General features: G+C 38.7%; 20 protein-coding genes, 4 long non-coding RNA genes and 1 pseudogene across 33 annotated transcripts; 10 read left to right on the top strand and 15 right to left on the bottom strand.

Annotated features, from left to right (window-relative positions):
- Positions 1–12,059: 12,059 nt before the first annotated feature.
- On the top strand, positions 12,060–15,023 carry LOC143890775 (F-box protein FBW2-like). The gene is made up of 2 exons (XM_077395456.1): positions 12,060–12,382; positions 14,259–15,023. Exons 1-2 carry the CDS (start codon positions 12,060–12,062, stop codon positions 14,785–14,787), a joined length of 852 nt encoding a protein of 283 aa, XP_077251571.1. The 3' UTR covers positions 14,788–15,023.
- A 6,112-nt stretch (positions 15,024–21,135) lies between these two features.
- On the bottom strand, positions 21,136–29,425 carry LOC143890779 (alpha carbonic anhydrase 7-like). Its single transcript, XM_077395462.1, has 7 exons — positions 29,341–29,425; positions 28,842–29,059; positions 23,699–23,805; positions 22,557–22,659; positions 22,296–22,466; positions 21,742–21,795; positions 21,136–21,372 (listed from the first exon to the last, which is right to left on the bottom strand). Exons 1-7 carry the CDS (start codon positions 29,423–29,425, stop codon positions 21,295–21,297), a joined length of 816 nt encoding a protein of 271 aa, XP_077251577.1. The 3' UTR covers positions 21,136–21,294.
- A 21,101-nt stretch (positions 29,426–50,526) lies between these two features.
- On the bottom strand, positions 50,527–54,113 carry LOC143890774 (alpha carbonic anhydrase 7-like). Its single transcript, XM_077395455.1, has 7 exons — positions 53,947–54,113; positions 53,441–53,658; positions 52,873–52,979; positions 52,147–52,249; positions 51,889–52,056; positions 51,205–51,258; positions 50,527–50,726 (listed from the first exon to the last, which is right to left on the bottom strand). The coding sequence occupies exons 1-7, from the start codon at positions 54,026–54,028 to the stop codon at positions 50,649–50,651; spliced, it is 810 nt and encodes a 269-aa protein (XP_077251570.1). The 5' UTR covers positions 54,029–54,113; the 3' UTR covers positions 50,527–50,648.
- A 7,716-nt stretch (positions 54,114–61,829) lies between these two features.
- On the top strand, positions 61,830–73,863 carry LOC143889678 (uncharacterized). Of its 3 annotated transcripts, XR_013254903.1 has the most exons (7): positions 61,832–62,561; positions 64,745–64,870; positions 67,486–67,637; positions 67,847–68,003; positions 72,236–72,484; positions 72,576–72,768; positions 72,896–73,863. XR_013254903.1 is itself a non-coding variant. In XM_077393973.1 (5 exons), exons 1-5 carry the CDS (start codon positions 62,088–62,090, stop codon positions 72,624–72,626), a joined length of 960 nt encoding a protein of 319 aa, XP_077250088.1. In that variant the 5' UTR covers positions 61,830–62,087; the 3' UTR covers positions 72,627–73,863. The 3 variants fall into 3 exon arrangements, 1 of the variants encoding a protein (XP_077250088.1); XR_013254902.1 differs by having other exon boundaries at positions 72,576–73,863; XM_077393973.1 differs by lacking the exon at positions 72,236–72,484 and having other exon boundaries at positions 61,830–62,561; positions 72,576–73,863.
- Positions 73,218–78,680, bottom strand: LOC143889677 (flavonol synthase/flavanone 3-hydroxylase-like). Its single transcript, XM_077393972.1, has 3 exons — positions 78,084–78,680; positions 74,479–74,806; positions 73,218–73,602 (listed from the first exon to the last, which is right to left on the bottom strand). Exons 1-3 carry the CDS (start codon positions 78,575–78,577, stop codon positions 73,390–73,392), a joined length of 1,035 nt encoding a protein of 344 aa, XP_077250087.1. The 5' UTR covers positions 78,578–78,680; the 3' UTR covers positions 73,218–73,389.
- A 616-nt stretch (positions 78,681–79,296) lies between these two features.
- LOC143890773 (uncharacterized) lies at positions 79,297–81,629 on the top strand. The gene is made up of 2 exons (XR_013255245.1): positions 79,297–80,144; positions 81,238–81,629. It is a non-coding gene; the product is annotated as an uncharacterized LOC143890773 (long non-coding RNA).
- Positions 81,630–86,428: 4,799 nt separating this feature from the next.
- On the top strand, positions 86,429–93,406 carry LOC143890924 (LYR family of Fe/S cluster biogenesis protein). The gene is made up of 3 exons (XM_077395597.1): positions 86,429–86,615; positions 88,161–88,165; positions 93,323–93,406. The coding sequence occupies exons 1-3, from the start codon at positions 86,429–86,431 to the stop codon at positions 93,404–93,406; spliced, it is 276 nt and encodes a 91-aa protein (XP_077251712.1).
- A 4,281-nt stretch (positions 93,407–97,687) lies between these two features.
- LOC143889676 (ARF guanine-nucleotide exchange factor GNOM-like) lies at positions 97,688–114,649 on the top strand. 4 transcript variants are annotated; one of them, XM_077393971.1, is made up of 4 exons: positions 97,764–97,819; positions 101,843–101,922; positions 109,263–110,732; positions 110,809–114,649. In XM_077393971.1, exons 3-4 carry the CDS (start codon positions 109,998–110,000, stop codon positions 114,481–114,483), a joined length of 4,410 nt encoding a protein of 1,469 aa, XP_077250086.1. In that variant the 5' UTR covers positions 97,764–97,819; positions 101,843–101,922; positions 109,263–109,997; the 3' UTR covers positions 114,484–114,649. The 4 variants fall into 4 exon arrangements, with proteins under 4 accessions (XP_077250084.1, XP_077250083.1, XP_077250086.1 ...); XM_077393970.1 differs by having other exon boundaries at positions 97,788–97,819; positions 109,164–110,732; XM_077393969.1 differs by lacking the exon at positions 101,843–101,922 and having other exon boundaries at positions 97,688–97,819.
- A 1,638-nt stretch (positions 114,650–116,287) lies between these two features.
- LOC143890772 (uncharacterized) lies at positions 116,288–120,694 on the top strand (annotated as a pseudogene). The gene is made up of 2 exons (XR_013255244.1): positions 116,288–116,515; positions 119,707–120,694. The product of XR_013255244.1 is annotated as an uncharacterized LOC143890772 (transcript).
- A 4,269-nt stretch (positions 120,695–124,963) lies between these two features.
- LOC143889675 (glutathione S-transferase 2-like) lies at positions 124,964–141,001 on the top strand. Of its 2 annotated transcripts, XM_077393966.1 has the most exons (9): positions 124,965–125,123; positions 125,504–125,560; positions 125,972–126,057; positions 126,178–126,249; positions 129,985–130,038; positions 130,143–130,218; positions 134,284–134,345; positions 139,759–139,818; positions 140,653–141,001. In XM_077393966.1, the coding sequence occupies exons 1-9, from the start codon at positions 125,009–125,011 to the stop codon at positions 140,752–140,754; spliced, it is 684 nt and encodes a 227-aa protein (XP_077250081.1). In that variant the 5' UTR covers positions 124,965–125,008; the 3' UTR covers positions 140,755–141,001. The 2 variants fall into 2 exon arrangements, with proteins under 2 accessions (XP_077250082.1, XP_077250081.1); XM_077393967.1 differs by lacking the exon at positions 140,653–141,001 and having other exon boundaries at positions 124,964–125,123; positions 139,759–139,836.
- A 4,077-nt stretch (positions 141,002–145,078) lies between these two features.
- LOC143890771 (E3 ubiquitin-protein ligase CHIP-like) lies at positions 145,079–152,561 on the top strand. 2 transcript variants are annotated; one of them, XM_077395453.1, is made up of 8 exons: positions 145,079–145,276; positions 145,369–145,436; positions 145,512–145,575; positions 147,949–148,020; positions 151,063–151,196; positions 151,693–151,837; positions 151,915–152,025; positions 152,118–152,561. In XM_077395453.1, the coding sequence occupies exons 1-8, from the start codon at positions 145,178–145,180 to the stop codon at positions 152,328–152,330; spliced, it is 906 nt and encodes a 301-aa protein (XP_077251568.1). In that variant the 5' UTR covers positions 145,079–145,177; the 3' UTR covers positions 152,331–152,561. The 2 variants fall into 2 exon arrangements, with proteins under 2 accessions (XP_077251568.1, XP_077251569.1); XM_077395454.1 differs by lacking the exon at positions 145,369–145,436 and having other exon boundaries at positions 145,102–145,276.
- A 10,979-nt stretch (positions 152,562–163,540) lies between these two features.
- On the bottom strand, positions 163,541–174,626 carry LOC143890923 (putative jasmonic acid carboxyl methyltransferase 1). The gene is made up of 4 exons (XM_077395596.1): positions 166,834–174,626; positions 166,339–166,746; positions 164,204–164,437; positions 163,541–164,098 (listed from the first exon to the last, which is right to left on the bottom strand). Exons 1-4 carry the CDS (start codon positions 166,906–166,908, stop codon positions 163,904–163,906), a joined length of 912 nt encoding a protein of 303 aa, XP_077251711.1. The 5' UTR covers positions 166,909–174,626; the 3' UTR covers positions 163,541–163,903.
- Positions 174,627–174,813: 187 nt separating this feature from the next.
- LOC143889674 (17.1 kDa class II heat shock protein-like) lies at positions 174,814–175,540 on the bottom strand. Its single transcript, XM_077393965.1, has one exon. It carries the CDS (start codon positions 175,411–175,413, stop codon positions 174,967–174,969), a length of 447 nt encoding a protein of 148 aa, XP_077250080.1. The 5' UTR covers positions 175,414–175,540; the 3' UTR covers positions 174,814–174,966.
- A 5,672-nt stretch (positions 175,541–181,212) lies between these two features.
- LOC143890770 (17.3 kDa class II heat shock protein-like) lies at positions 181,213–181,982 on the bottom strand. The gene has a single exon (XM_077395452.1). The coding sequence runs from the start codon at positions 181,868–181,870 to the stop codon at positions 181,421–181,423; it is 450 nt and encodes a 149-aa protein (XP_077251567.1). The 5' UTR covers positions 181,871–181,982; the 3' UTR covers positions 181,213–181,420.
- A 5,728-nt stretch (positions 181,983–187,710) lies between these two features.
- LOC143889673 (17.3 kDa class II heat shock protein-like) lies at positions 187,711–188,520 on the bottom strand. The gene has a single exon (XM_077393964.1). It carries the CDS (start codon positions 188,370–188,372, stop codon positions 187,926–187,928), a length of 447 nt encoding a protein of 148 aa, XP_077250079.1. The 5' UTR covers positions 188,373–188,520; the 3' UTR covers positions 187,711–187,925.
- Positions 188,521–195,042: 6,522 nt separating this feature from the next.
- Positions 195,043–195,612, top strand: LOC143890922 (uncharacterized). Its single transcript, XM_077395595.1, has one exon. It carries the CDS (start codon positions 195,043–195,045, stop codon positions 195,610–195,612), a length of 570 nt encoding a protein of 189 aa, XP_077251710.1.
- A 3,250-nt stretch (positions 195,613–198,862) lies between these two features.
- Positions 198,863–199,675, bottom strand: LOC143889672 (17.3 kDa class II heat shock protein-like). The gene has a single exon (XM_077393963.1). It carries the CDS (start codon positions 199,488–199,490, stop codon positions 199,044–199,046), a length of 447 nt encoding a protein of 148 aa, XP_077250078.1. The 5' UTR covers positions 199,491–199,675; the 3' UTR covers positions 198,863–199,043.
- Positions 199,676–203,947: 4,272 nt separating this feature from the next.
- LOC143889671 (17.3 kDa class II heat shock protein-like) lies at positions 203,948–204,751 on the bottom strand. Its single transcript, XM_077393962.1, has one exon. It carries the CDS (start codon positions 204,600–204,602, stop codon positions 204,129–204,131), a length of 474 nt encoding a protein of 157 aa, XP_077250077.1. The 5' UTR covers positions 204,603–204,751; the 3' UTR covers positions 203,948–204,128.
- A 1,473-nt stretch (positions 204,752–206,224) lies between these two features.
- On the top strand, positions 206,225–209,596 carry LOC143890769 (uncharacterized). 2 transcript variants are annotated; one of them, XR_013255242.1, is made up of 6 exons: positions 206,228–206,561; positions 206,688–206,758; positions 206,872–206,961; positions 208,773–208,896; positions 209,011–209,169; positions 209,354–209,590. It is a non-coding gene; the product is annotated as an uncharacterized LOC143890769 (long non-coding RNA). The 2 variants fall into 2 exon arrangements; XR_013255243.1 differs by lacking the exon at positions 208,773–208,896 and having other exon boundaries at positions 206,225–206,561; positions 208,961–209,169; positions 209,354–209,596.
- Positions 209,597–216,152: 6,556 nt separating this feature from the next.
- Positions 216,153–218,167, bottom strand: LOC143890768 (heat stress transcription factor B-4-like). Its single transcript, XM_077395451.1, has 2 exons — positions 217,695–218,167; positions 216,153–217,210 (listed from the first exon to the last, which is right to left on the bottom strand). The coding sequence occupies exons 1-2, from the start codon at positions 217,941–217,943 to the stop codon at positions 216,458–216,460; spliced, it is 1,002 nt and encodes a 333-aa protein (XP_077251566.1). The 5' UTR covers positions 217,944–218,167; the 3' UTR covers positions 216,153–216,457.
- Positions 218,168–226,556: 8,389 nt separating this feature from the next.
- LOC143890767 (alpha-terpineol synthase, chloroplastic-like) lies at positions 226,557–232,421 on the bottom strand. Its single transcript, XM_077395450.1, has 7 exons — positions 232,194–232,421; positions 231,410–231,671; positions 230,951–231,332; positions 228,108–228,326; positions 227,852–227,990; positions 227,069–227,317; positions 226,557–226,986 (listed from the first exon to the last, which is right to left on the bottom strand). The coding sequence occupies exons 1-7, from the start codon at positions 232,416–232,418 to the stop codon at positions 226,690–226,692; spliced, it is 1,773 nt and encodes a 590-aa protein (XP_077251565.1). The 5' UTR covers positions 232,419–232,421; the 3' UTR covers positions 226,557–226,689.
- Positions 232,422–232,738: 317 nt separating this feature from the next.
- On the bottom strand, positions 232,739–234,148 carry LOC143889346 (uncharacterized). Its single transcript, XR_013254807.1, has 3 exons — positions 233,868–234,148; positions 233,686–233,762; positions 232,739–233,095 (listed from the first exon to the last, which is right to left on the bottom strand). It is a non-coding gene; the product is annotated as an uncharacterized LOC143889346 (long non-coding RNA).
- Positions 234,149–262,523: 28,375 nt separating this feature from the next.
- Positions 262,524–269,249, bottom strand: LOC143890766 (alpha-terpineol synthase, chloroplastic-like). The gene is made up of 7 exons (XM_077395449.1): positions 269,113–269,249; positions 268,331–268,592; positions 267,879–268,254; positions 264,075–264,293; positions 263,819–263,957; positions 263,036–263,284; positions 262,524–262,953 (listed from the first exon to the last, which is right to left on the bottom strand). Exons 1-7 carry the CDS (start codon positions 269,239–269,241, stop codon positions 262,657–262,659), a joined length of 1,671 nt encoding a protein of 556 aa, XP_077251564.1. The 5' UTR covers positions 269,242–269,249; the 3' UTR covers positions 262,524–262,656.
- A 1,555-nt stretch (positions 269,250–270,804) lies between these two features.
- Positions 270,805–276,663, bottom strand: LOC143890765 (alpha-terpineol synthase, chloroplastic-like). Its single transcript, XM_077395448.1, has 7 exons — positions 276,436–276,663; positions 275,652–275,913; positions 275,193–275,574; positions 272,356–272,574; positions 272,100–272,238; positions 271,317–271,565; positions 270,805–271,234 (listed from the first exon to the last, which is right to left on the bottom strand). Exons 1-7 carry the CDS (start codon positions 276,658–276,660, stop codon positions 270,938–270,940), a joined length of 1,773 nt encoding a protein of 590 aa, XP_077251563.1. The 5' UTR covers positions 276,661–276,663; the 3' UTR covers positions 270,805–270,937.
- A 187-nt stretch (positions 276,664–276,850) lies between these two features.
- LOC143891433 (uncharacterized) lies at positions 276,851–278,282 on the bottom strand. Its single transcript, XR_013255332.1, has 3 exons — positions 278,088–278,282; positions 277,906–277,982; positions 276,851–277,338 (listed from the first exon to the last, which is right to left on the bottom strand). It is a non-coding gene; the product is annotated as an uncharacterized LOC143891433 (long non-coding RNA).
- Between the last annotated feature and the right edge of the window lie 9,247 nt (positions 278,283–287,529).

The following is a 287,529-nucleotide window of genomic DNA, read 5'->3' as shown; positions in this document are numbered from 1 at the left end:
TTTTAAGCACAATTTTTGAGACTCGGCAACAAGCTGCAAGTGAGTGCGAAAAGCAAGCAATGCTGGCTAAATTTTCTAAAAAACACGGTGCTATATTTTGTACTAGTTCAAAAAATCTCAGAAAGTTCTGAACTTGCTTGGATTCAGGGGCAGCGACACTTATTCTACTTGTTGTAATGACTTGAAGTTACAGGTTTAAGGACTTGTTGCTGAAATAGGGTGGAGCAGTATTGATCATTTATTCTTAATCTCAATTGGTGAGACACACTGCATTACCCAGAAACAGTCCTTTTATGATAAAAGCTCAACCTGTCCCTGTTTGGGGACTGGTTTTTTTTTTTTTTTTTTTCTTTTTCACTAACTTTTTCGGGAAAAAATGAATATTTTTCATGATAATTTTAGTTTCTCAAGTGGTGAGAGAGGGGTATGCTGGCTGGGTGAAGGAGAGATTTGAGAGGTACCGTATGAGTAGAGGGTGAGGAGTGGCTAAAAAACAAAGAAAAATCAATCATATTTTGAGTGGGGTTTTTTGTTTCCTTATTTTTCAGGCTTTTGATACCCTTTACTCTTCCGTGCCCTCTCAAATCTCTCCTGCTCCTGCCCGTTCCTTTCTCACCACGTCGAGAAGGGTGTATTTGGCTGCACAAAAGCCTGGATAGTTTAGGGGTTTTGCTTTGCATTTGGGTGCCACGTCAGGAAAATCTCCTGTTGATTGTCAAATTAGCATCAAAATCCTTCGAGACTACCAAAAACGTTTTATAGGTAATTATTGTATGTCTGGTGATAAGGCATCCACATCTCCTCCTTATGCCTTCCGGGCCAAATATCTCCAAAAAGGTGGAATTTGGTTTGGAGAATGATGCTCTCTCTCTCTCTCTCTCTCCCTCTCTCTCTCTCTCTCTCTCTCCTCTCTCTCTCTCTCTCTCTCTCTCTCCTCTTTCTATATTTGAAATGACACCCCCTCCCACTTCTTTATTAGGTTGGCAATCTAATGTAGGGGCGGATAAGGGGTGAGGAAGCTAAAAGGGAATTAGAAAGAAAAGAAAAGAAAAAACTAAAGAAAATGGAAGGAAAAGTTGAAAGGCACTTTTTGAAATAATATTGAAAAGGTCAAGGGAAACCCTTCTTTTTTTCATTTTTCTTTTTTGATGACATAGGGTATCCCCACCCCAATTTTTAGGGTGGGACTATTCCCCATGGATGTGCGCAGTCACCCGTAAACCATGCGCATGCAGGTAGGCCTGGAGAATTCGGATTCGCATCACTGGGGAGCATACCCATGACTTTAAGCCAAAGAGCCACACCCATACGGGTTAGGGAAACCCTTCTTGAAGTTAAGGTAGTTGGGTAGTAGAAGAATCAAGAATTGGTTAACGAGTGGTCGTTTAAACGAAGTGGGGAAGGAAGTTCTTTTGGGTTTCAAAGCTCAAGAAAGGATAGTCGATTGGGCAAGACTAATCAAGCAATGATAATTTCAGTAGGGTCTCAACATGGGCTATTAAAAGATGGGCTACTAAAAGATGGTGGGTTTTCAAGAAATCCAGAAGGGTTGATCGATTACAAGGGGTGTATGGGAGACGGATGGTTTTATTGGTTGCAATAAGAAGGTCGATTGTGTCAGGAACAGGGGCTGTTAATAGGTGAGTTAAAATCGGGTGAAGGAAGATGAGGTTCTGCAAGACTGGCTGAAGCTTTAAGGCTTTGGGTTGTGGCCAGAACAAAAGATATTTTAGGTAGGGGTGTCAACGGATCCACTTCGGGTTGGATCCACCTATGTCACGGTCACGATCCATTCAAATTCTTTATCGGTCGGGTCGGAGTCAGATTGTTCTCCGAATCCTACTTTCCACGTCGTGATTACGATCTATTTTAATTCGGACCGTCCATCGGAGTGTCCTATTATGTCCCAAAGCTAAGTAAACAATTAAATTTTTTTTTTAAAAGAGTTAGAATGGCAGTCCAGTATTAGTGCGTCTCTATGCATTTTCTTCAACTAAATTAAAAATTTATCTATGTTTAATCTATGTGTAAAATAATGCTTGTAAACAATAAAACTAATCAAAATTACATATACAGATATAATGTATAACTATTATCAAAGAATATGATGCATAACAATAACATTCGCTAATTAAAAAAATGATGAACTAATAATATATTCATGACGGCATATATGTTCAATAGACTAGCATAATGAAAGTAAAAACAAGAAAGCTTCCTAGGGCAATTTAAGATCTACGAACGAGAGAGACTCTCTCGATGGAGTCCTCTTGAGTTTCTTGTCTTCTTGAGAGAGATTGAGATTTGGGATCGCCGTTGTTGTTAATGTCAGCCAGGTAGCCAAAAGAACAAGACCCAAAAACCCCTACGCTTCATAGAACGGTTAGCATTAACAAAATTTGGAGGGTATTTTGGCAAAACATTTTAGATCGTGACTATCCAATGGGCATGTGGCGTGCCCATACCCAATCCGAAATTTTCTGGATCTCAGATTTGATGATCCAAAATATGCCCATGGATCCTATTCATATGTTTAGATCCTGTTCATTAACGTTCAGATTTGGACGATCCATCAGACTGTATGGATCCACTGACACCCCTAATTTTAGGGCTGGTTTAGGTTTAGTTTTTCAAGGATTGGGAAGTGGTTTTGTGGATGAATTTGGGGTAGAAATGGGGTATAACATGATGGTTTAGTAGGGCTAAACAAACAAGCAGCAAATGGCTTATTTGTAATAGGGTTGCAACTTGGGTCGGGTCGGGTCGGGTTGAGCTTTTGCTAAAAAATGAATAGGAATCAACCCGAACCCCAACCCGACCCGATTTTAAGGTAAAAGCACAACCCGAATTCCCAAAAATCAACCCGATTTTATGGTAAAATTTAGTAACTGATTTCTGGGCATGAAAACCAGCAGGGATGCTGTGGCATTCATGTTCTTGCTGAGATAAAAAAGAAACTCTGCAAGTGTTGGGCCGGCAACCGAATAGAGCAAAGCAATCTAGGCAACAAATAAAATTTTATTCCATGAAAAAAACTAAGATCAGATTTGAGTCCTGTCACATATCTATAATAGTTGTGGTGGTGGAAACCAACCCAAACTAAGAAGCAAAAACCGACTAATCTTTCTAAAATCACTCCTAAAACTACTCAAAATAAATCAAAATTCCTAAAAGAACTCTAGATATGGACCATCAATTCTAAACAAAACAAAACAAAACAACCAAAGATAGGATTATTCAAGCTTAGTAATAAACGTGGACTATTGATTTGGACTCATCTAACATCTTCCGATTTGAGGATGACCGGCTTCTAAAAAATATGATTTGGCATTACTTCGGGCTCGGTTGACCATTCAAATCGTTGGATTGTTGATCTGAGGTTACGGGCAGTCTGATTACGTGTTTGACGATCTTGACCGCTGAGCGGCATAGATGCACCTGCATCACAATCAAACACCACTTATCACTTTTCTACGAGGTAAATTCTAGGTAAATCAAATGTTTTGTCTCCACCCTATTGACTACTTATACCACTAATCTAAAAGGTAATTACCTGCAGCTAAACAAACCCTAAATTTAGGGAACCGGTAAATATAACCCTTTTCATTATTAGGGACACCCAACTACAGTGTATCTATGACTGAAAAGGTTCTGATGTACTTCACATCTGAAGGAATGAAGTGACTTGATTGCCTTATACAATGCAGCCGGGTGTCTCGAGTGATGAAAAGGGAGGGGGCATTTATCATTTCCCTTATGAATGTGAAACAACAAACGACTTTAAAAGCTTATACGGTTAGAGTTGGTGTTATTTAATTATTTTTTACTTCAACATTCCCCTGGGGTTGACTGTACAAGTGAATTTTTAACATGTTGTTGGATTTTGAACCTAGGACCTGTGAAAACGACCGGTGACTCCAAAAGCTTGAGATGAATAGAGTTGCTTTTATTTCATCATTTATACTTCAACAATGTAAAACAAATGGGCAATGATAAATTCACACCCTAGTAGGATAATTCGCACCCCTTTAAAGGAGGGTATGTGGAAGACTTTAGCTTTTTTAACGTTTAAAGGAGTGCGAATTATCCTACAGGGGTACGAAATTATCATTGGCCAAAAAAATTCATGGCTGCCAAACATGGCGAAATTCTCGAGAAACGACCGAAGGATCGACCAATGTGGGCCCGTTTATTCCACCAATGAAAAATGTTTCTAATAATAAATTCCAACGTTCGATCCCAGTTTACCTACGCAAAAAAAAAAAAAAAAAAAAAATTGTCTCCTCCCAATCAGTACAAAAACTTCCTGATTTCCCATACGATTTCCATGGCAAAATGTAGTCCCCACCACATTCCCTTTCTTTCAACCAATGAAACACAAATAGACAGATGCCTTGGAATAGGAAAATGATTAAAGTTGCAAAGGTGAAAAACCAATGAGGTTAGAAAATGAGCAGCTCACAATCAATGGTCATTAATGCATCAAAAAATACAAGCCTCAACAGATCATTGCTATGTAATCTGCACCCTAGAAGCAATAAAAACCCTCCAGTAGAAGCAAAAGAGTGATAAACCCAAATCCGGTCCATTACTATTTGAATCTTTGAATCCATAAAAAGACACTTGTGGGTCGAATTATTAGAGGTGCAACTTGGGTCGGGTGCGAAAAAAATGAATTAGAATCAACCCAAACCACTCCTTTGAATGTGTTTGGTTGCACAAAAGCCGGGATGGCTTTGGGATTTTGCTTGAGATTTGCGTGCCACATCCGTAAAACTCCTTATTTGGTTGCCCATTAAGCATTGAGATCTCTTGAGACTTCCAGGGATGTCTCTTGATTAATCATTGCATGTTGTGTGCCCTTCCTAAAATATCCAAGCCCAGAACAAAAAAAATAAGTACAATTTTACTTAGATTTCATGGAAATGTAGGGTTGCAACTTGGGTTGAGTTTTAACCGACCTGCATCGACCTAACCCGAAATTGGCAGGAGTCGGGCTTAGAAATAATGGGTCTTGGGTTGGGTAGGGTTTTTTCTTTTTTGAATAGCCTGACTCATTCTTGGGTAGGATCAGGTTTGAAGAAGCAAAAACCCGAAACCCGACCAACTCATATAGTTGTACAATGACTTCTTAGATATCTCTTGAATAACCTCACAATTTATTTTGGGCAATGATTTTTTCACCCCCCCTCAGAATAATGCACCCCTCTTTTCACATGAGTTGACGTCAAAAAGCGTTTGTCTGCTCACGATTCACATTAAAAGGGGAGCGCATTATCCTACGGGGGAGAGGTGGGGGGAGTCATCTCCCTTTATTATCCGATTTATTGATATAATTGTTTTCATTGAGTTGATCATGTTTGTGATGTGAAAATTGTTTCCATCATAAATTTATACACTTGATGACATAAAATTAGAGTATATTTGTGTGAAGATTCATTATTTTCTATGATCTTGAAATTAGCCACTATCATACACTAAAAAATAAAAACCCGACCAAACCCAATCTGACCTAAGAAACCATCTCGAGTAGGGTCGGATTTATTAATCCGGAGCTGAAATTTCTTCTCTCTCTTTATTAGTAATGACACCTCCCTATCACAACCAAACACTACTCCCTCTCTCTTTTCTCTCTTCCAGGCAAATTTAAACTTAATGACTTCTTATTCCACTACTCTCACAGTCACCTACTCAGAGCCTTTACAGGGCAACCAGAGAGCTTATTTATGATAAAAGCTTAGTCTTGGTGTCCAAGAATGGTGTGAAGAATCAGACTGTTGTGGGCCCCGTTTATTCGGCCAATGAGATACCTTTCAAATCTTAAATTCCAGTCAGTACAAAAAACTCCCTGATTTTCCGTACGGGTTTCCATGGCAAAAATGTGGTCCCCACCACATTCCCACTTATTCTTCCAACCAATGAAACACAAGCGCGTCTCCCAACACTCTGTTTGTGGGTTTCCATCCACGTAGGAAAGATGCCTCGGAACAGAATTTCCGACAAAAAGGGTATAACAGAGAGATGGGAACTGTATTAACCTTAGACAGCTGTTAATCAATTAAAGACAAGGAGTGTTAATACAATTATCAAAACATTTTTGTGCCAATATCAATAGTCCTGAAAAATTGAGAAATTTTTGAAAGTTCATTTAGATAATGATAAGGGCCACTTTGAACAGTGAAACTGAGAAAGTCCGCGGATAAAAATTGCCACCACACATTTACCGGGGATCACCGGTGACAAGTTTTGTAAATTTGAAAACAAATAATGTCACGTGAGACGCTTTTTTGCACGTGCCTCCACCTCTATAAAATGAGGTTAGGAGCTAAATGATGGGGATGATAACGGATGATCCTCAGCATAAACATGTCGTGCCCAAAAAATCAATTCCATATGAAAAAAGTCGAGAAATTCAGAAAATTGCCACTACACATTTACGGGGGATAGCCGGTAACGAATTTTGTAATAACCTTTGAAAACAAGATGAATTAGTGCAAGTATCAAAACATGGTGACTGATATTGGCACTACCATTTAAATGCTACTGATATTGGAGCTACCATGTTTTGATAATGGCACAAACTCGGCTTGTCTTTTATGTTTTAATTGCCTTCCAAATAATCTTTGACAACTGTTTAGAACAAAAGGACAAGATCAGTTAGTGCAATTATTAAAATATGTTGCTTCCGATATCAGTAGCCTTTTACCAGCTATCCCCCGTGATGAATTTTAAAAATTTGAAAATAAACAACAGGCAGGCCGCACGTGAGACTCTTCGCTACTCTAAACAATGAGGTTAGAAATGAAAATGGGATAAAATGAGGTTATTAACCATCAACAGTTTTTAAATTAATAAAAGACAAGGTTAGTTACTGCAATTATCAAAACATTGTAGTGCCAATATCAGTAGTTTGTACTGATATTAGCACTACATTTTTTTATAATTGCACAAACTCAGGTTGTCTTTTTTGGTGGCTTCTGAATAAGCTCGAGAGTTGTTAAAAACAAAATGACAAGATGAGTTAGTTCAAATATTAATATGTCACTACCAATGTGTCCCTTTAAAAAAGACTGTTGTTATTGGCACTACCATGTTTTGTTAATTCAACTAACTCACCTTGTTTTTTTCTTTTTAATTAGCCTTTGAGGGCTTTTCTGGGAATTGTGATAACCTTTGGCAGCTGGTTAAATAGTAAAAGACAAGGGGAGTGAATTAGTGCATTTATCCAAATACGGTACTGCCAATATCAATAGCCATTAAAAATTTGGCCGATATTACTATTGGACATTTACTAGGGGTGCAACTCGGGTCGGGTTGAGGCCAACCCTAACCCAACCCGAGATAACATTCCCTCAACCCAAACTCAACCCACCTCTAAATCTCTCAACCCAAACCCAACCCATCTAACCCGAAATTGGGTTGGGATGTTGGGTTGGGCAGATTCACCTAGGGCCAAACAAAAAAATGCAATAATTCAGAGAAAATAGAGACAGAATTAGAGGATAGAGGTCGGGTTTGGGTCGGGTCGGGTTGCGAAGTCCTCAACCCTAACCCAACCCGAAATTAAATCGGGTTGGCTTTTTCCCAACCCTAACCCAACCCAGCCCGAGGAAATTCCAACCTAACCCGAGCCAAAATCAGGTTGAACCCGTTGGGTTCGGGTTTAACCCAACCCAAGTTGCACCCATAACATTTACATAGTATAAAACCTAGAGAAATTCGGTAGGGAAAGCCCAATTTTTTTGTAGTATTAAGAGACACATAAAGTGAGAGAGTTTGATGGAAAGCCTCCACATTATGTATAAATATTTGCCAAGGTCCCTCTTCCCACACACATACACGAACACTCTTGCTGTCTCATGCACAAACAAGAGAGAATCACGTCAAGTGAGGGCTTTCCATCTGCCTTTGTGAGTAGAGAGGAGAGAAGAGCTTGGCCGTTCTTCTTGTTCATTCGTTGAGCTTGGAGAAGAAGAACAAAGGATCAAAGGAGGATCATCTTCACAATCAAGGGGAAACAACTCAAACAAGTGTATGAGGAACACCACGGCCATGGCAGCAGGTAAACAAATCTCAATCTAAAAAAGATAATTTTTCATGGATTTGGATGGCTTTGGGATTTTGATTGTGTTTGGTTGCACAAAAGCTGGGATAGCTTTGGGATTTTGCTTGACATTTGCGTGCCACATCAGTAAAACTCCTTTTTTGGTTGCCCGTAAAGCATTGAAATCTCTTGAGACTCTTGATTAATCATTGCATGTCTGGTGATGTGTCAGTTGTGTACCCTTCGAAAAATATCCAAGCCCAAAACCACAAAAAAGTACAGTTTTACTTAGATTTCATGGGAATGTAGGGTTGCAACTTGGCTCGGGTTGTACCCAACCAGCATTGACCTTACCCGAAAATAACATGGGTTGGGTTTAGAAATCAAGGGTCTTGGGTTGTGTAGGGTTTTAGGTTGAAAAAGGACTCAATCATGGGTAGGGTCGGGTTTGAAGAAAAAAAAATGAAATCCAACCCGACTCATATTATTGTACAATGAATTCTTAAATATCTCTTGAATAACTTGACAATTTATTTTTCAATATATTGATATAACTGTTTTCATTGAGGTGATCATATTTGTGATGTGAAAATTGTTTCCTTCTTAAATTTATACACTTGATGACATAAAATTAGAGTATATTTGTGTGAAAATTTATTGTTTTCTATGATCCTTGAAATTAGCCGCTATCCGACCCAAAAAAAACCCGATCCGACACGATTTATGAATATCGAGTTTTCCCAAAAGGAAAAAAAATTAATCCTGGCCCGGCCCGAGATAATTTCTCGGGTAAGGTAGCATTTTGGAAACCCGACCCTCCGACCCATGTTGCAACCCTAGGAATCTTCTTTTCTCTCTTTCACTCTCTTTGTTTGTTTTTTTTTTTTTTTTTTGGTAATGACACCCCCTATCACTACTCCAAAGCAAAACACACAAACACTACTTAATTTACTGGTGAATTTAAATTTAGGGAAGTGATGTATCCGCCCCTTTTGATTACTAGTGACACCTAGAGGCAGTGTATCAACGACTAAAGAATTCAACGAGCCTGATTGGCTAGTACAGTGACGCTAGGTGTCCCTAGTAAAAAGGGGGTGAATTTATCAAAATGATATCCCATAACCCGCCCCCTCACCCCATTCCCCTAAACGGATTCTTTGAAGGATTGACAGTTGTGGGCCCCGTTTATTCAACCAATGAGATACCTTTCGAATCATAAATTCCAGTCAGTACAAAAACTGCCTTATTTTCCGTACGGTTTCCATGGCAAAAATGTGGTCCCCACCACATTCCCACTTATTCTTTCAACCAATGAAACACAAGCGCGTCTCCCAACACTCTTTTTGTGTTCGTGGGTTTCCATCCGCGTAGGAAAGATGTCTTGGAAAAGAATTTCCGACAAATTAAAAGTTTCTAAATTTAAAGAGGGGTGCGGATATCAAAACCGATGAGGTTATAATATCACCAGCTTACAACGAATGGGATATCAGCACAAAATAACCTGTAAATATTTTCATTATGAAAAAATGAGATATTTTAAAGGGAGGTGGTATCAGCACAACCTTGTTTTAATAATTGCAATAACTAAACTTGTCTTTTCCTTTTGTGAACCTTATGGGAACTGTAATAGCCTCTGGCATCTGTTTACATTATAAAAAACAAGAAGAGGTAGTGGTATTATCAAAAGATGGTAGTGCCAATATCAGTAGCCAAAGAACATGATTGGCATTTGGCACTACCATGTTTTGATAATTGCACTAACTCGGCCTGTCTTTTCTTTTTAATGGGGATCTGAATAGCCTTTGACAGCTGTTTAAAAGAGAAAGACAAGATGCGCTTACGCAATTTGCTGCTGTTAATTGCACTACCATGTTTTATCAATTGACCTAATTCATCTTGTGTTTTCATTCTTAATTAGCCTTTGAGAGGTTTTATGGGAATTGTGATAACCTATGACTGCTGGTTAAATACTAAAAGACAAGGAGAGTTGGTGCAATTATCAAAATACGGTAGTGGAATATCAGTAGCCTTATAAAACTTCGGTGGATAATACTGACGAATATTATAAATTTGAAAAACAACAAATTTGTACGTTCCTCCACCTCTATAAAATGACTTTAGAACCCAAAAAGGGGATAACAGGGAGATGGGAACTGAATTAACCTTAGACAGCTGTTAATCAATATAAGACAAGGTGTGTTAATACAATAATCAAAACATTTTTGTGCCAGTATCAATAGTCCTGAAAAATTGAGAATTTTTTGAAAGGTTATTTAGATAATGAAACACAAGCGCGTCTCCCAACATTCTATTTGTGTTTGTTGGTTTCCATCCACGTAACACCGCGTGGAACGCGCGCGATAGGTTAATTCACTCGTGAGACAAGGGAGATGAGTTTTTAGCCCCACTGTAGAATAATGATACTGCGCCCCCCTTGTAACTTGAATTGTGGGCAGACTTAAACGCTTTTTGACCCAAATCACGTTAAATAGGGGGCGCATTGTCCTAAAGGGGGGGGGCGAAAAAATATCACGCTCTAGATAACTAGAAAGATGTCTTGGAGAAAAAAGGTTGCAAAAAATGAAGGGAAATAATATTTCCCCCCATTTGACGGAAAAAATCCCCCCCCTCTTAACGTTATCCGTTAAGTTTTACAGGCAAAGAGGGTGAATTTATCCGCAAGTAGAGAACCATTCTCGCATAAACCGTTAAAGGGGGGGGATTTTATCCATTTAAGGGGGGGGAAAATATTATCTCCCAAAATGAATGAGAAAACAATTGGGAAAATGACCTTAAAAATGGGCTTTTTTACTCAAATATTCTGCCTGGGGTTGTAAATGTCCAAAATGAGGGAAAAGTAACGATTTTTTCCAAAGAGGACAGAAATGCCCTTATGGCTTATTAAAGTTACCTTCGGCCATCATTTCACCATCATTACACAGGGAAGTTATATATTTGCTCCCTCTAATGTATTTATGAATTCTCTTTTACCCTATATGTGGCTGTCCCAAGTAAAAAATAGAAGGCGAATGTATCATTTCACTTTTTCTTTCCGTTTTACCCTAAGAAGTGATATATTCGCCCCCTTTTTTACTTGGGACAATCCCCTCTAGTGTATTTATGATTATTCTTTTACCCTATAAAAATAGGGACGAATATATAATTTCACTTGAACTTTATGTTTTGCATTAGGAAGTGATATATTCGCCTTCTTTTTTACTTGGGACAACCCCCTCTAGTTATTTATGAATTCTCCTTAACACTGTAGGGTACTGTTCCAAGTAAAAACAAGGGGTTAATATATCATCTCTCTTTACGGTAGGAAATGATATATTCGCCCCATTTTTTATTTGGAAGAGCCCCCTCTAGTGTATTTATGAATTCTCTTTTATACTACAAGAGGATGTACCGAGTAAAAACAAGGGGCGAATAGTGATTTTACAACCCGAACCACTATTAGGCCCTCTGAACTACTAATTAGAACTATATAGATAATCTTAACCACTATTTATGATATTCTTAACCACTAGGAGATAAGGGCATTTCTGTCCTCTCTGGCAAAAGTCTTACTTTTCCCCTCGTTTTGGTCATTTACAAGTTACAACCTCCCATGAACAATATTTGAGGATAAAAGCCCATTTTTTTAGGTCATTTTCCCAAAAGAATTTTCCGACAAATTAAAAAGTCCTAAATTTAAAGAGGGTTGCGAATATCAAAATCTTCGAGGTTAAAATATCATCAGTTCACAATGAACGGTCATTAATTCATCAAAAAGACACGCGTCACCAAATCATTACCAATGAATCTACGTACTAGATAGAAGCAAGAAATACCCGAGGTAAAAATTCCTAGAGAAATTCAGTTGCCACTAGACATTTACCGGGAATCAACGGTAACAAATTTTATAAATTCAAAAGCAAGAAAAAAATAATTCATGGCACGTGACACGCCTAAATTCGCACGGGCCTCCACGTCTATAAAACGAGGCAAGAGCCAAAAAAGGGGATTAACAGAGATGGAGAAAAGGGTTTGCAGAGAGGAGGAGGTGGGAAGTTATTGGGAAGGGCTGAGCCCTGAAATATTAGCCCTAATTTTTGTCCGTATTCCCCAACATGAGATGGTTAAATCGGTGCCGTTCGTTTGCCAATCATGGAGAGAAGCAGTGGCTGGGCCCTACTGTTGGGCCGATATTGATATTCAACAGTGGTGCCGCCAGATTAATCGTACCGAAAAGATAGATTTTACCATCCGGCGACTTGTTCGCCTGAGCAAAGGCACTCTCCGGTTCTTCTCCGGTTATAAGCTTGGTGAATTTGGTTTCTCTTTTATCGCCAATGCGTTAGTATTCAAATCATTACTATTTCTCATTACAAATGAATAATTTTCAAATACTATTGTTTGTCTCTTTCATTGAGGGAGTGTTTTTATTCTCTATTCCAATCCTTTACAATTTTTTTTAAAAAATCTCTCTCTCTCTCTTGGGTTGTTTCATTGATGTTTGATACTTGGATATGAATATTTTTAACCTTGGTTCTGACCCTTTTGTTTTTGTTTCTTTCATTTTTTATTTTATTTTTGAAAGTAATGGAGTAGTTTCTGTAATGGAGAATAAAAATGTTATTGGGTTTTCTATAATTTTTGCTTCTATCATTTTTCATCTGTATAAATGTTATCGAGTTTCTTTCTGGTTGAAGGAACTAAGTGTTCATTGCTTCCATTGAAGGGGTTTTTTTTTTTAATTTTTTGCGAATTTAAGGAAATTGATAGTTGTTATTATTATGATAAGTGATTTATTACTCTGGGTTCTCCTTTGTTGCCAATGGGTTATTATTATTATGATAACTGATTTATTATCCAGTATTCGAATCCTTAACATTTCTCCCTTTTTTTTTAATCTCCCTCTTGTGTTGTTTTTTTTTTTTCATCTTTGCTGTGTGGGTAAGAAGATTTTTAACCCTATATCTGACCCTTTTGTTTTTTTTCTCTTCTATCATTGTTTTTTATTCATGAAAGCAATGGAGCGCTTTCCACACCGTATTGTATCTGTTGCTCTGTACAGATAGATCGAGTCCCCATTGTAAATACCAAAAGGTTATCGAGTTCCATTGCTTCCATTGAAAAGCTCTGTTTTTTTTTTTTTTTTTTCGAATTTAAGGAAATTGTTCTGTGTCTTTGATCTTTGCTATGTGGATAAGTAGATTTTTATCCCTAGATCTGACCCTTCTAATTTTTTTGTTTTTTCTATCGTATTTTCTATTCATGAAAGCAATGGAGTAAGTAGCTTCCAAAACGTATTTCATCTCTATAGATTGATCAAAGCGCTCCTCTAAATAATCAGAATGTTATCGAGTTAAAGGAACTAAGTGTTCTTTGCTTCCATTGAAGGGGTCTGCCTTTTGTTCTTTTTTTTTTTTGCAAATTTAAGGAAATTTATAGTTATTATTATGATAAGTGATCTTATTACTGTATGAGGTGGCCAATCTGGGTCTTTCATGTTGGGGTCTCCACCTATTGGGATAAAGCTGTGAGACTCACTACAGTATGAGGTTTCACTGCATTGCATTGTTCTTCTAAGTATTTACTTACTCTTAGGAGTGCTACGTCTCTCCTGATTCATATTTGTTCCAAGTTATGATTCCTTATTTTGACATGTGATGAATATAGAAATTCAGGATTTCAATCAGAATTCGATTATGCATTGAAGGGTATTGAACATTTTATATGTAAGAATACCGATACCAATGCCAAGTTCAGTTTTGATGAGTAACACCATTTACTACTAACTTTTCTGATTTCTGACCAAATTTTATGTAAGAATACCAATTCTTGTGGGAAATTTCAAATTTTCATTTTCATATCCCACCCAACTAGTATCATGCTGTAATTTCCGGTGATTCTCTTAGGTTCTGATTGTTTTGGATTTTGAGAACAGATTGTGAGTCCCAAACTGATTATTGGATTCAAAATCAAACGTTATTTTGAGTCTGGCAATCAGTTTTGAACTCTCAATCGGTTCTCAATCCAAAACAAAAAGGACCTTGTATCAATGTTTTGAAAAAGGCATGTCAACAGAGTTGTTGGAATGTTCAAAAAGTTTTCCTCCATTGGCGTCTTTTATTTGCTGCAGAAATGGGTATTTTGACACTTAATAATGTTTTGTGAAAGCTAAATCCATAATTATTTGAGTTATAAACTTCTTGTGGAAATTTTGTAGTGGGAAGTGCTTGAAGGTTCTGAAGATTCCGATGAGCCACGTTACTGATAGGATGGTTGAGAAGCATGCGGAATCTCTTGCAAATTTGACTGTATTGGATATCAGTTACTGCCTGAAGATCACACCCAAAGGGCTTGAAACAGTGGGGAAGCACTGCAAGTCTCTGGTTCACTTGAGAAGGAACATGCCTCCGCCTGAGTTCCAAAATGGCCATGATCCTCCGGCTCACCCGGCCGAGGAAGGAGAGGCAATGGCTGTGGCAGAGACAATGCCCGCACTCCGCCACCTTGAGTTTGGATATGGGAAGTTCAGCGATCTTGGGCTTAATGCGATCCTTACAAAGTGCAAGGCCCTTCACCATCTTGACATTCAAGGGTGTTGGAATGTGATGTCGGAGGGTGATATTGAGCAGAAATTGGACATGATCAAGGAGTTTAGAGGCCCCTGGGATGATGAATATGACGATGCAAACCCTTCAGACAATGGTGATGGCGAGAAAGAATCCACTTCTTCTGACGATTCGGATTAGCAATGCCATCCTTGAACTTTTTTTGGCTAATATGGTGATATTGAGAATTTGATGCTTTTATAGAGTTTTTTGGAGTACATATTTTTTTCTGATATAGACCACAGGGTTTAGTTTCAGAGTATACAGGTCATGTGGCTTTTTGGGTTTATGAAATATATGTGAATGAGATCAATTCCCTATAATGGGATGAAATACATTTTATATTCCTAGATTAGAAATTGGTGGTTTTATTGCTATATCTTCTCCATTTATATTGGCTTCTCTTTCTGGGGCTTATTTGAATTATGTTATTCTTCTAGCCTGGTTAGACAATCATGGATATTCAATGCCTTCCTTAATCAGCATTTGAAAATCTATTGCTGGATCATCTTTATTTCTTGGAATTGTATTTAGCTTTACTGATCTGTAGTGCAAGGTTGGGACTTGTATGATCTCTGTTTTTCTTTTGGAATGGAACTTGTTACCTTCAAAATAAAACACTGGATTTCTTTCACCTTCATAGATTTTATGATTACTATTTATATTCCTTATGTTTCCATTGTGTATCTTATAGCTTTACTGATTAGTATTGTCTTGCTTTGTAACCTCTTTTCATTTCCAAGACTACACCATAATTATCTTTTGATTTTGATGTGGATATGATCCAAATCACTTGAAATAGGTTTATGCAAATCACTCGAGTAGACTCCCAAGTTATCTTGAGCTAGAGGAGAAGGTGGATGTCTTGGCAAAAAATACTTGAAATTTGCAGAGTTATCGCTATGCTCATTTATTTGATGACCATGAAAACGAAATCTGCTCATTATCATCTTTTGACTTCGTGAGGGGGATTGGTTAGGAGAACCAGGGAGGTTACTTCATTGTATTCTCTCATGGACAGGGCTTATCTGATCAAGTTAAATTGTTTGCCCAAGAGGGATTCTGGTAAGCCTTGAGAAGCACTACATTAGGAGAGAGACATCACAGTGGTATGCGGAATTGTGGCTTAGATGTCCTTTAGTTACATGCATGGTTTTAAATTTCAGTTTCGGTATACATTTCGGCCCTCACCGACACTGAAATTTTGGCCGAAATCCGGTAAGGAAAAAAAGTAATCTTTTATTAATTCCGAAATTTCGATGTTTCAGAATAATAGGCCAAAATTTGGTTATCGGCGAAAATTGGGCTTTGGCCAAATTTTGGTTTCGGACCCAACCGAAATACAGACGAAATTTAAAACCATGGTTTCAAATTTCGGTTTCGGTCCTGAACAAAACCGAAATTTTGGCCGCAATTTCGAAATTTCGGTTGAAATCCAACAAAATCAAATAAAATAATATTTTATCTCCTACAAAATTTTGGCCGAAATTACTGAAACGTTTTGGGTATACCCGATTTCGATTTCGGTATCCACCGAAACCCCGAAATTTCAGATTTCGGTCGAGACCGACACCGAAATCACATTATACCCGAAATGGTATTTTATTTCGTCCGAAATTTCACCCAAAAACCAGGTTTTTTTTAATTAATTAAATATTTTACCAAAATGATCGAAATTTTGTATGGAATAAAATATTGTTTATCTTGTTTCGCCGGTTTTCGGCCAAAATTTCGTTTTCGGTGGGGTCCGAAACCGGTACCAAAATTTAAAACCATGGTTCATGTTCTGTATTCATCGCTGTCTTATTTCTTAGAGTTGAAGGAACTCTTCATATATGTGTTGCTTTTAATTTAGGCGTTGGCTTTGGTTATTTGGGCCAAATCAGTATCGGGGCCGATCTCCGGTTTCCCTTTCTTACTTTAGGCAATAAAGCTCTCCATTTCCTATCATATGCTGCCTACCTTTTCATACTATAGGCAATAAAGCTGTCCATTTCCTTTTCCAATGTTGCATAGCTTTTCTTACTATAAGGCTGTCCTAATGAAACATCACTTTTCATTCTAGTGAGCAAAACAAAACGTCCACCGAAATAAATTCACAATTATAATTTACATTGAGTTACGGTGATTCACTCCCTTATCTTTAATAAAGATGGTGATAAGGGGGGCATCAGTATAGTCGACTGTAAAACCTACACTTAATATTGGAGTAGCCTAGGTTGGTCCGGTTGCGTTTTTAGGGTATATTGCCATTAATCGACAAGCCTAGGTCTAAGTGTTATCGCGGAGGCACTTCAAGGTGAAAAATTATTCCATTGAATAATTTAGAATTTTAGGGCACATTTGGCTATCATATTTTTTTTTCATGATAAATCAGTGTCTCCCAGTAGAGATGAGGGTGAAGTCACTAAAATTCAGGAAACAAAATCCAGAAAACTAGTCTCTCCGGGAATGAGATGTGGCTAAAAATCAGGAAACAAAAAAACTCTACTAAAAATTGGTTTTTTTGTTTGGGAAATGATATATATTAGCCCCATTTTCTTCCTTGGGCCACCCATTCCTAGTGTAAAAAGTTAGTCGTAAATACACTAGAAGCGGCTGGCCCAGGAAACAAAAGGGGCCAATATATCACTTCCCTTTTAATTTCCACCATTCTTAGGAGCTTTTCGTGCTCCCCTTACTCCCAATTGGGTCTCTCCATCTCCATAATATCTCTCACAACTGGCCCCCACAAATATTCTATGGAATATTTTTTCTTGGTTGCCAAGCATGAACTTTTTGATTAAAAGTAACTAAATTTTTCTTTATGCATACCACTAAAATATCATTCGATTCCATATGTATGACCATAGTATGAAAGAAAGGAAGCACCACTAGTATGATAAATTGCTAAGTGCGATCCATCTCTCACGGCGAGTTTCTTAACACCATCGTAAGGTGTGTAGTGAGAGAAATGTGCAGTCCCATCTGTAGAAGCATCTGTTTATGTGTCCTTCAGCCACATATTTGACAATTGACTTGGTTCTCGCGCGAGAAGAACCTCCTAATGGCATTTGGCCTAGAATCTGGTTGAGTTTTTGCTAAAAAATAAATTGGAATCAAACCGAACCCCTCCAAATTTTATGGTAAAAGATCAACCTGAATTCGCAAAAATCAACCCTAAGATTGACCCCTATGAGTTTGGAAGTAAGGCGGGATGTCCCCCTCTTGTATATTTTGTTCTTATTAATAAAATTTAAGGTGTCGGGTTAATAGAAAACGATTAAGATTGTTGGAAAGAGATTTGTTTTCCATCATTGCACCTGTTGTTTTAAGTTCTACCACACAATCCTCCCTAGCTTGAAGAGAATTATCTTCTAAGCATTTCTAGATCTTTCTCTGTCTGGATAGCAACCAATAATAAGGTAACTTGCTTCATCCCTGACCTACCCTGTTCTATTGTAAAAAAAAAAGTAGTCATAAATACACTAAAAGGGGTGGGCTAGGGAAGAAAAGGAGGTCAATACATTACTTCCCTCTTCTTTTTTTTTAAAACCTTTTGCTCTCTAGAGGTTATTTTTGGAGCATTGCTTATCTATAGTGAAGGCCAAAATAATGAATGGTTTGGATCATTTTGAAAATGACTTCGCCTGTACCTTTGCACCATTTTAGTAATACCCCTTTTCCTATTTGGTTTATAATTTGAACTTCTCATTTGCCTCTCATAATTACCCACAGGAACCCAAAATAGATAAGTTTGAATATATGGATTTTCTAGGAAATTTCACGGCTCTTTTGCAGAGCCCACAAAGGCCCATTTTTAGCAGTTTTGTCTTATTCATTTAAGGAGTTTTTACAAAAGAAGTCTTCTACTTTGCTTTATTAGCCAAAAGAGTCTTCTAGTTTCATAATTTGCGAATAGAGTCACAAGGTCATTCCATCAATTTGTGACCAAAATACCCATGGCAGATTTTTTTTTACTCACAAAAGACCAAAATGTCCTTATATGTGAAAATGTGAAAATTACATCAGTGATGTGTTTTGATAGGATGGGTCCCACCAGCTCAATTCAAACCCATGCATAGGGTGGGGCCTGCCATTTTGCCTCGCCATATTGACGGGTCTTTCACATGAAAATTACCTTGTGAAAGGACCAAAATACTCTTGATGGCCAATGATATATTTTGATAGGATGGGTCCCACCAGCTCAATTCAAACCCATGGATCGGCTGGGTAGGTCCCACAATTTCCACCAAGCACATGTGCATCGTGGGTCCACAATTTTACATGTCACGTTCTGATGGAGTGGGCCCATCTTTTTACACCCATTCATAAAAAGCTGGTACATATAGAAATGATATTCCCACACCCTGGATTGAAAACTTATTATTGATTGTCATGGAGAGATTTTATATGACGGGTGGCAGTGTAAACCCGTATTTTTCAAAAAGTACTGTACTGCCCACTCCATAGGATGATCCAATCTGTTTGTTGGGCCACAATGTAATTAAGTTGTGGCCAAAAAATCATTTTAATATGATGATCCTAACCCTCTGATCTATAGAGGGACCGCACACTACGTAAGCTTTTATAGGATCATCCTACGAAATTGATTTTTTGCGCACAACCTAATTACCTGGTGGCCCAACAGATGGACCAATTAGATCATCATATGGAGTGGGCCGTACCGTACATTTAAAAAAATACGGGTTTATATGGCCACCAATCATACAAGATCTGTGTCATGGATATTTCCATCTTGGTCTTTTTCAGGGAGTTGAAAAAATTCTGCCGTGGGTATTTTGGTCACAAACCGATGGCTTAACCTGATTTGCGAAAGTCACTCAAATCTAGCGACTCTATTTGCAAAATGTGAAACTAGAAGACTCTTTTGGCAAATAAAGCATAGTTGAAGACTTCTTTTGCAAAAACCCCTTGATTTAATTCATCCCAAAGTGCCGAAAAATGGCTTTCTGCAAAATTGCATAGCAAATATATATTGAGATAAGAGACAGATATTGCAATGCTCACTTGTTTGATGACCATGAAAATGAAATATCACCATGATCATCTTTTTACCTTGGATGGGGGCTTGTATTAGGAGAACCAGGCAAATTATTTCATTGTATATTGTCTCTCATGGAACCGGGGGCGATGCCAGAAATTTTGCACAAGGGGGGCAAAAATTATAGTAATTTTTTATCTATCTTGAAATTAAGATAGAAAAAATTTCTATCTGAAATTTTGCATAAGGGGGCAAAAATTATAGTAATTTTGCACAAAAAAGGGAGATAAAAATGGTAAAATTAAAATTTTAAACTTATTTTCTATTGGAAAGGGGGGCATATTTTTTAAAAAAGGGGGTAAGTATTAAAAAATTATTAAAAAATAAAGGCATATATTTTTTTTCCAAAAAAATAAGGGGGGCAATTGCCCCCCTTTCCTCTCATGTGGCATCGCCCCTGCATGGAACCACAAAAGATGCCCTAGGCTGAAATTTTGGTTTAGGGGTCCCTACTGTGAATTGGGCATTCTTGAAACTGTGAATTTGTTACCATTTTGGTGTCATGGGCAGGTTAGAGCAAGTAGGTGAATACTCCAATTAAAAGGTATGTAACTTCTTTTTACAACGAGGTAGCATAGTTTAGACTTTATCTGATTTGTTTAGTATTCCGTTTGTTACATATTTTAGTTTCTAATTAAATCTAAAGCCCATTCAATTGAGTATCATTTAATTATGATGATTCGGCCTCTGTAGGAGATAAGATGAAAGGAGAGATTTTTACAATTGATATATGCTTTTAACACTTATCAATTGTTATTTGGAAAGATAAATTAATGATGAGTTTTATTAATTTTTTACTAAATAAGATATTAATCAGACCTAATAAGGTTTGATCACTTTCAAACTCTATTTATGCTTTAAACACCTAGAATTGAGAGATTATTATCTAAAATTGTTTTATGCTTGTATGCTTATGGGGCTAAATTCATGGATATGTGGTTGCAGCCACATATATCGTTGGCTTGTGCTACCGACTCACATTAAAAACCTTTGGCCATGTTGAATTGTACTTTCTTCCATTATCAAATGAGGAAGACCCACTTTAGTATTAATTAGTCCTTTCCTGTCCATAATCAGTTTTCATAGCTTAGAAAAGAGACACCATTGCCTCATTAGTTGAAAAGGCCGAATTAAAGCTAAAACCATTTCATAGGAATTGAAATTGCCAGGCTGAGAGAGAGAGAGAGAGAGAGAGAGAGAGAGAGAGAGAGAGAGAGAGAGAGAGAGAGACCATTTCAAAGGAATTGAAATTGCCAGGCAGAGAGAGAGAGAGAGAGAGAGAGAGAGAGAGAGAGAGAGAGAGAGAGAGAGAGAGAGAGAGAGAGAGAGAGAGACCATTTCAAAGGAATTGAAATTGCCAGGCTGAGAGAGAGAGAGAGAGAGAGAGAGAGAGAGAGAGAGATCCTGGAATTACTAACGTATACATTTATTCCTCGAACCTAAGTATACATTTATTCATCAAATCCTAAAGAGTGGTATCACTCAAAATGATTATTAATTCATGATTTATTAAGGTTTACATGTATTCATCAAACCCTAAAGAGAGGAGTCTGACTAAAAAATAAAATATGAATCCATGATAAAAGGTGTTTCAATGGCTAAGATTAAAATTTGCGCGGAACGTAGAGATGGATTGGTCGGTTGTTCTTCGGCTGTGTCGGTCTAGCGTTCATCTCCGAATCCTGTAAAATGAAGCAATCCAAGTTTTTTTCTCTTTATCTTATCTTGCATGGCATTCTCAAAACATGCATGATGGCGTGCATAATTGGTTAGTAATACCATTTTTGTAGTCAGCCTAACCATGGTTTTAAATTTCAGTAGTACACGTTTCGTCCCTCATCGAAACCGAAATTTCAGCCAAAATTTGGTAATTGGCGAAATGTGGATTTCGGCCAAAATTCAGTTTCGGCCAAATTTCCGCCGAAATTAAAAACCATGAGCCTAACTACTTAAAGTTCTCCATGCAGAAAAAAATGGCAGCTATGGATTTCCAAATTGGATCTTGTATCTTTATAAGCTGTATGTTTCCAAAAGTTGGCGAATGCACTCACGTCATGGACCGCTTCCTTCAGCAACTTCACCTGCTCCCTAGAGACTTTTCTCACCTGATAAAAACAGGAGAGAAAAATAAGCTGATATTTAGACCATCAAAGTGGATGCCAAAAACTAATATATAATAAAATGGGGAATGTTGCATATTTTATTTGTTTAATGCTTCTAGTCATCTAATCTGAGGCCTTGTATATGGATAATTTAATCAAATCTTCTTAAGACAAAACTTTCTTAAGAAGAATTTTTCTCCAATTAGACTTTTTCCTGCAATCCAAACAAGGTGTATGATCAAGAGTATGTTCTTGGGTGTGCCCAATCATAGGACCCCTATATAATTTGACTCCCTAAATTGTTTGAATGGGTCCCTTTTATTAATAGATTAAGACTAGGGAATGTTATATTTTCCCTCTTTAATTTCTTCCAGTTGTAGTGTAAAAAGAGTAGTCATATATGCACTAGAGGGGGGTGGCCCCAATTAACCATAGATGAGGTGCCCATATAATATCATTCCCCTTACAATAGTAGTAACAAAGATACAACCCTTGAGACATACGGACCTTTTTAGCAGTGTCCAAACAACACCCTCGGTGCAAGGAGGAGTTGTTAGAGAGCCCATGTACCTGTAATATTTCCTGCTCCCCAGTTTTATATGCTTCGGATCAACAATACCCACCACTTCCTCAGCATCTCTTCTGTTGGAAATGGTTCTGATATCATCCATTAGCTGGAAATACAAGAAAATATGTATGTTTACTATTTTGAGTTTTTTCTAACCCTTATAAATAGACCGAACAGACATTTTCTGCAATCTGACCTCGGCGAGAAATGGATCTGGACGGCCGATCTTGTACATGATCGCGACCACTGCTTGCTTTCCATCGATGCTTTCGTGATACATATGCAACTCTAGAGCGTACCTGCCGCATGTATTGCGAGAAAATATTATCATATAAAGAGACATTGGTTTAGGCTATTAATATTAATCTATTATATCTAATAATTCATTAATCGAGAAAATATTATACGACATATGGGCCCCATTTGACCCGATGTCTTGGAATCCTGAACCTGCGTTCAATTTTGATATTGATTGTATGCAGATATATTGCGATACTTAGAACTATGTTTATAAATATTTTTTAAATGGTAAAATTATATTAGAAAACCACAATTAAAGAGAAAATAGAAAGACCGGAAATGTAGAAAATACAAGTCACGGCATAAGGAAATCAAATATCTCCAATGATGCCCGATTCATTCCGTCCCTGGCTAACCGATCGTCATCATTATTAGCCAAGCGACGGCATGCATGAACCAGATAGGATGACCATGCAGATGTTTACCGTGTTTATAAATATTTTGTAATAATGTGACCATTCAAAAATAATTAACTAAAACTGATATATATATATATATATATATATATAGAGAGAGAGAGAGAGAGAGAGAGAGAGAGAGAGAGAGAGAGAGAGGAAAGTGTTGGTGAGCTTAAGCTCACCAAACTTATGGTGAGCTTAAGCGCCCCAATCACATGGGTCCCACATTTTCTGTGGTGATCCAAACCATTCATTTGCAAGGCCCTATCATAGATAGGGTGTGTACTAAAAATCAACTCCATAGGATCATCCTAACCTCTCCATTTGTGGAGGACAAAAATGGGCAGATTTGTGGACAAATAATGTCTGTCCATTTTGACCTCCACAAATGGATGGGTTAGGATGATCCTATGGAGCTGATTTTTGGTACACACCCCATCTATGTAAGGGCATTTCAAATGAATGCTTTAGATCATCCTAACAAAGTAGGCCCCAATGTGATTGGGCACTTAAGCTCACCAACAATTTCCTCATATATATATATATATATATATATATATATATATATATATATATAGAGAGAGAGAGAGAGAGAGAGAGAGAGAGAGAGAGAGAGAGAGAGAGAGAGAGAGAGAATCACCTTCGACTATCGATTGTATGCTCAGATGGTGAGTGCCAGTGATACTGTTTGAGGATGTACGCGGTTCCATTCAGATAAATTTCACCTGCCCCATCGGTCCAATTAAGCTGTTCAAATTAACAAAAACCAATAAAAAAAAATTAACAAATACTATTGCCATCCATCTCTTGTTGTTGTTATCATATGTTTCTTTCTAAACTATGTAATAGCTTTGAGAAGCTTATTATAAAAGTGCCAAGGAGTGAAGTGACATTATAGAAACAAAGATTTGTAGATATATTCTCATTCCCTATATGCATGCATGTATCTATTTATATATACATAAAAAAAAGGCTAGAGAGGCAAGGTGAAAATAGATTTAAACAAAACACAACAAAAGTTGGGTAAAATCCAAAATGGAAAACACGTAACTATTCATAATATATAAGTATGACCTCTCGAAAAATACATCAAAACTTCATAATATATAAGTATGAGCACACACACAGATATATATTTATATATACTATAATAAGTTGGACGAAAAACCCAAGCTTTTTTCTATTTTTTGAAAAATCTATGGAATTTACACCTCACTTTTTTTTTACTTTTTTCTAACAAAGGCACCCATTCAACCCACATATTTTCAATCCTACCCCTCTTTTATACTTTTTAACAAAGGCACCCATTCAACCCACATATTTTCAATCCTACGCCCTCCTTTATGCTTTTTAACAAAGGCACCCATTAAACCGACATAATTTCAATCCTACCTCCCTCCTTTGTTAAAAAGCATTAGAAAATATTTTTAGCATAATAAGCTGGATGAAAAAGCTCAAGCTTTTTTGAATTTTTTGAAAATCTATGGAATTTACACCTCGCTTTTTTTTTACTTTTTCTAACAAAGGCACCCATTCAACCCACATATTTTCAATCATACCATTCCTTTATACTTTTTGACAATAGCACCCATTCAACCCACATATTTTCAATCCTACCCCCTCCTTTATGCTTTTTAACAAAGGCACCCATTAAACCGACATAATTTCAATCCTTACCCCCTCCTTTGTTAAAAAGCATTAGAAAATATTTTTAGTATAATAAGCTAGATGAAAAAGCTCAAGCTTTTTTGAATTTTTTGAAAATCTATGGAATTTACACCTCACTTTTTTTTTTTACTTTTTCTAACAAAGGCACCCATTCAACCCACATATTTTCAATCCTATCCCTCCTTTATACTTTTTAACAAAGGCACCCATTCAACCCACATATTTTCAATCCTACCCCTCCTTTATACTTTTTAACAAAGGCACTCATTCAACCCACATATTTTCAATCTTACCCCCTCCTTTATGCTTTTTAGCAAAGGCACCCATTAAACTGACATAATTTCAATCCTACCCCCCTCCTTTGTTAAAAAGCATTAGAAAATATTTTTAGTATAATAAGCTGGATGAAAAAGCCCAAGCTTTTTTGAATTTTTTGAAAAATCTATGGAATTTACACCTCACTTTTTTTACTTTTTCTAACAAAGGCACCCATTCAACCCACATATTTTCAATCCTACCCCTCCTTTATACTTTTTAACAAAGGCACCCATTCAACCCACATATTTTCAATCCTACCACCTCCTTTATGCTTTTTAACAAAGGCACCCATTAAACCGACATAATTTCAATCCTACCCCCCTCCTTTGTTAAAAAGCATTAGAAAATATTTTTTAGAAAAATATAAAAACTTATATTTTTAGAAAAAGTATATGATACTTTATTTATTTATTTTTAGCTACTTTTTAACCTTTTTTTTTCTACATATTTTTTAAATAACATTTTTTCGTATCATGTACTTTTTTTTGGCCGTGTCGTGCATATTTTTATTTTTTTTACACAAAAAATAATTACGAAATTTTATATCATATACTCTTTTTTGGCCGTGTCGTGCATATTTTTATTTTTTTACACAAATTAATTACGAAATTTTGTATCATATCCTTTTTTTTTTTCAGAAAAAGTAATTAGAAAACTCTTTCTTTTGCATTTTTCATTACTTGGTACGCGGTTATGCATACTTTTTTGCTTATTGTTTCTACATATATTTAACTAAATTTTTTTGTTATCATAGTCTTTTTTTTTTTTGCCGTGTCGTGCATTGCACGTCGGGTATCATACTCATTTTTTTGGCCGTGTCGTGCATCTCACGTCGTGGTTAAAAATATTGTTTCTACATATTTTTAACTAATTTTTTTCTTGGTATCATAGGTTTTTTGGCAGTGTCGTGCATCGCACGTCGGGTATTACTATCATAGCTATATAGCAGAAGAGAAAAGAGAGATTTATTGTCCATTTAACACATCGATGTGGATATTTTTACCTTTTTTGCCCTCCCCACATATCTGTACATATTATCTATGTGAGGGTAAAATCATAATCTACATACGAAAAGTACCGACACAGGGTACCTGTCTATGACAATTACAGAAAAAAACTACCAAGAAGAGGTAAAGACATATGACAATGACGAAAGAACTACTTTATATTACTCATGCAGGACACTTGCAAAATATTGACGGATTCCGGGCACCTGGAGAGGAACAACAATTATGGAAACCTCTATTGATTGGAGGGCTAGGATCAGCCTATATAGATTGGAGGGCTAGGATCAGCTTATGGAAATGATTTTTGGGGCACAACCTATTTATGTTGTGTTCCATCACATGGACGGTTTGGATCAACCTATGATGTGATCCGTACAGTTCTTTGTAGGCTCGTGCATCGCACAGGATTTTTTACTAGTGTGTATATATATATATATATATATATATATATATATATATATATATATATATATAACAGAAGAGAAAATGAGAGAATTATTTGTGGGATGGGGGGTAGGATTGAAATTATGTGGGTTTAATGGGTGCCTTTGTTAAAAAGCATAAAGGAGGGGGTAGGATTGAAAATATGAGGGTTGGATGGGTGCCTTTGTTAAAAAAAGTAAAAAAAGTGATGTGTAATTCTCATAGAATTTTGGGAGAAATTCAAATAATTCTCTCATTTTCTCTTCCGCTATATAGTATACTAGTAAAAAACCCCGTGCGATGCACGAGCCGACAAAGAACTGTACGGACCACATCATAGGTTGATCCAAACCATCCATGTGATGGAACACAACATAAATAGGTTGTGCCCCAAAAATCATTTCCATAGGCTGATCCTAACCCTCTAATCTATAGAGATTTCCATAATATGTTGTTCCTCTTAAATCAGATGGTTAAGATCACCCTATAGATTTTTTTATTAAAAAAGCATAAAGGAGGGGGGTAAGATTGAAATTATGTGGCTTTAATGGGTGCCTTTGTTAAAAAGTATAAAGGAGGGGGTAGGATTGAAAATATGTGGGTTGAATCGGTGCCTTTGTTAAAAAAAGTAAAAAAAGTGATGTGTAATTCTCATAGAATTTTCAAATAATTCAAAAAATCCTTTTCTTTTCTCTTCTCCTATATATATATATATATATATATATATATATATATATATATACTAGTGATACCCGACGTGCGATGCACGACACCGCCAAAAAAAGGACTATGATACCAAGAAAAAAATTAGTTAAAAGTATGTAGAAACAATATTTTTAACCACGACGTGCGATGCACGACATGGCTAATAAAAGGAGTATGATACCCGACGTGCAATGCACTACATGGCAAAAAAAAAGAAGACTATGATAACAAAAAAAAATTAGTTAAATGTATGTAGAAACAATAAGCAAAAAAGTATCCATAACCGCGGCCAAGTAATGAAAAAAATGCAAAAGAAAGAGTTTTCTAATTACTTTTTTTGGAAAAAAAAATGCATGATGCGGCGGAAAAAAGTATATGATACAAAATTTCGTAATAATTTTTGTGTAAAAAAATAAAAATATGCACACCACGGCAAAAAAAAAGTATATGATACAAAATTTCGTAATTAATTTTTGTGTAAAAAAATAAAAATATGCACGACAAGGCCAAAAAAAAGTATATGATATGAAAAAATGTTATTTAAAAAATATGTAGAAAAAATAAGTAAAAAAGTAGCTAAAAAAAAAGTATCATATACTTTTTCTAAAAATATATGCCTTTTATATTTTTCTACAAATATTTTCTAATACTTTTTAACAAAGGAGAAGGGGGGGGGGGAGGGTAGGATTGAAATTATGTCGATTTAATGGGTGCCTTTGTTAAAAAGCATAAAGGAGGGGGTAGGATTGAAAATATGTGGGTTGAATGGGTGCTATTGTTAAAAAGCATAAAGGAGGGGTAGGATTGAAAATATGTTGGTTGAATAGGTGCCTTTGTTAGAAAAAGTAAAAAAAAGTGAGGTGTAAATTCCATAGATTTTTCAAAAAATCTTGGGCTTTTCCATCCAGCTTATTTTATATATATATATGAGGAAATTGTTTGTGTGCATCTGCACAGATAGCTTATCTGTGCATGGCTGCCACAGACCATGGGGGACCCACATTTTTGGAGGGATCCAAAGCATTCATTTGGAAGGCCCTTCCATGGATAGGGTATGTACCAAAAATCAGCCCTATAGGATCATCCTAACCCAATCAAAGTTGGAGGGGGAAATGGACAGACACTGTTTCTACCCATTTTTTCCCTCCACAAATGGCAGGGTTAGGATGATCCTATAGGGCTGATTTTTGGTACACACCCTATCCATGGAAGGGCCTTCCAAATGAATGCTTTAGATCCCTCCAAAAATGTGCCCCCCCCATGGTTTGTGGCAGCCATGTCTGTGCAGCTGCACACAAACCATTTCCTCTCTCTCTCTCTGTCTCTCTCTCTCTGTCTCTCTCTCTCTCTCTCTCTATATATATATATATATATATATATTTATATACACATACGTACATGCATACTTATAATATACACATGAAAGACCCAAGTCTTAGTGGCCTGGTGTTTCAAATCAAATAAACAGTTGTCTCCATCATAATTTCGATTTTTTTTTCATTTAGATGTCTATAAAGTTGTTGGCTAGTCAATTCATTGTTTTAGGCACTAAGTTAACTAGGATGAGTTTGCAGTTGATCCGAGTACGATTATAATGTTCACTATATGGATTAGAATACAGAGCTTATGATTTCATAATCTCCAAACATAAGCCAATCTTACCATTATGTCATGGCCCCGGTTCACCAGAGACGCATTCGAAGGCTTGTAGCTTCCGTTTAACTTCCCAAGTTGGTGCGACATCTCCACCTTTTCTTCCAACAGATCAATGGGAGATTGCATATTTCCTGAACTACAAGCTACCCATTTCTCATGGATTTGGCCCCAGCTTTCAGGTCCGATACCACTGCCTTCAATATAATTAAACTCACTCTCATCCTCTGTATAATGGAAAAAAAAACCAGAATCAATTGAGAAGAGAATGCCCACAAACAGTATTTTTATACAATCAAAATGATTAATTTGAATGAAACTTGATTTATTAGTTCTTATCAATGATTCAATAAATGAAAGAGATTCAAATTCCTGAGTATTCGGCAAAAAGCAGAATATTTGATGGAAGTATAGGAGATCCTTTTGAACAATCTTTTGACCTCTCAATATATCTCTCAATTTGATGCTCCAAGAATTGAATTGATAGATTTCGATGCTGATTACTTACCAGCTTCCTCAGATATTACTGAGGTCGAATAACAAAGAAAGATAAGAATAACAATAGCAAAGAACATAGGTTTATTGATCTTCATTTGAGTAGGTTGATTGATTGATGGAGAGAGAGGGAGAGATGGGTTGATAATTAGAGAATTTTGTGGTTAGGAATGCAATATCACCTGAACAGGTTGGTTTATTGATTGATTAGGAGAGAGAGGGAGAGGGGTTGAGAATTTAAAGAATTTTTTGGTTAGGAATGCAAGATTTCGTCAAAGGTAGTCACTGACGAGATAAGAATAACTGAAGAATTTTAGAGAATTTATATTATTCTTGAATTAATTATAATGGATCTCAAGGTATGCTTATATAGAGCACATACAAGATAGACATAGAAAGAAATAAACATAACCAAGGCAAGAGATAATTCTAGAAAAATCCTACCTACTAAGATTAGCCTAATTGCTAATTTAAGCTAGCTACCTAATCTAGCTAGGTTACCCCATTCAACCCACTTGCCTAATCTAGCACCATGGCGATCCAACAGTGTGAATTCAACATAATCTGATTGTGAGATTTCACATATTCTAACATGCCCCATCAAACGTATGTGGATTGAAAAATAAATATACGTTTGATTACAATGAAATTTCCCAACAAGAAAATAAAATTTTCTCCCCATAAGAACATAGAATCTTTTGATTTGAAGAGCACTGCTGAAGATTGATGATGAATATCCCCTGATGTTGCTGCCGATGATAACCGATACTGAATGTCGAAGAAGACGTTGCTTGTTCATGTGTCGCAAAGAGGGCTGAAAAGCCAATAGATCATAGCCTCAAAGGAGCTAGATGATAAATATCGCGAAGAGGGCTTAAAAGCCAATAGATCAAAGCCTCGATGGATGAGTAGAAATGGGTCGCTATGGACCAAAGCCGGAATGGGCAAGAAATTGGTCAAAATAGACCAATGTCGGAATGGGCAAGAATGAGCCACGATGGGCAAGAATGGGCCACGATGGACTAGAAATCATGGGTCAGTAAGTACCGATTCTCATGGAATTTGACTATCTCAGGCATGAACCTCAAAGAATGGAGGCCCCTCAACTGAGTAGAGTAATCAATTTCAGGCAAGCACCTTAAAGAGGTACCTCAACTGAAATAGGACAAAGAAAAAGGGATGGAGAAGGAAAAAAATGACAACAAGCGGCTCAGATGACAAATGTCGGGGGCAATGCGTGAAAAACAGTGCATATATCAAATATGGGGTCTTGAAAGAAAATGAGTGCATTAAAAATACTAGAGGAAATATAGAAAATGAAATCAAGGGGTGCATGAATCAAAAGATTGGATTTTTAAATACCAAAAAGAAGGTGTGCAATTATGGAGATGGAGAATGGCAGATCAAGGAAAACAAAAGGAACGAAAAACTAGGGCAGAGACTGCAACCTAAGACTAGGGAAAGAAAACACAGTCAGATTATGTGAGATCTCACAGTCAGATTACGTTGAATTCACACCGTTGGATCACCATGGTGCTAGATTAGGCAAGTGGGTTGAATGGGGTAACCTAGCTAGATTAGGTAGCTAGCTTAAATTAGCAATTAGGCTGATCTTAGTAGGTAGGATTTCTAGAATTGTCTCTTGCCTTGGTTATGTTTATTTCTTTTTATGTTTATCTTGTATGTGCTCTGATACCATGAAGAATTTTAGAGAATTTCTATTATTCTTGAAGTAATTACAATGGATCTCAAGGTATGCTTATATAGAGCACATACAAGATAAACATAGAAAGAAATAAACATAACCAAGGCAAGAGATAATTCTAGAAATCCTACCTACTAAGATCAGCCTAATTGCTAATTTAAGCTAGCTACCTAATCTAGCTAGGTTACCCCATTCAACCTACTTGCCTAATCTAGAACCATGGTGATCCAACAGAGTGAATTCAACATAATCTGACTGTGAGATCTCACATATTCTAACAATAACGCCATCCAAGTTCCAATATGGAGTCAATACAACTTGTCTCGTGGATGAGAAATATATTCAACTCAGATGGCTTAGAGATTTCTAATTTGTATCTTCTACATATAAGTTTCTACCAACCCTAACACTCCAATCAAAAATTGAATTGCACCATTTTCAGTCTCTCTTTAGGAAACTTGGTTAGAAAGCACATCTACATAGGATGCAAAATGGTGTAATTAGAATAAATATTACACCTTAATGAGAAATTATATGATGCACATGCATGTTTTTCTAATAAAAAAGTAATGTTGAAAATTAATGTAGAGAGAGAGTGTGTGCGGAAATAACATCTAGAAGAACATAGCAAAAGTTGATTGCGAAACATGATTTATTAAAACATTAATGGGGTTTGTTTAAGACAGCATGTTCTTATTACCGCAACTTCTTTGAAATCAACTGTGATTATTAAAAGGAAAATAAGAACACATGGACTTATTTTCCAATGCCTATCAAGACAAATATACATTGCCAGGAACTAAAAAAACTATACTTATTAAAAAGCAAAAATATCAAAACGTACTGCTTTTGAATGAGGTGTTAATGTGGCCACTAATAAAATGGTGGAGACTTTCTAGAGGGGTCATTTCGGAGGGTCTAAGGTCTGTTACTCCAAAACCTTCTGACTAGAGATTAAGTAGAAATTTTCGAAGAAAGCTATTTCGCGGCTCACTTTTGCACAAGAGAACTGCCATCTCAGACGAATTAAATGAATGAGACGAAATCTGTTAAAACTTGAGCCTATGTGTCCGTTCTCTTGTGCAAAAGTGAGTTGCTAATTGGCTTTCCACGAAATTGTCTAGCAAATCCTCTTTTGGGAGACCTAAATAAGAGATGGAATTTATAACTCTATTTATACTTTTTTCAAGATATCCCGCTACACAGTCAAACCTTGTTTCTTAAAGCAATCACCTGATTCTCATAACCCAGGCATATTTACTACCAATAACTCTAACCCACATTTGAGAGTGCTCCTCGCAAACCTCCACAACCATTTTCCCAACGGTGCATGATTAAATTCTTTGATTTTCCTAATGCCCAAACCACCTTTTTTAAAGGGTAGGCAAACTTTATTCCAACTCACTAACAGAATACCTTTTTTCTCATCATTTCCTCCCCATAAAAATCTTCGTTGAATTTGTTCAATCCTCAATGCCACACTAATTGGGTACTTGAGCAGGGACAGAAAATAAATGGGGATATTGGCCAACACAGCCATGACCAACACAAGCTTTCCCCCTCTAGAAACGAGATTCCTTTTCCATGTGTCCAACCTCCTTTCAATTCTTTCAACAATAGGTTCCCATAAAAATTTATTAGGTCTACTAACCCCCAACGGAAGACCCAAATATGAAGACGGTAAATGATCCAACTGACATCCCAGATTTTTTGCCAACCCAATAGCATCACCCTGCGGAATGTTTAAAGCATACATTCTAGACTTGTGGAAATTGAATCTCTGTCCAGTAATTAGCTCATAACATCTCAAGGTGGATTTCAAATTCAACACTTTAATCGTATCTGGCTCGCAAAACAGGAGAGTGTCATCAGCAAATTGGAGATGAGACACCTCTACCTTCTCCCTTCCAATATTGAATCCATTAAATAATCCCACTAAGAGTCTCGGCCACCAAAAGGAACAAAAAAGGGGATAATGGATCCCCCTGCCTAAGACCACGGGATGATTTAAAGAACTCTTTTGGGCCCCCATTAGTCAGAACTGAGAACCAAGCTGACGAGACACAACCCCTCACCCAGCCTCTCCATCTACTACCAAACCCCATTTTGCCAAGCAAGTAATCCAAGCAATCCCATTCCACCCTATCATAAGCCTTTTCCATATCTAGCTTGCACAATATTCCTCCCATGCCAAGCTTAACTTATGAATCAATAGCCTCATTGGCTACTAGTGAAAAATCTAGAATCTGTCTCTTGGCAACAAAAGCACTCTGGCAATCCGATATAATAAATGGAAGCATCACCTTTATACAATCCGCTAACACTTTTGCCAATACTTTGTACAAGCATCCAACTAGGCTTATAGGATGATATTCAGATATTTTAGATGCACTAGCAATTTTAGGTATATGGGCAATCAAAGTTGCCCCCGTCCCTATGTCCAACACCAATCCATCATAAAATTCTTCAAAAAATCTAATAATATCCCCTTTCACATACTCCCAACAAGATTGAAAGAACGTAAGCCAGAAACCATCAGGACCATGAGCTTTGTCTCCACAGAAGGAAATAAACCCTTTTCTAATCTCCTCCTCCTCGAATGGATTCTCCGGAGCTATTCGCTGGCTCAAACTCAACTCACTAAACGCCAGATCCTGCAAAAGCGGTCTAGAAATACCCTCAGACGAGTAGAGAGATATATAAAAGTTTAGGATCACATTAGTAACCTCTTCCTTCTCCGACACACTAACTCCATTATTCGTCAATGACTCAATCCTATTTCTCCTTCTGCTGGCGCTGGCCATCGCACGGAAATAAGCCGTATTTTTATCCCTCTCCTTTAACCATTTCACTCTCGATTTCTGTCTCCAAGTAATTTCCTCATGGAGCACCACCCCTTTATGTTCTTCTTTAACTCTCCCCAATTCCTCCCTCGAGTTAACATCTCCTAAACCAGATTCCTCCAACATTGTTAGCTCTTCAATTCTATTCCCCAGCCATACCTTTCTATTCGAGTCAGCTAATCTCCTCTCAACCACCCATTCCTTTAGCTTCTTCTTAACAAATCTAAGTTTATGCCCAATAACCACATCCGTCGAACCCTCAACTAGATGAGATTCTCACTAGTCTCCCAATATGTTCTCCATATGGGGGATCTGAAGCCGCGCAATCTCAAACCCAAAAGGAGGGGGTCCCCGTGATTCCAATCTGGGATCCAAGAGAAGGGGACAATGATCAGAAACCAAGTGAATAAGAGACTTTAGGAGCCAAGTTCATCAATCCAGGACAAATGAGAAAACAATCAATTCTACTATGACTGTTTCCTCTATTCCAAGAAAACCTAGCACCAGACAAAGGCAAATCAATTAAATTATGATTTGAAATGAAGTCTGCAAAGGCAATCATGTTCTGGTTAGATCTCCGGCATCCAATTCTCTCACAGACATACCTAATTTCATTGAAGTCTCCCCCAATCCACCATGGGTAGGCCCATCTACCCCTAGCTCTATTAAGTTCCTCCCATAACAATCTCTTGTCAGCCCATAAAGAAGGACCATAAACACAAGATAATAACAACAAAGATGCGTCATCCACCCTCCGAAGAGCAATAGAAATTGAAAATCTACCCTTCCATTCCTCCTCCATAACCCACCTAGATTCATCCCAAACTATTACGATACCCACCAAGGCACCAATAGCTCCAACAAATGAGAATCCCCAATCCGATCTAACCCCGAGACTTTTCATAGTATTCCTATCGATCACCTCTAACTTTGTCTCTTGTATGCAAATTAGCTCCGGCTTAATGTTTTTAATTTGCCCTATTACATGAACCCTCTTCTCCAAAGATCCCAATCCATTTATATTCCAAGTTAGGATCTTCATAAGGAAACAAATTTGACAGGTTTCCTCCCCTTCCTCCCACTCTTCTTCCTTCCAGAAAGAGGACTCAATGACTCCTTTCCGATCGGAAGAACCCCATAGTTCACTTCGAATTTTAACCTTGCCAACTCCCTCAACTTTTTCTTAGATGAGTTTGAAGAAAATTTCGATTTATCATCCCCTCCAGAATCTCTAATCTCAGAAGATCTAATCATATCCAGAAACTTCTCCATAGGACCATGATATATCACTCCAAGTTTTTGGCTTACCCCAACCGTATGATTCGCTGACTTTTCTAAATCCTCCTTCCTACCCTCCACCCCCTTTAACCTGGAATTCTCTATCTGCAAGAAAGGGATGACATCCCGATTCAATTGCTCCATATCAAATGATCCACCTTGGGAAAATGATGTCTGAATAATAGAATATGGGCCAGGAACTTCGACAATCTGATTGCCAATCGAACTATCATAATCTTTGATGCCATATGTTTTATCCTACACATCAACACAAGAAAGGGAAACCGCATTAGGGGACAGGATAAAATTTTGGAATGATGTGTTGTGTGCGGAGAAGCTTCTTAGGGAATTGTTCCCAGACCTTTATAGAGTTGCTTCCGATAAAGAGGCTTTAGTTGGGAACTATCTTGACCTTATTGGGGATGTATCAGTATGGACACTGGTATTCAGGAGGAATAATTTGATTGGGCGTTAGAGTCGTCATCCCGTTTTCTTGAGCTTCTTGATGGGTGTTAGATTAAGAGGAACGGTTTGGATAAAAGAATATGGACTGCAGAATCTTCGGGCATCTTTTCTATCAAATCTTTTCTATTTTATCTTAATGCCTAATGGTGTATCCTCCATCTCAACCAAGGTATGAAAATTTCATTGTCCGCCTAGAGTTTGTTTCTTCGGGTGGGAAGTATGTCATGATCGGATTCAAACGGTTAACCTTCTTTGAAAGCGTGGTGTGGACCCCGATCCCGAGAGGACGAGTGAGCGAGGGACACGAGATCCCGCGCCGATCCTCTAAGATCTCCACAATGTGAAGGAAAGCTCTACCAAGGAACTCTCAAAACGGCCACTCACAGCATGGGTGGCGATATAAATGAGATACCTCTTGATTCAAGGACTAGTCCGGAACCAAGATATACTCATAACAAAGAAGAGTCGCCATCCAAGGGAGTAGGCCTTGGATCCCATGAAATACTCTATTGCAACGGATAACCAGAGATGCAAAGGTCAGTGCCTGGTGACGAATGAGGAAGATCCGAAGAGCACCCCCAATTCGCCCAAGTACAAGCACTTGGTCTCTTATGCCATTTTTAATTAACTTTGAAGACTCTTGGGCAAAAATCATGTGAAATGGGAACAATCATCCTCGAGAAAACGTCTATCTAAACATGCATGACTCGGGGATGGGCAAAGAAAATGAACATCCAAATCCTAACTCATCGCATCTAATAAAGCAGTAAACAACCACATGCAGAGCTATAACTAAACAGACAATGATAGATATAATGAGATAAGGAAAGCAGTAAAGATCTATATCTAGACAGATAATCAAGATAAGACAAATGAATAAATGCTATAGCTAAGCAACCAAAGTAGTAAAGCAAACACACTAGCATGCGAGCCTATGGAAGAGATAAGGCCGAGAAAATGGCAATCAATCACATGCTAGAACAGTACAAACAATGAATGCATAAGAAATATAAGATAAACACACAACAAGCTAAAAGGTGTAAGAAAAGAAAGAAATCAGAAAATCAACGGCATGTGAGAACCAAAAATGCCAGGGGAAAAAAATATAGAACACACGATAGGCTCAGAGGGCGATTAAAAAAAAGAATCAAGCCCAGCAATCCTAATCTGTTGAAGATCGGACAAGTCTCGTGATCATCATGACATATCATTGGGCTCAGCGAGGACAATCCCTGTAAAGGGGCCACGCTACGTCATCGCCAGTCCCAAAGCTCGATAAAACGTCGGAAAACCGATGAAAACCGAAAAACTACGATCGAAATCGAAAATGGAATGAAAAGGGGACTCCGAGTGACCTGACGATCATCATCCTTGCCCATTTTTGTTTTTGTTTTGAAATGCTTGAAAATGTTTGAAAAATGTTTATTAAAAAGGTTTGACTGGACTTGGGTGGACCCATGCTACCTACTTACCCTGTGAAAAGGGATCAAGCCAACGTAGTTCGAAACACTTTTTCAAAAAATGCTTTTGGTGTTTTTGACATTTTTAGATTTTTGGCTATTTGATTTTTATGTGTTTTTTATCCCTTTTGATTGAAAAAGAGGGTTTGGCTCAAGAGGTTGCCGTCCGTCATAGCCTTAACCCGACGATGTGTGTTCCCAAAATCGATAGGATGCCGAAATACGAAAAGAATCCCAAGGAATTTGCAGAGACTAGTCCCAAGAAGAAGACAAGGTGGAATCCCGGAATCCCATAAGAAATGACGACCTCAGAAAGAAGAGAAACCTCTACACCCTGTAAGAATCTCAAGAAGGGAAAGAGGATGTAAAGGGCAAAGGGGTTGGCTCAAGAATCATTCTGTCATCGCCTTAACCCGATGGAACGCTCCCAAAATTGACGGAATCCCGAGATGCAAAGAGAGTCCCGAGGAACGTATGAAGAGTAATCCCGAAAGGAGGAAGAAAGATAACTCTGAACCCTATGAAAGTGATGATGTCAGAGAAGATATCCGTAGACCCATGAGCAGACCTACAAGCACAACCTTATTTTCTTTTTTTTCAACAAAAGGAAGAGCGTAGGTCGAGTCTGTGCACTTAACAAGTCATGATGATGCCAAGATAAATCCTTGAAGGCTTCAATATAGGCATCATTTTGTCTCTTATGATGTGATTCGCAAGAACAACACAAATGGCAGACCATGTCTGCACCAATACTACTTCCCTTAGAGCATGTTTAGATGAGGGGACTTCCTTTAATTGCTTGCAAATGATGGGATTTATGTACTAATCATCGAATGGAAGGAAAAAATGAAAGTTACCTGAAACATTAATGCCGGCAAGCGAAGATCCAACTCAACTGAAAAGGCAGTGATCGGAAAAGTGACATTGAATGGCCGGATTTGAAGTGTGGTGATGGGGTAATTGGGCAGCTGCTCCCTCTTCCCTTCTACCTTTCTCTGCAATTTCTTTCTCCCTCTGCAAACCCCCCTTCTCCATCTGTATTTTCAGCAAAATGAAAATACTCCCCTCTTGAAAACCCTAATCCCATTTGTAGCTCTTTCTCTGATTTTTTTTTCTTTGAAAATCCTTCTGTCTGAGCATTGGGTGAAGTGATGGGGGGGGGGGGGGGGGTTCTACAGATCTTTGAATGAGGGTTTAGAGTATTTAAAGAATATGGGTGAGGGGAAAAGAAGAGATGGTGGCTGTGGGGGTGTTGAACGGTGGCTGATGGAAAGTAGAAGTGGGTTTGGGCGAAGAAATGGGTGGAAATGAAATGGGTTTGGGTGGAAAGGATGTTGGTCGGTGGGTGGAGGTGGCATGGCCGTTTGGTCGGAGATGGATGGCGATTGGTGGTGGCGAATGGAGCTCGAGCTCCCTCCATCTTCTCTCTCTCTCTCTCTCTCTCTCTCTCTCTCTCTGTGCAGAAAGCCCTCTTTTTCCTTTTCTTCTTTCACCCTCCTCTGCAAACAGCTCCGGTGATGGGGGTCGGAAAAATATGGGAGAATGACCAGAGGTGGTAGAAATGGTTGTTAATGGGTTTTGAGGGTGAAATGAAGAAAGTGGGTGGTAGGATGGTGGCTGAGAAGGGGATTGTGAAGGGAAACGAAGTGGGTTTCTATGGATTCCGGATTGGGGTCGGATTCATGGCGGATTCCGGCTTGGATGGCCGGAGAAGATGATGGCAGTTAGGTCGGTGGAATGGGGCCTAGCTAAATGGGTTTGAGGGAGATGGTGGTTGTGAAGAGAGATAAAGTGGGTATGGGTTTCTGGCGGGTTTTCTCGCCTGAGAAGAAGAAGGCCGGCCCTCTCTCTCTCTCTGTGCTATGTGCAACCCTCTCCAAACCGAGAATGAGAATCCCCCTGGCGTCACGAGCTCCCCTTGATTTTTATCTTTTGGGTTGGGAATTTTTGCCCTAATCCTAACCATTCATTCCTTAGATTCTTTTTCTTGGTTCTTATCAGCCCTTGATTTGTTATCCTTAGCCCTAATTCTATCTTAGAAACCCTAAAAACCTAGAATGTTCTAGTTGATCTAAGCCCTACACCTCATCTCCTTGATCCAATGGCCTATGCTTGTGGCTTGTAAAGGAAGCAACACTCATTTTATTAAAATACCCCTAGGACAAGGTGATTTTACACCCTCCTACCCTTAGGCTCTACTTGCCTTTTCTTCCTATCAAAGGGCACCTTTGTCATGCTAGTTCACCCCCCTCTTCTGCAAGAAAGGGAGATAGCATCAACACTACCGTGCTTTGATAGTTGCACTAACCTGTTTGTCCTTTCTTCCATTTTTTTTCCAATTCTTGTAAAATTTGTAGGGACACTCTCGGAGAGGTTAACCACCTTGGGAAAATTTGTATCAATTAGTGAACACTGTGGGTCAATAAAATTTTGGGGTTCCTCGCATTTGGGTTTGATTCTTTGTGGATTTCGAAATTTGAAACTTGGCTTCCGGGAGATTCTGAGGTTGACTTTAAGACTCGAGTTTCGGGATATTTGGGAATCAGAATTTTATTCGATCTTGGGAATTTATTCGATTTGGGAAATTGGGGGTCAGGTCAAAATGGGGTGTCTACACGTGGTATGTTGCTTATTGACCATTGCCCTTTATGCTTGGAAGATGGGGAATTTATTGATCATCTTTTCATGCATTACTCATTCACCCGTCGGATATGGGCTTACATATTTCTGAGGTTTGGTATTGCTTGGGTGTTTCCATTATCTATTCCAAGTTTGTTGCTACAATGGGAATTAGTGCCATGGAGCAAGAAAGGAAAAAAATTGTGGAATATATGCTTGCTTGCGGCATGGTGGATGATTTGGAAAGAAAGAAATTCTAGAGTTTTTGAGGGGAATGTCAAATCGCCTCATTGGCTTTACATTAAAATTATTGCACTATCGGTATCTTGGGTGAAATTTCTTCCGTCCATTAGCTTTGTATCGGCATTTGATCTATGGGAGGGGTGGAGGGTAGTTTGCTTCAGTAGAGAAAATAGGCCACGGATTACTCAGTGTTGGGAGTGGAAATTAAATTTTGATGGTTCGAGTTTTGGAAATCCGGGTCCGGCTGGGGTTGGCGGGTTGTTCCGTGATGACCGTGGTGTAGTTGTGTGGGCCTATTCTGGTCCTTTGGGGAGATGTGATGCTTTGGAGGCAAAAGTGAAGGATGTATATCATGGTATCAAGAGATTAGATAGAGAGTGCTTGAATAACATCATTGTGGAGGGTGATTCACTCAATGTGATTCGTTGGTTGAAAAGGGCGGTGTTGCCTCCTTGGAGATTTTTATCCCTTTTTGATGAAATTGAGGATCTAATCACTGGATCGGGTATTGTCTTCGAACACGTGTGGAGGAGTGCTAATGGGGAGGCAGATGCGTTGGCTAGAAGTGGGGTTTGTTGTACGGAGTTGAAGTTTGATTTTCTCCCTCGGTAGTTTATTTTGTATTTTTTGTATTTTGTATTTTGTATTTTTCTTTCCTGTTTCTCCCATGTACATTTGGGTGTGGTCCATTTCGGTCCCCCCTTCTTGTAATGATATCTCTTTGCCATTTCAAAAAAAAAAAAAAAAAAACTCTATTTATGCTAAAAAAATTCGGATTTGTATGAAATTTAGTGGACAATTAACGGCTGAATTTTGCATGAGAGGCGAAATTCCCTAGCAAAGCCCAAAATTTTACAGACCAGTTACCTACTTTACCCTTTTTTTCCCAACACTAACCTCATCTGATTAATACCAACTTAATCTGAATTTTATTCTTGTAAATTTGAATCTAACGACTCTCAACAAATCAAATAATTATAGCATTGATGAATTGCATTCCACCACCGAACTATTAACAAGAAAACAACATAGAAGATGACGAAACAGGGTTGAAGAAGAGAGGAAAAGACATCAAGCATACCTTTTTCCACGAAGAACGAAGATTATTTTCAGGTCTTCATTCCCATCTAACAACCCTGCCTTTTGTCCATGTAGAAACTTTCCTCAAGCGGTAAGGAAAAATGACCGTTGCCACCTAATTTTGACAAGATTACATGTAATCATGCCTATTTTGAATCTCATTTCTATTATCATTGATAATTACTGCGCCTCATCATTTTAAAAAGAAAGAAAACCCCCATTCACCAATTATATTTCATGATCATCATCTTACATGAGATCTAAGAAAACCCCCATTCACCAATTAAATTTCATGATCATCAGCTTACATGAGATCTCATAGGCCCATGTCTTATCCTCTTCTCTTTCGATTTTGTTTGTCTTTTTTGAGAAAATGAAAAGAACTTCTTATTCCACCGCGCTTGTCATTCATTCCACGCCATCGTGGGTGCATTTGTGTCCTGTTTGTTTTCATTCATCAAGACCAAATCATCTTGCTAGTCTGTGTATTCTTTGAAAATGAGCAGAATACTTATATAAAAAGAAAGGATATATGCTTTTAGATATAAGAAGAAAGGATATATGCTTTTAGATTGTAAACTGCTACCTGTTCTTCTCAACCCTCTCGAACTGAAATTACTCGGAATCAATGGAAGTGCAATATCATTCAACTACCTCTTCGTCGCTCTCGAGCACACAATCGTCACGCCCCCAACCCAACAGCACAAGTCATTCACGTCAGACCCATGAGCTTAGCTCCATAAGCATGCAAGGTCTCATTTTATATTTTAAACCACATAATTGAACAATTCTATATAACATCAATGATATCTAATATACTCACTTTCATAACAATGCAAATTCTCAATAAATCCATAATTCTCAAAGCACTTAATAAAACAAAAATAAAATAAAATATGGACTACCCAAATACGAAAGTAACAATTCTCAAAGTTACTAATCAATGAATAAAAAATAGAGAAAAATATAGATACACCCTCTCAACTTTCTAACATTTTCAACTCTAACCCTAACTTTTAAAAGTAACCAACTACACCCCTTGAGGTTTCAATTTGTATACGGTAGACCCCCCCCCCCCCCCCCCCTAGTTGACGATTCGTCCACAGATTAAAGGGTTAGGATGACCCAATGGAGCTAATTTTTTGGGCACACCCTATCTATGTGAGGGTCCATCACATGAACACTTTGGATCACACAAATAATGTGGGCTCACTGTTTTTCGGTAGTGTTTGTATTCAGGTATGGGTTTGGAGGGGGTATGGGGTTTGGATGGGGGTATGTGGTCTTCATTAGCATTGATGGTGTTTCAAAGGAGGGGGTCTACCTTATACAAATTGAAACATTAGGGGGTGTAGTTGGTGACTTTTAAAAGTCAGGGTTAGAGTTGAAAATTTCAGAAAGTTGAGGGAGTGTATCTGTATTTTTCCCTAAAAAATAATAACATTTTTTTAAGATTCTAAAATTATCCTCTATTTATTTACATCAGCCTCGGAGGTATACAACGCGACTGATCATCTGAAACAAGATAATTGTATAGTGAGCTAGATGGCCCAATTAGTAATCATCAACCTTAACCAGTCTGATCAAGCATGTGAGATAAAATATTTCAAAACAAAGGCATTAAGGAAAATCATTTTCCTTTATAAAACAATGAGCATTCTTAGTTAAATCTTACATGGCTTTGTAATCTACATTTGTATAAAATAATTTATAAATTTTAAAACACTTTTTGAAAATTTACAGTCTTTGAGACTATGGCCACACTTATCCTTGCGACAATGCCCACTAAAGAAAACCACATTTCACCCATGTGGTATCATTCACTATAGGAATACCATACATCACCTTGTGGTCGGATCCACTAGACCAGAACCACATCCATTACTTGAAGTAGGGTTCTTCAAAAATTCCTCTATAGTCCAAGTAATCAAAGAAGGGATCATCACTCTGACTACTAAGATGTTTGTCTTTTGAGAAGATTCGAAGCAAAGCGAGGAGCAGATCAAGTAGAGGTTATGTAACCAATTTAGTTTGTTTTTCTTATTCTTCTGAATTTACTTTTAATCATCATGGAAAATCTAGTGACTAGGGATCCTAAATTTTGACCAAGGGAAGAAATTTTTTGTTATTTGCACGTTCCAAGGCATTCTGCTGCACCTTGATCATTTGATTGAACCTGATTTAACTAATAGCGGTATCGGAGCGCAACGAGAGAATTAGATTAGGTGGTCTTCAACTAAAGATAGATCATGCGGTAATCCATTATGAGCCCGCAGCCCATTCCCGACTATCGGAGGTTGCGGATATAGGATGTCTTTATTTTTGGTTGATTTGGAATTGGATTCATGATAGAACTTTCCCTCCGAGGGATTTTGGCAATTGTCTGAATCATTGTATTCACCCTTAATTTCGATTTCATTGGATCTAGAATTAGCAAAACCCTTGAGAGTCCCAAGAGAAAACCCATCTTCTTGCCCTAAATTTCTCCTCAACCTTGAGGAGAAGAACCATGCTTTTGCTTCACCACAAAGCCCTCCTAGAGTCCAAAGAGAAAATCCCTCTTCTTGCCCTAGATTTTTCTTCAACCTTGAGTAGAAGAACCTTGCTTTTGCTTCACCACAAAAAGCCCTCCTAGATCCACCAAGAGAAAACCACTCTTGCCTTGCCCTAGCTTTCTCCTCAAGAAGAACCTTGGTTTTGTTCCACTGCAAAAGCCCTCCTAAGGCCCTCAAGAGAAAACCCTCTTGCCTTGCCCTAGCCTTTTCTCCTCTCCTCCCTACATTTTCCCTCTTCTTCAAGCCCTCTCTTTCATATGCAAACCATATATAGAGAGAAAACACATCCCACTTAAAAGGCCAAGTGGGACGCACTCCAAGAACGAAATAGAATTGGTGATTTTGTATCACCAACTCAACAATGAATCCTTTCAATCATGTCTTTAACTCTTGGAAATAAGCTATAGCTACTGACAAGTAAATGTACAGTCGGAAAAGTAATGAAAAATGTAAATGCTAAGACATCTTTGATGTTGGTTTTGGGATCTCTTCTTCTGAGGTAGTAGTTCCTTCTTTTAGCTTTCATATTTAAATCGTCTGCTTACGTTTTGAATTTTACACATTCCCTTTGTTGAGATTAATTGTTGCCTCTATCTTAAAGAAAATTAAAAACTAATGTGTAAGTATTTTGACTTTAAAAGACAACTCATCAGTCGATAGCTCGACCTCATGTGACAAATTTCAAATTAAAATTGTGCATTCCTTCGATTTTGAATTTGTAGTTTGGGAAAAGGCTTAGTTGAGTTTATGAGTTGGCATGAGAGATTATTATCTAAAATTTAAGCAGCTTTGACCTGTAGAATATGATTAATAAGAAATAAAAAACAAAAGAAAAATAGTAGAGGATTTACCACTGGAAAAAAGAAGAACGTCACCTTTTATTCCATGTATATAATAAAAGACCCAAACCACTACTTATATAGTTGTTGGTCCATACAATTCACCAACACAAAAAAAAAACTCACGTTTCTCACTTTCCTAATTAACAAGGTCTTTCCAAAAACTTTGACTCTCAAATATAGAAAGATAAGAACTGACAAAAGAAAGACTCGTGTACATCCTATTCATAGCCATCTTAAATATTATAGAAAAGTACTAAAAATAAGACCCCATCACCGAATCTACTTTCATGTGGAAACTTTCTTAATTCACACTTGGGTGGCCTTGGGTGGGACCCACAAGGTAGTTCCACCATTTGAATTACTTTCCAACACGCCCCCTTAATTCAAACTAGGTGAATGATTGTACTCCCATCATATGACGAAATTTCTTGAACTTTTCTTCTGGCAAAGCTTTGGTGAAAATATCTGCTACTTGATCTTCAGTGTTGCAATGCTTCAAATCAACTTCTTCTTTGCCTGTAACTTCTCGAATGAAATGGTGACGAATCTCAATGTGCTTCGTCCTCCCTTGATGAACTGGATTTTTTGCTAAGGCAATTGTGGATTTGTTGTCACAAAACATCCATGTATGCCCGTTTTGTTTCTCCTTCAAATTACCCAAAATCCTTCGCGGCCAAATTGCTTGACAAGCTGTAGTTGTGGCAGCAATATACTCGGCTTCTGTGCTTGAGAGCGCCGTAGTAAGTTGCTTTTTGGATGCCCAAGCTATGACACCCGTTCCAAGGCTAAAACAATAGTCCGTTGTGCTTTTACGATCATCAATAAAACCTGCCCAATCACTATCAGAAAAATAAACCAATTTAGTGTTAGTGACTTTTGAGTACACAATACCAAAATTGATTGTGCCTTGGATGTATCTCATAGTTCTCTTTGCTGCCCCAAAATGATGTTTGCTTGGACTGTGGATAAACCTGGAAATAATGCTATCTGCAAACATAATATCCGGCCTTGTATGAGTTAGATAAATCAAACCACCAACAATGCTTCTAAAATTCTTCTCATCTGCCTTTTTAACTCCATCATCCAAAGTAAGTTTCTCATTAGTATTCATGGGTGTTTTAGCAGGTGCACAATTCGCCATTCCAATTTTTTTCAATAAATCCAAAGCATACTTTTTCTGACATATGAAAATCCCATTAGATCCTTGAATTACTTCAATTCCAAGAAAATAATGCAGTAGACCCAAATCTGACATTTCAAATGTTTTCAACATGCTTTCTTTAAATTTCTTAACCATATTAAGAGAACTCCCAGTGTATATCATATCATCAACATATAAGCAAACAACTAAGATATCATTCCCATGAATTTTAACATAAAGAGTTGGTTCACTAGCACTCTTTTGAAATGAGCTTTCAAGAAAATACCTGTCAATTTTACTAAACCATGCTCTTGGCGCTTGTTTAAGCCCATAGAGTGCCTTCTTCAATTTGTACACTTTATGCTCCATGCTTTTGATTTCAAAACCTTGAGGTTGATCCACATACACTTCTTCCTCAAGTTCTTCATTTAGAAAAGCTGATTTCACATCAACCAGAAAAATCTGCCAGTTCTTTTGAGCTGCTAAAGCCAAAATAGTTCTAATAGTATCCATTCTAGCAACAGGTGCAAATATTTCAAAGTAATCAATACCTGGCTTTTGGGCATAACCCTTTGCAACTAACCGAGCTTTATGCCTTTGGAGAGAACCATCGGCATTGAATTTGGATTTGTAGATCAACTTATGTCCAATTGCTTCTTTATTTAGAGGCAAATCCACCAATGTCCAAGTGTTGTTCTTTGTAATTGCATCAATTTCTTCCTTCATTGCATCACACAATTCTTTCCTTTTCACTGCATCAACAAAACTAGAAGGCTCCATTGCAAAACAAGCAAATTCACATGAGTCATATATATTAGCAAGATTTCTCGTTCTTAAGGGAGTGGAATCACCAGATGAACTTGGTGACTCATCAGGATTTGGTAAACAAATATCAAGAGAAGGTGTCTCATATGATGTGTTTTAAATGAAAACACATCATAAGGGGGCTTCCACATCATTTTTCCAATTCTAAGCTTCTTTTTCATTAAAAATAGCATCATGACTTATGATTAATTTTTTGAAAATAGGATCATAAAGTCGATATCCTTTTGTCTCCACACTATAGCCAACAAAAATACACTTTCTACTTTTACTGTCTAACTTTTATCTTTTTTCAGATGGAACAAAAGCATAGGCTATAGAACCAAATTTTTTAAAATGACTCCCATTGGGTTTTCTTTCACTCCAAGCCTCATATGGAGTTTTTCCTTGAACTGCTTTTGTAGGAGCGCGATTACATAGGTATACCGCCGTGGCGACCGCTTCAGCCCAATAATCATTAGGCAACCCTTTGTCTTTTAGCATGCTCCTTGCCGCCTCAACAAAATGTTCTATTTTTCCGCTCTGCGACTCCATTCTGCTGTGGAGTTTACCTTGCTGTTACCTGTCTTTTGTTTCCACTTTCTTTGCAAAAATCTTGAAATTCTTTGAAAATAAATTCACTATCACGGTCAGTACGAAGAGTAATAATAGAATGACCACTTTGTTTTTCAACAGGAGCCTTGTACTGTTTGAAGATCGAGAAAGCCCCATCATTTTGTTTCAGAAAATAAACCCATGTCATTCTTATGTAATCATCAACAAATAAAATGAAATATTTATTCCCACTCAAAGATAAAGTTTGCATAGGGCCACAAATATCGGCATGTATAAGCATCAACGGCTTATATGTCCTCCAAGACTTACCACTTGAAAATTGCTCACGGTGGTGTTTTCCCAAAACACAAGCGTCACAAACTTTTTCATCATATTTCAAAGAAGGAATACCAACAGTCATATTCAATTTTTGTAATAAAGATACTCCACCAAAATTCAAATGTTCGTATCTTCTATGCCATAACATAAGTCATCATAAGATGTAGTAAAAGCATTGAATACTATTTTTGAAAACACTAGTGGAAACATCTTATTTTCTGTCATCTTAATAGAGAGAACTAGTTTCATACTTTTCTTATCATAAAGTTTACATTATCCTTCATCAAAGATAGCACGGTACCCCTTTTTTATTAATTGACCCAAACTTAGCAAGTTTTGAGCCAACCCAGGAACATACATAACATCTTGAATTTGTTTCTTGCCAACCATTGTAGAAACTACGATGGGACCAATTCCATGGGCATTAACATGATTTTTATTACCCATCCTTACTTGTGGTTTAACAGATTCATCTATTTCTAGAAAATAACCCTTGCTCCCTGTCATGTGGTTACTACAACCACTATCTAAATACCATATTTCATCATTCAAACCAACATTAGCAGTAAGACATGATACAAACACGTTATCTTCTTTTTCAACTTTTTCATCACTTTTCTCTTCATGATAGTTTGCATGTTCCCTAGCCTTTTGATGACAGTTTTTTCAATATGACCATATTTTTTGCAATAAAAATATTGTGGTAAATTTCTATTTTGATTTTCATTATCCTTATACCAGCAATCCGTATCAGTATGATTTGATTTTTTGCAAATGAAACAAAATAAAGAAGTAGATTCTTTGTTACCTCAACTTTGATTTCTTTGATAACCACCGAATTGGCCTCTATCTCTTCCTCTGCCGTGAAATCCACCACGTCCACGAGCTCATCCTCCTCAGAAACCTTTATTTGTATTCTTTGATTTTTTCTTTAAATCCACTTTCAATTGAAACCTTGTTCCAGTGGATTTTCTACAGTCCTATTCAATCTCTGCTTATGTGCTTGCAAAGAACCCATTAATTCATTCATAGAGTATTTAGATAAATCTTTAGACTCTTCTATTGCAGCAACTACATGATCAAATTTATTTGGAAGACTCCTTAACATTTTTTCAACAATTTTTTGATCATCTAATTTTTCTCCACAAGTTCTTATTTGATTTACAGTAGAACTAACTCTTGAGATCTTGAATAGATTCAGAATTTTTCATAATCAAATTCTCAAAATCACGACGAAGGGTTTGTAACTTAATAGAGATTACCTTTGAAGTACCTTGATATTCCTCTTGAAGCAAATCCCATGCTTCTTTTGATGTAATTGCAGCCATGATCCTTGAAAATACTGGTTCATCCATTGCTTGTTGGATGAGGAAAAGAGCCCTTACATCTTTCTTTTTGCTCTCCTTTAATTCATTCTTCTGTCCCGCGATCAATCTTTCCACTTCTGCAAAATTGTCATACCCATTCTCTACCAATTCCTATAATTCATAAGACATAAATAACGTCTTCATCTTAATTGACCAAAATTGAAAATTATCACCTTTAAATAAAGGAACACTTTGCTAAAATTTTGAAGAATTGGTGGTACCTGCCATGTTGCGAATTTACCGAACCCTTGCCGGTGTTTTCTGAATTCGCCTAGGCTTTTCTACTCTATGGAAATCCCAAGAACTTCTGCTTTGATACCACTATGTAGAATATGATTAATAAGAAATAAAAAACAAAAGAAGAATAGTAGAGGATTTACCACTGGAAAAAAGAAGAACGTCACTTTTTATTCCATGTATATAATAAAAGACCCAAACCACTACTTATATAGTTGTTGGTCCATACAATTCACCAACCCAAAAAAAAACTCACACGTTTCTCACTTTCCTGTTTAACAAGGTCTTTCCAAAAACTTTGACTCTCAAATATAGAAAGATAAGAACTGACAAAAGAAAGACTCGTGTACATCCTATTCATAGCCATCTTAAATATGATAGAAAAGTACTAAAAATAAGACCCCATCACTGACTATACTTTAATGTGGAAACTTTCTTAATTCACACTTGGGTGGCCTTGAGTGGGACCCACAAGGTAATTCCACTGTTTGAATTACTTTCCAACATGACCTCGTTGAATTGTACTTTCTTCCTTTCTTATTTTTACCAGATATATTGAAAAAAAGAAAGGATTACAAATTCAAGGGGGCTTAGAGGCCAAGCAAAGAGGAACAGGCACCCTAAGGCATCAAAGGGAAAGAGAGTGCCTTTATAGAGGCATTAAACATGAGAAATTAAATTACAATCTAAAATAAGGAGCTCCAGTGGAGTCGCGAGCAATAAGATCCAGCAATTTAGGCGGGATGTCTTGAGCTTGAATATCATCTCCTTTGCAGATGCAATCCGTCTTTGAGAGAAAATCAGCGGGCTGGTTCCTTCCCTCCAAAGATGGGTGATCTTCCAATCATTGAAGGTGCTAAGAAGGGATTCAATTCTGCCAAGAAGCATGATAGCTTTTCAGGGGCATTTAGACTCCTTTGAGATGGTTTTGACAGCAGAAAGGGAGTCAGATTCTACCCAGATTTTACAAATGTTTTTGGATTTGGCTAACTCGAGCCCATGACTAATAGCTTGAAGCTCCAGGATGTTGATTTCTGATTTAGCTTTCTGAGAGGAGAATAGAGTTGTCGTCGTGCCGGTGTGATCTCTAATGATGCCTCCGAAAGAGCGATGCATCAGAATTCAATTTTGACCATCCAGGATCAGGTTTTTGCAAGATGCAGGACTGCATTTTATCCTTTTTCCGAAAGAGTGGGAGGTCGAAGTTTTCAGAGAAGAATTTGAATTATCAAGCGAGGAAGACCCACTTTATATTAATTAGTCCTTTCCAGTCCAAAATCAGTTTTCATAGCTTAGAAAAGAGAGGTCATTAGTTGAAAAGGTCGAATAAAAGCCAAAACCATTTCAAAGGAATTGAAATTGCCAGGCTGAGAGAGAGAGAGAGAGAGAGAGAGAGAGAGAGAGAGAGAGAGAGAGAGAGAGAGAGAGAGAAGAATTTGAATTATCAAGCGAGGAAGACCCACTTTATATTAATCAGTCCTTTCCTGTCCAAAATCAGTTTTCATAGCTTAGAAAAGAGAGGTCATTAGTTGAAAAGGTCGAATAAAAGCCAAAACCATTTCAAAGGAATTGAAATTGCCAGGCTGAGACAGAGAGAGAGTTTATTAAAGTACACATTTATTCCTCGAACCTAAGTATACATTTATTCATCAAATCCTAAGGAGTAGTATCACTCAAAATGATTATTAATTCATGATTTGTTAACGTTTACATGTATTCATCAAACCCGAAAGAGGAGTCTAACTAAAAAATAAAATGAACTCATGATAAACAGTGTTTCAATGGCTATGATTAAAATTTGTGTGGAACGTAGAGATGGACTGGTCGGTTGTTCTTCGGCTGTGTCGGTCTGGCGTTCATCTCCGAATCCTGTAAAATAAAGCAATCTAAGGTGTTAAAGCGCCATCCGACATGAAAAAAAGATTTTTTTTTCTTTATCTTATCTTGCGTGGCATTCCCAAAACATGGATGATGGCGTGTTTAATTGGTTAGTAATACCATTTTTGTATTCAGCCTAACCATGTTTTTAAATTTCGGTAGTATACATTTTGGCCCTCACAGTAATCTCTGAAAAAATTTCGGAATTTTGGCCGAAATTTTCGAATAATAACATTTTTTTTAAATGCATTTTTTTAATTGGCGAAATTTGAATTTCGGCCAAATTTGAGTTGGGTTTTGGACCCAACTGAAATTTCGGTCCAAAATTCTAGATTTCTGACGAAATTTAAAACCATGAGCCTAACTAGTTAAAGCTCTCCATGCAAAATAAAATGGGAGCTATGGATTTCCAAATTGAATCTTGTATCGTAGAAAGCTGTATGTTTCCAAAAGTTGGGGATGCACTCACGTCATGGACGGCGTCCCTCAGCAACTTCACCTGCTCCCTAGAGACGGTTCTCACCTGAGAGAAAAATAAGCTGATAATTAGACCAGCAAAGTGGATGCCAAAAACTAGTGTGCATGTGTGTGTGTAAGAAAATGGGAAATATTGCAGATTTTATTTGTTCAATGCCTCTAGTCATCTAATCTGAGGTCTTGTATGTGGATAATTTAATCAAATCTTTTTAATATGTTCAGTGATCAATCAAGTCCATCACTGCCCAAAAAAATTTATTGGGGTCTACTAGCATTTTCCTCTAAAATTTTAAGACAACTTTCTTAGGAAGAATTTTTCTCCAATTTGAGTTCTTCCTGCAATCCAAACATGCCGGCCAACATGCTGTATGATCAAGAGTATGTTCTTGGGTGTGCCCATTCATAGGACCCCTATATAATTTGACTCCCTAAATTGTTTGAATGGGGTCCTTTTATTAATAAATTAAGATTAGGTAATGTTATATTTTCCCTCTTTAGTTTCTTCCCGTCCTCCCGGTTGTACTGTAAAAAGAGTAGTCATAAATGCAATAGAGGTGGTGGCCCGAGGAAGAAAAGGGGCAGAATATATCACGTCCACCCAACCATAGTTGAGGTGCCCATATAATTTCATTACCCTTACAATAGTATTAACAAAAATACAACCCTTGAGACATACCTTCTTTAGCAGTGTCCATACAACACCCTCGGTGCAAGGAGGAGTTGTTAGAGAGCCCATATACCTGTAATATTTCCTGCTCCCTAGTTTTATATGCTTCGGATCAACAACACCCACCACTTCCTCAGCATCTATTCTGTTGCCAATGGTTCTGATATCATCCATTAGCTGAAAATACAAGAAAATATACATGATTACTATTTTTAGTTTTTTCTAACCCTTATAAATAGATCGAATAAATTTTTTCTGCAATCTGACCTCGGCGAGAAATGGATCTGGGCGGCCGATCTTGTACATGATCGCAACCACTGCTTGCTTTCCATCAATGCTTTCGTGATACATATGCACCTCTAGAGCGTAGCTGCCGCATGTAATGCAAGAAAAATATATTATCATATAAAGATACCTTTGTTTAGGCGATTAATATTTCTCTATTCAATCTAATAATTCATTAATCGAGAAAATATTATCATCTGGGCCTCATTTGACCCGTTCCCAGACCGATCTCTCGGAATCCTTAACCCTGCGTTCAATTTTGATATTGATTGATATATAGGCGGATATATTGCGATATTTAAAACTATGCTTATAAAAAAAATGTTTTTTGAAATGGTAAAATTATATTAAAAAGCCACAAGACCAAGAAGATCTTGGAGAAAAACACAATTAAAGAGGAAAAAGAAAGACCGAAAATATAGAAAATACAAGTCAAGGCAGAAGGAAATCGAATATCTCCAATGATGCCCGATTCATCCCGTCCCTGGCTAACTGATCGTTGTCATTATTAGCCGAGCAACAACATGCTGGAACCAGACAGGGTGACCATCCAGATGCTCACCATGTTTATAAATATTCCGTAATAATGTTATCATATGAAAATAATTAACTAAAACTGATTATATATATATATATATATATATATATTATATTATATTTATATATAGAGAGAGAGAGAGAGAGAGAGAGAGAGAGAGAGAGAATCACCTTCGACCATCGATTGTATGCTCAGATGGTGAGTGCCAGTGACACTGTTTGAGGATGTACCCGGATCCATTCAGATAAATTTCACCTGCCCCATCGGTCCAATTAAGCTGTTCAAATTAACAAAAACCAAGAAAAAAAATTAACAAATACTATTGCCATCCATCTCTTGTTGTTGTCATCATATGCTTCTTTCTAAAATATGTAATAGCTTTGAAAAGCGGAATAAAGTGACATGAAAATAGATTTGTACAAAACATGACAAAAGTTGGGTAAAATCCAAAATGGAAAACTCTTGACTATTCATTGACCTCTCTAAAAATGAAAAACCCAAGTCTTAGTGGCCTGGTCATTTTCAAACCAAATAAACGGTTGTCTCTATCATAACTTCGATTTTTATTTTTTTTCATTTAGAAGCCTATAAAGTTGTTGGCTAGTCAATTCATTGTTTTAGGAACTGAGTTAACTCGGATGAGTTTGCAGTTGATCTGAGTACGATTATAATGTTCACTATATGGATTAGAAAACCGAGCTTATGGTTTCATAATCTCCAAACATAAGCCAATCTTACCATTATGTCATGGCCCCGGTTCACCAGGGACGCATTCGAAGGCTTGTAGCTTCGGTTTAGCTTCCCAAGTTGGTGTGACATCTCCACCTTTTCTTCCAACAGATCAATGGGAGATTGCATATTTCCCGAACTACAAGCCGCCCATTCCTCATGGATTTGGCCCCAGCTTTCAGGTCCGATACCACTCCCTTCAATGTAATTAAACTCGCTCTCATCCTCTGTATAATGGGAAAAGAAAAAAACAACAGAATCAATTGAGAAGAAAATGCCCATAAACAATATGTTTATACAATCAAAATGATTAATTTGAATGAAACTTGATTTATTAGTTCTTATCAATGATTCAATAAATGAAAGAGATTCAAATTCATTGAATATCCAGCAAAAAGCAGAATATTTGACGGAAGTATAGGAGATCCTTTTGAAAAATCTTTTGACCTCTCAACATCTCTCTCAATTCGATGATCCAAGATTTGAATTGATAGATTTCTATGCTGGTTACTTACTAACTTCCTCCGATATTACTGGGTTCGAATAACAAAGAAAGATGAGAACAATAGCACAGAACATAGGATTATTGATCTTCATCGGAGCAGGTTGATTGATTGATGGAGAGAGGGAGAGATAATTTAAAGAATTTTGTGGTTAGGAATGCAATATCACCTGAGAAGGTTGGTTTATTGATTTATTAAGAGAGGGAGAGATGGGTTGAGAATTTATAGAGTTTTTTGGTTAGGAATGCAAGACTTCGTCAAAAGGTGGTCACTGATGAGATAAGAATAACGTCATCCAGGTGGGAAGATAGAGTCAAGACAAGTAAATACAACTTGTCTTGTGGGTGACAAATATATTCAACTCAGATGGCTTAGAGACTTCTAATTTGTATCTACTACAAATAAGTTTCTACCGACCCTAACACTCCATTCAAATATTCTAGATCAAGAACATAGCAAAAGTTGATTGCGAAACACGATCAATTAAAACATTAATGGGATTTGTTTAAGAGAGCATGTTCTTATTACGGCAACTTCTTCGAAATCAACTGTGACTATGAAAAGGAAAATGATAACAGATGGAATTATTTTCCAATGCCTATCAAGACAAATATACATTGCCGGAAATTAAAAAAACTATACTTATTAAACAGCGAAAAATCAGAACTGCTTTTGAATGAAGTGCTAATGTGGCCATGGACAAAAGTCACAAAATGGTGGAGGCTTTCTAGAGGGGTATGTCGTTTCGGAGGGGTCTAAGGTCTGCTCGTCCAAAACCTTTTGAGTAGAGATTTAGAAGAAATTTTCGCGGAAAAAGCTATTTTGCGGCTCACTTTTGCACAAGAGAACTGCCCCGTCAAACGAATTAAATGAATGAGACGAAATCTGCTAAAACTTGAGCCTGTGTGAGTTGCTAATTGGCTTTCCACGAAATTGTGTAGCAAATCCTCTTTGGGGAGACCTAAATAAGGGGTATGGAATTTATGGCAAAGATAATGCGGAATGAGATCTACCACTAACAATTTTTGACAACGGCACTAATCTTCATTTTGCACTTTTTTAACTTGCTGTCAAAGGATATTACAATTACTAAACAAAGTGATTTGTGCCACTATCAAAATATGGTTGTGTGATATCAGTGCCCTAAATATAACTCTATTTATGTTAAAAAAAAATTGGGATTTGTATGGAATTTAGCGGACATTTCACGGCTGAATTTTGCATGAGACGCAAAATTCCCTAGCAAATCCCAAAATTTTATAGACTAATTACCTACTTAACCCATTTATTCCCAACAATAACCTCATCTGATTAATACCAATTTAATCTAAATTTTATTCTTGTAAATTTGAATCTAACAACTCTCAACAAATCAAAATAGATATAGCATTGATAAATTAACAAGAAAACAACATAGAAGCTGACGAAATAGGGTTGACGAAGAAGGAAGATTGTTTTCAGGTCTTCATACCCACATCTAACAACCCTTCCTTTAGTACGTGTAGAAACTTAATTTCCTCACGCGGTAAGAAAAAATGACCGTTACCACCCAATTTTGACTTTGAATCTCATTTCTATTATCATTGATAATTACACTGCCTCTTATCATTTTAAAAAGAAAGAAATCCCCCATTCACCAATTAAATTTCATGATCATCAGCTTACATGAGATCTCATAGGCCCATGTCTTATCGTCTTCTCTTTCGATTTTGTTTATCATTTTTTGAGAAAATGACAAGAACTTCTTATTCCACCGCGCTTGTCATTCATTCCACGCAATCGTGTGGAATGAATGACAAATCATCTCATTAGTCTGGGTATTCTTTGAAAATGAGCAGAATACTTCTATATGCTTTTAGTGAGGAAACTTTGTAAACTGCTACCTGTTCTTCTCAACCCTCTCGAACCGAAATTACTCGGAATCAATGGAAGTACAATATCATTCAACTACCTCTTGGTCGCTCTCGAGCACACAATCGTCACGCCCCCAACCCAACAGCACAAGTCATTCACGTCGCACCCATGAGCTTAGACCACATAATTGAACAATTCTATATAACATCAATGATATCTAATGAGGAAAGTGTCTCTATATAGTCGGCTGACTAGAGAGCCTTCTCTAGTCCGCCGGCCAGATACGACGACCGCAAAGGCGAATTTCTCAACCTCTTGATATTGTGCTTCGGCGTCATGGAGCACTCGACTAACGTAATAAACGGGTTGCTCCATTTTTTCCTCCTGCCGAACGAGCACGGAACTTACTACGCTGGGCCCTACAGCTAAGTACAGGTATAAATCTTCCCCAGGTACCGGCTTTGAGAGTAATGGAGATGTTTGGAGATATGTCTTTAATTGGTCAAAGGCGGTCTGGCATTCTTCTGTTCATTGAAAATCTTTTACGCTTCAGAGGGTTTTGAAAAAGGTAGGCATTTTTCGGCGGATTTAGACATAAACCTGCTGAGGGCCGCGATTCTGCCTGTGAGCCTGTGCACGTCCCGGACTGCCTTTAGCGCTGTCATCTCTAGTAACGTTTTTATTTTGGGATTAGCCTCAATTCCTCGTTGCCTGACCATGAAGCTTAGGAATTTTCAAGAGGTAACCTCAAAGGCGCACTTGGCGGGGTTCAACTTCATTCGGCTCCAACGGAGCACGGCGAAGGCCTCTTCAAGGTCGGCAATGTGGTTTCCGAGGCTCTTGACGAGCATATCGTCGACATACACTTCCATGTTTCTTCCGATTTGCTTGGCAAAAATCTTATTGGCCAATTGCCGGTACGTGGCGTCGGCGTTCTTGAGGCCAAAGGACATGAACTCATAACAAAACAATCATTGGTCGGTGACGAAGGATGTTTTCTGAATATCAGGTCCGTACATCTGTAAATGGTTGTAGCCGGAGAAGGCATCCATGAAGCTCAGCATTTCATGTCCGGCGGTTGCGTCGATGAGATGATCGATCCTTGGTAACGGGTAACAGTCCTTGGGGCAAGCTTTGTTAAGATCAGTAAAATCTTTACAAATCCGTCATTTTCCGTTAGACTTTTTTACCATCACCACATTGGCGAGCCACTCAGGGTAACGAATTTCCCTTATGAATTTGGCCTCAAGAAGCTGATCCACTTCTTCTTTGATGTGCTTTTGTCTTTCGGCAGCGAAATTACGTTTCTTTTGTTTGATCGGCTTGTAACTCGGGTCCACGTTAGTTTGTCGACTGTTATGTCGGAGGGAATTCCCTGCATATCTGAGGCGGACCAGGCGAAGATATCCGAATTAGTTTTCAAGAAATTGACAAGTTTGGCTTTAAACTTACCTGTCAAGAGCGATCCTATCTGGATGGTTTGTTCGTCGGATCCTGGAAACAGGGGGATCTTTATGAGTTCCTCTACTCGTTCTTCCTGCTTTATTTCGACTCGAGGGTCGGGACCGCCGATCGAGAATGTTTGTTTGGAGGCTTTTCTCTTTTTTAGCAGGGTGGCGTAACATTCGTGAGCTTTCTCTTGATCTCCGACAACTTCCCCGACGTCGACTTTTGTGAGGAATTTTATTTTCAAGTGGGCAGTGGAAACCACGGCCCCCAATTCATTCAGCGCTGGTCGTTCGATGATACCATTATAGGCAGAAGGGACGCAGACTATCACGAAGGTTTGCATGATGGTTCGCTGAGCAAGGTAAGTTCCAAATGTGACGGGGAGTTTGATTTTGCCCTGCACTTTGACCTCTACTCCGGAGAATCCAAAAAAAGACCAATCCACCAGTTTTAGCCTGTCTTTATGGATGTCCATCTTGGCGAAAGCATCGTGGTGGAGAACATTGACAGAGCTTCCAGTATCTATGAGAATTCCACTAACATTGAAATTGGCTATAACGAGTCGAATGACTATAGCGTCATCATGTTGTCGGTCTATCTTTTCGTAGTCTTTCTCAGTGAAAGTGATAGGCACTGAATCCGACTTTGACTTTTTCGAGGAGGTCTCCACAGAATTGATCTGTCTCGCATATCGGTTGCATCCTTCCACGGTCGGTCCACCAGAAGCGGGACCACCGTAAATGGTATCGATATTCCCAGTGATCTTTGGTGCCTCTTCTTGATCCAAAGTTCTTTGTCTGCTACCCTCTGCTTGGAGACCGGACGAACGTCGATGTACTTCGGATCTGGGTCGCTACTGACTTCTTGGAGGGTTTTGGAGGTAACGATTGATCCGATCGAGTCCCGCAAGTCTTTCAATTTCATTCTTAAGATGATAATAGTTGTCGGTGGTGTGCCCATGATCTTGGTGAAAGTGACAATATTTACTGGAATGTCTTCCCTTCCCCTCGTTTCGCATTCTCTCGGGCCAATGTACAGGCTCTTTATTTCGAATCTCGTACAGGATATTTGACACGGTGGTGTTCAGTGGGGTTTAGTTGACCCTTTCAGGATGGGGATTAGGGGCGCGACGATTCTGGCGGCCATTGTGTCGTGCTTGCTTGTGGTTCGGTCCCGATCTGAAATCATCTTTCCGCTTCTCACTTCCTCTAGTACTTTCCAACTCTCTCTGCATGGCAAAAGATTCCTCGTTATTGATATACCGATCCGCGGTGGCCATGAGTTCTTGGAGGTCTCGAGGAGGGTTCACATTCAGGGCTACTTTCATGTCCCTATCCCGAATGGCGTGGCGAAGCGCGGCGCGAACTATATCAAAGTTTGGTTCGTTGATCTGGTGGAGTTCCGCGCGAAAACGACCGATGAACCTCCTAAGTGTCTCGTCCCTCCCCTGTCTCAGAGTCAGAAGAGTGTCGGCTGGTTTTCTTTCGGGGTTGACTGTTGACAAAATAGGCAACAAATTCCTTCCCCAATTCGTGAAAGGATTCGATGGAGTTAGGCTTCAGTCGGCTGTACTAGTTACTGGCATATTTCTTCAGATAGGCGGAGAATGCCCTGCACATTGTGGCGTAAGAAGCATTCCTGATTACCGTTGCACGAGAATATGTTTGAAGGAACTCAAGAGGGTCGGATGATCCGTCGTAGAGGTCCAGTAATGGCATTGGCGACTCCCGGGATGAACGGGGAAGCGATCTCGCTATCCCATTCTACCAGGAAGTCCGGATCACATGGTGCCTTCATTTGCTGTTGGAGTTCTCTTATCTGATGCTGGAGATCAGCCATGATGGTGGGGTTTTCTTCTGTTTGGTCGATTTTTGCCGGGCTTTCTCTCCGCGGAGGTATCTGGTCATCATTTCGTGGCGCCAAATTTATGGGCTTCATCATCGGGTCATTTTGTCTTTGACGACGATCGTCATGACGATAGTTAGATGGCGGACCAGTGATTGATGTAGATCCTTGTTGATGCTAGCGGGGTATAGGATTCTGAGGATTTCGCCCTTCTGAAGATTCTTGCTCTTCTGATATTTCGGCAGGTGAGATTTTCTCGGCCGGCGGATTTACTGGCGGAGGTGGTGCCACCGATTGAGGAGGGATTCTTTGAAGTATCTGTTGGAGTGCGACTGCAACGTCTCCGAATTGTTGCGTGAACTGGTTGAAGGCTGTCATAGTAACTGGAGCGTCACCGGAGACAACCATTTCACCTGTCTCTTCCGGCCGTCCCTGGTTTGGTTGACTGGCTTGGCTTCTCGTCACCATTCCACCGTTAGGTTGGGAGGTAGTTTTTTACCTTGGCATAAACGGTCCCATGGATGGTGCCAATCTGATGACGCCCAAAATCTGACTGCACGAACTAGCTTTGCAAAACCTGGAATCCTGCGCTCACAGAAAGTGTCAGTGGGCCCGGAGTTGTAGCTTCGGACGACCACTTCGACATTCAAGTCAGAAATAGGCAATCACAGACAATGGACGATGAATGGAGGAAGACCAAATCAAGTTACCAGACCAAAGGGGGAGAAGGAGAAGTGACTGAATCCCCTTGCTTGAGTGTGTAGACCCCTTTTTATAGGGAGGGAGATCCACGATCTTGGAGATCTCAATTAGGCCTTTAATTTAGCCCACGTGGAGCGTGATGGATGGAGAATAAAATTGTGGAGATATGATTTCCGATGATTCTGGGCGGAGATCTTGGATAGCGGCCTTGGCGGGATGTTTGAATTTTGAATATCGCGCCCGGCGTCCAACGGTAGTCCGGATTGGTCGCACTGTGGAGAGATTCCCGTGATTGTGCTTGACTTCTTTTGAGGTTCGTTACCGTATGAAGGTGTTGCCTTAGGGGTGTGGTTCGGTAAGGAGTGCTGCTTGTGAAAGTCAACGGGATCTAGTTGAATGACGAAGGATAGATTTGAGGGTTGGTGCCGTATGTGCTGATTTTACCCCTAACAGACCCCATACTCCCCTCCAAACGCCATACCCGAATCTAAACACTACCAAAAACATAGTGAGCCCACATTGTTTGGATGATCCAAAACGTTCATTTGACGGGCACTGGCATAGATAGGGTGTGCCTAAAAAATCAGCTCCATAGGATCATCCTAACCCTTCGATCTGTAGAGCAACCGTCAACTGAGGGGGTCTACCTTATACAACTTGAAACATCATGGGGTGTAGTTGGTGACTTTCAAAGTCAGGGTTAGAGTTGAAAATGTCAGAAAGTTGACGGGGTGTATCTGTATTTTTTCCATAAAAAACAATAACAGTTTTTAAGCTTCTAAAATTATCCTCTATTTATTTACGTCAACCTTGGAGGTATCTAACCCGACTGATCATCTGAAACAAGATAATTGTAGAGTGAGCTAGACAGCCCAGTAAGTAGTCATCAACCTTATCCAGTCTGATCAAGCATGTGAGATAAAATATTTCAAAACAAAGGCATTCAAGAAAATCATTTTCCTTTGTAAAACAATGAGCATTATTAGTCAAGTCTTACATGGCTCTGTAATCTACATTTGTATAAAATAATTTATAAATTTTAAAACACTTTTTGAAAATTTACAGTCTTTGAGACTATGACTGCACTTAACCCTGCGACAGGGCCCACTAAGGAAAACCACATTTCACCAATGTGGCATCATTCACTATAGAAATACCATATATCGCCTTGTGGTTGGATCCACTAGACAAGTACCACATCCATTACTTGAAGTAGGGTTCTTCAAAAATTCCTCTATAGTCCAAGCATTCAAAGAAGGAGCCATCACTCCGACTTCTGAGACGTTCATCTTTTGAGAAGATTCAAAGCCAAGTGGACTACCGATTTGGTTTGTTTTTCTTATTCTTATGAATTTACTTTTGATCACCATGGAAAATCTAGTGACTAGGAATCCTAGATTTTGACCAAGGGAAGAATTTTTTTGTTATTTGCACGTTCCAAGGCATTCTGCTGTGCCTTGATCATTTGATTCACCTGGATTTAACTAATAGCAGTATCGGAGCCTAACTAGGGAATTAGATTAGGTGGTCTTGCAACCAAGGATAGATCATGCGATAATCCACTGTGAGCCCGTAGCCCATCCTCGACTATCAGAGGTTGTGGATCCTTTGTGGACATAGGATGTCTTTATTTTTTGGTTGATTTCGAGTTGGATTCGTCACGGAACTTTCCCTCCTAGGGATTTTGGCAATTGTCCGAATCATTAGATTCACTCTTAATTTCGATTTCATTGGATCTAGAATCACCAAAACCATTAAAGGGGTTGATAGAAACCATTTAATTTTGGTTTTGAGGATTTTCAAAAAAAATCACAAGGGTTAAAAAACCCAAAATCACCCAGGTTCAATCGACAAGAAGTGTTCGGTCGACCGAGTTAAGTCCACCAGAAAAACATATTTTTTTCTCTAAGAATCGGTTTGTGCAAAAAATCATGTTGGTCAACCAAGCAAGTTCAAGTTTCCATGGCACATAAAATTACAATCATAATTGTATTAAATGAATCTAACTAACATGTGCTCCCTTAACCTTTGTTTTTTCACTCATTTGTAATCTGTAACCATGGCAAAGAAAACATCGGCTTAGGAAACACACCAAACAAATGGGTTCAGCCAAGTGCCCACTACTTCCTCTCTTCACCACTATCCAAACCCCAAAGTATAAAACCCCCTTTCCATCCTCAGAAATCTATGTAGGACTATGCTTATGAAGGTAAGATTAAAGACCATTCTTCCAAAACAGACCATTTTTCCAAAGACCCTTCTTCCAAAATCTCGTTTCTCAATCCCCCTCATTTGCTATATCAATGTCCTTACTCTATTCCCATCACATTATTCTCTCAAATAACCCCATTCGTTTCAACAACAACAACAAGCTTCTGTTTTACCCCAAACCCATTTCCCAAAAACCCTACAAACCCAACCTTTGTTCCCTCCGCCCTCCATCTCCCAGGCCCCCCCAAAGCCCAAGCTTCAAACCCCACAACTTCCCTTTCAAAACCCTAATTTCCTTTCTCTTTTTCTCCATCTTCATCTCTCTCCGCCTCTTCTTCCTCTCTCTCCTTCCTCCTGATTTCCCTCAACGTTGGCACTACCTCATTGCTTTCTCGGCCGACGCCGAATCAGTGGCCGCCGCCCATCTCCCTTCTCATTTATGGCAAGCTGTTGTTGCTTCAGAAGACCGCCGCTTCTTCCAGCATTGTGGAATCGACCCTGTTGGCCTCTCTCGCGCCGTCCTCTCCTTATCGGCCGGCGGAGGGGGGAGCACCATCACTCAGCAGGTGCCTCTTTTTTCTTTTTCTTTTTTCAAATTGTAAAACAAAATAGACAATCTTATTCTGTTTGGTGCGTAGATGGGTCCTACTTAGGGTAGAATAAATTAGTTTATATTTTTTTTATAGCTAGTGAATTTTTTTATTTTTTATTTTTCTTTTGAACATAGCCAAAAGAAGACCGAGATGGTCAAAATACAAGGAAAAAATAACATGGGAGCAATAAGAGAAAAATGCTAGCATCAAAACATCAAGAGAATCGAATAGCGCCAACTCCTCTAGAAAGATATTGTCTCTGGCTAGAGCATCTGGTGTTGAATTAGCAGATCTACGAATATGCCTAAAACGAAAAGTTAAGGATCGCATCCAATCGCCCATCTCATCGAAGAGATGATTAAACCACCAAGGATGAGTAGCCGAACCGTTAAACCAACGAATGACAATGAGCGAATCCCCCTCAATCACCAGATTATTCAAACAATCTCTGGCTAGAAACTTGATACCCTGGTAAACAACTCTCACTTCGGCCTCCGATGAATCTGACACCCCAAGCAGCCATGTGAAGGCCCAAATGACCTCACCACGATCATTCCTTAAGACTCCGCCAATATCGGCCTGGCCCGGGTTCCCCAAATTCGACCCATCAAAATTAAGTTTAAAAAATTCCTACTCCAGTGGAGCCCATTCTTCAACAGCCTTTTGCTTTTTGTCCACACTAAAAGCCACAACTTTCCACCCTTCCCATAAGTCATAGGCGGAAACAAATTTGAAGCATTGAATAGCCTTTACCCAAGCAATCGACATGGCAAGCTCGTGGAATTTTCTCTTTAGTTGTTTGGTATGCATAGGAGTCTTAGGTAGGTTGCACGAATTCTTGACAGCCATCAGGATTTTGAAGAAAAAGTAAATCCTATTCCTTATTTGGTTGCCAATATTGCATTGAACTCCCAAGAGACTCCTTAGCATGTTCCAACATAATTACTGCATGTTTGTTGAGATGGCATTCATACCTCCTCCTTATAACTTTCAAACCCAATTCTACAAAAAAGAGAGAATTTTGGTTGATAAATCTTGGGAATGGTGCTTTTTACTCTCTTTCTCTCTCTTCCTCCTCTCTCTTCACTCTATATTTGGTAATGACACCCCTTCTCTTTGAGTCTATGCCCCACAACCAAACGCTACTTACCACTATTCTCTGAGGTAATTCCAGTCAAATCCAATGCTTGTCTCCTTCCTGTTGACTTTTTATTCCACTACTTTCCAAGTCTATGCCGCACATGCAAACATACCTAACAAAGCCCTGAAAAGGCCAACCAAACAGACCCTTATGCTATGTTTGGTTGCCCATTTTGGGGGGAATGTAGGAGTTTCAAATGCTTGAGATTTTCCAAAGATCTCCCCAAAGCATGTTTGGTTGCCATTTAGCCCTTTGACCACTAGACAACTTCTAGACATCATTATTACTTTTTATCCTACGTGGCGGAGATGTCCCCCCCCTAATCTTCTTTCATGGTGAAGATCTCAAGAAGTTCTTGTCTTATTCTCTTTTCTCTCTCTTCCACCCTCTATTTTGGTAATGGCACCCTTACATCTTCCGCTAATCTTCTCGCGGATTGTCGCGCAACCAAACACAACGGGTCAATCTTCTACTATTCTTCTCCCAATCTAATCTTCTTCTCCCCTTAAACTTCTTCTTCTCCTAATTCCCCACCCAACTTCCAGCAACCAAACAGAGCATTAGAGATAAGGGTTATCTAGATTAGCTTGGGTAGGAGTTTTAGAGGAAGTGGTCAAGTGGGTTTTCTATTTGTATATAGTATGTAAGCAATCTTTTTGAAATGAATGAACAAATCTATTCCGAAAATTGTGTTTTTGCACACAAAGGAGGACTGACCCTTCCCTCGAAGTGGGTCGAGCGGTCGAAATATCGATCTTCCCTCTAAGAAGATCAATCATGTTGTCGACCGATTTGGGTTCGCAACGTATTCCAACCTTTTTACTTGCAAATTCATGTATCATTGTAGTCTAGAAGGTCTTCCCTTTCTGTTTTCTGTTTTCTGTTTATGCATTACAATGGTGTGCAATTAAACTTGATTTGGAATAGAATGCAAAAATGATTTGGCTGTGATAATCTTTATGTCATTTGTGGTTTCTAATTCTTTACTATTATTATTCTTGATTTCTTCAAACAGCTTGTGAAGAATGTCTTTTTGAATAGTGAACGTAAGTTCTCGAGAAAAGTTGTGGAGATGGTGTTGGCACTGATGTTGGAGAGGAAATTGTCCAAATGGAAGATATTATGCTCCTATTTGAGTATGGTAAGTTGTATCTGTGTTATTTGCACAAAGCCAATTTGTTTATTGGATGCTCTGCTGTTTTGCCATTGTGTTTTTCGTTTTCGAAAGATCATATTGTTTGATTTGATTTGTTTGCTTGGTGATTGAAGAAAAATAGTGGAAGCTTCTTTAAAAATCATTCATAGATGAAGGCATGATAAGTAAGTTGTCATTGAAGTGGTGGGGGGATATATAACATTCGAAGAGTTAAATGGATAGCTTTTGTCTAATGTTCGTTGATGAAGATCTCATCTGTGTAATATATAACATTTGAAGAGTTAAATGGATAGCTTTTGTCTAATGTTCGTTGATGAAGATCTCATCTGTGCAAAGTGCAGTGTGATCAATTTAACCAAATTACCCACCACATAACTAAAATTAATACAGATATGGAGCTGATCTATGTACAGAGCGACGTCAATTCCCCTCTTAATATTCTCACTCAAAGTTAGAGAAATCCTACAATCACAACTTTAAAACCAAGAAGCAGCTGCTTGATGTGTGTGAAAAGTTAGCAATGGCATGATATCATGATGATAGCATTGCCCAAGACATTTTAAACCCCTCTTTTTAGTACAATTGTCAATTATTCTGTGGAATATTCAGTTGGATTAAGGTTGGTGTCTTACACGCTTCAATGGATAAACAAATATTATAATATTACTCCCCCCCTAGACCATTAAGTATATTCTCATCGCACTATGTTGGAGAGTTTGAGTAGTTTCAATAATCTATCTATATGAGGACTTCATGTTGTTTGTTAGTTTCTCTTCATTAACAAGATATGGCTGTGATGGTCATTTGACCATTGGTAGGTTGATTTTATTATTCTGTGGAATATTCAGTTGGATGCAGGTTGGTGTCATACATGCTTCAATGGATAAACAAATATTATAATATTACTCCCCCCAGACCATTAAGTATATTCTCATCGCACTATGTTGGAGAGTTTGAGTAGTTTCAATAATCTATCTAGATGAGGACTTCATGATGTTTGTTAGTTTCTATTCATTAACAAGATATGGATGTGATAGTCATTTGACCATTGGTAGGTTGATTTTCTACAAGGTTGGCTTAGTATACCATAATTAAATAAATGAGCGAAACCATAACCATGGATCACTTGGAGTTTTAGTATCTTTATGGAGCCTGCCTGATCATATTCATATTGGCAGTTTTAAAATTATAATATTTTTTTTTACGTCTGTTTTTCTACAATGTTAGTTTAGTATAACATAATTAAATATATGAGTGAAACCATGACCATGGATCACTTGGAGTTTTAGTATCTTATAAAGCCTGTTCATACTCATACTGGTATTTTTAACATGTGTAATGTTTTCTTTTACGTTCTTGAATCTCTCATTTTGTTCATCCGGGGCACCACACTCTAGAGCCATGGTTTTAAATTTATGCCAAAACTGAAATATTTTGGGCGAAATTTTGGATTTGCACCAAGACTGAAACGGAATTTGCATGGAATCATTTTTTTATAGGATTTCGCCGAAATTTACCAAAATTTCCACCGAAATTTTTTTATTTCCGTTGTGGCCAAATCCGAAACCAAAACCAAAATTTACAACCTTGTCTAAAACCCTGATTGAAGAAGAACAGTAGCTTATGTCTTAAAGTAATCAAATTTTATGGACCCTCCGCATTAGCTTATCCACTAGCACCTTGAGCTAAGAAAAAATGGGCAGTCGCTTTAAAAATCGGTGGGTTTGGGAGTGGAGTTAAATTACAAGAAATGTGATCCAGGGAAGGCCTTCAATAAAACCTTGTTTTTTATTGGAGTGTTAGTGCTTACTATGAGAATCAGTCACTCATTCCAACATTCTTGTTATCATATGATAGTAAAACTTGAAGGAAAACACTTTGAAAATGGAAGTCGGTTTTGAAAATAAAGAAGAGAAATTGAGAGAGGCCAAAAGAGGGAGAGATTAAGGCAGTCCTAGAGAGAGAGAGAGAGAGAGAGGGAGAGAGAGAGATACAGAGAAACATAGAGAGAGAGAGAGAGAGAGAGAGAGAGAGAGAGAGAGAGAGAGAGGAGCATACCTTCGTCTGAAATCGCCTTGAAACAGAGAACGAACGTGAGAGAAACAGAGAACGAAAATATCCCTAAAAAAATGGATTTTGTGGATATGGAAAGTCACCTTTTGGAAAGAAAAAGGTGGTTATGGAACTAGATGCATTTTTCCATAAGACCATTTGCCCCCCTTAACAAAAATTGTGAAATTAAAGAGGGGGGGTGGGTAGGGGAGGGGAAGGGTAATTTTGGAACTTTTAAAAGGGTTCCCCTGCCTCTTCCCCTGGCTTTCATCGGGTGTGGATTACCATTTTACCTAGTTGTGCTGGGTGGATCCCACGATCTCTACCCAAGCACATGCATAGGATGGGCTCACCTTATGATGGGTTAGGGCCTTTTATTATACAACCATGCATAGCACATCCAAGAACACTAGTTCTTGTATATAAACATCACTCCTGCTTAATACTGAAATCCCTTAAATATTCTTGTTTCTTGGGATCATACCTCCTTAATTCAATGTGCGATCCACCCGTATACTCGAAAATCTAATAGGAATTTTATGTTGTAGATATACTGGGGACATGGAGTCTATGGAATTGAAGCAGCATCAGCCTTTTATTTTGGGAAGCAACCTTCCCTTCTTAGTCTGGCAGAATCTGCACTGCTAGCCGGGATTATACCGTCACCGGAGCGTCTATCACCACTTAGAGAACCAAGCAGGTGTGTGAATTTGCCTTTATTGTTGAACAAATTCTAATTTTTATCTTTATTTTTTTAGTGATCTAATTCTCATCTTCTTTTTTATTCCTGTTAGTGGCATTGCTTTTCTTGTTAGCCTTCTTTATGTATGACACTTTGTAGTTAGGACTCTACAGTGTGCAATTAAGGGGGTTTCTTCCTACTTAATCTAACTTGTCACTTTCTTAAAGAGGGAGGATCTCCCAAATTAGAGCATTGAGGAGGATGGTAAAAGCGGGCTTTCTTGATATCGAGACAGCACTGGTAGTTATGGATCAACCTCTCCGTCTACGTGTTGATGGACCAGAACATGCAAATCTATCAATGCGCTCTCTATATTCTTGGAAGGTATGCTAAATGATGTTCTCTTCTTGTTATTTTTTCATGTAATGTCTTCTCATTATGTTAGATTCATAGGTTTAGTTTTGTTCCATTTTCTGAGTTTAAATATTTGGTTGCATGCCCACTACTACTTCCCAGCCTGTAGGTTTAGTTGGATGAGAACGATCTTCATGGATTTATACCTACATTTTCATCCTTATTTTTAATCCTGCATGTAGATTAGTTCCCAAGTTGCCTTCTATTGTTACATTACAAACTGTGAATAAAAACAACTGCAATCAAAATTCAGTTCAGTTTGTTCTGAACTGTAACAATGAGCGCAGCAGAATACAAATTCGATTCCGTTTCACACAGATGTCTGAATTGCTGTCAAACAATGATCACACTCTGAAGCAACCAGGTCTTGTTCAAATCTATTGAAGTTAAATCCCAGAACTGCTGTCACTTAGGCCATGTTTGTTTCAGATTCTGACAAGCGATGGTGGAGGACCCAACCGATTATTGGCCCGAAATTATGTTTAATTTTGAGCAAATAATCGGTTGGGGTCGTCACCATCGGTTGTCAAAATCTGAAAAGGACAGGGCTTTATAGATCAGAACCAAAGATTGATATACATCAGAATAATTACTCTACCAGCTAGAATGCAGATTCCAACAACATAGAGTCCAGTTCAGTGGTGAGCTGGCCTAAAACCGAGCAACAGAATTACATTCCGTTCAGCTTTTGCTAAGCTAAGAACCGTGAACATCAATTGGTTGCTAATGGTCAGCTTATAAGACATTTCGGTAGCTTCTATATTGTCATCAACCTTCTACATGTTGCTGAAACTGTTCTCAAGATTCATTATATCTGAACCACAAATTCCAAATTGTTGGGTTTGGTTCTTTTGAGATATCAAGTTCTGAACTGTGTTCTTAGTTCACCGAGCTAAATGTGAGAGATATGATCTATGAGTTGCAATAGAAGCAGGCCAGAAATGAAGGCCTGCAGATTTTCTAAGCTCTGGAATTTGGCCATCCAGACTTTTTCTAGTAAGATTTACAGTTTTCAATTTCTTGCAAGATGAAAGAATGTCAAGAATACGGACACGAAATCGATTTGAACCAAGATTAAGGGAAATGTGATGCCTTATCCCATCTGCATGCGACATTGCTCCAGTAGGGTAGATTGGTCATTTTGGCTAGTTGTCATGTCCATTTATGTCTTTGTTGCTTATTATTGGTAGATTGGTTATTTTGCTCTTTTATTCTTGGTTTTTTAGTCTTTACCACAAATAGGGGTAGATAGGTCTTTTCACATTGTAATTGGCTATAAGTAGGCACTTTCCCTCTCTATTGTATTAGATCTTGAATTTTGAAAATTGAATTGGAAGGAAGGGATTTTAGATCCAAAATGAACATTTTGGAGGGAAGCCTTCTTGCAAAAGAGGAAATCCATGGGAATTTTGTTCAAAGAGGCAGATTCTTGAGTTTGATCATCAAGCTCCCATCTTCTTCATTTTCATCTCCTTGATTTGTAAGGCATATTGTCAAATCTATAGTTTGTTGTCCTACGACAAGCTCTTCAAGAGTTCGGGTCAAATTCATCATAGAGGAAACTGAAATCAGATGGTGATACTGGTCGTGCAACCCATTGGAAAGGCAATTTCACTGGATCATCTATTTGTGGAGAGTTTGTGACCCCTACATGTTGTAAGTGCTATCTTCTATTACCTGCAGTTGATTTCTTTGGAATCTGGTTGCAAGCCTTTAATGGAAAAGAGAAAAGAAAAGAAAAGGAAAGAAGCCAATCACTATTTGTGAAATGGCCACGATTCCGTATGCACACTCTCCTTTCTGTTAATTAATGTTTCAAGCCTCTGAAATCTGGACATCATCAAGTGAGTGGCAGAACCATTCAAAATAAATAAATAAATCGAGTGGCAGAATATTAGCCGTGCATGCTCAGATCTGATCTCTGGCATCATTTGCAAAAGGTTTGGTCTTTGGGTGGCAGAATTAGCATGATTCAGAACTGAACGTGTTAGGCCTGGATCTTTAATTCATTAAGAGCTCTTTAATAAATTAAGTTGTATGCATTTAGGTCTCATGATTGCATGAAACTGACCAGTTCAAAAAAATAAAAATAAATGATTGGCTGAATTTTGTTGTTTACATTTGGAGTTCATTCAGAACCTTTAAATCTGGGCGATGTGTTTGTGTTTTCTGCATCAATTGTGGAACTTGACGTTATTAAGCTCAAATTCTCGGTGCTAATAAGCAGGGACTTGGAGACTCCCTACGGTTTTGCATGTCTAATGCTTGTTGGAAGTCTTGTGATGTATATACATTGACAGTTTTAAATTAATGGTTGTATCCTCACTGGTCACTTGATCTGGTTGCAAGGCTTGGCAAAACGAAACCAAAAACTACTTCCTTCTGATGCTCTCGATATAGCCCTGTACAGGCGTACAGCAAATTGAGGTTATGGGATTAGCCTGGGAGATTACTCCTCCATTCAAGATATTTGTGACTGAATGAAGAAGTATTAAAGATGATCTTGACTTTCATTGTAGTCCATCTACAAGGAAACCGAATTGCTGTATTTGAGAATGAATTTACATTTAGAGCTGAGGTAGGAAGTGCTTTCAGATCTCCTTTCATGCCACATTAGTTCCTTGTTAGTCCACCTAAGTAAAAAAGAGTACTTTTTTTGAACTGGTTAAAAAAGAGAGTACTTCGGGTGAATCTTTCCTATTTGACCCCACCGCAACTACCTAATGTTGCAAGATTCACAACAGACCCTAGAAGCAGATTTTAGTGCATCACTTCACATCTGATTTTCATCCTGAACAATTTCTGTTGCAATATGTTTATGAACCGGAGGAGGGATAGAGCAGCAAAAGCAGGAGAGGGAACAGGGGCATCATTCTTGTTGGAATTTTTTTATTTTTTTTTCTTTCGGTTTCTAGTTGGAGCAGTTCTGAATTCAGATGGATGTGCTAACTGCAAAACACTGAAGGAGAGCTGATCTCTTTCTAGCTAATTGTGGAAGTTATCCATACACATTGGAAAACTCTTGTCCTTGGGGTTCCTTCTCTGCATATTCATACGGCATACTTTCAATTCTATATCGACTGTCATCTTCATGAGTAACTTCAAAATAGCATCTTGATGTCCATGTTCTGAATAAAGATGCATGCTCCATATATTCAGAATATGCCAATTATAACAAGTTATTCAAGAAGAAAGGCTTCATTCACTAGAAGCTGTTGGTTATGCATTTAGCTTTTCTGATCGATTGGAGAGAGATTTTCTGTTTTCAGACATGTCAGCATTTAAAGATGCAAATCTAGATGCAATTTTTTGACGATTTATTTGATGGTATTCACCTGGAGATTGGAAATACAGTACCAACTGTAGTAAACGATTAATCAAGAGATCAATTCAGATCACATGGACTTGAACCAGTATTAGACGTCCATGTTATGGGCAGCTTGGTTTGTCATATACTGTGACATGTCCTCCAGCATCCCATGATTCCGATAAGATCATCTCAAAGAAGGTGTCTGGTGTTATGAGTTTGCTAGAGGTTTTGTGAATTTTTCGGATGGCCATCTCGAACTTGGGTGCAAATAGAGTCTCTTGGTCTTAGTTTGAGATTTTTTACCATTAATTTCTCTGATGTTCTAAGGGCCGTTGAGTGCTCCAAGGGAGTCTTCCCCTCTTCTTCTAACTGAAACTGTCAAAATTCAATCTGATTCAATCTCAAGTTGCCAGGTCGAGGCCATGTCCTCATCTGTTAAGTTACCTTATAATTTGAGAAATACGTAATAAACATGTGGGCCCCATTTTAAACACCTACGACTTGAAGAAATCATGTGATATTGGTGAGAAAAGACCATGATACCCCTCCTATAACTTAAGGGACTTAAAAGACACCTAGCGGATACTTACTATTAGAATATGGGCCCTAGGATGGTCCCCATCATTGAAAGTTCATATTTTCCGCAATATGTAATTACTTGCAATCAACTTTATGGTTTCCAATGTGAATGTGGTTGATAACAAAGCCAAATTTCTTAACAAATCATTTTAAGTTGGATTAGTGATCCTACTGCTACATGCCACTTTGTTTCCTTTTTATGTTCTTTACATCTCCAATTCCAAATGTTGGAAGTTGGAAGATTTGTGTTTCTTATAATCTATGCATGCCAAATATTATCATATCTTTTGATATGAAAATTTTTATTGTGTAGCTTTCAATCCGCCAAAGTATTACAGTGTTTGACTTAAGAACGGGGCAAACATATTAAGTTGTTCAACAACTTCTTCAGATGCTAGACACTCCAATTGGAAAAGAAAAAAAAGATAACCAGGGTTCTGTGCTATTTTAATCTTTGGAAACATCAATGTTTTTAGCCATAGATGTTACTTCCATATACGAAAACATCCTCGATAAACCTTCAAGTGTTCAGAATTCAGATGGACACTACCTGCTAGCCAGTGTAAGGCATACTAAACCAGTTTCAGATAACAATAATTGGAATCAATTCAGACTTTTGTGAGAGCCTAACAACTTCTATTTATCTTTTGTAGGATTGTGTTACCCTCAACAGGAAAGTGCTTAGTGTTGTGCCTTGGCAGTAGCTGAAGCACTTGAGTCCGAATGTTGTTCTATCTAGTCAATCAAAATGTTTTTGACTTGCCTGAGTTAATGAACAGTTTACCGCCTCATTCATCGTCTCACCCGAGTCGACTTTTCTTGAGCTTTCAATAGTTCTCTTCAGATGTAAGTTTTTAAACATTACTCCACCGGATACATGTTCGGTGAATTTCTCAACATTCTCTCAGTGTGTACCTGATGAATATTATTTACAATTGTAAGTTTGTAATTCTGTCAACCTTATTTTCCGTAGAAAAAAAAAATGCCGATACCGAGAAGAGGTAATTTTGGAGACTAGGTTGAGAGTGTACCAACTTCCAATGCTCCAATCTGATGTTCCAGGTTAAGGATGGGGCCAAGTCAATCATGTAAGCTTCTGGCTCACTAGCATTTATCACAAACCTTGTACTACCAGTTGTTTATATTTTCTAATTTCATGAATAAAATTCCAATAGTTTACATGCCATGGTTTATAGATATAGTTGAAAGCACATGCCCATGTGAATGGTTCATAGTGCGACTCCAAGTTGATTTCTCTACTAATAGTTGTGTCAGCTTCATGGAGATGTTGTAGAGAGTCGAAAAGCACTGCAGTTCTTGAAATAGAGCCAGACAAAAAGGAAGTCTTGACATTTTAGTCTCTACTTGTAACTGACGGAGAGACTAAAATAAAATAATTAAAAAGAGCAAGACACACCACATAAGAAAGGGTAAGGGCCCCACCTAAAGGTACCATTTGGCTTTTGTTTACTGTGGGGCTTTATTAATCTTGCAATACCTAAATGCTTCATAGGTTTTGGTGGGGAACAAGGAAGGGTTGTTATCGTTCACCAGTTGTGGAAGAGGCCCAATCAAGGCATCCTTTGGAGGCACAAAGAACAAAGCCCATGACATCCGCATCCTCTCCTTGTTAACCAGGCTCCTGTGAAGGACACTCTTGTACCTCCCATTGCTCAATATCTAAAGAAAAAGAAGAAGAGGAAAAATACTAACATTGTGAGAACCAATAAAACCACTGATCGTTATAGTCCAACAATGTTGTTGTGAGCTTTGTACTTGTACTTGTTGCTTTTGCCTGAACAACAAATACATTGGCCTTTTGTTTTGTTTTGAATGGCCAAAATACAATACATACATTGGCCTTTAAAATGCATGCATGTATAGTAGCAATAACAAAAATAAGGGAAGGCTACTGACATCCGCACTACAATGTTTTTATAATTATTGCACTAATTTACCTTGTCCTTTTCTTTTAAAATAGATTGTCAGAGGTTTTTTGGGTACTGTGATAACCTTTTACAGCCGATTAAATAGTAAAAGACAAGGTGAGTTAGTGTAGTTATTAAAACATCGTAGTGTAGTGTAAGCCTGTGTAGTCAAAAGTACTGTAAGGGACACACCCTGGGATGATCCAAACTGCGCATTTGATGGGCCACAACATAAATATGTTGTGCCCCAAAAAATGATTTCCATATAGGATGATCCTAGCTGTATGATCTATAGAGGAACTACATATTATAGAAACCTCTACAAAGATCAACAGCCTTGATTACACATGCATGTTCCCGGTAAGACCCAAAAGTCTATCATTAGAATTGATCCAAACGATAATGATCCTCCTAATTGGACTCTAATTTAAATTAGGAATGTAGCTCAGGTCGTTTTTAGGAATTCAGCTTGAGATTCTAACAAAAAATTGGGTCGAGTTGAAGTTAATTCTAATATATTTTTTTAGCAAAAGCTCAACCCGACCTGACCCAAGTTGCAACCCTAATTTAAATTACAGCCATTTCAAAAAAAATTTAAATAACAGTATGGAGAATAAGGGATCGATACCTCGATCTGATCACCGATGTGAACAAAGAGAGTGTTCGGCGAGTAATCCACAGCAACCCAGTTCCCGTCTTTCCACACTTGAAGTCCCGGCACTTCGTTGGGGACAAGTATGGTGAGCGCCGACATGTCGGTGTGGGGTTCCACCCCTAAGGCTAGCTCTGGTTGTGGGCACGGTGGGTACATGTTTATCTTCATCTCCAACTCCATATCTTCACCACCCAAGCTAGCCTTCAACGCCTTCGCTTCCAGACCTAGCCCCTCTGAGAGCACCTCCATTAGCCGATCTGCCACCTTTCTTAGTTCCTTTCCATAATTTTCATTCACTTCCCTGCAACATAGAGACTTTAGCACATGAGCTCACTTTAATTAATGTTTCAAAACTCGAACTTGGAGTTGAAGGAGTAGGCTGGGCGAGTGAGAAGAGTTAATGAGTTTTCATTGACTCAAAATGTAGAGATCAATGACTGACTATAGTCTTTAAACATTGTCGATAAATAGAGTTTTACTAAGGGATGATCACTATTAGGATTGAAAACTAACAGTCAAGGGATGATCACTATTAGGATTGAAAACTAACAGTCGACGTTGGGTCCTGCATGACCCATCGGAATTGTTGATCCGGTGAACCATCAAGAGGCAAGCAAAAGGATCGTCGTCCCATGCCGAATAGACATCACCTTGAGTGCGGACTATAAAAATCAATGCTTATCTTCTCTTGGTGTATCTAAGGGTTAGGATCATCTAACCATGTTGGGACAAATGTGATGTAGAATGTGTTGCGTGGAACAAGTCCTTCAACTTCTATTTTTGCAATCTTATTTGTAGCATATTTTAGGCATCAAATCTTGTTTGTTTGGCTAATTTTGGTATCCTTAGAAAGGTTTTTCGGTTACCTATCTAACGAGCCCAACATCATCTGATTTGAACTTGATTTGACAAAGTTATGGACAATTTACCGACATGCTATATATCTAGTATAGGATTTCTACTTTAAGGTTATTTTAGTTATGCTTCTAAAGTTTATTTGTGATGCTTTAGATGGAAGATTGGAATTAATTGTTTAGGTCTGAAGTTATCATTTAGGGTTTCTATTTTTAATTCGGTCATCTATATAATGTAATGGTATGAGGAAAGAAAGAGATAGATTTGAATAAAGTTAATTTATGGAACAATATTATCCGTAAAGACATCCCTTGGCTCTTTCACGTGATTAAAGGATCTTTGCTCCTTCCTGTGTCATATCGGAGTTTTTCTCAAAAACTGTGGTATGGGTTTTCAAAACCTCATCTAGTCGCTACTTGGCTGATCTCCGTCTTGTGCTGCTGCTCGACAATCCCTGCATCAGAATAGCAGCGGTTTTTTCATGTGTTTGCTGGTCGGATTTATGGAACTGATGATGTCCACGTGGCATGTATGGCCACGTGGCATGTATCGTTAGGAAGGAAGTTGACCAGTAAACACTTGTCCAAACCATTGCCATTCACCGCAACTTGATTACAAGTACACTTCCCGGGGTGGAGAAGATCCTGATTTGGCAAGGCGATCAGCCAAATCATTAGCACTTCTAAAGATGAATGAGAGAGAGAGAGTACCATACATCCAAAAAAAATTATCTCATATGAAAAGATGGCAATTCTGAAACTTAGTGTCCGCGGTTGATTGCCTTGGCAACCCAAACAAGGCAAGTATTGGTGGCATTTTTAGGAACTTTTTGGATAACATCATCTACTCTTTGGCTAGAACTATTAGAACTGCTAATTCGACAGAAACCAAGGTAACCGAACAATTAGATGGAAGGGAACTTTTGAGTGATAAGTGATTCTACTAACACTTGTGTTGTGGGTCAAGGTGGCAATGGGCTATGCCGGCCTGCTAGGGGACCCGACGCATGTGATAAAATGGCACGACCTAGTGATATGGGCTAGACTGGGCCGAGGCTTGGGCACTTCAGGCCAAGTCGGCCCGCGCTACGACTTTTGATGATGTTACCAAACTCCACCCCTCAACAGCTATATTACGACTAGTTTTAGGGGTATTTTGGATAGTAGAAGGATTTTTACCAGAATACCCCTCATTATCTATATAATGGCTAGTTAGGGGTATTTTGGTAAGTCAAATAACTGATTAAGAAGTCATTTTCCCTCTCTAATTCTCTTTATACACTTTCTATAATATCTCACTCTCTCCACAAGTGTAATTACTTATTAAGAAGAAGCTTCCTGCTAGCCACCTCAGATGAATTAAATGAATATGACAAAATCTGAGCCTGTGTGGCTGCTCTCACACGCAACAGCCGAGGTGTGAAATGCCTTCTGCGTTGGTCTCTAGCAAATGTCTTACATGTAGCATTCTAAAGAAACAATTACATGCAAAATTGCAAATGGACGTGCAATTAATTTTCAGCGGTATCAGTATATGTCCTTATCTTTCTGTTGGGCACTTGGGCATTAAACTAAGACCATGTGGATTGCCCTATTGTAATCGACAAGATTAGACGTTCATATCTCATGTGGCCCCTGCAAATTAATTATGTTATCTAGCATTGATCTCACCTATGGCTGTCCTCCAAGATGGTTTCTTCTTGTATTTACAAGATGTAAAATAAGTCATAGATTGTAGCTTTCATAATTTAGCAGAAACAAATCATTATCCCATGCATAAATGCTTAAGAAGTTTAGCGTTCAGTTGGTTGACTATATCATATCTCAGTAGACTTGACTATTGGATCATCTTGGTGATAGATTAGGCAACTAAGCTGGATGTGCAAGAAGTATGTTTCTATTTCTATCATCTTCTATTCTTATCTTTAGGGAAGTGACATATCCCCCCCCTTTTGATTAGTTGGGACACCCAGCACACCCAGCAACAGTGCGTCAATGAGTATTCAATGGGGCTGATTGGCAGGTACACCGCTGCCAGGCTCCAGCAACAGTGCATCAATGAGTATTCAATGGGGCTGATTGGCAGGTACACCGCTGCTGGGTGTCCCAAGTAATGAAAAGGGGCGAATATATCACTTACCTATCTTTTTCTTCACATATTTATCTCCAAGGTACTCCGTATAAGCATCTAGGGAAGTGATATATTCGCCCCTTTTTCTTCCCTAGGCCAGCCCCTCTATTATATATTTATGACTACCCTTTTACACTACAACGATGTAGCCAAGTAAAAGGGGTGACTACATCATTTACCAAGCATTTATTAGGGTTTACTATTAAGCATGGAAGATTAGTGACATTAATTAAGGCCATGTCTGGCAGCCAGGAATTTTTTTTTTTTTTTTCATGATAAATCGGCATCACCATGTGGTGAAACTTGAGAGAAGGGAAAGGCAGTGTGGGAAGGAGAGAGACTTGAGAGGGCACCATCGAGATGAGCGTGGAAGTGGCTAAAAATAAGGAAAAAGTCGATCCTATTTTTAGTAGAATTTTTTGTTTCCTGATTTTTAGCCACTTCTATCGGTTGGAGACATTAGTCTCCTGTTTTTTGTTTCCCGATTTTTAGCCCCTACATCCTCATCTCCACTTGTAGGCACCTATGTATCATGAAAAAAAAAAAATCATGTTATCCGCCCTAATGGTCTTTTACATGAATCACTTAAATACCTGTAGGAAGGTGGGTTTGTAGGCCATTTTGTGTAGTCGACCTTGGAAGTAGGCCAAATGAGATGAAAATAATAGTCGATCCACTCCACCTTCTGCTCAAGGTTTGAAACCATCTTGGTTCCATAGCCCTCCATGCTTCCACTAGCAATGTCATTGGAGTAGCTCTCTTTCTCTTCCTGTGGGAGCTCAAAAAATCGCTTCCCAACATCTTGAAGGCGGTTAATGAGCTCCGGTGACAGACCGTGGTCTACCACCATGAAGAAACCCCACTCTTTCGAAGCTCTGGAGACTTCACTGATCAACAAATGGTGAGGAAGTGATAGAGAGATTGTGGGTACGGTGATACCTTTGAGGGCCTTGCTGTTCTCTGGCCTCTCGTGAGGTGGTCGGACGAACTTTTCCGGTAGCACTGAGAGGCCATTTGTAGCTAGGGTTTGCACTCTCTGCACTTCCATAGGGACAAGTTTTGGTTTCTTTGTAGCTGAATGTAACATGAAGTGAATAGATTTTATAAGTGAATAGCTTTGATATTTTATCCAACAGCAACTCCTTGAATAAAATATCAAGGGTGGTTGGTTTTTTTCTCACCACGGTACATCTTCATCGTATGAGTTCTGTTTTATAAGGAGCTGAGAACATTAACGTGTGTCGCTTGTGAGGACGTACCCTGTCCAGCCAGTGACTACTTTTCAATTGTCACTATCAAATTCTGCAAAAGGGATTGGCAGTAATGATGCTCAACCAACCGTTTCTTGGGTAGAGGTTAGATGCATTATGCATGCACCCACGGCGTGTGTACGTTTTTCAAAGTGTCTAAAATCTCCGGGGATTTGTTAGGCAATTTCGCGGAAATCCATTTCTCAGCCTGTCTTTTGCAAGTTATGATGATAGCCAGTTTAGCCATACATTGTGACTTTTTGGGAGATTTTGTCCTATTCAATTAATCACTTGCAAAAGACCGCTGCGAAATGGCTTTCCGTGGCAAGTCCCGGACCTCTGACAGCTGATTAGGAATGCAGTTATTGAGAGAATGGGTTGGAATATCTATCCCCATATCTAGAATCTATAATCTATCTACAATCCTTATCTTCTACTATAATAAGCCGCAAGGATTTTTTAGTGTTCCCCGCCACGTGTCATCGTCCCTTACTCCCCCAGCCTCTTTTTTTGGACTTCTTTCCGGTTGAACCCTCCAACAAATTCTAATTTCATTTTTCCTTTTCTATTCAACGTGTCAAATCATTCTAGAGATATTTTTCATTTTTTTTGTCAGAGATTTTTTTACCCCTGCTCGACGTAACCGACCACGTGTCCTCTCTTTTCCATCTGTTCCCCAGAAAACAAATACTCAGTCGATCCTCCCTTTCAGAAGTTCTTCTCCAAACCCTACCAGCAAAAACTCTCTTTACCTATATTTCTTCATTTCCAGAAAAGCTCCCAAGTCAATTTTCTCATTCCCAAAAGACATCAGAAAGTCTATTTTCTCACAAGGGTTTGTTTGGTTCTTGCTACCTTTGTACTCACAATGCCTGCATGTATCTTTTTTTCAGGTTTATAGGGCTTCCTATTTTGATAGAAATGCTTTCCTTAGAACAACAAATAAATAAATATATTTTTTCCCTTCTATTTTTGTATTCTCTTTTCCTGTTTTGGGTGTTTTCCCCTTTCTCTTATATGATTGTTTTGTTTAGGTGTTCTGCAGGATAACTAAAGATTGGGTTGATTTCTTCTATAAAATGGGCGAGTTGTTTTTGGGTGCCCTGAAGGACGGGTTCTCTTTTTTATTATTTATTAATGACCATATTTTATTCCTATTTTCTGATCTTATAGATCCTCAGACCAAGGTCTACTAGGGTTTTCTTTTTCCATCTACAACATCTAATCAGGATAGTAAAGTAGTGTTTGGAATTTTTGTTTTGGATTTTTTCCCTTTCTCTTATATGATCTTCGTGTTTTTTGTTCCTTCGTTTGGGTGCTCTGCAAGAGTTGGGTGGACTTCTTCCGGAAAAGAAAAACAATCAACAACAAAGAACATTAAAAAAAAAATCAACAACAAATAAGGTTGAGTTCTTTTTATTTATTTTTATTAAGTGAAATTATTTGTTTTATTTCTTATTTGTGAGCTGTTAACTTTTAATTTCAATGGATGTTGTAGTCAAAGTATTTTTTTATTTTTTTTAATCATTGTTTTCAACAGCAAAGTATACTATTTTGTTGTATTGGAAATGCAGCCATTTTTAGTGAAGGAGGTAGAAGTACTAGAAAATGGGCTGGAAATATCTTTCTCTGGAAGAATTAAATCTGATTTCAAAAGTGATTGTTGAACTAAAAATTTAGGCCATGTTTGGGTTATTCTCTGCTCTTTGTGAAATTCAATAAATAAGTTAGGTTTGGCTATGGGCTTCTCTTTTTCCTATTTGTTTCTTCAATAAGAGTTTTCTTCAAGAGAGATATTTAAGTTGAATTTGGTGACATCATGTCATGGTCCCTCAATGCTAGACTAATGAATTTATCTCTTCATTGACCTCTATAAAATCCACGGCTGTGAAAATCCATGATAGAGGGTGAGCTTAAGATTGGGGATTTTTTATTTGAAAATAAACATGATTGTTTCAGACACTCATGTCCTCTTCTATCACCTTCAACACCTTTCGAAAGAGATATTTTGTTGCCTCTTATGTGGCATTCGCTAAACGAGAATCGAGAGTGAATTTAACCTTTCACAATTGTCTTTCTCGAGATTAAATTCTGGATTTTAAATTTTTAAAGGAAAATTTTTAGTGGAATTTTTGTTTGGTATTGTAATCCTAGCTATGGAGAAATTACTGTGCTTGATATTTGTCACTATACAACTAACATGATACACATGTTACAAACATAAATTTTTAGTTTTTTTCATTTTCCACTAGAAGACATATACTGCTCTTATTGATCCCTATAAACCTACCTAGGGTGTATAAATTTTAAAAATAAAGAAGTTAGAATACTAAATTTTATATGGCCAAAATCTTTTGCACAATTTCCTCATGATTTTATTATTTTGGAGCACTTCATTTTCATGATTTTATTATTTTGGAGCTTTTCATGTTTCTTTCCATCTTTTGGCATCTTTCTACTCTATTCCGGCATGATCGGTGTCTTGCCCCCTTTTCAGTCGCCGACACTCAGGGAACCTAGCACCGACAGACTTTGGGAGGGAATTTTTTATTTTAATGGTGGTGAAGAAAATTTGGAGGTTATGCCCGAGAGATGGGACTTCGAAGCTTTCTGGACATTGTTTTGGCCCTGGGAAAAAAGTAGGCACCCCAAGGATCAACATATACTCCATTGTCTTCATCTGCATGTAATGGTTTTTATGACAATAGCTGATGTTCAAACCCTATTTCGTTGTATTTTTTATAGGCTCAGGATACCCTATTAAATTGATATATGTGTGTACCGCAAGTTCTACCCTTTTTAAATTGAGTCAGAAATATATCCTTTATATTTTGCCAAATTAATCAATTAATTGTCTTAATTGAGTTGGTGGGAAGTTGATGGTCGTTATACATGGAGTTCAATGAGTTTTCTTGCTAATTACGAAGAGGATAATTTTCTTGCTAATGAGGAATGAGTTGTCTTTCACATGTTAATCTTTGTCATAGTATTTAAATGCCTGGTTTATCCAGGGTTGCACTTCTTTATAAATACTTTAGAAAATATGTATTCCCATTATTTACCTCATTTATTTTTGGAATCATTTACTTTTCTTTGTCGTGCCATGCATCGCACGGCGGGTCTTTACTAGTACTATATATAAAGCGTGAATCACGGGTTAAAGTCATCCTCACTTTTGCGTTATTTCCATTCATGTCCCACATTCCAGCACATTACCTTTTGCATAGACATTTCTATTTTCCTTAAGGGTATTCTCGGCATTCATTTGGGCAATAAATACCCTAGCAATTCCCTATTTTGCCCCTAAAAGATAACTCCAAACATTGACTATTTTTCTACCCAGACACGTCAAAGCCTAAATCCTTACCAATTCATTCTACTCTTTGCCAAAAATTCCATTCATATCCCATGGCACTTTCTTCATCCGGTAATGATTTTTGATAGAAATTGTTACTTCTTTTTAAGGATATTCTCGGCAGTGCACACCAAATTTTACCCCTTGATAATGCGTCCAAAATTGACTTCACAGCCCACACCATAGGATGATCCAAGCCGTCCATTTGATGGGTCACAATGTAAATAGGTTGTGCCCCAAAAAATCATTTCCATAGGATGATCCTGGCCGTCCAATCTATAGAGATTTGATCATCCTATGGAACTGATTTTGGGGCAAAACCTATTTAATATGTGGCCCATCAAATGGACGGTTTGGATCATCCTATGTTGTGGGTTGTACAATCCATTTTGAAAAGTAGGGGGTGAATTTATCACCGTCCTTATTTATTGCTTTATTCACCTAAATCCTAATCTTTCAATTTGTGGACGTTTATATACATACAAGCAAATTTCTTCTCTATAGGATAATCTTAACCGTTCAATTTGTGGATATTTATGGGGAAATGTTATCCGCACTACTGTATTTTGATGAGAGCACTCCTCACTTTATTAAAAGTACGGTATGGCCGGTTGTGCCCCAAAAATCATTTCCATAGGTTGATCCTAACCCTCCGATCTATAGAGGTTTAGGATCAACCCTCTAACATTCAGATCGGAGGGGTTAGCATCCGATCTATAGAGGTTTAGGATCAACCCTCTAACATTCAGATCGGAGGGTTAGCATTAACCTATGGAAATGATTTTTGGGGCACAACCTATGTCGTGGCCCATTTAATGGATGGTTTCGATCATCCTATGGTGCGGGCCATACCGTACTTTTCATAAAGTGAGGAGTGCCCTCATCAAAATACAGTAGTGCGGATAACATTTCCCTATTTATATACACCAATTTCTTTAACTTTTTACCTGCCCATTTTAGAGAAATTATATGACCTTGATGGATGGTCACTGTATAAAAAGTTTAAAAAAACTCCTGTTCGTGAGCTTCAGCTCATTTAAGCTTATATGAGCTTCAGTGCCCAAACACATGGCTCCCACATTTTTTGTGCTGATCCAAACCATTCATTTGTAAGGCCCCATCATAGATAGGGCGTGTACCAAAAATCAAGTCCCTACATTCTATACATGAAGGGCATATTTTGGAAACCTCTATAGATCGAAGGGTTGGGATCATCTTGTGGAAATGATATAGTCCCTTATTTTTCAAAAAAGTAGGTGTCATTATCAATACAAGGGTGTAGTTAAATCTTCTATATATTCTAAGCGGGCTAATATATTGGTCATTTGGTGAGGAAAATCTGGTCCATCAAATATTTAATTGGTGATATTAGGCTGAAGAAATGATATCCGCACTCCTTTGCTTTAATACTGGGTGTCATTATCAATAGAAGGATTTACATGCTTGCTGTCATATGTTGATTCTGCTTCCGATTCCCCCATAGACATTTCACATTTCCCATTGAAAGCACGACAGGGTGTCATTTTCAAAATAAGCCCTTATAGTCCCTTATTACGATACTTTTAAAATATATTTGACTATACGAACTTACACCATAAGTTGTGTGCCAAAAATCATCTCCATAGGATGATCCGAACCCAGTGATCTATAGATGTTTTCAAAATATGTCATTCCTCTATACATTGTAGGGATGAGATCATCGTATTTGGGAATGATCAAATGGACGGTTTGGATCATCCTTTGGTATAGGCCGTAAAATACTTTTTGAAAAAAACTTCGCTACAGTTTTTTATAGGTAATCTGGGTTTGGTGGGGACCCCTACCGGCTTATTGAAAAATACTTCACTACATGGGCTTACACCACGTGGATCCATGTAAAGAGACATCACATTGCTATGATTCTAGACATAGACTTCTACTGACCAAAATGAGGACTTATATAATAATGAATGTTTGCTATAGGCACACGTTAAAGAGTCTTAAACAACACATGCATTTAATTACATGAACTTATTAACGCTTTTACATGTTATGGGTTTCATATTTTTTTGCTGTGTTGGTTCTAAATTGGCTTTTAAAATTTTATATTATTGGGTAAATGTTAGGAGACATATTAGTCGTATTTATGTACTAAAACTTCACTAGAAAATCAATAAAATTGGCACAAGGCCCTGTTTTATCTGATTGTTGAGTTTGAGAACTTTCAAGCTTACTTCACTTAGATAAGTTTACAACTAAAGTAGAGTCATCACCATAGTATTGGAGTGCAGTATATCATTTTCCTATCAATTTGTTGATTGAATGGAATAAATTGAAGTTCTTTTTATCATCGGTTATTATTGAAGAATTAGAGTCATTTTCTTGTGTCATCTCTCAAATAATTTAGGTGTACTTTTTATTTTATTTTTTTGATGAAATAGATTGCTTGCCCATTATGGGAAGGATGTTGGCATCCCATCCATTTCTTTAGTGAATGATATAAAGCATTGAATTTAGCATTACTCATTTTATTGTAACCTTTTTAAGACATTTTTGGTCATTCTCTTTGATTTAGGATTTAGGGTTTCTATCCTTATATGCAATAAAATAACTTCAAAAGGATATTTTGCTTCCCACTATTCTCTTTTACGTTATAGTATGCTTGTCAGAAAACATAAATTTCATGAGGAGTCTGATATATAATAGCATATATACTGCATATGTTATATGATCATAAAGCAAATGAAAACCCTTTGCAAGTCTCTTCAATATGCCTATCATGTCATATATTAAGATAAATAGTCAATGATCATCTTCGAAACAAAATAATTGATGGCATTTGCACAAGCACTCAAGATATAAGCACTGATCCATATTGATATAAAAAACAAACAACATATGATTATTTTTTTTATGTAGATGAAGTGCATTTTTACTAGTTTGGAAAAATTGCCAATGAGGGACATCAAAATATGAGAATTGCCAACGGTGGACCCATTTTTGAAAAATTGTTAAAGAGGGGTTGATAACCCTCTTTTGAGAGTTTGATAACTCTCTTTTTTTGGTTGCTAGTAAAACAAAATTCCATCGGATTTTTTTGTGGAAAAATGGGGGAGACAAAGGAAGGGACAAGCATTTATTAGACAAGGGTGTCATTATGAGTGGAGATAGAGGGAAGAGAGAGCACCATTCCCTAGAAAATTACATGGGAGACTTCCAAGGTAAAGCTGATGTCACCTCCCTTCTCCACAAAAATCCAATGGAATATCTCTATTTACTAGCAACCAAACGAAGCATCGATTGATAACCCCCATTTCATCCCTCACTAGCAACTTTTCAAAAGTGTGTCCCCTGTTAGCAATATTCGTATTTTGATGTCCCCCGTTGGCAATTTTTTCAATCAATTTTAAGAGGCTGCTGTTGGATCAAATATCAAGAGCAGCACTTTTGATGTACCGCCCACACCGGGACTTGACGGGTCCTGTTGAAGTCAACCTATGGGTTGGGAGTCCCAGTTAGAAGCACCCCTGAGGAGGTGACAAAGAGTCAAAAAATCACACAGAGTTCGGACTCCGAGAATAAATCAAAACCGGCAACAATAGTATGAGCACCCTGAGAAGAACTCTAGACTTGAAAGAACGTAAAAGTGATTTAAGTTCTATACCGTAGAGATTGTGTCTTGGCGCAGCGGTAAGGTTGCTCGGGTTGCAGGCATGGAAGCAGCCTCTTTGAAAAGTAGGGGTAAGGCTGCGTACATCTAGCCCTCCCGGCCTAGTCCTCACAATGGCGGGAGCCTTGTGCACTTGGCCGCTGCACCTTAGAGATTGTGTCTTTATTTATAAGAAGGATTAGAGTTCTTACTTGCCATTGGTTGCCGTCACGTCTCCACTTCCGATTGATGGTGGATTTTAACCCAACACAGAGATTGTATATGGTGGATGGCCTTGCATGCACATGCACACCAAGAATACACGGGAAGGGGAGGCCCACATTGTTTGGGTGATCTAAACTTTTCTTTTATCAGTCCCTGATGTAGATAGGGCGTGCCCAAAAAAAATTCTCCATAGGATGATCCTAACCTTGTCAATAGTGGAGGTTTAAAATGGATGGCACAATATAGATGCCTCTACGAATCGGACGGTTAGGATCATCCCATGGAGAAGATTTTCTGGGCAAGTCCTATCTACATGAGAACAAACAAATCGATGGTTTGGATCACCCAAACAATGTGGATCCATTGTATTTTTTTGTTTGCACGTGTATGCATACATACCGGTTGTATGAATTCCCCTATAAGCATCATTCCTCTCATTTACCTACCTCTAATTTGATAACCGCACCCACTTTCTTCCTCATGACGAAGCTTTCTGGAATGCAAAAGCAGGTGTTGGCTCTTTACAGAGGGTTTCTACGAGCAGCTCGTTCCAAAGCTCCCGAAGATCGTCGCAGAATCGAATCCATAGTCTCTGCAGAATTCCGCAGAAATTCCAAATCCATTGATAAAAAGAACTTCATCTACATTGAATATCTCCTTCGAAGAGGTAAGAAACTGTAGACACCCCATTTTGACTGTGCCCTAATCCATCCAATTTTGTGCAAAAGCCTATCAAATGAGTGATTTAGGGTCCCAAACTTTACCCTAGGCTAGGTTAGGATCCCAGCTAGGTCCCTGCGAAATTTCATCAAAATCCGAGCGCGTTTGCCTAGTGAACGGGTCGAGCAAAGTCGTAGGTCAAGTTCAGAGAAGGGGGGTGCATTTATCCTGAGCGGTGTCTATTCGAATCCAGAAAAGACAAGGGAAACCGCACGATCATCAAATTTTCATGCGCTCATCAATTTTCCGCGCGCTCATCATTCTTGGAGTGCTGATATCAATCTCCCAAAATTCCTTTAAATATCAGTTTTTCTCTCATTTTTGAAAAAAAAAAGAGAGATTTTCGTCTGCAGAGAGAGAAAGAGCGAGAGAAAAGAGAATTTTAGAGAGAGAGAGAGTGGATCTGATATCCTTCGATCGTCTTCTCCGGCGGATCTCCGACCGCCTCTGTTATGTTCCTTATTAGATCCGAAGGAACGTGATCATATTCATTTTGTCTTTCTCAATCCGAACCCTAGCTCTCAACTCTCTGATCAGATTTTTAGATCGTCACATTTTCTCCGACCTGGCTCCGACCAGGATCCGATCAAAAAATTATTCTTATTTTTCTTTGAATTTGATGATTCTACTATGTTCTTACTCTAGAAATCCTAGTTTAAGTCTTCAATTGCAAATTTGAACCAGAAACTTTAGATCTATCTTTCAAAGCTTAAGATCTGTCTCTCAAAACATTAGATCTGTTCATTAAATCCTTCGGTCTGTGTATTTTGATACAATCAAAAATTCGTCGGGTGTAAAAAGAAGGAAGATCTGCAAGTTTCATTCAAATCTGATTCTCTCGGTTAAAGATAATCTGAAAATTTTGAAAGAAAAGGAGAAAGGTACAACTCTCTTTTGAGCTAATTATTATTATTATTATTTTTTCTTTAGTGATCTTCTAATCCTCTGGTTTTACATTCATATTGAAGATTATTTGTTTCTTTGAGTACAAGGTTATATGTAAAGTATGTGTTGAAAACTTTCTATAATATAATTCTGTAGATCTTATGAATGAGGATGCATATAAAATTTATAGTCATTATTCAAGGATCAAAAGTTTGATGCTCTGTTTTCATTACATTTGTAACATGTTTACTCATGCTAAAAAAGAAATCATATTAAAAAGCTTGTTAGAATCACTTGATTTTGGATGATCAAGAAGAATGAGGTTCAGTTTTTGTTTGATCCAGACCTTATTTAGAAAAATAGAGAAAAGATTATTTCGTTGATTAATTGAATACCTCATGTAAGTTTATTTGAATTTTCACGTCATATTCTGAACTTGGAACTTTCAAAGTGTTGGTAAGAATAGTTGGGAGTTTTCTATAAGTAAGAAGAATCTATAAGAAAATATTTTGCAATGTCTGTTATAATCTGTGTTTTGGAATCATAATTGTGATCATGCTCCTCTTTGTCTAACAAAAATGAGGTAATTCGACGCACTTATGTGCAGGGAATGTGATTTATGCTCATGGTAAAGGAAGGAAGGGTAGTGTTATTGTCATATCTAATGAAATTCGTAAACAAATATGCTACTGTGTGGAATTTGACAGTTTTGGTATGATGATTGGTGTTTATTTTGATGAAAATTGATTGTTTAAATAAATAAAAAAAGAAAAAAGAAATCTCAAATCTATTTTTTGATAATCAATGAAAAATGAAAATTTTTGATATCCGATACAGGCATGATGAGTTCCTAGTAATGAGTGTGTAAATGTAAGAATCATGATAATGTGTTAGGGTGTTTGGTTGTATTGCTGATAATGTCATCACATAACACTTAGTGATTGTAATTTCCTTATGATTAACACTCTTCCTATAAGGTGTTTAAATCTGGAATATTGTAATGTACATCATAAATTTAGAATTAAAGGAAGAGTTGAGTTTACTGCTCATTTTGATTATTTCCTTTTATGTCAAGGTCTGTTAACTTGTTGGTCGTAGAGCTATATCTGTCACAAACCTGTTACAATTTAGAATTGGTTTGCATGATCATTGATCCTTAAAGTATTTGTATGTGTTTCATAGCTTACATTTTAATAGGAATTTTATAAGTGAGCAAGTTAAATTTTCGTTCCTCATTATAGTCAGCCTTGCTCAGCTAGGATGTTCTCATATAGGCTGTAATTATGTTTTCAAATCCAGTTTGCATTCTTTATGTCCAAATGGTTTTTGGTTGCATTAGGGATAAATTTATAAAAAATTTATTTTAAGACCAAGTCTTACATTAATTCTATTTGGAAATTATGGCAAATTGGAAATGTGTTTTCCATTGATGATGTTCTTGTTGTGATGATCTTAAAAAAAAAAGGGACTTTTTTTTTATTATTATTATTCCATAACAGATTGGGCTGAGGACAATTAGTTCAATGCAATATGTTGGTTGAAAATAAGTACTTTGCGTCTATATGATAGTTCTTTCCAAAATGTCAGCAAATTGAATTGATATGTTCATCCACCTGAACTGTTTTGTCGTCTGTAAAGGGGGGTTCAAGGTGGGCTGGTGGTTTGAGCTTTGTGTTGAAAGTAAAAATAAAGAATTGGTTTTGATCCGATCCCCAATTAAATTTTTGCTTTAAATTGGCCTACTTGCATCTCTAGCTGACCATATATAGGTTAAACCATGAATTAAAATGCACAAGCTCTGTGTTTGAATTATAACTATATGCCCTAATTAATATTTGTCATCTCTTTATAAATTCCTTTATCTAATGAAAATAGGCTTTTAAGTTGTTGCATTTAATAACAGAAAGTGTGAGAAGGAAAATCGACTACAAGTTAGAAATTTAAATTGAATCTTATTCATAGTTTCTTTCATTTTAAGTGTGATTAATGCTCATTAAATTGGCTTTATTTACATATCTGCCCTATGTTGGAACATTGGTGTAGTTCATTTCAATGCACATATATTTGCCCTGTTTGAGCAATGGTTAGGGCTCATTTCAATGCATAGTTCTGCTCTGTTGTTGTCACTAGTTCATTTCATTTTATACACAGTTCTGCACTATGTTGGCATTAGTTCAGCTCCTTTTCTGCATGTGGTTTGGACGCAAACTGAATGTGGTGACGCTCCTTTTACTTCTTCATTCAATCTTATCGTGAATATTTGCTATTCTGAGACTTTCATTTGTTGAATACTTTAGCCTGAAGGAGTATGTTTAGTATAAGTTTGAAGTCAACTCAATTACAGAAATTGTGACTAGTATTATTTTCTTATTCTTCCATTGAAGTCTCAACGGTAAGGAGAATTGGTTGGGATTTGGTAGATAGGCAACCTCTGATAAAATATGATTTTGTTTCCTCAGTTCAATATACTGGAAATAGTTGTGTTCAAGGAGAATGGGAACTGCTATATATATGTATATTTGTTGTTCAGGATTTTGTGCTGACCGAGCATGTAATTGCTTTTCATTTAGTGCTAGGTTGCCTATAAGACTTAGGCAGATATGGTCCCATAGGATATGGTCCCATAGCTTAGGTCAGGTCATTCCTTAAAATTTTGCAAAGAGGAGAATGGAATTTTGATCTTTATGGTTGGGTAAATATGACCACTGGTGCAGAGCTTATGTGTTAAAAATTCGAGTTATTGAATGATGTAATTTGTAGGTCATATGCTAGAGTGTTTAATATTTCTTCTTTTGATTGATGGACCAATTATTCATTGAAACCAAAGTATAGTGGTGTTAATGTCATAGGCCTGGAGAGTATTCTTTTGATATTTTGTTGATGGATGAAATCAATAGCATCAGCCTGCATCATTTTTACTCTTCAATGGGTTTGTAAGCACATGGGTTGAGTTCTTGAGTCTTGTATTTGGGTGATGCATTGAAACAGTTCAATCTTTTGTCTAGAATCACACTGATTTTGTTGATTTTGTTAAAAGACTTCTGGCATGCATAGGAATAATACATAACCTATCCCTCTTGGGTCTTATCATCCCTTCACATTGATATCAGCAGCCCCTATACCTTTAGAGCTAGCAGCCTTTACACCTCTGATGATAGCAATCCCCACTAGGAGACACACTATGTCTCGTAAAGCACTCCTCCCTCGGAGACAAGCTTTGTCTAGAGCTTAGCCCTTAAGTTTTTTTTATTCAAGTCTCACAACTCATACCCTTTGGAAACAGGCTGTATCTCATTACTGAGTCAACCCATAGGAGACTACCTCTAGTCTCACAGGTCTTAAACCCTCTTCTAGTCGAAGACCAACTTGGTCTGTCAGTTATCTCATTTTCTTATCTTTGTTTGGGCGATGAAGGCGATAGCCCAAGCCCATCCTTAGAGGACTTGCTCAGTCTAAGTAGCATTCCCCTCTTTTCTTTAGAAGACTTGCCTAATCTTTTAGACCTTAGGTTCTTTTTTTTTATTGCATGGGCAAATGGAAGATTTCTCTAAGAGTCATTGTTTAGGGAGACGAGCTATGTCTCAATGGAGAGTCATTTTCTTTAAGAGACATGCTTTGTCTCATTAGTGAGTCGCACGTAGAAGGCTTGCTTAGCCTCATTGTTAGAAACTCCTTTCTTAGTTGAAGACCGACTTGGTCTGTTAAAAACCTTACCCATCTTGTCTTTGCAAGGGCAATGGAGCCCATCTCTGTGTTTAGGAGATTAGCCTAGTTTCACTAACACCTTTTTATCTTCTCTTCTTTTAGGCGACTAGCCTAGTCTCATTGGCACTCCTCTCTTAGGGTTGTACACTAGGAGTCTTTCCTTTCACATAGGAGTCTACTCTATTAGCTAGAGAGTCGGTCTTTCTTTCAAGAGTCAGTCCTATCATCATAGGGGTTAAGATTCTTTCCAACCTCTTATCAAATCATTTGTTCTTCTATCCGCTCTTGCAAGGTATATGATGCTGTCCAACCCTTCCAGAGTCGTGTTTCTGTCTTTTTCCCCCGCAAAGCATAGGATGCTGTCCGACCTTTGCGAGATTTCAGGAGTCAGTCCTGCCCTTATGATGATAGGATTTTGTTCTTCTTGTGTCAAAAATTCTCAAAAACACCAAAACACCAAAAACATCTCAAAAACACTTAAAAATCCAAAAACATCTAAAAAACATTTAAAAATCCAAAAAACATCTCAAAAACACTTAAAAATCCAAAAACATCTAAAAAAAAAAACACTTAAAAAAATTCAAAAACATTTCAAAAACACTTAAAATGTCAAAAATATCTCAAAAACACTTAAAAAAAAAAACATTTCAAAAACACTTAAAAATTCAAAAATATCTTAAAAACCGAAAATCTCAAAAATATTGAGTCTTTAGTAGTAGTTAGGAAATCTGTTTCCGAACTACGTTGGCTTGATCCCTCTCCAAAGGGTACGTAGTGCAGCTTGGGATCCACATCCCGAGTCCAGCCAAACCTTCAAACTTTTAAATATAGATATTTCAAACATTCCCAAAAATACAAAAAACTTCAAAACTTTTTTCAAAAAGATCTTCCCTTAGAGTTAGGACTCTGTCCTAGATATTTAGGGTGTGTTAGAGTTAGGAGTCGGTCTTGATTTGTATTGATGTAGTGTGTCCTGTCGTGTGAGTGTCCCTAGAGTTAGGAGGCCTCGAGTCGATCGGTTAGACATTTAGTCAAACCGATGGCTAGACTAGGAAGCATATAACCAACCCATGGTTTTCCTTAGGTTGCATAGCCTAGATACACGTAGGATGTAGGGCCCACCTGCATTAGCTTAAGGCTAACCAACTTGCATTAGTTAGGGCATATAGAGTCCTAAAAATTACAACTCACATGAACTTAAGCAATTGTACAAAAAAGCTTTAAAATCAGTCGAGTTTAGTGGAATTGAGTCTGGGATAGCGGTTCTAGATGGTTAGGCATAGTAGTTCAGAATAGGGCATCGAACTACGTTGACTCCGATTCTTCCCGAGGCCGGGATACGTAGAGCAGCTGGGATGGACGGCCATCTTGGTCCGAGTCAGGTCGCATTAGAGTTAGGACTCATTTTGTCCAGTCAGGTATAGAGTTGATTTGTGTTGTATGTTTTTGCTATGTTTTCTTACTTTCATGTACAGATCCTATACATTTAGCTGTAACATGCATGTGCTTGCACACCAGAACTTAGACACCCATTAGGCATGTCACTTATAACCTAGTTTTGCTTAGGCGACACTTCTTTCATTTCTTTTAGGTGTGCTTATTATTCATCTCCGAGACATGCATGATTATATAGACGTCTTCTCGGAGATATTCGTTCCCATTTCATATGACTTTCGCCCAAAACCCTTTAAAATTATTAAATAAATGGCATAAGAGACCAGGTGTTTGCACTTGGGCGGATGAGGTGCTCTTTAGACCTTCCGAATTCGTAACCAGGCACGAACCTTCTTTTATATCTCTGGTTATCCGTTGCAACAGAGCATAGTATGGGATCCTTGGCCCACTTCCTTGGATGGCGACTCTTCTTTGTTTAAGGTACGCCTCGAATCTGGGCTAGTCCCCGAATCGAGAGGTATCTCACCCTTTATCGCCACTCATGCTGTGAGGGGCACTTCTTTCGAGAGTTCCTTGGTAGAGCTCTCCATTCACGTGGATGATCCATAGAGATCTTAGCGCGTGGGGGCACGTCCCTCACCGCTCCCTCTCTCGGATCGGGGTCCACAGAAACAGATCGATCAGATTAAGGATCCTGATACACAAGGAATTTCTGACCTCAATCTATCACCTACCACCAAACAAAACCCCTAAAATTAAAAGCCCTAAACCCTAGTGTTTTTTTTCTCTTCTTTGTAAAAGTAAAACCCTCTGAGGAAGATTTTGAAATTGAGAGAGTATAGACTCGAGATTGGTATTGGGTTGGTGGGATTTCGGTCTGATTTGTAGAATGTGTTTTGGGTTTTCTTTTTGCTGGAGAGATTTGAGATTTTTCTTACTGATGATTTTTGTTAAATGAACCCTAGATTGGTAGTAACATTAAGAAGAAACCCTAGATTGGTAGAGTATTATTGCCATTTTGGTATAATTTATAGAAATTATTTTGGGGGTATTTAATCTTCTATGTTTCCCTGGAAATTTGGGATTTTTTACTTATTTGTAGTCTTTTGCCAAATGAAACCCTATACATTTGCCCCTTTTTCTACTTGTTATAGCCCCCTCTAATGTAAAAGACTAGTCATAAATACACTATAGAGGGCTGCCCCACGTAAAAATAAAGAGTGAAAATATCACTTTCCATCTATAAAATGAGAAAACCTAAATGTAAAGATTCATTTTAACTATTAAAGACCTTCTAAATCTAAAATTTCTATTTCTATTAATTCAAACTTCTGTTTCTTTACTATAATTTCTCAAAAGTTAGTTGCCTCACCAAGTGTGTACGTTTTTTGAAAGTGTAAAAACCTCCAATAGCTAATTAGGAATGTGTCGAACGTAGATTGTAATTATTGAAAGGACCAATTACCAACGGGGGACAAAATTAGGCGTAATTATCAGCAGGACCCATGCTTTTCAAAAATTATCAATGAGGGACAAAAGAGGTCTTGTCAGTAAAACTTGGACAAAAATGCCCTTTGGCACTTACAACATGTTCTCATCTTGTTTTTTCCTTCTCCCTCTTTTACTTTTACTTTTCCATTTTCCCTTTTTGATTTTTGTACCCTAGTAGTCATCTTCCTCCTTGCTCAGCCACCATTGTTGCTTGCAAGTCTTGAAAACTTGAATGTTGAGTTCTTACCATCTATCTCTCTGTATCTAGGTTTTGTTTTCTTCTTTTTTTTTATGATTTTGCACTATTTTCATTCCTCTATTTTCTGATTTATCTTGTTTAGGGTTTTAGCGGTTTGTATTTTAGGGTGTGTTCTGGAGATAATGCATCGATGGCTTCACTCACTTTTTGGAAGACAAGTGGTTGTGTAAGAAAAAATTGATGTAATACATGAATGGATGGTTACACATTTTTTGATATACTTAATTTTTTTTGTAATACACAAATTGGGAAGTAATACATGAAGCACATTTAATGAAAACAACATCCATTTCTTTTGTTATTTCTATCATGAGCAAAATCGCAATGCCATTAGAAGAGTTGCTATAGGCAGGGGGTTTTGTAGCAGAAGGGGTTTATCAACTCTCTGGAAGGGGGTTAACAACTTTTAGTAGGGTTACCAATTTTTGAATGGGCTTATCAAGTGCCTGAAAATTGGCCGAGGATACTAGAGTTTTGGAAGGGGGTTTTCAAGTCTCTGGGATTGAGGTTATCTAGTATAAAAAATGGGGTTACCAATTTCTGAATGGGGTTCTCAAGTCCCTAAAAATTGGCCGAGGGTACTGGAGTTTTGGAAGGGGGTTTTCAAGTTTTTGGGATTGGGGTTATCTAGTATCAAAATGGGGTTACCAATTTACGAATGGGCTTATCAAGTCCCTTAAAATTGGCCGAAGGTACTGGAGTTTTGGAAGGGGATTTTCAAGTCTCTGGGATTGGGGTTATCTAGTATCAAAATGAGGTTACCAATTTTTGAATGGGCTTAACAAGTCCCTTATGAACACCTTTTTACTTTCTGTTTTTTTCACTCGTTCATTTTCACCGTTTTTTTCTTTCTACTTTACTATTCATCTTCCTCATCCGCCATTGAAAGGGAGGAGAAATGCAAAACCCTAAAAGAAATGAAAAACAAAACCTAGATATAGAGAGATGGATGGGAATGAACTCACGTTTCAAGTTTTCGAGCTTTCTTGCCTCCAATGGTGGCTAAACGATGAAGATGATGACTGGTAGGGTAAAACAGACAAAGTTGAAAATGAAAAAGTAAAAAAAAGAAGAGGGTATTTAAGAGAGAAGATGGAAAAGTGGAAAAGCAAACTTGTTGCTTAAGAAAAGGGCATTTTCGTCCACCTTTTACTGACAAGACCTCTTTTGTCCCTCGTTGATAATTTCATAAAAGCATGGGTCCTGTTGATAATTCTGCCTAATTTTTGTCCCCCATTGGTAATTGTTCCTTATTGAAACAAGTATGGGCAGGGCAGGGAATTTACATTTGGGGTGGGTGGGCAGCGGACTAAATTGTACTTGGAGGGCCGGACTCATTAGGGGGCCCCCGCTTACTAACTTTTTAATTCCTTGTCTAGCTATGAAAGGGATTTTTAACCGATTTTTCAGGCGGGGGATGGGGGTATATGGCCCACCCCATGCTATATGTGCCTCCACGCCTGGAAACAAGGGGTGGTGTTTACACCCATTTTAAATTAGATATCGGCCGCCAAAGACCGATTTACCCTGGATGATGATTTGTTTGAGCTACGTCAAAAGGGTGATTGCTTGCATCCATAGGAGATTAGTCCCACCCTAAAATGGGGTGGGGATACCCTATATCATAAAAAAAAGAAGTCAAAAGGCTTACTGTTTACACCCATTTTGAATTCGATCGGTAAGTACTAAGTAGGGACTGAGTTACTAAACAATGGCCCAGTTGGACTGAGTTAAGAAGTGACACTCCATCTTTCCCTTGAAACAAGGTGAGGGTAACAACCACTTGGAATGGAGGAGGACATGGAAACAACGGAGCCTGAAACGGACAGTCATCGGAAGTTCCTTCCTCGAGAACATGGGGTAATGATGAGCAATTACACAAATAAAGGTATATAAGGTGACTCCTGTCTCCAAAGAATAGATCCATGAACATAAATCAAATATGTTTTAGTATTTGTTTTGGGCAGTGATAAATCGACTCCCCATGTATCTATCTCTCTCCTCTTTCTCTCTCTAACCTAGAGGAGAGAGAAAGACACATGGGGAGTCGATTTATCACTCCCCTTTGTTTTTCATCATTTACTTTTCTGTAGTGTCTTTTACTTATCCTAGTTGTGGAATCTAATTAAGGAAGCAATGAATTCATCTTCGCATGCGAGTTTTTCTCTTTAATTCACTATCCATTGCATTGGCATCTTGTTTCTGTTGTTTTATTGGTTAGTTAAATCTAGTAGCTTGTCGACCGTTAGACTCATTTGCACTCAACGTGAATCGGCAGTGTCATTTACGTTCTACGTGCATCGATGTTCTACCCGCAAGTCATTCACATTCTGCATGTGTCAATTACATTCTGAGTGTCTTGACATCGCCATAAAGGGAGTTGTGTTTATACTGTAAAAAGTCTTTTCCATTTTTGTAAAGGTAGAGGAGCCCAAATAACAAGTAAAGTTCCTCTTTTCTTCTCGATCCCCTGAAATCCAATCACAAGGGACAAAAAAGTTTTGGTCGTTGACTTCTTGAATTGAGTTTCAATCTTACCTCCTAAGAGGCCGGCACGCCTTCACATTCACCACACACACCACACACACGTCCACCCATCCACATGATGGCTCATTGACCAACCACGCCAGAGCATTATAGACCGAACATGTGGGAATATCAATCCCCATATCTATGGTCTATTTTTTTTAATGGCCCCATATCTATAATCCATCTACATCACTAATCTGGAATCTATCTTCCATATAAAAAGAGGGAAATGATATATTCACCCTTTTTTTACCCGAGACAGCCCCCTCTACTGTAAAAGACTAGTTGTAAACGAGGTTTCAAATTTCAGTTTCGGAATGCGTTTTGGTTCGGTCGAAATCTATACGACGGCTATTTTTCCTCCTACTTTATTTTGACCGAAATTTCCTAATTGGCTGAAATTTCCGAAATTTCGGTAATTTCGACTAAAATTTGGGGATAATATTAAATAATTATTAAAAATCCAGATTTTAGATGAAATCCCTTAAATTTCGGCCAAAAATTCGAGGTAAATGAAATTTCGACCGAAATTTATTTTGAAATTTCAGCCGAAATAAACTACTGTTTAGTATATAATCAATTTCGGTTTCGTTATCAATTTCGGATTTCGGTCGAAAGTTAAAACCTTGGTTGATCCATATATAAAATATCACTTCCCATATATAAAATATACAGTGGGTCCACTTCATAGGATGATCCAACCTGCTCATCTGTTGGACCACAATATAATATATAATTATCTCGATAGAATGATCCTAGCCCTTCACGGTCGTCCTTCTCAAGTCTAAAATAGAAACTCGTATTCGGCATTCTTGATTCTCGTTTTCTTCCTCGCAAAGAAAAGAAAACCGAAGAGCGTGATCAAACAATGGCGTACGTCGAAAATGGTACGCGCGTATCCTGCAATCTCTTCTCTCTGTTTACGAAGAGAGCTTTACTCTTTCTTAATTCTCTTTTAGCTGTTAACCATATGCTTTTATACAACTGGGAACAATTTAATCAGGGAAACATCTTTTCTTTACAAATCCTAGATTCGAAATCATGAATCTAAATCTAGGGTTTAGGGTTTCGATTCATGCTGAAAGTTAGGTTTGATTCTAGATATATTTTCTATTCATGTTGAATTTGGGGTTTTTATGTGCTTGCTTTGTACGTTATAGATCTGTAATTCGAGGGTTTATTTAGCGTTGTAGAATTTGAATTTCTTTATTTTGTAATTCATATAGATTCGATGAACTAATGTACAATGAAGAATGTTGCAATTTTCACTTATTTATTTGGACCATTCGATTATAGAAACACTAAATTCCTCTGTTTTGGGAGCATTCAAAGCCTATTTGATTGTCAAATCTCCCAATTTTAGTTGATCCCTTAACAAAAATGTTGTGATTCTATTGGCCTTGCAACATGGTAGCTTTGTTAATTAGGAACTTGGAGCCCATTTGGAGTGATTTAGCATTTCAATTAAATCAGTTCTCATTTGGAAAACTAACACATCGCCACTATTTTCTTGATATTTGTTGCTTCTAGCATTTTCTATTTTAGACCCCTTGCTTCCTGCATCGCTTCTCTTCTCGCATTAGCTTCTTACTTTGGCAACTATGGTATTACCGCTATAATCCAGCATAATGGGTTTGTATTTTTATCTTAAAATCCTTTGGTCCTTTGTTCACCAGTTATGTTTTGATAATATTTTATCCAAGAATAACAGTTGACGTGGACATAAGGTAGGTAGTCTATCCAAGTATAAAATGAAACCCGACTTGCTATCCCCATTGAGAACAACCCCAATACCAATACCACTTACTGGTTTTATGGAATAAATTTTAGGTGGGAAGGAATAGATTACCCAAGTACTTATTTTCCACAACCCTAAAATCTAAATATTTGTCTATCAGCATGCCTTAGTGGGTGGACAGGTTTTCATATTCACAGACCATTTGAGGACTGTTGTTTTCTTCTCTTTTTTTTGAAGACGTATTTATGCTTTTCTTGAGGGTTATCATGGAGAAGTTCATCCATGTCTTCCTATTGGATCTTGACATGTTCTATCACAATTACCAATCCAATAAAATACAATGTCTTTTGTTATTATATGAGTAAATGTGTTTTCGAGGTTAATACATCCTATTGGATCTTGACATGTTCTATCACACTTCCCAATCCTATAAAATACTTTTATTCTAGCCTTAAAAGGCTTCCTTTTTTTGGTGTTTTTTTAATGCCATGCCCATCTGATAAGCCTCCTTAAAAGTCGATAAGGGCTGTAATGAAAGAACGTCTTGTATAGAATACCGAAGGCCTTTAGATAACCTGATACCAATTGGTCATCTCTCTCGGCAAGTTCATTTCTGGTTTTTTTTTTAATGGTAGATAGTATTAATAATAGCGAAAGGAGACTGAGATGGTCAATACAGATAATACAAGATCGAAAAAGGAAACAAAAGAAAAATCAAGGGGGGAGATAATCAAATCGCTCCAAATTTTCTTTGGATACCCCATCTTTAGCTTGCTTATCCGCTACCCCATTTGCACTTCGCTTGACATGATAAGCAACTATTTGAGAACCTTCAATATTATCTTGAATTTCATCAAAAAGAGCCGAATCTCCAAAGAAATGAGTGAGTTCCATTAAACCACCTAATTGCATTCTTTGAGCCTCCTTCTATCTCCACCTTTTCCAATTCAACATTGCTTAGAAGTTTAATTCCTTGGTGTATGGCCTGCACTTCCGCCTCATTAGCATCCAAGATACCTATTGGGCACGAATAGGCCCAACTGACATTTCTTGGTCATCTCTATTCCGGATGGACCCGGGTTTCCCATACTTGAGCGATCAAAATTAAGTTTCAATATTCCTTGGGCGGGTGGCTCCCACACTTGATGCACTTTGGGCTCTTCCCTAGCTCCATTGCAAATTGCTCTCCAACTATACCATAGATCATATGCAGACACAAATGCAAATGGCTCCCACACAAATCCACTTTGGGTTCTCGACCAAGATATTGTGATTGCAATCATCTTATTAAATAGGAAGAGTGGTCTCCTTGACACTCATTTGAAAACCTGTGCATTTCTCTCCCTCCATAGAACCCATAAAGTAGCAAGAAATGCTACATTCCATAGAATCTTTCCTTTTCCCTTCCACGAAGTCAATTCCCGGGAAGACCCACGCTACACCAAATCTGGATAACAATCTACTCCACAGCTCTCTTGCTACCTTGCAATGTAATAATAAGTGATCCACCATTTCCCCTGCTTGTAAGCATAGAGCACAATGATCGATGATTAGCATCTTTCGCTTCCTCAAGAAGTCGACAGTCTGTATCCTTTCTGAAATTATCGCCCATGCAAATACACAGACCCTTGGGGGAGCTTGGATGCTCCAAATCTTGGCTACGTTAGAGGATACAGAGCATGGGACTAATAGAAATCCCCCCGAGTTCCAAATCCAAATTCTGTTATCTTCCCCAGAGCGTTTAATGTAGTATTTTTCCAAAGTTGCCAGCAATCTATCCACTGACTCAAGCTCTATGTCAAAAAAATTCCTTCTAAACATTTTTTGGTTATTAATTGATAAAACTTTTCTTTGTGCTCATTAACACTTTTTTCTTCTTCCTGAAGGCTTTGAAGCTTGGAAAGTGAAGTTTGGTAGTAGTTTGTTTTTCTCAAAGCCTGCAATTCACTTTCCCCAACTACCAATTACTTTTTTGAATTGCAGCAATTTGTTAAAAGAAAAATGAAAATGACCAAGAAGCTCACAAGTCAAACAAAAAAAAAAAGCCAAAATTACAAATGGAGAGCGTCTAGAAACTCTATCCTTGGGCTATCCATTCATAGGTCGGCCAGTCTATGTCAGTCTATCTCCTTTATTATTAGCAGATCTCCTAACATGTTGAAACAACAAACGGCGAACTTTTACCCTCTCCAGGATTCCCTCAATAGTGTTAGCGAACCTCGAAGTATATCTAGTCTCCAAGTTTATCCACCTGACCAAGTTGTTGAAATCTCTTGCCACAATGAGCCGACCTAAATCTCCAATCTCAGTTATGTGAATCCCGGTTACAGCTGCCTGCACCTCCATGTCCCTCGCGCATCGTGATATGATTTGTCATGATGCTGTCTGAGATGAGGATGGGATCTCGTTCCTTTCTTTCCATATTACCCAAATTACCGCCAAGTGAGATAGGGACTACAAGATGTGTCCCTTTTCATCCAATGACTATAAGACCATCCCTTGAACAGATCAACAATGTGTTCAGGGAATACCTATTGAACTTCAAAAGGTGCTAGAACAAAGGATCAACTCTGCCTGTCCATCCTACAATGACCGAAAATGTGGTTAATTGTCTCTCCTGCCTCGATGCAGAGGACACAACGGTCAATTATGATGCGCCTCCCACTATGTAAGGGGTCTACAGTTAGGATTTTTTGAGGAAGCTATCAATGCGAAGCAGACTCTTGGTGAGGCCGAATCCAAACTCTCCTATCTTCTCCTGTCTTCTTGGTACAATTCGAATCCAATTCTGCCAAAAATTGAGCCACACTCTCGAGCTCTAGTGTGATATATGGAACATGTGACCAACGTGGATTTATGGATTATTTTTATAATCAGGTTTAGTGTGTTTAAAGGAACCCTTGGATATAGTTTTATCTGCTCTCATATAATTAATGAATTCTAGGATGGGGTTCACTTTTCCATGAAAGAATCATCTTCTACCATATCATTACCAGCTCATCTCTTTTTATCGGGGACCATAGTAGCAGCCCATTGCTTAAGACTTATGCCCATTTGTTGCTATCTTTATAATGTCGAACAAATCTATGATTGTCATTGATTGTGTAATGTGCCCTCTTTTATTCTAATGCACTTAAGTGACTTAAGTAATTCTTTCTTGATTCATGTGAAGGATGGGCCCATCTACATCAAACTGTCTGACATTGAAGTGGGCTCCATACGTGTCAAAACCGAGCTCCAATCCTGGGTCATGTATCATATCTTTTCCCCTGCTCTATGTCTTCTGCTTTGACTTCAATCCTAAGCTAAAACGTTGATAAAAAATTAAGATGCCATGAATCTCGTCATGTGTTCAAAATTTAGGCTGCAGTCAGTCTTATTCTTGCGATTAAAATCTGGTTGTGAAGTTGTAATACATCACTCACCCACTCTTTAAAAGAACTCGACCTCGAGTTCAATTTGCCTTCTTCCAAGTACTCTATCTCTTTTTTTTAACAAGATAGGTGGAGAGATAATACTCGGGTGGTGTATCATTGAAAAAGATATGCATAAACTCCTCCAAAAACGGATGAATGACGAATGAAACTTCTATACTCATCTCGTCCAATCAACCGGTTCTCTTCTATTGATCGACAATATATCTATCGACCGGTTCACTTCAACGTAGGTTGATTATATGTCAATTTTCTTGTCACAAATTATTTTGATTGCGTGCCCTCAGGTACAATTTTCTCATCACTAATTCTGCCGACCATGTTATTGAATGGATCTTCTATTGGATTAGTTCGTTGTATTTGAAATGATTCACATACCTCAGGATTCTTCTCTCAAATCCTCATATGATGCTCCTTCATTTTCTAAACCTAGAAAACAATTAAGTGTTGTTTATTGTGAATCTAAAGCGTGCAAAGTGGTTTGATCATGTAGAATTTGAGCAAGAACGGTGGTGAATTGTGCAAACTTCTCTCCCATCTTGTTCATAATTTGGTTGTTGCTCTGCTTGATGTCGTAATAACTCCTTTATCTCTTCAGTAATCTTGTTCTAACTTGATTCTTTACTAGAATAAGGATCAGAGGGCTTTCTAGGAGCTATCGTATCTCTGAAACCGAATAATGTAAAACAAATCTATGATTGACGCGCTGATAGCAAATAATGTTGAACAAACCAACGATTGACTCTCTCATACCAAATTATAATAAAAATTGTACTAAAACTATAAATCAAGAGTCAATGGTAGCTCATGATTTCAAATCTCCACAGTTTAATTCAAATATGAAATATAAGGAATAAATTACTGTAGAAAAACTCACAGCAACTAACCTTTAGTGATACTAATATATGAAACTTGTAGTGGAAATAAATCAAATCTATGTTGGGTACAGCCATAGATCAAAACCTTTAAGAAATATATGGAAACTTTACAATAGAGATCATCCAAGGGCTGGATTTTCTTTTCTAAGAAAACCATGAACAAAAACACCTACACGCAACCTCCTTTGTCTTATTCCAAAGTGTATAAAGAACTGCTGAACATATCAGCCCCAATTCCATATATAACCATCATCTTAGGGTTGTCCACTAGAGTTCTAATATGATTTCAACTTCTAGTGAAAAGAAGATAAAATAAACATAAAAAACTTATTAAACTAGTGACTCTTTTTAAAACACTAACAGTCCTAACCCTTCAGCCAAATAACTATTGACAAATCAACTCAGTGCCAAACTCTAATCCTGTGAATAGTAACATAAAGAGTGTTCTGAAATGGAAACCAAACATTAATATCTAGAATCAATTATAAAGAACAAATTACAACAAAAAACCTTTGGTTGAATAAAGATTCCAACAGATGAAACTTTCAGTGAAAATAAATCAGATCAAAACCTTTAAGAAATCTGAAAAAAATTATTGCAAAAATCTTCCAAGGATCGAATTTTCTTATCTAAGAAAACCCATGAAAAACAACTCTGGAAACTCATGCACTCAGCTTCTTTTCTCTTATATCAAAATGCATATTAAAAACTCCTGAAAACTACAGTCCCAATTACACATATTTAACCCCCTTTAGGGTTGTCCACTTAGAGTTCTAATTGGATTAGAATTCCTAATAAAAAAGTAAAAAGGAAACATTAAAGACATTAAACTAAGGTAAGGACTCTTTTTAAAACACTGAGTCCAAACACTCATACCTTCTAACTAACAAGATGTTATGATCAGAGGGCGAGGGCCGTGAGGCTTCAACGTCACAAGAGAGACGGCAAGAGTTAGGGCTTTTTTGTGCAAGAGACAAGCAGAAATGCCTTCTTCTTCACGGCTGCACGAGAGACGGCGATAGAAAAGGGTTTAGGATTTTTCACGCAAGAGATGGATAGTTGGGTTCTTTCACCATGTAAAGGCTTAAAAACTTTGAAAGAAAAAAATGGACGAACTATTTTATCGGAAACATGTTTTCAATACTTAGAAATGTGTTTCCGAATTTCCAGAAACAAGTATTAGTGAAATCTGAAACGTGTGTTTAAAAACAAGGAAACCCATTTCCAAGATGCTTCCCATATGATGCAGGACGGATCTAGGGGAGTAGATGAAATACTGAAAATCTGAGACTTGGGTTGTTTGAATACAGTGCCGATCTGGACAGATCTGTTACTTTGGAGTTTTAAGATGATCCAACTGCTGGATGGGGTTGATCTTTAGATATAGTTTAGACTATAAAGCTAAGATCGATCTACAAGTTAGATGTCAATAGTTTTGCTAGAGGTTTCCTTTAGGTTGAAATCCTTACAACATTAAAAGGTATAGGAGTTTCAAAGGACTAAGAAAAAAAAACGAAGGACTAAAAAAACAAAAGAATTTTTTAGTATGGATCTGTGAATTTTGGTCAGATCTACTAATCCTTACAACATTAGATGTCAATAGTTCTAATCGAGAGCTACTATATTCAGCACATAATTCATGTATTCAAGAACCTTGAGTATGGATCTGTGAATTTTGGTCAGATCTGAACTTGAAAACTCCAGATCTTGCAGCTCTTTAGTGAAAAACTCTTTAGGTAAGAGAATTGAATGAATTAGATAGAAAATTAGCCAAGGAATTAGCTAATGGAACCATTTTTTTCAATGTATAGCAGAACCTGTTGCTATCGTGAACTAGACTGCTAGTTATTAGTTTCTCAGTGGGAATTTTTGATAGAAAAACTGTGTTCTAGCTAGAATGTCAATTGGAAAACTTTAAAAGAATGTATATCTATGGAGGTAAAGTGGAATTGAGGATAGATCCAGGGTTCTAGGCTACTAGATCTAGATCTAAACAAGGACTAATCTTGGCCAATGTAGGGACTCAACAAGTGATGCACAAATAATAGATAGATAGAAAGAAAGAAACAACATTTTCAAAAAAGGAAGAAAGAAAGAAAGAAACAAGGAAAAGAACAAGATCTCCTCTCTCTCTCTCTCTCTCTCTCTCTCTCTCTCTCTCTCTCTCTCTCTCTCTCTCTCTCTCTCTCTCTCGGTGGAAAAGATCTCAGAAAACTTCCCCCTCTCTTCCTCAAATTCTCTCCCCTAGAGAAAAAACGAAAAGTTTCTCAGTCTCCCTATGTTCTTTACAAGTGAGCTCCTCATGGCTATATATAGGCCAATGAGAGAAGGGTCCAAAAGAATGATGTGGCAAAGAAACTGGCATGCTACAGCTGTCATCCACTTAAGTGATGAGGTTGCATGCCACTTGTCACACTCATGCAATGCAAGTACAAGTGGTTCTCACTAGATTCTTCATTTCTCTCAACTATGCAATGTACAAGTAATGCAAAACATACATGATAAAATGTACATAGAAGACAGCTAAATGAAGGTGCAATCCACGCCCAAGCATGTGGAGAAATTCATCCAAGGAGAAAGTGAAAATCAGCCCAAGTGTCAATGTTTCACACCATATTATGTTGTCTCCTCCGTCATGCTCCTCCTTGCCCTCAAGGTCGAATTATTGAATTAAACACTTTAATCCACCGGGGTCCCATATCTTAATGGTCGCGGTCTCTTGAACTCTACATTCAAAATTTGTTGGGATCAAAATTGAAACACGAATTGAAAAGATGAAACGACCAAATGGGTCAGCAAAATCAAGATGGTCCTTTACAATGCGTTCAACTGAATCACCTTCATCACCATCAATTCTCGTATTTTTCTTCACTAAAAGATCAACATTGTCATGCCTAGAGGATCTTCTTAAAGGCTTGGGGTGCTCCAAAGTCCTCATAAACTCTCTATCTGTCTCTTGTGCTTGGTTTGGTAGGTCCTGATTTACATCACAATCAAGCCTAAATTCTTAACCCTATTAATGATCCGATTCATAGTCTTGGTAATGACGGAAACCAGGAAAAGAGAAAGTAGATCTGCCTGACGCAAGCCTTTGGAAATCCTGAAAAAATTCTTTGGGAGAATCGTCCACAAGAATTGGGAGCCAAGCAGGGAAAACACAAACAAGCATCCAACCACGCTACCGGTAGCCAAAACCCATGCGTCCCAATAGATAATCGAGGTAGCTCCACTCGACTCTATTACAGGTGTTTTCAATATCCAGGTTGCACATAATGCCACTAACACCACCACAGTGGTAGCGATCCACACAAAAACCTTTGGGAGAATCGTTCACAAGAATTGAGAGCCAAGCAGGGGAAACACAAACAGGCATCCAACCACGCTACCGGTAGTCAAAACCCATGCGTCCCATTAGATAATCGAGGTAGCTCCACTCGACTCTATTATAGGCTTTTTCAATATCCAGGTTGCACATAATGCCACTAACACCACCACAATGGTAGCGATCCACACACTAATTAGCAATCAAAGCCTCGTCAAGACTTTGTCTCTCATGAATGAAGGTGCACCGAGTCTTAGAGATAAAAAAACCAATCCCAGCATGTAACTGATCGGCTAGAACCTTGTACAACCCACAAGGCTAAATGACCAAAACTTCGTCAATATCTCTACACCATCCTGCTTGTGGATGAGAGTAATGAAATTGGTATGAATACTCATACAGACTTGAACCAGAATAGATCACAAAGAAAGCCATCAAGTCAACACGAAACACCTCCCATAATAAAAAAACTGAAACCATCTGGTCTCACGACCCGATCACCTTTCAGAGAGAACACAGCTTTCATGACCCCTTCTTCACTGAGCAACTGCTCAATCCTAGATTGATCCTCTTGGAGTGAAGAATAGAACTCAAGATCTTTCGACATTGCTAGCTATCTCTCATTACAAGAATAAATAGTCGAATAAAACGAACGATCTTGGCTGAGATTGCCGAAGGGTCACCAGATTGCACCCACTAAATCATCAAAGACTGAATGTGATTTGATCTCCTTCTGACCAAAGCAATGTTAACAAAGTAGGTTATATTCCTATCACCATCACGTGACCATGTGGACCTAGAACATTGCCGCCACATGATCTCCTCCTGTAGAACAAATAGATTGAACTCCAATCTAAGAGAAGCTCTCTCAGCTTTATTTGATGGGGCAAGCTCCTCCAAAAAATCTAGCACCTGAATAAGCTGCAAAAGTGCCTCCTTTTGGGCTTGGGGCCCATTAAACTTAGACTTGACCCACACCTTAAGTTAGACTTAACGAACCTAAGCTTTTGAGTAGTGGAAAAGTTTAATGCACAACCAGCAACTGGTTCCAACTAGATGCCTCTAAGCAACTCAAGAACTCTTGGGTCAACCAGCCAGGCTAAACTCTAAACAAAAGGGGGGAAAGAGCCCAGGATTCCAACTTGGAATCCAGGAGAATGGGACAATGGTCGAAAATACGGTTGAGTAGAGCCAATTGAAAAGTATCGAGGCGAGTCACACAGCAAAGATGACAAATAAAAAATGGTCAAGCCTACTTTTATGAATAGGACAGCCCACCCAAGTGAAAAGGAATTCAGAGAGCAACCTATCTACCCATGAAATTGGAGAAAGCTTCTATGGAACTAGAAATGGAAGCCATGCATGTCCTCTCAACCAAGAACCTAGCAACATTAAAGTCATCAACCAAAGGCTCGAGCCGAACATAAAGGTGGCGACGCAGGCTATGCGGCTCGTACACCCCACTAAAAACCAAGAAAAAGTTCCGAACAAGGGGCGAAGCCGAACAGAGATAGAGAGTTAGCCAACCTCCTTCAACACTAGAAAATACTCCTCGAGGTCACCAAAATACCCATGGCCATCCCCGCCAACAATAGGAATGAGCACCGAAACCTATGCTCGCACGACAACTCCCTCCAGCCATCCACAGAGAATGAATCCAATCTAGTCCCTTAAATAGAGAAAGTATTAGGCATGTGTTATGACACACTACCCTTAATGTGAGCCTTTCAAAGAGGATCGCCTAGACCTCAAATGTTCCAGCAAAGAACTTTCGTTGAGAAACTGAATTCAAACCCTTCCTCCCACTAAGCTCTGACAGCCCCAAGAGTGATCAACCGTCACATGACCACTTCCACCATGAACCACGCAATACGAGCTAACCAAGCTTAGTTCATTGGAAACCATGTTAAGCTCGTTGCCCAAAAAAGGAAACAAATGATGAAAATATGACCCCCGACAAATCTAAGAAGTAACCGTTAACAAGGATTACCCTCCAGATTGGCAGCTTAGTCAGCAGGTTCATGTAAAATGACAATGCTATGCATATCTAAAGTTGGGCCTGAGAATCTATTAAAAAACCCCTTACGTGCAGTCCTAACAAAATAAATCATAACTCTCATCCTAGAGAATTTCTGGTGAGGTCTATTTAATTTGAAAGAGGACATCCAGAGTATCACATTGTCATAAATTTTGCTTGATTTCAATTTAAATAACAAAGTTATGCACATCTAAAGTTGGACGTAAGAATCTTTCCATAAATTCCTAGCATATATTACTAAGAAAACTAACCATAAGTCTCTCATTCAAGAGAATTATGGGTGAGGTCTATTTCGTTTGAAAGAAAACTTAACAATTACATTTTGGGTGAGTTTTTTGTTTTTTGTTTTCTAGTTACATTATAACTAAGTGTTAAGTTTTCCCAATTACATTTTGGGTGAGGTCTCTTTCCTGTCACTTCCCTGTTTCACATTTCCCCTTTAGTTTTTCTATTTGTTTCCCATTCCCGACGTTTCAATTCCCGAATTCGTTTCCCAACCTGACGACGATGGTCATTTTTTCAGTACTAGTGAAAAATTATGATTGAATGCTTATTGTGATGTTCAAAGTATGCCATGTGTACTTGTCCTAATTGGTGGATGAACTTGGAGATTTGACTTGTGTTCTTTTGCACATAGGCTCGTCTAATATTTGATGTTGAGAGGAGTTTCAGTTTTGTAAGAACGTACTTCTGTCCAAGATGACTTGTATTCCACCCATTTTTTATTTATTGTGCATGACATGAACTGTTGTTAATTCAAAAAATATAACTACTTTTATATTCATGCACTAATATAACTAGTATTTTTATATTCTTTGCAGGTTAGGGGGCTTGATTTAGTGCTGTTGTCTTTATATGAGAGTTTTGAAAATTTTGGTTTGTCTTGCTTGGACCACCCTAATTCTTCTTTATCATTTTAGATGATTGATGACTGATTCTCATGGAGATCGTGAAGGGCTTCAGCTATGATATTTTTCAGTATGCTATGGGCAGATTTTGGTTTTGTTTTCTATATGATGGGTGTCTCTGATTCTGACAGAAAATTGGAGCAGATGCTCATGAAATCTGACAATCACAGCGAGAAGTATACTTCTGCCACGTTTTCGTGCCGTTTCTGTTTACAAGGCTGTGACTAATTCTTACAGGAAAGTACGGCATTTCTAAACCGACAAAAGAATAATACAGTCCCGAAGAGCTGAACGGCTGTCCAACTCCCACAAACACAAGGGTGTGGGCACTGTTCTTGGCCTGTCGTAACAAGAAACGAAACTCCATACCTGAAGATCATTACCTTCTTCCTAGATCAGAATATAGACATTGGTACAATAAAAGGTTTTGCAAATCTTCAAGTGACACATCATAATCTACCTGGCAATCTTTTCGGCCTGACAAAGAAGTCTCATGTCCGAGGTTTTGCAAATCCTCAAGTGACACATCGTAATCTATGTGGCAATCTTTTTGGCCTGACAAAGAAGTCTTATGTCCTCAGAGTTGCGTGGCATTTTAACTGAAAGAGCTCCTTGCACAGTTCATGTGTTTCTGCTTTTATGACCAGCGATTATTTCTTTATTTCCATTTCAAAGTGAAAAGATTTTTCTCCGTATAGAAGCTGGTACGGTTCAGAATATTTGAAAAGTACTCAAGAGAGTATAAATATGGGGCGTCTAAAACTACAATCTGGAATCAAGGCAATTGAGGAGGAGCCTGAAGATTGTGAGTTTACGTCAAACAGTGGTGCTTTAGCATGTATGGTGAACTCAGAAATAGGTGCAGTGCTGGCTGTCATGAGGAGAAATGTACGATGGGGAGGTCATTATATGGGTGATGATCAACTAGAACATTCTCTCATCCAGTCTTTGAAGGCATTACGAAAGCAAATCTATTCATGGCAGCAGCATCAATGGCATACAATCAACCCTACAGTTTACCTCCAGCCATTTTTGGATGTGATTCAATCAGATGAAACCGGTGCACCTATCACTGGAGTTGCATTATCATCTGTTTACAAAATTCTCACTCTCGACATACTTGATCTGAATACTGTGAACGTGGAAGACGCAATGCAGTTGGTAGTTGATGCTGTGACAAGTTGTCGGTTTGAGGTGACTGATCCTGCATCAGAAGAGGCGGTGTTGATGAAAATACTTCAAGTTCTCTTGGCATGCATGAAAAGTAAGGCATCTGGTGTGTTGAATAACCAACATGTATGCACCATTGTAAACACATGTTTCCGCATAGTTCATCAAGCAGGAACTAAAGGTGAGTTGCTGCAGCGAATAGCTCGCCACACAATGCATGAACTTGTTAGGTGTATCTTTTCACACTTGCCAGATATCGATCACGTGGGATCTCCATTGGCCAATGGAGGTGGCCTTTCTCTCAAACCAGAGGTATTGATACCTTTGGCTTTTTTCCACTCGATTTTCCCTTTCTGCTGAATGTATGAAGAAACTGTTTCTTGTGCAGGCGGTTGGGCTAGACAAGGATGATGCTTTTGGAGGTAAGCCATTAGACAATGGCAATGGCAGTTCTGAGTATGATGCTCCACCAGCTATTGTTGGTTTTGCTTCAAATGTTTCAATCTCAACAGGTTCAGTGGCAAGCTTGGTGGATACAAATGCAGTAGGCCTTGCTAGTAGCAAGGAGGCATCAAATGACATGCATCTTGTGACAGAACCGTATGGAGTTCCTTGCATGGTGGAAATATTCCACTTCTTGTGTTCCCTGCTAAATATTGGTGAGCATGTTGGAACAGGTCTTAGATCAATTCCTATAGCATTTGATGAAGATGTTCCACTATTTGCTTTGGGTTTGATCAATTCAGCTATCGAATTGGGAGGACCTTCTATGTGTCAGCACCCTAAGTTATTGGCTCTGATACAGGATGAACTATTCCGTAACCTGATGCAGTTTGGCTTGTCAATGAGCCCACTTATTCTGTCGATGGTGTGTAGCATTGTTCTGAATCTGTACCATCATTTGCGTATGGAATTGAAACTACAGCTTGAGGCTTTCTTTTCCTGTGTGATTTTGAGGCTCGCACAAAACAGGTATGGGTCTTCATACCAACAGCAGGAAGTCGTGATGGAGGCTCTTGTCGACTTTTGCAGGCAGAAATCATTCATGGCAGAGATGTATGCCAACTTGGATTGTGATATAACTTGTGCCAATGTGTTTGAAGATCTTTCTAACCTTTTGTCGAAGAGTGCATTTCCAGTGAACTGCCCCTTGTCTTCAATGCACATTCTTGCTTTGGATGGGTTGATTGCTGTTATTCAGGGAATGGCTGAGAGGATAGGAAATGTGTCGCCGGTTTCAGAACAAGCACCGGTGCACCTTGAAGAATATTGTCCATTCTGGACAATGAAGTGCGAGAACTATTCCGATCCTAACCATTGGGTTGGATTTGTTCGCAGAAGGAAGTTCATTAAGAGACGGTTAGCAATTGGTGCAGATCACTTTAACAGGGACCCGAAGAAAGGGTTAGAATTTTTGCAAGGAACACGTCTGTTGCCTGATAAACTTGACCCCCAGAGTGTTGCATGCTTTTTCAGATACACAGCTGGATTAGAAAAGAATCTTGTTGGCGATTTCTTGGGGAATCATGATGAGTTTTGTGTTCAGGTGCTTCCAGAATTTGCTCGGACATTTGATTTCCAATGCATGAATTTGGATACTGCCTTGCGCCTATTCCTGGAAACTTTCCGACTGCCCGGAGAATCACAGAAAATACAAAGGGTGCTTGAGGCATTCTCAGAGAGATACTATGAGCAATCGCCACAGATCTTAGCTAACAAAGATGCCGCACTCCTGTTGTCTTACTCCCTCATATTGCTCAACACCGATCAACACAATGTACAGGTGAAGAAGAAGATGACCGAAGAAGATTTCATCCGCAACAACCGTCATATAAATGGTGGGAATGATCTTCCGCGAGAATTTCTGTCGGAGTTGTATCACTCAATCTGCAAGAACGAGATCCGCACTACTCCCGAACAAGGTGCTGGTTTTCCAGAGATGACACCAAGCCGTTGGGTTGATCTAATAAACAAATCCAAGAGCACTGCTCCATTCATCATGTGTGACTCCAGACCATATCTGGACCACGATATGTTTGCCATCATGTCGGGTCCTACAATTGCCGCAATTTCAGTGGTATTTGATCATGCTGAGCATGAAGATGTTTTCCAAACATGTGTGGAGGGATTCATGGCCATGGCCAAGATATCGTCATGCCATCATCTCGTAGATGTATTGGATGATCTGGTTGTCTCTCTTTGTAAGTTCACAACCCTCCTCAACCCTTCCTCTGTTGATGAACCCATTCTTGCCTTCGGCGATGACGCAAAAGCTAGGATGGCAACTGTCACAGTTTTTACCATAGCAAATAGATTCGGTGATTATATACGCACTGGTTGGAGAAACATCCTTGATTGCATCTTAAGGTTGCACAAGCTTGGTCTTCTTCCTGCTCGTGTTGCTACTGATTCATCCGATGATTCAGAGGTTTCTGCGGATCCGGTTTATGGGAAACCTGTTATGAGTTCCGTATCTGCATCATCCCATATCCCCATGATTAGTACTCCTAGGAGATCTGGGCTAATGGAAAGGTTCAGTCAACTGTTATCTCTCGATCCAGAAGACCCAAGGTCACAACCGACTGAGCAGCAACTTGCGGCTCATCAACGCACTCTTCAGACAATACAGAAGTGCCACATTGATAGTATATTTACAGAGAGCAAGTTTCTACAGGCGGATTCCCTATTGCAGCTTGCGAGGGCCCTGATTTGGGTGGCCGGTCGCTCTCAGAAAGGAAACAATTCTCCTGAGCATCAAGACACCGCTGTATTCTGCTTGGAGTTGCTGATTGCAATCACACTGAACAACCGAGACAGGATCGTTCTTCTCTGGCAGAGCGTATACGAACACATAGCCAGTATAGTGCAGTCAACTGTGTTGCCTTGTGCTCTTGTGGAGAAGGCCGTTTTTGGGTTACTACGCATCTGTTCGAGATTGCTGCCCTATAAAGAGAACCTGGCTGATGAGCTCCTCAGGTCACTTCAACTGGTACTGAAACTTGATGCTCGTGTAGCAGATGCGTATTATGCGGATATTACACAAGAAGTGGCCCGCCTTGTGAAAGAAAATGCTACACACATCAGATCCCAGATGGGATGGCGGACGATAACCTCCTTGCTTTCCATCACGGCTCGTCACCCAGATGCTTCGAAAGCTGGCTTTGAAGCATTGACGTTCATCATGTCCGATGGTGCTCTCCTTTCTCCTGCTAACTACGTGCTCTGTGTGGATGCATCGAGGCAGTTTGCGGAGTCTCGAGTAGGGCTAGAGGACAGGAGGTCCGTGCATTCATTGGATCTGATGGCCGACTCTGTTTCCTGTCTATCTCGGTGGTCTCGTGAGGCGAAGGATGCAGGCAAGGATGCTTCTAAAATGTCTCAGGAAATAGAGGACATGTGGCTGAGGTTAGTGCTAGGACTGAGAAAAGTGTGCTTGGATCCAAGAGAGGAAGTTAGAAACCATGCATTGTTGTCGTTGCAGAGATGCTTGACAGGGGTTGAAGGGATTTGCCTCACAAATGCATTGTGGTTGCAGTGTTTTGATCAAGTCATCTTCACGGTGCTTGATGACTTGCTGGAGATTGCTCAAAGCCACTCTCAAAAAGATTATCCTAACACGGAAGGCACGCTTGTGCTTGCCATGAAATTATTATCCAAGGTGTTCTTACAGTTATTAATGGAGCTTTCTCTGCAAACTAGCTTTTGCAAGCTTTGGCTAGGCATTCTTAGCCGTATTGAGAAGTATATGAAAGCAAAGGTGAGGGGAAAGAGGAATGAGAAGCTTCAGGAACTAGTGCCTGAACTCCTCAAGAACACTTTGCTTGTTATGAAAACAAGAGGAGTTATTGTGCAGAGGAGCGCTCTAGGTGGTGACAGTCTGTGGGAGCTAACATGGCTACATGTGAACAACATTGCCCCGTCGTTGCAGTCTGAAGTGTTTCCAGATGATGAAGAAGAAGCAGAGCACGCAAATAACCAAAATGAAACATCACGAAGCAGTGGTTCAGTCTCGTCCACTGATATGTTATCAGCGTCCGAACAAGGTATACCGACGGCAGGGTGAGAGCATAAACTGGTTGCTGTAATTTTAACATTCTATTATACCTGAAAGATCAGATTATGTATGTGGGTATTCCATTTTTACTGGCATTCATTGTAAATGAACCCTGAGGATTGGCGATTATTGGTAACTTTGGTTTTACATATTGAAAATTGCTTTTGGTTCGCTACACAGCCGAGTGATTAAAATGAGAAGAAGCTTTCTACCAAAATTCACTTACATGCACATATCTTTTATGTCTTTCACTCTGTTACAATGCTAGAGGGTTTGGGTTGTGTTTTCACTTCGTTAAGCAAAAACTTACCAAATGTGGCTATAGATTAGAGGGTTAGGATCAACCTATGGAAATGATTTTTGGGGCACAACCTATTTAGGCTGTTGCCGATCTAATGGACAGTTTGGATCATCCTATGGTGTGGGCCATAGCGTACATTTTAATAATGTGAGGAGTGTGATCATCAAAATACCTTAGTCGTGATATCATTTACCCCAATTGAAATGTTGACCCACTTTGGATCAACACCCGATTGAGATGTCCGATCGACATGTGAACCGGTGGTAACCTACTACCAAACGGCAGAAAGGACAAAAGCCCAAAAGAAAAAACACTTCTCTTCTTCCCTAAAGAGGGAGAATTTATAAGGTAGGCGTCCATGTATGCACGTGCATCCCAAAAAACAGTGGTGCCCACATTATTTGAGTGAATGGTAGCTGAGAAAATCTTCTTCATAGGATGATCATGCCTTCTCCTACAGCTTAAGCTTTTGGAATAACTGGTTGTTTCACATGGTATCAGAGCTCGGGGCGTGGGAACCCTGGTGTGCCTCCACAGACGAAAAAGTCCCTCAGGAAGATCTCGTAGTTTCCACATTCTTGTCATATGGAGGGGTGAGATTGTCCATGTTGCTTACGCATGGAAGGAGAGATTGTTGGGGTTTCCACGCAAATGTAAAAGATTCCACATCGGAAAAATCAGGGGATGTGGATTGTGCTTATAAGAACTTGGGCACCCTCCCCTTAATGGCTAGCTTTTAAGGGTGAGTTCTAACTGGTTGTTTCACATGGTATCATAGCCGAAGTTCCTGAGTTCAAACCAAGGTTTTAAATTTCGGCCGAAATCCGAAACCGAAACCAAAATTGCCAAAATTTTCAGTAATTTCAGCAAAGTTTTGGATGAAATATTAACTATTTAATTCTTTACAGAATTTCAGCCTAAATTTTGGCCCAAAACACCGGCATTTCAAGCCCTTCAACCGAATTTTGGCTGGAATTTCGGTTTCGGTGGGGACCAAAACCACCCATGAAACTAAAATTTAAACCTTGGTTCAAACCTCCTTGATAGCAAAAATCCACATGCAATGGCCAAACCCAAAAGAGGGGCCACATGTAGGCCAACCCTAGAAAGAGGGGCCACACTTGAGGGGAGTGTTAACGTATAAAATATTAAATAACGCCATCTCCATCAGCTTAAGCTTTGGAATAACTGGTTGTTTCACACTAACCCCCGATTTGTAACCCTCTGATTTGTGGAGGTTTAAAATGGACGGCACAAAGAATTTATATGGTGAATGGTGGTGCATGCAAGTGCAGCCCAAACAAACAGAGGGGCTCACATTTTTTTTTTGGGTGATCCAAACCATTCATTTGGTGTGCCTAGAAAAACTTTCTTCATAGGATGATGATCTTAACCCTCCAATTTGTTAGAGGCATAAAAAGGGATGGCACAGTATAGAAACCTCCACGGATGGAAGGGTTAGGATCATCCCATGGAGAAATTTCTATTCACACTCTATCTACGTCAGGGCCCAACAAATGAACGGTTGGGGTCACTCAAATAATATGGGCCCACAGTTTCTGGGCTTCACGTGCATGAACGGCCGTCCATCAGATAAATTCTCGAACGTTTGATTACGCCCTTACTAACCCTCAAAAGCTATGATTTTGTATTCATCTCATATTCACAAATCTCTCAAGGGTGGGCGAAGAAGGTTAAGTTTGTGCTGCTAATCCAGAAACCCACATCCATTACTGTCTGGTATTGACTTTAATTTCTTGGATTTGTTTCCTTCGATGCTTTTTTTCTTGTAGAATGCTAGAATCAATGAATATGGTTTATTAGATCAACACAAGTTAATCTTGATAAATCAATTAGATTGTGGTCTAATCAAGTTAATCTTGACATTTGTTACTCCCTTAAGCTTTCCATGTGACTTGTTTCCTTTGGGTGGCTTTCCTTGTTACACCACATGTATCCTTTAAATGCTCTGTTTAAAAATAACCTTGTTTATAAGCATAACTCTTGCATATTTAAAATAAATATGTATGTTAGTATGGATTATCCGTTTTGGGTTACACAAACTATTAATTTAGATGGTAGATCAGCCTCTTTACATGGACAAAGCTTTGGTGGCCAACTCTAAAACTTAGGCCCATGGTCTGATTCAACCATTCCCCATTTAACTTAAAACTTTCATGAGCTTTTGAATAATTCGTTACATATCTTAACTTGGGGATCTTTCTGTATTCAATTTAGCTTTTCAGCAAATATGAAGTATCCTGAAAAATATAAGGAATGTTTTTAGAATTATACCATATTTCAGGTCACATAAATTTCCATGTCAATCTTGCTAAGTTTTCTTTCTGTTTTAGGATTCATCTAGTGGCATGAATTTGTAGGTAACAAGTACCCAAGGACGCAAAATTCCCATGATTTCTAAACGAATAAACCACCTTTGTCCTAGCTAGATAACATGGCTTGCAGTACTTCTCTATAAGATCGTCATTGTATGTCTGTATTTGTGTGTGGTTTGTCTTCCATCTATGTATGTACATTAGTATGAGATTGCATGTTCAGTCATACTCAACTACTTATGATCTCAAATTGGAAATGGCACCAACTTGAGGACAGAAATGACATGGGTCTAAGAAGACCTCGGTCCTATAAAGTTTTTGTTATTGTCTTTGATGCTGGAATTTTCTTAACAATATTTTTTTTTCAAGCCATTTCCATTTAATTTCTCTTTAGAGGACTAGTTTGCATAATTACCTTTGGCCCATTTGGTTGCTATTTGTGCTCAATGCTTATGTCCAAGCTGTAAAAATTGCAAGCTACTGAATTTGTTGGTCCTTGGACCACCAATTCGGATTGTCTCCCATGTAGATGTCTTGCCACAATCTAGATGGAAGGACTGCATGTTGGTCCTTGGAGTTGGACTACCAATTCTGTTTATAGCTGATTATATGGGAGTTTGCTTCCAAAGGGAAACTTGAATTGTTATTGCATTGTCATTTTTTTTTTGAAATGGCAACATAATATATATATATATATATATATATATATATATATATATATATATATATATATATATATATATATATATATATATAAAGAAAGAACCGAGATGGTCCTTAAGGATTACAACCAAAGAAAAAGAGAAGCAAACAAAATCAAGGCGGAAGGAAGTCAAACCATTCCAAACCCAACCTAGACACACCCACCCTAGCTAGGGAATCTGCTTCACTATTAGCAGTCCTCCTTACATGCTTAAAAACAATAGAAGAACCTAGCACTAGGTCTGAAATCTCCTCAAAGAATGGAAGAAATCTCCACGGAGGAGCCGCAGCTCCCGAGAGCCAACTGATAACATTTGATGAATCGCCTTTCACGATAACCTTGTCATAAAATTCGCTATCCAGATGCTTGATAACCTTGTTATTGCATTGCCATGTTGCAGTCATTTGTTCAGTTTAGGCTTCTCGAAGTGAACTGTTATTCACATGCGGGGGAGGGTCAGTCCTGCATTATGAATAGACGTCCATGTTTTAGATGGGTGTGAATCCAATGATGGAAGCTTCCCTCTTCCTGTCAACATACCCAGAACAATCTTCACCTATGCTCATTGATTTAAATCCGTAAAGGAATTCATTCTCCTCTGATAAGAATTGTTAATGAACGTATGCATTACAGAAATTTGGCTCCATAAACAAAAAAGCATAACACCCTAATGGTCTTCACAGACCCTAGGAATTACACTTTTATAAAAATGGGTTCAATTATAGGGATCTTTGTGAGCTGGACTCCCTTGTTGAAATGCCAAAATGGAGAGCTCATTGACAAGATTGAGGCATTCAGTGATCAAAAGTTTAAAGACATCTATTTTCATTATTTTGCTTCTTCTGGGGTTCCTTGCCACTTACTATTTGATTTTAATCTGTCATTCAAAAAAAGAAAAAAAAAACTATTTGATTTTAATTCATCTTCTTTATATCCTTGTTTCATTTGGGTAATGATTGCTGTTGTCCTTTTAGTGATGAGGTTGGCAAAATATTTTGAACTTTTGAATATACTTTCTTCTTCATCTTTTTCTGTCCAGTTGTAGAAACTAGAAAGTAAGTTTCCTAATAGACCATTTAGTCTAGTGAGTGTTTCAGTTTTAGATTGTCAAATGCTAGTTGAAGAAAGGCACAAGAAGGCACTTTGTTTTGGTCTACTTAGGTAGTATGAGAGTAACCAATCACATTTCGTACTTCGAATTCTTGTGGGTTCGATTTGATGTAGTTCATGATTCACTTACTGAAATTTTGTGGAAATTTCAGCCATTCAAAAAGAGTCTGGAATTTCAGTTTCCTCGTTTTCCAAAAAAAAAATACAACTGATAAACCATTACAAAAACAAATCCCTAAGGTGGAATTTCATAGGATAAAAAATCTGATTTTTTTTTTTAAGAGGAAAAATTCTGATTTTATTTCCAATTTATGTTGGAAAATTCATCATTTTTATGTTTTATAAATTTTTTTTCCAAAAGGTTCATATATCATATATGAAAAGAAAAAGTCAAGTTCCTGGGTTAAAATTGTGTACATTATTTTATTCTCCATGCTGCTTCAGAATAGATATATGTTGGATTTTTGAAAAATTCCAGTTACTCTGATCTCTTGAATATACTCAGAATATCTGCCAAAACATCCAAAAATCGTATATGTTGTATGAATACATCAAGAGTTCCATCAATTTTAATAGAACATAGAAATTATTTCTACAACCACAGGAGTTATATCTAAGTTTTATTGAATTTGAACCAAAATTGGGAGTCCTCATTTCTATTCTGCATGGAAACTAGGTCTGGATTAGAGGTTTGGAATGTTGCTTGGGAAGAGACTTAAAATTTTTTTGTGTTTCCATTAGTTTGGTTTTATCTTGTTAATTTGTTGATTTATGTCGAGCAGGTATGGGTCGATCACCGGCAACTTTTCCCGCCAAACGAGGTCGACCAAATTCAACTCCCTCTCATATGCTTCCTGATGCTGAGCGCATTTTGTACGAATTGATCAAAAGCAAGGAAAGCATGGGGATCTGGATGGGTGATCTAAAACGTGAATCAAAACTGCAGGACAAAGTCGTTCGCAAATCTGTTAGCTCCCTCGAATCCAAGAACCTGATAAAGCCTGTTACTAATATACACAAGAAAGGAAGAAAGCACTACATGGCTGTTGAATTCGAACCCTCAAAAGAAGTCAGTGGAGGTTCATGGTACACAGATGGGAAACTTGATATGGAGCTTATAGAGGTCTTGAGAGTCCAGTGCTTGAATCATATTAAAAAAATGAAATTTGCAACAATCGAGAGGATATCAGAGTCCATCCGCAAGTTGCACATCTTTAAAATTGAAATTAGTACCCAGCAAATTACTGAGATTGTGCAGGCGTTGGTTTTGGACAATGTGATTGAAGAGGTGAGGAGTACTGGGAAGGGGGATTTTTCTTCCATGCCACCGGGAAAGGTCTGTTACCAGCTTTTCAATAGGGAATGCTTAGAAACATATGCTATAACATCATTTCCTTGTGAGGCTGTCCTTAGCTTAGAGAATGCACACCTGGTGGTATTATATCTCCAACAACTTGTGTCTATTTCAAAAAGTGGCTGGATTTTTAGATGTTATGGATGCCTGTCACGATTGACTTTCGTCTACAACCCCTCATTGCAGATAAGGTAATTTATTTGGTATGTTTATTTATTTAATCAAGTGAAGGAGGAGTTTTTTCAAAAGGAAAAAGGCAAATATACGAAAGAGAAGTTATCTGTATTTTTCTTGCTTCCTTAATGTCCAATAACGTATTTGTGTTCTGGATATATGTTTCAGAGCTTTCTTAAAACTGGGTAACCATAAGTCTTTCAGAGCTTTCTTCAATTCAATAATGTCTTTCTTGAATTGCATTTCATCTTGTGTATTGGGTGTGTGTGCATACTGAAAATACTACACTGTTACATGAACATTCTGAACGACAGTGTATTAGGTGGATATAAATTCATGCACATTGGGTCCTATTATCTATAGTTCTATACTATATAGAAAGAGAATTCCCTCCTACTTTTAAAAAGGTTTATAAAAATCAGTTTCCTTAGAGTTTTAAATTTGGGTGGACCGATCATCTCACAAATTAAACAGCTAAAATATATTAAGTTATATTCAATACCCGTACGCCTTAAAATTTGATTAAGTCATGTGATCATCCAACTTCTTTAGTCTGTTTAATTTTTAGAAACTTAGAGAACAAAGTGAAGATTCTATATCTTTCAAAAAATGTTAAAATCTAAAATTAGAGAAAATGGTTAAAAGCATTCCAATTTTTAATGGAATTTCAAACTCACTTAAATTCCCAACTCCCATTTTTTACGCTCACCCTGTCTATTCATTAGATGTAATTAATGATTCCCAACATTCCCTACATTGAGTCACTTGGGTAGAGGAAAAACACAGCGATCCAAGTGACGAAGATGAACCACATGGCAGTTTTGAGTGCCCATTTCATAAAAACCGATGCTGACAGTCTCCACTTGACAGGATCTTGTTCAAGCCTTCTGTTTGAAATATCCTCTTCACCAACTGAATGTTCCTCCATAGGATGATGAACAGCAGTCTGAGAAACAAAGTTCTGTACGGACAGAGAGCTATTCATATTCAGAATGCAAAACATAATAAAAATTTAAAACTAAAATATAAATATCTAGCTAGTACTGCTCTCTTTCTGAAATCTGAAGTGATGAATACTGATTACAGTTTTCTCAATGATCTTAAACTCGATTACATCTATTCAATAGAAAGAACTCTACCAACTCTTGGAATATCTGATTCATAAATAGATGATGCCAGTTGATAAGAGCTCTTTTATCTAAATTGAGGAATACCCATTTCATCTTTCTCAATGATCTTTTAGTCTACTAGCGTCATTCCAAAAAAAATCGCTCCCGAGACGATTTCATATTGGTTTGAACTTTAACCTTCAAGTGCATAAATAAACTCTAATAATCAGCAATAGTTTAAGGTCTGTGTTGCAAGCTTTCAAGTCTAGATTATTGGATAGCAATGATTTCATCTCTACCATCATCCAACTGTGTTTCTTAGTTCATAAAAATATGCCACCGAGTTACGTAAATAGGCATTTGATTTTGAAATCCCAATGCCTTAAAAATTAATATTTTGACTAGCAATACTGAAATATTAGTATGGGGGCGCGGTATCTGAGCTCAAGCTCAGATAGATTTTCTGAGGTAGAGTTTTTAAATAGGGCATCTCCCATGTTGTTTGACTCATCCAACCCATTCATTCCATAGAACCTGACATAGATAGATTGTTCCTAAGAAACCATCTCCATAGGATCATCATAACCGTTCGATCTGTACAGGACCATTTTGTAGACGTCCATTTTAAACCTCCACAAATCAACACTTACCATGATCCTATGGAGATGATTTCCTAGGGACACCCTATCTATGTTAGGTCCTATAGAATCAATATCTAACATAACCCAAACAACATAGGCACCCACCCTATTTAAAAACTCAAGCTCAGAAAATCTATCTGAGCTCAATATACTGACATTTATGTCCCGAATTACTGAACACCCATTACTGCTTTGTTAATGATCTTTCGCTTTACTGTTTTAATTCAATCAAAATATCTTCAAAGTTAATACATAAAAGTTTGAAACTATTACTATGTAGAATCCCTATTTATCTGAATTGATGAATACCTGTTACTTCTTTCTCGAAGAAGTGTCAACTAATTGCAAAAAATCTGAAAAATCTGATCTAATTAGATGATGGGTAGCTGCTGTCTGAACTTGGAGCTTACAGTGCATAGATAAGCAGTGGAATTACTGTCATGAATCCATGAATTCTCAAAGATGAGTGTTGAAATATGGGCCAGGAATATGGGCCCACTGCATGACTTCTGGTAACATGGAAAATACAATACAAAAGTAATGAGAGAAGAAGCCATGAAATAAGGCCCATTGCAATGACCTCTCATGAAATAATGAGAGGAAGTATATATATTTGCCCCCTTTCTTCCCTGGGCCACCCCCTCTAGTGTATGTATGCTACTCTTTTTACACTACAAGAGGGTGGGCCAGGGGGAAGAAAAAGAGGGCGAAGGGTACTCTCTATTTGAATAGGGTTGGGCTTCAATTATGTTTGGTAAACCATCTGTAATCACAGGCTTGGCCCCACTGTAATTCAAGAAAAGAAGTTCAAAATCAATGGTAAAAACTACATTCAACAACAAAAAAATACACGCTATTGAAATCAAGATTGCATGATTAGGTTGATTTTTTGGGCTATAGATGATCCAGAGCAAGGCCTATCAAATGGACGGTTCAGATCATTCAATGGCTCACTATGTTGTAGTAACTAGTAAGGTTGTTTCATTGTAAAACAATGAGGTCCTGTCTTAAAAATTCCTCATGGACAAGAAATATTGAGTATATGAAATTAGGGATTCGCTAGGGAATTTAGCGGGAAAGCATTTTATGGCTGACTTTTGCATGAGAGAATGGCCACGCAGGCTCAATTTTCATTTGATTTTGTCTTATTCAATTAATTTATCTGAGGTCGCTGTTCTCTCATGCAAAAGTCAACCGTGAAATGCCTTAGTGCGAAAGTCCCTAGAAAATCCCATGCAATTTTGACAATGCCGAAAACAAGAATGCAGGTGTTATTAAACAATAATCTCTGCATCAAGTCTTGCAAATTCGACAGCTTTGTGTTGTTGGGCCATGCTCTCTAGAAGAGGAATTAGCCCCTTCTCCACCTTTTCTTTGCACTTCTTCACTACATATTGCCGAAAATATAAAAAATGTCTAGAAAATCAGGGCCCTTGGGGAATTGGAGGATAAGATGTGGTTGATGCTAACAGGATCACAAGTGAATAGTATCTCCATCTTAGTTAAGGGTGTCAATTTTGGCTCGGGCTAGGAAGCTCACTCCAACTGGGCTCGGTAAAAGCTCGACTCGTTAAGGGTGTCAACTTTGGCTCGGGCTAGGAAGCTCGCTCCAGCTCATATCGGTAAAAGCTCGGCTCGGCTAAGCTTAACGAGCTGAGCCCGAGCTAGGACAGGCTCGACTGGGCTCGTTAAGGATTTAATATATTTATATATATATATATATACACTAAAAGGGTTGTCCAGGGAGTGAAAGGGGGAGGCAAAATATGTCACTTTTTTTTGGAACCCCATTTGTTACTTGGACCACCCCCCATGGTGTAAAAAGCGTAGTCAAATTACACTAGATAGGGCTGTCTAGGGAAGATGAGGGGTGTGAATATATCATTGCCTTAATATATCCTGAGCTCGGTAAGGCTCGTGAGCCTGGCCGAGCCGAGCTCGAGCTTGGTTCGAGTCCGAGCCGAGCTCGAGCCTGGTTCGAGTCCGAGCCGAGCTCTTGAGCTTAACGAGCCGAGCCAAGCTGGGCCAAGCTCAGCTCGGCTCGGCTCGTTTACACCCCTAATCTTAGTGAACCACGGGCCCTTGACCCAAAACGTGCCCCCTTGCCAATATCCATAGCCTTATTTAATGGTCACTTTCCTCTTCAATAGGAGAACCTAAATCTCTTTCCTAACTACATAATAATAGATAGAGTCCTACACAAATCCATCTTGTAACTAGGGTGGACATGGTTCTGGTTACTCCATAACCATACCAACCGCTATCAGTTCCTAATATTGGGAACCAGAACCGGACCGAACCATTGAACCGAACCAGAACCAATCTTGATCAGGTTGGTTCGGTTCTGGGTTTACCCAAAAGTACATATGAATATATGATGAAAGTGAAAAGACAGGGAAATGATATCAGCACACCCATGTTTTGTTATCTGCACCCTAGCTTTTGTCTATTTAAACTTTAAACGGCTCAGTTCGCTTGTTTGTTATCTACACCCTTGATATCAGCAGATTCAACACACCCATGTTTAAACAGTTCGGTTCGGTTCTGGGTACCAGAAACCCAAACCCAAAACCGAACCGAAAACCGATGGTTCCTCAAATTTGGGACCCAGAACTGAACCACCAAATTCTAGAACCGAACCCAATAGGCCGGTTCGGTTTGGTTCTTCGGGTTTGGACCCGAACCATGTCCACTTCTACTAGCACTAAGCCACTGAGTACTTAAAAAAAGAAAGTGAAAGGATAACTACTACATATAAGTATATAAGTTATAACACACCCCCACAGACACCCAGAGAGAGAGAGAGATGGCTTCCGAGTCAACGGTACTTGTTGCTGGGCAGGCGACTAGTAAGCTGCAGCTCTATTCCTACTACCGAAGTTCATGTGCGCAGCGCGTTCGGATCGCCTTAAACTTGAAAGGTCATTTTCCTTAGGCCCTGTTTGGATTGAAAGAAAAACATTTCTGACAGAATTTTTTTCATCTTTTCAGGATTTCAAAGGAACTAATATGATTATGGTTAATTTAGAAGGATATTATTATCTTAAAATGAAGGCCCCTCTATGTAAATTTTTTTTTCACATTCTTCTTGTTGTTTTCTGGAACCCCAAATCAATCCACCAATCGATTGATTGTGTTTATATAAGCCTTTGTTTTTATGTTAATTCTGTTTTTCTTTTCACTCCTGGGGTATCATGTTTACATTAACCCGTTATTTTTTTTTAATTTTGATTATGTATGTATTCATTTGTGGAATTGAGATTGTGGGTTTTTGTTGTTGTTGTATTTTGGGATGTGAAAGGGTTGAAATATGAGTACAAGGCAATCAACTTAGTGAAAGGAGAGCAATTCAGTCCAGGTGAGGAATATTCATTACTTCTTCTTCTTCTTCTTCTTGGAGTTGGGTTTATCAAATAACAATACTTGGTTAATCATACATCCATAAGACACTCTCTAGACACTTTGAAATTGGTGCCTTATCTGGTTCACACTTCAATTTATGTGTAAAAGGCATATCAATTTTGTGCTTGTCATTCATACATAATTTACCTGCACATTGATTCATGTATGTGTACTATTTTCACTTTTTTCTATATTGGGATTGTACCTTTTTACTCCTCTTTATATGGCAATTTGGGTCTCAACCTGAGACTTAATGGTTGAACTTTAGGCTTCAACAGATGGCTATGATGCTTAATCCCATATCTATCTCATTGTAAGAATCTATCTTAATTTTGGGACTAACCATTTTTCCATTTTTGGCCTGTAGAGTTTTCGAAGTTGAACCCTCTCAATTTTGTTCCGGTACTGGTGGATGATGATGTAGTAATTTCTGACTCCTTAGCTATTATACTGGTCAGTGAATACCAGTCTCCTTTTTTTGATTTAAAATTGTCTTATATAATAATATGGTATCTAATTGCTCTTAAGACAAAATTCTTTCTAATGCATGACTGTTTGATTTCCATTGGACAGTATTTGGAAGAAAAGTACCCCCAGCATCCGCTCTTGCCTCATGACATTAAGAGAAAAGCCATTAATTTCCAGGTATTTCAATTTTCAGCAGTGTTAATACATTCTCCTTGAAGGTTAGTTCTTGTACTATATGTTATTGTGCCTTGAAGTAACCAACATTGTAATGTAGAAGGAATTACATTCAGCGTATGTATTATTCAAGTTAGATTGCATAACAAAGATACACGTAGGGTGCTTGCTCACATGTTGTTGGAACCATTATTGCACGCATGTTCTTCAAGGGGCACCACATGTATTTTGAAACATTGTAATTCCTAGATACTTGATTCCCAAAATAGTTTCTCCTACACCTTTTTGTCACTCTTGCACCTATTTTCTTTCCCTCCACCTTTGGTAACCAACGTGGATTTTCATATGACTGCCTTTAATCATTTCTCCCTTCTTTTCTTACTAATATTACATGGACTTGATTATTAAGTGTTTCCTTGAACAATAGTATTTTGATGAGACAAAAGACTGGATATGTGTTGCTGCATTTTTGTATATTTTTTGATAAGATGGGTTTGGCAGGGCCTTCATGTTCATTAATAAAATATGTGGAAATTTTACTGTCTTGTGTAACATTGTTCTACCTGATCCTCTTCAGTGATTTTTCTTTAGATAAGCGTGAAATTAAATGGAAGGATAAATGTGGTTTTTACATTTTTTGTTCAGTTAAGAAAGAAAGTCAGCTGATTAGTTGGCTTCTCTATGAACATATCTTTCATTCTTAAAGCTGGTCAAGCATTTGCTTGACTTTGTTTAAAGATATTGTGGCCAAAGGGGGAATTGATCCTGCTATTTGTTTCAATATTGTTAAAGTATAAAAGATAAATAACACCTTTCTCCAACAGCTTAAGCTTTTGGAGAAGTTGGTAAGCTAACATGGTATCAGAGCCACTCAAACCTCCCGGATAGCAAAAATCCACATGCGATGGTCGGTCCAAAGTGGGACCACATGTGCCACGTGTTTGCCAAGTGGGCCACACATGCGGGGGAGTGTTAAAGTATAAAAGATAAATAACGCCTTTCTCCAACAACTTAAGCTTTTGGAGAAGTTGGTAAGTTAACAAATATATTCTTCAATCGACTTGATTTAAACATGGCATGATGGGATATGTTCAATTTCATTCTTTTTAGATCCATAACTCGGATGGCATTTTGAACTTCTATTTTTTGTCGTTGGTGATGGTAGGGGCTCATTTGTTGGCCATTGTTTTAAAAGGCCAAAAGCTAAGAGAATTGTATGACATAAGTGGAGCAAAGTATGAAATAAATAAAATAGGGAATAATGTGGAAAATAAAATTAATAAGAGGAAGAAAAGAAGATGAGGACAAGAGGGTTTGGATCTGGAATTCATCAGGAGACTTCACTGTAAAATCATTTTATCATAAACTGGTCGTATTCCCTATGTCTACAAAAGTTGCCAAAGTGTGGGCAAATCCAAGTCCCTCCAAGTTTTTTTTTTTTTTGGGAGGGGATTTAGACTATGGACTTCTTGAGAAAAAGGAAGATGATTATTGTAGATCACTGTGCGTTATGCATTGAGGCAAGAGAACAACAAATCATCTTCTGCTTCATTGTAGGGTGGTGAGGGGGGGGGGGGGGGGGGAGGTTGGGGCAAGTTACTTAAGCGGTTTGGTATTCATTAGGTTTTCCCTGAAACTATCATGGAGCTTCTGCAAGGTTGGTCACTAGTCTGTTGGAAGAAAAAAGGAAAAAATTTGTGGGGCGTATCATTCCTAGCCACGATTTGGGTCTTATGGAAAGAAAGAAATGCAAGACTTTTTAAGGGCTATGCAAGCAGTCCTGACTACCTATTCATCATAGTGATAGCCTACTATATCATGGGTGAAAGCCCTCCCAGCCTTTGCATTTGTTTCAGTGTATGACTTGTGGGAGGATTGGAAGGAAGTTTGTCTCAGTACGAAAAAGAAGCATTCGGTATCTCAAAAGTGGGAACCCCCACCTATTGGCTTCCTTAAACTTAATTTTGATGGTTTTAGGTTTTGCAACCCGGGGCCAGCGGGAATTGGGAGAGGGGGGCTTAGGAATAATCAAGGGAATGTTGTTTGGGCATTCACGGGCTCTCTTTCAAAACAAAAATAGAAACTTTTCAAAGAAAACTAATTTTGATCTCCTCTAAACAAATAACATTCTATCCTAAACTATTTCTAATTATAAACCGGACCTAACTGAACCTTTCTACTTCAACTTCAACGTCATCGTTCAAAATAGAAACTCTAAAAGCATCAAACAGTCGCACCTTTTTCCCAAACATGGATTTTCTAGACCTAAGCCTCTGTAGGAATCCTTGCCTAGCTCATACTTAGTGAGGGTTTATGCTAGGTGCCAGTCATCCATGCTTGGTAATCTATTAGGATGGAGTTTGCAACCAATTTCATGCAAACTCTTATCTTCATCTAAGAATATTCTACTAGTTTTGATTTTTCCTAAGATTAGGTAAGAATTTTCTGTGCCATGTTGATTTGACCTTGTGTTCCTATCCTGTTCATTTCACTACAGCCATTTAAATGTGATACTGATTCCCTCGCTAGTCTTAGCTCATGGGTTCATTGTGCACTCCTGTGTTTCATTCCTTGTTTATTCTGCCTTGGTTTCATTTATCCCTTAAATCACATGTGTGGGTTCTATGTTTGTGAGAGGTTGAACCTAGTACCTTGGCTCCACACTAGGTTTTTCACCATTTTTTCGTCTGATGCATGTTTTCTTCATATATTTTTTTGTGGGCTCAATTTTTAGAGTTATCTTTTGGATACCCACTGTGTGTGCGTGAAGGGGGCTGCATGCAATGTTTTAAATTTCGGTTTCGATCGGCATGGAAACGGGAACATTTCGGTTTCTATGGAAATCTTGTAAAATCATGGAAACATATGGCTTGTAAAATCACGAAAACATATGGAAACATATACAAATGATGAAATTTTAAGATGAAACTTTGGGAAATGCTCGAATATGCACAAATTCATACTTAGAAACCATCACATAAGCAAGAAAGTCATCTATAGTGGCTTAATAACATCGAACACCTAGTGACATGTGTTGCCGCACATGTCTGGAATAGTAAATTCAATAAAGAAGTACAATGTAATGAAGTATAAGAAAGTACAATGACCGGTCTCCCATCCAACCAACTCTATATCAATATCATATTGAGTTACGAGGTATTATTAGTCCCATTCCAATATGACATCCCATGCATAAGATACGGTTAGTTTGTTGTGTAGTTTAATGATGTCAACTGTCAAATATCATTCTCTACATTAAGGAAATGAAATGAATTGCAAATCATATCATCTTTCCATTTTTTATCATTCAGACCATTTCGGTCGAGTTTCGGGAATTTCGACGGAGATAATGACGTGGAAGGAATTCATTGAGATTTCGTTTCGGTGGGGATAGAAACAAAAACGTTTCAGTCGCTTTGGGGAAATTTAAAACCATGGCTACATGTCTGTCTCGTTCTTGCTTTTCTGAGAATAAAACAGTTTGATGTGTCTAAGTAACCTATTATATGTTATTCCTTTTTTTAGTTTACTGTGTAAGTGTACTTTTTAGATCTATGTCTCTAATACCCAAGCAAGTTTTAGAGAAAGGTGATGAGAGAGTTGTATTACCCTCTCCCACACGAAAATGATATGTATTTATGTATGTATGTATGTAGGGTTACATGAATGACAAGAAGACTCCCTACGTGGGTATATAACTTACATGAACACTCTTAACAATTATTTTTCCTTCTTTAGGCTGCAAATGTTGTCTTCTCGAGCATACAGCCTTTTCAGAATCTTATTATCCTGGTAAGTTTTATTTAAGGATTAGTGCTTCTATACTTTTTATTTAATTTTCTTGACACGATCTGAAGCAATATGGAATTTCCTCTATGCTACTTTCCAATTTGCAGAACTACATTGAGGAAAAAGTAAACTCTGACGAGAAGCTTGTATGGGCTCGGTATCATATCAGGAAAGGCTTTGCAGGTAAGCTTTGGCTTACAAGGTTCTAAGGATCCCTGAACCAGGCCTGAGCAGTAATTAATACTCGTTTACTTAGCTCTTGTAACATGGCATTTATTCATTCTTAGATTCTTGATGCAAATTGGCCATTCTGATTGCAATATTGATCGAACAAACTAGCAGTGGGTCATCCCACATATGTTTAAGGAAGTGATATATTCGCCCCCTTTTCTTCCCCGAGAGGGTGTGGACCAGGGAAGAAAGGGGGGCGAATTTATATCAATATCATTAGATTGTCATCTTATATTGAAATTGCTGTGAGCTGTTCATCTTCTCCTCTTTGTGGGTTTTTCCTCTTTAATAGTCTTTTTAGGGTTGGGAAAAGAGGTTAAATAGGTTTAGGGAATATGCAGGTATCAAGTGGTGGGCCATGGGAGATGGATACGTGGGTATTATAGCGTGGGTAAATGATGTGGGCTTCCCCCACTTCTATGCCCAATAAAACAAACATTATAGTTAATGGTTTAACAACTAAAATAAAAATGCATTAAATAAAGCAAGTAAACTTAAACTAAATCACATTACATTTGAAATGTGGTATGTACCGAATGTTCTGGCATTCATGACAGCGCATGTCGCAAGGTTGTTTTATTGTTAAACAATTATGGGTGGTTTTATTTCTTATGTGATAGTTTTTTAGTATATATATGTGCTTATTTTAGCATTTTTTTTTATGTTTCATCTTAAATGTCCATCATTTGCGTATGTTTATATACATTTCCGTGGTTTTATAGGATCTCTGCCAAAATTTCCATTCAAAGCCGACATTGTTCTATTTATGTCATTACCGGAACTGAAACCTAACTTGCTGTTGACATAATGTTACGATCGACATGACCGAAACAACACCGACATGCTATGGGCATGGCCAACATATCGGTCGACATATTGTAGCGAAGCCATTTCTTGTGAATTTCGTGTCGGTGAAGACTGATGTCAACATATGTTGGCCCAAACCGACACATGTCAACTGACATTTGATACCATGTTTACATATTTCAAGCAGGTTATGTGATTCTTGGACTTAATGTCCATTTTGAGGTTACTCTGTCTTGTATGATTTCAATGAACCCAGGGAAAGGACTAAATTGCATTTTTCAGTTGAGAATTTTTCATGCGGTATCTTTTGACGTTTGACCACTTTAGGGATGTTGGGGATGAGATATATTGGAAGGCAGAATCTAGTGCGAAGGAAACAAACTAATCTCACACTACCTTAGAAACAGAAAGAAAAAACCTATTGGGTCAATTTTATGCATAAAAAGTTTATGAAATCTAGGGATGCACCTAGATTGCAGAGATATCATGGTGTCAAAAGTCCTCTGATTATGGTTAGGATTGGTCATGCGGTATTCTTTTCCTGTTATGGCCAGTCTATGATGGGGCCAACTGGATAAACGGTCTTGATCAAATAAACATGTGGCACAGTACTAGACTAGAGAAGTAACATTGGAAAGTAGATAACAAATTTCAGCAAATGCTACACTGACAAGTGATACAGTATTTGCCTCCAAACATTTGATAATGCCCTTAGTGGCTATGTCACAAATACCTCCGATATTTTCAAAATATAGCGATTTTATCGCGATAGTTTGATAAAATGACAACAAATAGAGCGATATTTTCATTTACCGGAATAATATCACCATATTTTTACGAATTTTTTTATTTTTTATTTTTATCTTTATGTATATTTATAAATAATTTAATTTTTTCGTTTTTCCCGATATAAACCCAAAAAAATACAAAAGATTAATATATCCCGAATTTTTTCCTTGCCGAGAAATTCCCGAGAACGATATTTGTGACATAGCTTAGTGGTCCCTTTCATATTCAAATATCTTAAGGCAACTTTAATAGGCCTCCATCTGTTAAAGGCACCAACTGAAACCATGGTGTGCCATGTGGCAGTCTCAACGTCAGTGAGTCACATGAGCCTTGCTGTGATGAGATGATGAGAGAGTAGAGGAAGAGGGGAAGAACAGTGGTGATAGACCTTCGTAGCTTGTAACCAGTTGCAATGGCACCACATGGCAATTCCGCCTAGGAAAAGATGCTGCGAACTGATGGTGTGATGAAAATAATGAAAACAAATAGATGGGTCTGCCCTGAAAATGAGACGGAATGATCTTGGTAACCATCCTTGGTGAGTGATTACAATAGCCATCCGCAGTGAGTGATTGCTCTGGCATTATTTGGTGGGCCATATCCAAGATAGGACAGCAAGGAAAATGATTGTGGTGGCCTCACACATGTGCTAAAGGCCATGAAATAGCCGTTATAATAGTTTTGTTGCAGTGTCACTCCTCAAACCCTGGAAATGGGGTCATGGAGAGTTAAAGAAGCTACTGCTTCGCATGTCTCCTCCAAAAGAGACCCTTTGAACACATTGCATCATGTGGGACTCTTGGGGGAGTTAACCAGTTACTTTCTCACTAGAGAAGCTCCCTATTGCTTATATAGGAGGCCAGTAATGAGAACTGTGAGAGGTTCAAAACAGAAATTTACTTGAGAGAGTTCGCTGCTATCTCTATGAAAGAGATGTAATTAATGGCCTGAAACTGCAGATGTATTTTCCCACAAGATATTAATGAAATGCAAACCCCATTAAATGGGATTGTGTCAACTTAGGTGTGTCCATTTTTTTCTGGTATTATACCTGAAATTTGCTCACATACAGAGCCACGGGAGTTTCATGGTTAAGTCTGATGGAAAATGATCAACTCGGAGACCAGGTGTACTGTACTGGCCAAGGTCTTTAAATGAAAGCTTTTATACCTTGTTATATGGCCTTGGGTAATCAGTGGGATGTGGTCTTTTGCCGATAATTCAGGGAAATGCAGCCATTATCTAAGCATTACTGGTCTTTTTGGGAGTTAACACTACACTGACCTTTAGCTTCAATAAACATGGGCAGTGATAAATCTACTCCCAAATATCTTAAATCAACTCCCCATGTGTCTATCTCTCTCGTCTTTCTCTCTCTAACGCAGAGGAGAGAGAAAGACACATGGGGAGTCGATTTAAGATATATGGGAGTCGATTTATCACTCCCCATAAACATTCTCCAACTTCATAGATTATATGGTACTTCTTATTCGCTGTTTCACATTTTGATTCTATGTAATACCCAAACCAGTATCTTACCGTCGTTTCTTGAAAACCTGGTCCTGTGACTCATCCCTCAAATGCGTGAACTGACTTTTTATCACTCACTTTAGGGTGATTAAGTAAATTATCTTCACTTTGCTTGCGTGCATGTAAATGTGTTTGTTTCAGAATGTTTCACTACTCACAGCAATCAGGTTTATATTTTTATTGATGTATGGGTCCTTTAAACTGTTTTAATTTCTCTAGACTCTCCTTTTCCAAGTAACCAGTCTTTTGTTTGCCATCTATATCTCCAGAATTGCAGTGATTCTGGTAGTATTCCCCGCCCCCCCCCCCCCCCCCCCCCCACCCCTACGCAACCACACACACACACACACACACACACCAATTTCTGCTTTTCACATAAGGCATTACCAAGATCAGTAGGCTGTTAATCTGTATGGGGTTGACACGTCGGCTGGTGTCGTGGGTTTCTTCCCCATAGATGCGAGTTCGAATCCACCTGGGCTCACGCGATGCACGTGGTTTATGGGTGATTGCGTGCATCCATAGGGGTTAGTCCTGCCCTAAATGGGGTGGGGATACCCTATGTCATAAAAAAAGATCAGTAGGCTGTTTCTTTTCTCCATGCACCAAAACAGGAAATTTTTACAGCCATTGTTCTGAGATCAGGCCTTTCTGACAGAATAAATTTATCATGGCTGGTTTACTGGAGCCACGTCTGTTGGAATTGAGTTTCATCTTGATTGATCTAAGATTCCTTTACTGCTTCTTCTAACCATTTCTATTTTGTGGGGAGTCTTCTTCTCTGCTACTCTATGTTTGTCGCTGCTTATTGAGTGTGCTAAACTTTTGAGGTGATAAGCAGACAGGATTATTGTCTTTGTTCAGACCTGATTGTATTTGCCTTTGTTTCAGCTCTTGAGAAGCTGTTAAAAGACCATGCCGGAAAATATGCCACAGGAGATGAAGTCTTCCTGGTTTGTTTCTTCTAGCTTAGTCTGTTTCTATCTTACGCCAATTGTTTGTGTACTGATGAAGTCAATTATAACTGTTTCATATTCTTATTATTTTTCTTGATTAAATTTGCATGCCATGTTGTACATTTCTGCGAGGTGTTTTATCTATAGTGGAACCACTGCAGCCCTTTGCCTTGACATAGCTTTTTGTTGAACCATGTTCAGATGGAACATAAAATTGCATACTATCAAATATCTGTCTCTTAGGTTCCTTGGAATTCGATGAACAGATTTTTTTGTCCTTTGCTTTTCGGCTTTATTGTCGACCTAAGCTGTATATTTCGTTTCGTTTCGGCCGAAACGGGCTAAAATTCGGGTTTCGGTTCGGAAACAGGAACGAAATCCGGTCGGAATTCGTTTCCTTCAGGATTTCGTTTTGTTTTGGCTGTTTCGGTCCGTTTCATTCCTTTTTGGCCGTTTCGGCCGAAATTGTCTGAAAAGGCGAAAAAAGTTTAAAAAATTACGGGAATGCCATAATAGCCGTTGGGATTGTTTTTGGACCATTCTACCGTCATTTTATGACTGCTTGTGATCGTTTTATAGCCGTTGGAAGGGTATTTTCCGTCTTTTCACATCCACAAGCATTCACACCACTATATATATACCCAATTAACCATTGTTTTTCCACACTCTTCTCTTTCACCCTTCTCTTACAAACTTCATTTACACACTTTCCCACCAACTAGGATCTATTCTAATCTTCTTTTAACCTCTTCAAGCTTCTCTAATTTTCTTATAATTTCTTTTCATATTTTTAACTATTTAAAAAAAATTCCCTCTGGAAAGCAGAACAAAAGGGTTCGCCCGAAAAGCGGAACGAAACGGCCGAAACACCGAATCATTCCGTTCCGGTCGCCAAAATGAAACGACGAATGAAACGGATTTTACAACTTAGTTGTCGACCCATTTGAAAACCAATTTCATTGAATTATCTAAATATCTGACACATCTATAAGAGCTTTGTAGGTGCCCAATGTTTAGGGGTGGCCAACCGGTTCGGTTCTCGGTTCTCGGTTCATTTTTTTTCGGTTCTCGGTTCTCGGTTCCATGAACCATAAGAACCGAACCGAACCGTAGTACACAGTAGGACCGAACCGAACCGGACCGAAAATAATCGGTTCGGTCCGGTTCGGTTCTGATGGCTAATTATTAATTATTAATTATAATTTATAAAAACTTTTAATTAAAGTTATAATATAAGTTACTTTCTTATTATAAGAATAGTATTAACTATTACTTATTAATATTATAAGTAATTTATATTATTAAGTATATATATAATAGAATATAAAAATATTATATATATATATATTCAAAGTTCGGTTCTTCGGTTCTGGAACCGAACCGAGAACATTAGACCCGGAACCGAACCGAAATTTTTCGGTTCTTCATCAGTGGAACCGAACCGGACCAAAAATATTTTTTTACAGTTCGGTTCCGGTTCGGTTCTTCGGTTCCGGTTCGGTTCTTCGATTCTGGTTCGGTTCTGGCCACCCCTACCAATGTTGATGACACTTTATTGTCGACCCATCTGAAAACCTATACAATTGAAAATTCTAAATATATGACACATCTATAAGAGTGTTGCAAGTGTCCAATGTTGTTGATATAGTTGTCACAGGTGACGATTGTTATGGCATTTAGCAATTAAAAACCAAGGTTTCCAGGGCGAGAAGCGAAAGGGGGAAGCAGGATGTTGTTGATATAGTTGTCACAGGTGACGATTGTTATGGCATTTAGCAATTAAAAACCAAGGTTTCCAGGGCGAGAAGCGAAAGGGGGAAGCAGGAGTGGGAAACAGGAGCGGGGAAGAGAAGTCGTGAAGTGTCAAAGAATTTTTTTATATTTAAAAATTGAAAAAATTAAAAATTACTAAAAAAATATAAGAAATGATTATATGAATCAAATATTAAAAAAACACTTTTTTATTAAAATATCTAACATTTACTTTAAGGAAAATCACTATCAGCTGCAATGCCAGTGTTGACCAGTGCGTAACAAGAAGAAAAAATTATGAGATTTTTTTACCTGACTTTTGGGATTTAATAATGTTTGGACATAATAGAATTTATGAATTTTTAAAATTGAAAAAATATCCCATTGTTTGAAATTTAAGATTTTGACCTGACCGTTTTTTTTTTTTCGAATTTTGTACTAGAACTGGAAAATTTAGTTTTTATCCTTTTAGATTTGGGTCTTGAAACTATTTTTAATAGATTCAGATGGTGGGTATTCCCTTATTTACATGTAAATCTTAAGTAAATTGACATTTACTTAAATGACTTTACATGTAAATACTGTGAGTCTGTGAAGAGGAAAGAAGAAGAAAAGAGAACCAGGAAGAGACAAGGAGGGTAGAAAATTTTTCAAGTCATAACCATCCATTTGATAGGAAATGCGCTTCCCATAGTGGGATACGCGCTTCCCATAGATTAGGAAATGCGCTTCCCAGATTTAGGAAACCCTCTCCCCGCATTCCGGAGGCGCGCTTGCCATTTTTGGGGAATCGTCGTGTTTCACGTTTCCGAAACACATTCTCGGGAAGCGCAATTCACACTTTAAGGTTTCCGGAAACCCTGATCAAAACAGTTCTTGCAGCAACAATTTCATACGAAGGATCTAGGTAAATTGAGGTAATTTCTGGAAATCGAAGTGGCAAGATCGCACCAAGGACTCTCTCTCTCTCTCTCTCTCTCTCTCTCTCTCTCTCTCTCTCACGCAAGTACTTAATTTGGTTGAAGAGATACGGTTGTTGGGATTATGGCCCGTTGAAACTCCTATAGAAGACTGGTTAGAAATCTGAACTACTTAATGGTGACCAGAACTAATATATCCAATATTGAGTGTTGTGAGTCAGTCTATGGACTTGCCTCCATGGCATCATTAGGAAGCAGTTGTTCGAATGGTGATGTATTCGAAGGGAATGCAAGGTCGTGAAGCGTTGTTGTTTGAATGTGGAAGGATACACTAATGCCAATTAGACTGGTTCTCTATCTGACAGGAGGTCTACTACAGGAGACTGCATGTACGATGGGGGTAACTTGGTATCATTGAAAAGTAAGAAACTCAGTGTTGTTGCTCAATTTAGTACTAAAGCAGAATACAAAACAATGATACACACGACATGTGAACTTGGATAAAACACCTATTATCTGAGATTGGACTCAAGGTTGGTTTACCAGTGAAGTTGTTGTGTGATAATAATGTTGTTATTCACATTACTAAGAATCCGATTTTTCATGAGGGCCAAGCACATCGAGCTTGACTGCCATACTGTCAAAAGAGAAAATTGAAAAAATTGAAAGTAAAGATATTTGTACTCCATTCTTATGATCAGAGAAGTGCTTAGCAGATGCATTTTCTAAGTCCTTGAGAATGTCTAGAATGGACCTTATTTTCAACAAGCTGGGCGTCTATGACTTGCACTCTCCAACTTGAGGGGGATTGTTATATGGTGTATTTATCTCGTAGGGATATTTTGGTCACTAACCAAAATAATGAAAAGAAAAGGAAGGGAGAATATGTTTTGGATCACTCAAGGCAAAACATCTCTCCTCCCTCTCTTTCACTCGTCTCTCGACTTTTCTCTCGCTCTCTCTTTCTATCTCTCTATCTCTCTTATGTTCTCTCTGTTCTTTCTAGACCCTTACCACGTAAATATTTACACAGGGTTTACGGGTTGTGAGAGAGAACATAACTCCCCGCCCATCTTTCTCTCTCTTTCATTTCTTTGAATCTCTCTTACCAAGGTCTTCCTCTTCCATTTATTTTAAATTATTGTTTTTCAAGGGTGGACGGTAAACTTTGGGTTTCCTTGTTTAATTGTGCCCTTAAAAAGTAGATATCTAAGTGATCTAAATAATGTATTACAAATACAGCCTCATGTGTGAACATATTTACAAAATATTATAAAATGACTATTATAGGTTATACCCCTTCAAATGCAGCAAGAACGTCTACCAATGAAAATATATTATCATGCTCCCTTAAATAAACAATTGTAGAACCTGAATACTTGAGAAATTGAAGATAGAAAACTGAATGTAAATCAATATTGAATGAACAATATTAGGAAACGATTACTACCTTAAAAATGTTTGGACATCCTCTTTTCTTTCTTAACTGTATGTACCTTATTTAAGAATGCAGTTTTGTTCGGCATTTACTTTTGCTCAGTGGGACAAGACGTACTAATGTTTCCTTCGTTTCAGTATCCATTTCGTAGGCACTACGACCATACAACCAGAGATTTTTTTTTATTTAGTTAAAATTTGAAAAAAATCTAAAAAATGAGAAATATTTAGAAAAATATAAGAAACCATTATATCAATCAAATTTAGCAAAAATGCACAGTGTACTACTTAAAATCATAGTTTTAAACCTCCTCCGTGTCATCATAGACTCGCCGGAGTCGACACCCTTTTACATTGGTCATGTTCTTGTCCAAGTCTGCATTTTATCCTACAAAGTCAATTAAAACTAGTTTGGCTCTCCTGATTTATGACCGCGTCAACCAAGTACTCTGCTTGTAAACAGAGTACTTGATTGCATCGTGCCAATTCGACTAGGATTTGCTTTGGCCATGTTTAGGCCCGCATCTGCGTTTTGAAACACTGCGTAACATATCTACCATAGGCATGAAATTGACTCTTCATGGGCCTAATTCACACGAAATTTAGTGCAAAACGTCAATGAAACTAATCATTCATCGTAGAAATTGGTGAGTATAAATGTTACAAAAAAAAATCAAGTTTGAATTGTTCAAAGACTCCTTCCCTTACTGTGGAATGCTTTGGAAGTAGAAGAAGCAAGAAAAAATTGACAAAAAAACCTACTCTTGAAACTTTTGGACGGATTTGAGGAACATAGGAGTTTTCAAGAAGTGATGAAAATAGGTCATTTGTTGTGTTTTTATAGCTCACATTCATCTATTATGACAAAGACAAATGATCTCCAAGGACCTGGCCTCTACACCAGGCCTACTAATCACTTTGAGGTAGTCACCCTTAGCAATGAGAATGCAACAAGTTTGATGGGAATATGTCAAAAGGCATATTAACCATCTAGACCTTTATAAATTTTTGTATCTTGCCTTTTGCTCTAGGGCCTATTTATTCTGTTTTAATTCTTTCTAAGCCTATGATTAGTTAGACATTATTGTTGATAAATCATTGAAGTTTGGGAGTTTTTGTGTTGAATATGTTGATTTCTCATCACTTTAAGCTTATACTTGTCTTGCACATGTCCATGCTTGTATGACAATCAAATTTCACTTGCAACTGTTCTATGCAGATGAATTATTGGTAATATTAGTATAGGGCATCATTGAACATAAATTGAAAGTTGATGCAAGTGTATTTCTGTTAACTTGCAGGCGGATTTGTTTTTGGCCCCCCAGCTTTCTGGAGCAGTGAACCGGTTCAAAATTGACTTGGTATTGCCCCTTCTATAATTCAAAATGTGATAGTAGCTGTCAATTTTACTCATATTCCATAGTGTTCGTTGTAACTCCCAGTCTCAATGGCGACCAGACACCTCTCATCTTAAGTTAATCAATTTATGTGTCAAACCTTTCCAGTTCTTAATAGCTGATAAAAAAAGCATCTGATCTGGTAGTGATCATGTTTTGTCATTGGCCTACAGAACTCCAATTATAAATGTGCATATGCTAATTAAATTAAGATATGTCAGACATGTCATTTAAGAAAACAAAGTTTGTACTACGCATTATATCTTATTATGCAAGGTTGTTTTCATCCCATCCTTATTTGCAAGAATCTAGACTAGGCGCTGCTCCCAATCCTGGTCCCACTTTGGAATTGCCTGTCCTCCTTCCATCAAATACTTCCCAACAACTCTCCGAAACATGGTATCAATAATCAGGTTGTTTGCCCCTATCCTTACAGGACTCTTCTTCCCAAAGTCCCACTCTGGTTCCTGTTTCAGAAGCTCCTCCAATTACTTCATCAAGACTTAACTTGGCAATTTTGTACTGTTGTAGTTTTTGTCTTTTTCCGAACAGTAGAAGTTTCTATAAATATGTATACTAATGAATTAACTTCTGTGCTTTACCAAATTTAAATGTTGATTTAAATCTTTTGATATTATTTTACCAAAGTGCTTCATAGCCCCTCCTCCTCCCACAATAACGCCCGTTGCATACTTGCATTCAACTATGGGACTTGCATCAGTAACAGAGCCTCCTTTACGAGTATAACTGTGTTTATGCTTGTTTTAATTCTTGCATTGTTTATCCTTGTTTGTGCAGTCTGAGTTCCCTATCCTATCAAGACTTCATGAAGCATACAATGTGATACCAGAATTCTGTGCCGCTGCACCAGACATGCAGCCAGACGCTGTGAAACCATAGATTCAACTTCCTTTCTCATGCAAAGGTGAAGCCATCGGATTTGTATAATCCGCTTGGCTTCTAATAAACATTAATAAACACTACCTCTTGAAACAATGGTCAGCACTGTGTTGGCTTGAATAAATGTTTGTTCTCTTCATTTTGTGTATAGATTCTATTCCAATTATGGGAAATCAGTATTCCTTCAATACTCTAAACTCATTGGGTATGTAAGATTGTAAGCTTATTTTATGGTCTTTAGAGTCAATACTCAATGGTGTCTCAGCCAACTTCAATGATCTTCACTTCTCATTTAACAAAAGCTATCAGATTTGCTTGGGTATTCTTTCAGCCTACACAAGCTCACTCATAATACACTTTGGTTGCTCTTCTTAGGCTCCTTTCATTCGATGTAAAATGGGCGTAAAAACAGATTATAAGCCCATATTTAAGTATAAAAATGGGCATGCAATTTGTTTTTACACCCATTTTCTGTCGAAAGAAACAGGGCCACTTTGTTTCAGGGTCATCAACTGTTGATTGAAGGTATGAACTGAAACTTACCTGCAGTATGTTGTTGCACAAAATACCGTTATAAACCTGTAGCAGCACAGTTGGGAGGCTCAGACCTCAATCGCCCTCCAACAGAATGGGTTGGAAATGGATTATTGTACCCTCTTCCATTTTTTGCTTCTCTTCTTCATTGACTAGTTGTGATTGGACCTGCATGGTGTGGTGAGAAAGAGTGAGAAATTAATTTCTTTTACAATTTTCCATAGACGTCAAAATTCAGATTGAGGAAACTCGATAACTTAGATTTTATTTCTGCCAACATTGAATTTAGATTGGCACTGGCGAAATCACTTATCCCAAAAAACTGATGAAGAATTGTCTTATACTAAGAAAAAATTTTCTGCAAAAATCTGCCAATCTAAACTGCATAAACAAATTTTTGTGAAGGTCTATTTCATTGGAAAGATTCTTTATGCCCATCCAAATGCTACTTACTTATCTTACAAATTGTAATAGTATAGAATTTGAATATCTTCTCGTGAGAATAGTCTGCTGTTAAGGAAAAATAGGCCATTTTTGTTAGGCATTGAACCCACCTTTCAAAGTCAATTTACAGACTCATCACCCAAAAAAATATTTATAGGTAAATACTCCTTCCTATGGTGTAGAATGCTTTGTGATTGGCCCGGGTGGAAACCCAAGAGGGGCTGAATTGGGTTTTAAAAAACTGTTGTTCTCTTTGAAATGATTCAATTAAAAGTTGGAACAAATTTAGAATGAAAGGACTAAAGAAGATACAAACACATGCACAAATGAGAGAGAGAGAGAGTGAGTGTGCACCGATGTTTTTATAATGGTTTGGCCAAACCTGGCCTACATCCACTCTCACGAAGATATCCACTCTTTGTGCTTCCGCTAACCTGGCATTCTTACATGTGAAGATCAAACCGGATGTAGCCTTCCTCCCTCCCGAGGTTGAAACTGCCCCATCCACCAATCCGAGTTTTATCCCATAAGCTCGACTCCAAGGGTTGACATGGTGCCCTCCACCACTTACAACAAGGAAAGAACAAACAAAGAAAAACCTTTTTACAAGGAAGAATGCACAAAAATGAAGCTCACTACAAGATCTCTCAAGATTTACAAGTAAATTCCCACCCTAATCCCTCTTAGATATGCAAAGTAATGGCACAAAGGGTATGTGCACTTAGAGTATTTATCAAAATTCAGCTCAACTGTGTTAGATAATGGCTTAGGGGCCTTAGCACCCTATTTATAGAGGTTTGGAATGAAAAACAGCCATTTTTGGACTTCTAGTGGTCTACTCAGACAACCCTTTGGTCGACCCACCAAGTAGATGTTGGGAACTAGCCGTTGGGCATCCCCTAGCTTGGTCGACCCGTCACACCTTCAGTTTGGCCGAGCAACGGTATCTAGAAATATATGTTTTGTGCAGTTAACTTTGGAAATTTATACCTCTCTCACTTCTTATCAGATTTTGACATTCTTGTGCATTCTGGAAACCTTAGAGAGTTTGCTTAATGTTAAAAATGATTTTAAAATATTTTGAAGCTTCCCTAGATCCAATATTCTTTTTAGATTAGCTATAGTGTCATTATCCACAAATACCATTGAGGGACTAGCTTATACATTCTAACTAAGACTTAGGAGATTTCAAATCTTCACTTGAATCTTCAATTTGATCTTCTCTAAGTCATGAGATTTATCTTCTCGTCTATCCATTGGCCCAATTGATCTTTCATTTGTTCTATTTGCCTTTGTCCAAGCTCCAATACTGTTTGATGTGATCTTCAAACAACTTGCTCAAGCACACTTAAAAGACATTTTACACATTAGTATAACTAATATAAAGTGTCAAATTGAGTTTGAAATCATCAAAACAAGACTCGGAAAGATTGCCCGCCAAGGTTGAACCCTCAGGCTTACACTTTGGAAGTAAAAGATCACAGAAAAATTGTCAAAAATATTGTGCAGATGCCTTGCATTCTTTAAGTGATTCTCCTATATTTTTTATGGGGTAAAAGGACATAAAATGCTCTTAGAACAACTGTAAAACGGGCAAAAAATAAGGCTAAAATAAAGAGAAACTTAAAAACACATTAGTCTAGAGTTTTAGCATTTTTTTAAAAAAAATTCGCAATTCCAAACGAAAGCAAGGCATTGCCTTCTATTTCGTTAGTATGGAAGAAATGAAAGGGAACACAAAAGATGGGATCAGAACGAATTTCTATTTGAAATGTTTCGTTCCTGTATTCTCTACTTGTACACATTGTTTTGTCCACTCTAGAGGAAATAGAACAGAATCGACAACTATGCCCATGATACCAATACTTTAAAAAAATTATTTCTTTCTTTCTATGTTCTTTAAACATGTTATGTATTCTATTTCTAACTTTGCTTTTCTCAAGTGAAATCAATTATACTCTCTCCAAAGATAACTTATTTCAACATCGTTTATTATAGAGCTTAATTTATTTTTTTGCACACTTCAATCTTGGTATTGTGATCTCCATTCATCGTTTAGACCTCGACCCATTGAGTCTCCCTATTGAGAAACATATAAGACTGGTTGTGCATGTTATACATGTGTTTGATTGGGGTAGTTGATGGGCTACCATTAGATTTCAAGGACAACGCTAGCTTCACACACACACAGATGGGAGAAAACTAAACCCTTCATTGACAGTGGGTTAATATATGTAATGGGGATTTAAAGGGCTTTAAGCCTAACTCTCCTAGTTAATATCCCCCTGATCCAAATCAGCTTACTTAACCTTAGGATCCTTAGATGTATTAGACTCTAAGCTCAATCAATCTATCGTAAATTGAGATCCTTGCACTACTGAGCATAACCCCTAGCTCCTAGAAAAACCTCTCAAAGTCTCAATGGTGGATCCGATTAGACCTGGCAAAGAGTGACCCGGACCCGCGGGTCACTAAATTAGTGACCAATTTGACCCGGCCCGTACGGGTCACGTCAAAACTGGGACGGCCAAGGTGGACCTGCGGGTGCCCAAGTTATTCAGTGAATCCTTTTGGCTATCGCTCCTGTGCTGGAAGAAGAAGTAGAAAAAGGAATAAATATAGTGATATTTATATTCTTCGTCGCCGTAAATAATAGTGTAAATAGGAATAAGATAACTAATGGGTGGGCGAACCACTATGAAGAAGTTCCAGGAGTTACGAAGGAAGCAGTACGAAATCACATAAAAACAAACATACTAGTAAAACCCCAAATGATCGAGATTTTACATGGCATAAGCCCTTATAGTCCTGTATTTTTCAGAAAGTACCACATCCTAGGATGATCTAAACCGTCCATGTGATGGAACAAAATGTAAATAGGTTGTGCCCTAAAAATCATTTTCATAGGATGAACCTAGCCCTCCGATCTATAGAGTTTTCCATAAATAATAATATGCAACTCCTCCATTCGATCAGAGTGCTAGGATAATCATATGGAATTGTTTTTTTGGGCACAACCTATTTACGTTATGGCCCATCACATGGACGGTTTGGATCATCCTATTATACTGTCGAAAGAAAAACAGCGAAAAAAAAAAAAACAAAACAAAAAACAAAAAACAAAACAAAACAAACGGGGTGACCCGTACGGGTGGGGGCCAGGTTCACCAAATTGTGACCCGTTAAATTCCGAGTCATTTTTTACCTGGCTGTTTGCCAGGTCCAGATGCGATCAGGGATTGGAATGGATAATGACTAATACACAGGTGGATCCAATCCGAAGTGGATTCTTTGTCACTGACATTCAAAAGTTTAAAAGAAAGAGAGGGGTAGGACTATCAAAAGATAAAGAGGTTTATTACTTTATTAAGTTTACATTTCTTTTCACTTCCTTCCCAGTTCTCTACTCACACACACACACACACACACAAAACAAAAACCACAGATGGAGGGCACTGCCAACAGAGCCGAGCTTCTAAAACTAGACGGAAACGACTTCTTCAAGCAAGATCAATTCGGAGCCGCCATCGATGCTTACACCCAGGTGCACAATTACATTGATTTTTCTCTATCATTTCCCATCTTTCTTTCTGAAATTCTTTTGTTTTTTTTCTCTCCCTTTAATATGGATTTTAGGCTATTACTCTCTGCCCAAATGTCACAGTATATTGGACAAACCGGGCTCTCTGCCACCTTAAACGAAAGTAAGGGATTAAATCCTTTTGTTTTCTTTTTTTTCCATTTTACCATTCATTTAAATTTCTTGTTGGGTTTTATAGTAACTGGACTAAAGTGGAGGAGGATTGTAAAAGAGCTCTGAAGCTTGATGAGAATTCTGTTAAGGTATTATTCACTTCTTTCTTCTTTTTTCTTGTCTCAACAAGTCCACTCCTTTGCCTTAGACCTAATGCAACTTTTTTCATACCCTAGTATGTCTGATTACTAGATGTATGTGCTATCCTGTTTTTAATTCCTGTAAGCATTTTATACCTGATTGGTATCCTAAATAGACATGGTACTGGGCACCCATAAAGCATTTTTTTGCCGATGTTGTGATTTATGAATAATTTCACTTATCAGAACAACAGTAGTGCATCATTTGCATACAAATACAACATTGCTAATCTGTTTTTTTAAATTGTATCGTAACTTTGGAAAGCTATCTCCATGTTCCACCCATGTTGATGCACTCCAAAGTGCTTACATGGTTGGTTCAATCAGTGGGTCCATTCCCAAGTCATTACATCCCAAGACAATGTTTTAAAAACTGATTGGTCTGATCAAATAGACTGGAATCATCCATTTGTTTGGACTGGTATGATCAGCAGTTCAACTTTTTTTCAAAACCATTTTGGCCGGATGAGAGGAAACCTTCATGTCTGGTTTTTAAGGGGGCATCCTATATGAACCTATCCCAATTTTTCGTTTGCTAGGCCCATAGTTAAAAAACCGACTTTCTCATGATTACGAGGTTCATTCGAATATGAAATACAATCCCGGAAATATAGCATCCCACTTTTTGTTTCTACCCAAGGCTTCGATACATTTTGAAATTGAGAATTCTCTACTGGAGCAAGTGCTATCAGAGAACAATATCTATGCAATTATAATAACAATTATGTGTATATGTAAACAATTATGTGTATATGTAAACCCCAAATCATGTGAATTAGATGGTTGTGTGTAAACCAGGCAGTTCATTTTATATGCTAACATAGGGTGTTAAATTATTAATCGTTTCTCAATTAAACTTCCAAGTTTCAAGTTTTGAGATTTATAGTTTAGAACGACTAATTAAAATTGTACTAAATAATGAATGGTTTCATTATCTTAGTAACAAAGCGAAAACTTAACTAGGAATTTATTGCTTCGAAAATCTAGACCTAAAGAGAGTAAGTCTTGCATCATGCCTCATTTTTCTCGTTGTTTTCCTTCTCACTATCTTAAAAATCTCCTATCTGTTTTATTATGTATAGGAAGTGGAAGTGTCTCTCCTTCTAACCATTGCTTGTACCTTTATGATAAATAAAAGTGTCTACTCATGCCTTTGTGCTTTTCCAATGACCCCTAGCACGTTTATAAGGGTAATCACCCAGGCATTTCAACCTTACAATGGTAAATTTTTAGTTGTGTACTTCGATGAGAGAAATTATATGGTGTAAGCCCTTATAGTACGGTATTTTTTTAAAAGTACTGTACGGCGGTACGGCCTGCACCACAGGATGATCCAAATCGTCCATTTAATGGGCCACAATGTAAATAGGTTGTGCCCAAAAAATTATTTACATATGATGATTTCAACCTCCCCATCTAATAGAGGTTTCCATAATATGCATTTCCTCTTTAGATTGAAGGGCTATGATCATCCTATGGAAATAATTTTTTGGGCACGGACTATTTACATCGTGGCCCATCAAATGGACGGTTTGGATCATCCTATGGTGCAGGCCGTACAGTACTTTTAGAAAAAATAAAGGACTATAAGGGCTTACACCATATAAAATCTCCTTCGATGATATTCTCATTTATAGTAAATGTAAGGAAGAGCATATTTCACATCTTCAACTAGTATTAAGGGTACCAATTCAAAAAAAGAAAAAAGAAAAAAGAAAAAAAAAACAAGTATTATGGGCTTTTCACTTTGTTGTTAGGAGAAGCTTTATGCTAATCTAAAAAAATGCTCTTTCATGACTTATGATGTAGTATTTTTTTGGTTTTTTTATATCTACCAAAGGTGTAAAGGCTGATCCTAAAATGGGAAAAGCTATTTTGAATTGTACTGTAAAGCCAATTCACATGGTCAGAGGCATCTACTGAGGCCTTTGAGATCATCAAGCAAAAAAAAAAAAAAGCTGGCGGCTCCCGCGCTTTAACTTCCAGACTTTTCCATTGCCTTCGAGGTTTGTTGTGATGCATCAAGTGTTTGGCTTGGACGAGCCCTTATACATTAGGCCAGTCTGTGTGTGTGTGTGTGTGTGTGGTTCAATGCTTCATCTAGGTTGAAATTATCTTAAAATTTTCTAGCGCTTTGTTTACAATTTCTGTATGATGTGAATGCTTCTTTGAAGTGTATATAGAATTCTGATACTTAACATGCACTTATTACAAATTCTGGAAATACTGTTGCTCTTTGCAAATCTTTGACCAAGTGTGATTTTTCATTATATTGTACTACATCTGAATGCCATTGAGTAGAAATACTTCAATACATAGCAGGCGCACTATATGATGGGGCGTGCATTACTACAAAGGCAAGAGTATGCGGAAGGAGTCAAGGAATTGACGAAGGTCAGTATTGAAGTTTTTTATTTAATAAAAATAATTCTCTTTTCGACTTTGGTGTAGTATATAGGACTGCTTCCCTATGCTCATTCTCTATTTAACATTTTGTATTTGCTTGTATATCTTGTATTATGTGCATTTTAAATTTCAGTTATCTCCTGCTATATGAAACTACATGGACCAAATGACTGAACTAGTAGTTTCAATATTGTTTGGGTGGATCTGTCTTCTCTGTGCTGATTGGTGGTATTTCTTGTTTTGCTTTCATAGCAGCAATCTTTCTTCTAATTCCCCTTGTTTTGTGTCACATTCCTCGACAATTTGTTGATCTAACTTGTTAATCAACTTTGTTAAAGTATAAAAGATAAATAACGCCTTTCTCCATTAGCTTAAGCTTTTGGAGAAGTTGGTAAGTTAACATGGTATTAGAGCCAAAGGTCTCGAGCTCAAACCTCCCGGATAGCAAAAATCCACATGCGATGGTCGGCCCAAAGTGGGACCACATATGCCATGTGTTGGGCCACATGTGCGGGGGAGTGTTAAAGTATAAAAGATAAATAACGCCTTTCTCCAATAGCTTAAGCTTTTGGAGAAGTTGGTAAGTTAACAAACTTCTTTCATTTGTACCATTATTTTTTCGAGTAAAAATGGACACTATGACACATTACTTTGCAACTTGGCAAGGTGTTGTTTAAATTGATTAATTTCCTTTTATGTAGTTTTGTTACAAATAAATACAACGCGCTGTATTATTCGTAGGTGGATTCGCTGGAAGCGATGCAGGAAGTGAGGGGTTTGGAAAAGAGAAAATGCATGAAGCGAAAATCTCTGAAGTAGAGAAAATGTGTGGGAAGCGTCATTAAAAGTCAACATGAAGCATGTAAGAAGCCTCATTGGAAGCGAACAAGAAGTACATAGAAGAAATGCATTTTTTTAAACGCAATTCTGATGGGTTTTCTCTGGAAAGCCGATCAATCTACTCCAAAGCTGAACTCTTGTTCCATGGAAGAAAAAAGGCAAAAACCTTTGGCAGGTGTCTTTCTTAGCCACCAGCTGGGTGCTATGGAAAGAAATGAATGGTAGAGTTTTCAAAGGGAGTTCTCGAAACCCGGATTCTCTATTCATTAGAGTTCTTGCCCTCACGTTATCTTGGGTAAAGATCTTGCCATCTTGTAGATTTGTTTCGGCTTATGATCTCAGGGAAGGGCGGAGAGTTATTTATGGATCGGCAAGACAAAGGCTCAAAATATCCCAAGAGTGGTAATCTCCAGCGCCGGACTTTGTGAAATTTAACTTTGATGGTTCTAGCTTTGGTAACCTAGGTCCGGCAAGCATTGGTGGTGTTTTCAGAAATTCCCTTGGAGAGGTGTTGTGGGCCTTTGCCGGCCCCATTGGAATTGTCATTGCAACGGAGGCGGAAGTGAAAGCGGCTCATCAAGGATTGAAGTTGTTAGCCAGAGATCAGGTGGAAAATGTGATAGTAGGTGACTCAATGAATGTCATTAGGTGGCTTAGTAAAATCCACAACCCACCTTGGCGGTTGATTCACTTTTTGACGAGGTGTTTGATTCGATGGCGCTTTTCTCCTTGTCTTTTTCTCATGTTCGTCGCTCCGCTAATCATGTGGCCGATCGTCTTGCGAGAGGAGTTTCTAAGTACGCACTTGCTCTCTATGATTCTCTACCTCCTTAAATCCCATGTCAATGTCTATGTACTTGTTTTCTTTTTCGTTTTTCGCTGTACCTTGACCATCTCAATCGTTTATCAATAAAATGGCTATCATTTTCAAAAAAAAGGAGAAAATATACTTTTAGGAAGAAATTATCACCTAAATGGGGAGTGTACTCTTAATTAAGAGGAAACGTGTATGAAGCATTGCTTTTCCTCTAAATTTGGGAAGTGAGAACTTAGATTCCGAAGTGAGTTTTCGGGTAAGCAAGCTTCCCATCCGACTAGAAGTTTCCGGCGACTATGATCAATACTTTCCGTAATATGACACATTGTATTGCTGCATCAATTGATCTAACTAAACTAATTCTACAATATGCACACATGGAGCCTAGAGTTGCAAACCAAAAAATCTTTGATTCCTCACTATCTTGACCTATCTTTGTTGTCCTCACCATGATCAAATTGTCATAATCCCTCTATTATATGTTAAACGCATGGTAGATGTGTTGGGATAATCTGATTAGCGTGTGACTGCCGACGATAGACAAAAAAAAAATGATAGACTAAACTCGTGTTGGGCAATGACCCCCATCGCTAGGTTTATGGAGAGCTCTAGTTTTGAAAATCTGGGGCCGTCGGGGATCGGTGGAGTTTTGAGGGATTCTTTGGGCGACGTTATATGGGCTTTCTCTGGCCCTATTGGAATGGCAGATGCTAGTGAGGCGGAAGTAAAACCCGTTCATCAATGTATAAAGTGCTTACAAAAAGAATCCTTAAACTCAACGATTGTGGAAGGAGATTCCATTAATGTTATACGGTGGTTTAGAGGATTAGCAGTCCCCCTTGGAGGTTTCAATCGTTGTTTGATGAAATGGAAGATCAGATTGATGATTCTTCGATCATATTCAACCAGATTAGGAGATCAGCTACCTATGTGGCAGATAGTCAAGCTCGTGGTGGTGTGGGGAGGCCGGAATTGGAAATGTTTGATTTCCTTCCCCCGTGATCGTAGTGTTTTGTTTCCGTTTTTCCTTTTCCTTTTTTTTGTCTTGTACTTTGGGGTTGACTGTCTCGATCTGCCCCCTTTTTCCTTGGAATGAAATTGCTACCAATCCAAAAAAAGACAATGATGACTTACCGTAATGGGTCTATTTGCCCAACATCATTGTACATTTAGCATAGTGTTGGATGATTCAGATTAACTACATGGTGGACCTTGCCATGGTGCTCGAGAATTACAACATTGTAATGCCCTTGATATTTTCTATGTGCACTAGTGTAGTGATTTTGTATTTGCAATTTTCTTATATTGTCATATTTAGGGTTTATCACTTCACTGTACAAGTTTATTGATTCCTGTAACACTTCATCACACAGGCCTTGGATCTTGGGAGGCGTGCAAATCCTAAGAGCTGCATGGTTGAGGATATCTTGCAGGAGCTTGCCAAAGCCAAAGATCTTGAGTGGGAACATGCATCTAGCGAGCGATTGTGCCGGATGCAGAGCTTGAAGTATGCGCCCCTCTTCTTCTCAGTGGTTTTAGTCTTAGGTATCAGAAAAATGCCACTTTCTTATTATAATCTCCATTGGAGATTCTCTATAAGACACATGCACTCTGGTGCCTATGATATCCGGATACGTGTGTAGACCCTCATTTAAAAACAAAAAGAAACAGATACTTGCTGGATATTTCTGTTGAAAATAATTATAATATTTCGAACATATGCAACTCTCTTTGAATTAACTATCATGCATTTTTTTTGTTAATGTTACATTATTTGCAGTTATAATTTTATGCATGTGAGTCTTATAGATGCTATTTTAAAGCTAATATTGGTTACATCATCTAAGTTAAATCTAGTTGAGTTTTATGGTATTTCACTTATACATGTTTTGTATATTATCGCTCTATATGAGGCATCCATGTCCTTGTCGGTATCTGTGTCCGAGTTCTTGTAAAATGCTGATTCATACGGGGTTTTCATGACCTTTATACGGGGTTTTTAGAGAAGCATGCGAACAAGCTCTGAGGAAAAAATATCAGCTTGATTCTTCTCAACTGGAAGGCAACTCTGATGAAGATGCAAATACCCATTTGGATGAACATTTAAGAAGTCTGTCGCAAGTGTTCAACACATATGGACCAAGTGAGGTGAGATCTCAGTCGTCCATTTCAATCAGCTCTAGCTGTTTTTGTTATTGAGGGCACTAATTGTGGAATAATATTAGGTTCCCGACTACCTGTGCTGTAAAATAACATTTGACATATTCCGAGATCCTGTCATCACTCCGAGTGGGATCACATACGAGAGGACAGCACTGCTTCATCATCTTGACAAGGTAACGCTTGCTTAGTTTTCTATGTGAGCTTTTATGAGTTTGATGATTTGGAGATTGATTGATCTCTGTGCTTGTGAAATGCCAAAAAATAGGTGGGGAAGTTCGACCCGATGACTCGGGAGCGACTTGGCCAACACCAGCTGGTGCCAAACCTGGCTATCAAGGAAGCAGCCCAAGCGTTCCTGAGCAATCATGGTTGCGCATACAAAATGCAAAATGGTTATGATTTGCATTGGTATGTGCATAAATGGGTGGTTCAACCGCTAGCTCGTTTTTGTTCCGGTGCTTGTACAGCATGGCATTAAGTAAACTATATATATTAAAGTGCTTCTGAGCTCGAGCTTGGGAGAGTGCCAAAAGGCAAAAGCAACAGTTCATTATTGTAAAAAATGTTTTAGGGGGTTTGTTCTGGGATGAAGTCTCATGTGTGTGGTTGTGTCCCTGCTTTTGGATTTCAAGGGTCTGCTTGTTGTTGAACTTTTATTCACACGTGTTCGTGTCCACAAATCATAGCTTATTACGAATGATATTATCTCTGACTTTTGTTATGAAGAATAGATTTGTAGACATGTTAAAACTAAATTTGGAAAAAGGCCTACGATAGTCAGTCTGAGTGGCCCATCCAAAAATATAGACTCTTAAAACAAGAGGGTTTGTTTTCAAATGCAGGTAGTGGATTTATTGGTGCATATCAAACATCCGTTTCTTGGTTTTAATCATTGGTGGAAAATTCATTTATTTTCATCATCTCTGAGGGGCTATCATTTCTCCTTCCCTCTTCACTCGTGCAGAAAAACCAACAGTTTATATGTTGGGAAAGTAGTGCAATGGGTAGTTTAGAAGGTATTTATGCAGTGGTTGGAAGAGTTTTACCGTGTTTCAAAACTCGGACCTAACCAATGTGACCGGGACTCAAATGAGTCAATGATTGGTCCGGTCAATTTTTATTTATTTTTAATATTAACATAGGGCGGTTCGAATGAGTTTTGACTGACTTTTTTTTTAAAATTCTGACATAGGGTATCCCCACCTCATTTTAGGGCGGGACTAATCCCTATGGATGTGCGCAATCACCCGTAAACCATGTACATCTGGTTGGCAGGGGGGATTCGAACTCGTGAACTCGTGTCACTGGGAGCATACCCATGACTTTAAGCCAAAGAGCCACACCTCTCCGGTCAATTTTTTTTTTAATATAACATAGGCAGGGCTAATCCCAAGGAGTTTTGACTGATTTTTTTTTTTGTTTTTTTGATGACATAGGTATCCCCACCCCATTTTAGGGCGGGGCTAATCCTTATGGATGCGTGCAATCACTCGTAAACCACGCAATTCAAACTCATGTCACTTGGAGCATACCCATGACTTTAAGCCAAAGAGCCACACCTGTCCGGGTTGAGTTTTGAATGACTTGGATAGGCCAACCTCAAACTCAAACTCGGGCTAGAACTCGACCAAAATAAAAGGGAGTTGACTCGCTTGCATTAAGGATTGACTTGCAATTATTAAACAATAGTTTCACATGCGAAATCAATCTAATATGATTATTGAAATTGATCCAATCACTAACAAATTTAAATAATTTATGAAGGACAATTAGGTCATAAAATATTCTCCAAGACTACCCAAGGAAACATATCTAGGACAGAAAACAAGACTTTAACCAAGAATGAATTCGAATGAATGAAAAGAACAGCCCTAAAATCCATAGGTCTTTAAGGGGCTTAACCTTAGATACCTACATCTATTAGTCTCTAAACCCAATCGATTTATCTTAAACTTAGGATCCTTAAACTACTTAGCAGAAACCCTACCTCCTAGGCAAGTCTCTAAAGCCTCATTTGTATTCCTTCCCCTAAATTTTCATTCAATAAGAGTTGAAGCCTGTGAACTTGTCCTAATATTCTTAGGATTTCCCATCCATCATCTTTTATCTAATGTTTTTTTTCACTCATGATTCTTGGATCCTGTATTTTTTTATCTAAGGCCATTGATATTTCTTCAGCATCTTTCATTCCACATTAGCCATTGTATAATGAACCCGCAATGGGCAAAACAAAAGTCGTCACTTTCCCACCTTTGTTTAAGTTGATATGTTCAAAACATATGCTAGCTTTAGTGTCGATAACTAAAATAACAACTGTTATTGCCAATGCTTCAAGTTCAATCCGTCAAACTGTTTGTGGGATGTTCGTAATCTTCCCAGACGTATTGAATTAATTTAATAATCTATCTTAAGATTGTTGGATAAATGTGGAGGTATGTAGATCAGTTCAACAATCTAAATATTATAGATCAAGTAGCTAATCTAAAGAATACGAAACATGGTGGATAATAGTGTGAAATTCATAAATTCGTATGCAAACTCTAAATGAAATATGATAGAAATTAAAAGAAATTTTGAGTGGTAGAGGTTTGTCTTAATTCAATGCTACCTTTAGGATAGATTATCGTCCTTCCGCAATGAGGTTGATTGCGACCTATCTTCAAGACACAACACCACTTGACGATGTCTTTGATGGTGTGCATGCACTGCCCTGTATCTAGTGAACACAGTTGGTGCGATTATTTGTCCGAGTAAAAAGCTTTTGAGAAGGCTTTGAAATCAGGGAAAAACTAAGAACTTGTGACATGAAAGTCTAGAAAGAAAGAACAAGAAAGGAAGAGTGGAGAGGGAGCCTTTTTAGACCTTTTTGTGTCTTTTTTTTTTGGAAAGAGTAACTTTTTTACGAGATTTTGTTAGCCCTTATAGTCCCTTATTTTTCCAAAAGTACTGTACGGACCACAGTATAGGATGATCCAAACCGTCCATGTGATGGGCCATAACGTAAATAGGGTGTGCCCAAAAATTTATTTCCATAGGATGATCCTAGCCGTCTGATCTATAGAGGGGTATTTTGTCCCATTTTGTCCCGGAAGGAAAAAGCGAAACAGAAAAAAAAAACCGAGTTTTAATGAATTTCTGTTTGAAATAGAGAAACTAAATTTAGGGAGATGATTTTTTTTCACACCCCCCCTAGGATTATGCGCCCCCCATTTAACGTGAATTGTGGGCAGACTTTTAACTCTTTTCAACCATATCTTTACTAGGTTTTCAATTCCCTCATGTAGTTTCTTTCTTGAGCATAATAACTAGATTCTTGTGTTCTCAGTCGTGTTTCATTTCCCATCTTTCTATCCTACTATGTTTCTCTCTTCTAGACCGGTGGAGCCTTTAGTTTCATGTGGACTATTTGGTCAGAAAGAAAGCAATCTGAAGACAAATTGAACTTGTTAATAGGCCTGTGCCTGGTGTACAGATTACATTAGTTTGATTGACCTTTGAAGGGAAAATAAATAAATTTGGGACTTAACTTTGATGGTTGTTCTCATGGGAATATGTATCCGGAAGGTGAGGGTATTAGAGTGTTAATTAAAAGGGTGAGCTAATGTAACTTTTTTCATACCATTGTATGGCTAAGGATGTATTAGATTTCCTAGCTAAAATGGTAGCAAGTAGTGATGAGTGGGACGTGGGGCAATCTCTCTGCCCTAATGTTCTTCCTCTGTATTTTTCTTCTTTTTATTGAAGTTGGTTGTTAAAAAAAAAAACTTTCAAGTGGTTTGTAGATTCTCTATGTTGGTATATAGAATGAATATCCTGGTTTACATACAACCATCCGATTCACATGATTTGAATCGTTCATGTACCTACTAACCAGCTACCATCATGGCACCCATCACTGAGTCATGAAGCAAGGCCAACTCACACTGTCAAATGCATCAAATGTTAGGCTTTTCTTATTACTAAGGCCGCTGAGACATTAGTCCCTTCACTAAAATTGAGAAATTGAAAGAGGGCAAAGAGTATTATTGGAAATATGGCACCTATATTAAAAGGGATTTTGCAAATCATTGGGGGCCACGGCCCCCTCACGCTATACGTCGCTCCGCCACGGCCCCCTTAATTCTCCATGAGATAGCAAGCTGGTGTTTATTTTATGCTTGGATAGGCTTGCTATCTTAGCCCCAGGAATAGCTTATCCAAGGATTTCTATCTCCGCCTTAATAATGATGGGCCATTTTATGGCCTTTAAATGGACGGTCAATAGGAAGATCGAATTCTCAATGGGCCATTTCTATCATGTGATGTTTGTATAATTGCACATTTTTAAGGGGCCCACCTTTTAATTCAGATAATAAGCAAAAAGAATTGAAATGATATATTCGCCCCCTTTTCTTCCTTGTGCCACCCTTTGATCGTTAAAAGAAAAAGAAAAAAGAACATGGATAGAACAAAAGTTCATTGACGAGACGAAGATTTTCAAGACTCTTGTTCTATTTGAAAATCTCGAGGCAACCCATATGGTCATAGTCCCACCCCAAACGGACATCCCATGTGAATTACACCATAAAGAAAGTCACTTTTGCCATCAAATGCATATGCTAATTTTTCGGAATTGCAACGGGGGTCCACACGATCTTCGTCCCATTCCAAATAAACATCCCATGCATAGGATAAAGAACTAAAAATGAAATCAACAGTTTATATAGCCTTTCCTGGCGGAACCCTAAATAAGTCTCGATCAAGGCATGTTGGATCAACAGCTTAAAATCCTCACATCAAGGTGATCACGATGCTATTTTCCCAGCCGTTTCTGCAAAGCAGGGGTAAGGCTGCGTACATCTAGCCTTTCCCAAACCTTGCAATGGCGGGAGCCTCGTGCACTGGGCCGCCCTTATTTAGGGTAGTATTTTTTCAGTGGGCCAGATCATGGTAGATCGATCTTAATCGTTGGTTAATGGGTGCAATGATCAAATGGTAAGATCTAGCTTATTTTTGGTGGACCCATCATCCAAACGTAGAGTCACAAGTGGAGGTGAAGTCCAATGAATAGTGGCGATGAACCCAAGACTTCTTTCTATTCAATCTTCTTTGTTATCTCTATAGTTTTCTCTAAGTTCTCTATCAAATTGCCCCGGAAGGCCCGCCATAAGCAAGAAATCAAAATCTTTCGCTCTGATATTTTATCTTTGAAGAAATAAAAAACCATATCTCCTTTTATCTTGACCAATTAGGAGAGTAAAACAAAAGCCCATTTCTTTCCCTTTAAGAACTCTTTTCTTAATTGCTCTTCTTTTTTATTGCATGAGAGCTTCTCAGGCATGGAGGAAGATGGAATGAGATCGAGGAGCTTTAGGGATGAAGACTATAACAACAGGAGGGTGTTCTTGAGGAGTTATCCTCTTCAATGGGGAGGAGAAAGGGAGGAAAAAGAGGTGGAGGTGTTGAAAATCTCAAAGGGAAGGAAGAGACGTGTTAAAGAGAGATTAATATGTGTTTTTCAGTGGGGAGGAGATAAGGTTTTGTTGCTGGGGAAGTTGAAACGCAAGGTGGTATTTTACCTGGTTACTTGCCACCCTTTTGGCTTCAAACCCACCACTTCCTTCCTTTCAGTTTGATGCTTAAAGATCTACGATAGTGGGTTTTCTTTTTCTTTTTCCTTTTTATTTTTAAAGTCTGCTTGTTTGAATATGGTGAATGTAAAGGTGTTTCCATAATGTAATGCATTATGTTTTTTACACTTTTCTTGTTTTTCTTTCAGTTGTATATTTCTATTTGTTTTTAATGGCAATGAATTAAATTAGGGCGATGATATTTTCACTCCCCCTGCATTACGCGCACGCACCCCTTATAACTTGATTTGACGTGAAAAGTACGTCGGCAACTTTAACGCTTTTTGACGTCAAATCAAGTTATAAGGGGAGCTTGCAAGTAATGCAGGGGGAGTGAAAATATCATCTCCCTTAGATTATTGATGAAAGAAAGACCGGGAAGCGCCCCCCCCCCCCCCCCCGGATTGAGATGATCAAGACAATACAAAGCACAAGAAAAAACAGCTTAAACCCACCACACATTAAGGGGGAGGAAGTCAAAAACTTACAATGCCGCCCTAGATGCATCCTCTCTTGCCAGCGGATTGGCTTCACTATTGCCCGATCTTCTAACTTGTTGAAATGAGATTGACAATCCCTCCACCTAATATGAGGTCTTTTCGATCCATCGAGCAAGTCTCTAAGGATGAGGCATGCTTCCCTTGAACCATCTTATCCCGTTTAAGGAATCAACTCCCACATCACCTTATCAAGAATGTTGTGATCTATCATCAACCTAAAGGATCCGATGGAGAACACTGCAGAACCCACGATGGGCCCCACTGCTATCTCACGCAAATAGTCTAACTAAGATCACATTAGGCAAGTGGTCCCCACTAAAACATTACCCAGAAGATGACCGTCAGATCAATATACCCCTAATCACATCCAATGAGTACATCCTTCTCCAATCCTCATTTATCAGGTTGGAGCCTATGGGGGTTGGACATCAATTACCCCCAGGCCCACCCAATGGTATACCTTCAATCTATCAGCCTAGGCCACAAATGCATTTGCAAACACCTTTTGAAAACAACTATAGTTTTCTGAAAACCTTTTGATGAACAATTTATCAAATCAGTTGGCCAGTCATTGTTTAAAGGCCTACGTTGAGATCGAAACCATAAATGACTTTCTTCTCCGAAAAAGGTAGAAGATTCCTTGTTGGGTCTCACTATTGATCCCATGGGTTACCCAATGACCCATCACTACCCGTAAGTGATCCCAGATTGGAGACAACTATGAGATAGACTAAAGCCATAAGGCGTGTCCACCGACCAAAACGACCCCTTAGGTCTAAGGACATATTAAAGGGTCTTGACTAATAGAATAACCAAATACATATCCTTGTCCACAGGCTATTATGTAAAGTGATCCATTCAGTGCGTGAATCATTCATCACACCCAGTCTACCTTCTTAGGGTTCACTACCCCAGTGATCGAGATATGCCACCCAATGCGTGTATGGAGGCACGTCAATGTGGTGACGCGCTTTTCACATCTCAAAATCTGTCATAAAACTACAAAAAGTTGCAAAATCAAACGAGAATCTAACTTTATTGGGCGCCTAAAATCAAAACTCGTCATTCTCGTGTTCTTTATTATTCTAAAGCTCTAAAGAAGAAAGTTCTCTTTTGGCCATTTCGCCCTAAAGCAAAGCTCTGAAGAAGAAAGTTCTCTTCTCGCCATTTCGCCCTGAACCAGAGCTCTGAAGAAGAAGAGAGGTAAGCCCCATTAGAGAATTTTTGTGGTGAAGATGGTGGGAAATATGTTTCAAGGCGCGTTGTCACTTTCCTTGAGATAATATTCGCCCCCACTAGTTAGTGTGCAAGGGGAACCACAAATTTACCTCCAAGATACATTGAAGCCCAATGTTCTCTACACCAATTGTTTGTTGATGCTTTGCACTAAGTGAAAACAAACTTTGAACCACCTTTGGAAACAAATCTCGAACCATCTTGACAAATCCAACCCCTTAAAGAACCCATGTTGAAAGGTATTTTTTTCTCTGGATAATAATATAGAAAGCTATAGTAAAATCCCTCCAACTCCAACCAACCTAAAATCTCTCTTTTTTTTAAACAAAAATTAATCAATCTTCGACGACTAAGGATACCATTGCCATTACATAAAAGATGAGATAGTTATTAAACGACCGCCTTAACTCTTTAATGACGATAAATATTGGGATGGAAACGTAACCGTCGTGAATAAGCATTTAGTGATAGTTTATTTAGTCTTCGCCGTCGGGAATGTGTCGGCGCCCAAGGATGTTTTCCTTGTAGCGGAAAACTATAAGCAATCATGATTCAAAGACTCTTAACAAATGGTGATTAAAAAATGGAACAATAATACTCACTATCATGCTTTGATACTATGATATGATATTTGGAATACTTAATTTGACCATTAGTGTCACACCCCCGACCTAGACCCTCGGGGCACGTGGCAGGCGCCGTACGCTCGCTAGGCAAACCCGGCAAGCTTGCAAGGCCTCTGAACAGATAATCATCCAGGTAAACATGATAGAAATATAATATCCACAATAACTAAGAGACATGAAATAAAAGAAACTCTTTCATTTACACAACCTCTCAGGATTTATACATAAACAGAAAATAAATACAATGTACAAGCCCATACTCACTATAGTATGATCACAATCTCATTGCCTCAGCAATGCTCGCAAACGGAAAACTACTATGGATCTTAAATGTGCAACATCGAGCACATTAGCAAATAATTAGTAAGCAAAACAATAATCTAGTAGTGTATCATAATCTGTTACTGGTTTGTATCATATACATATTATCTCATATCATTTTCAGTTATACTTTCAAAGATTCATATCTAATGTTCAATTTTCTACCGAGTTAAACATAATAGACAAGGGTTCAAAGTTCAAATTCATTATTCATATTTATTTACCAATACTTAAAGGTTCAGATCTAATATCCAAAGAGTCATTCTAAATGAGCAAATCACAAGTCACGTGACACATAAACTAGATGACTGAACCCATTACACATGCTCTTTCTCTAAGTTTTCATAGGGAATGCATGACAAATCGAAGACATTTACATAGAAAATCTTAGCTGACTTATTCACATATAGAATCAATATTCAAAAATCATATCATGCACATAACCACATTCGAAATAAGTTATGTATAATATATACTACCTAGCTAACTTTAATCACATCATCATATTATTTTCCCCAAAGAAGTGTGTAGCACATGAAAAATCAAAGGCATACATACATATAATCTCATTAGACTCTTTCACATAGAGAATCAATCATTAATATTAATAAATCACATCATACACATCACCACATCCAGATGGGTCGACAAACAATAACAGAGGGCTTGCGCAAGATGCGTAATGCCCTTATGGCGAGGATAATCAGATGACACCTTACTGGAAGACCCAGTCAAGGGGACCAATAATCAGATGACACATTACTGGAAGACCCAGTCAAGGCGACCAATAATCAGATAAAACCTTACTGGATGACCCAATCAAGGCGGCCAATAATAAGATGACACCTTACTCGAGGACCCAGTCAAGACGACCAATAATCAAATGACACCTTAATGGAGGACCCAGTAAAGGCGACCAATAATAAAATCTTTGACAATATTCAACATTGCATTACAAGAATGCATTACAAGAAATGGGTTCTCAATATAGAGAATTTATATGATGGGTGGCCGTGAAAACACGTGAAGTATAAAAAAAGTAGGTACGGCCCACTTTTTTTGATGATCCAAACCGTTCATCTATTTGGGCACAACGTAAATAGGTTGTGCCCCAAAAATCATTTCCATAGGATGATCCTAACCCTCCGATCAGTAGACGATTCCACAAATGATTTTTGGGGCACTACATATTCAGATCAGTTCAAATCAGAGGGTTAGAATCATCCTATGGAAATGATTTTTGGGGCACAACCTATTTACATTGTGCCCAAACACTTGAACGGTTTGGATCATAAAAAAAAAAAGTGGGCCATACCTACTTTTTTAGACTTCACGTGTTTTCACGGCCACCCATCATATAAATTCTCCTCAATATAATCAATAATAGAATTTCTAGTTGTCAATGAATCATGTAATGTCTAATTACTTATAACATGCTTTTACAATATGCATCACAGAAGAAAGCATAAGTTTCTAATCCATAGAAGTCTATTTGGATTTACCAATGTAAACAGGCATGCTTTACTATTTTAATTCCAGCTCTCAAATTACTGCAAATTTCTGAGTACGAAAAGTTACTCAGTCACTTATTGGAATACATATATAATTTTCTTATCAATCATAACTTTTATTCATATGGTTTGCATAACAAAATATGCACATTGAAAGCTACCGAGTTACTTACTGGAATACATATATAACTTTTTTATCAATCATATCTTTTATTCATATGGTTTGCATAACAATATACGCACACTGAAAGCTACTGAGTTACTTACTGGAATACATTTATAACTTTCTTATCAATCATAACTTTTATTCATATGGTTTGTATAATAAAATATGCACACTGAAAGTTACCAAGTTACTTACTGGAATACATATTTAACTTTATTATCTTTTTTTTAATGATGAAGGGTGTCCCCACCCCCTTCGGGGATAGGACTATTCCGTAGGGATGCGCGCAGGCACCCGTAGACCACTCGAGGTGGAAAACCATGGCTCGAAATCCAAAACATAACTTAAGTGTGGATTTTGCAAATATTTTTTTACATCTTAAATGTCAAAATCATAAAATCTCTTAAACATAAAAGCTTTTACATATAAAGTAAGGAACAACTTTCCAGTTATCAGATATGGCAAATTCTTATAGGAGATGGCCAGAAAACACAAAATTCCGATCAGGCAATAAATCTGCCTTTTTTACATGAAATCTGAAATCTTAAGATACACATAACTCAAATTTCTTTTTGAATTGGTCTTAGAACCAAACATAAAATTTATTATATGTAAATTAAGGAACAACTTTCCAGTTATCAACTCCGACCAATTCCCACCGGAGATGGTCGGAAAACTCAAATCTCCGATCAGACATAAAAAATAAATATTTTCATTAAACTGAAATCTTTAATCTTGAATAACTTTTTATCCACTTAGAACTGGACATTTTACAAAACATAAGAGTTGTTTGGTAAAACATTTACAACAACTTTTATTTTGACACCTCCAGACAAATCTTGCCGGAGATGGCTGAAAAACTCACTTTTCCGAACTGATTCTTCAAAATAAGGTTTTATGGTAAACTGAAATCTATGACTTACTGTATCTCTTTATACACTAAAAAATAGGACAAGTCATAAACACAAAATGTATTCCTAATACTAATACCAACAATTCTTATGTTTAAACCGCCAGCCAAATCTCACTCTCACTGGAGATGGTCGAAAAATATGAAAATTAACATTTTAATTCCTTTTTAAAATTGAAAACTTATAAGTAACATAACTTATTCAATACTTTACTAAATTACACATACCTTATATGAATTTTGATCTAAGGAAAAAGATCTACCACTTTTATATTGAAAATTTTGGTCAATTCTCTCCAGAAAAATCTCAGAACATCCAGTTACGAATAATAGCGAATTTCTGGATTTTAATATTTTACCTTGGATTTTCTTCTACCTTCTCTTCTCCAATTCAATCCTTTCACCAAGATTTTCTCCTCTTTCTTCTTCTCTCATTTTTCTTTGATTTTCTAACATTTAAATAAATTTCTCTTCTTATTTGCCTTAAATAAAGCTAGCATGAAAGAGAAATGACACTTGGATTTCCATGCGTCGCTCTCACAAGAATCCTAGCCGTGCTTATAGCTAATGGCCAAAATAACCTTCCATTCTCTCCTTGACTTGTTTTAATTACCCTTGCATCCCATAACAAAATTTACCAAACTACCCTTATTTATCTATAGTAATGACACTATATCCTTTGATGAATTTACCAACATATCCTCCACACTTCATTAGTTCTTAAGTTGTACTTGGATCACACTAATCATGTTTAGTTCGATCACTTATGCGTGCTATTTATATCTCACAATAGTATTAATATAAAAAAGGGATTAATTAGTGACCCCTTTTGCTTTTCAAAGACCCATCACTTTATTTAGATAATGCTTACAACATCTTTCTAGAATACCAGCCAAGCAGCATAAAATGCTGTCGAAATATAGAAGCGGGCTACACAACTTCAAAATATAGAACTACTACATATAATTTATTCTCGGTGAAGCTAAGTTATATGCTGGTTTTCATCATTTTCTAGTCATACAGATGACAAAATTGATAAACTTTCCTTTCCCATTTGATTGATGGTTAACAACATTTTGTTCAAATCTTCGGAACAGATCATCCATTATCACCTCTCCAAACTGACTTGTAAGCATGGATTCTGAAACTGCTCTTATAATCTTTGAAATATTTCACCCACTTGCCAACTTATCAAACACAAATGTTCCCTCATTGTCATCTTCACTACCATCCCAGTTAATATCAAATACTTCAAATCGATCAAGACTAAATGATCCTTCTGTCTCAACAATATCCTCCAATTCATGAATTGAAGGTGCATAATAGGGTAGATTAAATGAATCCACTTTCTCCTGTTCAATTACTCCCTGAATTGGATAGAACTAATTAGCAAAAACAGAGAAACCTATGATCTATGAAGTTTTGCAATTAGAGAGAGGTTTTAAATAGTTACAATGTGAAGTTGCTTCTACCTGTAAGACCATGCCATTGAGAGCTAGAGCCATCAGTTCCAAGTGGGAGAAACATTCTGAACTAGATGGATCTGAGGTTCTCCTGCCATGAAGTGTTAGGACTATACGTCCTCCACCAATTATTTCTTCTGACTTGAACTTTAGAAACAAGGAGAAGTTCCTCTGAAATTGCTCCAAGTATGCTTTAAAAATGCTGTGAGGACTGGTCTTTGCCAAGCAAATATTAAACTTGTTCTAATGTGATGCCCATTTCATTTTGAAGACCTTGAGGAACCTGACATGTCGTAATGCTTATGTTAGGTCATGCTTTAAAACATATGACATGCTTACACATGATACATGCTTACACATGATACATGCTTGCCGCTTTCTTTTATGATCTTTAAATTTTGAACAAATTTGAGTGTACATAAATTTATGTTTATGCATGAGTTTCCATATAAATATACACGTGTGTATATATATACGGAAAAGTGTTGCTACTCGGTCTTGTAGCTAAGCTTATCTACTCGGTTGGGTTGAATACAGTGGGGGCCCACATTGTTTGGGTGATCCAAACCATTCATTTGAAAGTCCCTTACCTAGATAAGGTGTCCACAAAAAATCAGACCCATAGGATGATCCTAACCCATCCAACAGTGGAGGGCAAAATGGGAAAAAATGGACAGACATAGTTTGTATATATAGGCATCTCATCTATAAAGTGTTGTTACTCGGTTTTGTAGCTAAGCTTATCTACTCGGTCGGGTTAAATACAGTGAGAGCCAACATTGTTTGGGTGATCCAAACCATTCATTTGAAAGCCCCTTACCTGGATAGGGTGTCAACAAAAAATCAGACCCATAGGATGATCCTAACCCATAGGATTTCCCTACACACACACACACACACACACACACACACACACAGCCTATCTGCGCTCCAGCGCAGAAACCATTTTCTCATATAGAGGAAATGCTTTCTACGCTCGAGCGCATGCGCTCGAGCACAAAAACAAGGTGGGGCCACATTTTGGGTGGGATCCAAATCATTCATTTGATGGGCCCTTTCATGGGTAGGGTGTCCACAAAAAATCAGCTCCATTGGATCACCTTAGGGTGTCCATTGTCGGGCCAAAAATGGATAGATTTGTGGACAAACAGTATCTGTCCATTTTTGGCCCCACAAATGGACAACCCCAATGGATCTGATTTTTGGTAGGCCTCCCATTGATGATGAGGCCTTCCAAATGAATGGTTAGGATCACCCCCCAATGGCCCCACCCACCTGTTTCTGCGCTCGAGCACAGAAACCCTTTTCTCATATATATATATATATATATATATATATAGAGAGAGAGAGAGAGAGAGAGAGAGGAAAGGGTTCCTGCTAACGTTAGCAGCTAGCTTAGCTGCTAACGTTAGCGTAAAACAAGGGTGGGCCACATTGTTGGGCTGATCCTAAGCATTTATTTGAAAGGCCCCATCATGGATGGGGTGTGTACCAAAAATCAGCTTCATTGGATCATCATAGGATGTCCATTCATGGGGGTGAAAATGGACAGATATTGTTTGTCCACTAATCTGCCCATTTTTTCACCCCACAAATGGACACCCTAAGATGATCCAATGAAGCTGATTTTTTGTGGACACCCTCTCCGTGAAAGGGCCTTCCAAATGAATGCTTTGGATCCCCAAAAAATGTGGGCCCACCTTGTTTTATGCTAACGTTAGCAAGTAAGCTTACCTGCTAACATTAGCAGGAACCCTTTCCTTATGATCAACCTATGGAAATAATTTAGGGGGCTCAACCTATTTAGGCTGTGGCCCACGTAATGGACGGTTTGGATCATCCTATGGTGTGGGCCATATCGTACTTTTAATAAAGTGAGGAGTGCCCTCATCAAAATACATGAGTGCTGATAACATTTCCTTATATATATATATATATATATATATATATATATATAGAGAGAGAGAGAGAGAGAGAGAGAGAGAGAGAGAGAGAGAATTTTTTTGCATGATTCTACATGCCAAAGATTTATGTTTATTTCGATTTTTTATTTTAAAATCAGGAGAAATGGGCAAAAAACATTTTCTTGGAACATAACCAAACACAACCTAGGAGCTGACAACTGAGTAGGTGAAAGAGCTGACCTTAGAGAGAAACATGAGACTGTAAGAGGAATGGACAAAGTGTAGACTTTTGCTTGGGAAAAGCCTCGCATAGAAGGAACCAGCCACTCTTGCCATGAAACACTGCCCCAAATCGACCCCTTTCTCTTCCTTAAGTTCCTCATAGAAATCTGGGAGCAGATACCTGAAAATGGTGTTAAAATTGTTCCCTGAAAGGTCATTGAAGAACATTTGGAACTCTGGCAATGGATGGTTCAGCTCCCGGCATTTCATCCCAATAGCCTCTATTATATTAGAAAGCACTAAGAGGGTGTTGGGTCCTGAAGACCAACCCAAGTCTGCTATGCTCAACTTCTTAGGGAAGGAGATGCAATAAAGATTTAATATGGCTTCTTCTACTATGGGCCTCACTTTGGTTATTACTGTTCTCTATACAAAATGAAAAAAAAAAATCATTATTAAATCATATAGAAGACCATGTGTGTGTGTGTGTGAGAGAGAGAGAGAGAGAGAGACCTGTAGTGTCGAAGTATTAGCATAGCTGGTATCTCCCACTCCACCATTCATGTGAAGAACTTGTTGAACTTCCATGGCAATGGCCTCCTTCAACTAGATGAGATAGATGATACCTTATATTTCTCTCCGATAAGCTACATGAGAGCTACTATTCTGTGATACCAATAGACTTATAGTTGGGATTTACAGAGTTAGAAAATGTTAGATCTCACCGTCGGATCGTCTTGGTGTTAATTAAGCAAGAAGGTTAAATGAGGTAACCTAGACAAATTTGGTAATTGGTTAGATTAGGGAGCTAAGCCATATATGGTAATTAGGTTAAAGTAGGATGTTTCTACCCCCTTGTTTTTTTTTTTTTGAAAGGTAAGTAATCAATAGTGAAGATCACGCATGCGCCCCTCATGTGGAACCTAAATTAGACAAGTCAATGAAGACAACAAATATGACATTTGTAGTTAAAATTAGTTAAAAAAAACCTAAAGCCTATATTGCCATTATTGAACAAGACAGAAACCCTAAGTCAGGGCTATTCTAAAAAAAAGTAATGGGAAAAGTGATATCAAGAAATAAACATTAAAAATAAGGTAATGTCGCCCCTTATTTGAAAGGAAGAAACAAGTAATGCCTCCCCTGTTTTGATATTGGCAGCCTCCTTTCATTTTAAATTTATGTTATTAGTTGTCCAAAGCTTGTAGGGAATTCTGTTATCTTTTAGAAAAAAGTTTGACGGGAATTGCAACAGCCAATAGAGAGACAAGTGCAAAATAACTAGAAGGCTTCCACTATCGAAACATGATGATACATACAATTATCAACTCCTAATTTTTTTGTATTAACCATACCATAATAGAATAATATTTTGAACAAGATTCATGCAATTATAGGCAAATCATGAAATGCAAAACAAGAATGTAAAGCTGAAAAAAAGACAAGACCCTTGGATATGTCCTTAGATCTGAGGGGTCGTTTTGGCCTGTGGGTGAGACCTATGACTTTGGTCTATCTAACGTATTCCCTAATTGGGATTGCCAGCAGATAGTACTAAGTCATCAGACGAACCCATGGAATCAATAGTGATGCCCATTAAGGAATCCTCCACCTTTCTTGTAGAGGAACATCATTAACAGTTTCGATCTCAGCTTAGACCTTTGACTAAAGGCTGGCCAATCGGTTTGATAAGGTATTTATCAAAGGTTTTGGAAAACTATATTAGTTTCGAAAAAAGGAGTTTGCAAATGCATTTGCGGGCTAAAACTAATAGATCGAAAGGTATAACATCGAGTGGTCCCAGGGGTAATTGCCTCCCCCATAGGACATCACTCAGTAAATGTAGGATTTGAGGAAGGATATTCACATTGGATGTGGTTCGTTCATTTAGATCTAATGGTCTTTCTTCAAGATAATGTCCTGGTGGGGGCCACTTGCCTAATGCGGTCATAGTTTAACTACATTGCGTGAGATCGCATTGGGGACCATGGTGGGCCTATGCGGGAATGACCATTGGATCCCTGCAATGATCCCACTCAGAACTCGTTATACCCTTAAGGATTGTTGGACAATCCAGGTTTCGGACTTTATTGCGAGCGAGGAATGGATTGGATCCATTGTATGTGATACAGGGAGGAAACTGATGCCGGATAAAATGCGCGGAAGCTTCGGATTTCTGGCAACGTTGAAAGTTAGGGCTGGATCTTGGATTTGTGAGCTCTTCTTGATGGATTCTTGTTGAAAAAAAATTGAAATTTAGCAAGGAGATGCTGAATTTTGGTAAAAATAGATGAAACCTTGAATTTAAAAGAAGCTAAAATTCCATGGAGGAGCTTGACCTCCAAGCTCAATTTCTCCCTTGGATGAAAATTCCACAAGAAAAATTCTCTTTTGCAAGAGGTTTTCTCTTCAAAGTCCACTAGATCCAAGATCTAGAGAAAACTCTCTTTTTCCAATTCTAATTCAAATCAAGGTATAGTTACTAATGGTGGGAAATGGCCTTTTATAGGCAGTTACAATGAAAAAAGACTAATACAACCCTCTCTAATGCAAAATGCCTAAATTGTCACAAGTACTAAAAAAATAACCAAAATACTCCTCAGATACAAAGACACAAATGGACATGTAAAATGCCACCTAAAATAAGCAAACACAAAGGACAACATCAACTACACTAGTAGAGTAATGTCAAGGCTAATGGGCGAAGGGATGCTCCTGCATCACACTCCCCTTCTTGAAAGAACTCGTTCTCGAGTTCCCCCACCAGCTCACCAAGTGGAAGTGTCCTCCAGGATCAAAGACGTAAATGACCCACTCTCGTAGTAGGAGTACAAGGCCATCAAAATCAACCATGGTAAAAATCATCTAAAACAGCTCATCCCGGCAAGTATGGCGGAATGGAGTAGTGGCAGTATGGCTCAATCCAATGATCGACTGAAAATGACTGAGAAGTAGTGACCCGCCATGCCACCTCATTGTAAACGCCAAAGGCAGTACCATCTCAACATGATCGACATCTGCCAATACCATACCTGCAACTATACGACCATCTATAACGTCTGTGTCCTCATGCCCCTCATCTGTATATATATAGGCATCTCATCTACAATCTCTGTCATCTCCATGGACTATGTGTCTGTGATCTCTGCAATAAACTCAAACTCAATATGCTCAACAATGGGATCATCATTGCCAACCTCATCACAAAAAATAACTGGGCCCCAATTAGCATCACCATCATTAACCTAATCACCAAAGACAACACACTCATCACTAGCATCATGGCTCTTTAGTTGTGGATGTCTGGTATCATCATCTTCTTGCACTAGCATTGGCTGATTTTGTTTAGGGCAATCCTCCATGCAATGGCTCAAATCATCACACTCATAGCTGCTAATAGGTGGGGTAACAAAAGGTAAAAGGGTTGTAGAACATCGAGTTGACTGAGGAAGTGGAGGAACATGCCTAGAGTACTCATACCGGCTACGCTCATACCGGTCCCACTTGTATGTGTGTCGCTCCCCTTCTTGCAAGTCTAGCATTTCGTCAAATTTCTGATTCATTTGGTGGGATAGAGCTAATAATGCATCGTGAATCTTCCTTTCCCCTTCCATATATTGTGCAAGCAATGCTCTACCCCTCTTGAAGCCATGTCCAAGTCAATGGCTGAATTCAACAAAGAAACTATATTCTGTAGCTTATAACTCTGTAGGTCAATTCAGTTTACCACTATCTATAATTCTGCTTGGGCTATAAGTGGTTGTAAGACTTCACAAAATTCATCTGAATTGGGAGGAACTGTCAAAGACTAACAATAACCTAGTGCTCTGGAGCTGAAACTCTATGAAGCTGCTTCTGCTATTGTTAACACAACTGAGTGTAAGGAATTGGCGGCAGGTTTCAAGTATGAACTGATGACTATATGTAATCTCTTGTCACACAGGAATGGCTTAGAATCAAAGAAGCCAACAAACAATCAGCCAACCTTGCTCATAGGTGACAATGTATGGCATCATAGCCCATAGTTCAGTCAACTACTACTTCCTTTTCAGATCTGATGATACTCTGCTTCAACTTGTAGGTCACAAATGTAAAATTTCATAAGCAAAATTCCATAATAGAACTGCTACTACTAAAGAGTCTTGCACAAGTCCCAATAATGTGATTATTTCTCGTGCTTCAACTCAGTCTGGCATTGAATTTCTTAGACTTGTAGTGGCTCAATGTGCTCCATGAATTGTCCCTCTCTGTGTATACCAAGGGCTACCACCAAGGTTGTATTTTGATATACAACTAACACAAACCATGAATGACTTTGAAACTCTCAAGAGTATCAATTTGTCTCTGTTAATTCCCTCTCTCACTGAAGTTTCTGTAATGGAAAGCTACAGTAAGAACTTGACTCAAATAAAAACTTTTGTAGAGCAAGTAGAGGCTAGGGGGAATGAGTTAGCTGAAATGGTTTGCAACTAATGAACAGTCCACCATCAACAGCCCTCAAAACCCAATTGCACGCAGGAGTTCAGATGTCTAACACAAGACCTTCAACAAGCAATTGGTGTGCACATGGTCGGCTTAAGAACCTTGAGCTTTGGATTGTAATTCCTTGTGCAGACTTGAGTGAGCAACCAAACAGATGGCACATAAGATATGACACTTGCAGCTATATGGCTTGCATATTGGAATTCTCAGGTCTTACATGCAAAGGCACATAGCTGACAGGATATTTATGTTTGGGCTGAAGTTGTATTTACCGTGTGAAATTTCACACCCCAAAAAAAAACATATATCAGCACAGAATGGCTTTGTCTTATTCGGATCTAGTGATATCCTTTAAATCCAAAGATTGTTAAAAGGATCCTTCAAGATGATTTGATGACTGAACTTTGTAGTTTCAAATCGACAGCAGAATCTTCAAATTTCTTGGATGATCGCTCTTTGTTTGAACATGATTTCACTATACAAATTGAGATTAGTTCGGTAAGTCTTTTCTTAGGTTGATTTTTTTTTTATACAATTTCCTCTAAACCATGTAAAAAAACATGGTTTAGAAACAGAGACACTTACCATGTTTAAACAAAAGTAAAACCATGCACAACCGGTTTCTGCTTCCTTTTGCTATCAAAATCTGAAGAACAATGTAAAGAAACAGAGACACTTACCGGACTTGTAATGGCTAGAGGGAAATCAACCAAAAACTTTTGAGAATTCCGTGAATTCCAGAAACTCCTTGAAGTTCAGATCAGATCCACATTCCGAATTTTTTTTTCGTGATGATTCTCCAGCTCCTTTGATGTATTAGACCACAAACGTTGAAGCTCTGATCTATTATTGGGGCGGAATCAGAAAAGCCTCGTTACGATTAATTAATACTTGTAAACTCTGACATAGGCAAAAACATTTTCTCTTAGGTGGTTGTTTTGGAAACAAATTGGAAAAAGGAAGTTGCTCAAACGAAGTTTCCAAATGTAATTGGACTCCAAGAATGAAAGAAACTCTCAAGAGTGCTCTATAAATAAGGGATGGGCTGGACGAATTCTACATACTAGTGTTTTTGAAAACCTAAGAATTTTCAAAGAGCAAAATTCGTCCACCTCCCTCGTTCTCCAAGTTTTTTTTTTTTTTTCTTTTCTAGTTCTAGTTCTTGAGAAGAACTTCAAGCCTCTGAGATTTCAAGTTGGGTTTGGAACCCAAAAGTCTTCTTCTTCCTCCTCCATCTTTGTGCGGATTATAGCCACTACTTCGACCTTCTGAGGAGATGGGTTTGAGAAACGCCGAGCACACCTAGCAGGGTGGAGTAGATCACGTAGTGATTATTGAGAGATGATAATCAAATTGTAAGTTTTCTTTGTTCAATTTCTATGGGCCACGAATGTACTTGCAAGGTCACTTTGGCTATTCTCCTAAGGGTGTTGGAATGATATTGGCACCCATATGTTATTTGGTTGGGCATACTTGCAAGTTGCAACCACCTATAAGAGACAACGAAGTGAAGCAGGGATTTTTTTATGAAGTTTATGTTCTTTGTTCCTATGACTGTTTGGGGTAGTGTAGTAAATCAAGTGGGAGGTAGTGCATCTCCTACTTGGTCTCAAATTAAGTGACCATTTTATCTCCATTAACGACCTCCTCCTCCAAGAGCAGTGTGTCCTTGTTTCATTCCTCCATTCATGGTTCAAATTATGAATGGCCATTTCCATAACAACTCAGGATGTGATATGGTGCTGGATCACACTCTCAATAACTTTCCCATATACATGCAATCAGAACAATAGCCCTTCCTTTGTAATTCCTTGGTGTATGTATGTGAACATACCTTGAGGGGTAATTTCCAGATTTGAAGACCAATTCAGTTGGATGTTAATCCTTGTAATGGCCTTATCCATGACAAAATTCTGAGATTTCACTAATTCTTGGATTGATTTACAATAGAGCTCAAGGTGTGCTTATATTGAGCACATACATGATAAACATAGAAAGAGATCAAGCAGACTATGGAAAGAGATAATGATGGAATATTCTAATCTAATCTACTTACTAATTAAATCTAGCTGCCTATTCTAGTGGGTTGCCTCATTAACCAATTTGCCTAATCTCCCACAAGAAGATCTAACGGTGAGATCTACACCTAATCCAACGGTGGATCTCACATATCGTAACATGCCCTCTCAAACGTATAGGGATTGAAAATCGATATACTTTTGATTGCAATAAAAATCCCCTATATGAAAAATAAAAACCTCCACTTGAAATTCTCATAGGAAAATAAAATCCTATGATTTGAGCACGCTGACGAACTTTGCTGATGAATATCCCTTGATCTTATAATATCCTGATGTTGTTGATGAAACGCCGCTTGTTGATATGCCGCCAAGAGGGCTTATAAAAGCCAATGGATCATAGATCCTAAAGAAGACTCAAGCCTCGATGGGCGAGTAAAATTGGGTCACTATGGACCGATGCCGGAATGGGCAAGAATGGGTCACAATGGACCAATGCCGGAATGGGCAAGAATGAGCCTCGATGAACAAGATAGCATGGGTCGGCTTTGAATACCGATTCTCATGGAACTAAAAATCCTCCTTCAGGCACGCACTTCAAAATGAATGAAGCACCTCAACTGAAATGAGTCAATATTTCAGGCACGCACCTAAAGAAAGGTACCTCAACTGAAATAGGAGAAGATTTGAGAGATAAGGGTTTGAAAGAAAAAGAAATAAAGATGAGTGACAACGAACGATAAATGATGCGGCAAAAATTAGTAGCATTCTAACAAGCCTGGGAATGTTACGGATTTAGAAAGTGCGGGTGTAAGCATCAAATCTGGGGGCCTTAGATAAGGCGAGGTGGTGGTTTCCAAGAGAATAATGGGGTGAAAATATCAAATATGGGAGTGTAAATATTGCTAATGACAAAAGATGATGTGTGCATAGTAAAATAAGGGTGCTATTGTGGCACATGACATCTTCTCTTTCTTGGGATTTGAATTCAAAGGGGTGCCACTATCATTTTGGGTTATGTTGGAGGGATGAAGGTGATAAAAAAATATAGGTGGTTCTAAAGTGCAAAGAGATAAAGGTAAGAAATGATGATGAAATGGGGTGCAGATATCATGTACATGAGTAGAAATTATTTGAAAGACATGAAATGGGGTGGTGTGAGAAAAATACTAGGATGTAATTTCCACCCCTCTTCTCTTGCTTTTTATCTCTCGGTCTTTTCTTACCTCCCCAAACAAAAGTAAGAAACCTTTTCTTTTTCTTTTTCTTTTTTGTTTCTGTTTCATATCCTTCACTCACCAATACGTAATATGAGAGATGAGACAGAAGAAAGTTGGGGACTGAGAAGAATGGCCTTTGGGTACCTCTATCGAGGGTTCCAATGGATGAACAGCCAGAAGTAGGGCCACGGCACAACTCTGAGGTTGCAAACGGGATGCAACAATTTAGAGATGCAGATCTCTAAATTGTAAGAGATGCCCACAAGCTATTTGTAGAAGGGTCTAAGAGAGAAGTAGACAGGGAGAAAGGAGTTCGAGTTTGCAGCGGGAAGCCATGGGTTCTTAGATCTAATGGGGCCGGGCGGACGGCTAGATCCGCCGTCCGCCGGAGAACGGAATTGCTAGGGTTTTGCTCAGGCCAAGGGGATCGCTGGCTTTGATACCATGACAAAATTCTGAGATTTCACTAATTCTTGGATTGATTTACAATAGAGCTCAAGGTGTGCTTATATTGAGCACATAATTTTTCTAGTGGGTTGTCTCATTAACCAATTTGCCTAATCTCCCACAAGAAGATCTAACGGTGAGATCTACACCTAATCCAACGGTGGATCTCACATATCTTAACAATCCAATCCCATTATAATTTTGGTCTGGTATATGCAAGAACAACATTAGAAATACAAGTAAGTGTTTCATTTATGAAAGTTAATAGTCCCACTTTAACAACGATTATTTATAAAACAGGGCTTAACATTTCTTAATACACACAATAGAAAAACATTGTTTATTGCAAATCACAGTAACACTTTCTCCCATCATCCCTCATCACATCAAAACATCATCTTTTAACAGTAAATCAGAACAGAAGCAACACAAAACATTCAAAACACACTATCAAAACAAAGAGAAATCAAAATCAAACACTACCCGATTTTGACCTCGATGGTCTTGGGCTTCTTAGGCTCCGGTGGGGGCAGCTTATCAACAGTAACAGTCAGAACCCCATCCTGACAGACGGCCGAGATGGCATTCGTGCTCGCATTCTCCGGTAACACGAACTTCCTCATAAAATTTCCAACCCTACGCTCCATCCTCACATATTTAGCCCCCTCCTTCTCCTCGTCCACCCTCCTTCGCTCGCCACTGATTACCAGCACATTCTCGTCCTCCACCTGGACCTTAATGTCACCCGATTTCAGACCAGGCATATCGATTATGAAGACGTACGATTTGGGGTACTCCTTCACATCTGCGGGTGTAGAAGCCATGGCTTTCGCATCTCTAACGTAGGTCCGTGTGGGTGCGTTGAAGCCCTTCTCAGTCTCGTCGGGAATGTCCAGCATGTGGTGGAGTGCCGATAGCATATCCATTGTAGAGATTGGGTTTTTTTTTTGTCGGATTTTGGGGACGAATGAGGAGGGTTATATAGCAGATGAGGGTGGTTTCGAGAAGAGTAGGGAAGCATGGGTTCTCTACTTCTACCAGATTGTACTGCGTTCTCGATGCTCTACAAGACTAGAACACATGTGGAAGTTTCCGGAAGGGAAGTGATATTAGCACAACCATGTTTTGATATTTGCACTAACTCTTCTTGTCTTTTCTTATTTAAAGAGATGTAAGGGAAATCATCCCAAAATGCTCACACAAGCCAATTAAAAAAGGAAAAGACACAAGCTGAGTTTGTGCAATTATTAAAACATGGTTGTGCTGATATCTTTTCCCTTCCCGAAAGGCTCTTTTTTTTATGGGAAATGATGAAGTCATCCTCTCATTTACTAGACCGCCCGGTTGAAGTGGTTTTATGAGTTAAGCAATGATCATGGAGAGTAGGGGTGGACATGGTTCGGTTCCGGGGTATAACCAGAACCGAACCATATGCAATCGGTTTCCAGAATTTGGAACTAGAACCGAACCATATATCTTTGGAACCGAACCGAACTTGATCGGTTCGGTTCGGTTCTGGGTTTACCCAACCTTTAGTATATAATTTTTTTTCCACATAACGTTTGAGATTTTATTCGTTTTTAATAACTTACGATTAAAACTTTAAAAGGCAAAGCAAAACGTTAAAGGGGTGAATTTATCCTCAAGCACTAAGTGTAAAGTCTAAAGCATTTTTTCTCACAGAAACCGAGTTTTGGGGGGAGGGGGAGTGATTTTATCCAATTGGAGGGGGATATGATCCTACTCGGTTCTCGGTTCGGTTCTTGGTTCTAGGATCCCAAACCCAGAACCAAACCGCATTCTACGGTTCTAGGAACCCAGAACCGGAACCGAACCACCAAATCCTAAAACCGAACCGAACCAAATAGGCCGGTTCGGTTCGGTTCTTCGGGTTGAACCGGAACCATGTTCACCCCTAATGGAGAGACGGAAACAAGTGGCCGTGGTTAAAATAGGGGGCCGCATTTACATCATTAACCCGTGTAGTACTTTTTGTGCGCGTATTAAAAATCATCGTTAGTGGCAAGTTCCCCTAAATGGTGTAACACCCCGACTTAAAAGTCAGTCACGTTGTTTAACATAAAGGAACACGCAACCCTAAAGTTCACCCTAAACAGGTGAAGTTTTAAATCCACCCTATCTAATCTCATATCCCTCTGGCTCTAGTCCTGGTTCGTCTTGTTCGTTTTGTTGTGGGGTCCAGCCCCATGAGTGTAGCCCACACACCCACGTATCCTATTGGGAATAGGAAACCCAATTCTCCCGATTGGAGAAGGAAAGGGAGAGAGCTGTTTTTGGCGAAAACTTAAACGCCACAAAACATAGTAAGAGAAAAAGGAAAAGAGAGAAAAAGAAAGGGAAGAGAAAAAGAAAAAAAAACAAGGGTTTTTTGTGTGGCTCTTCTAGAGGGTTTTGTGTGGGATCAAAACTAAGGATTTGGAGCGTTTTTTCTTGGAGATTTTCACCGTGTCGTTGAATCCTCTTGTTGCAAGGAGACTTCGTGAAGATTCGGGCTTCTTCGACTTGAAGATCGAAGTGGGTATTTTTTGGTGAAAAAGTGGGTTTTGCTGTTCGCAACGAAGTAACCCTTTATCTCTCTTGTTTCTTGTAGTTACTCAAGTTTCGGGTGATAACTTGAAAGAAAGACGTCGTATTACTTATTTGATTAGTGGATATTTCGTCGGATTCGCCCCGTGGTTTTCCCCTCTTCGTTGGAGGGTTTTCCACGTAAATCTCAATGTTCTCTTCTGTGATTGCTCTCCTGTCGGTTTGGTTTCTTTTATCCACATATTTATTTGTTTCGTAATTAAAGTGTGTTTTCTTAGGCGAAAAACCCAACAAGTTTCCCTCCTCACCATCAAGTTCCGGTTGGGGTTTACCTCCCCACCAAACCCGATTGGTGAAAAGGTATTTTGTATATTGCTCTCTCTATTTCGTTAGCAATTAGCATGCTATAGTGTCTACCACTGAAAGCTTTATGCCAAAAACCCCATCCGGCCTTCTTCCTTCCTCGCTCCCCCATTCTCCTATTTTCACTCCCTTTCATAAACCTCCCACAAATAAGAGTCACCTCTCCATGCGTTTCTCAAAACCCGATTGGGCTTATTGTGTTATTTGTTGTGTTTATACTTTATGCTTTATGTTTTTTTAAGTGGTTTAGGGTTTAAATTGCAAAGATGACAAGCTGATGTTCTATTGGATTTAGCCAAATGGTTTAAATTTTAGATGTTCTATTGGATTAGCCAAATGGTTTAAATTTTAAATTTTTAGGGTTTAAAAATACATGGCTATTTCAAAAAAAATAAAAATACATGGCTTTATCAATCCAAAGCTAAGTTATGAAGGGCTCTGTTCGTTTTCACACCAGGAGATGTAGGTGTTCATTTATCAAGGCTCTGTTCGTTTTGAAACTGTGTTTAATTTATGATGACTGCTATTAAACTTGTATGAAAGGCCCTGCAGAAAATTTCTCATATAGCTCATGTTTAGAGCTTTGTATTGTTAAGGCCATGTTCTTTATGATTTTGACAGCGGATTGTGAGTCCAAAACCCATAATTTGAATCCAAAACGGATTGCTAAGGCCTTGTTTCATCTTAGATTTTGACGACCAGTCATGTATTGTTCATGTTGTAACCTATTATGCAACCAGCAATCACATAATCTGGGCATGGGATTGCTGTTAAACTGTTATAACATGCATCCCATCCCATTAACCTGTTATGCATCCCATGTTATGGCCCAGTTAAATTTCACCTGTTATAAAATTTGAAGTTTCACCTGTTATGCAATCCCATGCCATTAATAGTAACTTGTATAGAGTTCCACTGTTGTTGAAAGATATGGCTTGCTTTGTGTGTGCTCATGGGATTGATGCTTATTTGAATTTCAACCTTGTTAAAAGATGATATAGCTTACAATGATATATTTTGTTCAAGAGGTGATCTTTAGCTTAAATGGTAAAGCACTTGAGAAATGAATTTGAAAACAACGTTCTCAAGAGAATGGTGGTTCGAATCCACCAAGATCTTTAACTTTGCAATCCCTTTTGGCACAAGAAAATAGCAAGTTTTTGCAACTAATTCACTATGAATGTAAGTTTGTTAGCTATGTGTGCAACTATTTCACTGTGGGCGTAAGCTAGTTAGCTATGTGCATTTAAATCTTTTGAGCAGCTGGTTCAATGTTTGATTTTACAAGTAATTAGTGAGTTCATGCTATTTTTCAATTAATTTCATTGTGAATGCAAACTGGGTGGTGGAGGTATGCATGCGTAGTTGGATAGTAACAGGTATGAATCATGTTAGAAATTTTTTGCTTCACCTTTCATGTGAATGTTTGCTTCACCATTGAAAAACTAAAAAGGAAAATGTTTGCTAAGCACTTAATAAAGCTACTGGGAGAAGTGAGCATTATTTTAACTTGGGATTTTCTAGTGACCGTTGCAGAAGGCATTTCGTAGAACCACTGTTGCATGAGAGTGCAGCCGCATCAGAAAGTGAGCCTTTGTGGTTGCACTCTCATGCAACAGCTGTTCCACGAAATGCCTTCTGCGATGGTCCCTAGCAAATCACATGGTATAGTGAGTTAGGCATTCTCATTGTGCCTTCCCTGAAAATATTTGCTTCACCATTCATAATGATGTTTGCTTAACCTTAAAAAATGTGAATATCAGCTAATGTTGTTTCTGGTAGCACTTATATATTTGTTTGGGTTTAAAATGTCTACTTGTATGCTATAAATTTCTGCTTTAAAATTTCCGGTTCTTGTGTATTGCAAGTGTTTTTTGTAAAATAAGTGTTGTTTGGGTTTTACAAGATTTGTGGATTTAAATTTCTTGATTAAAAAATAAAATGTATAAGAGGATTTGGTTTCTGAGGATTCCAATAAGTTTTACCCACTAAGTAGGCCTAAAATCTTTCTTTATTTAGGGGCATTAGTGGGGCCCACAAATGCACACTAGTATTTAGATCCATTAATCCAACCCACAAACCCAAAGGGTAGTAGTAAAAATTGAATATTAACCTTGTTGATGGCTAACATGCAATTTTAATGTTCGCATGACTCTAAAAAGTTCTTGTTAAAGTCCATGTACTCTCAAGAGTCCCAAGTGTCCCCACATTCAAAGTCCAACTCCCCAAAAAGTCATGGACAATTTCGCGAAGTCCACGAGTGATTTAAAATCCAGCACGACTAACCCCCCCTCATAAAAGGGGATTTGTTAGAATGCATTTCGTGGACTTGCATGAGAGAGCAGCCACATAGGATCACTTTTTGTCATATTCATTTAATTCATCCTTTGCGGCTGCTCTATCATGCAACAGCTGGTCCACGCAATGCCTTCTGCAATGATCCCTAGCAACTTCCTGTATTTCGGACAAAGAGAAAATAGGGTCATAGTTCTCATTTATAAAAAAACAGGGTAATTTCAGACGAGAAACTATACGGTGCCCCGACCATAGGGGTGCAACTCGGGTGGGTTGGGTGGGGTCAAGGCCAACCCTAACCCAACCTGAGATAGCATTCCCTCAACCCTAACCCAACCCAACCCGAGCCTCGGGTTAAGGATGGTCATCCTTAACGCAACCTGCCTCCAAATCGGGTTGGGTTGGGTTCATGTTAAGTCGGGTTGGGATCGGGTCATCTATGACCAAACAGAAAAATACAAGAAATGAAAACATAATCTTGAGAAAATTATGATAAAATTAGAAGACAAAGGTTGGGTTCAGGTCGGGTCGGGTTGCCAAGGACTCAACCCTAGTCTAACCCGAATTTAAATCCGGTTGGCTTTTCCCAACCCTAACCCAACCCAACCCAAGCCGAAATCGGGTTGAACCCATCGGGTTCGGGTTGAGCCCGACCCAAGTGGCACCCCTACCCGACTGTCAAGCCCATTAAGGCGGTACGATAAAAGTACCGCCCTTGATATTTGATCCAACAACAGCCTCTTGAAAAATGGGCTGCGGATGGATCAAATATCTAAGGGTGGTCCCACATTGGGATTTCCACCCCTTAGAATAAGATTAAGGATAACCAATCCAGACCGTTCACACTTAGGTACAGATTTGAGCAACTCTAGACTTTTCCATGTGGCATGCCGATATAAAAATGCATGTATAGATGTTGATTAACTACTTGTGTTTTACATAGAACTTATCTTGCTTCAAGACTATAATGGTAGACCACCGTATCAATAGCCCATTCACCATGCAATAGTCCTCTTTTCTAGTGGGCAGCAAGTAAGACTTGCAATAGTGGCCTGGCAATGGTGGAAGGATTTTCCTCTTAATTGTAACTAGGGATTTGCTAGCCAATTTTACGGAAAGCCATTTCGCTGCTGGCTTTTGCATGTGAGAACAGTGTATGACTTTTTGGCTGATTTTGTCTTATTCATTTAAAAAGGATTTGCTGGCCAATTTTGCATAAAGCCATTTAAAAATCCCAAGAGAGGGGGTGAATTGGTAAGATTACTATAATGTTGAGGCGAGATTATGACCCAGAACTGTTTATGTTAGGCACTCTCTAGTTTTCCCATGACTTGGTTCCCCTCGATTGATTTCTGACTCGAGCATCGGAGTGGTCTCCCGGAGCCACAACTCCGGACCTAACGCTAACGCGTTTAACGCGAGCGCAAGTCGATCACAGATTGGAGCTCTACTAGCCACATCCTGGAAACCAGATTTCGTCATCATCACACACGCACAGCCGGACGGTTCACACAGGGATCAGTACAACTATAATTATCTATAAAACAGGGCTCAACATTTCTTAATACACACAATAGAAAATATTGCAAACCACGGTAACACTTTCTCCACAGCATCATAACATCATCTTCTTCAACATAAAAAAAAAAAAACATTAAAAAAAACAGCACAAAACAGAGAGAAACCAAAATCAAACATATTACACGACTGCTTTAAAACTTCATTTCTTCAAGCGATCTTGACCTCAATAGTCTTGGGCTTCTTCTTAGGCTCAGGTGGGGGCAGCTTATCAACGGTAACAGTCAGAACCCCATCCTGACAGACGGCCGAGATCGCATCCCTATTCGCATTCTCTGGTAACACGAACTTCCTCATGAATTTTCCGACCCTACGCTCCATCATCACATATTTAGCCCCCTCTTTCTCCTCTTCCACCCTCTTCCTCTCACCACTAATAACCAAAACATTATCTTCCTCCACCTGCACCTTAATATCACCTGATTTCAGACCGGGCATATCAATTATGAACACATACGATTTGGGGTACTCCTTCACGTCCGCAGGTGTAGACGCCATGGCCTTAGCATCTCTAACATAGGTGTGAGTAGCGGGGTTGAAGCCCTTGTCTACCTCTTCGGGAATGTTGAGCATGTGATGCAAAGCGGAGAGCATATCCATTGTATGTAAAGACAGATAGGATATCAGATGAAATTGAATTGGAAATTGCTTGCTTGGGTTTGTTTCTACTCAGAAAATTGGGTTTTTTTTGTTCATCTGATTTTGGCGAGAATGAGGGGTTTTTTATAGGAGATTGGGGTGGTTTCGAGAAGGTGAGAAGGAAGAATAAGTTCTCTAGTTCTAGTAGATTCTACTGCTTTCTCGATGCTCTAGAACACAGTCAAAGTTTCCGGAAATGCTCTTTATGCAACTAAAATGATAAATCCACTCCCTTCGTGCTCCATACACCTTTACCATTTTACATACGTGGCCTAATGTAAGAGGCTGGTAAGGACTCTCTTTATGATGGTCCTGATCATAAACACGGTTTCAAATTACGGTTTCGGTATGCATTTCGGTCCTCACTGAAACTGAAAATTCGGCCGAAATTCCTTTAATTTTGGTTCGGTCGAAATTTTGTAACTTTTCGGGTATATCCAATTTCACCGAAATTTCGGATTTCAGTAGAAATTGAAAACCATGATCGTAGCAACCTTTAAATAAGGGGTTTTTGCAAAAGAAGTCCTCTACTTTGCTCTATTTGAACAATCAGTCTTGCAGTTTCACAATTTGCAAATAGAGTCACTACGTTCGAGTAAATTTTGCAAATCTGGTCATGCCATCAATTTGGGACCAAAATGCCCATGAATTTTTTTACTAGGAAAATACCAAAATTTCCTGTTATATATAAAGATGAAAATTACCTAGTAATCAAAATACCATGAAGCTCAGTGATATGATTTGATAGGTGGGTCCCACTAACCCAATTCAAACCCATGCATGAAGTGAGGCCCACCATTTTTGCATCATGCTTTGATGTCGTAGGTATATGGTGGGCCCAACAACTTTACACCCATGCAAAATTGATCTTTGACTGTGAGATGTATTTTGGTTTTTTTAATCTTAGTCTTTTAACGTATAAGAAGATTTTGGTCTTTCCAACGAGTCAACAGAAATCTAATATGGGTATTTTGGTCAAAAATGGATGGCATGACCTGATTTGCAAAATTTGCTCAAACATGACGACTCTATTTGCAAATTCTCAAAGTAGAAGACTATTTTTGCAAATAGAGCATAGTACAAGACTTCTTTTGCAAAACCCCTAAATAATTTAAAGTGTCAAAATAAAGAGTACCATGCCAGTACTAAATCAAGGGAGAGTGTGGATATCATATAAAATTCCTATAAAAAAACATCTTGTGATGCACATGGTGACCAAGAAAAAAGTAAAATGCAGTTAAAAGAGACTATGCCCTTTTTTATTATATATAAAGACAATAAAAAAAATAAGTATAATAGGTGTTGGGGACAAAAATCGAGCACCAACCACAAAGCACCACCTGGCTTCGGAGCTCACAAAGGTTTTGAGGCCGTGACACGACATCCCACATCGCTGTTGAGCCCACAAAGGCCTTAAGGCCATGTAGGTAAGACACGTCATCCCAACGAGTCCCTGAGTGAATAGAGACCTTGAGGCCACAGAGGCAATGTGTGTCCTCCTATCTAGTCCCTAAGCCCACTGAGGCCTTCAGGTCACGTGGCGAGATACGTTACCCCAGCCATGATGACCCCCCTAGCAGGCGCCACAACCTTCTCTGGCACGCCACCCTCAGCAGGCCACATGCCTCCTCCTCAAGCCAATCAAAGGCCATCAGCCAACCTTGGAAATAGGCACAACAACGCCAATCACAGCTGTCATCAGAAATGTCCCATCCATGGTCAGAGCCACCCTAAAAAGGCCGAGCAGACCGGCAGCACCGACCAAAGACACCAATGCCATTCTTCGCAGGGAAAACACGGCAAACTCACAATCCAAGAGAACTTCATTTATAAAAGGGGACCCGCACCTAGTAGCCAGAGGGGAGAAAAAAGAGAGAGGAACAAAAGGAAGAAAACCAAAAGCTAAGGTACGGCTGAGCTCTAGTTTGAAGCTTAGTTCTATCTTGAATTGAGGGTCGAAGGGTCCCCCAGTGTTCCAAAACTGTGGATGGCCTCAACCCTTTGTCTGTCAACACAGATCTCTTATCTTGCAGCACTTCTGAACCTCAATCAATGTTGAACCGCAACAAATTGGCACCCATCATGGGACTTGTCGAGGTCTCCATCTGAAAAGAACTAAGCCAAAGACGGAGTCTAGGCTCCATGGATACAAGGAGTTGTACGCGGAGTTCAACGGCTACACGAAACGTGGTCACAACCAGCACCCATCTACAACCACCTTCTACCACCAATCCACCACCGGTACAAGTGCACCTGGTGCCACAGCCACCAACGTGACGAATTGAACCAACATCAATCGTTCCCACAAGCGAAGACAGCCACTTCGTTAGCCAAGTGGCGGATCTTGCCAGCCTTCTCCGCCACTATGTGTGAAGAGTAGAGGCTCCGGTGTCAGCACACTAGGGGGTTGAGCCTCAAGCTCAGCCCGCAGCAGAGGCACTGGCCACTCCACATCAGAGAAGTCTTAGTAGGTCCTCAACTTCTTGTCTATTCTAGAAAGAAGGGTTTGCCTCACAAGATGAAACCGAGAGTCACTTGGCCACCACCAGCAGTAGAATGGTAAGGTTTACCCAGAGAGGCGACCCCTGTCTCCCATAGCCTTCATCACAAAATACGAGAGATAACCGGTGAGAAGCTGCAGGGAAGGGGCCTGTCCAAAGAAGTGGACGACGACGAAGAGAATCCTTTCACTTAGCTCTAGGGTAGGTAATCCCCGAGAGCTTCTGGCTTCCCTCTATCGATTCCTACAATAGAACGACCGATCGAGTAGAGCATGTCAGGTTCTTCAAGACTGCTATGCTCCTACTAAGCAGAAAAGATACAATATTGTGCCGAGCGAAAAAAAACTTTGTTGGGCAACGTTGCGCAGGAATCCCTGCACAGCGCACTAAAATACACTAATAGCAGGGGGTGTGGCAATATCAATTCCGTAGTCTCATATTTCCACACCCCTTGTTTGATATTTCTACACCCCATGTTTCCTCTTGATTTTAGTGTGTTGCGCAGGAACCTCCTACGCAACGTTGCGCAACCAAGTTTTGTTCGTGCCAAGCCTTCGCAACCACCTTCCGAAAGGCCGCACATACTTGGTTCTCTAAACTTCGGTCCAACTCCGTCGTTAGCTTTCGACAGATCCGACAAGAGTTCATGACCCGCTTTGCTAACTGTCGCGCTCTCCCAAAGGTGTCTGATATCCTCGTCCTTAAAGAAGCAAAAAGGAAGCTAAATACAACATCTCAACCACATGTTTAGAGCCTACAAATCTGAAAATTTGCAATCACATACATAAAAATTACATAAGAGCAATGACCTTCCGTTAGGCCGATCAAAGATTCCAAACTCTCAGTATGTGTACATACATATGTAAGCCTCTCAATTTGTGCCTCACGATAAATAATGATCATTTGAAAACTTTGTTGCATGTTTGGATCCTTTACGCATAGGATCCCAAAGGTGTCTGATATCCTCTTGTCCTTAAAGAAGCAAAAAGGAAGCTAAATACAACATCTCAACCACATGTTTAGAGCCTACAAATCTGAAAATTTGCAATCACATACATAAAAATTACATAAGAGCAATGACCTTCCGTTAGGCCGATCAAAGATTCCAAACTCTAAGTATGTGTACATACATATGTAAGCCTCTCAATTTGTGCCTCACGATAAATAAGGATCATTTGAAAACTTTGTTGCATGTTTGGATCCTTCACGCATAGGTAAAAAAACTTCTCAAGTGAACATGAGCATGCATAAACCATAGTTGGGCACACAAAAGAAGCTAAATAAGCACCCGAAAATAGATACAAGAGTAAAAACAATGTTCATACATGGCCAACTAATAATGTAACTCACAAGATTGCGACCCCTCAGGGTATGTTCACATGTATTAGGGTATTAATCTGTGCCTCAAAATCAGTATGGACGATATGAAAACTATAATGCATGAATCCAAAGGTTTTTTGGTGAGAAAGTAGGTTTTGCTGTTCGCAACGAAGTAACCCTTTATCTCTCTTGTTTCTTGTAGTTACTCAAGTTTCGGGTTATAACTTGAAAGAAAGACGTCGTATTACTTATTTGATTAGTGGATATTTCGTCGGATTCGCCCCGTGGTTTTCCCCTTTTCTTTGGAGGGTTTTCCACGTAAATCTCAATGTTCTCTTCTGTGATTGCTCTCTTGTCGATTTGGTTTCTTTTATCCACATATTTATTTGTTTCGTAATTAAAGTGTCTTTTCTTAGGCGAAAAACCCAACAAGTTTCCCTCCTCACCATCAAGTTCCGGTTGGGGTTTACCTCCCCACCAAACCCATTAGAAAAGGTATTTTGTATATTGCTCTCTCTATTTTGTTAGCAATTAGCATGCTATAGTGTCTACCACTGAAAGCTTTATGCAAAAAACCCCATCCGGCCTTCTTCCTTCTTCGCTCCCCCACTCTCCTATTTTCACTCCCTTTCATAAAGCTCCCACAAATAAGAGTCACCTCTCCATGCGTTTCTCAAAACCCGATTGGGTTTATTGTGTTATTTGTTGTCTTTATACTTTATGCTTTATGTTTTTTTAAGTGGTTTAGGGTTTAAATTGCAAAGATGACAAGCTGATGTTCTATTGGATTTAGCCAAATGGTTTAAATTTTAGATGTTCTATTGGATTTAGCCAAATGGTTTAAATTTTAAATTTTTAGGGTTTAAAAATACATGGCTATTTTAAAAAAAAATACATGGCTTTATCAATCCAAAGCTAAGTTATGAAGGGCTCTGTTCGTTTTCACACCAGTAGATGTCGGTATTCATTTATCAAGGCTCTGTTCGTTTTGAAACTATGTTTAATTTATTATGACTGCTATTAAACTTGTATGAAAGGCCCTGCAGAAAATTTCTCATATAGCTCATGTTTAGAGCTTTGTATTGTTAAGGCCATGTTCTTTATGATTTTGACAGCGGATTGTGAGTCCAAAACCCATAATTTGAATCCAAAACGGATTGCTAAGGCCTTGTTTCATCTTAGATTTTGACGACCAGTCATGTATTGTTCATGTTGTAACCTATTATGCAACCAGCAATCACATAATCTGGGCATGGGATTGCTGTTAAACTGTTATAACATGCATCCCATCCCATTAACCTGTTATGCATCCCATGTTATGGCCCAGTTAAATTTCACCTGTTATAAAATTTGAAGTTTCACCTGTTATGCAATCACATGCCATTAATAGTAACTTGTATAGAGTTCCACTGTTGTTGAAAGATATGGCTTGCTTTGTGTGTGCTCATGGGATTGATGTTTATTTGAATTTCAACCTTGTTAAAAGATGATATAGCTTACAATGATATATTTTGTTCAAGAGGTGATCTTTAGCTTAAATGCTAAAGCACTTGAGAAATGAATTTGAAAACAACGTTCTCAAGAGAATGGTGGTTCGAATCCACCGAGATCTTTAACTTTGCAATCCCTTTTGGCACAAGAAAATAGCAAGTTTTTGCAACTAATTCACTATGAATGTAAGTTTGTTAGCTATGTGTGCAACTATTTCACTGTGGGCTTAAGCTAGTTAGCTATGTGCATTTAAATCTTTTGAGCAGCTGGTTCAATGTTTGATTTCTCATGACTTGGTTCCCCTCTGTTGTGCTGATTGATTTCTTACTTGAGCATCGGAGTGGTCTCCCGGAGCCACAACTCCGGGGCCCCTAACGCGTTTAACCAGAGCGCAGGTCGATCATCACAGATTGGAGCTCTACTAGCCACATCCTGGAAACCAGATTTCGTCATCATCACACACGCACAGCCGGACGGTTCACACAGGGATCAGTCCAACTATAATTATCTATAAAACAGGGCTCAACATTTCTTAATACACACAATAGAAAATATTGCAAACCACGGTAACACTTTCTCCACAGCATCATAACATCATCTTCTTCAACATAAAAAAAAAAAAAAAAAACATTAAAAAAAACAGCACAAAACAGAGAGAAACCAAAATCAAACATATTACACGACTGCTTTAAAACTTCATTTCTTCAAGCGATCTTGACGTCAATAGTCTTGGGTTTCTTAGGCTCAGGTGGGGGCAGCTTATCAACGGTAACAGTCAGAACCCCATCCTGACAGACGGCCGAGATCGCATCCCTATTCGCATTCTCTGGTAACACGAACTTCCTCATGAATTTTCCGACCCTACGCTCCATCATCACATATTTAGCCCCCTCTTTCTCCTCTTCCACCCTCTTCCTCTCACCACTAATAACCAAAACGTTATCTTCCTCCACCTGCACCTTAATATCACCTGATTTCAGACCGGGCATATCAATTATGAACACATACGATTTGGGGTACTCCTTCACGTCCGCAGGTGTAGACGCCATGGCCTTAGCATCTCTAACATAGGTGTGAGTAGCGGGGTTGAAGCCTTTGTCTACCTCTTCAGGAATGTTGAGCATGTGATGCAAAGCGGAGAGCATATCCATTGTATGTAAAGACAGATAGGATATCAGATGAAATTGAATTGGAAAATGCTTGCTTGGGTTTGTTTCTACTCAGAAAATTGGGTTTTTTTGTTCATCTGATTTTGGCGAGAATGACAGGGGTTTTTTATAGGAGATTGGGGTGGTTTCGAGAAGGTGAGAAGGAAGAATAAGTTCTCTAGTTCTAGTAGATTCTACTGCTTTCTCGATGCTCTAGAACACAGTCGAAGTTTCCGGAAATGCTCTTTATGCAACTAAAATGATAAATCCACTCCCTTCGTGCTCCATACACCTTTACCATTTTACATACGTGGCCTAATGTAAGAGGCTGGTAAGGACTCTCTTTATGATGGTCCGGTGGGCCAAGGCATATTATATGTCATGATTGAATCTGTGCCATTGAATAAAAAAAGACTAGTTGTTTGCCGATTGAAAAAAAAAAAAAAAAAACATGTAGAAGTTGATTAAGGGCGTGGGTTTTCCAAAAACCCAATCTTGCTTGAACGGTGAGATGGTGGCCCACCATATCCATGGCCTAATGTTAAATAATCTCACAGGCCGTTTTTTTGTTAATGACACGCACTGATTCTATAAATTTTTTATTGTCTGATCATAAACACGGTTTCAAATTTCGGTTTCGGTATGCATTTCGGTCCTCACTGAAACTGAAATTTCGGCCGAAATTCCTTTAATTTTGGTTCGGTTGAAATTTTGTACCGTTTCGGGTATATCCAATTTCACCGAAATCTCGGAATTCAGTAGAAATTGAAAACCACGATCGTAGCAACCTTTAAATAATTGGGGTTTTTGCAAAAGAAGTCCTCTACTTTGCTCTATTTGCACAATCACTGTTGTAGTTTCACAATTTGCAAATAGAGTCACTACCTACGAGTAAATTTTGCAAATCTGGTCATGCCATCAATTTGGGGCCAAAATGCCCATGAATTTTTTTACTAGGAAAATACCAAAATTTCCTGTTATATATAAAGATGAAAATTACCTAGTAATCAAAATACCATGCCAGTACTAAATCAAGGGAGAGTGTGGATATCATATAAAATTCCTATAAAAAAACATCTTGTGATGCACATGGGACCAAGAAAAAGGTAAAATGCAGTTAAAAGAGACAATGCCCTTTTTTATTATATATAAAGACAATAAAAAAATAAGTATAATAGGTGTTGGGGACAAAAATCGAGCACCAACCACAAAGCACCACCTGGCTTCGGAGCTCACAAAGGTTTTGAGGCCGTGCAGCGTGACACGACATCCCACATCGCTGTTGAGCCCACAAAGGCCTTAAGGCCATGTAGGTAAGACACGTCATCCCAGCTAGTCCCTGAGTGAATAGAGACCTTGAGGCCACAGAGGCAATGTGTGTCCTCCTATCTAGTCCCTAAGCCCACTGAGGCCTTCAGGTCACGTGGCGAGACACGTTACCCCCAGCCATGATGACCCCCCTAGCAGGCGCCACAACCTTCTCTGGCACGCCACCCTCAGCAGGCCACACGCCTCCTCGGCAAGCCAATCAAAGGCCATCAGCCAACCTTGGAAATAGGCACAACAATGCCAATCGCAGCTGTCATCAGAAATGTCCCATCCATAGTCAGAGCCACCCTAAAAAGGCCGAGCAGACCGGCAGCACCGACCAAAGACACCAATGCCATTCTTTGCAGGGAAAACACGGCAAACTCACAATCCAAGGGAACTTCATTTATAAAAGGGGACCCGCACCTAGTAGCCAGAGGGGAGAAAAAAGAGAGGAACAAAAGGAAGAAAACCAAAAGCTAAGGTACGGCTGAGCTCTAGTTTGAAGCTTAGTTCTATCTTGAATTGAGGGTCGAAGGGTCCCCCAGTGTTCCAAAACTCTGGATGGCCTCAACCCTTTGTCTGTTAACACAGATCTCTTGCAGCACTTCTAAACCTCAATCAATGTTGAACCGCAACAAATTGGCGCTCATCATGGGGCTTGTCGAGGTCTCCATCTGAAAAGAACTAAGCCAAAGACGGAGTCTAGTGTCACGTGGCCATTTCGTCCAGCGCTGTTCGCATGGCCTATGGCCCGTGACTTGGTCTATCAATGTAATATGTAAGGCTCATGCCTATGTACATTTTGTAGTGAGGACGTAGTTGGTATTAAAATCCATCTCGTCTCGTCTCGTTGCGTCTTGGAAATGCGTTGTTTATAGCACCTTTGGTCGCCACTGGTGGTAAAGGGGGTTGGTAGCTAAAGCTCTTTACCCTGAGATCTTGGTTGGCCATTGAGTGGTGCATTGCTAGTGCATATCCTAGCAGGGATTCCATTCTAGTCAACGGGTGATCGAGGACCCTTAGGAGTTGTAGACCTTTTGGCATGATCCTATTGTAACTTGTGCTAGAATCATCAATAAAGCTTAACATTTTGCCTACGCGTGTGCCCTATTGCTTTGTGTGTGTTTGGAAACTTAGCACTCCATTTGTGTTTGTTTTGTAGGTTTGATCCTCATAACTTTGTTAGGCTTACTTGCTTGTTGTGAGGCAACGCAAGTGCCGCACGGACCTCAATCCCAAACCAAAGGTCCGTGACAGTTGGTATCAGAGCCGAAGTTCCTACCTACATTCAGAAATGGCGAAGAAGAATGCTACCCAAATACTCCCTCCGGAGTCTAGTCAGGTCCGTGATGATCAAGAACCAATACCGGTGCGAGGTACAAGAGAACGGATTGCTGGTGTTGAGGAAAGGGTGACAGCGGTAGAGCAACAACAGTTTAATCTTGCCGAGTTGACAGAAGGCCTTGGTGTGGAGACCAAGGGCATGATAGAAGAGGTGGAAGAGCGAGTCCATGCTCTTGCTGAGTTATTGAATCAGGCCGCGATGGAGGATCTTCGAAAGCAAGTTGAGACCCTCACTGGCCAAGTGAATTTACTCATGAGGACCATCGGTAATGGCATAGGTGGTCACAGTGATGGACAGGGTAGCAGGGTACGAGTGCCTGAGCCACGATGCTACGCCGGTGCCCGTGATGCTAAGGAGTTACAGAACTTCTTGTTCGATATGGAACAATTTTTTCGTGCAACACATCTTGATGAGGAGGCCAAAGTCACTACGGCCAGCATGTACCTCAGTGATGATGCCAAATTGTGGTGGCGAACCCGTTATGAAGAGATTGAAGCGGGACGATGTATTATTGACAGTTGGGAAGACATGAAGCGAGAACTTAAGGCACAATTCATGCCTGAGAATGTGGAGTTCATTGCCCGAAAAAAACTACGGCGCCTTCAACAAACCGGGTCGATTCGAGAATATGTGAAGAAATTTTCGGCTCTCATGCTTGATATAAAGAGCATGTCAGAGGAGGACAAGCTATTTCAATTCATGGAGGGACTAAAGCCTTGGTCCCAAACAGAGCTCCGAAGAAGAGGAGTTCAGAACCTTGCTACGGCAATGAGCGAAGCAGAAAAGTTGTTTGATCATGTGGGGGATGACGCAACAAACAGGAAGAAAGACTTCAACAACAAGCCATCTAGCAACTTCAACAGGCCTCCCAGCAACATGAATACCTCTAATAGGTCTTTTAGTAGCACAAAAGGAAGAATCCAGGGTTCAGGGGGTGATAGGAGAACCTATCCTAGAGAAGGGTCCAGACAATACAATGAGGCACCAACTCCTGCGTCACAGGGGCCGTGCTTCATATGCACCGGTCCACACTACACTCGGTTTTGCCCAAAGAAGGGGTCTGTCAATGCTTTGCTAGCTTCAACTTCCTCACCCCATGCTCAGAACGAAGAGGAAGAAGATGAGGAGGAACCCAAGATGACAGCTCTAAGCCTGTGCAGTGCTATCAAGGGACAAGGTGCCAAGAAAATTCTTTCTAAGGGAGTCCCATCCAAAGGCTTGATGTATATTGAAGCATGCATCAATGGAAAGATGACACGGGCCATGATCGATACAGGTGCTACACACAACTTTGTCTCGGAACAAGAGGCAAAACGTTTGGCGTTGAAGCTCAAAAAAGATGACTGGAAAATGAAGGCAGTAAACTCAGAGGCCCGCCCCGTCACTGGGAAAGCAAGGAGTGTACCAATCAAGATTGGGGAATGGTCTGGAACAACCAATCTCATGGCAGTACCCTTAGATGATTTTTGTGTCATCTTGGGGATAGAGTTCTTGAACCAGGCCAAAGCAGTTCCAATGCCCTACTTAAACTCCTTATGTATGTTTGGAGAAGAAGCACCTTGTATGATTCCTGCCAGTAGATAAGAGAGGAAGGACGTCGAACACTTGACGACCCTTCAACTGAAGAAGGGTTTAAAGAAAGGGGAACCCACCTTCGTGGCAACCTTAAAGATGGGAGAGGCACTGGTGGGGGAGATCATCATTCCCCCGAGCATCAAAGATGTTATAGAAGAATTTAAAGACGTCATGCCTGAGAAGCTACCCAAGAAGCTGCCGCCAAGGAGGGCAGTGGACCATAAAATCGAGCTAGAGCCTAGCAGCATACCCCCAGCCCGTGCCCCTTACAGAATGGCCCCTCCAGAGTTAGCAGAGCTTAGGAGGCAACTCAATGAGCTACTAGAAGCAGGATTTCTTAGGCCTTCAAAGGCCCCCTTTGGTGCCCCAGTTCTATTCCAAAAGAAGCATGATGGGAGTCTACGATTGTGTATTGACTACAGGGCCCTCAACAAGCTGACTGTGAAGAATAAGTATCCTATCCCCCTAATTGCTGACTTGTTTGACCAACTGGGAGGAGCCAGATACTTCTCCAAGCTGGATTTGCGATCCGGCTATTACCAAGTGCGAATTGCAGAAGGAGATGAGGCCAAGACAACCTGCGTAACAAGGTATGGTGCATTTGAATTCTTGGTGATGCCATTTGGTCTTACTAATGCCCCTGCAACCTTTTGTACTTTGATGAATGGGTTGTTTCATGAGTTTCTAGATAAGTTTGTAGTGGTCTACCTCGATGACATTGTGGTATATAGCAACACTCTCGAAGAACACGACGATCATTTAAAGAAGGTCATTGGGGTACTCAGAAATAACCAACTCTATGTGAAGCTAGAGAAGTGCTCATTTGCTCAGGAGCGTATTATGTTCTTGGGTCACGAAGTGGGTGGAGGAGAAATTCGCATGGACAATGAGAAGGTTCGTGCCATCCAAGAGTGGCAAATTCCAACCAAGGTGGGAGAACTCCGGTCATTCCTCGGGCTTGTTAACTACTATCGGCGGTTCATATCAGGATACTCAAATCGAGCGGCTCCTTTGACAGACTTATTGAAGAAAGATCGCCCGTGGTTATGGTCTGAAAAATGTAATACTGCCTTTCAGAATCTCAAGGATGTTGTTATGGTGGAGCCAGTGCTACAGCTGCCAAACCATTCATTGCCATTTGAAGTTCAGACTGATGCCTCAGACTATGCTATTGGCGGTGTGCTTATGCAAGAAGGGCACCCGATTGCTTATGAGAGCCGCAAACTCAATGACACTGAACGAAGGTACACCGTGCAAGAAAAGGAGATGACCGCAATAGTACACTACTTGCGAGTTTGGAGACATTACCTTCTTGGCTCCAAGTTTGTTGTCAAGACCGATAATGTAGCCACAAGCTATTTCCAAACCCATAGAAAGTTGTCACCAAAACAAGCTCGATGGCAATATTTCCTTGCAGAATTTGACATGGTTCTAGAATACAAGCCGGGCCGATCGAACCAAGTAGCCGACGCACTCAGTCGAAAGGCTGAGTTGGCCACCTTGAAATTGGATGAAAACGCCTCCATGTGTCAAATAAAGAGCAACCTTCAAGACCGTATTCGTGAAGGGCTTGAGAAAGATCCATTCGCCCAAACTATCATGCAGCTTGTGAAGGCAGGGAAATCACGACGGTTTTGGACCCAAAATGGTCTCCTACTGACCAAGCGGTGTCGAATATACATTCCGCGATCAGGTGACCTAAGGAAGGAGCTTTTGAGAGAGTGCCATGATACTCTGTGGGCAGGGCACCCTGGGATTCATCGCACTCTCGCCCTGGTTGAACGTAATTACTACTGGCCCCGAATGAGCGATGATGTGGAAGAGTATGTTCGGACGTGCCTCACTTGCCAGCAAGATAAGGTGGAAAGGGACAAGCCCCTGGGACTCTTAGACCCGTTGCCAGTGCCGAAGGGACCTTGGGAGAGTATCTCCCTAGACTTTATTGTGAGCTTACCCAAAGTTGGGGAGTTTGGCTCTATCATAGTGGTCGTGGACAGGTTCTCAAAGTATGCAACCTTCATACCAGCGCCATTATATTGCAGTGCAGAAGAGGCAGCTAGACTATTCTTCCGCCATGTTGTGAAGTATTGGAGCCTTCCTCAGAATATTGTCAGTGACAGGGACCCAAGATTCACTGGCCGCTTGTGGACCGAATTGTTTAAGTTGTTGGGCACAAAGTTGAACTTCTCCTCGAGCCTACACCCCCAAGCTGACGGACAGACAGAAAGGATCAATGCCCTACTTGAAGAATACTTGAGGCACTTTGTTAGCGCCAACCAACGAAATTGGGTTCACCTGCTCGATGTAGCGCAGTTTTGCTACAACTTATAAAAGAGCTCTGCATCTAATCAAAGCCCCTTCGAGCTAGCGACTGGCCGGCAACCTTCCACCCCCCATTCCATCGCTGCTGGTTATATCGGCAATAGCCCCCCTGCTTACCATATGACAAAAGAGTGGCACACAAATGTAGACATCGCCAGAGCGTATCTGGAGAAAGCTTCAAGGAGGATGAAGAAGTGGGTAGATCAGGATAGAAGACCAGATGACTTCAAAGTTGGTGACTTGGTGTTAGTCAAATTGAACTCTAGCCAGCTCAAGTTTACCCGCAAAGTGCATAAAGGCTTGGTTCGAAAATACGAAGGACCCCTTCCCATCATTGAGCGTGTTGGTAACGTCTCCTTCCGGGTCCAACTCCCTTCATGGCTCAGAATCCATCCTGTCTTTCATGCCAGTTGCTTGAAGCCCTATCGAGCCGATAAGGAAGACGACACCAGAAACACATCAATTCGAGAGGAACCACATGCAACTTCCTTCACACCTGAAGTTGAGGGTATCATGGCTGAACGCACCAAGCCGCGAGGAACTTCTCGAAGACCGACACTAGAATACCTCATCAAGTGGAAAGGCCTACCAGACTCAGAAGCTAGCTGGGAACCAAGGGAAAAGCTCCACCTCACTGAAGATGAAATACGTACCTACACGGACGCAATGTCGACGAGGGCGTCGACATGATTGGGTGGGGGAGTGTCACGTGGCCATTTCGTCCAGCGCTGTTCGCATGGCCTATGGCCCGTGACTTGGTCTATCAATGTAATATGTAAGGCTCATGCCTATGTACATTTTGTAGTGAGGACGTAGTTGGTATTAAAATCCATCTCGTCTCGTCTCGTTGCGTCTTGGAAATGCGTTGTTTATAGCACCTTTGGTCGCCACTGGTGGTAAAGGGGGTTGGTAGCTAAAGCTCTTTACCCTGAGATCTTGGTTGGCCATTGAGTGGTGCATTGCTAGTGCATATCCTAGCAGGGATTCCATTCTAGTCAACGGGTGATCGGGGACCCTTAGGAGTTGTAGACCTTTTGGCATGATCCTATTGTAACTTGTGCTAGAATCATCAATAAAGCTTAACATTTTGCCTACGCGTGTGCCCTATTGCTTTGTGTGTGTTTGGAAACTTAGCACTCCATTTGTGTTTGTTTTGTAGGTTTGATCCTCATAACTTTGTTAGGCTTACTTGCTTGTTGTGAGGCAACGCAAGTGCCGCACGGACCTCAATCCCAAACCAAAGGTCCGTGACACTAGGCTCCATGGATACAAGGAGTTGTACGCAGAGTTCAACGGCTACACGAAACGTGGTCACAACCAGCACCCATCTACAACCACCTTCTACCACCAATCCACCACCGGTACAAGTGCACCTGGTGCCACAGCCACCGACGTCACCAATTGAACCAACATCAATCGTTCCCACAAGCGAAGACAGCCACTTCGTTAGCCAAGTGGCGGATCTTGCCAGCCTTCTCAATCAATATGTGTGAAGAGTAGAGGCTCCGGTGTCAGCACACTAGGGGGTTGAGCCTCAAGCTCAGCCCGCAGCAGAGGCACTGGCCACTCCACATCAGAGAAGTCTTAGTAGGTCCTCAACTTCTTGTCTATTCTAGAAAGAAGGGTTTGCCTCACAAGATGAAACCAAGAGTCACTTGGCCACCGGCAGCAGTAGAATGGTAAGGTTTACCCAGAGAGGCGACCCCTGTCTCCCATAGCCTTCATCACGAAATACGAGAGATAACCGGTGAGAAGCTGCAGGGAAGGGGCCCGTCCAAAGAAGTGGACGACGACGAAGAGAATCCTTTCACTTAGCTCTAGGGTAGGTAATCCCCGAGAGCTTCTGGCTTCCCTCTATCGATTCCTACAATAGAACGACCGATCGAGTAGAGCATGTCAGGTTCTTCAAGACTGCTATGCTCCTACTAAGCAGAAAAGATACAATATTGTGCCGAGCGAAAAAAAACTTTGCTGGGCAACGTTGCACAACCAAGTTTTGTTCGTGCCAAGCGCTCGCAACCACCTTCCGAAAGGCCGCACATACTTGGTTCTCTAAACTTCGGTCCAACTCCGTCGTTAGCTTCCGACAGATCCGACAAGAGTTCATGACCCGCTTTGCTAAGTGTCGCGCTCTCCCAAAGGTGTCTGATATCCTCGTCCTTAAAGAAGCAAAAAGGAAGCTAAATACAACATCTCAACCACATGTTTAGAGCCTACAAATCTGAAAATTTGCAATCACATACATAAAAATTACATAAGAGCAATGACCTTCCGTCAGGCCGATCAAAGATTCCAAACTCTCAGTATGTGTACATACATATGTAAGCCTCTCAATTTGTGCCTCACGATAAATAACGATCATTTGAAAACTTTGTTGCATGTTTGGATCCTTTACGCATAGGATCCCAAAGGTGTCTGATATCCTCTTGTCCTTAAAGAAGCAAAAAGGAAGCTAAATACAACATCTCAACCACATGTTTAGAGCCTACAAATCTGAAAATTTGCAATCACATACATAAAAATTACATAAGAGCAATGACCTTCCGTTAGGCCGATCAAAGATTCCAAACTCTAAGTATGTGTACATACATATGTAAGCCTCTCAATTTGTGCCTCACGATAAATAAGGATCATTTGAAAACTTTGTTGCATGTTTGGATCCTTCACGCATAGGTAAAAAAACTTCTCAAGTGAACATGAGCATGCATAAACCATAGTTGGGCACACAAAAGAAGCTAAATAAGCACCCGAAAATAGATACAAGAGTAAAAACAATGTTCATACATGGCCAACTAATAATGTAACTCACAAGATTGCGACCCCTCAGTGTATGTTCACATGTATTAAGGTCTTTAATTTGTGCCTCTAAATCAGTACCGACGCTTTGAAAACTTTAATGCATGAATCCAAAGGTCCTTTGTAAACTATGCACAAATATTTGTCAAGTAATTCAACAAAAATCCATCATACACAATACATAGTTGGATGCTTAAAAGAGCCTAAACATGCATCCTCATATCAGATTTTTGTCCAATAGTAGAATTTAGATGGCCAATTAACAGTATGCCCCAAAACCTCAAGAACGAGGACTCAAAGGGTTAAAAATCAATTAAGGGCATACAAAACATTCAAAATATATGTTTGGGTGGATAAAATAAACTAAATATGCATACCAAAAACATATTTTATGTAATAGAAACATTAAAATATGCACAATCATGAATCCGCCACAAAAATAAAGAGAATGAACACAAACGGGTTTAAAAATTCAATTCCAAAGAGGGGTTCACATGCAGTTTCATAATGTTAAAATGCCTTACTTTGTGGAGCAAAATATCAACGACCAACTGTTGGATCATTCTTAAATTTTATGGAGAGATCCATCGGTTACTTGAAATTCTAAAAAAAATCCATACGAGCAGAAAAAATTCTCAAACCATCCCTATTTCAAATGGACATAACTCTTTAACCAGCCGTCGGATCAACCTGAAACTTTAGAGGGTGGTTCATCAGTCAAAGAGGAACTCAATAGTACCGGCCGATCACTGGAAAAATCTCTCCGGTCATCGGTGGCATAGAGTTCTCTGGTGACTTGTCATATTAAGCACCTTTTCAAGAAAAGGTTGATTTTTCTTTCAAATTTGAATGCATTTAAGCTAAGATATGATGCCAAATGTTAAAATAACATTGTCTAAATCAATCCCAAATCTTTTGCATTCAAATCGAAGGAAAATATTCGAATTCTTAACGAGATGGGTTAGATACCTTTCACCAAGGCCACACCTTTGAAGCACTTTTGAATCAAAGATGTTTCCAAATATCCTAGATTAGCCAATTAAGCAAAGGTTACTTAAATGAGAGGCCACAATCCATCAATGTTATAAAGTCTAAAATCCAAGGTCCTACCACAATTATTCTATTTATAAAACAGGGCACAACATTTCTTAATGCACACAATAGAAAATTAGTTTTTATTGCAAATCTCAGTACATTTTCTCACATAATCTGTCTCATACCATCATAACAACAACCTCTTAAGCAGCACAAAACATTCAAAACAAGCACAAAACAAAGAGAAATCAAAACCAAACATTACAAGGCTGCTTTAAAACCTCATTTCTTCAGGCGATCTTGACCTCGATGGTCTTGGGCTTCTTAGGCTCAGGTGGGGGCAGCTTATCAACGGTAACAGTCAGAACCCCATCCTGACAGACGGCCGAGATCGCATCCGTATTAGCATTCTCTGGTAACACAAACTTCCTCATAAATTTTCCAACCCTACGCTCCATCCTAACATATTTAACCCCCTCTTTCTCCTCTTCCACCCTCTTCCTCTCACCACTAATAACCAAAACGTTATCTTCCTCCACCTGCACCTTAATATCACCTGATTTCAGACCGGGCATATCAATTATGAACACATACGATTTGGGGTACTCCTTCACGTCCGCAGGTGTAGACGCCATGGCCTTAGCATCTCTAACATAGGTGCGAGTAGCGGGGTTGAAGCCCTTGTCTACCTCTTCGGGAATGTTGAGCATGTGATGCAAAGCGGAGAACATATCCATTGTATGCAAAGGCAGATAGGATATCAGATGAAATTGAATTGGAAATTGCTTGGTTGGGTTTGTTTCTACTCAGAAAATTGGGTTTTTGTGTTCATCTGATTTTGGCGAGAATGACAGGGGTTTTTTTATAGGAGATTGGGGTGGTTTCGAGAAGGTGAGAAGGAAGAATAAGTTCTCTAGTTCTAGTAGATTCTACTGCTTTCCCGATGCTCTAGAACACAGTCGAAGTTTCCGGAAATGCTCTTTATGCAACTAAAATGATAAATCCACTCCCTTCGTGCTCCATACACCTTTACCATTTTACATACGTGGCCTAATGTAAGAGGCTGGTAAGGACTCTCTTTATGATGGTCCGGTGGGCCAAGGCATATTATATGTCATGATTGAATCTGTGCCATTGAATCAACAAAGACTAGTGGTTTGCCGATTGAAAAAAAAAAAAAAAAAACATGTAGAAGTTGATTAAGGGCGTGGGTTTTCCAAAAACCCAATCTTGCTTGAACGGTGAGATGGTGGCCCACCATATCCATGGCCTAACGCTAAGAGTCGGATAGCTTATAAACGGATTCGGATAATATTCGCTTGAAACAGATTCGGATAATATTCGCTTTAAACGGATTCGGATGCGGACAGTAATCGAATTTTCGAATATCCATTTACACCCCTAAGTGTTAGAGACTTTCCTTATAATCTAGGCTTCTAGCAGATTCTACTGCTTTCTCTGATGCTCTAGAACACGATCGAAGTTTTGGGAAACGCTACTTTTTATGAAATGATAAATCCACCCCGTTAGGCTCTGTCTGGATGGGAAGAAAAACATTTCCGATGGAAACTATTTATTGGGATTGTTTTTCTTTCCATGATTTAGATGAAAATGATAAGAATAAGATCAATTTAGAAAGATAATTATCATAAAGAAGTTTTTGCTGATTAGTCCCTACGTGGCAAAATAATTGCTTATTAGTCCATAAGAAAAGCATATTAGCTGAACAATCATACTCTTAGAAAATATTTGCTAAAAGGTCCCTAAAACTCACGAACTTCTTTTGTCTCCATTAAAAAATTTAAAATGGCAAATTTACCCCCCCCCCCCCCACACACACACACACATTTAATCCGTTTTAGCATTTTTTTATTTCCCTTCCAATATTTTCGAAAAATAACTAGGAAATAAGCAACAATCTCTTCCAATATTGACTTTCCACTTGACATTCTCCCTTCTCCTCCTAAGATTAGAAGCCAAACCCTATTTCTTATTTCCAAAACAAAAGTTCGGAAAGGAAAAAAAATCTAAAATTTCTTATTTCTTACACATAAGAAAAGATAAGGTAAACCAACCCTATTCAAATTTTCAGTTAGGGACCTTCGGTTTATGATGTTATCCCTCTAAATTAATCAGACATAATTCTTAAATGAAAAAAAAATTCCAAAGAAATTTTTTTCCATCAGATATGTTTTCTTGCAATCCAACCAAGATAGGAATTTCTTAGAAAAGTCAGAAACAAAAAATATTCCTAAAATTTCTTACTTTATTTATCAACGAAGAAAAGATAACTCAAACCGGCCCTATTTAATTTATTTTAGAGGGATTTCCAATTTATTTAATTCCTAAAATGATATTTTTGTTGAAGGTTTTTTGACAAGAATAATGGAAGAGATAATATTGTTGCTTATTTCCTAGTGTTTTTCTAAAAATATTGAAAGGGAAATCAACAAACGCTAAAACTGATTAAATGGGTTTGGGGGTAAATTTGCCATTTTAAAATTTTAAACCGAGAAAATTGAAGTTTGTGAGTTTTAGGGACCTTTCAGCAAATATTTTCTAAAAGTAAGATTGTTCAGCTAATATGCTTTTCTTAGGGACTAATAAGCAATTATTTTGCCATATATGCATGCAGGGACTAATCAGCAAAAATCCGTATCATAAATTGAAGGTTCCTCTCCAAGGAAATATTGAATGGGATTGCTTAAAGTTATCTTTCTTGGTGAGTAAAAATTTTTCCTTTACAAACTTTTCCAAAAACAAAATGTTGCAATCTAGGAGAATCTCCTTTTAGTGGTTTTGAATCTAAACAAACTATCAATATGACACTTAAGCAGGGCAGCCATGGTCAATACATGGGGTGCATTTGTCATAGGCCTCTTGTAATTACAAAAGTAATTTCAAAATTAGGGGCCATGAGAAAGCACTTTCCTTATAATTGTCCGGTGGGCCAACACAGAACGTATGGCAAGATTGAATCGATGCCATTAAATCCAAAAAAGACTTTTTAAGTGGTTAGAAAAAATCAGAAAGAAGAACACCCAACTTTTGGCTATTTGATTTGATTTTTGCTCGTTCCTCCTCCCGCCATGGCTATACCTCAACACCATTTCCAACCACAGCAACCAAGGCCTTCAGGTATTTCAGAGAATTCCCCATAAGTAAAACCCTTTATACCTAAAAATCCATTTTCTCCGTTCTTCTTCGTATCATAGGTCCTATTTTTTCTTTTCTATCATTTTTTGTTGACCAAACATAAAATCAGCAATCAGAAATCTGTCGACGATTGACAGCCATGTTTCCTCCCCAATTTCCTTCTTCGGCCCTACAAATTTCTGATTGATGATGCCAAAATTCTTACTCGGGTGATAGGTGGGCGTTGCAGACGAGTCCAGCCAGGATAGCCTTTGTGTAAGGGGTGGTTGCGCCCAATGAGAAAAACATTACAAGGGCCCTGAGTGTTGACCCTAGGGTACCCTCCGAAGCTCAAGTCAGAAATTGTCACACAACAGCATCTAAGTAAGACTAATTCACAGAGATTAAGCATTCTTATGGGGGAGAAGAAGGAGATTGTGTACCTTTGAACAAGGGGATGCCTTTTATAGACTTAGAGTCCTTACACCTTAGTTCGGTGTGATGGAGATGCGTCGCGGCCTCATTAGTGGAGGCATAATAATGGCGTTATACCGTGTAGCATTGTTCTTGCGGACGGAACCGTCTGGCGGGCCCTTGCCACGAGTCGTTATAAAAAAAAGGGGATGCCAATTTTACCCAAGGCTTCTTTCCTTTGTTTACTTGGTGAATTCTTGAATGTCCCGTTTCCTTGACTTACTTAAGAGCAAGAAGGGTGAATGTTTTCTGGAGAATGTGGAGACGGATTCAAGTTTCCAAGCTTCATTCTTAGGAGGGTGAAGCTAAGCTTCGTCTTTTTGAGATTTTAAACTTGGCGCTTCCATGGAGATCTTCCAAGGATAAGGAGAGCTTCGCGATGCCTGATCTTGAGAGGTCGGATCCGAGCTTCGTCTTTTGATGATTTAAAAACTTGGGGCTTCCCCAGAGACCTTCCGGAGATATGAAAAGCTTCACGATGCCTGACCTTGAGAGGTCGGATCCGAGCTTCGTCCTTTGGAGGTCTTTCTTCTAGTATGTGTGACCAGAAAATGTGGGATCCGAGCTTTCTTCCTCTATGGAGGCCCTTCTTCCGGTTTCTCCGACTTGAAAAGGTGGGATTCAAGCTTTCTTCCTCCGTGGAGGTCCTTCTTCCGATATCTCCGAATTGAAAAGGTGGGATCCGAGCTTTCTTCCGCCATGGAGGTCCTTCTTCCGATATCTCCCGACCTGAAAAGGTGGGATCCGAGCTTTCTTCATCCGTGGAGGTCCTTCTTCTAGTATCTCTGACCTGAAACCCCACTCCTAAAAAATCCTAAAATCCATAAAGAACACTAAAAACTGTTCAGTTCCTTTCTCATGGTTCGACTTTCCAATGGTATGGTCAATGGCACCTAGCCCATACGCCGACTGGCCGCACATGGAATTCGGCGATACATCAGCTGCCAAAATATGGCGACATGCCAACGACGACCAGAGTCCGATGACGCGCTGGCAGCACCATAGTCTGCCCACATCAGCAAAATATGTCTCTTTATTCTGTTTTCTTCTCGACTTGGATCTAGTGTGTTTTCCTCTATTATAAATGATCAGCGACCACTTCGGTCGATGTGATGATCGTCTTCGTACCCTCAATACATCGATCAATCATAGTCGATCAACATTCAAGATCCAAATGGGGAAATATAATAAACCCAAGAAAATAAAATTAAAATTTCATATTTTTCGATCAAAGTATTGTGCTCTAAACAGTCATCGTGGACAGAGGGTTGCTTTGATACGAACTGCTAAGACTTATTAATGAAAATTATGCGGAAACCAATCATACATCCCACCATGTTGATCATCTATGATGATAATGCGTGATCCAACCGTTGAAGATGCTACCCATGAATACCATCTGTTAGATACCTTTCACCAAGGCCACAACTTTGAAACACTTTTGAATCAAAGATGTTTCCAAATATCCTAGATTAGCCAATTAAGCAAAGGTTACTTAAATGAGAGGCCACAATCCATCAATGTTATAAAGTCTAAAATCCAAGGTCCTACCACAATTATTCTATTTATAAAACAGGGCACAACATTTCTTAATGCACACAATAGAAAATTAGTTTTTATTGCAAATCTCAGTACATTTTCTCACATAATCTGTCTCATACCATCATAACAACATCCTCTTAAGCAGCACAAAACATTCAAAACAAGCACAAAACAAAGAGAAATCAAAACCAAACATTACAAGGCTGCTTTAAAACCTCATTTCTTCAGGCGATCTTGACCTCGATGGTCTTGGGCTTCTTAGGCTCAGGTGGGGGCAGCTTATCAACGCTAACAGTCAGAACCCCATCCTGACAGACGGCCGAGATCGCATCCGTATTAGCATTCTCTGGTAACACAAACTTCCTCATGAATTTTCCAACCCTACGCTCCATCCTAACATATTTAGCCCCCTCTTTCTCCTCTTCCACCCTCTTCCTCTCACCACTAATAACCAAAACGTTATCTTCCTCCACCTGGACCGTAATATCACCTGATTTCAGACCCGGCATATCGATTATGAACACATACGATTTAGGGTACTCCTTCACGTCCGCAGGTGTAGTAGCCATGGCCTTAGCATCTCTAACGTAGGTGCGAGTAGGGGCATTGAAGCCCTTTTCTATCTCGTCTGGGACTTCTAACATGTGGTGGAGTGCAGAGATGAGGGGATTTTCTAGACCTGCGATTCTAATATCCATTGGGGAGATGGGTTATGAGAGTAAATTGAATTGGGAATTGGTTGTGTTGGATTTTTTTCTCTTTTTTGTGAATTGGGTTTTCTTGTTGGTTGGATTTTGGGGAGAATGAGGGGAGTTTTATAGCTGATTGGGGTGGTTTCGAGAAGGTGGGGAGGAATGGGATTTCTAGTTCTTGTAGTTTCTACTGCCTTCTTTGATTCTCTAGAACACGGTCGAAGTTTCGAGAAAAAGCTACTTTTTAGGAAATGATAAATCCAACCCCCCTTCAGTCCCTGTTTGGATGGGGAGAAAAACATTTCCGATGGAAACTATTTTATTGGGATTTTTTTTAGGAAATGTTATCAGCACTACTGTATTTTGATGAGGACACTCCTCACTTTATTAAAAGTACGGTATGGCCCTCACCATAGGATGATCCAAACCGTCCATTAGATGGGCCACAGCCTAAATAGGTTGTGCCCCAAAAATCATTTCCATAGGTTGATCCTAACCCTCTGATCTACTGAGGGTTAGAATCAACCCTCTAACATTCAAATCGGAGGGTTATGATCAACCTATGGAAATGATTTTTGGGGTACAATCTATTTAGGCTGTAGCCCATCTAATGGACGGTTTGGATCATCCTATGCTGCCGGCCATACCATGCTTTTAATAAAGTGAGGAGTGCCCTCATCAAAATACAGTAGTGCTGATAATATTTCCCTTTTTTTTTCTTTTCCATGATTTAGATTAAAATGATAAGATTAAGGCTCTGTTCGCTCGCCTTCTCGAGAAAGGAAAGGAGAAGAAAGTAAGCCAAATTTTCTTGTGATTGGACATTTTCCGCCAATCACTCGTTTTCTCGGGAAAGCGGATGTACACATGTGAAAATTCTAAATAATTACGTGGAAACCCAACTTTCTTGTACTTTCCCTCTAAATTTTCTCACCAAAAGGATGAGAAAATCATTTTCCTCTAGAAAACCACTTTGCTTGCATACTTTTTTTTTACTTTCTCGGCCAAGTGAACAAAGAGAAAAAGGAATTTTCTCACAGTTTCTTTTCCAGTTTTCCACGTCAGATTCTTTTCCTTTCTTTTCTTCTCCTGCAGCTAGAAAACAAGTGAACGGAGCCTAAGATTAATTTAGAAGGATATTATCATAAATTGATGGTCCCTCCAAGTAAATAATTAATAGGATTGGTTAAACTTATCTTTCTTGGTGTGTAAAAAAATTAGAAAGTTTTAGAAATATTTTTCCTTCACAAGCTTTTCCAAAAAAATTGTTTCAATCCAGTCAAAGCATTTTAATTACTAGGACAATCTCCTTTTAGGGCATGGTTTTGAATCTAAAAAATGACTCATAAGCAGGGCAGCCATGGTCAATATAGGGGTGCATTTATCATATGCCTCTTGTAATTACAAAAGTAATTTCAAAATTACGGGCCTCATGAGAGAGTAGGGATATATTTGTCACTAGTTCGGGTAATTTATTATAGAGCCAGTTAGGGAGTTTCCTTATAATGGTTCAGTGGGCCACCACAGATTGTCTGGCAAGATTGAATACCCATGCCATTAAATCCAAATTAAAGTGCTATTACACTACAAGAAAAGTTACATCTACCGACGTTTTTGTAGCGTCATTCCATTAAACCGTCGTTAATAACATATATGCACCGACATTCATGGAAGAAACGTCAGTGGATGGATGTTACCGCACGAAAACCTTTACCTACGTTTTTAAAACGTCGTTGAATCAGAAAACATCGACATTCATTTATAAACGTCGGTGATTAGTGTTTTAACTAGGAAATTTTACGGAGTTCTCTCTCCCGCGCGCGACTCCAGGCTCCCTTTGTTCGTTCTTCTCTTTTTGGTTTTTTCATAACCTCTTCTGTAAGTGGATTCCGTCCGTCCACAACCCTAAATCCTGGGTGTTTTAGCTACCAAATCTCTGTAATCTCTCAAATATCTCTTACAACGGTATGTTATTAGGGTTATTTTCAGTTTTTTGGTTACAAACCATTTGGGGTTTTCCAGTTTTTTTTTTTCTGTTCAAACTAATTTGGGTTAATCTCCCTATTCTAACACATGCATCTGTCTCTTTAGGGTTTTCCTCAGATTCTCTAATTGTAATAGGGTTTCGGTGGGTTAAGGTTGTGATTCCGGTGGGGATTTGGGTATGGCTTGGGCTTTCAATTGAGATCTGACCTAGGGTTTCTCTTTTTCTTTCTTTCTTTTTCCTTTTGACTGTATCCCTCTTTGCTAATTTCTCCGTCTGCTCTTATTTTAGGAGAGAGATTGTGATATTTGTGGTGTCGGAGTTGTTGCTGTGAATCAGCATCCTTTGAGGAAGAGCACGGCATTTCTGCTCGGCAACGAGGTAAAAGACATGTCCCTATTTGATGAAATGCCTCTGTTATGAGACTTTGATGTCGTTCTTGAAGGTTAGGGTTTTTGAAATATATATTAAAAGAAACAGAAAGAAAGAAGGAAAAAAGCTTGATAAGTTCATTTAGTGATGTATATGGGGTTTGCTAGTATGTAGTTATTATGTGGTTGTGGATACGGGTTTTAGATTTTGATTCTGATGGGGTATATAAGGGTGTGTTTGGCAATGATTCTGCTCCTGCTTCCTGGTATTGATTTTTAATTTCTGATTCTGCTTTTGATCCTAACTCTGATTTTAATTGTTTGGCTTATAAAATTAATTGTCGACTACATCTGACTACTGAAATAAGTTAAACAGGACCATGTGAACAGAAACCCTTGTTTAGTATGGGTCTTGTAGATAAGCTTGACTGCATTAAATTAGTAAAGCATTTGACAGCAAGCACAAGTAATGCATAAATTGTATGGTAGGTGTCCTTGGCCTCAGGGGTGATGAAATAAAAGGAGAGAGTTTCCCTTTGTTGCAGGACACCATTTTAGAGGGAGAAAGTAGAGAGTTTCTGGGTGGTGTCCACGGGCAAGGTATCACCAAAATGATTTTATAATAGTACTGGAAAATGTAGATGTGAAGGAATTATAAATGCACTTTGATGATATGGATCCAATGTGGCACCCTTGGCTGTATTTTTGCAAGGGTAGCATTCCTTTTTTTTTTATTATATCTATTCCTTTTGGAAGCGGTGGAGAGGGCGGTGGGGAGATCATAGTCTATATCATAATCTAATTATGTGTGTCGATGTTAGATAAAGGAGAGTATTGCCACCAACCAAAGAGGATTGAAGTGATGGGAGGATCTCAGCCTCATTACAATGTATCAATTTACTGTTGAATTATTATTAAGTAACCCTAGAAACTTAGGAAGGTTTGATGTGGACATCGATTCGAAACGCGAATAGAGATGCTGGCCGCCTCAAACCTACACTAAAGATTAAAACAAGAGAGGAGTTCATCTTGACTAAATTAAAAGATTCAAGCATAAATGTGGTGTATATTCTTTCCATCAAAACCTTCTCTCTAGTGGGCTACCTAGCTACAGTAGGATAGAGACACGTCGCCATCTTCTATTTGGTGTAGCTCAGGCTCTTGTGCTGAAAACCATGTAAAATGGCGAATTTTCTGTTGCTAAAAAAGGTCCAAGTGACAAGGAAGTTTGGAAACTTTTTCCCCACAGAAAATGTAAAAACATAAAGAAGAATGATCTGTGTTTATGACATCTAATATAGACTTGGCGCAGATATCATTTCCCTGTATGGCGGTGACACAAGGTTTCTTGTATGAGAACATATTGAATTGATGCAAGTTTTATGCTTTTCATGGAATGGGAGAATCCAGTATTCTGGGTTTTTAAGGTTTATATTTATATTGATGAGTATTCTCTTTCTTTAGTTATGCTCAATATAGCTTGGAGATATTCTCTGTATGTGCATTTTCGTGGGCAGAAAATTGTCATGTGACTTGATATTGAATAATCCATTTGTTGGGCTGACATGTTTTTGTGTTCTTCTCTGCCGACATGGAAGAATGAAAAACTAGGAATGGGTCACTTGTCTTCCTTTGCTCCATCAATTATTTATGTTAACGTGTTAAGACTTAAGACACTCGAAGATCATTCCAATTAACTAATAGAGACACAAGACAAATTAGAAAGAGGCAAATGGTTTTTGTGCACTTTTGGCATCCCTACACACTTGTTAGGTAGGTGTCAAAAGTTCAAAACGCCATCTAAACCAGGGTTTGATGTAGGGGCGAGCTTTGGGCAGTGGTTAGAATGGTGATGCTGCCTCCTTAGCTTTTAAAGCATACTAAAAGGTTGCGGGGATCTTTAAAACCAACTTCCCATTCACCTTTACAAGGTGTGAAGAGATGGGTGAGTCATTTGAGTTTTGATTTGGATTTGAATCTTGATGAGTTGAAATGATTTTTTTTTCCAGTTAGAGTACAAGCTAGATTTGATTGCAACAACAAATGGAACCCTATGCAGATGTTCTTTTGGAGAGTGCTCTAAGAATGAGGCTATGCTCATTTTTGCATATGTTTGGCCTACTGAGATTACTGATGCTATGTGTTAGCCCCAGGAGGCAACCCAACAGTCAATCCTTGCTATGTGACTGTCTGATGAAAGTGCACCAATTCAGTTCAAGTCAGTTCTAAACCCAGATTCTATTAAGTTTGTGTTAGCACTTAGTTATAGAGACCTGGAAAAAAGATCTGTCTGTTTTTTTTTTCCAAAGGTTCTGAAGTTTACTTCATGCCAAGAACTGAACTGAGAACACAGCAGTCATCAATTTTACAGTTCAGATTTAAGCACCTCCCTTTTGTTGCAGGTGCCATGATTGATTCACATACAACAGCAGAGTACTGGAAGAATAGAACTCGAGAACGTTTAGGGTATGCCTCGAGTATCTTAACCTTGCTCCATGTTTGCATTTTGTCATCCCTTCCTAGCATCTTGTTTCCCCATATACAAATTATGAACTTGGATGGTTTTATATTGTCCTTGAGGTTTCCACTTTCATGGTAAGTCCATGTTTGTGTGCTTTTGATATTTTTTCTTTTTTTGAATGGTAATTCCATGTTTGCGTGCTTTTGATATTACCTGAGGAGATACCAATTATGTGGTTAACCACCTAAAATGAGGTATTGGATACACAATGTGTGTATCCTAATGCATAACAGTTGTTGGCTGCATTGTTTTGAAAATCTTATGATTTACCATTCAAATCAAATCTTATGGATTTCGATTTGAATCCCATGATTGAATCATAATTTGTATGAATCTTGTGGTTTTCAATTGAATCCCATGATCTATTGAAAATATCAAGTTCATGATAGTTGTTATAAGACGAGAAATAGAGGTGGTTATACATCACTCCACTAAACTGTACTAAGTAGATAGAACCAACTAAACCTCACTAAAGTTTAATATGAATTTAGAATTAATACCCTTTGATGGCCTGAGGAAGAATATAGGGAAATAAACATCTAAACATTTGGGGATATATCCGTTCACAATTTGGTCCATGAAAAGGTATAACACTCCATTTGGTGGGTTAAGGTGATTTCTCGGTGCCCTTGAATAATAGCTTGACAGCGAATACGATGGTGGATGGTCTTGCAGGAGAGGGAGTGAAAAGAGATAATCTAACTAATGGTAACTCAATCCCGTTGTAGACTCTGTATAAGCTTCTAAGCTTCTTTCGGTACAAATAGGTTGATAGATTGATGGGCGCCCTTGCAACAGCCAGCTACAAGGGTGTCCCCATTGGTCCATTCTAAGAAAGTGCATTAATAATGGAAGCGTAATTCAATCTTCAGTACAAATAGGTTGCAGTTGAAATAGATATACATGTACATTTATTTACATTATTTGGAGGGCATCAGAAGTTCTGTGGATATCAATTTACAATTTTATACTGTTTGGGGAAAGTCCTTAATTTTACTGAAACCTTATGTATTGTTGTTTAACAAAATGAGTAAACAATTCCCATAGATTATGTGGACCTATTGTGACTATCTATGCAAATATCATATTTTGGAAAAATGTAACCGCTAGAATTTTTAAACTGATGAAGATCATTTATGTTTTCAGAGCCGTCTATAGATCTTGGTTTCAAAACATTGCAAAGATGGTTTGTTTCAATGGCGCCATTGTAGTGTGAGGTTGTATAATAAGATCCTATGTACATGATACAGGTTGTATCTCCATTTGATGGACATATTCAAAATAAAGGGATTTAAAAAAAAAATAAAAAATTATCCATATTTACCGACGGTCCTGACCGTCGGTGATTTCAACAATAAAAATTATCTTATCACCGACGTTCCAAAAACGTCGCTGAATAGCATACTCACCAATGGTCAGTAACCGTCGGTGTACTTACCAACGCTCCAAAAACGACGGTAAATATACGTATCCAAAGGCCCAATTGGGATTTAACGACGGTCGTGACCGTCGGTGTAATATTATATACACCGACGGTTTCTTAAACCGTCGGTGATTACCTTAACAGCAACGTTTGATTTTTATTTATAACCACGTTCATAAACGCCGGTATAAATCGTATCACCGACGTTTTTCAATAAGCGTCGGTATATACATTTAGGCACGGTAGTATCATCAACGCTCACTGAAAGCGTCGGTGTAAGTTACACCGACATTCATTCGCCGATGCACCGACGGTCATGACCGTCGGTAAATATCACTGAATGCGTCGGTGTAATTACATCCTGTTAGTGTTAGGGACTTTCCTTATAATCTGGGCTTCTAGCAGATTCTACTGCTTTCTCTGATGCTCTAGAACACGATCGAAGTTTGGGAAACGCTACTTTTTACGAAATGATAAATCCACCCCGTTAGGCTCTGTTTGGATGGGAAAAGAAACATTTCCGATGGAAACTATTTATTGGGATTGTTTTTCTTTCCATGATTTAGATGAAAATGATAAGAATAAGATCAATTTAGAAAGATAATTATTATAAAGGGATTTTTGCTGATTAGCTTATTAGTCCCTAAGAAAAGCATATTAGCTGAACAATCATACTTTTAGAAAATATTTGCTAAAAGGTCCCTAAAACTCACGAACTTCATTTTTTCCGTTAAAAATTTTAAAATGGCAAATTTACCCCCCCCCCCAACACACACACACACACACACACACACACACACATTTAATCCGTTTTAGCATTTTTTTATTTCCCTTCCATTATTTTCGGAAAATAACTAGGAAATAAGCAACAATCTCTTCCAATATTGACTTTCCCCTTGACATTCTCCCTTCTCCTCCTCCTAAGATTAGAAGCCAAACCCTATTTCTTATTCCCAAAACAAAAGTTCGGAAAGGAAAAAAAATCTAAAATTTCTTATTTCTTACACATAAAAAAAGATAAGGTAAACCAACCCTATTCAAATTTTCAGTTAGGGACCTTCGGTTTATGATGTTATCCCTCTAAATTAATCAGACATAATTCCTCAATGAAAAAAAAATTTCTACAAATTCCATTAGATATATTTTCTTGCAATCCAACCAAGATAGGAATTTCTTAGAAAAGTCAGAAACAAAAAATATTCCTAAAATTTCTTACTTTATTTATCAACGAAGAAAAGATAACTCAAACCGGCCCTATTTAATTTATTTTAGAGGGATTTCCAATTTATTTAATTCCTAAAATGATATTTTTGTTGAAGGTTTTTTTACAAGAATATTGGAAGAGATAATATTGTTGCTTATTTTCTAGTTTTTTTCCAAAAATATTGGAAGGGAAATAAAAAAACGCTAAAACTGATTAAATGGGTTGGGGGGTAAATTTGCCGTTTTAAAATTTTAAACTGAGAAAATTGAAGTTCGTGAGTTTTAGGGACCTCTCAGCAAATATTTTCTAAAAGTAAGATTGTTCAGCTAATATGCTTTTCTTAGAGACTAATAAGCAATTATTTTGCCATGTAGGGACTAATCAACAAAAATCCGTATCATAAATTGAAGGTTCCTCTCCAAGGAAATATTGAATGGGATTGATTAAAGTTATCTTTCTTGGTGAGTAAAAATATTTAAAAAATTTAGAAAAATTTTCCTTTACAAACTTTTCCAAAAACAAAATGTTAGGAGAATCTCCTTCTAGTGGTTTTGAATCTAAACAAACTATCAATATGACACTTAAGCAGGGCAGCCATGGTCAATACATGGGGTGCATTTGTCACAGGCCTCTTGTAATTACAAAAGTAATTTCAAAATTAGGGGCCATGAGAAGGACTTTCCTTATAATTGTCCGGTGGGCCAACACAGAACGTATGGCAAGATTGAATCGATGCCATTAAATCCAAAAAAGACTTTTTAAGTGGTTAAAAAAAATCAGAAAGAAGAACACCCAACTTTTGGCTATTTGATTTTTGCTCGTTCCTTCTCCCGCCATGGCTATACCTCAACACCATTTCCAACAACAGCAACCAAGGCCTTCAGGTATTTCAGAGAATTCCCCATAAGTAAAACCCTTTATACCTAAAAATCCATTTTCTCCGTTCTTCTTCGTATCATAGGTCCTATTTTTTCTTTTCTATCATTTTTTGTTGACCAAACATAAAATCAGCAATCAGAAATCTGTCGACGATTGAGAGCCATGTTTCCTCCCCAATTTCCTTCTTCGGCCCTACAAATTTCTGATTGATGATGCCAAAATTCGTACTCGGGTGATAGGTGGGCGTTGGGATAGCCTTTGTGTAAGGTTGCGCCCAATGAGAAAAAACATTACAAGGGCCCTGAGTGTTGACCCTGGGGTACCCTCCGAAGCTCAAGTCAAAAATTGTCACACAACAGCATCTAAGTAAGACTAATTCACAGAGATTAAGCATTCTTATGGGGGAGAAGAAGGAGATTGTGTACCTTTGAACAAGGGGATGCCTTTTATAGACTTAGAGTCCTTACACCTTAGTTCGGTGTGATGGAGATGCGTCGCGGCCTCATTAGTGGAGGCATAATAATGGCGTTATACCGTGTAGCATTGTTCTTGCGGACGGAACCGTCTGGCGGGCCCTTGCCACGAGTCGTTATAAAAAAAAAGGGGATGCCGATTTTACCCAAGGCTTCTTTCCTTTGTTTACTTGGTGAATTCTTGAATGTCCCGTTTCCTTGACTTACTTAAGAGCAAGAAGGGTGAATGTTTTATGGAGAATGTGGAGACGGATTCAAGTTTCCATGCTTCATTCTTAGGAGGGTGAAGCTAAGCTTCGTCTTTTTGAGATTTTAAACTTGGCGCTTCCATGGAGATCTTCCAAGGATAAGGAGAGCTTCGCGATGCCTGATCTTGAGAGGTCGGATCCGAGCTTCGTCTTTTGATGTTAAAAACTTGGGGCTTCCCCAGAGACCTTCTGGAGATATGAAAAGCTTCACGATGCCTGACCTTGAGAGGTCGGATCCGAGCTTCGTCCTTTGGAGGTCTTTCTTCTAGTATGTGTGACCAGAAAATGTGGGATCCGAGCTTTCTTCCTCTATGGAGGCCCTTCTTCCGGTTTCTCCGACTTGAAAAGGTGGGATTCAAGCTTTCTTCCTCCGTGGAGGTCCTTCTTCCGATATCTCCGAATTGAAAAGGTGGGATCCGAGCTTTCTTCCGCCATGGAGGTCCTTCTTCCGATATCTCCCGACCTGAAAAGGTGGGATCCGAGCTTTCTTCATCCGTGGAGGTCCTTCTTCTAGTATCTCTGACCTGAAACCCCACCCCTAAAAAATCCTAAAATCCATAAAGAACACTAAAAAATGTTCAGTTCCTTTCTCATGGTTCGACTTTCCAATGGTATAGTCAATGGCACCTAGCCCATACGCCGACTGGCCGCACATGGAATTCGGCGATACATCAGCTGCCAAAATATGGCGACATGCCAAAGACCAGTCTCCGATGACGCGCTGGCAGCACCATAGTCTGCCCACATCAGCAAAATATGTCTCTTTATTCTGTTTTCTTCTCTACTTGGATCTAGTGTGTTTTCCTCTATTATAAATGATCAGCGACCACTTCGGTCGATGTGATGATCGTCTTCGTACCCTCAATACATCGATCAATCATAGTCGATCAACATTCAAGATCCAAATGGGGAAATATAATAAACCCAAGAAAATAAAATTAAAATTTCATATTTTTCGATCAAAGTATTGTGCTCTAAACAGTCATCGTGGACAGAGGGTTGCTTTGATACGAACTGCTAAGACTTATTAATGAAAATTATGCGGAAACCAATCATACATCCCACCATGTTGATCATATATCTATGATGATAATGTGTGATCCAACCGTTGAAGATGCTACCAATGAATACCATCTGTTGATCACTGGAAAGATCTTCCTTCCTAACTAATTCTGGATGCTCAGATCAATGGAATCTTCGAATGGGCCTTAGTAGACCACCTAGAGAAGATCCCTTTATTCACTCGTTGGTGTCTTGACGTGTGTAGCTACCCATTAAGCAACCACTATATATATAATTGGGGGTGCTCTATATATAATTAGGGGTTTGGGCTAGGTCTCGCCTTGCATCACATTTGTTTGGGACCTTAAGAGAGACCAACATTCATCCCCTTAAACCTTTAATTAGGAATCACTAAACCTAATTAATCTAAGTTGTTAATAAGGGCCACAAAAATTAGAAAATATTTCCAACAAACCTAGGTACTAGAATCTCTCTCTCTCTCTCTCTCTCTCTCTCTCTGGCGTGACTATGCATTACACGTACGTGCCATCTCTTCTCTCGTGCGACCCGAAAACATGCCCTAGCCCACTAGGGTATCGAAGTTAGTGGCATTTAGGGCTAGGGTTTCTCGTAGAAAACAAATGATTGCCTGCAGAGATTATGATATTATTATCAGGGTTCGAAAGATATTCTCTTTCTGCTACCCTCCTTACTTTCTTTTAAGACCCCCTTAAGGAGCCACTCGGTCCATCATCACCTTTGCTTTTTCTCCTTTTCCTCTGGACTGCTTCGCTTTTCTCTTTTTTTCCCCTTCAACTTACCCCTCGATGCGAGTCAAACTTTTACGCAAACTTTCTTTTTCTTGAACATTGTATACAAATGCAAACAAAGCAAATATAGGCAAGATAAAGAGATGGGTCTTTGGCAAATGTGCTTATCTAAAAGACTAATACTCTAAAGAGGATTGGAATAAGAGAAAGGAAAGAGGATCCAAAGGGAGCTTTGTGCCTTTGACACCCTGATAAGATACTTAAAAGTAGAAAAAGGCAAAGTTTTTTCGTGAGGTATAAAGTATAGAAACGTTTCTAAAGAAGTCTTAGTCAGTCAACAGCATCTCTACGTTTCCTTGGCACTTAAGAACCTCTCTCTCTCTCTCTCTCTCTCTCTCTCTCTCTCTCAAACAAACACTTTTTTTTAAGTCATTGATTCTTTGTGGTGGAAGATTCCCAGTCTACTGTCTTTGGAAGTCCTTACTAATCCACAATACACTTACTTTAGACACTGCTTTGAAAATTTTCTTGCTCCTTTTTTTTTTCGGTTGATATTGATTGAAATAATACATTAATGACGTTAAGGAAGAGAAACATAAAAAACATATTCAACTATTTTGTGAAAAACCCATCTTATATTTTTCATTGGCATCAGAAAAATTCATGAGAACAACTCTTTCATATGCATTGATGTCACTTAGTCAGTTCTTTCCATTCCATAGGTGAAGAAACAAGAAAGAGATCCAAAACCGAGAGAAATAAATTACACTTTGAAAAACCCTCACTCAAACTACAGAGAAGAGATGGCGTGGACAAACTACATTGGCTTTGCTCTTCACTCAAATCAAAACCCACCAACTTACATACAAACACATGCACACTTTAATATCAGATTCAGTCCCAAGTGAAAAATAGAAAAGACAAAAAAAAAGAGGGAAAAAAAAAAAGATAACCTAAAGACCCTTGAATGGATGTAATGAAGGTTACTAGCATGGAGAAGGAGGCATGAGATTCAACCCTAAATCCTCTTTCTTCAACATAGAAAGAGCTCTTTGAGTCTCAACTTTTCTTAGTGGAGAAGTGGGTTCTGGGTGCAATCTCTTCTTGGAATGTAGAGACACCCCAAATAGCTTTGTGTGAGATCCATTGTCTATGGTTTCTTCTACCATGGTTAAAGAGCTTGTACTACTAGTAGAGTTCAAAGAACCTTTGACTTGAGCTTGTTTTGGTTGAGTTTGATCAAGCCCTAGAAGCTGATGAAGAGGTTTTTGCACTACACTAGTAGGATTACTAGTACTAGTAGAAGAAGATGGATTACACATCATAAGAGAAGAAGGGTAATTAGAACTTGGAGCAACAGGCCTCACGTGGTTTTGCACAAAATAGATAATGTCATTGTAGAGCTTTCTCATGTGTGCCAGCTCAGCAAGTAACATTGAGTTGCTCCTCCGGAGCCTCTCATTGTCTTCACTCAACGCTGAGATTGAACTTCCGGTAGGAGACGAGAGGGGAGAAGATGATGTGGAATCATACCAATTCGCTTGCTCGTCGGAGTCCGATGGAGAAATACTCGTCCGGCCGCCGATGAAAGGAAAATAGCCCATCGAGTGGTGGTGGGCGGTGGCAAGTTGGGGTTGAGATGACTTTCTACGGTGGATTTCGCATAGCAAATGCTTCTCTCCCTTTTTGAAGAACTCGTTTGCGAATTCCCATCTGTCTGGTACTATTTTCCTGAATCCCTAAGTGAGAAAGAAAACCCATAAAGGAAAATCAATTTTAAAATCAAATTAGCCTTTAAGTGTGCAGAAAGAAGGCGAAGCTCACTGTCTTCAACCTGTTGAAGAAGAACACTGTTTCCTTTGATAAAAACCCTTGAACCCACAAGGAAATTCTAAGAAAAAACTTAATTCAAATTTTATTCAACGAAAAAGAACTAAAAACAAAGAACGCCCCACATCATTAACTCATCATAATCATGGACCAAAAAACTATTTTTTTTGTTTTATTGGTTTTTTATCACCCCTTTTTTTTTTAAAGAAGAAGAACATTGTCTCCTTTGATTAAAAACCCTTGAATCCACAAGAAAATTATAAGAAAAAACGTGATCCAATTTTCATTCAACGAAAGAGATCTAAAAACAAAGCGCGTCCTACATCATGGACTAATCATAATTGTCGACCGAAAACATTTTTGTTGTTTAGTTTTTGAAGAGGAGGAACATACATAGGTGTTGAGTTGGCGAACGAAGCTCGAGAAATTGTTGTGCTTGAAGTAGTTAGGGAGGAGGTCTCGTGCGAATTCCGGAGGACGCCATACTACAAAAGTGGTGTCATCTTCCCCCCAAGAGACGATATGATCAGTTGATGGGTCATCCACAAGTTGGTATGTTTTGGTGAGAAAAGGTGCAGGGACGGTTTTGTGGGAGTCTAAGGAGAGTAAGATCCCCTCGTAATTATCTAGCATAATCGCCATTAAAGATGAAGAGGAGAAGAATCTTGTTCTTGGGTTGTTTGTTTTGTTTTCTTTCTGGGTTTTTGACTCAGAAGGAGAAGGAGAAGGAGAAGGACAAGCTTATGTGTGTGAGTGTCATTGTTGTTGGATAGTTTTGCAGTTGTTTTTTTCTTGGTTTTCTAACGAGGGAATATGTGTCTGTCTGTCTGGGACTGTGAAAGAGGAGAGTTTCAACTTTCAAGACAAACCCGTGACTCTACTGACTCTAAGGCGCGCGCACGTACTTAAAACACACATAGAATATGACGATGCTGCCCTTCCATTGTATCAGCAGTTCAGCACCACAAAAAAATATGAAACTGGAAAGAAACTTTTAGTCAGAATTTCTTTTTCCTTATTTTTTCATCTAACATTGGGGTTTTAGTGTGAGATTACCGGAATGAATTTTCTCTCTCTAAAAATTACTTTATGGCAATTCCTTAGTTGTAAAAATATGGGAGAGATTATATAGTAATTACAGTTCTAAACTAGCAGGTCACTCCAAATTTTGGACCCACGAGAATGGGTCATACCTTTATACCAATAAAATGATCCAAGACGTTCACTCAATATACCTTTGCCCTACCTTTGCTCATTAAATGTTCTGAGTGTATGATCCTACATCGGAAAGGGAGAAAAGATTTCTGGGGTATATATGTGGATTCCCCTTCTCCCTGTGTAGACACGTTTTTGCATCTTCAAGGGGTGAGTCCCGTGCAGTGGGTAGGGCACGGTTCAGGTTATTGCTGCTTGAAAACAAAACCGGGGAGGCTAGGAAAACCTAGAAGCGGATAATATTTACACAGTGGGATAGGGGCGTAGAAGAATTGTACCAGAGCCATACCTCCCACAATACGCTGTGATAGCAAGGATGTTAGGCCGTAAGGGGGGTGGATTGTAAGATCCCACATTTGAAAGGGAGAGAAAGTTCCTGGGCTATACAAGTGAACCATTCTGCCACGCCTCGACCCCACTCTGTAAATATTGTCTGGTTCTAGGTTTCCCACCCACACCAGTTTTGTTTTCTAGCAGCACTAACCATGCCCGACCCACTCCGTGGGACCCACCCCTTGGAGATTTTGAACCACGTTTACATGGGGAGAAGGAGAATCCACATATATAACGCATAAATCCTTTCTCATTTTTTGATGTGGGATCTTACAATCCACCCCCTTGGGGCCCAATGTCCCCACTGTCACACCGTACTATGGGAGGTATAGCCTGATACCATTCTATCATGCCCCAACCCACTATGTAAATATTGTCCAGTTCTGGGTCTTCTACCGAAGTAAACGCGTTTTCAACATCTCCAATGGGCAGGCTCCACAGAGTGAATCAGGCACAATTAGTGCTGCTAGCAAACAAAACCGGAGAGGGTAGAAGACCCAAAGCCGGACAATACTTACACAATGGGGCCTAGGCGTGACAGAATCGTATAAGAGCCGTACCTCTTGTAGTAGGGTGTGCCACTGATGACGCTGGGCCCGAAATGAGGTGGATTCTAAGATCCCACCCCGGAAAGAGAGAGAAAGCTCCTAGGCTATATATATGTGGATTCCCCTCTCCCTGTGTAGATGCATTTTCATCATCTTCAAGGGGCGGGTTGTGCGGAGTAGGTCAGGCACGGTTAGTGCTGCTAGACAACAAAACCGGGGAGGGTAAAAGACCCAGAGGGGCATGACATTGAGCATTTCTCAATTTTTTGTTACAAAGCAAATAATTAAGATAATCTGATTAGCGTGATTTAAAGACTAAATGTACCAATCACCATGCATATTTAGCTGATGCAATATTACTTTAAAATAAAAAAATTATTGGCAAATAAAAAATGCATGGCATGAGGCAGACTAGATCAATATGGTCAATAAGCAGAACACTAACACTTTGTCTTTCTTAATCAAGATCTTCACAAACAATACAAATTATAATAAATCCAAAAGAAAATTTAAAAAAAAAAAAAAACTGTGTCCCATTTGTCCTTTTCCATTTTGTATACTGTTTTTCAACTTTTCTAACAACTGCATGCAACATGGCAAGCAAGGACAAGTCAGAAAAATTAATAAATAAATAAATTTCAGTGATGAAATAACATGGGTAAGTCGCAGTACTTTGGCTTTTAATATTTTAAAAATTGTGAAGTTCTTAAATCTCTCAGAAGGGTTGGCATTTTGGTAGTTTCACACTTTCACGTCAACCCAGTAACCTTACACCTTTTATTGTTTTCTATTTCTTGTATTTATGGCTTTGCTTTTATTGTGTAAATCCCACCTCCCAATTGCCTATCCCATTATTTTTTACTTATTACAGAAATATGATACATCGAATTACGTGATAAGATTTAAAGCTGCCGTGACGACATTTCTTCTTCTTCCCTTACCTTCTCTTTTTCTTTCTTCTTCTATGCTAATATTCCAAACTTCAATGCTAGTAATGTTTTGCCCCTCTCTCTCTCTCTCTCTCTCTCTCTCTCTCCTAACTACCTAAATCCTAAGTTCTAACCCTGTTCTCTTGGCTTGGCTTGGCTTTGGATTTGGTCTTGGTTGGCTCTCAGGTGATGGAATTATTGTCACTAAAGTTTCATGAATAACAGGAAATGCAACTTTCTTGTAATTGTTCAAGAAAATTTGATATTTTAAATTTTTCTAGATAGAAAGTGATCTATGTGTGGGATAAATCATATCATATGTTGGGACATGAAAGAAACCCATGACAAAAAAGAGAGAGAATGCACCATCAATGGCAAAATGATGACTAATTATTTCAGGAAGATATCCAACAGAGTCTTTTGATCATTCTATGATTCAATGTAAAAAAGAAGCTTTCATCTTTCTAGATATCATTCGAAATTCTAAACCATTCTCATTAGAATTTGAAATTTCATTACACACTATTTTTTATAAATTGCCAACTATAGACATTGTTAATAAAATTAGAAAAAAGGCTACCGATATTGACACTACCATGTTTTATTAATTGCACAAAGTAAACTTATCGTTTCTTGTTTAACGGGCTTCTGACACATTTTGGAAACAGTAATAACCTTGGACAGCTGTTAAAATAATAAAAGCAAGCAAAGTTTGTGCAACGATCAAAACATGGAAGTGCGAATATAAGTAGCCTAAAAAGAAACAACAAGTTGAGTTCGTACAATTATCAAAACATGGTAGTGCCAATATCATTAACCAGAGAGAGAGAGAGAGCGAGGGGGGGTGTTGGCATCATACATATATGTATTAAAGAAAGAAGTTCCTATATTTAATTCAGTAGAATGCTTCACATCACTGAGACTAACATCGCTAAATCTTCTCATGAGCTTCTCTTTTCTTCTTGTATCTTCTTTCCTTCCAACTCTACCAACTCCACTGCCAAACAAAAATGCAGAGTCCAGAGGCTGACATGGGTGGCAGTCTTGATGGTTTTGTTTATACCATCCTCGTGATCTTTGCTTTTTATATTAAATTCCACCACTCGATGGAATACACATTCATGTACTTAGTAACACGTACACATAGAGCTTTCTTTATATATGGATCTTGGCTTATTCATACTCACACGCTTAAAGCAGTTTTTGTGGAAGTTTGAGAGGGATTGGAATAGTCATATATAAGTGAAGGTTGTCACTCTCTTACTGATTATTCGAAGAAAGCACAAATGTGCAGTCATTTTCTCGTGACTGAAAGAAAAGCCAAAGAAAAAGAAAAAGAAATTCCCCTCCCCAATTTTCATAAACGCACTCTTTTCTTTACTCACATTTTAATTCCCCTCCGCAATTTTCATAAAGGCACTCTTTACTTTACTCATAAAGTCACTTGTAAGTTGTTTTGAGATATACAAATGTGAGATCCCACATTGGAAATGGAGGAAAAGTTGCGGGGCTATATATGTGGATTTTTCCTCTCCCTGTGTAGATGCGTTTTCAGCATCTCCAAGAGGTGAGCTCGGCGGAGTGGGTCGGGCATGGGTAGAGCTATAGGAAAACAAAATCGGGGAGGGTGGATCGAAGACCCAGAACCGAACAATATTTACACAGCAGGGTCGGGGAGTGACAAAGCGGGACCTCCCATCCAGTACGGTGTGCCAGCAAGGACGCTGGCCGCAAGGGGGGTGGTTATGAAATCCCACATGATGCGTTTTCAGCATCTCCAAGGGGCGGGTCCCGCGGAGTGGGTCAGGCATGGTTAATGCTGTTGGAAAACAAAACCGGGGAGGGTGAGAGATCCGGAACCGGACAATATTTACGCAGCGGGGTCCGGGCGTGATAACAAAGGTTTTTATTTTGGCGTTAAATTTGTATTTTGGTGTTGCTCTACATGAGCCGTTTGGCTGTGTATCTCCCAATCTCCCTTACCTTGCTCTTATGATCACAACACAGTATAATCGATCCAGCCAATTGGAGCCAATATTTCCTAAATTTCTCTAGACGAGTCTTTTTTTTATATCTAAGAGAAAGATGATACAATAAAAAGCACAAAAGCCACCCTAACTTGGAACATGTGAGAGAGGGAGAACCAAGGCTCAGCACATATGAGGGACGAACACTAAGCCTAATTAAGATATCTAAATGCTCAATACTTGTGAGTTACATAATTAGCTAATTTGGTAGGGGTATGTTGGGCTCTTTGTGAGCGTCTTGGCCAATTCTTCTTGCGAACTTCCTGCCACAATTCATTTGATTCTTCAAGTTCTGTATTCTCTTCTTCATCATCCTCTTGCTTGACTGGGATTAGGTAGACTAGATGACATTCGTCTGCCTAGGATACTTTATTTTCTCGAGTTTTTTGGGGACCTTTTGTGTTTGTTGGATCATCTTCCTTTTCTGAGGAGGATCCCAATGTGGAGGAACCCTCTTCAAGGTCGGAGTAGTCCTCTGATTCAATTTCCCCCTCACTTTCTATTCCTTCCTCTTCGAATATAGTGTAGCTGTCCTCTTCTTTGTTGATGTTCAGACTTACATTTTATTCAGGCTCTATGTGATCTGGGTCTATTTCCCCGAATAAACTGAAGGAATTTGAAAGCTCAAATGCTTTTGCAGAGTCTGACTTCACTCAAGTTAAGCATGCACAAGTTAACATTCTATTAATTTAGGTTCTACAATGGAGAGAAATTGGGTAGAAAAATGTGTGTGTGAGAGAGAGAGAGATGGTGGGGCCCACCCAAAATGTCAGCATCTCCAAGAAACCTACAGAAGTCATCACCTACTACATGCTGTAGAAGCGAAGAAGATTCTATTCTAATTTCTAAAATGCAGAACCCACCTTCCTATCTTCTTCCCCCTCACATGACCACCGCAAAAAAACCTTCAATAAAAAAAAACATAAAAAAAAAAGATTTCAGAAACTTGATTGTACTGTTGCAGAGGGAATTCCAAGAAAAGGCAACTCAAGCAGAGCTGAGTATGGATTAATAATTAAATTTGACTCCTTACGAGACAACTTATTTACTTAAAAAATCTAAAAAGGAATCCCTCCTATTTTTTTATATGACACCTTACAAGGTTCTCTCCTCTGTCTTTTCCTGCACTCTCTTTTTCCCCTTTCTCTGACCCCTCCTTGGCGAGAAACACAACAAATATAGTTATTAAACTGTATAATCTATACATATTAAACTCTCAGACAAAACACCCTCCCTTTCTCTCAAAATAGAAACAGTCAAATTAATGTTCAAGTGTCACAAAACAATTTATGGGTCATGGGTCACGGGATAACTACACTTCAAATTAAATCAGAAAGTGAAGAGACCAACCCATTCTTAAATTGAAGAAAATGCCCTTTTTTGTTTCAATGGCTTTCATGGTTTCATAGTATTTCTCTATGTTTTGTTCTTGTTCTTTTTTGTCTTCAATTTAGAAGAGGATGGTGCAAATAAGGGAATAGCTTTTAGAGACTCACGTGTGTTCCTTCAAGTAATTGAGGATAAAAATGGGGAAAAGGATAGGCGATGGACCGGATTCCATTGAAAGAAGGAAAATGATACAAAGAAAGTCACTTTTACCACCTTTCACTCCTAAAAGACACTTATTGGGCCCCACTTTTGCCTCATTAACGTGATCTGATCCTTTAATCCAAACGCCAACAGTAAGTCCTGCGATGGGATGTTGATACCATCTTGATGGGATGATCCCAGGCCCTTTTGTTCCATCAAGCCTTGTTTAGGTTTCTGCCAAGAAAAGCAAAGCCTTTGATTTTGTAGTTCTTTTTTATCCTAGGCATGTGGTGTCAATTCGAGATGGGGCTATGACCTTGTGGGTCCACTTGTGATGTTTTAATAGTTTGAAGGTCATGATTTCAGATTCATGCCTTCTTATGCCAGGATCGACCCTTAGAACTTGATTGGTTCTTGTCGGTAATTAATGAAATGCACCTCCCCTCTTTGGTCAGAACGGTGTGCCAGAACTTGTTGCAGTCTAATATGTTCAGCCAATTTCGACCTGAGGCACCAAACTGATAGTGAGATTGCTTGCACTCGGGGATATGGAGGACCATGCCAGAAAAGTGCATGAGAGCCCTTGCATGTTTTATAGTGTCCTTAATGTTTAATGTTTAGGCTAGATTATCAAAGAGTATGTATTGGGAGTTCCTATGATGTTGCTTAGGATACCGAAAGGACTTATGGGACTACAAGAAAGTGTTTAATGTAATTAGCTATTTTAGGAGTATTTCGTGTCTCTAAGTATGAAGTCACTTGTTTAAAAGGGTAAGCATCAAGTGAATAGAAGTGTAAAACTTCTAAGGGAAAAGAGAAGAGAACAAGCTAACTTGTAAGTTTATTTTTTGATATATATAAAAGTCATTTTATTTTGGCATTTTATTTGGCCTTTTGGAGGTGTATCTCCCTAGCTTCCTTATCATCTTTTATCCATTACCACACTGCATAATCGATCCATTCAATCAGGGCCAACAATTGTGTATTGAGCCACCAATGTATGGTGTTGAAAGTCCAGTCCAAAATGTAGGCACGTTTTATCGGTTTTTTCAAAAATGTTAGTTTCGTCAAAACTTGACATATTATTTACCATTGGAAAGATTTCAAGTCTAATTTCGAACAAAAACAGGATTTTCAATTGGAATTTTATACAAAAAATTATCGTCTAAAGATTGATGATTGTCAAAGTGGAATGTTTTTTTACGAAATTTGAATTTTCAAGTCAAAAAATTTAGACAAATTGAAACCTTAGGTGCGTAATTGGTGACTTTAAAAGTCTAGGTTATAATTGAAAATGTCAGAAAGTTGAGGGGGTGTATCTGTATTTTTCTCAAATGAAAAAGAAAGCAATCGAGAATACATGAAAAGAGTGTAAATATCAATATGGTTGATAAATCTGCAAAAACCATTCTGAGTATTGTATGAGCAGACCCCTTATACATGCACCTCAATTTTGGTCATTTTTTCGAAATAAAAGCCCAACTTTGTTGTCAAACCCTAGGCTCTATTTTCGACAAAAGGATGGAATGCTTTATGATGAACTTTTTCCCCTGCATTAAAGAGGAATGATAAAGAAAAAAGTGAATATGCTTCCATGATTATACTCCCTTCTTCCCAAACAGTTTTCTTTTATTCTCTTTATCTTCAATCACATCCACAGCTTCTTTTGACGTTGCCTTCTCCCACTAACACTATATAAAGACGACATGTGCTACTAACTAAAAGAAACAGACTTCATCAATTAGATGCTGTACGGCTTTGGATTATGTTTGGATTCTAAATGATTTCTATGCATGGGGAATTCTTCCATGCATCATGATCGGCATCTCCTGTATCATTTGGTTATTAAAAACACATCACAGTTTTGCATCATTTCTTTGTGTTATTGGGATGAATAAAGTGACTTATATTGCTTATTCTATTTTGTATCTTGAAGATATGGACATTACTCACTTCTCCTTTATGGAGAGTTCATGTGTGTGGGATGTTGTCACGCAACACACAAAGACTTCTATTCTTTTGAAACTCTAAGTTAAAGGAAATTGCACATAGAAAAGGATTGTGCTAACATTCTCTACATGGGTGGGGCATGAATTTTTACATGATAACGTAGGTGTATATTGCCGCCGAAATACACGGGCAGAAAAGGTACAGTGGGGAATGTAACACCCGGCCCTATCTTGGGTCAGCGATGCAGTTGAATCTCAGTCGATCGACGGCTGAATGTCCCACAAAGGTAAACAGATTAATCGAATGACACAGATCAAGGGATGAAGACTTCAGATCCATGATCAACCCGAGATTATGTACAGACGATGACCATACAATGGCTGATCATTATAACAGAGCTTGGACATCACGGTGATTCTAGAAAGATAGTTCTGGTTCTTTTAGGAGTTGTCTTGTTAAACAAGTCGTTTTCCTTTCTTAGTTTCTATCAAGTCGAATTAGTTTTGGAGTCAAGGACGTTGGGTCATATAAGTCAAAGTGTTCACAAAAGCCAGGATAGTTTAGGGGTTTTGCTTTGCATTTCTTGTGCTCAGCTTTTGATAAGGACAGCCATTTAAAAGGAACTTCCCAACTTGAGGCCGGGTATTACATTGTAACTACAGATTTTGTTCTCTTCTATATAAACATTCTTGTTACTCCACAACATAGAAAGGGCTTAAATAATTAAAAATGCAAAATTTATATCTATCTCTTTATTGCAAGTTCATAATTCATGTAAATAATATTACATTTAGATATCGTCTGATATCTACTATTATGAAGTTGATAATCATCTTCATAGACCATAAAATACTAATTATTTTGTAACCGAAATGGGTTCAACCAGCAATGATCTAAATCGCTCTTTAGTTTCATTATCTGGAGATCCAAATCCATCACCGAATTCGTAATAGCATTGGGCCATCCTTAGAACATCCAACGCAGCATTGATTAGAGATTCGGGAAGGGAACAAGAGAAAGATTCTTTATTCAGCTTCTTCCACGTATCACTAATTATACCTCTTATATGTTCGCGAGCAACTTCCTCTGGAGCACCTGTTTCGTGCATGTAACATTGGATAGATTTGGGAACATCACCTCTCTCTAGCTCATCCTATATTGTTGAAAAATATACATATACAATGAAGTCAGTGATTTAAATAGTGCAACATAGAAGCTAAGTATAGCTAATTTACCTTTGAAGTCCCCCAATCATCCCAAAGTCTAAAAATCAATGATGATGAACGTATAAGATTAGAATACTTTTCTATGCAAACCAGTGCATTCTTCGTTATCTTTGTTTTTGATGATAAATAAGCATTGCCTAGCACAACTGGCCCCGATATCGAAATCCATGCATTGCTTAGATACTCATCAAGCGTCGGCGTATATCCATTGCAATACCATTTTGCCTCCACAAGGTATGATTTACATAAATCTGCCCACTAAATCAAACAAAGCATCTCATTAGATAGGTTAAACACTAATTCCACGCATGATAATGAAATTAGTTTTAAAATGCGGGTGCAGGCCAAAATGCAGCCAAAACAAATCCTAGTCAACTCGGTGCGGTGTGATCTAGTAGTTGATTGACCCGACTGAGTACTCAATTGATGAATTCATAACATGAGAGTCAGAGAGATTTTGATTAGATTTGAAGGACTTGAATAAGAACTCATCCATAGTCTAAGGGAGTCGAATCCGGCGAGTCAACGAAGAGATGGGGGAGTTTTGATACTATAATTGAAGGGACTTGCTAGGGGCCATCGCAAAAGGCATTTCGTGTAACGTCTGTTGCATGAGTATGCAGTCATGTCATGAATAATGACAAAATCTGTTGGACAGTGGGCCTATGTGGCTGCTCTCTCATGCTACTGACACTCTGTGAAATGCCTTTTGCTATGGCCGCTAGCAAATTCTATAGTTGAATTATTGAAGAGGCAAAATTAACTTGATAAGAGTAAGAATGAAGGCACTACCAGATTCTTTAGGATCCTTGTGATTTCCAATCCTTGTGCCTTTAGGATCTCATAAGCCATTTCATTGGTGGTGTTGAAGAGAGCCATAAAACATATCTTCATGTAATCTGGAAGTTTTTCTATGGAATTAACATCCCATCTGCAAAAAGTCAGTCAAATGTCTGTAATATGAGAACTAGACAAGAAGCATTGAAGGGTCCTAAAATATTGACAAATTCTCTAGTTGGGATCAAATTAATATATACAAACTCTCTACCTATCAATAGCATCTGTAAAGAGCTCCAGTTCTTCGATGGAACCATAGAGATCATAGACATCATCAATGGTTGTTATTAGTTGATTCACTTTTGTAAGCGCTTCTCTATTCGGTCCAAACTCAGGTTCTGACATAATTCCAAGGGCCCATAAAAAGCACTCCATCAAACGGTCTCTAGAAAAGCTCAAGTGCTTACCAAGTTCCAAATTTCTCCACCACCTAAGAAAAGCAAAAGAGAAAGAGCATATCTTCTTTTTGAGGTGTCTTACACCAACAAACATTCATCATACGTATAGGGAAATGATCAGCACTTCATTATATTGATAATAGCAATCCTCTCGTTTTTCCGCAATTCTTTCATTGGCAATTAGTAGCCAATTAGAAAAATGTCAACCAAGATTGAAGTGTGATTAATAAAACAAAAGAGCACTGCTACTGCTATTATCTCCACAAAAGAGCCAATGTTTGATGAGATTGGTGATATAACTTCGGGGTCTTTTATCGGATATCAACATGTCAAAAGATCGGCAAATGATAAGGCGGATGCGCTTGCCAAGCGTGGTGTATCTAGTGGTCCTATTAGGTGGTTTGACCACCTTCCTCCTTGAGGAGTGGTGTGCCGTTGATTGTATATTTCGTCTCTTTTGTCTTCTCGTTTTCTATTGTAAATGTGGGAGTTCCATCTCGGTCCCCTGTTTTTTTTTTTTTTTCCATCATTTATAATTTTACCATTTCAAAAAAAAATATGAATTGATTATAAACTATATGGGAACTGATTTGTACTTTTCTGATTGGATGTTGATAACATCTCGAGTATTGTAAGCCATGAAAAAGTAATTAAAAAAGTGCAATGCAAAGGAATATGTTTCAGTATAAAGTAAATATTGTAGTGATACCAGCCACCTTGTGAATGAAGACAAAATCTACTGAAAAGTGGCAGGTCTCACATGCAACTACCCATCCGCAAAATGCCTTTTGCGATCACATGCAACTACCCATCCGCACGGGGAGTGGGAAAACATTATATTTAGCTTCTCATGATAGACAATAGAGAAACTGCATATTACGGAAACCTTATAGATCGGAGGGTTGCGATCATCCCATCGAAAGGATTTTGGGGGCACAACCTATTTGCGTCACGGCCCATCAAATGGACGGCTTGGATCATCCCATGGCGTTGACCGCAAACTTAATTTGAAAAATCTGGGCGGGGCCTACAATTTGGCCTTAATGTTAATGCACGACCCACACCATAGGATGATCGAAACCATTCATTTGATGGGCCACAATGTAAATAGGTCGTGCCCCAAAAATCATTTCCATTGGATGATCACAACTCTCCAATCTATAGAGGTTTCCGTAATATGCAGTTTTTCTTCAGATCGGAGGGCTATAATTATCAAATGGAGGGTTTGGATCATGGGGTGGTGTGTACAATTCATTTTGAAAAATACAGGTGTGGCCTACCTCGTTCAAAGATTTGAAGAAATTAATATTTGGGCCCACCAACTGTGGGGGATAGACCAGTTCAAAGATTTGGAGAGATTAATGTTTGGGCCCATCAAAAAGATTTTGAAAAATATGGGAGGGTTTGACTGACCCGTAAGGGTCTGGGTGACATGGGCCAGGTCAAAATGACCGGGAAAAATTTACGGGTCACGAATCTTAGACTCGTACCCGGCCCAAGAACTGTACGGACCTCATCACAGGTTGATCCAAACCGTCCATGTGATGGAACACAACATCAACAGGTTGTGCCGTAGAAATCATTTCCATACGCTGATCCTAGCCGTCCAATCGATAGAGGTTTCCATAATATGGTGTTCCTCTTACATCGGATGGTTAAGATCACCCTATAGATTTTTTTTATCACAAAAGCATAAAGGAGGGGGGTAAGATTGAAATTATGTGGCTTTCATTGGTGCCTTTGTTAAAAAGCATAAAGGAGGGAGTAGGATTGAAATTATGTGGCTTTAACATGTGCCTTTGTTAGAAAGCATAAAGGAGGTGCCAGGATTGTAAATATGTGGGTTGAATGGGTGCCTTTGTTAAAAAAAAGTCAAAAGAAGTGATGTGTAATTCTCACAGATTGTTGGGAGAAATTGAAATAATTCCCTTAGTTTCCATTCCTTTATATACATATATATATATATACTAGTTAAAAACCTCGTGCGATGCACGGGCCGACAAATAACTGTACGGACTACGTCATGGGTTGATCCAAACCGTCCATGTGATGGAACACAACATAAATAGGTTGTGCCCCAAAAATCATTTCCATAGGCTGATCCTAGCCCTCCAATCTATAGAGGTTTTGATACTTCCTCTTAAATCGGGTGGTTAAGATCACCCTATTGATTTTTTATTAAAAAACCATAAAGAAGGGGGGTAAGATTGAAATTATGTGGCTTTAATGGGTGCCTTTGTTAAAAAGCATAAAGGAGAGGGTAGGATTGAAAATATGTGAGTTGAATGGGTGCATTTGTTAAAAAAAGTCAAAAAAGTGATGTGTAATTCTCATAGAATTTTCAAAAAATTCAAAAATTCTCTTCTTTTCTCTTCTGCTATATATATATATATATATATATATATATATATATATATATATATATATATATATAGAGAGAGAGAGAGAGAGAGAGAGAGAGAGAGGTTTCTCTCTTCTTTTTTGGGTTTTCCCAGTTTTTCTTCTTTTAGTATTAATTTTTCGGATTTTTGAACGAGGGAGGAAGGGGAGGCGGGCGTGCACGGTGAAACTCCGCTCTCTCTCTCTCTCTCTCACACACACACACACATGTAAATGAGAGACTGAGAAATATGTACGAGGATGATATGTCGTATGCACTTTCCTAGACATGGCTTTAACATTGGTTTGGTATTTGGCTTGCACCATGTTGTAATCCAACTTAGCCAACTCGAATAACAAAGGGTTCACGTCTTCTTCTACAACATATGTTTCTATGTACCATCTAGCTTCAAACCTTGGCATCCTCCAATGCAAAGGAATCTCCAAGGCATGATCTATTTGTCTTTTCAAGTTCTTACCTACTTTCTTCTCATTGACATCCTTGAGATGCTTGATCGTGAAAGCTTTGGCTTCATCCAAGACTATCTCCCCTTCGAAAGCAAGGTACGAAGCTTCATACAAGCTCAACATGCCCTTTACATCCTTACAAGTAGATTCCATTAAGTTGCCTTTCTGGTCCATGAAGCGATTGAAAATGTCTGTCCCACAAAACACTACAAAAGTTAGAGATTACATACAGTTTAAAAGCTCTGTTATGGCATGAGAGCATATCTACCTTGTGAGACTTCAAATCCATGTCTTCTGAGGAGCCTAAATCGGAGAGACGTTGTGTAAAGATCGTCCTCCATCCTCGTGTTGTTATCATGAATGGAAATAATACTTAGCGCTTCCTTGATCTCATTCTTGTAGTGATATCCCACGCCAAGGTGTTGAAGGGTATCAATCAGCTTCAGTCTAGCTAAGTCTTGGTCTACTTTCTTGAACAAACACCTCACATCATCCTTTAGCTTCTCAATCTGTCTCTCGTACACCTCACCCTGTGAAGATTAAAGAGAAATTGGGATTTATTCATTAATCATAAATGATTATACAAAACCCTATTAAGTAGTTATATAGAACACACTACAAGGAACTATACATTCCCCAGCCGGCTCAAGGATAGGAGGCAAAAGGATAACCGAAAGGGGGATGATTTTTAGCTGGCCATCAAAACCGCCTTCTAAAACCCTTCTGCGAAGGGGAGATGATTTTTTCACCCCTTGTAGCATGATGCGCCCTCCTTTTAATGTGAATTGTGGGCGGGGCCCCCTTTTAACAACGAATTGTGGGCAGACTTTAACACTTTTTGACATCAAATCACGTTAAAAGGGGAGCGCATTATCTTAAAGGGAGGCAAAAAAAAAATCACCCTTTACGAAATCATTTTTTACTCGATCAGTACATGTGTTCATGAACACAGATGATATAATGCTTAGGTCAAACTATATAATAATGAACGAACAAGTCACTACAAACACACCAAATCAATGGTTTAAAACACTACGGATTGCTATAATCACCGTGTAATCAGTCTTTAGTGACTGAATGAAGTCATAATCCCCAAAGCTTTGTTGGAAATTTGCTGATCGACGATTAATGGTGGGGTCAACCGTTTGGGTGCTCAGAGTGCATGTAATGTGCTTAGGCATGTTTACAGTTCTCGGAGCTATCTTTGAATGCCGAATAGAAGGTGGCAAAAGTGAAATGGAGCAGGGATTGTAGAAGGAGAGGAGAGGAAGAGCCATCTTATTCAAGTGATGATTATAAGAGTAACGGAGAGGTTATTTATACCCTCTTTCCATCTCATGTATCACGGGAGATTCCGACAAGGAAATAATGTTGTTTAATTGTGGGAGAAGTTATAGTAAGTCATGGTTCATGAATTTTATTTGGATCTTTGGGATTGATCAAAATCCAAAGATCTCTTGTGGCAAGACAAAGACACTAGGCCCAACCACGTGTGTTACAAATTGAACTTAAGGCCCTTTAAAGTGGTTATGTCGGTTGGTATGTGTAGTGTAGTGTAAGAACGTGGTTTTTAAACCACTATTTTAAGACAAACCAAAACACCCTTAGCTTTCACACTATTTACAAACAGGCCCACTCTTCTTTAAGTATAGAACTCTTTCAATTTACAAACAAGTGCCATTAAGCCTAAAGACATGTTTTCTTTCCTCTCTCCCAAACCCATCAAACACTGAATCCTTAAAAAATCCAATTTTTCCTTCTCATGAACCTTTCCCAAATGCTCAAATCTTAAATTTTTCCTTCACTGTTTTCGCCATTTATTACACACGGGCAGCAGCTTGGGCAATGTCTCAAGGTCTTCAAACATCCCCACCTTCATCGTCCTCTCACACAACCTTCACGCCAATCCTTCCTCTCCTCAACCCGGACAGAAGTTGCAGTTTGGCGGTCATCTCTGCAAACAAGGAAGCACTTAACTCTATTATATTTTTTTTCATTGCTATAATTGTGTCTACCTAGATCTCGTGTGATTATTATCATCTTGCATATATTGAAGCTTATGCTACAATAGTTTGATTTTATCTGCAAATTATCCCTATTAAGTAGGGGTGGACATGGTCCCGGTTAAAACCAAAGAACTGAACCGAACTGGGTGCTTCGGTTCGGTTCGGTTCTGAAACCTGACGGTTCGGTTCTGGGTCCCAGATTTGGGAACCGGTGGCTTTCGGTTCGGTTCTGGGTTTGGGGACCTGGAACAGAGAACCGAACCGAACCGAACTGGAAAAATACCATACGCCTAAATTTTAAAATACGTGAAATGCCAAAAATGTGGTGGGTGTTGATATCATTCTTGAGGCCAAGAATTTTTTAATTCTAAAACAAAACAAGGGCTGCTGATTTTTTTAAGACAAACTCTTTGGATTCCAAGAATAATATTTCTTTACGCTATGTTTAATATATATATATATATATATATATATATATATATATATATATATATATATATATATATATATATATATAAAAGAGGATCCAAGAGATTACCAGCAGAAATAGAAATCAACCCAAACATATCCCATCGAACATTGGCAGAGGAAAAAGGCGAGAACATCCTCTTCTACCTACCGTTGATACCCCGTTGTCTTAAATTCTTTTAGAACCAAAATAATGAAAAAGAAGAAAATAAAATATAGATAGGAGAAATAAATTACGCGACAGTTATAAACCTGAAAGCCTTCCACCTACTGCAAAGAGAGAGTTGAGCAAAGCAATGGTTGAGAGAGAGAGAGAGAGAGAGAGGTGGAAATGTGGAATACAAAAAGCTGCGAATAAGTAAAGGCAAATCGTACCTGTAAATAAGGGAAGAAATATGAAAGGAGCTTTCAGGAGGCGTGTGATAGAAAGGAAATTACGGGAGACAATTTCTATCTAGGAGGAAACTGTGGTAGAAGGGAACGTAGGAATAGGAAGTTAATGCCAATCCTGGATTCTTAAGTTTTATCTTTTGAGTTGTCTATTCTTATCAAATTAAAAATTGTAAATTTGTACGAAAGTTAGAGTCATGTGAGGAAATTAAAATTGGCAAATTGTTTAAATAGAAGTTTTCTATGAGAGAATCCTGTGAGGAAAAAAATGGGAGAACTTAGAGCTTTAAATAGAAGAAGATTTCTATTCGAGAATCAGGAAAGCTTGGAGCTTTAAATAGAAGAAGATATCTATTCGATAATTCAGGAAAGGAAATGGAAATAAATAATTTGCCAAAATTTTGCCAACGAAGGATATTGAGAGATAGAAACAATTTTACTAAAATCATGGGACATAATGGAGGTTTTTCTCCAATAAATAGAAACAATTTTGCTAATATACGTGGGATACTGAGTAATATAAACAATTTTGCTAAAAACGTGAGACATGGTGAATTTTTTTCTACAATCCACATATAACAACTTATAAAGAGAGTTTTACGTTTTTTAGGAGGGGTGCCACGTGGCGCACCCACGTCGTCCAGGATTCCGTGCTAATATACGTGGGATATTGAGTAATAGAAACAATTTTGCTAAAAACGTGGGATAGAGTGAGATTTTTTCTACAATCCAAATATAACAACTTATAGAGGGAGTTTTACGTTTTTGAGGAAGGGTGACACGTGGCGCACCCAAATCGTCCAGGATTCCGTTTTACGTATATACTAGCGATCAACACGTGCAATGCACAGGGGAGGACGAATAGAATAGTAGATGATACAAAAAAAAAGATTAAAATTGTTCAAAGATCATATCAATAATCCAAACAAAATAAATAAATAAAATATAACATTAAAAGAAAATCCAACTGAAATCAGAAGATTCGTACATTATTATTTATTATAATATAAAAAAACAAATCAATCTTTTCAAGTAAAGTACAAATAATTGAGATTTTGACTTGGAAAGTGCATCACCTACATTATTGAAATGTAATTATCTTGATCTATGAGTCACGGTAGTAACAGGGCAAGGTCTCCATCCCTTGAGCCAAGTAGCACTGTCTTGAGTCGTTGAATCAAATTTCATCTCGTCCTCGTAACAGCCCAACCAAAGGACATTTGCTAACTTTTCAACTCTATCAACCATTCTTTAGAAGTCACAAATGCATACATTCTCCACCTATACTACCAATTATCATAAAAACTAGTTGCATACCCGTGCAATGCACAGGGTGAGCAAAAATATGCATAAAAAACACGTAAAACGCATTAAAATATGCATTCATAAAATGCATAAAAAACCAACTAACTTAGTGATCGCTTCTTCTTTTTTCTCAAATAAAAAAAACTCATTGGCGCCAAGCGTGAGGGAATGCTAGACGTTTGGTAATTTCTCCTCCGACTAGGAGAAAAGATCCCATCGAAGCGGCTAATCCCATGCATATTGTATGTACGTCTGGTGGCACAAATTGCATAGTATCATAAATAGCTATTCCTGGTATTACCCATCCGCCGGGAGAGTTTATAAACAAATACAGATCCCTGGTATCATCCTCTATACTGAGATATAGAGCAAAAAACCCTGTAATCACCAGAATTACCATAAAATAAAATCCACAGAATTACCATAAAATAAAATCCAATCTTTAATTTGAACAATAAAAAAGGAAATACATCAAAGCAAGAAGTTATCACTCTGAATGGGATTTGGAGAGAGATGGAGAGATAGATATAGAGAGAGAAGACCCTAGCAATGAACGAATTATGATGAAGCCAAAGGTGATTCGTATGGAATCTCTTTTTTGCAATATGTTTTTTTTTACCTCAAACCAGAGAAGATTCATAGAACTCAGTCAAAAATTCCATCCCGTGGAAATTAATGAGAGAGAGAGAGAGAGAGAGAGAGAGAGAGAGAGAGGGAGGAATGGAAGGGAAGATGAGAAGGCACGTGGAAAAGCAAAATGATACTCATAACAAAGGAATGACTAAATTAAAATGGAATAGGCTAAGCCCAAAAAAACAAATTAAAACCCCAAAAAGATGTAAATAGAACATACAGAAACTGACCTAGAGGTCCTTCAAGTTCAGCTCCTGTAGCCTTCTGGATAGATTTCTATTGCTAAATTACTTGAAAGTATAGTAGATGTAATCTCTTATACTGTAAAAGAAAAGAACACAACTAACCCGCTAATCAATTTGAGTATGAATTTCAAGTTTTCCAACTATGGATAGACAATTTTTTATAATGGCTTAACAAACCTTGCTTAAAGTCTTCCGCTTCACATGAAATTAAAGCCCAAATTCAACTCATGGTTCATCAAGAAGCTTGAACCAAATGCAAAACTCGATGTGTTTCAAAAGCCAAAGGACTATATATCTACACATTGAAATCCCTCAAGTCTCAGGTACAATCACTTATGATAACATAATATAGTGAACACATTTACTCTTTGATAACTTGGAACAATTACCTAGTGAGCTGGAGGGAGCTCAAAGAATTAACGAAGGAGTTCAAATTTCAGAAGCTTCAAAAAAGAGTGTGAGGGTACACCTTTATACAACAACCAAAAAGGCTAATACAGTAACAAAAAATTAATTGTAGAGAAGTCAGGGATATAGTAAACTACAAAACACAAAGTACAAATTTTAAACCAACCCAAATAAATGAACCATGAACCTGAAAACTATTTTTTATTTAGGAAGGGGTCATCACTCACATCAACAATGAAACATCAGCACTATGTAATAGCGAAGCTCATTTTACTTGGACATAAAATTGAACCTCAAACCCAAAAATAAAAAAGAACAAAAATAATCAAACAAACCCATATACTATTTTGCACACATTCTTAGGAAATAACAAAAACTTGACATTTTTTAGAAGAAGACTTGGACTTACAACCATGATGGAAAAAGCAATCAGCAAGGGCAGCTTCATATAATTGCCAACAGATTGAAATTGAAAACATCCTGGTGTATACAACAGAAGCCCCTTCTAAATTTTTAAACAAAATGGAAATGAGAAATATGGCGAAATAAATAAAATGACATAATTGTAATCTTCTTTAAAAAATTGACAGAATAATCATTAAAAAATATCTCACATAATTACCATTCAAAAAGGGATACTTTCAATTGATATAATGTCAAACAACTACAGAAAATTCACCTTCAATTGATTTTTAGTTTACCATAGAAAACTTATTACTATGTATCAACATCAAGCACATAGCCAAGGGCAGAAATGTTCGTTAAAAATATGAGGAAAAATATTTGTTTAAAAATATAAGTTGATTCGAGGTTTCAGCAACCCTAGTCACATATTTTTAAATATATCATAATACCCAGCTACATTCGACAACAATTTCAAATTCTGGAGAACTTATGTAGATAGGTTGGGCACAAATTGAAAACCGAAATCTCAGGCCTGCAGTAGATATTTAAACTAAAATAAGTAAGAAAGCCAAATATAAATATTAGAAACGCATCTAATGATTCAAAACGCATAAATCTTTTCTGTTAGGAATTAACAACGCAGCATAATAACGATGCAAAGATAAAACGAAAGATCACACACAGAACACACAGATTTACGTGGTTCACCTAACCAGTTTGGTATGGGCTACGTCCACGGCAGAGCGACATGCCAACGATTCTACTATTCTGAAGAAAAGATTACAAACCCTCACACCTCTCTGTGGCATCTCCTGATATCACATCCCTTTTATATGGCGTTCAGAAACGCATTACAATAAAGAAAAACCCTAATTCATGAAAGTACAAAACTACCCCCAGTATAGTACTTTCCAGGGTAAAGTGTACAATACTTTTCATATTAGACTGAGATCAGGCTTCACCAATAACATTTTCGTTGGAAATCATCCTAGAATCATAGTTCTCTCATCTACTATTGTCGCTTGCAAGAACTCTGTTCTGTTCAGAGAGAGAGAGAGAGATACAGCCAGAGAGACAAAGACCAACAAAGAGTGAGAGAGAAAGAGAAAGAGATCCAACCCCATCTTCAACCGCCTTAGTCTCACTCACTGAGTCAACTCAGTCCACCAAGCCAATTCGCCCATCCCAACCAAGACTCGCCCCCCTCCTCGGGACCATCAAAATTAGTAAGGGCGGGAAAATTTGAAATCCTTACCGGGTTTGGAATTGGAAGACAAGCGGACCAAAACTCAAATGGGTCTTTCACGGAAATCGAGGCTCCCCGCCCAAAAAATTCAGATTTGCCCGCTCCCTCAAGCCCAAAAAAAAACCCCTCTTCATACATCAAAATCTCCCGCCCAGAGAACTCAAAGCTCAATCCATCCCTCTGTCGCCCCTACTCAAGCAAACTCCTGGCCTTCCCTCCCCTCAAATGGGAAATGGGCTGGTCTCTTTGCCTCAAACCCAAAAGCTGCTGTTAGCACCAAAATCCACTTCTTCTCCCCAATCTCCCCGGAAGAAGGATTGTTTGGAGAAGAAGACTTCGATATGGCTAAGAATATGTGGGAATATTGCCTTCTAGGTTATTTTCTGGGTCGAAGACCTTATTAACTAGCTCTAAAAACCCATTTATCCAGGAAATGGAATCCTAAGGGAGACTTCCAGCTTGTTGCCCTTCCGAACAGTTTTTTCCTGTTCAAATTTTCTAATAAAGAAGACTGCAGAAAAGTCTTGGAAACCCCTACCACTTATGGAGGCAGAACTCTGATTCTTCAAAAATGGTCTCCGGATTGCGCATTGGAAAAGTTTAAGCTAACCTCCATACCCTTATGGATAAAATTCCCAGCTCTCCATCTAAAATTTTGGACACCAACTAGTCTTGGAAAGTTAGCAAGCCTGGTAGGACGGCCTCTCTACATGGACACTCAAACTGCATAATGCACAAGACTCACATACGCCCGAGTATGTGTTGAAATCTCTGCAGAGGACTCCCTACCAGACATAATCCACATCCAAACCCCTACTGGCTTAGAGACCCAAGCTGTCGAATATGATTGGAGGCCAAGAGCCCGCCAACACTGCAAAGAATTCAGCCACAATTCAGACAAATGTGCCCAAACTGCCCAAAGGCCGATTCCTCAAGGGAAAAAGAAGCAAGAATGGATCCCCAAAAAGCAATTGGGATACCAGGAAGCAGGAAATAGTTCAGTTGTACCTTCCCAAGAAGAAAAGAAAACCCCCCCAGCTATTGATATCCAAATTAATAACCCATTTGACATTTTGGTTTCAATGGAATCTGATGAGAACCCATCCTATTCAGAGAAAGACCCCAGCTCTCAATCCTCAGAGATCCAACCTCCCAAAGAAAACCCCCTTGTAGACACCCCATTTTGACAGGCCCCAAAAGTCCCAAAGTTGAGTCGAAGCTTTGAAGTTAAATAAATTCCCGAGGAAGTGGACCCCAAGTGAGGAGAGAACCCAAATTTTACCAGCTTATTGTGTACATGTATAGGTACAAATCTCCCAAAAGATTGTCATAACCCTAAGGAATGCGCCCGCAAAATTTTGCGGAAATCGAGTGAGAAATGGCAGACAAGACGAGCCAAATTTGTGCGCTCATCAAGGGTGAGTTTTGGTGCGCTTATAGGATATGGGTGTGCCAATATCATTCCCCCAAAACCTACCTATATATATCAAAGAGAGGGGAGAGAAGCCCTAATTTTCTCACCCCCATTAGCTGCAATGAGAGAGAGAGAGCAGAGAAAAAAAAAGAAAAAAAAGGGAGGGAGCTCCGACCTCCTTCTCCGACAACCTTGCCGGATTCCGGCCGAGCCACCACCATCTCCAAGATTCAGCCACCACCTCCCCCATCTCTTCTTCTCCCGTACAATTTTCCCACCTCCACCTTCTTCTTCTTCCCCTTTGTTTTACACCACCTCCCCCCATCTCTGCAACCTACCCACCCCACCTTCGGTCGGCCAACCCCACCTTCTCCGGCCGGCCTTCGCACGATTACTCCACCACCAACCCCATCAAACCCCCATCTCAAACCCTCCCCATCATTACTCCTCTGCCATTTTTCTTTCCAAACCCACCTCCATTAATCAAACCATCACCTTCACTATCATCACTCTCCTCCCTTTCCGGCCCTTCCACCATCTCCACCTCCCGAAACCCACTTCGATTTCCATCTTCTCTGCCATTAAAACCCAATCAATCCAAACTCATTTCGGAAAAACCCAAAAAATCCACCACCACCTCCAAACCCCTCACATCTCCACCCTCTCTATACCATCCATCTCCGGCAAGCCTCTGGCCTCCCACAGCCACCGTACCCCACTACCACCAACTCCACCTCCGACCACTCCACAGCCACCCATTAAACCCTTTTCATCCACCACCTCTACCATTTTCCCCAAAACCCATTTTTGAAAACCCACATCTACCATTCGCCCAACCACCGCCTCCACCATCCGAACCTCTCTCCACCACCAGCCACCTCCATCTCCGATCCCCATCCACCACCTCTGTTATTCTCGCCCCTTCCACCACCCCTCTCGTTTCATCTCCTCCCTCAAACCCTTTTTTTTAATTTATTTACCCCCCGCAACACGACGATTTTCACTGTGCCTCCATCATTTCCATTGCCACCCCTAAATCCAACCCAGACCATCAACCAATTTTCACTCGAAACCCCACACCCCTAATCTAATCTCGTAATCCCCGCGATCCCGTCAAGATCCGATTCAATCTCCACTTCTTCCCCAATATCCATCTCCACCATTTACAGACCCCAAGGCCTCCACCTCACCTTCAACATAAGCAAACCCCTTTCATTTTACTAAGCCTCTGTCTCTCTCTTTCTGTCGCTCTCTGGGCAGGTTTTAAAAAGGAAGAAGAATAGAAGAATGGGGTTAGGCATTAGAGTTTGGAAGAAGTAGAGAAGAAAAAGAGGGGGATTGTGCTACATCTCTTGAAAAGGGTCGGCTGAGAGAAGCCATCACCACCAGTTCTGGCGATCAACTAAGGCGAGCTCCTTCGCTGTCCCGAAACCCAAATCTGACCGCCATCCAACCAGCAATTTTTCGATCTCTGTTGCCGACAAGGTGAATTTATTCGACTCAAGTAACATTTCTAACTTCTTTGTTATTAATGAAGCATGCATAGTTGTTCACTTTGTCCCTTAGATATTGCAATGTTAGTCAATGGATTTGATTTTAACTTGGTTTTTGGATCTAAGCTGGGGTTTTTAATTTCTATTGTAAATGGATTATGGAGATATGGTTGCTTAATTGATGAAGGAAATCAGATGATTACTTTGCTCCATGTCGTGGACAAGGGTAGCATCTGATTTCACAGGAGACCCCATGTCGAGGGTATGATTGCGTGCATTATTTGATCTCATTTCATTACTCCATGTCAAGAGTATAGGAATAGGAATCATTTGACACTATACTGATTTTGGTTTTGGTAGTGGATTGAATCTTTCTGATGATTGGTTTAAATGATCTCTTCACCCCATGTAGAGGATAAATGCATGAATCATATTTGTTATTCGAATCAGTCGCAGGTGTTATTAAACAAAAGTAGCTTTTAATGGTTTCTTTCTCATTCAGGCTTTGTTATGTATTTTGCAGTTTGCATAGAAATTTGTTAATCCTAGGTTTTGAATGAGGATTTCTCTTTATGCCTGATGCTTGTGGCTATACCTCCACCTTTTTGGGCTGCCTGCCTTAGTATTCTCGAGGAGAAAGTCCCCGTACAATACTCTTAAGTCCCGAGGAACTTATGGCTTGTTTTGATAATATAGAATTCAGAATTAGACTTTCTTTCATTTTTCTTTTATGTCTTTTCTTCAAGATTTATTCCTATAATTAGGATTCGTATCGGGTCAAGTAATACTCTTTGGTTCTTGGTCCATTAGCACTTCAGGGACTATCTGTGATTTTCAATATTTCAATATCACTCTTTATTAGATTCATTTTCGAGATCCTCCTTGAATTTCGGATATACATCAATCTAGGATTCTGTCCTCATGGGCTTATTCTCGGGTTAAGGCTATGACGGAATGCTTCTTGAGCCAACCCCTTCCCTTCCTGCCTTAGAGTCTTCGCAGGTTAAGGGATTTCTTCCTCTTTAGAGTCAGTCCTAGAAAGTTTAGGAGTCAGTCCTACCATCATAGGGTTTAGGAGTCTGTCCTACCCTTGTAGGGTTTAGGATTCTGTCCTATCCCTTCATAAAGTTTAGGATTCCGTCCTTCCATCTTTCAGAGTCAGTCTTCAGCATAGGAGTCAGTCCTCCAGTCTTTCAAGAGCCTGTCCTATCATCATAGGGGTTAGGATTCTGCCCATCCTCTCATCGAGTCATGTGATTTTATCCGCTCCTGCAAGGTATAGGATGCTGTCCAACCCTTGCAGAGTCGTGATTCTGTTCATTTTCCCCGCAGAGTATAGGATGTTGTCCAACCTTTGCGGGATATCAGGAGTTTATCCTACCCTTATGATGATAGGATTCTGTCCTGTTGAGTCAAAAAACATCAAAAACATCTGAAAAATCAAAAATCTCAAAAATCTTGAGTCATTAAGAGTGTAGTTAGGAAAATCTGGTCCGAACTACGGATGGCTTGATCCCTAGCTGAGGGGTACGTAGGCAGCTCAGGCGTGCAGCTGGCATCCTGAGTTCAGTCACCATTCTACAAATATTTCTCACCTTTTCGTCTGAAGTATGTTGGCTTGATCCCTCTCCGCAGGGTACGTAGGTAGCTTGGGTCTGTGGACCCCGATCCGAGAGCGAGGCGGCGGAGGACGTGTCCCACGCGCTAACAGTCTCAGGATCATCCACGTGAATGGAGAGCTCTACCAAGGAACTCTCGAAAGAAGAATGCCTCTCACAGCATGAGTGGCGATATAAAAGGTGAGATACCTCTCGATTCGGGGACTAGCCCAGATTCGAGGCGTACCTTAAACAAAGAAGAGTCGCCATCCAAGGAAAAAGGCAAATGGGCCCTGGATCCCATACTATGCTCTGTTGCAACGGATAACCAGAGATATTAAATAAGGTTCGTGCCTGGTTACGAATTCGGAAGGTCTAAAGAGCACCTCATCCGCCCAAGTGCAAACACCTGGTCTCTTATGCCATTTACTTAATAATTTTGAAGAGTTTTGGACGAGAATCATATGAAATGGGAACACAAATCTCCGAGAAGACGTCTATCTAATCATGCATGTCTCGGAGGAATAATAAACACACATAAAAGAAATAAAAGTGTCACCTGAGAATAACTAGGTTATGAATGTCAAACCTAAATTGGTGTCTAAGTTCTGATGAACAAACACATGCATGACACACCAAAAAAGTATAAGGTCTGCGCAATAAAGTAAGAAAACACTGCAAAACATAGAAAATGACTCGATACCATACAACCCTAAGACTCTAATCTATACCTAGGCCCGAGTCTTTAGATGATCTGATGTTCATCCAAAGAAGCCTACGTATCCCCGCCTCCACGAGAATCAAGGCAACGTAGTTCTTCGCACCTATTCTAAGCTATGATGCCTAAGACATCTAGACCTCTATCCTAGACTCGATCTAAAAGACCGGACTAGTTCTTAAAGCTTCTTGTGTGATTATTTAAATTCCAATGGATTGTAGATTTTAGGACACCCTATATGCCCTAACTAAATGCAGGTTAGCCCTAAGCTAATGCAGGTGGTTCCTATAATCTATGTGTAGCTAGGCTGTATATCCTAAGAAAAACAGTAGGATCTATCGCATCTTAGACCTAGTCATCAATTGGCGATGTGGATCGCCAACTGACCGGAAGGAGGCGTAAAACTCCTAGCTAGGACTCACTCCTAACTCTAACACAAACAAATAAAACACACAACAAACAAACAACGAACGAGGGAGCAACTCCCGACTCAAAAACTCTCTAACTAGGACAACCTCCTAACTCTAGAGGAAGATCCTTTCGAAAAAACAATATTTTGAAAGATTTTTGTAATTTTGAAAGATTTAAAATGCTTATTTTTAAAGGTTTGGCTGGACTTGGGATGTGGATCCCAAGCTGCACTACGTACCCTGTTGAAAGGGATCAAGCCAACGTAGTTCGGAACAGATTTCCTAACTACTCCTAATGACTCAAGATTTTTGAGATTTTTGGTTTTTCAGATGTTTTTGTTGTTTTTAAGTGTTTTTAACTCAAGGGGGACAAATCCTATCATCATAAGGGGAGGACAGACTCCTGATATCCCGCAAAGGTTGGACAGCATCCTATGCTTTGCGGGGGAAAAGAACAGAAACACAGCTCTGCAAGGGTTGGACAGCATCCTATACCTTGCAGGAGCGGATAGAAAAACATGATACGATGAGAGGTAGGATAGAATCCTAACCCCTATGATGATAGGACTGACTCCTGAAAGAAAGACAGACTCTCTAGCTAAGGACAGACTCCTAGGCTAAGGACTGACTCTGAAAATAGGATTCTAAGAAGGAGGTGCTAATGAGACAAAGCCTGTCTCCTAAAAGAAAAAGAGATAAAGAAGGGTGCTAGTGAGACTATCAAGCTAAGATAAAACTCACAAATAATAAGGAAAGACCTTGTGCATATTTGGCAAAGGTAAAACACCCAGCCGGGCCGGACAGCTACCTAGCCCTAGGGTGCAACAAATGTGCAACCCAATACCCATAAGGGTAAGGGGTATGATGCCAAGCCGAGTAGGATGTTCTCACAAAACCAAATGATGCACAAAGAGGAGGATGCTAATAGAATGAGACTGGGCAAGTCTCTTAGACATATAGGTAGGATAGAGAAAAAAAAGCGAACAAGGAAAAAGAGACCTTGTGCATATTTGGTTTAGGTAAAACACCCAGTCGGGCTGGACAGCTACCTAGCCCTAGGGTGCAACAAATGTGCAACCCAATACCCATAAGGTAAGGGGTATGATGCCAAGCCGAGCAAGGTGTTCTTCCAAAAACCAAGAGACGCACAAAGATGAGGTTTAGAAAGAAAAATGAGATTGTGAGAGACTCCTAAACAAAAAGATAAGCTCCAAGAGAGGTGCTGACGAGACACGGCATGTCTCCTAAGGATGGACTCACTAACGAGACAAAGCTTGTCTCTAAAGGATACAACTTTCTCTGTCTGAGACATAGCCTGTCTCCCTGAGAGGACTCTAGAGAACTCTTTCATTGCCCTTGCAATGAAAGGATTTCTAATTTCTAGGGGATACACATCATAAAGACTTTGATAAGTCTTTAAATAAATGAGATGAGTGCTATTTGGACTAAGTGAGTCCCCTAAGGATGGGCTTAGGCTAGCGCCTTCATCGCCCTTTCAACGAGAGGGAATTCTAATATCAAAGAATTTTAACAAAATCTATAAGACTGTGTTAGTCTATCAAAAAGAGAAGAAAAGGCTACCAGATAATCGCAAATTTTATTCTAAGAATAAATCAAGTGCTAAGCAAAGAAGAATATACAATCTAATGGCAATCATAAAATGATAAATAACATTAATTAGTCCAGACCAGCCGCTGGATAGCCTAATAAAGAAAAAAAACAATATCAAAACACTTCAAAACCAACCACAAACCCCAATACGGTGACTCCAATGAAATCAGATGATGCCAAAGTAATCATCTGATATCAAATACACATGATAATACTTCTAATCCCGCCTTGAGATCAGACAGTACTCATGTCGATAATATCGAACAGAGTAGTCATCTGATCTCCTTCTTCCTATTAACAATTTATTTAAATAAATAAAGAATAAATATAATAAGCTTTAAGATAATCTCACCTGAATAATCCATTTATCTTCAAAATCTAACTCAAAACTTAAGATAAAGGAAAAGTAATAAATTCTCAATATCTTATACAAATTTTTCAATGATATTTCTAATCTATACAAAGTATAAATTAAAAAAAAATTTCTAATCCACTCCAAATGATTCAAATGTTTACACTACTATTTCATATTCATTCAAATACATTGAATCAAAGAGACCTATGTAACTAATGATATCATTCAATTCCACTTTCAAACTGAATAAGAATAATTTTTAAAATGAACAGAGTGTAATCATCAAATCATCAAATTAATGATGCGACTCAGTTATAATCGCGTTCCCAGTATAGACCACCGTCCATAAACAATTATCAGATCATGAAATTAATGAGATCATTGCATGCCTAATACAAGTAATATATATAAATAATCAAAAGGGCAACTGAAGAACTAATAAAATCATTCAATCGCAGTGGCATGCTAAGTACAAATAATGCCTAAAATAACCAAAACAGCAATTGTCAAACAACCGAAAGCTAATAAAACCTTACATGCTCAAACTATCTATAACATATGCAAATGAACAATTATCAAACTATTGAAACAGATGGAATCATTAAATCGTAGTTGCATGCTCATGAACCATGCAATTATTAAACCTTATCACATTTTAATAACAAGAGAAGAAAAATACTTTAGATATTATCACGACTCTACCACAAAGGAGGGACTACCGTTATCCAGTGTGTGCGAGTTACAAATATTAAAATGAAGTAGGGCTGTTAGTATCAAGGGATGTCACTTTTTATTACGGTTCACACAAAAGGATCTCAACAGTTTAGTGAATCAAAAGGGAATAAGCTAGAACACTACGGGACACACGGCTTCTATTTCGAGCATCACTTCATTTAATATTTAGATATCATTATAATTCCCCCAACCATCATGAGTTCACTTCAATATCCTAACCTCAATTCTAAGTAGGTAAATAATTTGGATATTCATCAAGCTCGGGTACTTCGAGATTAGACCTGAAATAACTACTAGAAATAGGGTCCACTTATTCTTTCAGATCTAACATTTAACAGTTAAGACAAAATGCACAATTCAGTCTCTTTACCCTATATATATATATATATATATATGAAGCTAGGGTTTTTTTTTAAAAAAATTACAACACTTGTACAGATTTTATCAAGGCTAGAATTCAACAACAAAAGCCCTCAGGCATATACATATCTTTTTGAAACGAAAATGAGAGAGAGAGGAGAAATAATTGCATGTCAACAGAAAATAAACAAAAGCAAACTGAAATTTAAGAGCAAGAAGAAAGAAGAAGAAAAAATAAAAATAAAAAATAATAATAATAATAAAAATCGCACATGAGATAGCGTTATAGATCAACATATGAATAATAGAAGTAATTATATAAACAAACTCAGATCCATCACTCAAAGACAAATATAAAGAGATGAATTATGAAAATATTTTTCATGAAATTCTCAACTGAGATCTCTCTAACCTTTCTTGCTCTTCTTTCTTTTTGAAATCACTTTCGTCTTCTTGAAGAACTGGTTGAAAATCTCGATCTTTTCCCCTCTTTGTAGTCTGAATCTTACTCCTTTCCCAAAGGAAAACAGAGATCACTAATTCTCAAGGAATCTTACAGATCTTGAAGGATTATCCCCCAAACAATAGAAATTACCCGGAATTTTAGCTAGAATTTTAGCGGAGGGATCGGAGAAAAAAGGTTTGAAGGATGGGAAATCACAGATCCGAAGGTTTTAAGGCAAAAAATTGGTGAAACCAGTTAGAGTTTCAATTTAAGGAAAGCTAGGGTTTCGAGGTCTAAATTCTCTCTCTAATTTTCCATTTTTCTCTAAAATTCTTTCAACAAAAAATGAAATCAGAATTGAATAAACTCCGGCAGATTCGTCGGAAAACAGAGATCGGAGAAAAGATTGAAGATGTGAAGGAATGACCGGAATTTGACTGGAGAAGAAGAGATTTTGATCGGAAAAAAGAAGAAGAAAAAAAAAAAGATTTAGGTTTTTAGATTTGGGGAAAACTCTCTCTTCTCTTTTTTTTTTCTCAGATCTGCTCGCATATCTCTCACAGATATCTCTCTTCTCTGCAAAAATCTGGAGTTTCAAGGTTCAGAACAAAAAAGATATGGATCTAGGGTTTAGAAGACTAGATCTAAGGTTTATGACTTCGGATTTTAGAAAAATTTAGGGTTTCAAGCACGTGCTTGTGATTTGAGGTTAAAGAACAGAGAAAACAAAGTGTAGAAAAGCTTGCTGACTACAAAAATGGCAGAAATTTTGCCGGAATCTCATCAGCGATTGGAGAAGGAAAGAATAAAAGAACTAGGGTTTGGGATTTGGGGAAACTCTCGTTCTCTCTCTTTACGAAATTTTTTTTTTCTTCCTTTTAAAATGAGATAAAACATATATTTATATCAAAAAAAATAAGGTGTGGATATCGGCACTCTTATTTGATGGGCGCACAAATATGTGACTCCATCTGGCTAAATCACCCCGCCCATTTGATAACTGCACTAATTCCACTTGTCTTTTTCGAAAATTTTCATCGGATTTTTCTGAGATTTTGCAGGGGCTTTTCTGAAGTCTCGAGGCTTCTAAATATGTGTTCATGGGCATTTGAATCATTAGGTTGACCTAGATTTTCATTAAAAAGCAAGGATTTTGGGATAAAAATCAAAACCTAGTGGGCCACCCCTTGATTGCACTACATATACTCTCTCAGCCCGCTTGCTGGGCAAATGCGCTCAGCTCTTCCTGAAATTTTGCAGGGGCCTTGGCGGAACCCTAAGCTAGCTCGGGGTGAAATTTGGGACCTTAGTTGATTGATTTGGTAGGATTTTGCTCAAACTTAGAGGGTTTAGGGCACGGTCAAAATGAGGTGTCTACAGGGTCCACCCAAGTTCAGTCAAACTTTTTTAATAAATATTTTCAAACATTTTAAAACAAAAGCAAAAATGGGCAAGGGTGGTGATTGCCAGGTCACTCGGAGCCCTCTTTTCATTCCATTTTCGGTTTTCATCGTGATTTTCCGGTTTTCTGACGTTTTATCGGGTTTTGGGACGGGCGATGACGTAGCGTGGCCCCTTTACAGGGATTGTCCTCGTTGAGCCCAACGATAGGTCATGACGATCGCGAGACTTGTCCGATCTGATTAGGATCGCTGGGCTTGATTCATTTTGAATCGCCCTTTGAGCCTATCGTGTGTTCCATCTTCTTTCCCCTGGCATTTTTGGTTCTCACATGCCGTTGATTTTTCGATTTCTTTCTTTTCTTACACCTTTTAGCTTGCTGTGTGCTTATCTTAGATTTCTCATGCATTCTGGTTTGTTTGTTCTTCTGGCGTGCGATCGATTGCCATTTTCTTAGTCTTGTCTCTTGCATAGGCTCGCATGCTAGTGTGTTTACTTTACTGCTTTGATTGCTTAGCTATAGCGTTTATCCATTCATCTTAGCTTGATTATCTGTCTAAACTTAGATATTTGCTTCCCTTATCTCATTATATCTGTCATTATCTGCTTAGCTGTAGCTATGCATGCGATTGTTTGTTGCTTTCTTAGATGTGATGAGTTAGGATTAGATGAGATGAGTTAGGATTTGAGTGTTCACTTTCTTTGCCCATCCCCGGGTCATGCATGCTTAGATAGACGTTTTCTCGGGGATGATTGTTCTCATTTCACATGATTTTTACCCAAAACTCTTCAAAGTTAATAATAAATGGCATAAGAGACCAGGTGCTTGCACTTGGGCGAATTGGGAGCGCCTAACCCCTTCCCCATTCGTCATCAGGCACGGACCTTTTGTATCTCTGGTTATCTGTTGCGACAGAGCACAGCATGGGATCTAGGGCCTACTTCCCTGGATGGCGACTCTTTCTTTGTTTGAGGTACGCCTCGAATCCGGGCTAGTCTCCAAATCGAGAGGTATCTCACTTTACATCGCCGCTCATGCTGTGAGGGGCACTCTTTCGAGAGTTCCTTGGCGGAGCTCTCCTTCACGTGGATGATCCTGAGACTCGCGTGGGGGACACGTCCCCCCGCCTCTCTCGGATCGGGGTCCACACCCCTCTACTCCAGTCAGGCCCAAGACCCTTCTCTTACGACATCCCCAACCAAGGCCCAAACCCCTTTCAAACGTCAGCCCCATTGCCCCTAGTCAAATTAAGCCTTCCTCTTCTGGACATGGTACCCAACCTCAACCATTTAACCCTCCTCCCAGACCAAACAGATCCCAACCCCCAGCCCCCATCACGGATAATCATGATGTCTCTGGTGGATTGTCAGTCCCAGCCGATTCGAGGCCTAAGAAGACACAAAGTGAACCTTGTCATAGTAAGGAGGAGGCAATTAGGCTTGAAACAGAGTACTCCTCCAAAGAAGAGTCGGAAATGGAAGCTGATGAAGAAGAACACCCCATCTGAAGAAAAAAGAAACCCTCCATCAAAGGAAAACTAAATCTTCTAAGGTTCAAAATAAGCTGAGGAAGAGCCAGAGACCAAGGTATTTTAGCCAGAAGATGAAAGACGCCTTGGATCATTAGTGCCTTTGTAATAACCGGTAAAAATATATATTAAAAATAGTCACTATGCAAGATTACTATTTAGAATTACTATTTAAAATACTGTTCATAATTACTATTTAAAATACTATGCAAGATTATTATAAGATTATTATGCAGAATTACTATTCAAAACTACTATTCACAGTAGGACCCACCGAGTACTATTTACAAGCGAGACCCACATCAGCGGGCCCAATACTATTCACAAGCGGGTCCCACACGAGCGGGCCCCACGACCAGCGGGACCCATCCCTAGTGGAAACGAAAATATATCGCACCGACGAAAATAATAATAAACAAATCGTAAATAGTAGCAAAAATACTATTGACCGACGAAAATAATAATAAAAAAATGTTATTTACTATGCAAAATACTGTTAACCGACGAAAATAATAATTTAAAATAGTAAATAGTTTTTACTATGCAAAAGTACTATGCAAAAATACTGTTGACCGACAAAAATAATAATTTAAAATAGTAAATAGTCTTTACTATGCAAAAAGTACTATGCAAAAAAATGTCTATAAATAGAGGAGGAGGAGGAGAAGAAGAGAAGAGAAGAGAAGAGAAGAGAAGAGAAGAGAAGAGAGAGAGAGAGAGAGAGAGAGAGAGAGAGAAAGAGAAAGAGAAAGAGAAAGAGAGGAAGAGGAAGAGAAGAAAGAGAGGAAGAGAAGAAAGAGAGAGAGGAAGGAAAGAGAAAATCCACTACCAAGTAAGTCTTTTATAATAGTCTCTCTTTCATGGTTGGTTCTACCACCTAAAATTATTTGAAGCAATGATCTCTTTCATGGTTGGTTCTACCACCTAAAATTATTCGAAGCAATGATCTCTTTCATGGTTGGTTCTACCACCTACCTATATGGATAAAGTAATGGTTGGTTCTACCACCTATATACTTAACGGTGAAATGCTAGCATAGTAACCGTAAAGTAAACTTTATCAACTTATGGTGAAATGATAACATGCGGGGCCCACATAAATAGTGACATGATGGGGCCCACATAAATAGTGACATGCAGGGCCCACATAAATAGTGACATGATGGGGCCCACATGAATAGTAGCATGTGGGGCCCACATGAATAGTGAACACAGGGAACCTTATTTTAGGACATAAATGGACACAGAAAGGACAAGTGTTGTCTGTGTGATATTAAAAGGACCTAGACTAAAATAAGTTGACCTATTTCACTTATTTGCCTACAGGAGCCATCTCGTCCTACTGCGACTATAAGAAAAGGCAGGTGACAGCTAGACCTTGTCTTGTAATGGTATTCAATATAATTGTCTATGCAATGTAGCTCTGCTTATAAATTGCCTGATAAATACCTGCTTAGTGAATTTATACTCGCTTGCCTGGAATCAAATGAATTGAAATGAATGCTGGAATCAAATGAATTGAAATGAATGCAGGAAGAAAGGCAAAGGTAAGTAATTGCATACATGTTGCATACATGGGGGAGAGTGAAGGGGAACATAAGGGTGTGGTGGAATCATCCTGGGACCTAAGGTCCAAAGGCCAACGCGAGAAGCGTGTACTGCCTTTCGTTGGCAAACCAACCAAAAAGGGAAAGTATCCCCGAGGGATAGTATCCCCGGCTCGGCAAATGCGAGACCGTAATCCAAGTCCATAACGTCACTGCCTTCAGACAGGGGTAGTGGTTAGCCGTGCGGCAAGGACACCGGCAGAAAAAAATAAAAGAAAATGAAAAAGTCAGAAAAGAACTGACAGAAAAATAAATGGGGGAAAAGCCGGATGTACCTGGGGAATGTGCTGTCTCATTTTATAAAATTGTTGCATACATGCATACATAGCATACATTGAAATTATTGTCACTCCTTTGATTTATATTGCCATGGGCATTGTAATCTTTATTCTAGACATTATTGAAATGTGGATTATATTGTATGAACTGTTTATATTGTCTCTTTTACTCTGCTCGGTCTTTGGATGACCCTGCTTTGACGTTGATTCCTCCACCACAGGGGTTGAGGCATTAGATGGCGGAGCATTTGCAAATGAAGGAACCATGGGATAAGGGACTGTGTGATCAGAGAGTTCGTTCCTGGAGTCCTTGCATTTTGACGTCTTACGTCATGTATCATTTTTAAGTTGTAATAAGATTCTATCGGGATCGTCGTTGATGCTTGTATAAAAAAAAAAAATATTTCCATGATTTTTACTTTCTTTTGCTCGTAGCGACACGACGGAAATCGGGTCGTTACAGTTATGGTATCAGAGCCATACCTCCTCTAGTACGATATGCCAACAAGGACGTTGGGCCCTTTTAGGGGGTGGATTGTAATAGTCCCACATCGGAAGCGGAGAGAGAAAGTTCCTGGGTTATATGTTGTAGATCCACATTCCCGGGTTTACGGAAAATCTGGTGCTTGTGGGTTGAGTCGTTAATTTGGGTTAGATAGGTGACATATGATGTGTCACATTTCATGGGTCAACCGAAAAATTCGAACGAGATAGGAGAACTATCCTAAAAACTTTAGTAAGTAAACAATTGCTTAGAGACTTCATGGTACCTCAAGATTTTAGTTGAAAAATAAAAAGATTTCCTTCTAACCATGGCAGTTTGTTTTAACTGCGGAGACCCTAATCACAGGAAGAGGGACTGCCCTAAGGCAGCAACTTATATTCAGAATCGTCCGACACTGAGGTACAGGATGGAGCGACTGAAGGTCAGAAATGTACTTATATTATTTCATAAAATTATTACCCTGTTACAATTTACAGCTATATTTAGTTTGAAATTTCATTAAAAGCCTGGATTATGAGAAAAAGGATCTGGATTTTGGGAAAAAGGATCGTTAGATGGATTTCACGAGGAATCGATTTTAATCATAAAAAAATAGATGATCATGAATCTGTCATGCGTTGGGATAATAATTAACAAAGTACCTACAAGGATGATGATAACATAATACATTGAGATTTTATCAACAAAGGTATTTTGAATTTTGGATGATGAGAGTTTATCAACAAAGATATTTTGAATTTTGGGATAATAATTTATGAGTATGTTGTGAAATTTGAAGATGTCTGAAAATTGAAGATGATGATGACATAATACATTGAGATTTTATCAACAAAGATATTTTGAATTATGAAGATTTTCCTTAAGAATGGTGATATTTTATATAGTATGTTACAACCTCTGACCACCTTGTCGTGAGCTAGAAGAAATTGCAAGAAGAGAAAGGATTGCAGCAAATGATTGAAATTTCCTCTGACTCCGAGGAAGAACCTGAAGAACAAGAACTTGAAGCGAGAAAGCCACAAGAAGAGGAACTAGGGGAGGAGATGAAACAAAAGTATCATCATCTTACGGTATGTCCAATTTCGAGAACGAAAAGGGTAGAATGTAATAACCGGTAAATATATATATATATATATATATATATATATATATATATATATATATATATATATATATAAGGTATGTCCAATTTCGAGGACGAAATTTTCATTAAGGGGGGTAGAATGTAATAACCGGTAAAAATATATATTAAAAATAGTCACTATGCAAGATTACTATTTAGAATTACTATTTAAAATACTGTTCATAATTACTATTTAAAATACTATGCAAGATTATTATAAGATTATTATGCAGAATTACTATTCAAAACTACTATTCACAGTAGGACCCACCGAGTACTATTTACAAGCGGGACCCACATCAGCGGGCCCAATACTATTCACAAGCGGGTCCCACACGAGCGGGCCCCACGACCAGCGGGACCCATCCCTAGTGGAAACGAAAATATATCGCACCGACGAAAATAATAATAAACAAATCGTAAATAGTAGCAAAAATACTATTGACCGACGAAAATAATAATAAAAAAATGTTATTTACTATGCAAAATACTGTTAACCGACGAAAATAATAATTTAAAATAGTAAATAGTTTTTACTATGCAAAAGTACTATGCAAAAATACTGTTGACCGACAAAAATAATAATTTAAAATAGTAAATAGTCTTTACTATGCAAAAAGTACTATGCAAAAAAATGTCTATAAATAGAGGAGGAGGAGGAGAAGAAGAGAAGAGAAGAGAAGAGAAGAGAAGAGAAGAGAGAGAGAGAGAGAGAGAGAGAGAGAAAGAGAAAGAGAAAGAGAAAGAGAGAGAGGAAGAGGAAGAGAAGAAAGAGAGGAAGAGAAGAAAGAGAGAGAGGAAGGAAAGAGAAAATCCACTACCAAGTAAGTCTTTTATAATAGTCTCTCTTTCATGGTTGGTTCTACCACCTAAAATTATTTGAAGCAATGATCTCTTTCATGGTTGGTTCTACCACCTAAAATTATTCGAAGCAATGATCTCTTTCATGGTTGGTTCTACCACCTACCTATATGGATAAAGTAATGGTTGGTTCTACCACCTATATACTTAACGGTGAAATGCTAGCATAGTAACCGTAAAGTAAACTTTATCAACTTATGGTGAAATGATAACATGCGGGGCCCACATAAATAGTGACATGATGGGGCCCACATAAATAGTGACATGCAGGGCCCACATAAATAGTGACATGATGGGGCCCACATGAATAGTAGCATGTGGGGCCCACATGAATAGTGAACACAGGGAACCTTATTTTAGGACATAAATGGACACAGAAAGGACAAGTGTTGTCTGTGTGATATTAAAAGGACCTAGACTAAAATAAGTTGACCTATTTCACTTATTTGCCTACAGGAGCCATCTCGTCCTACTGCGACTATAAGAAAAGGCAGGTGACAGCTAGACCTTGTCTTGTAATGGTATTCAATATAATTGTCTATGCAATGTAGCTCTGCTTATAAATTGCCTGATAAATACCTGCTTAGTGAATTTATACTCGCTTGCCTGGAATCAAATGAATTGAAATGAATGCTGGAATCAAATGAATTGAAATGAATGCAGGAAGAAAGGCAAAGGTAAGTAATTGCATACATGTTGCATACATGGGGGAGAGTGAAGGGGAACATAAGGGTGTGGTGGAATCATCCTGGGACCTAAGGTCCAAAGGCCAACGCGAGAAGCGTGTACTGCCTTTCGTTGGCAAACCAACCAAAAAGGGAAAGTATCCCCGAGGGATAGTATCCCCGGCTCGGCAAATGCGAGACCGTAATCCAAGTCCATAACGTCACTGCCTTCAGACAGGGGTAGTGGTTAGCCGTGCGGCAAGGACACCGGCAGAAAAAAATAAAAGAAAATGAAAAAGTCAGAAAAGAACTGACAGAAAAATAAATGGGGGAAAAGCCGGATGTACCTGGGGAATGTGCTGTCTCATTTTATAAAATTGTTGCATACATGCATACATAGCATACATTGAAATTATTGTCACTCCTTTGATTTATATTGCCATGGGCATTGTAATCTTTATTCTAGACATTATTGAAATGTGGATTATATTGTATGAACTGTTTATATTGTCTCTTTTACTCTGCTCGGTCTTTGGATGACCCTGCTTTGACGTTGATTCCTCCACCACAGGGGTTGAGGCATTAGATGGCGGAGCATTTGCAAATGAAGGAACCATGGGATAAGGGACTGTGTGATCAGAGAGTTCGTTCCTGGAGTCCTTGCATTTTGACGTCTTACGTCATGTATCATTTTTAAGTTGTAATAAGATTCTATCGGGATCGTCGTTGATGCTTGTATAAAAAAAAAAAATATTTCCATGATTTTTACTTTCTTTTGCTCGTAGCGACACGACGGAAATCGGGTCGTTACAGCCTTAATCATGAGGACCGGCTCTAGATTTCACATGTTTTCTCTATTCTCTTTCTTGTTTTGTTATCAAGGGTATTATTATCTTTGTTGTTTCCCCCTCCCTTAGTTATTGTTCTCAGGATTGGGCCCCACATTGTTTGGGTGATGCAAACCATTCATTTGATGGGCCCTCACATAGATAGGGTGTGCCCAAAAAATCAGCTCCATAGGATCATCCCAACCCTACGATTTGTGGAGGCAAAAATGGACGTGTAAAAACCTTCACAAATCTGTCCATTTTTGCCTCCACAGTTTGAAGGGTTGAGATCATCCAATGGAGCTGATTTTTTGGGCACACCCTATCAATGTGAGGTCCTATCAAGTGAATGGTTTGGATCACCCAAATAATGTGGGCCCACTGTATTTTAAGCCGTCGGTGTAGCTAAGTTAGCTACACGTATGTGTAGCTTCACTTAACTCTATATATATATATATATATATATATCATCTACGCTGTGGTGCTGCCATGTGGCAGTCCCTCCTCTTTCCAAATGGAAAAGATAACAAAATCTTTCAGTTGCTTAAGCAATGTTCTGCAAAAATAGTAAATATGATAAAAGCCACTTTCAAAAAACATCATCTCTCTTACAGAGGACAGAATCCCACCAGCATTCATATAAAACTTCACTGCTCTCAACACAAACAACAGATCCTTTGAGAAGTACAGAGAACCAACTTTTGTGTCTATATAATTAAAAAAAAGCCCCTTCTTTCAAATTGAAGTGAGGAAATGGATATCAGAGTCCATAAAAAGTAAATACACTTGCATAACTATCTAATTGGACGACTTGATGTGAATCGTTGATCAATCGATTTTGATCGTCCATTTCCAGAGCACAGATCAAATTGTCAAGATCACCCAACAAATGTGAGTTTCATAAAAAATGTTTTAAAATAAGAAATAAAATGCCTTTATGCAAGTTGGATAGTAAGTTAATGTCATACGTTTTTTTAGCCAGTTAAGCTCAAAAGTTATGAATTCTTTTGCAATGCAAATATAAATATTTATGAATCAACCAATAAAAAAGAAATATTTATAAAGCAGGGACATGCCAATCAATTGATAAGAACATTAAGATCAAGCTCATTTTAAATCACCCAAGAAAGGCCACAAACATCACCATGTCAGAAAAAATTAAAAAATAATAATAATTTCCATTAGAAGTTAATATTAAGAGCCATGCTACCAACATTACGCTTCATACCTACATCAGATCACTTTCAAGGCTACATGGAAAAGATGTGTCAAACAATGAAACAAAAGCATAAACGAAACATACGTAAAAGAAAGTGTAAAAAACAAAAAAATTAAACTAATATTTGTAACCCACTAATCTAAAAAAAAAATTAATATTGCTGATAGACCCTGTTTAATGAGTACATTTACATGGTCAAATTCTTAGAAAAGTTTTGTTTAGAGACTTATGAAACATAAAAACAAAAAAACAATTAGGAACAACAACCATAGATAAATAAATAAATATTTAAAATGTAAAACAACAAAGGTACTTAAATATTAAGATTAAGAAATGTTAAATTAGAAAGAACTACCAATACACGAATATTCGTAGGTGATGTAACTAATAGATAAATATGACCACAGAATGTTGACGCCACTTTCCTAACTTATAAATAAAGAGGGGTGATTATGGAACACCCAAATTCACCTTCTCTGCTTTTTAAAAAGCTACAAACAACTCTCTATTATAGTTAAGGGACTACTACTTGGAACCAAATGTATAGATCAAAAACTTCAATTGAGAGCATTTGTTGAGAGGCCCTTTTGGATGCCAGAATTTTTTTGGTTCTTGGGACTTTTGTGGAATTTCCGCAGGAAACCCACGTTTGGTTGCTAGTTATGTAGTGGGCAAAAAAGAATCCCACAAACCAAAATAACCCTGCACGAAACCCAAAGCTGGAAAAAAATCCCGAGAACCAAAATAATCCCGCACGAAATCCGAGGAACCAAAATAACCAAAAGAAGATACTTCCAGGGAGTTTTTTTCCCCACCAATCTCCCAGGAAGTTTTTTGTTCCACAAAAGTCCCAAGAACAAAAATAATTCTGTCATCCAAACGGAGATCTAGTAGAAATTTTTCTCTCGCAGGAGAAATAGAAGTTCAAATTGTTAGAACCTCAAATAAAAGTTTTTCCCGTAGAGTATTTTCCGTCCAAAATGGCCTTCGTGTTTTTCGGGCAAACGGAAAAAGTTTTTCTCGGAAATAATTTCCCCCGCAGAAGTCAACAATTGCGGCTGCTTTTTTAATGCGAAATTATGAAACGCCGGCGATAGTGACATAATACTACGGATTGGGGCTCTTTGCAAAATATTGACTATATCCAGTTATTTTAATTCCGGATTGGAGCACATTGCAAACAATTGACGAAAACATGGTACTTTTTCTAACATGTGGGATGTGCATGTCATCCTAATGGGCCTCGTCACTTTAAGCCCATGCATAGCACGGGTGGACCCGCCTACCAATTTACATGGGCTTAGCAAATCCAAACAACAAGCTTATCCGACTCCTTAATTCAAGGGTTTTAATTTTTGAAAAAGGAATTGCAAATTTCACTCTCTTTTGCCAGCAGTAAGAGTAAGATTCTCGGTAACTTTCTCCATTCAATCAAACAAAGCTTCTAATTAACCATGCCTCCAGTAATAGATAAACAGTGACTGATAAACAAGTGGGCATTAAGAGTTATAGTCCCGTTAGAAACCGAGCATGGCTCCCATAGATTTCCAAAAGGAATCCGAACAGAAACTTTTCACCTTACAGAGCTGTTTTATCCTCTTTTAAACCAATTCCTTTTTGTAACTCAACAGCTCATTGCGTAAAAATGTGCCCTTAAACATTGAGAAATTAAACTGTTAACAAGATTTCCAGAAGTGATGTTAAAAGTTACAGAGAATCTGATCTTGTAGCAGCACAAGGTTTCAAACATTAACACAGGACAACCGTACTTATCTCCATTCGTTCTGATTAAAAGGACTGTAAAATTGGAAGTTCAATTGGTGAACTTGAGGAGCCGAAAGGGGAATGGCCACAAACGAACTAAACAACTGTGTCAAAGAGGTTTGGTCCAGTTCTGAAATCTGAGCAAAGGGATACTCAGACCTGGTCATGAAAAACTTGATCCCAGCCATTAAAACCGGAAAGATCAATACTTATATGCAATTCTTTTTTTTTTTTATCTTACAAAGCCTAACACAACTGAAATATCTGTGAATGCTTACTGATTTATGACAGAGGAGAGGATTTAGCTTGAAATTTCCTCGGTCTGATTTCTGCAGATCCAAATTCTCCCAAGACCACAAGCTAGGGGACACATGAGGTTGAATCAAGCTCGGAGTCGGTAAATTGATAATCTAAACAAGTGTAGATGGGAGAAATGGAAGAAAAGCTACATTCAATAGCTTGTAACTCCATTATCTCAAGGAAAAAGATGAAGATACAAGATGAGTCAAGCTATCTATCAAAAGAGAAAATTCTCCACCAAAACTCAAATCACCAAAAACTTAAAAAAAGAGAGAGAAATAAGGCGCTTTATATCCCAGCCCTAATACAAAGTTACTTCCTAAGCTACCCTTATTAAGGATAAGACCATTAAGGGCATATACTAAATGCAAAAATAACATGTAAATACAACTAAAAAGATAGAAAATAACTAGGTAGTCTACTAATGCAACTACCCTAAGGAGATATTAAGGCCAATTTTTCTTGCGAACTTCCTGCCACAATTCATTTGATTCTTCAAGTTCTGTATTCTCTTCTTAACCATCCTCTTGCTCGACTGGGATTAGGTAGACTAGATGACATTCGTCCGCCCAGGATACTTTATTTTCTCGAGCTTATTGGGGACCTTTTGTGTTTGTTGGATCATCTTCCTTTTATGAGGAGGATTCCAATGTGGAGGAACCCACTTCAAGGTCGGAGTAGTCCTCTGATCTTGGTCTATTTCCCCGAATAAACTGAAGGAATTTGAAAGCTCAAATGCTTTTGCAGAGTCTGATTTCACTCAAGCTAAGCATGCACAAACATTCTATTAATTTAGGTTCTACAATGGAGAGAAATTGGGTAGAAAAATGTATGTGTGTGTGTGTGTGAGAGAGAGAGAGAGAGAGAGAGGGTGGGGCCCACCCAAAATGTCAGCATCTCCAAGAAACCTACAGAAGCGATGACCTACTACATGCTGTAGAAGCGAAGAAGATTCTATTCTAATTTCTAAAATGCAGAACCCACCTTCCTATCTTCTTCCCCCACACATGACCACCGCAAAAAAACCTTCAATAAAAAATAAAAATAAAAAAATAGATTTCAGAAACTTGATTGTACTGTTGCAGAGGGAATTCCAAGAAAAGGCAACTCAAGCAGAGCTGAGTATGGATTAATAATTAAATTTGACTCCTTACGAGACAACTTATTTACTTAAAAAATCTAAAACGGAATCCCTCCTATTTTTTTATATGACACCTTACAAGCTTCTCTCCTCTGTCTTTTCCTGCACTCTCTTTTTTCCCTTTCTCTGACCCCTCCTTGGCGAGAAACACAACAAATATAGTTATTAAACTGTATAATCTATACATATTAAACTCTCAGACAAAACACCCTCCCTTTCCCTCAAAATAGAAACAGTCAAATTAATGTTCAAGTGTCACAAAACAATTTATGGGTCATGGGTCACGGGATAACTACACTTCAAATTAAATCAGAAAGTGAAGAGACCAACCCATTCTTAAATTGACGAAAATGCCCTTTTTTGTTTCAATGGCTTACATGGTTTCATAGTATTTCTCTATGTTTTGTTCTTGTTCTTTTTTGTCTTCAATTTTAGAAGAGGAATGTTGCCTCATTAACGTGATCTGATCCTTTAATCCAAACGCCAACAGTAAGTCCTGCGATGGGATGTTGATACCATCTTGATGGGATGATCCCAGGCCCTTTTGTTCCATCAAGCCTTGTTTAGGTTTCTGCCAAGAAAAGCAAAGCCTTTGATTTTGTAGTTCTTTTTTATCCTAGGCATGTGGTGTCAATTCGAGATGGGGCTATGACCTTGTGGGTCCACTTGTGATGTTTTAAAAGTTTGATGGTCATGATTTCAGATTCATGCCTTCTTATGCCAGGATCGACCCTTAGAACTTGATTGGTTCTTGTCGGTAATTAATGAAATGCACCTCCCCTCTTTGGTCAGAACGGTGTGCCAGAACTTGTTGCAGTCTAATATGTTCAGCCAATTTCGACCTGAGGCACCAAACCGATAGTGAGATTGCTTGCACTCGGGGATATGGAGGACCATGCCAGAAAAGTGCATGAGAGCCCTTGCATGTTTTATAGTGTCCTTAATGTTTAGGCTAGATTATCAAAGAGTCTGTATTGGGAGTTCCTATGATGTTGCTTAGGATACCAAAAGGACTTATGGGACTACAACAAAGTGTTTAATGTAATTAGCTATTTTAGGGGTATTTTGTGTCTCTAAGTATGAAGTCACTTGTTTAAAAGGGTAAGCATCAAGAAGTGAATAGAAGTGTAAAACTTCTAAGGGAAAAGAGAAGAGAACAAGGTAACTTGTAAGTTTATTTTTTGATATATATAAAAGTCATTTTATTTTGGCATTTTGTTTGTGTTTTTAGTGGAGCTCTACATGGGCCTTTTGGAGGTGTATCTCCCTAGCTCCCTTATCATCTTTTATCCATTACCACACTGCATAATCGATCCATTCAATCAGGGCCAACAATTGTGTATTGAGCCACCAATGTATGGTGTTGAAAGTCCAGTCCAAAATGTAGGCACGTTTTATCGATTTTTTCAAAAATGTTAGCTTCGTCAAAACGTGACATATTATTTACCATTGGATAGATTTTGAGTCTAGTTTCGAACAAAAACAGGATTTTCGATTGGAATTTTATACAAAAATTTATCGTCTAAAGAGTGATGATCTGTCAAAGTGGACTGTTTTTTACGAAATTCGAATTTTCATGTCAAAATTTTCCTCAAGGGTCTACGTTAGACAAATTGAAACCTGAGGTGCGTAATTGGTGACTTTAAAAGTCAAGGTTATAGTTGAAAATGTCAGAAAGTTGAGGGGATGTATCTGTATCTTTCTCAAATGAAAAAGAAAGCAATCAAGAATACATGAAAAGAGTGTAAATATCAATATGGTTGATAAATCTGCAAAAAACCATTCTGAGTATTGTATGAGCAGACGACTTAAAAGGAACTTCCCAACTTGAGGCCGGGCATTACATTGTGACTACAGATTTTGTTCTTTTCTATATAAACATTCTTGTTACTCCACAACATAGAAAGGGCTTAAATAATTAAAAATGCAAAATTTATATCTATCTCTTTATTGCAAGTTCATAATTCATGTAAATAATATTACATTTAGATATCGTCTGATATCTACTATTATGAAGTTGATAATCATCTCCATAGACCATAAAAGACTAATTATTTTGTAACCGAAATGGGTTCAACCAGCAATGATCTAAATCGCTCTTTAGTTTCATTATCTGGAGATCCAAATCCATCACCGAATTCGTAATAGCATTGGGCCATCCTTAGAAAATCCAACGCAGCATTGATTAGGGATTCGGGAAGGGAACAAGAGAAAGATTCCTTATTCAGCTTCTTCCATGTATCACTAATTATACCTCTTATATGTTCGCGAGCAACTTCCTCTGGAGCACCTGTTTCGTGCATGTAACATTGGATAGATTTGGGAACATCACCTCTCTCTAGCTCATCCTATATTGTTGAAAAATAGACATATACAATGAAGTCAGTGATTTAAATAGTGCAACATAGAAGCTAAGTATAGCTAATTTACCTTTGAAGTCCCCCAATCATCCCAAAGTCTTAAAATCAACGATGATGAACGTATAAGCTTAGAATACTTTTCTATGCAATCCAGTGCATTCTTCGTTATCTTTGTTTTTGATGATAAATAAGCATTGCCTAGCACAACTGGCCCCGATATCGAAATCCATGCATTGCTTAGATACTCATCAAGCGTCGGTGTATATCCATTGCAATACCATTTTGCCTCCACAAGGTATGATTTACATAAATCTGCCCACTAAATCAAATAAAGCATCTCATTAGATAGGTTAAACACTAATTCCACGCATGATAATGAAATTAGTTTTAAAATGCGGGTGCAGGCCAAAATGCAGCCAAAACAAATCCTAGTCAACTCGGTGCGGTGTGATCTAGTAGTTGATTGACCCGACTGAGTACTCAATTGATGAATTCATAACATGAGAGTCAGAGAGATTTTGATTAGATTTGAAGGACTTGAATAAGAACTCATCCATAGTCTAAGGGAGTCGAATCCGGCGAGTCAACGAAGAGATGGGGGAGTTTTGATACTATAATTGAAGGGACTTGCTAGGGACCATCGCAAAAGGCATTTCGTGTAACGTCTGTTGCATGAGTATGCAGTCATGGTATGAATAATGACAAAACCTGTTGGACAGTGGGCCTATGTGGCTGCTCTCTCATGCTAGTGACACTCTGTGAAATGCCTTTTGCTATGGCCGCTAGCAAATTCTATAGTTGAATTATTGAAGAGGGAAAATTAACTTGATAAGAGTAAGAATGAAGGCACTACCAGATTCTTTAGGATCCTTGTGATTTCCAATCCTTGTGCCTTTAGGATCTCATAAGCCATTTCATTGGTGGTGTTGAAGAGAGCCATAAAACATATCTTCATGTAATCTGGAAGTTTTTCTATGGAATTAACATCCCATCTGCAAAAAGTCAGTCAAATGTCTGTAATATGAGAACTAGACAAGAAGCATTGAAGGGTCCTAAAATATTGACAAATTCTCTAGTTGGGGTCAAATTATTATATACAAACTCTCTACCTATCAATAGCATCTGTAAAGAGCTCCAGTTCTTCGATGGAACCATATAGATCATAGACATCATCAATGGTTGTTATTAGTTGATTCACTTTTGTAAGCGCTTCTCTATTCGGTCCAAACTCAGGTTCTGACATAATTCCAAGGGCCCATAAAAAGCACTCCATCAAACGGTCTCTAGAAAAGCTCAAGTGCTTACCAAGTTCCAAATTTCTCCACCACCTAAGAAAAGCAAAAGAGAAAGAGCATATCTTCTTTTTGAGGTGTCTTACACCAACAAACATTCATCATACGTATAGGGAAATGATCAGCACTTCATTATATTGATAATAGCAATCCTCTCGTTTTTCCGCAATTCTTTCATTGCCAATTACTAGCCAATTAGAAAAATGTTAACCAAGATTAAAGTGTGATTAATAAAACAAAAGAGCACTGCTACTGCTATTATCTCCACAAAAGAGCCAATGATGAGATTGGTGATAAAACTTCGGGGTCTTTTATCGGATATCAACATGTCAAAAGATCGGCAAATGATAAGGCGGATGCGCTTGCCAAGCGTGGTGTATCTAGTGGTCCTATTAGGTGGTTTGACCACCTTCCTCCTTGAGGAGTGGTGTGCCGTTGATTGCATATTTCGTCTCTTTTGTCTTCTTGTTTTCTATTGTAAATGTGGGAGTTCCATCTCGGTCCCCCTTTTTTTTTTTTCCATCATTTATAATATTACCATTTCAAAAAAAAAATGAATTGATTATAAACTATATGAGAACTGATTTGTACTTTTCTGATTGGATGTTGATAACATCTCGAGTATTGTAAGCCGTGAAAAGTTAATTAAAAAAGTGCAATGCAAAGGAATATGTTTCAGTATAAAGTAAATATTGTAGTGATACCAGCCACCTTGTGAATGAAGACAAAATCTACTGAAAAGTGGCTGGTCTCACATGCAACTACCCATCCACAAAATGCCTTTTGCGATCCCTAGCAAATCCCATAAATGTGTTATATATATATATATATACACTAGTGGGACACCCCGTGCGATGCACGGGGAGTGGAAAAACATTATATTTAGCTTCTCATGATAGACAATAGAGAAACTGCATATTACGGAAACCTTATAGATCGGAGGGTTGCGATCATCCCATCGAAATGATTTTGGGGGCACAACCTATTTGCGTCGCGGCCCATCAAATGGACAGCTTGGATCATCCTATGGCGTTGACCGCAAACTTAATTTGAAAAATCTGGGTGGGGCCTACAATTTGGCCTTAATGTTAATGCACGACCCACACCATAGGATGATCGAAACCATTCATTTGATGGGCCACAATGTAAATAGGTCGTGCCCCTAAAATCATTTCCATTGGATGATCACAACTCTCCAATCTATAGAGGTTTCCGTAATATGCAGTTTTTCTGTAGATCGGAGGGCTATGATTATCAAATGGAGGGTTTGGATCATGGGGTGGTGCGTACAATTCATTTTGAAAAATACAGGTGGGGCCTACCTCGTTCAAAGATTTGAAGAAATTAATATTTGGGCCCACCAACTGTAGGGATAGACCAGTTCAAAGATTTGAAGAGATTAATTTTTGGGTCCATCAAAAAGATTTTAAAAAATATGGGAGGGTTTGACCAACCCGTAAGGGTCCGGGTGACACGGGCTGGGTCAAAATGAACGGGAAAATTTTACGGGTCACGAATCTTGGACCCGTACCCGGCCCAAGAATTGTACGGACCACATCACAGGTTGATCCAAACCGTCCATGTGATGGAACACAACATCAATTGGTTGTGCCCTAGAAATCATTTCCATACGCTGATCCTAGCCGTCCAATCTATAGAGGTTTCCTTAATATGTTGTTCCTCTTACATCAGATGGTTAAGATCACCCTATAGAGTTTTTTATTACAAAAGCATAAAGGAGGGGAGTAAGATTGAAATTATGTGGCTTTCATTGGTGCCTTTGTTAAAAAGCATAAAGGAGGGGGCAGGATTGAAATTATGTGGCTTTAACAGGTGCCTTTGTTAGAAAGCATAAAGGAGGGGGTAGGATTGTAAATACGTGGTTGAATGGGTGCCTTTGTTAAAAAAAGTCAAAAAAGTGATGTGTAATTCTCACAGATTTTTGGGAGAAATTGAAATAATTCCCTTAGTTTCCATTCCTATATATATATATATATATATATATATATATATATATATATACACACACACACACACACTAGTGGGACACCCCGTGCATCAGGAGTGAGAAAACATTATATTTAGCTTCTCATGATAGACAATAGAGGAACTGCATATTACGGAAACCTTATAGATCGGAGGGTTGCGATCATCCCATCGAAATGATTTTGGGGGCACAACCTATTTGCATCGCGGCCCATCAAATGGACGGCTTGGATCATCCTATGGCGTTGACCGCAAACTTAATTTGAAAAATCTGGGTGGGGCCTACAATTTGGCCTTAATGTTAATGCACGACCCACACCATAGGATGATCGAAACCATTCATTTGATGGGCCACAATGTAAATAGGTCGTGCCCCAAAAATCATTTCCATTAGATGATCACAACTCTCCAATCTATAGAGGTTTCCATAATATGCAGTTTTTCTTCAGATCGGAGGGCTATAATTATCAAATGGAGGGTTTGGATCATGGGGTGGTGTGTACAATTCATTTTGAAAAATACAGGTGTGGCCTACCTCGTTAAAAGGTTTGAAGAAATTAATATTTGGGTCCACCAACTGTGGGGGATAGACCAGTTCAAAGATTTGAAGAGATTAATGTTTGGGCCCATCAAAAAGATTTTGAAAAATATGGGAGGGTTTGACCGACCCGTAAGGGTCCGGGTGACATGGGCCAAGTCAAAATGACCGGGGGAAATTTACGGGTCACGAATCTTGGACCCGTACCCGGCCCAAGAACTGTACAGACCACATCACAGGTTGATCCAAACCGTCCATATGATGGAACACAACATCAACAGGTTGTGCCGCAGAAATCATTTCCATACGCTGATCATAGCCGTCCAATCGATAGAGGTTTCCATAATATGCTGTTCCTCTTACATCGGATGGTTAAGATCACCCTATAAATTTTTTTATCACAAAAGCATAAAGGGAGGGTGGTAAGATTGAAATTATGTGGCTTTCATGGGTGCCTTTGTTAAAAAGCATAAAGGAGGGGGTAGGATTGAAATTATGTGGCTTTAACAGGTGCCTTTGTTAGAAAGCATAAAGGAGGGGGCAGGATTGTAAATATGTGGGTTGAATGGGTGCCTTTGTTAAAAAAAAGTCAAAAAAAGTGATGTGTAATTCTCACAGATTTTTGGGAGAAATTGAAATAATTCCCTTAGTTTCCATTCCTCTATATATATATATATATATATATATATATATATATATATAGAGAGAGAGAGAGAGAGAGAGGTTTCTCTCTTCTTTTTTGTGTTTTCCCGGTTTTTCTTCTTTTAGTATTAATTTTTCGGATTTTTGAACGAGGGAGGAAGAGGAGGCGGGAGTGCACAGTGAAACTCCGCTTCCTCTCTCTCTCTCTATATATATATATATATATATATAGAGAGAGAGAGAGAGAGAGAGGTTTCTCTCTTCTTTTTTGTGTTTTCCCGGTTTTTCTTCTTTTAGTATTAATTTTTCGGATTTTTGAACGAGGGAGGAAGAGGAGGCGGGAGTGCACAGTGAAACTCCGCTTCCTCTCTCTCTCTCTCTCTCTCTAACACACACTCACATGTAAATGAGAGACAGAGAAATATGTACGAGGATGATATGTCGTATGCACTTGCCTAGACATGGCTTTAACATTGGTTTGGTATTTGGCTTGCACCATGTTGTAATCCAACTTAGCCAACTCGAATAACAAAGGGTTCACGTCTTCTTCTCCAACATATGTTTCTATGTACCATTTAGCTTCAAACCTAGGCATCCTCCAATGCAAAGGAATCTCCAAGGCATGATCTATTTGTCTTTTCAAGTTCTTACCTACTTTCTTCTCATTGACATCCTTGAGATGCTTGATCGTGAAAGCTTTGGCTTCATCCAAGACTATCTCCCCTTCGAAAGCAAGGTACGAAGCTTCATACAAGCTCAACATGCCCTTTACATCCTTACAAGTAGATTCCATTAAGTTGCCTTTCTCGTCCATGAAGCGATTGAAAATGTCTGTCCCACAAACACTACAAAAGTTAGAGATTACATACAGTTTAAAAGCTCTGTTATGGCATGAGAGCATATCTACCTTGTGAGACTTCAAATCCATGTCTTCTGAGGAGCCTAAATCGGAGAGACGTTGTGTAAAGATCGTCCTCCATCCTCGTGTTGTTATCATGAATGGAAATAATACTTAGCGCTTCCTTGATCTCATTCTTGAAGTGATATCCCACGCCAAGGTGTTGAAGGGTATCAATCAGCTTCAGTCTAGCTAAGTCTTGGTCTACTTTCTTGAACAAACACCTCACATCATCCTTTAGCTTCTCAATCTGTCTCTCGTACACCTCACCCTGTGAAGATTAAAGAGAAATTGGGATTTATTCACTAATCATAAATGATTATACAAACCCCTATTAAGTAGTTATATAGAACACACTACAAGAAACTATACATTCCCCAGCCGGCTCAAGGATAGGCAAAAGGATAACCAAAAGGGAGATGATTTTTAGCTGGCCATCAAAACCGCCTTCTAAAACCCTTCTACGAAGGGGAGATGATTTTTTCACCCCTTGTAGGATGATGCGCCCTCCTTTTAATGTGAATTGTGGGCTGGGCCCCCTTTTAACAACGAATTGTGGGCAGACTTTAACACTTTTTGAAATCAAATGACGTTAAAAGGGGAGCGCATTATCCTAAAGGGAGGCAAAAAAAAAAATCACCCTTTACGAAATCATTTTTTACTCGATCAGTACATGTGTTCATTAACACAGATGATATAATGCTTAGGTCAAACTATATAATAATGAACGAACAAGTCACTACAAACACACCAAATCAATGGTTTAAAACACTACGGATTGCTATAATCACCGTGTAATCAGTCTTTAGTGACTGAATGAAGTCATAATCCCCAAAGCTTTGTTGGTAATTTGCTGATCGACGATTAATGGTGGGGTCGACCGTTTGGGTGCTCAGAGTGCATGTAATGTGCTTAGGCATGTTTACAGTTCTCGGAGGTATGAGCCCACCCACGTGTGTTACAAATCTTTTTCGTCTAAAGATTGATGATTGTCAAAGTGGAATGTTTTTTTACGAAATTTGAATTTTCAAGTCAAAAAATTTAGACAAATTGAAACCTTAGGTGCGTAATTGGTGACTTTAAAAGTCTAGGTTATAATTGAAAATGTCAGAAAGTTGAGGGGGTGTATCTGTATTTTTCTCAAATGAAAAAGAAAGCAATCGAGAATACATGAAAAGAGTGTAAATATCAATATGGTTGATAAATCTGCAAAAACCATTCTGAGTATTGTATGAGCAGACCCCTTATACATGCACCTCAATTTTGGTCATTTTTTCGAAATAAAAGCCCAACTTTGTTGTCAAACCCTAGGCTCTATTTTCGACAAAAGGATGGAATGCTTTATGATGAACTTTTTCCCCTGCATTAAAGAGGAATGATAAAGAAAAAAGTGAATATGCTTCCATGATTATACTCCCTTCTTCCCAAACAGTTTTCTTTTATTCTCTTTATCTTCAATCACATCCACAGCTTCTTTTGACGTTGCCTTCTCCCACTAACACTATATAAAGACGACATGTGCTACTAACTAAAAGAAACAGACTTCATCAATTAGATGCTGTACGGCTTTGGATTATGTTTGGATTCTAAATGATTTCTATGCATGGGGAATTCTTCCATGCATCATGATCGGCATCTCCTGTATCATTTGGTTATTAAAAACACATCACAGTTTTGCATCATTTCTTTGTGTTATTGGGATGAATAAAGTGACTTATATTGCTTATTCTATTTTGTATCTTGAAGATATGGACATTACTCACTTCTCCTTTATGGAGAGTTCATGTGTGTGGGATGTTGTCACGCAACACACAAAGACTTCTATTCTTTTGAAACTCTAAGTTAAAGGAAATTGCACATAGAAAAGGATTGTGCTAACATTCTCTACATGGGTGGGGCATGAATTTTTACATGATAACGTAGGTGTATATTGCCGCCGAAATACACGGGCAGAAAAGGTACAGTGGGGAATGTAACACCCGGCCCTATCTTGGGTCAGCGATGCAGTTGAATCTCAGTCGATCGACGGCTGAATGTCCCACAAAGGTAAACAGATTAATCGAATGACACAGATCAAGGGATGAAGACTTCAGATCCATGATCAACCCGAGATTATGTACAGACGATGACCATACAATGGCTGATCATTATAACAGAGCTTGGACATCACGGTGATTCTAGAAAGATAGTTCTGGTTCTTTTAGGAGTTGTCTTGTTAAACAAGTCGTTTTCCTTTCTTAGTTTCTATCAAGTCGAATTAGTTTTGGAGTCAAGGACGTTGGGTCATATAAGTCAAAGTGTTCACAAAAGCCAGGATAGTTTAGGGGTTTTGCTTTGCATTTCTTGTGCTCAGCTTTTGATAAGGACAGCCATTTAAAAGGAACTTCCCAACTTGAGGCCGGGTATTACATTGTAACTACAGATTTTGTTCTCTTCTATATAAACATTCTTGTTACTCCACAACATAGAAAGGGCTTAAATAATTAAAAATGCAAAATTTATATCTATCTCTTTATTGCAAGTTCATAATTCATGTAAATAATATTACATTTAGATATCGTCTGATATCTACTATTATGAAGTTGATAATCATCTTCATAGACCATAAAATACTAATTATTTTGTAACCGAAATGGGTTCAACCAGCAATGATCTAAATCGCTCTTTAGTTTCATTATCTGGAGATTCAAATCCATCACCGAATTCGTAATAGCATTGGGCCATCCTTAGAACATCCAACGCAGCATTGATTAGAGATTCGGGAAGGGAACAAGAGAAAGATTCTTTATTCAGCTTCTTCCATGTATCACTAATTATACCTCTTATATGTTCGCGAGCAACTTCCTCTGGAGCACCTGTTTCGTGCATGTAACATTGGATAGATTTGGGAACATCACCTCTCTCTAGCTCATCCTATATTGTTGAAAAATATACATATACAATGAAGTCAGTGATTTAAATAGTGCAACATAGAAGCTAAGTATAGCTAATTTACCTTTGAAGTCCCCCAATCATCCCAAAGTCTAAAAATCAACGATGATGAACGTATAAGATTAGAATACTTTTCTATGCAAACCAGTGCATTCTTTGTTGTCTTTGTTTTTGATGATAAATAAGCATTGCCTAGCACAACTGGCCCCGATATCGAAATCCATGCATTGCTTAGATACTCATCAAGCGTCGGCGTATATCCATTGCAATACCATTTTGCCTCCACAAGGTATGATTTACATAAATCTGCCCACTAAATCAAACAAAGCATCTCATTAGATAGGTTAAACACTAATTCCACGCATGATAATGAAATTAGTTTTAAAATGCGGGTGCAGGCCAAAATGCAGCCAAAACAAATCCTAGTCAACTCGGTGCGGTGTGATCTAGTAGTTGATTGACCCGACTGAGTACTCAATTGATGAATTCATAACATGAGAGTCAGAGAGATTTTGATTAGATTTGAAGGACTTGAATAAGAACTCATCCATAGTCTAAGGGAGTCGAATCCGGCGAGTCAACGAAGAGATGGGGGAGTTTTGATACTATAATTGAAGGGACTTGCTAGGGGCCATCGCAAAAGGCATTTCGTGTAACGTCTGTTGCATGAGTATGCAGTCATGTCATGAATAATGACAAAATCTGTTGGACAGTGGGCCTATGTGGCTGCTCTCTCATGCTACTGACACTCTGTGAAATGCCTTTTGCTATGGCCGCTAGCAAATTCTATAGTTGAATTATTGAAGAGGCAAAATTAACTTGATAAGAGTAAGAATGAAGGCACTACCAGATTCTTTAGGATCCTTGTGATTTCCAATCCTTGTGCCTTTAGGATCTCATAAGCCATTTCATTGGTGGTGTTGAAGAGAGCCATAAAACATATCTTCATGTAATCTGGAAGTTTTTCTATGGAATTAACATCCCATCTGCAAAAAGTCAGTCAAATGTCTGTAATATGAGAACTAGACAAGAAGCATTGAAGGGTCCTAAAATATTGACAAATTCTCTAGTTGGGATCAAATTAATATATACAAACTCTCTACCTATCAATAGCATCTGTAAAGAGCTCCAGTTCTTCGATGGAACCATAGAGATCATAGACATCATCAATGGTTGTTATTAGTTGATTCACTTTTGTAAGCGCTTCTCTATTCGGTCCAAACTCAGGTTCTGACATAATTCCAGGGGCCCATAAAAAGCACTCCATCAAACGGTCTCTAGAAAAGCTCAAGTGCTTACCAAGTTCCAAATTTCTCCACCACCTAAGAAAAGCAAAAGAGAAAGAGCATATCTTCTTTTTGAGGTGTCTTACACCAACAAACATTCATCATACGTATAGGGAAATGATCAGCACTTCATTATATTGATAATAGCAATCCTCTCGTTTTTCCGCAATTCTTTCATTGGCAATTAGTAGCCAATTAGAAAAATGTCAACCAAGATTGAAGTGTGATTAATAAAACAAAAGAGCACTGCTACTGCTATTATCTCCACAAAAGAGCCAATGTTTGATGAGATTGGTGATATAACTTCGGGGTCTTTTATCGGATATCAACATGTCAAAAGATCGGCAAATGATAAGGCGGATGCGCTTGCCAAGCGTGGTGTATCTAGTGGTCCTATTAGGTGGTTTGACCACCTTCCTCCTTGAGGAGTGGTGTGCCGTTGATTGTATATTTCGTCTCTTTTGTCTTCTCGTTTTCTATTGTAAATGTGGGAGTTCCATCTCGGTCCCCTGTTTTTTTTTTTTTTTCCATCATTTATAATTTTACCATTTCAAAAAAAAAATATGAATTGATTATAAACTATATGGGAACTGATTTGTACTTTTCTGATTGGATGTTGATAACATCTCGAGTATTGTAAGCCATGAAAAAGTAATTAAAAAAGTGCAATGCAAAGGAATATGTTTCAGTATAAAGTAAATATTGTAGTGATACCAGCCACCTTGTGAATGAAGACAAAATCTACTGAAAAGTGGCAGGTCTCACATGCAACTACCCATCCGCAAAATGCCTTTTGCGATCACATGCAACTACCCATCCGCACGGGGAGTGGGAAAACATTATATTTAGCTTCTCATGATAGACAATAGAGAAACTGCATATTACGGAAACCTTATAGATCGGAGGGTTGCGATCATCCCATCGAAAGGATTTTGGGGGCACAACCTATTTGCGTCACGGCCCATCAAATGGACGGCTTGGATCATCCCATGGCGTTGACCGCAAACTTAATTTGAAAAATCTGGGCGGGGCCTACAATTTGGCCTTAATGTTAATGCACGACCCACACCATAGGATGATCGAAACCATTCATTTGATGGGCCACAATGTAAATAGGTCGTGCCCCAAAAATCATTTCCATTGGATGATCACAACTCTCCAATCTATAGAGGTTTCCGTAATATGCAGTTTTTCTTCAGATCGGAGGGCTATAATTATCAAATGGAGGGTTTGGATCATGGGGTGGTGTGTACAATTCATTTTGAAAAATACAGGTGTGGCCTACCTCGTTCAAAGATTTGAAGAAATTAATATTTGGGCCCACCAACTGTGGGGGATAGACCAGTTCAAAGATTTGGAGAGATTAATGTTTGGGCCAATCAAAAAGATTTTGAAAAATATGGGAGGGTTTGACTGACCCGTAAGGGTCTGGGTGACATGGGCCAGGTCAAAATGACCGGGAAAAATTTACGGGTCACGAATCTTAGACTCGTACCCGGCCCAAGAACTGTACGGACCACATCACAGGTTGATCCAAACCGTCCATGTGATGGAACACAACATCAACAGGTTGTGCCGTAGAAATCATTTCCATACGCTGATCCTAGCCGTCCAATCGATAGAGGTTTCCATAATATGGTGTTCCTCTTACATCGGATGGTTAAGATCACCCTATAGATTTTTTTTATCACAAAAGCATAAAGGAGAGGGGGTAAGATTGAAATTATGTGGTTTTCATTGGTGCCTTTGTTAAAAAGCATAAAGGAGGGAGTAGGATTGAAATTATGTGGCTTTAACATGTGCCTTTGTTAGAAAGCATAAAGGAGGTGCCATGATTGTAAATATGTGGGTTGAATGGGTGCCTTTGTTAAAAAAAAGTCAAAAGAAGTGATGTGTAATTCTCACAGATTGTTGGGAGAAATTGAAATAATTCCCTTAGTTTCCATTCCTTTATATATATATATATATATATATATATATATACTAGTTAAAAACCTCGTGCGATGCACGGGCCGACAAATAACTGTACGGACTACGTCATGGGTTGATCCAAACCGTCCATGTGATGGAACACAACATAAATAGGTTGTGCCCCAAAAATCATTTCCATAGGCTGATCCTAGCCCTCCAATCTATAGAGGTTTTCATACTTCCTCTTAAATCGGGTGGTTAAGATCACCCTATTGATTTTTTATTAAAAAACCATAAAGAAGGGGGGTAAGATTGAAATTATGTGGCTTTAATGGGTGCCTTTGTTAAAAAGCATAAAGGAGAGGGTAGGATTGAAAATATGTGAGTTGAATGGGTGCATTTGTTAAAAAAAGTCAAAAAAGTGATGTGTAATTCTCATAGAATTTTCAAAAAATTCAAAAATTCTCTTCTTTTCTCTTCTGCTATATATATATATATATATGTATATATATATATATATATATATATATATAGAGAGAGAGAGAGAGAGAGGTTTCTCTCTTCTTTTTTGGGTTTTCCCAGTTTTTCTTCTTTTAGTATTAATTTTTCGGATTTTTGAACGAGGGAGGAAGGGGAGGCGGGCGTGCACGGTGAAACTCCGCTCTCTCTCTCTCTCTCTCACACACACACACACATGTAAATGAGAGACTGAGAAATATGTACGAGGATGATATGTCGTATGCACTTTCCTAGACATGGCTTTAACATTGGTTTGGTATTTGGCTTGCACCATGTTGTAATCCAACTTAGCCAACTCGAATAACAAAGGGTTCACGTCTTCTTCTACAACATATGTTTCTATGTACCATCTAGCTTCAAACCTTGGCATCCTCCAATGCAAAGGAATCTCCAAGGCATGATCTATTTGTCTTTTCAAGTTCTTACCTACTTTCTTCTCATTGACATCCTTGAGATGCTTGATCGTGAAAGCTTTGGCTTCATCCAAGACTATCTCCCCTTCGAAAGCAAGGTACGAAGCTTCATACAAGCTCAACATGCCCTTTACATCCTTACAAGTAGATTCCATTAAGTTGCCTTTCTGGTCCATGAAGCGATTGAAAATGTCTGTCCCACAAAACACTACAAAAGTTAGAGATTACATACAGTTTAAAAGCTCTGTTATGGCATGAGAGCATATCTACCTTGTGAGACTTCAAATCCATGTCTTCTGAGGAGCCTAAATCGGAGAGACGTTGTGTAAAGATCGTCCTCCATCCTCGTGTTGTTATCATGAATGGAAATAATACTTAGCGCTTCCTTGATCTCATTCTTGTAGTGATATCCCACGCCAAGGTGTTGAAGGGTATCAATCAGCTTCAGTCTAGCTAAGTCTTGGTCTACTTTCTTGAACAAACACCTCACATCATCCTTTAGCTTCTCAATCTGTCTCTCGTACACCTCACCCTGTGAAGATTAAAGAGAAATTGGGATTTATTCATTAATCATAAATGATTATACAAAACCCTATTAAGTAGTTATATAGAACACACTACAAGGAACTATACATTCCCCAGCCGGCTCAAGGATAGGAGGCAAAAGGATAACCGAAAGGGGGATGATTTTTAGCTGGCCATCAAAACCGCCTTCTAAAACCCTTCTGCGAAGGGGAGATGATTTTTTCACCCCTTGTAGCATGATGCGCCCTCCTTTTAATGTGAATTGTGGGCGGGGCCCCCTTTTAACAACGAATTGTGGGCAGACTTTAACACTTTTTGACATCAAATCACGTTAAAAGGGGAGCGCATTATCTTAAAGGGAGGCAAAAAAAAAATCACCCTTTACGAAATCATTTTTTACTCGATCAGTACATGTGTTCATGAACACAGATGATATAATGCTTAGGTCAAACTATATAATAATGAACGAACAAGTCACTACAAACACACCAAATCAATGGTTTAAAACACTACGGATTGCTATAATCACCGTGTAATCAGTCTTTAGTGACTGAATGAAGTCATAATCCCCAAAGCTTTGTTGGAAATTTGCTGATCGACGATTAATGGTGGGGTCAACCGTTTGGGTGCTCAGAGTGCATGTAATGTGCTTAGGCATGTTTACAGTTCTCGGAGCTATCTTTGAATGCCGAATAGAAGGTGGCAAAAGTGAAATGGAGCAGGGATTGTAGAAGGAGAGGAGAGGAAGAGCCATCTTATTCAAGTGATGATTATAAGAGTAACGGAGAGGTTATTTATACCCTCTTTCCATCTCATGTATCACGGGAGATTTCGACAAGGAAATAATGTTGTTTAATTGTGGGAGAAGTTATAGTAAGTCATGGTTCATGAATTTTATTTGGATCTTTGGGATTGATCAAAATCCAAAGATCTCTTGTGGCAAGACAAAGACACTAGGCCCAACCACGTGTGTTACAAATTGAACTTAAGGCCCTTTAAAGTGGTTATGTCGGTTGGTATGTGTAGTGTAGTGTAAGAACGTGGTTTTTAAACCACTATTTTAAGACAAACCAAAACACCCTTAGCTTTCACACTATTTACAAACAGGGCCCACTCTTCTTTAAGTATAGAACTCTTTCAATTTACAAACAAGTGCCATTAAGCCTAAAGACATGTTTTCTTTCCTCTCTCCCAAACCCATCAAACACTGAATCCTTAAAAAATCCAATTTTTCCTTCTCATGAACCTTTCCCAAATGCTCAAATCTTAAATTTTTCCTTCACTGTTTTCGCCATTTATTACACACGGGCAGCAGCTTGGGCAATGTCTCAAGGTCTTCAAACATCCCCACCTTCATCGTCCTCTCACACAACCTTCACGCCAATCCTTCCTCTCCTCAACCCGGACAGAAGTTGCAGTTTGGCGGTCATCTCTGCAAACAAGGAAGCACTTAACTCTATTATATTTTTTTTCATTGCTATAATTGTGTCTACCTAGATCTCGTGTGATTATTATCATCTTGCATATATTGAAGCTTATGCTACAATAGTTTGATTTTATCTGCAAATTATCCCTATTAAGTAGGGGTGGACATGGTCCCGGTTAAAACCAAAGAACTGAACCGAACTGGGTGCTTCGGTTCGGTTCGGTTCTGAAACCTGACGGTTCGGTTCTGGGTCCCAGATTTGGGAACCGGTGGCTTTCAGGTTCGGTTCTGGGTTTGGGGACCTGGAACAGAGAACCGAACCGAACCGAACTGGAAAAATACCATACGCCTAAATTTTAAAATACGTGAAATGCCAAAAATGTGGTGGGTGTTGATATCATTCTTGAGGCCAAGAATTTTTTAATTCTAAAACAAAACAAGGGCTGCTGATTTTTTTAAGACAAACTCTTTGGATTCCAAGAATAATATTTCTTTACGCTATGTTTAATATATATATATATATATATATATATATATATATATATATATATATAAGAGGATCCAAGAGATTACCAGCAGAAATAGAAATCAACCCAAACATATCCCATCGAACATTGGCAGAGGAAAAAGGCGAGAACATCCTCTTCTACCTACCGTTGATACCCCGTTGTCTTAAATTCTTTTAGAACCAAAATAATGAAAAAGAAGAAAATAAAATATAGATAGGAGAAATAAATTACGCGACAGTTATAAACCTGAAAGCCTTCCACCTACTGCAAAGAGAGAGTTGAGCAAAGCAATGGTTGAGAGAGAGAGAGAGAGGTGGAAATGTGGAATACAAAAAGCTGCGAATAAGTAAAGGCAAATCGTACCTGTAAATAAGGGAAGAAATATGAAAGGAGCTTTCAGGAGGCGTGTGATAGAAAGGAAATTACGGGAGACAATTTCTATCTAGGAGGAAACTGTGGTAGAAGGGAACGTAGGAATAGGAAGTTAATGCCAATCCTGGATTCTTAAGTTTTATCTTTTGAGTTGTCTATTCTTATCAAATTAAAAATTGTAAATTTGTACGAAAGTTAGAGTCGTGTGAGGAAATTAAAATTGGCAAATTGTTTAAATAGAAGTTTTCTATCAGAGAATCCTGTGAGGAAAAAAATGGGAGAACTTAGAGCTTTAAATAGAAGAAGATTTCTATTCGAGAATCAGGAAAGCTTGGAGCTTTAAATAGAAGAAGATATCTATTCGATAATTCAGGAAAGGAAATGGAAATAAATAATTTGCCAAAATTTTGCCAACGAAGGATATTGAGAGATAGAAACAATTTTACTAAAATCATGGGACATAATGGAGGTTTTTCTCCAATAAATAGAAACACTTTTGCTAATATACGTGGGATACTGAGTAATATAAACAATTTTGCTAAAAACGTGAGACATGGTGAATTTTTTTCTACAATCCACATATAACAACTTATAAAGAGAGTTTTACGTTTTTTAGGAGGGGTGCCACGTGGCGCACCCACGTCGTCCAGGATTCCGTGCTAATATACGTGGGATATTGAGTAATAGAAACAATTTTGCTAAAAACGTGGGATAGAGTGAGATTTTTTCTACAATCCAAATATAACAACTTATAGAGGGAGTTTTACGTTTTTGAGGAAGGGTGACACGTGGCGCACCCAAATCGTCCAGGATTCCGTTTTACGTATATACTAGCGATCAACACGTGCAATGCACAGGGGAGGACGAATAGAATAGTAGATGATACAAAAAAAAAGATTAAAATTGTTCAAAGATCATATCAATAATCCAAACAAAATAAATAAATAAAATATAACATTAAAAGAAAATCCAACTGAAATCAGAAGATTCGTACATTATTATTTATTATAATAAAAAAAAACAAATCAATCTTTTCAAGTAAAGTACAAATAATTGAGATTTTGACTTGGAAAGTGCATCACCTACATTATTGAAATGTAATTATCTTGATCTATGAGTCACGGTAGTAACAGGGCAAGGTCTCCATCCCTTGAGCCAAGTAGCACTGTCTTGAGTCGTTGAATCAAATTTCATCTCGTCCTCGTAACAGCCCAACCAAAGGACATTTGCTAACTTTTCAACTCTATCAACCATTCTTTAGAAGTCACAAATGCATACATTCTCCACCTATACTACCAATTATCATAAAAACTAGTTGCATACCCGTGCAATGCACAGGGTGAGCAAAAATATGCATAAAAAACACGTAAAACGCATTAAAATATGCATTCATAAAATGCATAAAAAACCAACTAACTTAGTGATCGCTTCTTCTTTTTTCTCAAATAAAAAAAACTCATTGGCGCCAAGCGTGAGGGAATGCTAGACGTTTGGTAATTTCTCCTCCGACTAGGAGAAAAGATCCCATCGAAGCGGCTAATCCCATGCATATTGTATGTACGTCTGGTGGCACAAATTGCATAGTATCATAAATAGCTATTCCTGGTATTACCCATCCGCCGGGAGAGTTTATAAACAAATACAGATCCCTGGTATCATCCTCTATACTGAGATATAGAGCAAAAAACCCTGTAATCACCAGAATTACCATAAAATAAAATCCACAGAATTACCATAAAATAAAATCCAATCTTTAATTTGAACAATAAAAAAGGAAATACATCAAAGCAAGAAGTTATCACTCTGAATGGGATTTGGAGAGAGATGGAGAGATAGATATAGAGAGAGAAGACCCTAGCAATGAACGAATTATGATGAAGCCAAAGGTGATTCGTATGGAATCTCTTTTTTGCAATATGTTTTTTTTTACCTCAAACCAGAGAAGATTCATAGAACTCAGTCAAAAATTCCATCCCGTGGAAATTAATGAGAGAGAGAGAGAGAGAGAGAGAGAGAGAGAGAGAGGGAGGAATGGAAGGGAAGATGAGAAGGCACGTGGAAAAGCAAAATGATACTCATAACAAAGGAATGACTAAATTAAAATGGAATAGGCTAAGCCCAAAAAAACAAATTAAAACCCCAAAAAGATGTAAATAGAACATACAGAAACTGACCTAGAGGTCCTTCAAGTTCAGCTCCTGTAGCCTTCTGGATAGATTTCTATTGCTAAATTACTTGAAAGTATAGTAGATGTAATCTCTTATACTGTAAAAGAAAAGAACACAACTAACCCGCTAATCAATTTGAGTATGAATTTCAAGTTTTCCAACTATGGATAGACAATTTTTTATAATGGCTTAACAAACCTTGCTTAAAGTCTTCCGCTTCACATGAAATTAAAGCCCAAATTCAACTCATGGTTCATCAAGAAGCTTGAACCAAATGCAAAACTCGATGTGTTTCAAAAGCCAAAGGACTATATATCTACACATTGAAATCCCTCAAGTCTCAGGTACAATCACTTATGATAACATAATATAGTGAACACATTTACTCTTTGATAACTTGGAACAATTACCTAGTGAGCTGGAGGGAGCTCAAAGAATTAACGAAGGAGTTCAAATTTCAGAAGCTTCAAAAAAGAGTGTGAGGGTACACCTTTATACAACAACCAAAAAGGCTAATACAGTAACAAAAAATTAATTGTAGAGAAGTCAGGGATATAGTAAACTACAAAACACAAAGTACAAATTTTAAACCAACCCAAATAAATGAACCATGAACCTGAAAACTATTTTTTATTTAGGAAGGGGTCATCACTCACATCAACAATGAAACATCAGCACTATGTAATAGCGAAGCTCATTTTACTTGGACATAAAATTGAACCTCAAACCCAAAAATAAAAAAGAACAAAAATAATCAAACAAACCCATATACTATTTTGCACACATTCTTAGGAAATAACAAAAACTTGACATTTTTTAGAAGAAGACTTGGACTTACAACCATGATGGAAAAAGCAATCAGCAAGGGCAGCTTCATATAATTGCCAACAGATTGAAATTGAAAACATCCTGGTGTATACAACAGAAGCCCCTTCTAAATTTTTAAACAAAATGGAAATGAGAAATATGGCGAAATAAATAAAATGACATAATTGTAATCTTCTTTAAAAAATTGACAGAATAATCATTAAAAAATATCTCACATAATTACCATTCAAAAAGGGATACTTTCAATTGATATAATGTCAAACAACTACAGAAAATTCACCTTCAATTGATTTTTAGTTTACCATAGAAAACTTATTACTATGTATCAACATCAAGCACATAGCCAAGGGCAGAAATGTTCGTTAAAAATATGAGGAAAAATATTTGTTTAAAAATATAAGTTGATTCGAGGTTTCAGCAACCCTAGTCACATATTTTTAAATATATCATAATACCCAGCTACATTCGACAACAATTTCAAATTCTGGAGAACTTATGTAGATAGGTTGGGCACAAATTGAAAACCGAAATCTCAGGCCTGCAGTAGATATTTAAACTAAAATAAGTAAGAAAGCCAAATATAAATATTAGAAACGCATCTAATGATTCAAAACGCATAAATCTTTTCTGTTAGGAATTAACAACGCAGCATAATAACGATGCAAAGATAAAACGAAAGATCACACACAGAACACACAGATTTACGTGGTTCACCTAACCAGTTTGGTATGGGCTACGTCCACGGCAGAGCGACATGCCAACGATTCTACTATTCTGAAGAAAAGATTACAAACCCTCACACCTCTCTGTGGCATCTCCTGATATCACATCCCTTTTATATGGCGTTCAGAAACGCATTACAATAAAGAAAAACCCTAATTCATGAAAGTACAAAACTACCCCCAGTATAGTACTTTCCAGGGTAAAGTGTACAATACTTTTCATATTAGACTGAGATCAGGCTTCACCAATAACATTTTCGTTGGAAATCATCCTAGAATCATAGTTCTCTCATCTACTATTGTCGCTTGCAAGAACTCTGTTCTGTTCAGAGAGAGAGAGAGAGAGAGAGAGAGAGAGAGAGAGAGACAGCCAGAGAGACAAAGACCAACAAAGAGTGAGAGAGAAAGAGAAAGAGATCCAACCCCATCTTCAACCGCCTTAGTCTCACTCACTGAGTCAACTCAGTCCACCAAGCCAATTCGCCCATCCCAACCAAGACTCGCCCCCCTCCTCGGGACCATCAAAATTAGTAAGGGCGGGAAAATTTGAAATCCTTACCGGGTTTGGAATTGGAAGACAAGCGGACCAAAACTCAAATGGGTCTTTCACGGAAATCGAGGCTCCCCGCCCAAAAAATTCAGATTTGCCCGCTCCCTCAAGCCCAAAAAAAAACCCCTCTTCATACATCAAAATCTCCCGCCCAGAGAACTCAAAGCTCAATCCATCCCTCTGTCGCCCCTACTCAAGCAAACTCCTGGCCTTCCCTCCCCTCAAATGGGAAATGGGCTGGTCTCTTTGCCTCAAACCCAAAAGCTGCTGTTAGCACCAAAATCCACTTCTTCTCCCCAATCTCCCCGGAAGAAGGATTGTTTGGAGAAGAAGACTTCGATATGGCTAAGAATATGTGGGAATATTGCCTTCTAGGTTATTTTCTGGGTCGAAGACCTTATTAACTAGCTCTAAAAACCCATTTATCCAGGAAATGGAATCCTAAGGGAGACTTCCAGCTTGTTGCCCTTCCGAACAGTTTTTTCCTGTTCAAATTTTCTAATAAAGAAGACTGCAGAAAAGTCTTGGAAACCCCTACCACTTATGGAGGCAGAACTCTGATTCTTCAAAAATGGTCTCCGGATTGCGCATTGGAAAAGTTTAAGCTAACCTCCATACCCTTATGGATAAAATTCCCAGCTCTCCATCTAAAATTTTGGACACCAACTAGTCTTGGAAAGTTAGCAAGCCTGGTAGGACGGCCTCTCTACATGGACACTCAAACTGCATAATGCACAAGACTCACATACGCCCGAGTATGTGTTGAAATCTCTGCAGAGGACTCCCTACCAGACATAATCCACATCCAAACCCCTACTGGCTTAGAGACCCAAGCTGTCGAATATGATTGGAGGCCAAGAGCCCACCAACACTGCAAAGAATTCAGCCACAATTCAGACAAATGTGCCCAAACTGCCCAAAGGCCGATTCCTCAAGGGAAAAAGAAGCAAGAATGGATCCCCAAAAAGCAATTGGGATACCAGGAAGCAGGAAATAGTTCAGTTGTACCTTCCCAAGAAGAAAAGAAAACCCCCCCAGCTATTGATATCCAAATTAATAACCCATTTGACATTTTGGTTTCAATGGAATCTGATGAGAACCCATCCTATTCAGAGAAAGACCCCAGCTCTCAATCCTCAGAGATCCAACCTCCCAAAGAAAACCCCCTTGTAGACACCCCATTTTGACAGGCCCCAAAAGTCCCAAAGTTGAGTCGAAGCTTTGAAGTTAAATAAATTCCCGAGGAAGTGGACCCCAAGTGAGGAGAGAACCCAAATTTTACCAGCTTATTGTGTACATGTATAGGTACAAATCTCCCAAAAGATTGTCATAACCCCAAGGAATGCGCCCGCAAAATTTTGCGGAAATCGAGTGAGAAATGGCAGACAAGACGAGCCAAATTTGTGCGCTCATCAAGGGTGAGTTTTGGTGCGCTTATAGGATATGGGTGTGCCAATATCATTCCCCCAAAACCTACCTATATATATCAAAGAGAGGGGAGAGAAGCCCTAATTTTCTCACCCCCATTAGCTGCAATGAGAGAGAGAGAGCAGAGAAAAAAAAAGAAAAAAAAGGGAGGGAGCTCCGACCTCCTTCTCCGACAACCTTGCCGGATTCCGGCCGAGCCACCACCATCTCCAAGATTCAGCCACCACCTCCCCCATCTCTTCTTCTCCCGTACAATTTTCCCACCTCCACCTTCTTCTTCTTCCCCTTTGTTTTACACCACCTCCCCCCATCTCTGCAACCTACCCACCCCACCTTCGGTCGGCCAACCCCACCTTCTCCGGCCGGCCTTCGCACGATTACTCCACCACCAACCCCATCAAACCCCCATCTCAAACCCTCCCCATCATTACTCCTCTGCCATTTTTCTTTCCAAACCCACCTCCATTAATCAAACCATCACCTTCACTATCATCACTCTCCTCCCTTTCCGGCCCTTCCACCATCTCCACCTCCCGAAACCCACTTCGATTTCCATCTTCTCTGCCATTAAAACCCAATCAATCCAAACCCATTTCGGAAAAACCCAAAAAATCCACCACCACCTCCAAACCCCTCACATCTCCACCCTCTCTATACCATCCATCTCCGGCAAGCCTCTGGCCTCCCACAGCCACCGTACCCCACTACCACCAACTCCACCTCCGACCACTCCACAGCCACCCATTAAACCCTTTTCATCCACCACCTCTACCATTTTCCCCAAAACCCATTTTTGAAAACCCACATCTACCATTCGCCCAACCACCGCCTCCACCATCCGAACCTCTCTCCACCACCAGCCACCTCCATCTCCGATCCCCATCCACCACCTCTGTTATTCTCGCCCCTTCCACCACCCCTCTCGTTTCATCTCCTCCCTCAAACCCTTTTTTTTAATTTATTTACCCCCCGCAACACGACGATTTTCACTGTGCCTCCATCATTTCCATTGCCACCCCTAAATCCAACCCAGACCATCAACCAATTTTCACTCGAAACCCCACACCCCTAATCTAATCTCGTAATCCCCGCGATCCCGTCAAGATCCGATTCAATCTCCACTTCTTCCCCAATATCCATCTCCACCATTTACAGACCCCAAGGCCTCCACCTCACCTTCAACATAAGCAAACCCCTTTCATTTTACTAAGCCTCTGTCTCTCTCTTTCTGTCGCTCTCTGGGCAGGTTTTAAAAAGGAAGAAGAATAGAAGAATGGGGTTAGGCATTAGAGTTTGGAAGAAGTAGAGAAGAAAAAGAGGGGGATTGTGCTACATCTCTTGAAAAGGGTCGGCTGAGAGAAGCCATCACCACCAGTTCTGGCGATCAACTAAGGCGAGCTCCTTCGCTGTCCCGAAACCCAAATCTGACCGCCATCCAACCAGCAATTTTTCGATCTCTGTTGCCGACAAGGTGAATTTATTCGACTCAAGTAACATTTCTAACTTCTTTGTTATTAATGAAGCATGCATAGTTGTTCACTTTGTCCCTTAGATATTGCAATGTTAGTCAATGGATTTGATTTTAACTTGGTTTTTGGATCTAAGCTGGGGTTTTTAATTTCTATTGTAAATGGATTATGGAGATATGGTTGCTTAATTGATGAAGGAAATCAGATGATTACTTTGCTCCATGTCGTGGACAAGGGTAGCATCTGATTTCACAGGAGACCCCATGTCGAGGGTATGATTGCGTGCATTATTTGATCTCATTTCATTACTCCATGTCAAGAGTATAGGAATAGGAATCATTTGACACTATACTGATTTTGGTTTTGGTAGTGGATTGAATCTTTCTGATGATTGGTTTAAATGATCTCTTCACCCCATGTAGAGGATAAATGCATGAATCATATTTGTTATTCGAATCAGTCGCAGGTGTTATTAAACAAAAGTAGCTTTTAATGGTTTCTTTCTCATTCAGGCTTTGTTATGTATTTTGCAGTTTGCATAGAAATTTGTTAATCCTAGGTTTTGAATGAGGATTTCTCTTTATGCCTGATGCTTGTGGCTATACCTCCACCTTTTTGGGCTGCCTGCCTTAGTATTCTCGAGGAGAAAGTCCCCGTACAATACTCTTAAGTCCCGAGGAACTTATGGCTTGTTTTGATAATATAGAATTCAGAATTAGACTTTCTTTCATTTTTCTTTTATGTCTTTTCTTCAAGATTTATTCCTATAATTAGGATTCGTATCGGGTCAAGTAATACTCTTTGGTTCTTGGTCCATTAGCACTTCAGGGACTATCTGTGATTTTCAATATTTCAATATCACTCTTTATTAGATTCATTTTCGAGATCCTCCTTGAATTTCGGATATACATCAATCTAGGATTCTGTCCTCATGGGCTTATTCTCGGGTTAAGGCTATGACGGAATGCTTCTTGAGCCAACCCCTTCCCTTCCTGCCTTAGAGTCTTCGCAGGTTAAGGGATTTCTTCCTCTTTAGAGTCAGTCCTAGAAAGTTTAGGAGTCAGTCCTACCATCATAGGGTTTAGGAGTCTGTCCTACCCTTGTAGGGTTTAGGATTCTGTCCTATCCCTTCATAAAGTTTAGGATTCCGTCCTTCCATCTTTCAGAGTCAGTCTTCAGCATAGGAGTCAGTCCTCCAGTCTTTCAAGAGCCTGTCCTATCATCATAGGGGTTAGGATTCTGCCCATCCTCTCATCGAGTCATGTGATTTTATCCGCTCCTGCAAGGTATAGGATGCTGTCCAACCCTTGCAGAGTCGTGATTCTGTTCATTTTCCCCGCAGAGTATAGGATGTTGTCCAACCTTTGCGGGATATCAGGAGTTTATCCTACCCTTATGATGATAGGATTCTGTCCTGTTGAGTCAAAAAACATCAAAAACATCTGAAAAATCAAAAATCTCAAAAATCTTGAGTCATTAAGAGTGTAGTTAGGAAAATCTGGTCCGAACTACGGATGGCTTGATCCCTAGCTGAGGGGTACGTAGGCAGCTCAGGCGTGCAGCTGGCATCCTGAGTTCAGTCACCATTCTACAAATATTTCTCACCTTTTCGTCTGAAGTATGTTGGCTTGATCCCTCTCCGCAGGGTACGTAGGTAGCTTGGGTCTGTGGACCCCGATCCGAGAGCGAGGCGGCGGAGGACGTGTCCCACGCGCTAACAGTCTCAGGATCATCCACGTGAATGGAGAGCTCTACCAAGGAACTCTCGAAAGAAGAATGCCTCTCACAGCATGAGTGGCGATATAAAAGGTGAGATACCTCTCGATTCGGGGACTAGCCCAGATTCGAGGCGTACCTTAAACAAAGAAGAGTCGCCATCCAAGGAAAAAGGCAAATGGGCCCTGGATCCCATACTATGCTCTGTTGCAACGGATAACCAGAGATATTAAATAAGGTTCGTGCCTGGTTACGAATTCGGAAGGTCTAAAGAGCACCTCATCCGCCCAAGTGCAAACACCTGGTCTCTTATGCCATTTACTTAATAATTTTGAAGAGTTTTGGACGAGAATCATATGAAATGGGAACACAAATCTCCGAGAAGACGTCTATCTAATCATGCATGTCTCGGAGGAATAATAAACACACATAAAA

The sequence above is a fragment of the Tasmannia lanceolata genome, unplaced genomic scaffold (assembly GCF_043159265.1).
Source record: "Tasmannia lanceolata isolate RefF3 unplaced genomic scaffold, GAP_Taslan_0.1 ptg000013l, whole genome shotgun sequence".
Taxonomy (NCBI): domain Eukaryota; kingdom Viridiplantae; phylum Streptophyta; class Magnoliopsida; order Canellales; family Winteraceae; genus Tasmannia; species Tasmannia lanceolata.
This window is presented reverse-complemented; position numbering and strand designations above follow the sequence as displayed.

Bases quoted from the DNA above. Each gene is read 5' to 3' on its own strand.
- LOC143889678 (XM_077393973.1), top strand. From the start codon at position 62,088: ATGTCCTTACTCTATTCCCATCACATTATTCTCTCAAATAACCCCATT. The intron at 62,562-64,744 runs GTGCCTCTTTTT...TTCTTCAAACAG, and splicing joins GGAGCACCATCACTCAGCAG to CTTGTGAAGAATGTCTTTTT. The intron at 68,004-72,575 runs GTATGCTAAATG...TATCTTTTGTAG, and splicing joins GCTCTCTATATTCTTGGAAG to GATTGTGTTACCCTCAACAG.
- LOC143889675 (XM_077393966.1), top strand. From the start codon at position 125,009: ATGGCTTCCGAGTCAACGGTACTTGTTGCTGGGCAGGCGACTAGTAAG. The intron at 125,561-125,971 runs GTGAGGAATATT...TTTGGCCTGTAG, and splicing joins AGGAGAGCAATTCAGTCCAG to AGTTTTCGAAGTTGAACCCT. The intron at 126,058-126,177 runs GTCAGTGAATAC...TCCATTGGACAG, and splicing joins ACTCCTTAGCTATTATACTG to TATTTGGAAGAAAAGTACCC.
- LOC143890766 (XM_077395449.1), bottom strand. From the start codon at position 269,241: ATGCCTAAGCACATTACATGCACTCTGAGCACCCAAACGGTCGACCCC. The intron at 268,255-268,330 runs GTAGATATGCTC...TTTGTGGGACAG, and splicing joins TGGATTTGAAGTCTCACAAG to ACATTTTCAATCGCTTCATG. The intron at 263,958-264,074 runs GTAGAGAGTTTG...GACTTTTTGCAG, and splicing joins TTTACAGATGCTATTGATAG to ATGGGATGTTAATTCCATAG.
- LOC143890924 (XM_077395597.1), top strand. From the start codon at position 86,429: ATGACGAAGCTTTCTGGAATGCAAAAGCAGGTGTTGGCTCTTTACAGA.
- LOC143890779 (XM_077395462.1), bottom strand. From the start codon at position 29,425: ATGAAGATCAATAAACCTATGTTCTTTGCTATTGTTATTCTTATCTTT. The intron at 29,060-29,340 runs GTAAGTAATCAG...TCCATTATACAG, and splicing joins AGTAATATCTGAGGAAGCTG to AGGATGAGAGTGAGTTTAAT. The intron at 22,660-23,698 runs GTGATTCTCTCT...TACATGCGGCAG, and splicing joins CATACAATCGATAGTCGAAG to GTACGCTCTAGAGTTGCATA.
- LOC143890771 (XM_077395453.1), top strand. From the start codon at position 145,178: ATGGAGGGCACTGCCAACAGAGCCGAGCTTCTAAAACTAGACGGAAAC. The intron at 145,437-145,511 runs GTAAGGGATTAA...TGGGTTTTATAG, and splicing joins CTCTGCCACCTTAAACGAAA to TAACTGGACTAAAGTGGAGG. The intron at 145,576-147,948 runs GTATTATTCACT...AATACATAGCAG, and splicing joins TTGATGAGAATTCTGTTAAG to GCGCACTATATGATGGGGCG.
- LOC143890768 (XM_077395451.1), bottom strand. From the start codon at position 217,943: ATGGCGATTATGCTAGATAATTACGAGGGGATCTTACTCTCCTTAGAC. The intron at 217,211-217,694 runs GTATGTTCCTCC...TTTCTCACTTAG, and splicing joins TTCGCCAACTCAACACCTAT to GGATTCAGGAAAATAGTACC.
- LOC143890767 (XM_077395450.1), bottom strand. From the start codon at position 232,418: ATGGCTCTTCCTCTCCTCTCCTTCTACAATCCCTGCTCCATTTCACTT. The intron at 231,672-232,193 runs GTGATTATAGCA...TAATCTTCACAG, and splicing joins CACTAAAGACTGATTACACG to GGTGAGGTGTACGAGAGACA. The intron at 227,318-227,851 runs GTAGTGCCTTCA...TGTTTGATTTAG, and splicing joins CAAGGATCCTAAAGAATCTG to TGGGCAGATTTATGTAAATC.
- LOC143889674 (XM_077393965.1), bottom strand. From the start codon at position 175,413: ATGGATATGCTATCGGCACTCCACCACATGCTGGACATTCCCGACGAG.
- LOC143890922 (XM_077395595.1), top strand. From the start codon at position 195,043: ATGACAAAAGAGTGGCACACAAATGTAGACATCGCCAGAGCGTATCTG.
- LOC143890923 (XM_077395596.1), bottom strand. From the start codon at position 166,908: ATGGAAGTTCAACAAGTTCTTCACATGAATGGTGGAGTGGGAGATACC. The intron at 166,747-166,833 runs GTCTCTCTCTCT...CATTTTGTATAG, and splicing joins CTAATACTTCGACACTACAG to AGAACAGTAATAACCAAAGT. The intron at 164,099-164,203 runs GTAGAAGCAACT...TATCCAATTCAG, and splicing joins TCAATGGCATGGTCTTACAG to GGAGTAATTGAACAGGAGAA.
- LOC143890770 (XM_077395452.1), bottom strand. From the start codon at position 181,870: ATGGATATGCTCTCCGCTTTGCATCACATGCTCAACATTCCCGAAGAG.
- LOC143890775 (XM_077395456.1), top strand. From the start codon at position 12,060: ATGGAGAAAAGGGTTTGCAGAGAGGAGGAGGTGGGAAGTTATTGGGAA. The intron at 12,383-14,258 runs GTTAGTATTCAA...GAAATTTTGTAG, and splicing joins TTCTCTTTTATCGCCAATGC to TGGGAAGTGCTTGAAGGTTC.
- LOC143890765 (XM_077395448.1), bottom strand. From the start codon at position 276,660: ATGGCTCTTCCTCTCCTCTCCTTCTACAATCCCTGCTCCATTTCACTT. The intron at 275,914-276,435 runs GTGATTATAGCA...TAATCTTCACAG, and splicing joins CACTAAAGACTGATTACACG to GGTGAGGTGTACGAGAGACA. The intron at 275,575-275,651 runs GTAGATATGCTC...TTTGTGGGACAG, and splicing joins TGGATTTGAAGTCTCACAAG to ACATTTTCAATCGCTTCATG.
- LOC143889672 (XM_077393963.1), bottom strand. From the start codon at position 199,490: ATGGATATGTTCTCCGCTTTGCATCACATGCTCAACATTCCCGAAGAG.
- LOC143889676 (XM_077393969.1), top strand. From the start codon at position 109,998: ATGGGGCGTCTAAAACTACAATCTGGAATCAAGGCAATTGAGGAGGAG. The intron at 110,733-110,808 runs GTATTGATACCT...TTTCTTGTGCAG, and splicing joins GCCTTTCTCTCAAACCAGAG to GCGGTTGGGCTAGACAAGGA.
- LOC143889671 (XM_077393962.1), bottom strand. From the start codon at position 204,602: ATGGATATTAGAATCGCAGGTCTAGAAAATCCCCTCATCTCTGCACTC.
- LOC143889673 (XM_077393964.1), bottom strand. From the start codon at position 188,372: ATGGATATGCTCTCCGCTTTGCATCACATGCTCAACATTCCTGAAGAG.
- LOC143890774 (XM_077395455.1), bottom strand. From the start codon at position 54,028: ATGAAGATCAATAATCCTATGTTCTGTGCTATTGTTCTCATCTTTCTT. The intron at 52,057-52,146 runs GTCAGATTGCAG...TTGTATTTTCAG, and splicing joins CAGATCCATTTCTCGCCGAG to CTAATGGATGATATCAGAAC. The intron at 50,727-51,204 runs GTGAGTGCATCC...TTTATTTTACAG, and splicing joins TGAGGGACGCCGTCCATGAC to GATTCGGAGATGAACGCCAG.
- LOC143889677 (XM_077393972.1), bottom strand. From the start codon at position 78,577: ATGTTACATTCAGCTACAAAGAAACCAAAACTTGTCCCTATGGAAGTG. The intron at 74,807-78,083 runs GTATTTAAGTGA...TCTATGTTGCAG, and splicing joins ACAAACCCACCTTCCTACAG to GGAAGTGAATGAAAATTATG. The intron at 73,603-74,478 runs GTATCGATCCCT...CTTTTTCTTTAG, and splicing joins ACATCGGTGATCAGATCGAG to ATATTGAGCAATGGGAGGTA.